This window comes from Camelus dromedarius, chromosome 34 (genome assembly GCF_036321535.1).
Source record: "Camelus dromedarius isolate mCamDro1 chromosome 34, mCamDro1.pat, whole genome shotgun sequence".
Classification (NCBI taxonomy): Eukaryota; Metazoa; Chordata; class Mammalia; order Artiodactyla; family Camelidae; genus Camelus; species Camelus dromedarius.
Window position 1 is genome coordinate 11,503,921 of NC_087469.1, and position 287,247 is coordinate 11,791,167.

Below are 287,247 nucleotides of genomic sequence, written 5' to 3' on the forward strand. Positions count from 1 at the left end.
TATTTAGAAAGCACTACACTGTATGAACCAAAGTTCATGTGAAAAATCCAACCAACATTGCTATGTTCAGAGCAAAAAAAAGAAAGTAGGGAAAATGGTACAAGGTTAACCACCAGCAGGAGGCAGAGTCAGTTCAGTTGCTGTTGTACTTACGTGCTTTGCCATCAACTGATCTTTCCAAACAGAAAAGAACAGTAGAATTATAAAAGGGAACAACAGTGAAGATGTGTGACAAAAAAAAAAAAAAAAAAATAATTGACTCACTGAAAATGTGTTTATGTCTCCAGGCCGATTTGTTCTACAGCCTTGAGCACTGCAGGAACGTGCTGGTGCGGACTCAGCGTCACTCCAGGTGACCTTTGAAAAGTCATGGAAAACAGGAGATACGCCAAAAGACAATGTCCCGACTTTCAACAAGTGAAAAGGGATGCCTTTGGAAAACTTCACACGGAAAATCTAGACCTCAGTCTCCAGCAGAAGTGCAGAGTTGATTATTTATCACATGGGTATGAATATTTTAAAAACGATCATAGTAGTCAACTGTGATTTCACGTAGAAGCAAGGCGTGTAAGACCAAAATCATTTCCAAAGTCTTTACAATGCCTGCTAGTCCTTTTGTGGCCTGGCTTCTGCTTGCTTGTCCTTCCTGGTCCCTTACAAGCCCAACCCTCTCACCTCTAGCCACTCAGAGAGCCAAATAGGGAATTCTAGTAATCAGGCTTCCAGAAATCCACTGTCTAATTACAAGCACTCCTTTCTTTCAGCCTTTCCTTAATCCATGCTGTTCTTAGAATTGCCCCTCTGCTGGCACCTCCCTCTCTCAGGATAAGTCTCTCGCAGAAGACTCCTCAGTCCTTTAAGCAAATGAGTAGTTCTGTTAACGCCCATAAGCCACAGGGCAAAGCGAGCCGCAGGCCATCTGGACCACTGAGGGTGGGCGTCACATCTGGAACTGAGGAAGGAGTTGGGTTAAAAATAGGAAATGGTTCTTACTCAGAGGAAAATTTCTTAAGAGGGTGAGTTAATTGCCAAATGCCTCCTCCTTACTTCCTTCTAGAGAACACAGTGTTGGGTGTAGCAACGCAGGTTACCGGACAGACTGACCTGGGTTCAAATCCTGTTCCCGCATGATCATTAAGATGTGGACAAAAACAGAGAAGGAAAAAGACTGTGTGGTATCATTTATATGTGGAATCTCAGAAGCAGAGAGTAGAATGGTGGTTGCCAGAGGCTGATGAGTGAGGAAAACAGGTAAGTATTGGTCGAGGATACAAATTTTAGTTACAAGATGAATAAATTCTGAAGATCTAATGAACAGCATGATAACTATAGTTAATATTACTGTATTATATACTTGAAATTTGCTAAGAGAATAGCTCTTAAGCGTTCTCACCATCCCCCCTGAAAAAGGTGACTATATGAGGTGATGGATGTGTTAATTCACTTGATTGTGGTAATCATCCAACAGTGTACATTTGTATTAATCATCGTGTTGTATGCTTTAAATATATGTATATAATTTTATTTGTCAATTATACCGCAATTTAAAAATTAGAATTGAAAAAAAAAAGATAAGAAGGTACTTAATGTTTGTAAACCATCGGTGATGTGGTCATAATAGTACCTTCCTCACAGAGTTATTAGGGATTAAATGAGTTCCTCCGTGACAAGTGACCATCCGTGATAAGTGACTGGCTTAATACACATCCGTCCTGGACACAGTAGCTCTTATTCTAGCCCAGCAGTCTGTTCTGATTTTTATCTTCTGTGGTAGAGTTGGTATCCATTACACAAATCCTCAAATCTTAGGTGCAATTCTGTTTTAAATAAAAGATATCCTGCCCCACATTAGGGTCAGGAGGAAAACCACCAGCCCACGAGTTAGGCTTCCCATCAAACTGCCAGTACCACCGAGCCCCGCACAGCATGCGACTTGGGCCTTTCTCCAGCTGAGCTGGGCGTATGGGATTGGGGAAGAAGTTTAGGATGCTTCGGAGAGAAAACAGGGGAAAACAAAATATTATTAGCACTCTAGTAAATCAGTCCCAGTTGGCTTTCAAAAGTTAACCCAAAAGCAGAATGCTCATTTTCAGAAAGTGCCTGCCTTCTTCAAATAATGTGGAAAAGTCCCAAGAACGCCTCCGATGGAAGCCATCCATCCAGTGTTCACTGCTTCAGTTGGAAATGTGAAGGGGGAAAAAAAGCCTTTGTTCTTTCAGTCTTTGCTCCTCCCATTTTGCCTGACAACCGTAGACAGGGGCAGAGCACATCATGATTCCGCGGGGTGTGGACCAGGGGAGCCATCTCCTCCCTGGGAAGGGGGGTGATCCACTCAAAGATGAGCACGTCCGCAGACAGGTGCAGAGGGAGGATTCACCTCCCTGGGTCCAAGATGTGACTATTGCCCAGAAGGCACCTGACCTGCTCTCCTTCTCCTCCCTCCTGTAGCCAATGGCCCTTTTCACCAAAGAGTTGTTTATTGCGTAATTAATGAAAGGTAATGGCCCTTGCAGGTACTTTAGCAGGGAGCCCAAAATTTAAACTCGTGCTACTGATTGAGATGCACTCGTCTCCCCTCCTCTTAATCACCTAGCTCTGTAAAGCATTTTTAATGCTCATGGGGTCTCGGAGAGTACCCTGGGTCATTAATCTCAAGATCAGCACACTCCTCTCTCAACTAAAATTCCTACCAAAAAAAAAAAAAAAAAAACCCACAAAAGGGCGTACGAAGCAGAAGGGAAGCCATCACTTTTTCCCTTTACGGCTATTACCTGCTTTATCCTGGGGGGACAGTTGCCCCATCCAGAGCTCTTGGTTAGCTGAGCAGAGCCCCAAGCTGGGCTTCTGCTCAGAACTTCCAATATATGGTTAAAAATCATAGCTAATGCTTCATGGAAATAAATATTTCAAAACCACTTGCTTTCTGGCCTGCCAGATGGCTGCATTTCACACTTCCAACTGTGTCAGACTCCAAAAAACTCAGCGATTCGAATTTTGTGATGGGGTTTATGATCCTGGAATAGGGGTGGGAGTGGTGGATGGGTGATATAGAAAGGATTTTTTTAAATAAAAAAAAAAAGTTTAATGGAGTAAGTTCCACTTGCTTCACTCAAGAATCATAGGAACATTGTTCACGGATAATTCCATACCAAAAATTCCAGTGAGCTAACATAGTTGGTGAAGGTTCATCTCATATTTATATTTACCTGCCCACACTGACTCCATCCTCCCCTCAAGTCCTGCATCAGTTTAATCACCCTTATTTCTCTTGCTCCCTGCAGAACAGACTCAGGGAACACCAGTCTTCCAGGAGGACTGGCACTTGGATTCCCTTGCACATTGGATACAGATGCACATACTCAACAGCCCAGGGAGGCCTGAGAGGCAGAGTCCTCTGAATTCCATTAGGTCCCAGGTTTTCTCAGTCCGTTCAGGCTGCTATAACAGGACACCATGGACTGGGGTCTGATAAACAACAGAAGTTTATTTCGCACTGTTCTGGCGAGGGTCCACTTCCTGATCCACGGCTGTCTCCTCGCTGTGTCCTCATGTGGCAGACGGGGCGAGGGAGCTCTCTGGGGTCTCTGTTATAAGGGCACTAATCCTCGTCATGACCCATCCTCACGTCCCAATTTCCTCCCAAAGGCCACCCCTTCCAATACTGACACATTGCAGGGTGAGATTTCAACATATGAATTTGGGGACATAATCATTCAGCCCTTGCAATAAATGGTCTTGGTTTCTCTTAGGTCCATCCTGAATGTCTTTCAGGCTTTGTGCTGAAAAAGCTATCAGGACAGTAGAGCATTTAAGACTCTTGTTGCCTTATGTTTGGTAATAGTAGTAGTATTTTAATTATTGTGCAGGTAATATGTATTCATTAAAGAAAAATTAGAAAAGAAAAATAAAGAAGGCAAAATTCAAAGCATACATACAAACCACCCTGGATCTTATAATACAGAGAAAAATAGTATTAACATTATTGTGTATTTTTCTGTACGTAATGATATACACACATATTTATAATATATTTTGTGACACCGGGTTCATAGCATGTCTACTGTTTTGAGTATCTTTTTTTCATTTAACAATGTCTGGTGGACCCCTTTCCAAGGCCGTACAAACCCTTTTGCGCTCGCGTGCAGCCCAACACACACACACCCAGAGGATCAGGATGCCTTGCCAATAGGAGGTTCCTCCCCCAAAGATGCCCACGGATTTCACGAAGTTCAGTGTCAGGGGTGAGTTTACCTAGTAAGAGCAGGAGAAGGGTTTCCCCCCCTGACTCTCTCTAGAGCCCTATTCCTCCCTAGATAGAAGGACAGGCTAGGAAGGGGAGGATGTTGACCCCGCTGGAGGCAGCGTGAGAAGAGGCTGAGGTCAGGCCCCCTGTATCTGCAGGAATACAGGACGATCGACACCGAAGCTCTGGGAGTGTGAACCATGGAAGTGGTTCCAGAGCAGAGGCCCTCACTCTCACCTGTCCTCCTAGATGAAGCCCACCTGCAGCACAAAAACATAAATCAGTGAGCTGCGGATGCTGCCTTCCTTCCTAATTAGCATGAGAAATGTCACGTCCTTGGCAGCCCCCACTGCCTCGCTCTCAGTCCCAAGGAGCCAGCTGAGAGTTTTAGCAGCTGGGAGCCTCCTGTAGCCCTGCCCACCAGCCTCTCCCCAAACCCAAGGGGACAGCCGTCATCCTCGGCGTTCTCTACCAACAAGCCTGGCAAGAAAGCTGCTCTCCAGAAATGAGCACCTCTGAACAAGCTGCCCCAGGTCAACTCCTCACCTGACGGGCATCCTGAACTGCAGAGGCCCGCACAGCATCAGGGTACCCAGTCCCCTGGGCTCCAGCAGCCAGCTGCTGTGGCTTCTGCGCAGCAACTGTAACGTGCGTGAGACACACAAGCATCCTGCGCCCAGCGCAGTAGCTGCTCCACGCAGAGCATGTGGTGCAAACACGAGGAAGCCGGACATCCTTCGGCCATGTGTTCGGTCATCTGTCAAGTGTTCGTTAAAGGCTGGCTGGCTCTCTTTCCCTCCTGTCTTACCTGTCACCAAATCTGGTTCATTCTAACTCTTTCAAAGTTGCTTTTTAAAAAGTTATTGAGTCTATCCCTTCCACCTCAAGCCCAGCTCTTCATTTGTTTTGACCTAAGTGAAGATGACTGTGGCAGATGTAGTTTTATCTGTCCTATACATTCTCCGTTCCTTCTTTTCTTAACTACAGCGGCTTATGTTTTAGGGAAGTGTCCTTCAGCCAGCCCACAGGGATGGCAGCTCACGATGCCCAACACGTCTGTCCGCAGTGAGGATCTGTTCCATGCAGAGACAATCAGAGCACTCCATGATATTCAATATAAAGTTTCTGGAAGAAAGAGAGTCTCTTTCACTTCTGAATCAAGAGCTATGAGGATATAGTCTTGAGGTTTCTGGCAACCCTCATTCCTGCAGCATGGACATAATCCGTCTGTAGGATGTGAGAATATAACACATAAAGAAAAGAAAAAACTAGCAGTCAAGAAACAGAGCGATCTGAAGACCTCGTTTGCACTCCTGGATCCAGCTGTGCCTGAAGCCTTTACACCCCGCTGTATGACTTTCTCTCTTTATTTAGCTTAAGCTAGTTTGAACTGGGTTTTTTGAATTTTAACTGGAGAGCCGACAAATACATCTCTAGATGCTGTCCCTGCTTCTTAGTCTCTCCCCCCGCGTCCTTCAGTCTGTTCCCCTTGATTCTACCAGAGTGAACTTTAAAAAATATATTATGATTTATAAAAAATTTTGTAAAATACAAATATGATTATTTTATTTGCTTATGTCAGAAATATCAGTGACTCAACATGACCTACAGGATTAATTCCCAACTCCTTATCATGATATATTTGTCCCCTTCTTTGGTCTGATCGCTACTTCTCCATTCTCACTTCTAATCTTTCCCTCCTTATGCCCTAAACGCTTCCATCACTTCATACTCTGTGCTCCCACTTTCCAATCCTGCTTGCCATTTCTTCACCATGCCTTGCTGTTTGCACACATTCTTGCTCTGCCATGGCTTCTGGGCTGCCTAGTGAACGCATCCCCATCCTTCAAAACTCAGCTCAAGGGATGCCAACTTCTGCAGGTGGAGCTGGCCAGTCTCCCTCTGGTGCCTACTACCCCCCGTGCACACCTTCATTATATGAGAAGTCCCTCTGGATGGGCGATGGCTTATTCCACATGGCAGCCTCAATTACTGGGCTAAAGATTACTGAAGTCAAGGCTTACGTCTCACTTGACTTGGAGCTCCCAGCACTCAGTTCTGTGCCTGGCATACAGTAGGCAGAATGTAAACGTTTGATACATGATGGAACAGATGAATGCATAAGGAGCGTACCCTAAGGACGGCCTGGCTCAGGGAGGTCATGTCAACAGCCACATTTCAGCACATCTGGGACAAGGGGCCCCTACACTTCACCTGCTCGCCCTCTCCTTCCCATCTCCATCTCCACCTTGTCATTGTGCTGTCCCAGTCTGGACGGCATCCGAGGGGATAATTGATGAAACAAAATTAAAGTTAATCCCCCAGATACTCAAAACATTTTAGAAAAATTCACTATTTGGCTTTTTGTCATTCAACACCACCCTCAGTAGACACACGGGGGCACGGAGACATTTGGTGTCCACTGACTCTTGGCTCCAGGAGGCCCAGGGCCCTGCATGTCTCCTTCATGGCGATGTCCCCAGGCACTGAGAAGACACATCTACTAAGTATTTGCTACACGACTGAATGACCGACAGGTCACATGTCAGAGGCAGGGCCGTAACAGAACGTCAGCATCTCAGCTGCACCCACTTTCTCATCTTTCCCTGTGTAGACTCATAATTTTGTTTTGGTTGACAAGCACCGAGTCCTTCTGGCAGAGCGATGCCGTCTCTCCTGCACGGGCAGGGCTGAGCTCGCGGCCCCTGACGTCAGCCTTATCAGCTCCACTGTCACCCAGGGTCCATGAAAGCTGGCTCTTCGCCTTCTTGGGTGGTAGCAGCTAAGGACTGATCTAGGGAGCCCCCTGCTCTCTCAAAGAAGGGAAATGGGACAGAGACTGCCCTTAAGCTGAACAAAAGAGACTCCCCTTGGGGGGAGGACATAGCTCAGTGGTAGAGTGCGTGCCTAGCATGCACAAGGTCCAGGGTTCAATCCCCAGTACCGCCATTAAAAATCAATCAAGCAATCAATCAATAAACTGATTACCTCCTCCCACCAAAAAAAATAAAATAAAAATTTAAAAAAGAGAAAGAGAGAGTGACTTCCCCCTGACCAGAGCACACCAGCCCAGTTAAGGACTCTAATCAGGTCCCATGCGGGGAACAGATTTTGAAGTGAACCTTCTGTTTATACCATTCACTGACCCTGCAGATCTGGAGGAAACCAGTGTGAAGTTGGAGACAGGGGGAGGGAAGAGAATATTTTCTCTTACAGCAAATGCAAGTAAATGAAATGCTTGGGACAGGGAGGCATTATAAGAAACTAACTTTATACAGTTACTAAATTGAGGATTAATAAAGAAGTTAAGTTCCGTGAGAAGATGGTCCTTTTCTCTCCCTCTTCTCTTCTCTGTTACCAACTGATGGTGTCCGAGGCACCGAAGAGGACCGGGGCCCCCAGGAGTGCAGGAGAGAAATAAAGCAGGGAGGTGGGTCCTGCCTCAGGTACCACCAAACTCACTTGGCCAACACCTGCTCAAGACCGCCAGGCAGGGAGGAGGCAGGGCCACCAGGGAACCCAAGAAGGAACGAGAGGAACAGGGCGGGGGGGGGGTGTGAGGCAAGGGAGGTGGAGGGGGGCACAGGGCTGGGAGTCCAGGGAGGTTATGGTGATGAGGGCGCCAAGCCAGACCGGCAGGGATCTGAAGGGACCTGGGAAGTCAGAGCCCTCGGTAGAGAGCCCTGCAGGAGGTCCCAGTGAGAGGGTTACTGGGGCGAAGCCAGCCGTTCATAAGGATGGAGGGAGATGAGAAAAGCCTTCGTAACTCTCGGGTGTTGCTGGTTGAATGTGGGCTCTTTCAGGGACTTCTTTTCACACTGAGCAAGTTCATTACCTCCCTAAACTCGGGCTCCCTCCTCAGCCTCAGTGACAGTGCCTTCCTCATAGTCACTTTGGGGATTAAGTGAGGTGACTCATGGTAAGCACTGAGCCTGACAAATACTGGATTTCCAATATTACTGTGTGCTTCGTTTGCAGTACCAAGCTGGTGTTGGCACTGAGCAGACTCCATACATTAGCAGAGGCTCTAGCCAAAAACAAGGAACAACTCTTCTTTGTTCAATAAACCTTTTGGAGCACCTTTCAGGCACTATTGCCAGGAAGCTGAGCACCCAGGCTGGCAGAACAGTTCCCAGTCACACCCAGTCACACCCTCCCCTGGGAACTGCCCTCAGAGGACATGGCTGGGCATCTGATCCAGAAACAGCTCCGCGTTACTCTCGGTACCCCACCAGCCCTCAGAGAGCGGAGCTCAATTTCGGCGTGCCCACGGCACACGGAAGGACGACCACAGGAGGGCACGTGGAGAGAGAGCCGACCGCACCTGCCGTACAGGCATGCCTTATTTTATTGCACTTTGCAGATACTCGGTTTTTTTTATAAATTGAAGGTTTGTGGCAACACTGTTGAGCAAATCTATTGGCACCATCTTTCCAACAGCGTTTGCTCACTTTGTGTCTCTGTATCACATTTTGGTAATCTTTTCACAATATTTCGAACTTTTTATTATTATTATATTTGTTACAGTGATCTGTGATCAGTGATCTTTGAGGTTACTACTGTAACTGTTTTGGGGTGCCAAGAACTGCACCCAAATATGATGGTAATTTATAAATGATATGTGTGTTCTGACTGCACCATCAACCTGCGGTTCCTCCCTCCTTCTCCTCAAGCCTCCTCATTCTCTGAGACACAATAATATTGAAATTCAGTTAGTTAATAACCCTACAAAGGCCTCTAAGTGTTGAAGTGAAAGGGGGAGTCACACATTTTTCACTTTAAATCAAAAGCTAGAAATGACTAAGCTTAGTGAGGAAGTCACGTTGGAAGCTGAGACATGCCGAAAGCTAGGCGTCTTGTGCCAAAGTTAGCCAAACTGTGAATGCAAAGGAAGTGTTCTTGACGAAAATAAAAAGTGCTCCTCTGGTGAGCACACGGCTGATGAGAAAGTGAAACAGCCTTACTGCTGACATGGAGAAGGTTTCGTGGTCTGGAGGGAAGATCGAACCAGCCTCAACATTCCCTTGAGCCAAAGCCTAATCCAGAGCAAGGCCCTAACTTGCTTCAGTTCCGTGAAGGCTGAGAGGTGAGGAAGCTGCAGAAGAAGAGTCTGAAGCTGGCAGAGTTGGCTCGTGGGGTTTAAGGGAGGAAGCCGTCTTCATAACGTCCAAGTGCAAGGTGAAGCAGCAGGTGCGTTTGCAGAAGCTGCAGCAAGTTCTCCAGGAGCTCCAGCTCAGATCATTAGTGAAGTGGCTACACTAAAGAACAGATTTTCAGTGTAGACGAAACAGCCTTCTATTGGAAGAAGATGCCACCTCCAGCTTTCATGGCCAGGGAGGAGAAGTCAGTGCCTGGCTTCAAAGGACAGGTTGACTCTCTTGCTGGGGGCTAATGCAGCTGGTGACTTTAAGTTGAAGCCAATAATCATTTAAAAATCACTGGAAAATCCTAGAGCCTTTAAGAATCATGCTGAACCTACTCTGCATGTGGTCTATGAGTGGAACAACAAAGCCTGGATGACAGCACATCTATTGACACCATGGTTTACTGAATACTTTAAGCCCACTGTTGAAACCTACTGCTCAGAAAAAAAGATTCCTTTGAACAATATTACTGTTCATTAGCAATGCACCTGATCACACAAGAGCTCTGATGGAGGTGGACAATGCGATTAATGTTGTTTTCCTATCTGCTCACACAACATCCATTCTGCAGCCCACGGATCGAAGTCATTCTGACTTCCAGTTCTTATTATTTAAGAAATACATTTTGTAAGGCTATGATGGCCATAGATAGTGATTCCTCTGATGGATCTGGGCAAAGGCAATTGAAAACCTTCTGGAAAGGATTTACCCTCCCAATGCCATTAAGAACATTCGTGATTCACAGGAAGAGGACAAAATACCAACATTAACAGGAGTTTGGAAGAAGTTGACTCCAACCCTCATGGGTGAGACTGAGGGGTTCAGGGCTGCAGTGGAGGACGTCACTGCCGATGTGGCAGAAACAGCAGGAGAAGTGGAGTTAGAGGTGGAGCCTGCAGATGTGATGGGACTGCTCCCATCTCAGGGCAAGCCTTTCACAGGTGGGAGTTGCTTCTTACAGACGAGCAAAGAAAGTGGCTTCTTGAGGTGGAATCTACTCCATGCTGTGACTATTGTTGAAATGAAGACAAAGGATTTAGGTTATTACATAAATTTAGTCAATAAAGTGGTGGCAGGATTTGACAGGATGGCCTCCAATTTTGAGAGAAGTTCTGCTGTGGGTAAAATGCCATCAAACAGCCTTGCACGCTACAGAAAAATCATTCATAAAAGAAAGAGTCCATTGATGTGGCAAACTTCCCTGCTGTCCTATTTTAAGAAATTGCCACAGCCTCCTCAACCTTTAGCCACCACCACCCTGATCAGTCAGCAGCCATCAACGTGAGGGCAAGACCCTCCACCAGCTAAAAGATTACGACTTTAAAAAGTGGTGAGCACTTTTTAGCAATGAAGTATTTTTAAATTAAGGGATGTACATTGGGTTTTTTTAAACACATAATGATATTACACACTTAATAGACTATGGTATAAACATATCTTTCACATGCACCAGGAAACCAAAAAATTCACATGACTTAGTTTCTGGCAGTGGTTTGGACCCCATCTTGTGGTATCTCCAAGGTGTATCTGTATGCATTTTTGCATCAGATTCTACTGAGTGTCTGAGGTTCACAACCCACTGGCATTATGACCACGAAGGCTCTCAGCTACCAAGGAAGGCTAACAAGCTTTCTGAACACATGGACCCTTAGTGAAAGTCCTCTGAAAACATGCAAGAGAAACATCTAGACTGCCTTCCTCTGAGTGTGACAAGGGCCAGGTCTGCGCCTAGGGAAGCATGCAGCTCTGTCACTGCGAGCCTGGCAATGCCACAGGCAAATGACCCTGAGCCACGAAAGACACGTAGTCGGCCGTAACGTAGGTGGCTGCTAAGACGTAGGGCAGTTCCCAAGCAAGGAACAAGATATGGTGTGGAATTCGAGTGCAAGTGGTGAATCTCTTTCTCCCAGCTGCACAGTCTTCCTTCACAGAGGTGCCTGTGGACTTCATCGTGGTCTCCACACCCGGCTGACCGGAAGAATCATCTGGGCAGCTTTTTAAAAATGCAGAGTTCTGTGCCCCATCCCTGGAGATGCTAATCACACAGGTCTGTGGGTGTGTATTATTAAAAAGCTCCTTGGGTACTTGTGACGCACGGCTGGTTTGGGTCACGTGGGTAGATGATGCAAACGGCACACGATCGGGAGGGAAGTGGGGGCTCACAGGCCAGGGCAGAAGTGAACTTATCTCGGGCTTCAGGGTCTCCACCTCTTCATCCCCAGAAAGAGTGAAACTAAACAACTGACTCTTGGCACTTCTGTGGACTCTCGTTCACAGAGATATTGTAGAGGGAATTCTAATATCCGACGCCAGTTCTGGCAGTCTAGAATTCTCTGAGATTATAAACGTGGAGTGTGGTAATATTAAAGATAGGACCGCTCAAAGATAAAACCAAATAATCCACAGTCATCCATTTAAAGAAACTTCCCAGCTGCGAGAAAACTAGTAGAATGATACTGTACCTTGGAGAAGAGAAGGAGGTACGTTCTTTTTCTGTATAGCACCTCCTCACTCAGACTTGGAGGGGACACTGAGCATCACTAACTGGGGCCCAAGTGGCTGCATCCTGAAATCCAGTGGGGCAAGGGGGACACGCCTCCCCGGGCTGTTTCCAGGTAGTGACTGAGTGGGGTGAGGGATAAATGGGCAGACCCTTCTAGGGGATGCTGACAGTGCAGCAGCCAGTGTGGGCTCTCAGAGACTCCCTGACAGTCTTGCCAAACCTTCCTTAGACTGCGTGCAAGTTTAGGGTGCCTCCCCAACCCTTTCCTCCTCTGGTCAGACTTGCATCATGATCTGATGGCTCTTCAGCCAGTCTTACCTCCCTCTCCACTTTCTCCCACACAGGGGTCCCCCACAGGCATTTCCCTTCACAAAGTCTTTGCACGTTTAATCACGTCTTGGCCCCTGCTTCCTGGGGAACCCAAACTAACACAGGTACTTTGGAATAGCTGCAGTTCTGAGGCTTGTGGTCCTCCAGAAGCCTTCAGGGGCTTTCATTAGGTCCCATTTGTTTATTTTTGCTTTTATTTCTATTGCCTTAGTAGACTGCCCTAGGAGAACATTGCTAAGATTTATGTCCAAGAATGTTTTGTGTATGTTTTCTAGGAGGTTTGTAGTGTCTTGTCTTATGTTTAAGTCTTTAAACCATTTTGAGTTTATTGACTGAGGTTTTTTGTGTTTCATTTGGTTTTGGTTTTGGTTTTTTTTGAAGGGTGAGGTAATTACGTATTTCTTTCTTTCTTTTAATGGAGGTACTGGGGATTGAACCCAGGACCTCGTGCACTCTGAGCACACCCTCTATCACTGAGCTGGTCCCTCCCTTCTTTCAGGGCTTTCAGATCTGCAGCCTTTGAGGTTTGAGACCTTGAACTCCCAGGAACCTTCAGGTTCACGGTGCCAAGGAAGGGTCCAGAAGAAAGAAGCAGAGACTAGGAATTTAGGAATAAATCTTTGTAGCTGACTCAAGAGACAGAGACGTGAGATCCTTTGATTTTCTTTCTATTTACCCATGACTATGAGGTAGGAGTTATACTTCTTTTGCAGATAATAAGAAGGAGGTTCAGAAAAGTTAAGTACCAGCTCAAGATCCCTCAGCTAATAAGCATCAAAGCCAAGGATACGTCCAACCTCCAAGGCCACTTTCTTTCCACTCTGCTACAGTGACTGCTCACTAGGAAAGCAGCGTAGCATGATGTCTGGGAGCACAAAGTTTGGAACCAGACGGCCTCAACTTCTTCAACTTTAGGGATAACGTACCTACGTCAGAACATCGCTGTGAAGGTTAAGTGCGTTAACGTTGGGAAGTGCTAAACAAATGTCAGCTGATGGCGGGCGGTGGTGGTGGCAGAGCTACAGCAGCAGGAGGCTGGGCTGCCCTTTGTGTGTAACAGTTAGGAAGAGAACAGGAGACGGGCTTTGGGAGGGTTGTGGATTCCATCTGCAAGTGTGTGAAATAGTAAGTCATTTATCTGACTGAAGTATAGGGCGCCTGGTAGGAAAGGGAGTGAGAGGAAAGGCTGTGTCGGGTGCCAGGGGCAAAGCCTGAGCGGCTTTGGTGGGGACTGCCTCTCCTGGAGGAGGACGGGGCATGCGTGCAAAATGACACGCTGAGTGTGTCCACTCTCCACCCACGAGGCAATCCCCCAGCGTGGGGAGTCCAGGAAAGCTCAAAGGAGCTGCACTTGACCTGGACCTTCCTGTTCTTACACCAGCCCCGTCTCCAAGCCACCTCTCCCCTCCCTCTTCAGACCGTAGACTTGCTCAATTTGATCTTAAGTGTGACGACTCTATGATTTCATATCAAGGCCCAAGTGCATTTTGAAAGAAGAGGCTTGGTAACACAACTGACTGACTGTGGGATTCCGGGACTGCTGGGCTCTGCAGGGAGACGTGGGGTGAGCCTGCGAGCTCCGGCAGAGGGGCTCTGTGACCCCTATTAACTGGACTGAGCAGCCTACACTGTGGTTCTCAAACCTGTCTGTGCAGACACATCACCCGGAGAACTCCTAAGAAAAGACTGGCGCCTTGGCTCCACCCCAAACTTTCTTACTCCAATTCCTGAGGGATGAGGAAGAGGACAGCGACCCAGGGGATGGCTTCACTTGCTGTTAAGGTTGAGCAGACCCTGGGCCGCAGGCAGCCCCGCGTGGAGGTTGTCTTCCCCTCCATCACATGCGGGCGCTGCGGAGGCCCAGTGGCCGTGCACCTGACTTGGAGCAGAGCCTGTCGGCACCAGCCTGGTGACGTGGCCAACGCCTTCCCTCCCCGCTCCTCCCCAGCATCCTGCACCACTGCCCGGTTGTGGAGGAACCCCCCCCCCCCAACCCCATCATCCCTGCCTCCACTGCAGCACCCACTCCAACAAAAGAAACGTAGGCAGTTTTTATTGACTGCGTTAGACTAAGTATTACATTCGTTATTTCCCTGAATCATCGCAACCCTGTGAGACTTACCATCCTCATTGTATAGATAACGAAACCAAAAGCAACAGAAGTTAAGTAATATGCCTTCAGGCACAAAGCTAGTCTACGGTAGGACGTGAACTTCGGGTGGTCCAGATCCAGATTTGGAGCTCCTAACTCCTGCACGCTGTTCCCTTTACAACTAGTTCTCGGCCACCAGGCCTTCACAGACACTGTGTCCCCTTTGCACTGAGAACAACTGGTTTGTTGTGTTTGGGAGGTTGTCCACACTCTGCCCCGTGAGGGCTGGAGGTGGGTCAGGAGCTTAGCATCAGCCGCTTGGAGCCACTCACCCTAATGGAATCACCGCCTCCAGCTCCTCATAGGGAACCTTCCAGACATTGTTCTCAGAGACACGGGAATGCCTCCCTGGGCTCTTGAAACACGGCCGCTGCAGGGGCTCCCTTCAGGCTCCCACCTGCCGGCGGCCGCCTGCTTTCACGGTGTAACGCTGGGGCTCTCACCTCCAACACAGCCATCAAATGGCAGGAAACTGCAGCCGTGCCCGGCACTGGCCACTTTTCCCTCCCCTCCCTCGGTCTGGCCAGCTTATGTTTGAGCTGCTGGAGAGAAGATCTCAAAGGGGGCACTGAGTATCAAGTCTGCTTCTCGTGCGGTGCTTCTCAGCCCCAGGATGCTCTTTCCAGTCACCTGGGAAGCTTTTAAAAAATACCACCGCCTGGGCCCTTCCCAACCAGACTTTCTGATTTAACTGGATGGGGATGGTGCCCAACCAACACCTCCAAGGATTCTCATGGACAACCAAGTTTGAGAAGCCTAGTAATGGGATGTTGCTGCTGGTTGCGTGCTAAGAATGTCTTTTAAATTTGGGGAAATGGTTTTCTGTTCCCCCTGGAGAAACTTAAGTAGCTTTTCCCCAATGAGTGGGAGACCGTGGCTCATTTTGTGAAAAAGGTTGTTTCTCTTTCCCTTCCCCATGAAACAGAGCATCTGTACAAACTGGGGTCTCACAAGAGCAGAAGCACCCCAGATATTCGGCAGTTGTGGTGGAGAGGCTGCAGTGAGGGCCAGCATCGGAGTCCCCCTCATGCCAAGGATGAGGACAGAAATGGTCGGCTCCGAGGGCTGGATTCTGGTAGTCCGTCTCCTGGAAGGACTGTCTTCAACTACATAAAGAGAGCTGCCTCTGAAATCTTTAGAAAGAAGGCTGCCTCTCTCCCCTGTAATCCATTCTTCCACCTCACAATCCTTGGATTCTAATGACTCCCTTCTCACATCCAATGCAAACCCCTCCTACTGCAGTGAAACTACAGTTTTCTTGTTTGTCCTTGTCTGAAACAAAGGAGAGCTGTTCTCACTGGCGTGAATCTCTTGGGGACAAATTGATGGAGAGGCTGGTGGTAGAGGGTAAACACAGAATTTGTCTGACCTTGGTTTTGTGTAAACCCTCAGGTAAAATTCTTCTCTTCCTCAGGGACCCTGATGAGTGAAACAGAAGGACATTCAAGTAGAGGCTCCTGGGATGAATATCAGAATATTGTTGTTCATCCTGTTTCTTCATTTGTAAAGCGGATAAAATTGTGTTGGGGAGAAGCCCACCCAGTGAACAAATCATCGTCTTCGGCATTCCTTTCCACCACTCCTCCCCTGCCCCACTCCCACCAGCAGCCATAGCTTCACCTGAATCTGGGGGAAGCAACAGGAAGGACAGAGAAAGCCAGAGAACGAGCTGGCTGTTTCATGGAACTAACAGAAACTAGGACGGCAAGAACAGCGCGAGGCTGTTGCATTTAATATCTGTGGATTTGTTCCAAGGGACAAGTTTAGGGGTTGATCAACTGAACAGAGGCGGTCATCTGAGCATCTTGGGGGACATACCTCAAGTGTCATGTTCCTGTTTGTTTGCAGCTGTACAGACTGTGTTCCCGGCTTCATAGTCACTCCTAGCACTTGGAGGAAAAAAAAAAAATTCCCTACCTGCTTGGTGACTAATCAGTTGAAAAGAAGTCTGTGATCTGTTGGGCAGAAAGTGTCACTTCTTTCCCACCCGCTGCCCTGACACCATGCTGTTCAGTTATGAGTGTCTGTTTCCAGTTTTCCCCATTGGGTAGCTAAGTTCTCAGTGTTGTCTTCGGCAGATTACCAAAATAGAATATCTGATTCATTGACCCCAATTATGTTCCCACTGACAATATCTGCAGAAATTCTCTTCTACAGTGGCTTGCTGAGTTTACAGAAAACATACATCACTCCCTGGAATTCACCTGCCCCAATGAGGCCGACAGAAGAGCAAATTAAATCTTATCTCCTCGGAGGTCCTTGATGAAGAACATCCTGGTCTCGGCCATTCACTGCATGTTTTCACAAAGCTATGAGAGAGCAAGCTTGTCAGGGTTTTCCCGTGCATTGCAGTTAAATGCCGAGGCACATACAACTGACCTCTCGGTATGGACAACAACCCATTTTCCTAAACTGTGACTCTGAGATTAGGGCTTCCTGCTTACTTTGTGCTGTAAGCACCTTTAAGCATTACACACATGTTGTCAGCAGGTATGTATGGTGCATAGTAACCAGGCTCTGTCTTTGATTTCTATTGGCCATGATCTTCAGGAAGAAGCTAAATAAGCTCAAAAGTTAAGAAACCAAACACATATTGCTTTCTTTGGTAAATAAACTTCTCCCCTAGTGATTTTTCTCTCTTGTACAGTTGTCTCAGAATGAAATAAAGTAAAACTTAAAAACCTAGCTTGGGTAAATGCTGGAGAGGGTGGAGAACAGGGCACCCTCCTGCATGGCTGGTGGGAATGTAGTTTGGTGCAGCCACTATGGAAAACAGTATGGAGATTCCTTAAAAAACTAAAAATAGACTTACCCTATGATCCAGCAATCCCACTCTTGGGCATATATCCTGAGGGAACTCTAATTTGAAAAGATATATGCACCCCAATGTTCATAGCAGCACTGTTTACAATAGCCAAGACATGGAAGCAACCTAAATGTTCATCGGTAGATGACTGGATAAAAAAGTTGTGGTATATTTATACAATGGAATACAGCTCAGTCATTAAAAAAATAATAAAATAATGCTATTTACTGCAATATGGATGGACTTGGAGATCATCATTCTAAGTGAAGTAAGCCAGAAAGAGAAAGAAAAATACCATATGATGTCACTCATATGTGGAATCTTAAAAAAAAAAAAGACACAAATGAACTTATTTACAAAACAGAAAGAGACTCACCGACATAGAAAACAAATTGATGGTTACCAGTGGGGAAAGGGGGTTGGAAGGGATAAATTGGGATTTGAGATTTGCAGATACTAATTACAATATATAAAATAGATAAACAACAAGTTTCTACTGTAGAGCACAGAAAACTATATTCATTATCTTGTAGTAACCTATAATGAAAAAGGATCTGAAAAGGAATACATGCGTGTATATGTATGACTGAAACACTATGCTGTACACCAGAAATTGACACAACATTGTAAACGGACTGTACTTCAATCAATCAATCAATCAATCAATCAATCAATCAATCATCAATAATAAATAAAAACCTAGTTTGTTAGTTTACAGTCTGTTGAGCAGAGCTGGATGGAATGCTCGCAAAGCAAAACAGAAACATGATGACGCAGTGAGCGTCCTCTGCCCTGTCTCTCCACTGAATGCAGCTACAAAACCTGGAAAGAACGCATGGAGCAGCCATTCGAAGACTGAAAAATAAATGATAGCAGTTGGATTGGGAAAGAAGACCAGAATTTGAAGAACCACAGAATCAGCGATGGGTCACCTCCTCCCACTTTTTTCTCTTGGTGTCCCCTGGCCTGGACTCAGGCAGCCTGGGAACTGGAAGTGAGAAGCAGACAAGGACAGAGTTCCAGCAGGAGCCCTCCACTTCCGGCTCAACAAGCGGAAAGGAGATGCCTGAGGCTTAGGGGGAGTGGAGAAAGTGGTTCATTTTTTCTTTTTCTTTTTCTCTGTTCTGTTGTGCCCCAGACCCCAGACAATCCTGAGATGGTGGAGACATGGCAGCCATGGGGCCCCTAAAACACTGAGAAAGGGCACCTCCCACTCTGATTTGAGGAGCTGTGGTCTCCAGGGGGTGCCTGCTCCCTTGTTGCTTTTTCTCTCTCTCTGTCCACCTGCCACTTGGCCCCAGATGTAGGTGCACTCATAGAAGTATGCAGCAGGGAGAGGGAACTAAAGCCTGAGTTCTCTGCCTAAAGGCATGAAAAATGGAGCCTCAGGGAGCCAAAAAGTCCTGGGGAGATTGCGGAGAGGGGGGCACTTGCAATGCTGTTTATGAATTCCTGAGCTCACCCACAAGCTTCGCATGCACGTGTCTAACCCTAAACAAAATGCCATAGACCTTGAATGCTGAACTATAGGAGAGACCACTGCCCCCATCCCAGACTGGCCACACAGTCATTACATGCTGGGGGCAGATCTGAGTAGCACTGAAAGGCTTTGAAAACTGAATCGACCTTGGAACCACACACACAGAAGAATACAGTTGGAACGTATGTTCTAAACCCATCCAGGCTGGTTGCTACTAAAACAAAGATATCAACACTCTCCGTGGGATTTAAGCAAGAATCAGAGTCTCATAACCTAATATTGAAAAAATCCTGAATATAATCTAAAATTACTGGCGTACAATGAGCCAGAAAAATCTCAATGTACACAGGAAAAGATAATCAACAGATGCCAACAATAAGAGGATACAGATGTTGGAATAGTCAAAGACTTTAGAGCAACTGTTATAAAAATCTTCCAAGAAGTAAGGTTGAACATTCTTGAACTGAACAGAAAGAGAGAACGTCTCAGTAAAGAAACAGAAGATATAAAATAAGAACCCAGTGGTAATTTTAGAATAAGATAATACAACTACTACATTTTAAAAAATGCATGGATAGGGTATATTTTAATTATTATATTTTAAAATAGCAGAATGAGATGTTAGAGGAAGGAATCAATGAATCTGAAAATAGATCAATAGAAATCATCCAATCCCAACAACAGTAAAGAACAAAAGTGGAAAAAAAAAAGGCAGAATCTAAAAGACATATGGGACGTTGCCAAATATCATTGGACATTTTTAGGTCTAATACTGATGTCATTGGAGCCCTAGAAATAGGACATAAAGAATGCAGTGCAGAAAAAAAAAATAATTGAGGAAACAGTGGCCCAAAGTTCCCAAATTTGGTGAAAGATATTAATGTATAAATTCAAGCAGTTCAGCAAACTCCCAAGAGCAGAAATCCAAAGAAATCCATAGCAAGATACATTGTAATTAAATTGTTGAAAACTAAAGAAAAAATCCTGGATGCAGCCAGAGAGAGAGAGGACACAGTAGGAAAAAATAAAGAGCAGAAATTAATTACATTGAAAACAAAAAACCAACAGAGAAAAATCAAAAGTTGGTTCTTCGGAAAGATCAGCTAGACTGGTCTCTATCTATCTCTGTCTCTGTCTTTACCTCTCTCTCCCCGCAACCTCAACCCCTCAAAGCTCCATTTCCTATGTCAGTTACCACCTTCCTCCCTCCTCTCCTCATGTACAGGCTCTCTTCCTCTTGGGTTGCCTTTGTCTTTTTTCTCTTTCCTCCTTTTCCACATCACCCCAAACCCCTTTCATATCCAGCTCAGTAAGACCAAAACTTGTCATCAAAAGTCTTACCACCAGTTACTGCTCCAGCCTCTGCTCAGGTGCCTCTGCTCACCCAGCTCTAAACCATCAGGAGCTGCAGTCAAGGTGCTCCCAGCTGCCTTGGGCTTAACCGGGGGTTGATCAGAGACAGAGGGTTTAGAGTATGTCCTCTTGTTCTCTCTGAAGTATTTACCTAAAAATTCCTTAATCCATGAAGACGTTTTCATGCGAATCCTTTATCCATTGATTTGTTTCCAGAGATGGTGGCATCCTTTCAAAGCCCAAAGGATTACTGCAAATCACTGGGGGTAAATATTCTGGTGTGGATTCAAGACATTGGAAAATAGAACATTACCATGTCCCCACATTCTAGGAGAGAGTTTTTTTATATCTAGTTATCACTCACGTGGAGGGTGATCATCAACCTATTGTCATTAACTTGCCACACACTTACTGAGAACCAACTATGTGCAAAGCACGATCAAGACTGAGAAAGTGCTTTTTGAGTTTTAAAAAGATTTGTTTGCACATCCTGAAACAGTAAAATGTTATTGCCTGCTTCTCTAGAATCCTGGTTGGAGCCTGGGAATTAAACCCTTCATACAGTCAAGAGGAAGGAAAATTCGTCTCGCCTACATGAAGGGCTAAATAAGGGGGAGTGACCACCTCTGACAGTTCACCCCCAGAGCCAGCGGCTCCCCTTCCAGTCAGGAGACAGGCCCCACCTGAGGCCGCAGCATGGCCGCCTGTAGGGAGGAGGAGGCTATTTCCCTTAGAAAAGCAGAGCTTCTTAACTGGACTTGGACTTTGAGATCGGACAGCTCTCTCTCTGGAGTGGGGGTGGGGGGGCACCTGAGTCTCCCTCCCTTCCCTGCCCGACCCCGCCCGATGGCCTGAGTCCACGGGACTTGAGAAGGCAGCTGCTCTTCTTCGGGCAGGGCCATCTCGGGGCAGCAGTCCCTACTGCCCCCTTTATCCACCCTTGTATCTAGAATCTTCACGTTAGCTTCCTCCCAGCACCTGATCTAACCTCCCACTCCCAGCGAGGGAGGCACTGCTCACTCTGAAGGGCTCATGTCTCTTACTACAAGGCAGAAACCTAATTGACGAGGAGCCAGGAGGGGCTGGGGCTTCACATTTGATCCCTTCGAAGCCAGAGAGGATGTTCAGCCTTTCCCAGGCCTGAGCGGCAGGCTGATGGCATGCGGAACATTTAGTGTGTCCCACATATAGGTCTGCAAGGCCTGAGCCTCCCGGTTTCTTAGTGCAGTCATGTTTCTCTGCACTGTTGCCTTGGTAGAGTTCCCAGTCCTGACGAGGCTTCTGAGTCACCCGGGGAGCTGGTTAGAGGCTCCAGAGAGGCTGGTTGCATGGTCTGATGAGGCGGGGCCCTGGAACCTGTTTTTAACAACACATCTGGAGGTGATTCTGAAGCAGCAGGTGCCCTAGCTGGCATGTGGAAACCACTGGTATACATCATGGCTCTGCATTAATTAAGAGATGAGCTGATTCGGCCTCCCTTAGTCTTAGATGGTAATGGTGGCATTTAGACTCTTCTGAATTGTTCTGGGACCACGAAGAGCCCAGTTATCAGGCCTGCATCATAGTTTTTATTCAGGACACCAGTACTGCACACCACCAATTCATCCCCCGGAACCAAAAACGCTGACAGGAGCAAAGAGGTGCTGGCCAGCGTGGAAAAGCTCTTAAGCACGAATTGATGCTTGAACAAACGGGCATTTCCCCTAAACAGTTCTCAACAGCCCTTTAAAAATGCAACAGAGCTGACTGTATTTTTAATCATATCATTCAGCTCACTTGTCATCTCTCCACTACCCCATATGGCTTCCCCTAGAGGTCACTTAGAACATCAAGTTCCAAAAGTGCAGGGCACAGGTCAAAGCCAGCATCCTCATGGAATTTTCTGTTTGTTTTAAAATGTTGCAAGGTTACAAACGAAGACAAAGACTCCAATCAGCACGTAACAGAGCAGTCATTGTCATCGTCCATTCATAAGGCCAAACTTTGGAATTCATCACTGTGCTACCAGAAGTCCTTCTGAGATTTCATTCGACAAGAGCAAAAGAATGGAAACAAATTAAATGGCTATCAGAAGCGGGGGTAGGGATTGACTGCATGAGTGCTGATACATCCACACCATGGAAAATTATGCAGCCCTCAAAAAAGAACAAAAAATTTTTATGCCCTGATTTGGCAAAATCTTTATAGATATAATGTTGATTGAAAAATAAAAGCAAAATGCAGAATCAAGGAAATGACATATGTATTTGTTTATATTTGTTTATATTTGATTATACGTGCTTTCCTGGAAGGATGTATTTAAAAAATACCATTGTTTGCCTCAGACAAGCACTAAGTAGCAGGAGGAGGGGGTGTGTGTGTGCGTGTAAGGTATGAGGGAGGATTCCCATATACCTTTTTATACTTTAGTTAATGGATTATCTATTCAAAGCATTAAATAAAAATATGTATGTATGCTAACAACTCTTATCCATATTGAGGGAACACAGGTAATCTGAATGAGCCCAAACATTAAAGCATTTATATTTAGTTTTACTTTAGTTTTGCTTTTTTTTTTTTTCCCACAATAGAATGTCCTCTCTAGTCATGTTTTGCTCACCCTAGTTTTAGGACAAGTCTGAGTTATATGAACACACACTCCAGCTGGTCAGTAGGAGGAAGCAGCGAAGAAGGCTGTCTGGGAAAGGACGTTTGCCTTGAGTGACTGATGTGCAGGTGATGAAGAGTGGCCACGTGGGTAGCCCCATTGTCTCCTGAAGGTGATGGGGGAAAGTCAGGACCCACTGCTAGTGTGCCCTGGCATTCGCATTTTCTTACTAACAGTCAAACAGTCTGAGTCAATCTGAAGTTATGGACATTGATCACAAAAATGGCCCTAATTATTCCTCTCCGTGTAGCCCTGCCCTGGCTCTTTGACTTACAGCTCTTCTTATCAAGCAGTATAGAGTCTAATTCCCATCTTCTTGACTCTGGACTGGACTTTTGACTTGCTTTGGCCAATAAATTGAAGCAGAAGTGGTGGTGGCACATCCAGCTCTTGCACACGTCACACCCTCTCTTGGAACCCTGCCTTGGACCTGAGCCCAAGTGTGGGCTAGCTCTGAGGATGACCACATGGACCCGAGCTGAGGTCCCAGTTATGAGAGGGAGACTGCAAGGTCACCGGAGCAAATCTGCCCAATGAATGCAGACACCTGAGCATCGCCCCGAGCTTAGAACTGTCCAGCTGACCCGTACACTCATGACAAACAAATGCTTACTGTTTCAAGCCCCTGGGTTTTGTGATTGTTTCTGACATCACTTTATTGTGGCATCAGATGACTGCTATGGAACTCCTTTGCCGCCCGAGCTTTGTTTCCTTTCCATCTCTTCGTGCTGTGCTGTTGCCTTCTCAATACCCACCCCTCGTCTCCATCATGAGCTCATCTTATTAAAGAGCACCCATCATGTGTCAGGTCTTTAATGCACAGTCCCTGACCTCCGGGGATGGGCAAGTGGGGAAGCAGACAGGACTGGGTGCACACTGGTCATCAGGAACCTGTGGGAGAGGAGCACTAGCCCAGCCTGGAGGTTCAGCAGAGTTTTCTGGCAGTGACCTCTGAGCTGCCTTAAAGGAGAAATAAAGGTTCGTCTGTGAAAGTTGGCAAGGGATTGGCAGGCAAAGGGTGCAACGCAGGGAAAGCCGTGAAGGCTTGTGTGTGAAGCACCAGCAAGCAGTGAAATGTTTCCTGCCCTTTTCTCCCATTTCTAATCCCTTCTGGCTTCTAACCTCCACCCTCCCCTCTCAGCTTCTCTCTTTTTTTCTCCCAGGTTCCCCCAATTATAGTTTCTCAGTACAGTCTGTTAGAGCCTTGCTGCTCAAAGTGCAGCCAGCAGACCAGCAGCGGTAGCATCTCCTGGGAGCTTGTTAGAAATGCAGATTCTCAGGTCCCCACCCCAGAATTCATTCTAACAAGATCCTGAGGTGGTTCACATGCACATTAAAATTGGAGACGTGCTTCACTATAACACTGTTATTAGGGGGCAGGCTAACAACTTGCCCTGTAACTTAATCAGCTACCCAAACCCTTTCATAGTAAGTTCTGCAGAATGGAAGTTCACCAGCAGAACGTATATTGCTTGTACCAACTACTCTTTTGGACTGCCTCCTATTAACACAGCTATTTTTCTTGAAGACACGTTTTTATCTCCCTAATTAGATTGTAATCAGGGACTATGTTTCTTTGATTCATTACTCTTGAGCACCTAGGGCAGAAAGGAAATGCTTAGATGACAGAAACAGAATCTCCTTTGGAGTCTGCAATCTCTGTGAGCTGTGAGCTGCAACTCAGGGCCTCAGGCCTTTCTCTGCTCCTTGCCTAGGGGTATCCCTGGACAAGTTTCTTGATGTCACTGAGCCTTGATTTTCTCACCTACAGAATGGGTATAACACCTAATGGGTTGCAGGTTCATTGTAAGGATTAGAAATGATGGGTGTAGCGTGCTCAGTACGAGACCTGGCACAGAGTTGGCATTTCAGAAATAGGTGGCATAAAAGAGAGTTAAACAGGCAGGAGGCTGTAGCTCAGAGTCAGAGCGTGTGCTCAGCATGCACGAGGTCCTGGGTTCAATCCCCAGTACCTCCATTAAAAATAAATGAATGAATAAACCTAATTACCCCCCGCTAAAAAAAGAAATGGAAACTTACATGCATTAAAAAAGAGAGAGCGACTTTGAAATCCCAGTCTATAAAATTGTAGAATAGATAAACAAGATTACACTGTATAGCACAGGGAAATATACACAAAATGTTATGATAACTCACAGAGAAAAAAATGTGACAATGAGTGTGTATATGTCCATGAATGACTGAAAAATTGTGCTGAACACTGGAATTTGACACAACATTGTAAAATGATTATAAATCAATAAAAAAATGTTAAAAAAAAAAAAAAAGAGAGAGCGAGAGATAAGCAAATATACTGACCTTGCAGAAAAAGGAGAAGTTACATTTAATTGAGAGAATCAGAGCAGGCTTTGAAAAAGAACTAGTCCTGGGAATGGCAGGGGAGCCTTAGACAGGCAGAAAGAGTACAGAGAGAATTTTGTAGGTGAAGGACATGAAGTAAGCAAATACTTTCTCGGAGAGGAGACGGCATAAGGCACGTTCGGGAGACCAAGAAGTCATCTGGTTTTTTTCCTCCGATTCGTGAATGTATTGATAGGGATGGCCTTTTAAAAGGTAAAACAATTCGATTACTTTCACAAATATTTTTAGGCATTTAAAAAGTTGCCTTTATTGTAAAGATTAAAATGATGAGAAAGAAGATCTCCCAGAAAAGCCGGGCCATATGGTTCCTGCACACTGTGGTTGTACACGCGGATTCAGCCGATGTGTTGGCTGCCTGCTGCCCAGACAGCGGGGTGAAGTCAGGACAGAGCCCCTGTTTCAGCATGAATGCCTCTGCCTTCTCTTGCTAACACATTCCCTCCGCCACTTAAGAATGCACACAGCCTTTTATTTTTTTGCCAGGTTGGGAATGCCGGCCTATGACAGCACCGTTTGCAAAGTAAAGAGTCTCTTTATGAAGATAATGGTAATACCCAGGCCAAGCCCACCGTGGGAGAACCTTGGCTCCTAATTAGCAAGAGCGGTACATTTTAATGAGGACACTCGGTAGGCAGCTGGCTCCTGCCCTGACTGTCAATGAATCTGGGGCAGAGGGAGTGTTGGCAGAGAGGACACGGAGCAGGTGAGGAGAAAAAACAGAAATGCGCTCATCTCTTGGAAACCTTAAGCCTTAGAATTATTTGATTTCCCCATTATCCTGGCTGTCCCTCCATAGGTTGCTTCTCTGACAGCAAATGGCTCTTAGAAGAAGTGGCCCATCTTGGGTGAGCTAAGGTAAGCAGGCCAGTTTTAGCAACCCTGGAACTATTGCTGGAGTAGGAAGCGGGGGCCCGGGGGGGATGGAGACCCAGAAACGTGGGCATTTGATCTCTCTTGGAAAGCAATCAAGCAATTGCTAAGAGACCTATGGAGAAATCAGAATCCTTTGCACCTTTCTGATTGGGCAAGAGAGCGCAGCAGTGACTCAGGCCTCCAACAACCCTGTGGAGGTGAACTGATATCATCGAAGGTGATTTAAACCATAACTTCAAAGTCTGTCACTCAGCATACCTCTGAGAGATGACATAGAGGAAGCAGAACTCCTCAGCACCTGTGTCATTTCTGAATTCTGTCTCAAGGAGGCGATCTCCCTACTGAAAGGGTGAATGACCATTCCTAAGTGAGGACGGATGCTCTCAGACCCACGAAGGAACTGTGGGAACACGCTAACGCTTTAATTGACTTCAGATCTTGAGCCCCTGCAACTTACACCAAAAGCACAAACAACTTAAACTCTCGGTTATTTCTGACTCATCGGGGACAAGAGGAGAAGGTCTGGAGGACGAAATTATTTTCAGAAATAGAAAAGGTACCTAGCACTGCAGGCCTGTGAGCTTGACAGCGAGCCCAAGCTGGAAAATCAATTGGGCTTTCAAGAGAATATTTGAGGGCTACTGGGAGAGAAAGAGGTGATCTTTAGGAATAGGTCTAAGATCACTCCCAAAAAAGTCCTGCCAGAGCCTGCTAGTTCGTGCCCAATATCCACTCTCTCCTTTTTCCATAGTAGCAGAGATCCTAGCAGAGCAAACAGGTGCTATGTCAGTTTCTTATTGTGGTAATTTCTTATAACAAATTACCACAAATTTAGTGGCCTAAATCTACACAAATTTATTATTTTATAGTCCAGAGGCCAGAAGTCTAAAATGGGTCCGCAGGGCTGCGTTTCTTCTGGAGACTCTAGGTGACCATCTGTTTCCATGCTTTCTCTAGCTTCTAGAAGCTGCCTGCATTCTTTGGCTTGTGGCCCCTTCCTTCATCTTCAAAGCCACCAGCATAGGATCTTTAAATTTTTTTCCCTCCCTCTCAGTGACCTCTGCTTCCATTCTTTGCCATCTGACTCTCCCTCCTCACTCTTTGAAGGACCTTTTTTATTACACTGGACTCATCTGGGTAACCACCAACACTGTCCCCATCACAAAAGCCTTAACGTAATCACATCTGCAAAGTTCTTTTGGTGCCTAAGGGAACCTATTCACAGGTTCCACGGATTAGGACGTGAGCATCTTACAGGGAGGGGACATTATTCAGCCTACCTGGGCTTCCCAAAGTAAGAAATAAACTTCGCAGCCTCAGTTGCATCTAGGTTTAGAACATGTGACCGCGTTCTGGTACGGGCCACGGCTATGAGCAAAAATGAGGTATGACTTTTCTGAGTCATGTCTTTGTTTTGACAAAGATGCGTGTTTGCTAAAATGTGGATGAGTGAGTCCTTTCGCACGAGGCAGACGAGGGCAGTAGGTAAGGGTGGGTCAGCCACAGGAGCCTACGTCCCTGAGCGTTCCTTGGAGAGGAGCCAGCATACCAGCTTGGACTTTTACATGAGAGAAAAATAAACTTCTGCCTTGTTTGACTTCTGCAGACAGAGTTCTATCCAACTTAATGCATGATTTGAGAAGACCAGGGGACTCTAAGTGACAGTGTTTTGGTATTTCAGCAACATTTTTCAACATCTCCAATGATGTCAGTGTACTTCAGATGAAGAAATAGGGATTAAAGCCAAACCTCAGGTGGGTTTACAACTGCTTGAGTGACTGTCAGGGTCCAGATTAATGGGTTGGCATTAATCTCTGCTGAGAGGTTTTGTCCACGCTCTGAAGTGGACAGGCCACACCTGGAATGTGCGATTTCCTTCCAAAGGCCTCACTTGCAGAGGGCTGTGGATATTGAGGGTGTATTGGGAGTGGCAGCAAAAACGGTGGAGGAACTTGAATCCACATCATCTAAGAGCTGAAGGAGCAGCAGAGAAGATACAAGAGGGCCGTTGATTATGTATAAGGCACAGCACTCAGTGATAGGGGGTAGAAAAACTGAGAAGGACACCTTCCTTGTCCTCTCTTCTCACAGGGGCTGCGGGAGCATTTATGGAAATGTGTACAAGGTAACGCCCCACCTCGCTTGCAGGAAGGACCAGGAAGAACCTATTTCACAGTGGTCTTGGGTTTGTTTCTGTTTTGTTTGTGATTTGCTGCTCTGGCACATGCTGATTGATCAGAAAGGGCTGGAAACATTGTTTTACTCTGATAAGAAATCAGTTTGTGTTTCTAGAAGTTTCCTCTCCACCCCAACGTGAGGGGCCAATAAGTTTGAGGGTGTCACTAAGAGCTTGACAAAGTTTCCAGGCCACCACCAACCATACGGCTTTTTAGGGGGAACTTCGAGCCCTTTTATGGTTAAAAAAAAATGAATTAGAAGAATAGGGGCTTTTGAGAATGAGGCCAAAAAAGAAAATGGGTGGAAAACTGAAAGAAAGTAGAGAAAGGGGCCTTGAGGCTGGGGGCACCTGTGCCTGAGAGTTGGATCAGGTTGGACCATGGCCCAAAAAAGGGCCGGGGGGCAGAGTGGGCCCTAGGGAGACGCATGGTAGGGGGTGATGCATGAGAGTCTGTGGGATCCAGGAGCTGTGAACCCCAGGAAGTCAGTCTAGAAGCCCTTGGTCAGGCCATGAGCAGGATGCTGGTCCTGTCTGTGCTTCAAATGCTCGCCTGCTGGTCCCCCCCCAATTCCCCAGGACCCTCATGAACGCTAGGGGCCACTATAGTTGTTCTTGAGGGCAGCCTAGGGTGTGTTAGAGCGCTCTGAATTGGGGGTGCAAGTAGTGCGTCTCTCTGTTGCACAGGTGTTTATAACATTGGAGTAACATGAGTTCTCAGAAGCAGTGGCATTTGACCTGACCTTGACCTCGCCACGACCTGCATAAGCTGCAGTGTTGTTCAAGTTTCCCTTTATGGCCAGCTGGTTCTGGCCCTTCCTGTGCCCTCTCCGCCCTCAAGAACCCTCCTGGGAAGTCCCCAGCCTTCTTCCTGCCTCCCAGGGATGGTGTCGCCCTCCCACAGTAAGGGTGGGTTGCAGCCTGTAGAAAGATGGGCACTGAAAGATGCTGTGCACCAATTTGGCTTAGGGTGAGTGCCAATTAGTGATGATCAAAACGTACTTCAGTTGGGAGGGAATAGCTCAAGCAGCAGAGTGCATGCTTAGCATGCACGAGGTTTTGGGTTCAATCCCCAGTACCTCCTCTAAAAAATAAATAAACCTAATGACCTCCCCCAGCCAAAAAAACATAAATAAATAAATAAATAGGATGTTTAAAAAAAAAAAAAGTACTTCACAGGTAGGAAGAATATTGACCTCCCCTCCCCTCCTTGGTTGCCGTCTCATGCAGGTGTCCATTGGTTTAGCTGGTAGGACTCTGGCGATGGATGATAAAATGGGATGTGATCTCTTATTGGCAACGACAACTCAGATGCCCCTGCCAGGAATCTGGGCCGAGTCTGCAAGTACTCAGGAATAAGAACTCACAAGAGTTAGGAAAATGATCATTTCTTCAGGAAAAAGAGAAAAGAAAAAGTCAAGTGATTGTGATGACATTTTTTCCAGCCTACAGGTTTTATATTGAATCCTGCTGGTGTTCCACAAACAGAACTGTAATAGCTCCCATTAATTGGATGCCTGCTGTGTTCCAGAAGCTTTCTACCCAGCACGCTAGGTGGGTAGGCTCTGTCTCTAAGTAGGAGAAACTGCAGCCCAAAGCCCATACGTGTTCTGGGCGGGGTCCTCTGGGGTAAGGCGAGAAGCTGGACTCTGAAGGCAGGTTTGTCTGGTTCTAAAGCTTCTGTTCTTTCCATGAGGCCTCCCCGTTAACATGGTAAAACTGCAGAGAGACAGAGATCTGAACAGGAAGTACTTTAAGTTTTTCACAGTGTCCCATGCCTTAGTATCTGTGTCGTCATCTTTACCCACTTCTGCCTCTCCACACCCAAGTGCCCGGGAGAGATTTTACATCAGGCACTTGGCTGGCCCATTGGCACACCCACACAGACCCCAAGGCACACACTACACGCTTACCTTCACGTGTCTGGAGCTTTATGCAAAACCGGGTGCCTCCCACACAACCTGCAGCAACCCCGCTTTGCATAACGAAAGTTCAACTGGGGAACAACTGTCCATTGTTCTGAAGAATTGCTGCCCTCCCCAGGGGCTGGGGGGCAGGTATAATTTGCGCTGAACGCTCAGTCTTTGCCTGGGCACATGGAGAATGTGTACACCCTGCAAAGGGCAGCAAAGAAGTTGAGTCCCAGCTCTTCTTAAACCCCTGTGTTCTCTTTCTTAGAAGGGAGAATTAGGTTCACTCCTCAATCCACTGTCTTGTAGACACTAGAGAAGCCAAGTAAATATTTGCTAAATAATAAATGTTGACGAGGCACCCATGGCATGCAGAGCAGCCAAAGGACAAAATCCAGGCTCTCTACCACCTGAGCCAAAATCCAAAGCACTGAAATAGGAGAGGGACTTGGAAAACTGCGTTATGGGGGGAACTGGTTCCTTTAGCATCTTTACGATACTGATAAAATTCTGACCTATCTTGCTGCCTCAGTTTACACGGGTGCCAGATGATGAGTCTGGAGTGAAGTGACCATTAAGATTTCTATCACTTGGGTTCCATAATACATTATGTACATGATACATAATGTAATGTATCATTTTAAGGGGGGGGGGATGACACATTTTCTCACCAAGAAAAAAAATTTTTCCCTGAGCTAAAATAATTCAGGGAATTGGATCTGAACTACTTCTCATTCAAATTTCTGATTTTCTGGGGTGGGGGGACAGGGGAAGCAAACTGGCAGAACTGATGATTTTAAAACCTAGAGCAAAAATTATTTCACAAAATTAGAGCCTTATGCTGAGTGACACATTAATAATGGAACAAAAGAACTGAATAAATTGCATTAACTTTGTCACTTCATAACAATAGGACACCAAAGAGGTGATTAAATTTAACTCCCTGACACAGGTGATAATTCCACACCAAATGCAGTGTTATATTGTGTAGAAAAATGCCATCTTTCCCCTTCCTGTTCTAAAATGCGAAGTAATGACACATGCAAAGTAATGAATTCGATTCCTAAACTGGGGCTTATTGAGCAGCACAAATTAAACTGAGTTTCTTTTTTTGAATTCATGCTTTTTAAAAATACATATAGAAGTACAGTCAGTTACAATGTGTCAAGTTCTGGTGCACAGCGTAACGTCCCAGTCACACACATACATACATATATTCGCTTTCATATTCTTAATTACTGCTTTTTTTTTTTTTAACAAAGTAACAAATGTACATAGTCAAATGAAAAAAAAGTCAAAGGGTCCTGAATGGACAGAAGAAGAAGTTGTTGGCCCCTGCCTGTGTGCTTCCTGTCCCCAGCCCCACTCCCCAGAGGCCCTGAGTTTCAATTTTTGAGCTATTTCTTCTGGTATTTATTTGTGTTCTTGTAAATAATTTGCTTACACTATTATCTCCTGGCTGGACAATTTTAGGTAACATCTATTCATTGTTGTATTTTAGGAGGTGAGGATTTCATGCTCTCATCCTCCTCTCTTTCCGTCTTTCTTTATTGTTAATCTGAATTTTTGTTAAATCTGTGTGCAATACTTATGTTATTCTAGCTGTATAAATAGCAGTTGTGACTATTCACTGTAGTAGTGTATTCCTACCGCGCTCCTAGTATATACTACTAGTATACCGCTAAGACTTAAGAGCATTTATTATTATTGTTTCCTTTGTTATATGACTTTTTGTTTTTTCTCGAGTTAATAATTATTCTGGCTTTTTTTCCCATTGCTTAAATTTTAAAAATCTGGACTGAAAGTTGTAGGTAATAATAGATGAGATGATGACATCCTAGTAACATCCTAGAACCTTAGGTAAAGTAATAAGACGAAAAGTAGCAGGGATAAATGGACACATAGTACATTTAAGTTCAGAAAATCATTTGCATAACTGCAAGATGGAGACCTAAGGTCTGAGAGAAGAAAGTTGTGTTCTTTCACTGATCTCAAACTCAACACAAGTCCATAGAGTAATTCAGTTGGTAAAATACAATCTTTGGCTCTATTAATTGAAATAGACTCTCCAGAACAAGAAGGATGGTGGTCCTAGTCTATTCATGTTACATAATGCAGGCTCTTCTGGTCACACATTTTAAGACAAGCAAAACTCACAAGACAGTATACAGAGTGCATCGGCCAAAGTCATGAGACTCTGAAAAAAATGTCATACGAGAAACAGCTGAAGGAAATTGAGATGTTTCGCCTGGAAATGTCTTAGGGGGAAGTCACAACTGTCTTCAAATATTTGCAGGGCTATTGTGTAGAAAATGAGATGGATTTATGCTGCTTGAGTCCAGGGGCAGATGTAAGGCCAAGAGGTGAGCGTCAGGGAGGGAGACTCAGTTCAGGGACTGCAGAATCTCTAACCATGGGATCTGCTAACAGTTGTGGGCACTGCCCTTGTCCCTCCAGTATCCAGTCTCCTATTGTTTGTTTGTTTGTTTGTTTGTTTGTTTTTGGTAATAGCACTTTATGGTAGGCCCCTGGCTGGCCAACTGAGGATTACATTTTCTACTCTTCCTGGGTATGGCTGTGAAATTTGATTCAGGCCAGCGGGATGTTAACAGAAATAATGCATACTGCCACCTTCTAGTGCCCTTGGTAGGAAAGGAGCATTTCCTCTTCTCCCTCCTCTCTCTCCGTCTCTCTCTCTCTCTAATCTGGAATGTGGTCATGATAAATCTTCTTGGATCTGTGGATGAACCTAGAAATTGCAGAAAACAAGACAGAAGGAGCTTGAATTCCCAGTGCCAACATCCAACACCTCTCTCTCAGTCTTGAACTACTTGAACTGTTAACTAAGAGAGAAACTTTCTATCTAGTTAAAATTTCTACCTGGTTAAGCCACACATTTGGATCTTTGTAATACTAGTGGTAACCTATACATTAAGTAATGGGGATGCTTTCCAAGTGGTGGTCTTCAGGAGGTCATCACTGAGCACCCCCTTCCCTTGCTTCCACTGTTTTTTTTCCAACACCAAGAAATTAAATCATTTCTGATACTCTACCTGAAGTTAGCATCAGATCCCACAGGTTAAGGGTTCAGACCTACAAGACTGGCCCCCCTGCCCGCTTTAGATGTCAATCACAAGTCCAGGCTGTTCCCTGTGCTTCAGACCCATGGGTTATAGACTGGAGATTCCCACAGCACGCTCCTTGGCTTCAGTGAATTTGCTAGAGTGGCTCACAGAACTCAGAGAAACATGTACATGTGTTTACCAGTTTATTATAAAAGATATTATAACGGATACAGATGAACAAGCGGACGGAAGAGATGCATAAGGCAGGGTGTGGGGAAAGGAGCATGGAGTTTCCATGCTTTCTCTGCGCACGTTACCCTTCCAGCATCTCCGTGTGTTCCAGCACCAACCCAGAAGCTCCCTGATCCCTGTCCTTTTGGGATTTTATGGAGGCTTCGATACATAGGCATGGTTGACTAAATCATCGGCCATTGGTGATTAAACTCATAACTCAGGCATGACTGAAAGGGGCTTGTTATGAACAACAACACACTCCGGTGACCTTTATGGCTCTGGAGCTATTTCAGGAACCAAGGACAAAAGACCAAACACTGTAGCAAAAGAGGCTCCCACTACTCTTATGGTGGAAATTCCAAGGGTTTGGGGAGCTATGTGCCAGGAGTAGAGATGAAGACAAAATATCCATTTCTTCTTACAAATCGCAACATCACATTTTTTTCTACGTGCTATAGACCCAATCAGACAATCTAACATATGCCATTTTATACAACTCTTCTTTAAATCAGTTAAGAGATGAAAGAACACAGAGGCATTTACATTGTCTCTTTGACTTACACAATTATCTTTACTGGTGCTCTTTGTTTTTATTGTGTGGATTTGAATTGCTTTTTGGGGTTACTTGTTTTTATCCTGAAAAAGTTCCTTTATTACTTCTTGAATCCAGAGGGGGAGGGAACCTGGAAAAGACTGGTTTCCTGTAACAGTGAACAGCAAAGAGAAAAATGGAGAATTGGGTAAAATCAAATAGGCAAATGACTAGCCAGCTACTCTAAAATATACTTGCTTTACTAGAAATTTGAATAGACCTGCTTTATTGATTCATTGAATTTCAACTATTTGCCAGATATGGGTCTTGGTATTTTTAAGTTTACCCTATTAGGTAATGGTTAAGAACTTGGGTTTTCAGTCAGATAGAGATGAATTCAAACCTTGAATATACCACCTGCAAAGTGACCTTAAGAAGGTTACTTAACCTCTGTAAGTCTCATCTACCCATTTACAAAATGCAGGCTATGCCACATAGCAAAACATTCAACAAAATCCGACTAAACTTACAGCAAACTAGAAAAAGAACACTTTCTCAGTCTGACAAAGAGCTTCCACAAAACCCCACAGCTAATATCATACTCAATGGCAAAGAGCTGAAGACTGTCCCCTAAGACTGGAAACAAGGCAAAAATGTCTGTTCTGACATTTCTATTAGTATTAGCTAGTGAAAAATATACTGAAAAGAAATAAAAGACTTACAGATTATAAAGGAAGATATAAAAGTATTTTATTTATAGACAACCTGATAGTGTACTTGGAAAAAGACTCTCAAAATCTATCCCCCCACAAAAAACCCCCAAACTTAATAGAAATAAGTGAATTTAGCAAGGTCATAGGATACAATTTCAACATTAAAAAAGCAATTATATTTCTGTATATAGCAATAAATAATTAAAAATAATTTTTAAAGTATTGTAAGAGTGGTAAGAAAAATCTTTGGGAATGAATTTAATGAATAATGATTGAGAACTTCTGAGAAACTGACGGAGGCCTCAATATATGGAGAGAAATATCGTGATAGTTGGTAATTCACACTATTGGGGAGACTATGGGGAAATGGCACTGCTGTACATTGTTTGTGGTTACTTTTTCTAAATGAATGGTGTTCAAACTATTATATAATAAGATTATAATAATTGCTACCACTTATTAGTGCCAGGTGTGACTGATAAATTCCTGAAAGGGCAGCTCTGATCTTGGCACTTCCCTGCTCAAAAACTCCTTCTCATTCATTGAACCAATGGCAAATTCCTCTCACATCCTCAGACCCTCCACTATTGGCTCCAAGCTCATTTCTATATTTACCTCTCGACGTATTATCCCCGACGTATCTCCTATACTCCAGCAACACTGGATTCTTTGCCATTTCCCAATTTAAGTTTTTTGTGTTTTGGGGTGTTTTTTTTTTTTTTGCCTCTTACAGGTACATTTCTTCATGCCATGTAGGAAACGGCACTTACTCAAGTGTACGGCGATGTTCCATGTCCCCATCTAACGTAACTTGCTTAAATTACAGCCAGACTGATGTTCCATCTGACGTGGCCTCCAAGGAAAGCTGGTTAGTGGTGACCAACCGAGAGCAGACTCAGGACTCAAGACTTTCAAAGCTTTCCTTCTTTCACTCGCACTCCTAACTTTATAAACAATGAGCCCATCAATGCCATTCCTTCCCAAATCTCCTGGGAAACTTAGTTTAATAGGGCTTCCTGGGGATCCAAATGTTTTTTAATAAGGCTTTGAAGCATCTCTGTGCAGGACCAATGGCTCAGGCCACTCCAAAGTCCCACAGCCAACAACTTGGAGAGGCCACCACATGACCAACTTAAGATGTTGATCTTCATGCCTTGGTTCCTGATATTGTCTCCCTGAGATGACTCTTCTTCCCACCACACCAGCCATCCTTGTCTGGGGACTGGTCCCCAGTGGTCACAATACTTAGCATAGTGTGGAGCACATAAAATTCGAAAGATATAGTAAGTAGTTGCTGAATGAATAAGAGAAGAAAAATAGTTCATTGACACCAATCCCAGAGGAAAAGATAGATGGACGTACTTGATTTTGAATAAAGACAAACAGGGATAGAATGCATGTTAAACAATGCAGGCAAATCCCCTTAATTGGCAGGCCTCTTTGGAAACAGGTTGCCATAATGAGCCAAACTCATAATCATTCCAGTTTTAGAGAATTTGGAGAAAGTTAGTAATTGTTGGGCATTTATTTGTTTCTTCTATTGTTTACTTATAGAATTACCAAGTTTGTTTTTAGTACATAGATGACCAGTGATGCCTGAAATTGATTTATTGATTGAAATATCCCCTAATATAGCCAAAGTTGAGTTTTGAAATTATCTAGACAAGGAGCCTCAAATAAAATTGGTCCAGTTGATATAGGTGATGTCATATATCCAGAGCTGGCTTCGTGGTCCTGTTACCCAGGGCCCCACACTTAGAAGGACTCTGCGCTTTGTTTAATGCTCTACTGTCGTTGTCTCGAAATTCTTGTTAATTTTGAACAAGGGACTCTGAATTTTCATTTTATGCAGGGCCCCACAAATTATGTCACCAGTCCTGCATATATCCCCTCATTCCCCATCATCCCCTCCCTCCATGTACCTCTCCAGCCACAAGACAATTCCAGTGGCCAGAGAGAGAGAGAGAGCATTGTATGCAGAAATCTGGAGGTTGCATCTCCTCACCTCTCCAAACTTCAGGATTCCCTTTCAGTCCTTCCTCTCTGATCCCTAATAAGAAAGTCTGGAGACATCTGAGCTGGTCCAAGTTTCCCATTTCACACTTGAGAAAACCAGGATCCAGAGAGGTAAGCTATTCTAGCTACCATGTAAATAATTTAAATGAATGAAATCAGGGGAGTGAATGATTAGTCGCTCCAACATGGCAGGAAACAGGAGAAGGGTATCTATCTGTTCCTGTCTCAGGCAGAGCCTGGTCCTAATCCCAGGCAGAACTCCAAGGTCCTGACCGCTCTCACCAGCAGCATTGCAACACACGGACTCCGAAGAATTCAGAGTCTATGGGATAATAGCCCTCACTCAGGAGGCCTTCAACAATAACCTCTAAGTCTCCAGGAGTCTTACTTTTTGGGTGGAGGCCTGTTTCATTTTGGGTACACTTTGGTTATTACAAAGTATTTTCTCTTTATAAAGAAAGAACAGCAATCAAGTTAATTCCAACTGTGGGGATAGATGCCTCTACAAAATGACAAGGGACAACTCTACTACTTTCTCTATATAACAGATTTTCAAGTAATTGCAAATGGCTTTACCTTCAGCACCCCTTCCTCGGAGGCTGTTTGTTTGTTTTTCTAGTTGAATACTCGGTTGTCTGCCATGTTCTATAGCGATGCGGTCTCTAAATACCTTCCTGTATTCATCTCTTCTCTCCTGTAACCCTTAGAGCTATGAAAAGACCCTTAGGTTATAAAAAGGAAATAGGACAATGCAAAAGTGTTATGGTATGTATTTTGTTTCGTTTTAATTTGCTGACTATAAAACCAGTGATAAAGTTACACAGCCAGGAAGACTGCAGCCAGGATTATAGGAAAAGAGTGGATGTAGAAGTTGAAGCTGTTGGTTGCAAGTAACAATACCCATCTGGGACTTGTTTAAGCAAACATGAGACTATCTTGATCAGAGAGCAAAGAGCCCTCTTCCCCTTCAGTTCAGTTGGAATAGTTCCAGGAAAGGGCTGTGTCAGTTAGATAGGGTCATTGCGCAGCCCTGGGTCAGAGTTGGGTAAGAAGAGGAAAGCTCTACTTGGATCCCTTGGCTGGAAACGCAAGGGGGAGGAGGCGAACACTCCTTTCAGAAGGGAGAGTGCTGGGCAAACAAAAATATATGTGTCCAAAGGTGGGTGGGCTGAACAGTCAAAGAAAGACATTGAGGATTGTTAGTCAAAGGAAAAGAAGAGATAACAACAATATTATAAGGATGGAGTTGGTAAGACAGCAGCAAAGATGGGAAAAAAAAAAAACGTTAACTAGCTATTGAATAACATATGTATTTTTTTCCTTCCAGTTTTATTGAGATACAACTAACTTACAGCTCTGTATAATTTTAAGTGTACAGCATAATGGTTTGACTTAGGTTTATCATGAAATGATTATCACAATAAGTTTAATGAACATCTATCATCTTATATAGACACAAAATTACAGAAATAAGGGGAAAAAAGACACTTTTTGAAATGGCAACTCAGAATCACTCTCTTAACGACTTTCACATACAACACACAGCAGTGTTAATTATATTTATCACCTACATGGCATCCCTGGTGCTTATTTATCTTATAACAGAGTTTGTGCCTTTAGACAATCTTCATTCAGTTCCTCCTCCCCCCACCTCCTGCCTCAGGTAAACACAAATCTGATCTCTTTTTCTATGAGTTTGTTTATTTGTTTTTGAAGTAGAATTGATTTACAACACTATGTTAGTTCTGCAGTGATTCGGTATTTCTTTACATTTCAAAATGGTCATCACGATAAGTCTAATTACAATCCGTCCCCATACAAAGATGGTACGTAAGTTATTGACTGTATTCCCCACAATGTACCTTTCATACCTGTGACTCATTTATTTTGCCCCTGGAAATTTGTACCTCTTAATCTCCCTTACATGCATAGTTTTTCTTTCTTTGAAGACAGATAAATGAGTCATGAGCAAACAACAAAATGTCGAGGCTATTACATTTTTAACTGATATCTACTAAAATGCAATTTGGTGGAAAAAGAATTATACACATTTAAATATATTTTACGTTACGTTCCTATGCTTAAGATATGAGTTACTGCAGGTATGAAGGTGCTTTGAAAATTAAAACAGAAACAGCTACGACCGCAGCTGCAGGCTGTTGAGGTGGCAGAACCTGGCTGAAAGAGCCTGCCATGCCCTGCCCTCCGCGGGGCTCCTAAGGGAAAGGCGTGCAGACTGTGTGCTGTGGGCGGACACTCAGCCTGCATTTCTAATACGCTGTTTTCTTGAGCATCGGGGAAACCCAGAGAAGAACACTTCATTTGTCCAATCAAAGACGGATTTTCACTGAGTGCCACCCCAGAGCCCACAGACCACAGGCGTGTGTGCATTAGTGGCTCCCCAGAGCCAGTAAGGCATCTAAAATTTCAGCGAGCAAGGCCACAGGGCGGTTCTAGTTTCCACAGAGTGGTTGGAGTCTGTTGAGTTAACAGCCCACGTCTGACCACACAGCCCTGGACAGTGTGCAGGGGAGCAAGTGAGGGGAAGTTAGCCAATATTGGATCTGGGCCAGTCAACCTTCTAAGAAAATGTGCCAGCAAGGGGCAGGGGAGACCCTTGCCAAGAGAAAGCTTGCCTCCTGTGACTGTTTCTCATGGAGACATAGGGCGTTAGCCGACCAAATGTTCCCACTGGCCCCCAGCAAAAGCCTCCAGCCTCTCCAAGCCTGCAGAGCAATTGCTCTGACCGGGGTCTCTCGAGATGAAGGAAGATCAGTATGGCTGCCGGTAGATAAATGTGACTTGGGGCTCTCTGGGTAGCTTGTCTTGTTCTCTCAGGGGGCTTTGGTTGTTTACATAAAATGGGGGTAAAAAAGTTAAGCATTGAAACTTTGTTATTTTACTTTCCAAGGGAAACCCTGTGAGCATTTTAAAATCAGTCAGCAAATAGTCATCAAGCAGATACTCTCTGCAAGTTACTGTCCTGAACTGTTGTAGACTCACAGGACTGGGGTAATTAAACTGCATATATGAGATTAACTATTTTATAACCAATACACCTAAGTTTATATAGCAAATAAATATTTTCCTCTTCCATACAATTACTTCTTAGTCCAATGGTGTTATCTGTGTAGAAAGTATTTTCAGAAAAGCTTTTCTTTCTGCATCACCTTCAGAGCCTATGAAACATTCTTTTGAATAGTCTCAATGTTACAAAGCTTTTGAGACTAGAGACAAGATAAAATTGAAAAATATATTTTCTGATTAAAAAAGGAATGAAGTCCACACAAAGACATATGTGAATGGTCAGAGCAGCTATATTCATAACAGCCAAAAACTAGAGCCAGCCCAAATATCTATCAACCGGTGAGTAGATAAACAAATGTGGTATATCTATACAGTGGAATATTATTCAGCCATAAAAAGGAATGAAGTAACAATACATAGATGAACCTTAAAAACAAAAACATCGTGCTAAGTGAAACAGGCCAGTTGCAAAAGATTGTATATTATCTGATTCTATAGATATGAAATATCCAGAAAAGTCCAATCTATAGAGACAGAAATTTGATTAGTGGCTGCCAGGGTTAGGGATGGGAACAAGCGATGAAGATGTTCTAAAATTAGATTGTGGTGATTGTTGCACAACCTCATAACTTTGCTAAAAATCATTGAAATGTACACCTGCAGTGGATGAGTTTTATTATGTATAATTATACCTCAGTAATTCTTGGAAAAAAACAAATGAAGTGTAATGATTATAAAGTATCCAAGCTGATTTTGGGGGGTGTGACTTATGAGCCGGTTCTAAAGCAAATGTGGTACATGGAGAGAGCTAGAAAATCCCCTCCTCCCAAAGTTCCAAAACCAGCTGAGCAATAGCAGCACCTTGAGAATGAGTGTATATCACCTCCCTGGGTGACTGACAGCCGATTCTTGTTTGCATAGTCTGATGGGCATGATTTCTGCAGCTATAAAGCTGAAACTATGACCGAGGTGCTGCCTTTCCCCAAGCCTACAATCCTCTGAGGAGACTCTTATATGCAATCTCTCTCTCTCTATGTGTGTGTGTGTGTGTGTGTGTGTGTGTGTGTGTGTGTGTGTGTGTGTGTGTGTGTGTGTCTGTATATATATATATGTATATATATATATATAAAATTATCAATAGATAAAGTAAATAAATTACTTAATATCAAACTAGTAAAGGTACCTTTTCTCTTTTCACAGTGTGAGTTGATGGCAAAGTAAGAAATAGATTTTCTTTTGTATGGCCAGTTTTCAAAACCCCTACGTAAGGAATAAGAAAGAGCAGTTATAAGGAGGAGAGAAAATCTCCAAATGAGGGACATACTGTTCTTCCTCCCTCCCTCCCTCTAATGTCACTGTAGTAATGGGAACCTTCCACTCAAGTCCTTTTGCCCCAAGTCCAAGAGAAATAGCACCACGACTGATACTGCATTTTCAAAGTCACAGATGCATAGAAGTAACTCCCAGCCACAGTTCAAGTGAATGACTGCATTTTAGATTTCAGCTGACATAGGGTTGAAATCCGTCTCCCTTTGGCTCAGCCCTCATTTCCCTGTAGAGTTGAAGTTGGCAGCTTGAGGTTTTCTGTTAGTGGATGCTCAAAGGACATCTCTCTCCCGCACCTCTGTGTCTAGTCTGGAGATTTCTTCCCTGAAGTCCGGAATGATTTCCCTCTTGCAGTCTACGCCATCGCGCTCCATGCCGGGGTGTGGCAGTGGGAGTAGGAATTTCTGGGTCCAGTTCTGTATGACTTTGGGAGCTTTAGCACAGCGGGGAACAGGGCTTGTTAATTACTCAGATAAATGCCAGTTGACTTATAAAATGCAGGATTAAGCTGTCGTTAAGATCTGCTCCAACTGGCATTTACAGAAAGATAGAGGAACTCAAACTGTGGTTACGGTTCTCCTGAGGGATGGAGAGATGCATGCAGATTTGTGCAGCAAAACCAGATGGACTTTCTGTGTCACTGAGGGGTCTCTTAAGGGACGCCTGGAGAATAGGAAGAGAGTATTCAGTAAATGTACATCGTGGAGAATGGCGTTACTGAATCCATTCTAGCCAGCTGGAACCTAATATTGAATCAAAACACCAGGTTACCAGTCACTAAGGAGGGAAGTCCAGAATAAAGGCAGTTGGAGGAACAAACTTAAGACATTTGGTGGTGGTGGGGGGGGGGGATACAACAGATTTTAAGCTTTTTTGTTGAAAGTGTAAAAGCTTTCACTGAATGTTCTCACTGTTATTGGAATCAGTGTCTGAGCACCAGGCAATGCACGTGTATTTCAGTAGGTCTGGTAGGAGGAGAGGCTCAGCACTTTGTTTCTAAGACTTTAGCTAGGAAGCAATTGTGAATTAATTATAATGCGTGAGCCAGTTTCACGATATTGTGTTCAACTCTTCTGTGTTTGCATCGGCTTTGGAATATAAATATTCAGAGGACACCGGTTGTATCCACTTGAACTCAGTCGCTAGTGTCCAGGGTAGATTCTACAAGGATGCTCAAACAATATTACTGGATTTTACTGACTTTAAAAAGGTCAGCAGGCTCAGATAAAGAGTTTGAAAAACACAGCCTCTCACCCCCATAAAATAAATTGTGCTAGCCAAGAGTGCCTCCCAGATTTGTCATATAAGTTAGCCACAAAAAAATGTATCTCCCAGACAAACTCAGCCATCGAATCAAATTCCCATGTTGGTCACCTCTTTTTTTTTCTAATTATCACAAAAGTGTGACTTCAGCTAGATGCCCCACAGCTCACGAGGGAGCATTAAAGCACAGGCATTAACCACGTTAACTTCTTAGAGGCACTAAGCAGAAGTGGAAATGTATTTCTAAGACTGAGCAGTGACCCGGAGATATTCTAGATTTCCATTGAGGACTACCAGGGGTAAAGGGGAGTGGAAGCCGTGCCCAAAGGCAAGTGAGAGGGAGCCTGCTGTCTGCAGGGGGTGGTGTCAAGGAGCAGTGAACCTAAGAAAACAAGAACCAGCCAACATCCATGTTCCAGGTCTCAAAGGGCCAGAGAGAAACGGATCAGGCTGCTTGAGCAAAGAAACCATATCTTGGGCACAGCAAAGAGGAAATTAGGTAAGAAACAAAGGGAAGGAAGAGATTTTTGACTCAAAGGAAGAATAGAGGGAGAAGAAGGAAGGAAATTGTAAGGTGACTGAGTGATGACGCGGAGAGGTTAATGCCGCTGAAAGATGTTTCATCACTTAAGGATTCCTGAGAGAAGGGGGCACCCGTGCCATGTAGGGCTGCATGGAGAAGCACTGTTTGGTCGGGAGGCAGAAATGGGACTGAGGGGCCCGGCCACGGCCTTTACTGAGGTTTCCGTGGGAAAGACGGGGTGGGACAAGCTAAACAGTTTAGGATTGGCTAGCTTTGGGGCAGAAGGATTGTCCCTAGTTTCCTGGTACCTGGCCCTGGGTTGATTTTGCAGAGGGAGAGTATTGGTTTGATGTGTGGGAGTTAGATAAAGGCGGTGGTTAAGAGTATGGCCTCAGGATAGGTTGGTTGGTTTGTTCCCAGTGTGATTTTTGTGCACCTACTGAAGCTGGATCACAGGGGAGATGTTAACTGCTTTGGCAATTAGTTTGACCCTGGATGCAAACAGACACACAGAATCTACAAAAATCCAGAACATGGAGTCTTATCCATCTATGTATATTCATAATGCCCAGCTCACTGCCAAATCTGCAGTAGAAGATCAATAAATATTGATTGGTTGGTTGGTTGGATGGATGCATAAGATGTCTGGTAGCTGAGAAACTGAGCGAGAAAGACTGTTTTCCCTGAGTCCTGTCCCTCCTGGAGCAGAATTTGCCAGCTATAGGGATTGTATTCCAAGTTGCTCAACGATGAAACGGCCTGGGTCATAGATCTTTTTGGTTTAGGCAATATTTGCTAGAAGATACACCCGCACTCATTTTATTCTTGATCTATATTTTGTGCTTTACCACATACTGGCCAGATACAAAACATACCCTCATTTAATAAGAACAAGGACTGCCAGTGGAAATCTTTGGTGTGTCCTCAATAGAGGCAGAAATGTTCCAGTGGCTCCTCATCTTACTCACAGTCAAGTCCAGATTTCTTACAATGGCCATGTCAGGTCACATGAGACCACTGCGTCTCGAGTTATTCTCTGGGGAGGTGGGAGGGTAGGTTGGGGAGGTGATGAGCAGAGTGACCCTTCCAGTTTTTAACGTCTTGATTGTAATCGTGAGATTATCATCAGCAACCACTGGTCCGCCAGGAAGTTCAAAGAGTTCTGAGAGTGACCAGGCAGGGAAGACGACGTCTGACCTGTCCTTGAAGCCATCAAACCTGCAGGGCCCCTTTTTTCAGACTGAATATGCACCGAACTCCATGGGTGTGAAAAAAATCTTTATGTTGGAGTTTAGAAAAACGTTCAAGCCAAATTGTGTTAGGGGCTATAACAGATAGCTGTCCTCCACGCCTTCCTTCTGAGAAATGCCCTTTCCCACACCGTGTGATTATCGTGGGCACCTGTCACCAGCTAAACAGTCAGAATACCCCATCCTCCTGGAGGGAGAAAGATGGACATGTGACTCACCAGGATCCTGTTCATGAACCATAGGGACCAAATGTTACGTTAGGGAGAGAAGCTTTTCTCTTTTCTCTTTACATAGATGGATGATATAAGCCAGGGACAAGTCGTGATCATCTTCGCTGTCCTCTGGAGAAAATTAGCCTGGAGCCAATAGAACTAGCTGCCTATAGAACTAAGGGCTGGTGAAAAAACATAGTCCTTATGTTGTAATTTGAAACCCTGGGTCCAGCTGGACCTGAACGTAGATCATCTCTTGGATTTCTCGTTATAGAAGTGTAGTGTTGTGATTTATAATAAGACATATTTGGTCTTCATTTCCTTTTCTGGCACAGAACTCCTAAAATCTTTGGAATTTCCTAAATGATAGGAGAGATAAAGGTCTATTTCGTTATTCATAACAATCTCCTTTCAACCGTGCCTAAGTTTATGTTAATGAGATGATTTTGGAAAGCCCCTAAGGATGAGGGTTGGTTGCCAGGGGAATCAATCACGTGATTAGACGGTTGGAACTTTTAGCCCTAACACCCACCCCCACCTGCCAGGAGGGAGAGGGGCTGGAGATTGAATTAATCACCAGCAACTGATGATTTAGTCAATCATGCCTATGTAATGAAGCCTCCATAAAACCCCAAAAGGATGGGGTTTGGAAAGCTTCTGGGTTGGGGAAGAACTCACCGAGAGGGTGGTGTATCCCAAACTCCATGGGGACAGAAGCTCCTGTGCTCAGTACCCTTGCAGTACCTGCCTTATGTATCTCTTTTATCTGGCTGTTTATTTGTATCCTTTAATACCCTTTTTAATAAACTGGTCATCTAGCAGTAAACTGTTTTTCTGAGTTCTGCAAGCTGTTCTAACAAACTAAACAAACCAGAGGAGGTGGTCATGGGAACCTCCAATATATACCAGTCCATCAGAAGCACAGGTGACAACCGGGACATATAATAGTGTCTGAAGAGATGGGGGATGGTCTTGTGAAATGAGCCCTTAACCCGTGGGATCTAATGCCCTCTCCAGGTGGATAGTTCAGAACTAAATTGAACTGTAGGACACCCAGTTGGTATCACAGAATTGCTTGGTGTGGGAAAACCACCCCAGACTTTTGGCGAGCAGAAATGTGGTAGCAGGGGTGGGTAGAGGAGGAAGACAGAGCTTTCTCTTTGCAAGAGCCAACAAGTGCCCCTTGACGCTTAAGGTAGTTTTAGCTTCTATGGCTTGTGTCCAAAGGGTCCCGACTAACACAAGGGGAGAGGGACAGCGGGAGGAGAAAGTATTGGGTTTATTCTAATTTGCTCCCGTGTGCTACTGTCTTAGTTCGGGTGTCTATAACAGCATACTGCAGACTGAGGGGCTTACATACAACACATCTTAGTTCTCCCAGTTCTGGAGGCTGGAAGTCCAAGCTCAAGTCACCAGCAGATTCAGTGTCTGGTGAGAGCCGGCTTCCTGGCTCAAGGACGCTACCTTCCAGCTGTGTCTTCACGTGGTGGAAGGGGCCAGAGCACTCTCTGAGGCCCTTTTATAAAGGAACTAATCTGATCATGAGGGTTTCAGGTTCATGACATATCACCTCCTAAAGGCCTCACCCCCTAATGCCATTACACCGGGGAATCAGGACTTCCTATATGAATTTGGACACAAACATTCAGTGTGTAGCCACTATCTACAAAGGGTAGGACCTTTATGCTTAAGCTTTCAGTGGGTGTCCCTCCTGAACTTGCCCTTGAACCTCACTTTCTCTCTAATTTTTATTCCTCTTGCCTCTTTAATGCCTTTCTCTTCCTCCTTCCCCATCCAATCCCCTTTCCTCCTGGAATCCACTACCTTCCCCAGAGAAGTAGTTAAATTTCAGTCCTCCTAAGCCTTTTCCTTGTAGGTAGTAAATTTCACACCCTCAGTTTCATGGCTGTCGTTGGTTTTACTTGTACACTTGGCAGGGCTGCTCTGTGGGGACGGGAAGAGGGAAGGTTCTGAATTTAGGGCTCCCTAAGGAACCTTTCCCCAGGAAAGGAAGCAGTTGAGCATCAGTCCTGAGGATCAGGAGAGGGGGCAGGAAGCCAATATTCCACACTGGGCTATGGGTGCCTTCCTTCTGGAGCATCTGAAAAACAAGACAGAGAGGTGAAGTAACTTTTCAAAAGCCACACAGCTATTAGGTGTGGATTTAAATCTCTAACTTTAAAGTCTGTGCTCTAAATTACTGTACTATACCTATATCAGACACAGACATGAATTCAAGAACTGACTCAGGATAAAAACCTTTATCTGGTCTAAAGAAGAAATTCATATTCCCCGATTATCATAAATTTGACACTGTGAGATCAATAATCCTGGCCTCATTTTATTAAGAAAGCGTTTATCCCTTCACTATGCTGAGTTAACATCTTAATTTAATGGACAAAAATCCCAGAATAAATAGACATTAACAGCTCTGGTCCCAGACCACCCCTTCCTAACTATGTGTTCTCTTGCTGGAGCAGGTAAAGCTGAGGGGCTAGACTGGGAAGAAAAATGTCAGTTTCTCTAAAGATATCTAAGATCTCATTCAGGAGTGTGAGGAATAAAATATTCAAGAAAACTGCCCTAAAATCGCGTTTGTTCCTAAGCTGACCCGATGCTTGAAAATCGGAACTTAAAACAACCCTACATGAGCTCAGGAAGGTTTTTGACTCCAAGAGAAATTTCAGGATGAAGTTAGAAGGTTCCTTCCTATTTAAGCCTAGAGGGTATCCGAAAGTAGTTTGAGAAGAGGCTGAGAATAATTAAAAGGCAGAAAGAAAGAAATCAAAGTATACCTAGATATTTACACTTAAATATTATTTATGTATTAATTGACGCCATATAAACCCCGAGCTGTGTGCCAGGTACTGTTCTAAGTACTTTAAAAATATTCACTCATTTCACCTTCAAAACAACTTGATGAGATTATTTACTTTAAAGTTAGTGTGTCATTATTTTCACAATATTTTACTAATGGTAATAATTATAATAGCTAGCATTTTTGAGTACCCCTACCTTATACACATAATTTCATTTAACCTTCACAACAGTCATAAGAAGTAGGTATAATTATTATGACTATTTTACAGATGAAAAAAACAAGACAGAGAGGTTAAGTAACTTTCCAAAAGCCACACAGCTAATGGGTGGTGGATTTAAATCCCTAACTTTAAAGTCTGTGCTCTAAATTTCTGTACTATTCCTATTAATACTTAGTTACTCTTAATATTTTACTGTTTTCATATAGTCTTAGTTTCATATTCTCACATAATTAAGTTTAAAAAAGCAAGCATAGGGTCAGGGGGAGGGTATAGCTCAGTGGCAGAGCATGTGCTTAGCATGCATGAGGTCCTGGGTTCAATCCTCAGTACCTCCATCAAAAAATTAAGATTAAAATTTAGAAAGAAGATTTCAAAAAGCAAGCATATCTAATACTAATACATATTTAGCAAGATTATTACCAAGTACTCTCATCCACCTGAAGGCAGCTTATTCAAATTGGAGGCAGAGAACACATAGTAAAATTAAGAGCCTTTGAAAGTTCTCTTTGCAACAATCCAAACTAATAAGTTAGAGGATAAAATCATAGTCAGTATATAAATTTGCCTTGGGGACAGTTATTCTGATCTTAATTTCCATGTGATCAGTTTGACACCTGTTGATTTAAATATCAGGTTGATTGAGCATCAGAAGAGTTCTGAGATGGCACACTCAATCCCATATTTTAAGGCGGGTTTAATAAAGTTATGATTTACAGACTGTGGAAAATCTGCAAGGAACAGGGCAGTATTCTGGGCTAATAACAATGGGGAAACTGTTACCTCCCCTAAGCTTGAAGGACAAGAATTGGATCCTGGAACCCAGAGAGGGGAGCTGTATGGAAGAGGGCTGTCCGGCAGGAGCTGAGCCTCCAGTGCAGGGACCCGGCTCACCCACTGCTACTCAAAGGGTAGGAAGCTGTGGGCATAACTACGCGACCCCCTTTCTTTGCCACACTGTGACCTCCTGCCAGTGCTTCCGACTGGCCAAAGATACTGAGAGCCAGAGGGTCAGGGATTCTGTTGACATGGTCCACCCTGCCAGCCTCTGGGAGCACAGAGCAGGGTGAGTAGGGATGGAGACGATCCTAAAGGCAAATGGACAATCTCTAGGAAGTTGATAATGGCCCAAGTCAGTACATGTGCTTTGACAAAACTGAATTTCCAAGATGCCAAATTAAGAAACCAGCTCCTGGGTCTAGGGAGTCTCCATCAGGTGTGGATCCATGTACAAGCCTCAGTGATTGGTCGGTCTAACCATTATCATCCTCTCTCAGTCTCTCTCTCCATCATTTGAATCTGTAAAGGCCTCTGACCCGGATTGGACCAGCCCCCAGCCTTGGTGCCCTTGGGCTCTTCCTAACCAGTGGTCACAATGAAGTGCAGGGCGCTGCTCAAATGTGAGCTCAGCATCCACACTCTGATCTGACCCCTGAGGTGGCCACGCTTGTTGTTCTTGCCAAAGGCTTCCTCGGGAAATTTCACAATCCTGTCTGCTCAACAGATATCTGCCCTGAGGTAAGGTTGGAAAGGTTACAAACTTAAGCAACAGCCAGAAAACCCGGCTCCTGTTTCCAGACTTGTGCAAAGCACACGTGGTCGTTGCGTAGACAACGGGAAGAGAGGCTGGAGCTGGCGTGTTTACCCAAGCTGTCAGGTGAGGGAGCGTGTCAACGCGTCGGCCCAGCTCAGTTTCCTTTCTTCATCCTTCCTTAGAAACCACCTGAGGCAAGTATTACACACAAACAGCTCGTCCTTTTTCCCTTTAATGGTACGTGGTCTCATATGACTCACCCCGACCAGAATGTCTCACGCTGATGCCTTGCTCAGCTTTGCTCTCCCGGGCAATACTCTATGCATCAGTTCTTCCTCTCTGCTCCAGTCTCTATAAAAATGCACAGTGGATCCTTAAACAACACGGGCTTGAACTGTATGGATCCACTTAAATGCAGATTTCTTTTTTTTTCCAATAGCAAATACTGTTGCTGTTGGTAGAATCCACAGATGAAAAATTCGGGATACAGAGGAACCGTGGATCTGGAGAGAAGACCATAAATTATAAGAGAATCTTCAATTGTGTGGAGGGTCAGTGCCCCCAACTCCGATGTTGTTCAAGGGTCAACTGTACTCATTCCAAGTCTCACTTCTAACATTGGGTTGAAAAACATGGGAAGAGCTTAAAAGAAAACGCTAACCAACTACGTGTTGCTAAGTCAGCGGTGACATTCTCAGTATGGGCTCTGCCCTGCACTGAATTTTGGGTGGTAGCTTTAACACCTCCCACTCACCAGCTCAGTGGTCGGACACATCTTAGGTCACAACTCTGAGGATGTGGTGAGGCTCTTGAGCAAGGAGGACCCATATCCTGGGTTTTCATAGCACATTTTTTGAAAGCAAAGATTTCGCTATCATACAGTCACATGTTCTAAAGAGAAGAAAGAGGAGAACATGGACAAGTGAGTCCCTAGTAGGTGCTGAATATATTTGACATGGTTTTTGTTTATTTATACCAAGTAACCAAGGTGGGAAGACAACTGCAAAAATGTCAGCATAACATTGCTGTGGTTTCCTGCTCCTGGTTCTTATGTCCACTAGATCAGCTCCCTGCATTTCCCACAGCTGGACCACAGCTTCATGTTACGATAGACCCCCGTGGTCTACGGTGCTCCCACCTTAATGAGAATAAATCCATTTCTCAGTCTCTTTAATGAACGTTTGCTTCTTGACTCATCATGCCCCCTCATCAGTCTCCTTTCATATGGTTCTAGATGATACTGCTACAGAAACCAGACAAAACCCAGACAAACAGGCTATAGACAAAGAACATTTAAAGTTCTTTCTTTCTGCAGCGTCTCCTGCATCCTCCTGCCTCCACTGAAATTAAAAGTATAGCGGAGCCTTAAGCTCTTCTACTGAAGGAAGAGTAGGGAGGACTCACCGGCATACAAAGAAGGGCTCCCTGGCTGAAGACCTTGGAGACACTGGAATAGGTTGTTGATGAAGACTGAAGACTCCCCTTCCCAGATAACCTAAAAATAACAGGAAAGGAGATTGTTGGCTTGGGCAGGTTGAGGACCCTGGAACCAAGAGACAGGACAGAATGATTTTGGCAATTCTTTCCCCAGGACACAGGAGAGCCTCGTGATTAAGAGCATGGTCTTTGGAGTCAAAAAGACCTGGAAACGAGACCCAGTTGTGTCACTTATGAGCAGTGACATCTTGGGCGCACTACTTAACCTCTCCACAGAGAGTTATAATGAGGATTAAATAAGATTAATGGATACAAAGCGTTTAGCATAGAATCTGGCACCAGAGAAAGTTCTCCATAAATATTAGCTTTGGCATTCCGTCTTGAGATTTACTCATCCTTTTCTTTCAGACCCCAACGCCCGTGGCACCCATGCAGACCCAAAGCTGCAAGTGTCCAACTCTACACACGTTTGACAGTTCCAGACTGCCCTTATCAGTCAGCGAACATGTAGCTTCCGATCTAACTTTAAGTGATGTAGTTCCTGGCCACATTCTTTCATTCGTCTACCTCATATAGAACCTCATGGAGGTGCTACCGCTCATGGCTTAACTGCTTCTCTTCATTCTCCAAGTCTAGAACCACACATTCAAAGAGCTAGAGTCTATGAGCTGGGGGAACCGTGGCATCGTTTAACCGGGGGTAAATGCTACGCTACAGATAAACCTAGGGCGGGCACAGGACTCGGACTTCGGGGAATGCTGTTTACTGGGAAGTCTTACTGGCATGGTGACTTCCGATAAAATCTTCAAGGAGGGGCGAAAGTTGATGAGAAATGGGGGTGGGGAGGATGTTTAACAAAGGAAATGTGTAAACACCACATGTCCTAAGATAGAGGAACATAGAGTGGCTCAGGGCTTGGGTGTCAGGAGGGAAGTAAAGATAAGGCTAGGTAGGGAAAGAGTTTCAGAAAAGAAAACTTTTTGAAATGCTTTAATGTTTTTGGCAACATAACTTTTCTAATCGATATTGAGTGTTCCAAAATAGAAGATGAACGCGGGTACTGCCTTTTCCAGAATATATGATTAGTGCATTATCATGTGTAGCAAAGACTTAAAAATTCGAGTTTATTATTATTATTTTTAACGATTTTATCTGAATCCTCCACGATATCTCTGACAAGCATTTAGTCTCGCCTGGATACTTCCAATGCCAAGGAGCATACTACTAGGAGAGGCGACTCATTTCATCCTTTTATTTATTTAAATTCATTTAAAATTGAAGCATAATTACGTACAGTAAAATGCACAGCCCTGAAGTGTACAATTTGATGAGTCTTGACAAATACACCCGTGTGTATCCAGTGGCTTAATCAGAATGCAGAGAATTGCCACAACAGAAAAGCCCCCCCCCAATGCCCCTTTCTAGTTAACCTCCCTCCCTCCATCCTCCCACAGGCCACGACGGTTCTGATTCCTATTCCCATAAATCAATTCTGTCTGTTTTGGGCCTTCACATAAATGGGGTCATTCGATGTATGTACGCTGTGTCTGGCTCTTTTCCCATAATGTAATATTTTTGAAACTCATCTATGTTGCGGAATATATTAATAATGTATTCCTTTTTATCACCAGGCAATATCCCACTGTACGAATATATCTCAATGTGTGTATCTACTCTCCTATTGATGAATATTGGCATTGTTTCCAAGGTCTGGCTGTTAGAAATAAAAACACAATGAACATTCTTATACACTTTATTTTTTTTTGTAAATGTTTGGTTTCATTTCTTTTGGAATTCCTGGATCACAAGATAGGTGGATGTTTATAAGGAAATTCCAGTTTTCCAAAGTGGCTGTACCATTTTATCCTTTCACCATCAATGTGTAAGAGATCTATTTGCTTCACAGCCTCTCCAATATTTGGTATTGTTAGAATTTAAAAATTTTAAGCCTTCCAGCGGGTGTGTAGCGGAATCCCATGGTGGTTTGAAGTTGCATTTCCCTGTTGACCAACAATGCTGAGCATCTTCTTATGTGCTTGTTGCCCACAGACACATTCTCTTCTGCAAAGTGTTTGTCCAGGTTCTTTACCCATTTAGAAATATTGTTTGTCTTTTTATTATTGATTTATAGGAATTCTTTGTATATTCTGTTTATGAGTTCTTTGTCAGAGACACATATTTCTCCCTGTCTGTGGCTTGCCTACTCATTTTATGAACAATGTTTTTTGAAAATTAGAAATTTTCATTTTAATAGAGTGCATCGAATCCATTTTTCCTGTTACTGGTGTGTGTGTGTCTGTGTGTGTGTGTGTGTCTGTGTGTGTGTGTGTGTCTGTGTGTCTGTGTGTCTGTGTGTGTGTGGTCTAAGAAACCTTCACCCTCCCCTGTCTTTGAATATATAGTCTCCCATGTTTTCTTCTAGAAAGTTTACAGTTTAGTTTTTACATTTAGGTCTATGATCCATTTCAAATTAATTTTTGTCTATGATGCGAAGTAGGTGCTGAGGTTCCCTGATTCCATATAAGTATCCAATTATTTGAGTACCACTTAAAAAACAATTTTTCACCGCTGAATTGCCTTTGTCAGAAATCATTTGGTTTTATATGTATGATTCTATTTCTAGACTCTCAGTTTTTTCCCATCTGTTTATTTATGTCAATGCCCCACTATATTAATATAGTTTTACAGAAAGTGTTGAAATCACATAGCATAAGTCCTTCAAATATGTTCTTTTTCAAGATTGCTTTCACTCTTCTAGGTCCTTTCCATTTCTATATAAAATTTACTATCAGCTCACCAATACATTTTACTTTTGAATAACTCGATTGTTAGAAGTTCTTTTTAAGTTTGAACTTCTCTCTCTGGCTCTCCTGTAATGTCTGAGTTCTGCTCTATACAGTGATATGAATGCAGCTACTTCCTCTTTCACAGAGCAGGCAGCATGGCGCTGGGGAGAAAGCCTCCCCTTTGGAGCCAGACATCCAGGGATTTGAATCTTGACCCTGGTTGTGTGTCTTCTGCAAGTAACTCAACGTCTCTGATCTTCAGCATCTTTGTCAGTGAAATGAAAATAATTCCACTGTATAGGATTGCTTTGAGAATTTGAAAAAATATATAAAGCGCTCAGCCCAGTTCAGGTCTTGGCGCATAATAGACACTTAAAGGAAAATCTAAAGGTAGTGATGATTATTATCAATGTTTAAAGATGGTGACTGAGCTGTTCTCCCTGCCAAATCGCCTCTATGTTAGGTTAAATATCCCTAGGTCTTCAACATTTTCATAAAATACTGGTTCCAGACATTGCTCTGACAAGTTATATTTGAAATATTTAAAAATCAGCAAAACAAGGGCACGGACTAATCAGAACGGGCACAAATCATTGGGCAGAATCAGGGTCTGGGAGGCCCCTGTGGACCAGGCATTAATTAATCTTCTAGTTACAAGATCCTAGGGGAGGTCGATGGTGACCTGGGGGAGGGGCTGGGTGACTGGGACTGTTTTTTTTGAGGGGTGGGTGCTCAGGGAGTAGCACAGTGACTATTTGACAATGAACATGCAAATATTTTGATGTTTTTAGAACCAGGGCACGAGTTCTGGAGCTTGCCGGCTGCTTTTCAGCCACATTCTCTCCACTACTTCTCTCTAATTTTGAAAGTGACCGTTGGTTGTTCCCCAGCATTATTTCCCCCTTGAGAACAGAACCCCTGACTTGTAAGTGGGCACACGGAAGATGCTCAGAATAGCACCTCTACCTCCCGCATCCCTTGCAGGGATGGTATCTTTATGACTAAGTTCTGGCTGAGGGGACCTGAGTGGAAGGGACGTGAGCACTCTGTGTTTGTGCCCTTTCTCCTTCCCACTGTCTGGAAGGAGGATGTGCCTGGGAGCCATTGTGGACCCTGCAGACAAAGGAGGCACCTGGAGAGAGCAGAGCAAAGAGACAGAAGGAGCCTGAACACTTGGCAGTTTCGCAGAGCAAGGCAGAGACACCAGTTTATGAGAGAGAGAAATACACTCCAGTCTTGTGTGAGCCACCACCATTTTGGGGGCTCTGTGACAGGCAGCTGAAGCTTTATCACAACTCATGCACTGATCCTGAGAACGTGGGACCGACCTGTTACCTCCTAGGTTCCCAGCGGGACCACTGTTGCCACCTGTAAAAATTGACCTCAGTCGGTTTAGCTGTGCCTAATCATTAGTTCTTTTTGATCCATAGAGGTATCTGCCATGTTAGAGCAGGTACAGATTATTTACTCCCTGTTATAGGCTGAACTGCATCCACCCGCAAATTTATATGTTGAAGTCCTAATCCTCAGTACCGCGGAAGGTAACCAACCATATTTGGAAATAAGGTCTTTAAAGAGGTGATTAAGTTAAATGAGACTTTTAGGGTGAACCCTAGTGCAATATGACTGGTGTCCTTATAAGGAGAGGAAGAGATGCCAGGGGTGAGTGTGCGCAGGGGATAACCATCTGAGGACACAGTGATAAGGCATCGTCTGCAAGCCAAGGAGAGAGGCCCTAGAAGACACCTTGATCTTGGACTTCCAGTCTCTCGAACTGCTGAGAAGGTACATTGGTATGGTATTTTGCTATGTCAGCCTCAGCAAACAAATATACGCTCCATAACCTCACTGCCAGATTTTAATGACAGCAAATCTCGAGCACATGCAGGCATTTATTACACGTGTTAGTAACAGGGCACGTGCAGTAACACCCTTCTCTCAGGTACTCTCATCACTTTCCTTGATTGTGCTTTTACTAGACGTTGGCAACAGGCAACCAGCATCCTCAGGCCCAAACACACAGGACGAGTCAGAGAACAAGATTCTGCCAGCTCCCAGGCTGGAGAACTTGTTGTATTTCTGCACCTGTTCATGCAGTGAATGGGTGTGTCTATAAAATATTTTTGATGAGCGATATGTCTTGAATACTTCTGAATCCACTACCCAGAGCCCATTTCTTGTTAAGCTAATTAAGAAGCCACTAATGAAAATCCATTTTTACATTTGTTATGCTGATTAGTGGGGAAAAAAATCCCTTGTCTTGACTGAGATTAGAATACCCAAAACGCTTATAAATAGCTACCTCTGGAGTGTGGCCTTTCTGATGAGAACCCAGCTGACCACCCTAGAGGCATGAGTTCCTTATGAGGACAAATGACTATCCCAGGATGCTGCCCATACTACACTGAATAGCTCGCTGTCTTGGCTGGAGACTCTTAACTAAATGGCAGGCATGAACGTTCCCACTGAAGGAGAATCTGCGATTCTCAAGGAAAAGCATGCTCCTCGTGTGTTTTACTTTACACTCTGCACTCCACTACACCACTGCACTTCTGATGCCAGATACGTGGGTTCTCCGCACATTGAGCAATTCTGTGACGCTAGCTGGGCGTCCTCCAATTTAACTCAGTTCTACGTGGTTAGAACTGACGCGATCTACCTGGAGATCCCATCAGATTCCCAGGTTAAGGGTTCAGATGGCTCTCCTCCACTTCAGATGCCAATCCCAAATCCAGGTTGTCACCGGTGCTTCTGACCAACCGGCCGTAGATGGGAGGTTTCCGTGGACCCCTCCTCAAATTTGATGAATTCACAACACAAATAAATCAAATTGATTGATTGGCTCACAGAACTCAGGAAAACATGTTACTTAATAGATTACCAGTTTATTACACAAGGATATAACTCAGGAACAGCCAGATGGAAGCAGTGCAGAGGGCAGTGCCTGGGGAAAGGGCACAGAATATTCATGCCCTCTCTGGGCACACTTGCATCTCTACCTGGGCCCCAATTTAGAAGCTACCTGAACCTCATCCTTCTGGGTTTTTATGGAGGCTTCATTACACAGGCATGATTGATTAAATCATTGGACATTGGCAGTTGATTTAACCTCCAACCCCCCAAACCCTCCCCAGAGGCCAGAGGCAGGGAGATGGGACTGGACGTTCCAACCCTTTAATCTTGGTTGGTTCCCCTGGCAACCAGCCCCCAACCTGAGGGGCTTTCCAAAAGTCACCTCATTAATATAAACTCTGGTGTGCTTGAAGGGGGCTTGTGAATAACAAGACAACTTTACTGATCCCATCTATTAGGAACAAGGGTTTTAGGAGCTCTGTGTTAGAAATGGGATGAAGACCAAACGCATATTTCTTATTGTAAGTCACAATAGTTTACATCGCTCTTCTTTCCTGTTAATGCTGGCAGCTTTTTTAAATTCATAGTTGCTATATTGGTCTGTAATTGACTTTTAAATACTTTAATGCAAACAGTGTCATGTACATGTGTATAAATTAACTTTAATCTGTGCTGGAGGCATACAATTCACATTTGAAGGGTCCTAGTTAGGAATCCATGATCTAAGTGGGATCTGCGTGTGAAGCACCTCGGTTAGGAACTGCAGAGCTGGCTCCCTACCCCCAGAACTTGCAATATCATGATCTCAATCTGAATTGGATGATGCGTGAATTAGCGTAAGGGATACTAGAAATTAGTTTTCACTGGTGAAATCAATGCTGCTTAAGAAATGTGGTTGTCTGGAATGGGCTGGGATGGACGAGCTGTAAGAATCCAGCCAACAGCAGGCTGACTTCTCCTCCAGAACTGTGCCCTCCGGAGCTGTGCTTGCCAGTGGCTTTGTGCTTAATGGGAAACTCTGATGTGACCAGGAGTTTGGTGGACCCCTGGCCGCAGAACACTGTACCATCTTCCTGGGGTCCATATTTTCCTGTAAGGGGCATGGAGGCATTTCTCATCCTGAGCCTCCAGGAGCAGGCTGTGGGAATGCCTCTGTCCCTGTTTGCTGAGACATGTTTCCAAGTGCGGCTGCACCGGACCTGGGACTTACTCGTATGGCAACGGGTAGCTAGTTGAGTTAGTGAGTTTGAAGGGACACAGACAAACCTGAAAAAACCCCTGACAACTGCTGAATGGCCAAATTGATTTAGCAACAATCTCCAATCTGAATTTTCCACAATAACCACAGGTATCATTTAATGAACAAGTTTTATGTACTGTGAGACCTTGACATGTACCATCTCACTTAATCCTTTAACCCTGCAGAGGTAGGCAGTTCATTTACAGATGGAGACAATCAGGCTCTGAGGTGCCGGTGGGGGCCATCCTGGGCTCGAAACCAGGTGAGCTGCCTCCTTAACATCCAAGCTGATGCCTCTCATGTCTCCCCACAGCCCCCACGTCAACCTCCTGTTCCGCGTATGTGATTACATGATCTTGGCAAGATTAAATCATGAGGAGGAAGGTGGGTGGAGGGTCAGGTCTGACTTTAGTGGGCAGGAAAAATGAGGACAGGGTGAGTGCCCCCCTGCTGGGAGGTGAATGAGGCAGATGGGGGAGCGGCAACCACACACGGTGCTTGGCAGACTGTGAACTATTCCATGGCGTCATTATCACAGAATAGCAGTCCTTTAGAATTAAGAATAGTCCTAATTTGCACTTCGTTGAGTTTTTCATTTACATAATGTTAGAATGCAAAGAAAATTCATACACAAAACCCATTGCTAATTTAGCACTGAAGTTCTTGTTGAAATAAGCACCAAGAGCAAAAGGATTTTTCACTTAGCCCTGGGCTGAGGGGGTTGGCCAGTTTCTAACTCTGGCATCATGTCAAACCCAAGACGAGAATGTATTTGCCTCTGAGTGGATCTGTTGGGATGATCCAAACCCTAATCACCGTTTCAATAATTTACTTGCTGTGGAGGATTTAATAGAATTTGTTTAAGGGCTCTGAGAAAATGTATTCCTTTATCCAGAGCCTCATTATAAGCGCTTGCAGTTCTGAGTCTGGTAGGAACAATCACCTTAACTCAGCTGATGACACCGCTTAACATTTCCAGCGGGATGGGTTTCGAGATGGGCGGCAGTAGGAGGTATGATCCGTGGTGCCCTGTGACAAGCAGGTGCCTCCCTGTAGCAGGAGGTGAACAAAGAGACGATGCGGAACATGGGTTATGGTCGCGGTGAGACGGCCACCCTGACCGCACAGCATCCGTGAATCCCCTGGACCACAGTCCTGACACAGTTAGATGGGACTCTCCTCGGTTTCTCTTGCCCGTTGCCTTCCCAGCCTCCGACAGCGGGCACCACCCTCCCAGTTTGCTCCCACACCCTACCTTGTCGCTACCCTCCCTCCTTGAAGCTTTTCCTCATTCCCCTCAGATGCACTGAATAACTTCCCACTCCTCCCGGACCCAGCAATTTCAGCCTCTCCCTCTCCACTCCGCATCCCCCAGACACACGCTAGAGACCACGGATCCACAAACTTTTCTCCACTTCACTCTCCCCAGACCCATTGATCATCTTTGTTTTCAAAACAGAGCACTTTCTGTTGTTCAGTGATAAACTGGGGCATATGACACATGTTAAAAGTTCATTTGAGCAAAAATTGATTAAAAGCAGGCAGTGAGCAAACTGGAAATGATTAGGAGTCCAGGAGCGGGGGAAAGACTCAATGTAGAGAGGGTGTGGAAGCAAAGAAAGGAAATTATTGATCAGCTTCAGCTCAAAGCTTAGTCGGCTGTTTGTGACTGGTTGTCCTGAAGTTTTAACTTCTAACCTTTAAGAAATGTACAGGCGTAGGTTGTTGGTTTGCTTACAAAGACCACCCAAATATTAGAGCCACCTAATGGCCTCCTGGCTTAATTAACACTGTTTTCACAGACGTGTTTACGTGTCTTTGCTTTCTTCAAATTCTTTGGGGAGTGGTGTCTGGTTTTTTTTTTTTTTTTTTTTTTTTTTTATAGGCACTTATACCCTATTATCCCCATCCTGGAGCGGGAGGTAATGACCAGGTCATACGTAAAACTATGTGGCAAGGGAAAGACTCACTTCTTGGCTAGGGTGACTCACCTCATGCTGAGAGAACCCCCAGCTGTCTTTCCAGCATCCTTTGACATGGACGCCAGCACAGGAAACTCAGTCTCCCAAGAGCAGTAATTCAAAATTGTTCTTCCTTACAGAACCAACTGCCAATGGGGGTGCATAGCAGGGATGAGGGCACCCTGACCCCAGCTGTTCAGTTCAACTCTGCAGGACATAATCTGTTAAGTGCAAGACGGGAGAATAGGTCCAAAGACACAATTCTAATTCAGGAAAGGAGGTGAGGACCAAGATGACTGCTGTCGTGGGAGGCAGAACAAGACCAATGTGTCAAGAGAGGCGTAAATCCAGGTGGCAGGGCTTTGGGGTGGTTGGGGGGAATCTGGGTGGAATTGAGAGGTGACGTTTTAGTTGAGGAGTTAACCATGGCTGGGTTGGGGGGAAAGAGAGTTTCTGGGGATTCTAGGTCCCTGTCAGGGAGAGAGAGATGGGCTAAATATCTCCCTCTGGATACAGTCCCATGAGGGCTTCAGGGCATCCATTGAGCTAAAGCATCACACACTGATACCAAGTCCTCTCCAGTTGGCTCCCCGGTGCCTCTGGGCACTGTGCTCACCCTGTGGTCGCACCACAAAGGCTCCGAGGAAAGGAGCCACAAGCCTTTGATATGTAGTTATTCAGGGGTTTTCAAAGAATCTCCTGGTTTAGTTCCTCCCACGTTGGAGGGTGAGTCCTAGTCTATATTCCTGGGGAAGAAGATAACTCCCCATTGTCTTCCATCTGGAAGGTTTGTCCTTGCATCTATATAACCATAAGGAAATTTCCAAGTTTTGGTTTCACACCCTTTGTGAGAAAGGTCTTAATAATTTCTTCCTACCGAAAACCAAGAAGCTGAGTTTCTGAGAGATGGAGGCCAGAGTAAGAGGTGGGGCCTCTAACACCTGCACTCCTTCACAGGTTTTGAACCCAAATTCCTCTTTGGAAAATTGGAAACCACATCCTTCATTCCATGTATCTTCTAGCAAAGCAGAGAAAACAGGATTTGACCCGTGAGCTCTGTAACATTACTCTCTCCTTGAGCATCATGACTCGGCGAGGCGCCCGGGGTTGGGGTGGGGCAGCGGTGTTGGCTTATGGAGAGTTAAAGCAGGACTGAGCTGTGCAAGAGCTGAGGGCTTGGGCAACTCTCCTCCTTTCTGTCCTGGTTCTCACTGTCCCGCCCCATCCCGGACTTGAAACACCAGTTCTTCTCTTTCTAAAGGAGGTATCCGATGTGGTAGAAAAAGTCAGAGAAGCTCTGTTTGAATCTAAACCTTATAAACTACATGACTTTGGGCAACTCCTTCCTTCTGAGCCTTATTTCTTAGAATCTGTAAAATGGGGTGTTGATAAAGCCCACTTTGGTCCCCTCTAAAGGGCCACAATGAGATGAAATCTGATAGGCAATACTGTTACAGTGTGCGAAAGTAAGTTACTACTATTTTTAGAAGCTCCTCTTTGAGTCTAATTTATTCAAGAGTGAGAATCTAAGTTACTGGTTGTACGTTTTGGGTGCATCTGTATTTTAAACCTCATCAGTTATCCTGGATTTTGCCTTAACTAGAGGCATTTTTAGCAACAGCGGGAGAAAGTTATTTCTTTGGGGCTGTAGGATATTTCTAGCTCACCCTGGCTGGTGAGGTAAATGGTAGTTACTTGACTCCCATGATGTGGAAGAGGGTATAAAGTTCGCCACTCTGGGCTTTGGAGGTGGCGAGGTCCTTTTTTCAATTCAGCGACTCCGAGGTCAAGTTGTAACTCAGGGCGGGCAGCTTTGGGAGAAGGAAGTGGTGGAGGACAGACAGTCAGGTTCTGAGCTTCAACTACATTTGCCCCATAACCACTCCCCAGCCGTCACTACTGCACGCAGGGGTGTCTTCCCCTCCCTTCGTTCACACACAGACTTCCTACAAAGGTCACCCAGCACCCACTATGTGCCAGGATTACGCTGGACACTGGGAACAGATTTGAGCAGGACGAACCCGCTGCTTGGAGTTTAAGAGGAAAATAATGTGACCAGAGAGAAAGGATTGAAGACTGCAGAAGACTTAGGGCCTTAGAGCAACGTGATGCAACCTAGGCTCGGCGCAGAGGGAGGCCTCTGGGAACCTGAAAGGTGCAGAGAAGTAGACCAGGTCAGGGGCTGGGGGACGGTGAGAATGGGGAGAGTGAGCAGACAGATCGCAGCCTCAGGGAAGGCCACGAGGGGAGAGAGAACAGAAAGAAGTCCAGTTAGGCTTTTGGAATTTACCCCCTTCTTCATGGCTGATCTTGTTGTTATTTTAACTGTGACTCCACCTGGATAAAAACGTGGGACACTGGTGACCTCTGAGTGGTTTTTCCCTAGCCCCATCTCCAGCTCTAGCTCGGGATGGCCCAGATTGGGCAGAGGACAAAGGAGGGCAGTTTAAAGTCTGACCCCAGGCTCAAGATTTCTTTATACACAGCTGTGAGTCTAGTATAAAGTTCTCACGCAGGCTGATCTTCCTCCTGGTATCGGGTACCGTCAAGAGCAAGGCCGTGCAAGCTGGGGTGGAGACGGCTGGGGATACTGCCCTTTCTCCGTCTGCCTTCCCACCCGATGCTCATGTTGTTTTGGAGGGGTGGGGGAAGTGGTGGCTTGTTTACAACCCAGATCTGGTTTTGAAGCTAGGAGGAACATCCCGCTCCATTGCACAATACAGCCGTGCCCCCGATCCCGGGCGCCCTGGGCTGTGGCACTCCGATCTCATGCCCAGGTCGGGGTCCTGACGGGGTGGGGAACGGTCAGGGCTGCAAGGTCTCTGCTCACTTCACATATGAAGAAACCAATGCCCAGAGAGACGAGGTGACCAGGACAAAAATCATACAGTACCTTAGTTGCAAATCCAGTACTATGTCTCCAATGCCTGCAAACAACACTCCGATCTGGGGCTGTCACAATCTGCACAGTAATTTTATTTTATATACATTATCTCCTCTGACACCATCAGCAGTTCTGTGTGATAAGCAGGGATCAAGATCTTCCTTTTGTAGATGAGAAAACTGAACCTCCGAGAGGTTATTTGGCTGAGTCCCCAAAGTTAGAAAGTGGACCTTTTGATGCAAAAGTCAGCGTGCTTTCCCCTGGGTCCTGTGGTTATGAGGCTCACACAGTCTCGGGGTTTGCCCATTATCCACCTGAGAAGGGCCTGGAAGGTAGACAATGATCGCAGAGAAGGGCTTTCAAGAGTAAATTAAGCATGTTTGAGGACTGCCGCCAGTTCTCCAGCATCCAAGGCACAAATCAAAATAAAAAATCAGCAAGTTGCTGGCCCTGCCCTACTAATCCGCCCCTGCAAATTGCCATCTGAACCTCAGGCCAGCGGTTTGTTTGGGAAACACAGCTCCCTGTTTTCAAATCCGCACTTAGGGGACACGTGTTTTTTGCTGGGACTCTGACATGTGCTCTTGTAGAGAGGGTTCTCGTTAAATGTATGTTGAAATAAATAGTAATTGAATCGTCGCAGGGTGTTCTGACGCTAGCCATGTTCCCTTGGGGGTTAAATGGGGGTCAATGTGTCTTTTCTGCCAGTCCCAGGAGGCCACAGGGTGACCCATGCCAGGGAAGGTGATACTGACAAGGCAGCGCCAGTCTAGATGAGGAGTGGGAGCTGGCAGTGGCTCAGTGGCATTCCCAGAGGATCAGTGATTTGCTGGTGGAGAGAACTGGGTGGGTCTACGATTACACTGAGATGGACAGAGGGCTGGGGAAGAAGAGCCAAAGTGTGAGGAGGCAGGGGGACCTCAGAACCAGGTCCCCAGCAAGTCCGGCATGTGGTAGGGGATGGTGGTAGAAAGCTGGGTTTAGGGAGGCAAGGAAAGGCCTCCTCTGGCAGGTTGTCACCCGGGGCGTGCTAGGTAAGGGAAGGGGGTCTGCTAAGCAAACTGGAGTGTCCTAGAGGGCAGCGGTGGGACCTGAAACATTTGGGGGGAACTGAACTGCCATCCCTTCCTCCCTCTAAACCAAGGGCTTGCCTGTAGCTGTAGAAGTCGTCTCTCCCTCAGCCCTGCTGCGTCTGTCTTATCAAAAACCAGGGTCTGAGTCCAGAACACAGTGGAACATGACATAGAGGAGGCCAGAGTAGACAGGCCTCGGCTGCTCCCACAAACCTGCAGAAGATATGGACCCTGGGTTTGCTTGGCCAATTCCAACCGCAGTTTTATCTCCCTGCGGTTCAAAGAAGGTCTGGATCTTCAAGCTACATTTAGGGTTAATTTAAAGTGCGTCCTCCCCTCTCTTTGGGTGTCTGCCCCTCCTGTCCCCAGGGGCAAGCTTTTACCTTCTTGGGAAGAGGACCTACAGAGCAGGGTTGGCTGTGGGCTGAAGGGACTGGCAAGTGTGCCCATTTTGAGGCTGAGGTCGGGTGGCTCAGTGCTCCGTCACCCAGGAGTGGGGGTCACAAGTCACAAGTCAGCCACTATATTGGGTGCTCGGTGTCCCGCGCAAGTATTCCTGTGTGCAAGAAATCGTTGTGTAACTGTGTGACTGTTCAGGTGTGGCGAGTCCCTCGTAAGACGTGCCCTGGCTTTTACTGCCTCTATGCAGGGCGTGTATTTACTGTGCTTGGGGCAGGGGCAGTCGAGCTCGATCAAGGGTAGTTGTGGTGCCCAGAGTAATTGCAACTACGTGAGTTCCACCATGGGGGCGGGTTCATTTGGACTCTGATGTGCCCGCTGTGTTCTCGGAGCTAATTTTGTCTGGCTCTCGGCGCTCCCCCGGAGGTGGGGATGCGGCAGGGGGGCGGGGGAGGTGGTCGTGTGGCGGGACAGGGGGCCGCGCAGCCAGGAAAGGAGACGGGCCGCGGGTTAGGACGACCTCGGAAGTGACCCGGCAGAAGAGGCGAGAACTCCAGCGAGGACCGGCGAGCCCCCGGCGACTCCCGATTGCCGCAGGGCGGACGGGCGGGGGGCCGCGCGCGCGCTGCCTTGACTTCCCCATCCCCGCGCGGGGGAGGGGCCGCAGCGGAGAAAGTGCGCGAAGCGGACGCGGCGGCGAGCCTCACACGTGACGGCGCCGCGCCGAGCCGAGCGGGACCCGGCGGCGGCGGCGGCGGCGGCGGGCGCAGCGGGGCGGCCTGGAGCCCCGGGAGCGGCGCGCGCGGCCCCGGCCCGGCCGGCGTCCCGGCCTCGCGCTGCACATTCTCTCCTGGCGGCGGCGCCACCTGCGGTCGCGTTCGCCCGAACATGGCGACACGGAGCAGCAGGAGGGACTCGCGACTCCCCTTCCTCTTCGCCCTGATCGCGCTGCTGCCGCCCGGGGCTGTCGGCGAGGTCTGGCCGCAGACGCTGCCCGGCGGCCGCGCGCTCCGGCCCCAGGACCGGGGCTTCCTCGTGGTGCGGGGCGACCCGCGCGAACTGCGGCGGTGGGCGCGCGGGGCGCCCCGGGGGGCGGACGAGAAGCGGCTCCGGAGGAGACGGAGCGCTGCCCTGCAGCCCGAGCCCATCCAGGTGTACGGACAGGTGAGCGAGCGGGGGCCCCCCGCCTTCCCCCGGCTCTCCCCTCTCCCTGCGCTGCTTCACCCCCGCATCTATCCTTTGCAGTCGCCTCCCAGGTGCAGGCACCGCTGGGGACTTCCCGGCTGGCGTTTGTTTTTCCCCTTCTCGCAGGAGTACGACCGTCAGCATTTGAATTGCCTTGATCTTTCCTTTTTCCTGTCAATTTTAGCAAACGGACTCCAGGTCGCTCTCGGGGTGCACTGCCTGTTTCCCCAGGGTGTGTGCACCCCTCTGGAGTTTCCGGCAGGTATCGGAGGGGTGCAGCTTCATTTAACGCGTGGATAGAAAACGGGCTTTCTTTAGTGTAGCATCAGTTGGCAGCGGAGGCGAGCCTCCTGCAGTTGCTGTACGTTCACCCAGAACACTAAGCGGAGGGGGTTTCCACACTTAACATTTTTTAAATCCACAATTAAGGTGGGCAAACCTGAAAGCTTGACTCTTGGAATAGTCAAAGCAAGAGAGGGTGTGTTTGTGTGTGTGTGTGTGGGTGTGTGTGTGTAAGGGCAGAATTTTTTTTTGTTGGGGGGGTGAGGTTCTATCTATTCCCTTCCTCTTCAATTCAAAATATTGACTTTATTTTGGGCATGAATATCCTTCATGACCCTTGGGGATTTGAAAGCCTGCGAGAATTTGGTGGGCATTATTATTCAGCAGGTGATTTATTTCTATCCAGGCAATGGGTTTATTAGATCATAGGTGACATGAATTTCACTTGTATGCCTGGACTTGCTGCTGGCCATTGCAAACCGAGTTTGTGGGTTAGTATCAGCATTGGCAAAATTAATTTTACTGAGTTATTGTCTCATGAGATGCCCAGTCCTGTGGTTGAGATTGACATCAGCAAAAACGAGAAGGTCGGTGGGGGAGGGAAAAATGGAACCAGTGGTGGTGGTAAATTACACAATCTCTAGAGTCAAAACCTTCCCTTTAAAGTAGACATGAAAAGATTAGTCTGAGTTCTGCGTCTCTTCACTGATTTTTTCCCTTTAGCCGTTTCTTGAGGAAATATACAGAGTTAAACGTTCAACCCTTTAAGCCAGGAAGAACGTTATAAACCACCTCACCTTACTGTGTCATTTTGTTGATGAAGCAACCAAAGCTGGAAAAGGTGAAGAGACCAGCCCAAGGTCATGTGGGGCAGGATTGCTGGCTCTTTAGTTTTTGTCTGCATTGTCTCAGTGACCTTTGAGTGATCAGACAGTAGCCCCTCTACACAGTGCTACTTAAGTAACTCCTTTCTAAAGTAAAACATATGTGATAAGAAAGGGGATAGGGATGGAGTGAGGAGGTGGGAGCTTTTGACTTCCATCCACCACCAGCCCCTGGGCAGAAGTCTGTGCCTGGGGGCTTGGGTCTGCTGGTGGGCATGGGCTGCTGGAGCCTGCCTTCGTGGCTCCCTCCTGGGTCTAGATCTTTGTTCCCCTCCCCACCCCCATCTGAAACTTCTTTTGTTTTGATGCAAGATCCTTGCCCTCCCCGGGACTGGGATGACAGCATCCTGATGGAGGGTGGTGGAGGGAAAAAGAGAGGCTCCCTTGTTGACTGACTCTTCCCAGTCAGCCCAGCTCTGCTCTGGGCTTGAGTCAGCTTTCTGGGGACTGGGAGTGGGGAGCAGTGGGAGACATCCCTTCCAGAGCTCAGCTCCCCTCAAAGCTATAGTTTGGGCTGCGGGAAGAGCTTCCTGGTCGTGAAAATAAGCACACAGGTGCCATTTCTTCCTTGGGTTTGGTTTGTGAGAGCTCCCAGGGGTTTAGGGCTAGTTAAAGATGAGCTGTGTTCTCCTCAAGAGTGACTAAAAAACCCTCGCCTGTTATATTTCTGAGCCAGCCAGACTGAGTTTGGTTCTGTGGAAGGATGGACAACTAGCTGTTAAACTCCTAATGAGGAATTCCTACCAAGGATGGGGACACTGTTTTTTCTTCTCTAAGGCTTCCTCCCTGTGCCATTGTTCTCGGTTGCCCCGAGGTTAATAACAGTGGGACTAACCTGACTCTATAAGGATTTGAGTTAGACCGAAGGAGGGACTTCCTGGTTCTGGGCTTTCTGCCACAAGCACTATCTGCTGCGGAGCCTTCAGACTAGCAGGCACAGGAACCAGGGACTGAAGGGGTTCGCCCTGTCCCTCTTGGAGCTCTGAAGGGACTCCCATTTATTTGGAATGATCTTTCTAGCAAGGTGACCATTTGTCTCTGTTTTCCCTGGGGCAGACCTGGTTTATAAGTTGTCCCTGTTGGTTATGAAAAGTGCTGTGTTCACTCTCAAAAGTGTCAGGATGCAGCTTATAAATTATACGGCCACTCTGCTTCCAGCCCTAAGCAAGTTCCCCCTTCATACTCCACCCCAGCCTCGCCCTTTAACTTTTAAACGTAAGGAACTGCAACTTTTTCCATAGTATCGCTTGAATTCAGTGTGGTTCTATATAGGGGTGGGGTGCAGATGAGGGGGGGATTTTTTTCATCCCTGCTTTCATAAAGGAGGAGATAAAACAGATGCAAGCATACAGGCATGTAAACTATACCAGGAGGGGACAAGTAAACAGGGACAGTAAACCAGCCACCACTCTTCAGGGCGGGGGTGAGTGGGTTGCAGATATGGGCGGGCACGGGAGACAGAGTGATAAAGGGGCAGTGGGTTCGGCCACTCTGCAGCTTCTTGCCCTCTGACCTTTGAGCGAGGTTAAGAGGATGCCTGGCAGAACAGATTAGGGCTGGAAGCAGAAGCTGCCTGACTGCTGAAGCCCTAGGGGTGATGCTCAGGCCACCAGCTTCAGGGAGGGGAGCAGGAGGACTTTTGCTTCTGAGAAAGAGCCCTTTGCTGGAGTCCACGTCAGTGGTTTTCCTCTGGCTCCGCTAACCTGTGGAGTAAACGAGGCTTAGTTGCATTCCTTCTAAAAGGTCCAAGGAGGGGGATTGCATAGTTCCTGTCGCACTGAATTTCTTCCTGATTTTATGGCAGCCCCATGCCTCTGTGCCACCTGCTTTTTCCTCCGCCTCAGATAGTCTTCCCCTACCTCTGTCTTTGCCTGGAAAACCTCTGTTCCGTTCTTCAGCGTCCAGGGAATACGTCTTAGTATTCCCAGGCTCTGGTGGGAAGGGTTCTCCTGAGCTTGGGTACCGCACTTCGTGCCTTGTGTTCTAATTGCTTGTTTAACCATTTCGTCTCCCAGTTTGCTCCTTGAGGGCATAGAGCAAGTCTCTTCTCTGTGTCCCTGGCACTAGGGAGGCCCTTAATGACTATTTGTGGACTGACTGCCCACCTGGAAGGAGAGAGGCCTGGAGGGTGGGAAGGACTTCCAAGTGACAGGAAAGGTGTTTACAAGGAGGGCTGTGGTGAGCCCACAAACGGAGAGTGGGAATGAGCCCTGATTATCCTGTGCTATTCTGGGGTTTATTTTGAATGAAGAGCTGGGATTCTATTGTACAGGAGGCTCCCTTTTAGGGCTGTCATGGTATTGCTAATGGTATTGTTTTGGGGAAAAATCCTCTGGAATGAAGCGCAAAGCCTAACAGGATTTGCAGGTTTGTTTTCCTTCCAGTGAGCTCTCTCTTCGTAATTCCTGCTTTTTAGAGGCCAGGGAGTATTCAGTGTCCTGATTTGAGACTGAAAGTAAAGTGTCTGTTACAGCAGAAGGGTTGGAGGACAAAGAGCCTGCTTTGGGGGCGGAAGACTGTTTAACTTCAGATCTTTTTGGGGTAGATTCTTGACGATACACTTGCTTGGGAAATAACTGGCTGGTTGACTCTGAAGTTAGGACGTTTGACCCGTATGCTTCCAAAAGACGAGAAGGCGAAGCATTTGCCGTTTCAAGTTGGCTCCTTCTACGCAGATGAAGGGTTGTTTGGCATGTTGGGTTGGCTTGATAAAGGGTGTGACCTTGAAAAACTTCCTGGTCCCACTTGGCATCTGTTCTTGTACACAGTTCTTGGCTCCGTCTCTGGCCACTGTTTAGTTCTTTAATAGCTTGCAGGTCTTGGGGCATAGTGGGTGGAGGCTTCAAAAGGTTGAAGGAATGGGAGGAAAAGGGGACAGGGAAGAGGAGTGAGGAGATGGAGAGACTGAAAGGGATGAAATAAAAAGACATCCAATCCGTTTATTTAGCTTTCAGTAGGTAATACATGTTTACAAAACAATTGTACACAAGAGTATGCAGTGAGAGGTAAATTTCCCTCCCTCACTTGTGTCCCCATTCACCCAGTGTCCCTTCCTCATTGAAAACTACGGTCATCAGTTTTTTGTATGTCCTTCCAAAAACATTCTATACGTATGTAACATGTAGGGACATAAAATTTGAAACTCGAAATATCGGTGGCTTTCTGTTATCCATAGCCCCATGAATAATGAAATTAAGCCAAGCTCCAAAATATATTTATGGCCTTAAGACTGTCGGTAGGAAGGGAGTTACCCAAAGTGTTGTCGTATAAAATAGTGTTACTTTTCCTCCAGGCCAGGGGAAAATAGTGTTCCACTTGGAGGGTTCCTGCAGGAGAGCGGTAGCGTGTAGCCTTCTTGTAACTTGGGAAGATGCTGGAGGGCAGTTCCCTGGCGATATCTGGCCCAGGTTTGTGAGAACGTCAGAATATAGAGATGGTGGATCTTGGTTTTAACTCATGTTCTTTTCCAGACTGTTTTCTTTATATTCTGTAAAATGGAGTTAATAGTATGCTTAACAAATTGCTTTGAGACCTGGGATCCAGGAGGCAGATTCTAACAGCAACTAACATCCCAGAGCAAAAGATGGATGTTGTAGGAACATTTCATCATCATATTTTGGTCTGTTCCTCCTTAGAGATGACAGCCATCTTTGTATTGTCATTGTTTAATCCCAGGGCCATGGGTAGATACAGCCAGCCTCGTACCGTCCCCTGTAACAGCACAGACCCAGGAGCATGCAGATAATCTGGGGAGCAGCTGATCCAAAAAATAAACTGTTTGCCTTTGTTATGTATTTATTTAGTCTTTTCTTTTAAGCATCTGCATACCTTCCTAATTAAATTTTCCTTAGGTGAATATGAAAATGAGTTTGCATTCTTTGTGCAGCTGATATGCAAAATGGCTGGCAAAAACGTGCCAGGGAAAGCCAGTTTGGAGTTTAGAATTTTTGACAGTAATTCAGATGCAGAGCGTTTGAGAGTTGACCGCGTAGAAACGTATTAAAGCTGAGGTCTGATATTAACCTTTCCTCCATTTTTTTAAGGTTCAGGTGGGATGGAAAGCAGAGGAGGACTCTCTGTATTTTGGTTTCATTTCTGGCGGGATTTGTGTTTTGCCGAAAGCAGTCTGGGCTGCAGGGCCAAGGCCTTGTCTTTGTTGAGCCTGGAACCATCCTGTTGTGTTCGCTAGGTGTGCCAGAATCCATCGGGAACGTGGCATATTCAGTCCAGCCACAGAGATGCCGAAATCAATTCCCCTCCATTTAAAACGAGCCGCAGTTAATTTCGACCTAATTTATTGGTTTATCGACCTGTGAACCTTGGGCCTCCGAAGAAGTGGCATGGACAGCCTTCTAGCGTTGAGGTGGCTGATGGTGCTATAAATCAGAGAAGGCAGGTGGGCTGCTGATCAGGATTTGGGTTTCGTACTATGTTATTGTGAGACCCTCAGTTTTTTTTTTTAACATGAGGCCTGCTTCGTGCATTTTGGGGTGGGTTCCATAAAAATAGGACTTCGTAACAGTCACGACTGCTATAGGGAGTTAAAAATAATTACAAAATTCTGTTACTCACTGAGTGACTTTTAATAATAATGGTATAATAGAGGTAACTACTGCCAGCCAGGAGCCAGAAGAGCCTATCTCTTGGCCTCATGACAGGTCTCCTCTCTGATGGCTGGATGATGACCGAAATACTTGGTCCCTGTGCTGGCCGGTGTGTCTGCCAGCCATATATGGTGGCTGAGCACTTGAATTGTGGCTGATATGACCAAAGAATTTATTTCCTTTCATTGAATTTTAATCAAGTTAAATTTAAGTTTATTTTTAAGATTTTTTTTTGGGGGGGGAGGTAATTAGGTTTGTTTGTTTGTTTATTTATTTTTAGAGGAGGTCCTGGGGATTGAACCCAGGGCCTTGTGCATGCTAAGCATGTGTTCTACCACTTGAGCTATATCCTTCCCCGCCAAGTTAAATTGAAGTTTAAATGGCCACTTATGGCCTTTGGACGGCCTAGCTTTAAGGTTACCAGAGGCCTCCCTTTCCCAGTGGTGGCAACGGCTGCTTCACCCAGGAGAGAAGCTGTAACCACAGCAAGGCCAGCCTTTGTTTCCACCACAAACGGGAGGGAAGGCGAGAGTCGAGGGCTGCGTCTGAATGTCAGGTTTGGGCGGCAGCTGACAGCTGGATTGAGTGTCTGGAGGGTTGTGTGTCTGGAGCTGGTGGCCTTTTCTTTCCTGGGTAGGGATGCTTGGGCGGGGAGCTGGCGGGGGCGGGGGTGGGGGCGGGGGTGGCATGTGCATCTTAGCGCTGCCACTGCACAGTTGCCTCCTCCTATCTGGGGCTTGGGCGCTGAAGGCCGACCTCAGGGCCTTGACTTTGGACGTGGCCGTGCGCAGACGGCCCACTTGGCCGAGGTGCTGTGCAGACCCCGCGCGTCTGTTCAGCCGCGATAGCTGTAACCGCTGCCTTGACGGTGGGGCCATCTCCCCACCCCGCCCTCGGCTTCCTGTGCATCTCACCTCTGCGGAGCCCAGTGTGTCTTCCGTCCCTGCGGCCCGCAAGCGGGCATGAAGACAGACAGCGCGGGCGGGTGGCCTTCATCACGACGCGTGCCCCCCTTCCCTGCCTTCCCTGCCGGCCCTCCGAGTCCGCGTGCCATGGTTCTTGCTGCTGCCGCAGGCTTGGCTCGGGAAATCCGGACCCTTCACCATGATTTATCTCCAGTCTCCTGAATTAGATTAAAAACACAGCTACGGATTCTCAGAAAGGCAGGCTGATGTGATTATGTCCCCAATCGGAGTGGCAGACAAGGGCAATAAAAAGATGTATCATTCGTGTTTTGTGCTGTGGAAGGGCCGGTGTGGGGTTATTCCCCTCCCCATTTGTTTTTGTTTTTGTTTTTTAAATGAAGAAGGTAACTGATATTGCTTCTTTTCTTTAGAAGTCTGTTGAATAGAAACCCTCTGCCTGCAAATAACTGGGTTAAAGAGGGTGATTCTTAAATAAAATAAAAGGGTTGGAGCCAATGAGTTGAGTCCTGAATTGGGATTTTAATATGTTAGTTGGTACTGAGGTGAGATCCCTTCTATTTTGAGGGGTTGGGGAGCTTTGGACTCGGCTGTGCGCAGACGGCCAATGTCGTGATGAAAATTTTCACTTCCGGGAAGCCTCTGTAGCCCAAAGAAATTGGGCAAAGCTGGGACTAGCTGATGGAGCTTGGAGGGCCAAGGTTAAAACCGACCTTGGGAGAGAGGCTAGCTTAGGGACTGTCACCGGGAAGCCTCAAGTGGGTGCCTCTGAGATGAGCCATACGTGTGGGAGAGGGCCAGATAGTAAAGGACCCTGTTTCTCTGTTAGCCCGGAGGATACATGCAAGACCCCTTTGGGTCTTCCCCAGGGACCAGGAGAGGCAGACTCACGCTGGCCTGCCCCAGGATCCCAGCAGAGGAAGCTGCTGATGGCGGGGAGTGGGGACCCCGAATGGAGCAGGGTGAGTGGCCCGTGAAACTGGGGGAGTGTTTGGAAGAGACTTGAAATATTTTAAACCTGTGCTCAATTAATTGAGTTAACATGAGATTGTGTCCTGATAACTTACCTCATCTGTGTATATTTAGTTCCCTGAAGTTTTCTCACTGAGTAGTTTTTAAAAAAAAAAAAAAATCCTGCAGTGAACGGGTGCACGTGGTTTGCTGAAGCTGGCGAGGCGTGCTGCTGCTGGAGGTGATGCAGGGGTTACTGCGGAGACGAGGCCTCACATCTTCAGAGAAGGGCCAAGGCGGGGATGTGGAGAGCTGGATGGCAGTGAAAGAGCTGGCATCACCGGGTTGGGGGAGTTAAGCTAGCGGGGGGTGTCTGAGGAGCGTCCGCCTGCCCTTCGGGGAGCAGAGGCATCTCGCTGAGTGGCCAGCCATGCTCTTGGGTTTGATGAGCTCTTTCCTGCCCACAAGCTCCCCTCAAAGTGCGGCAGAGAAGCCACTGGTAAGGTGAGGCCTGGAGGCATTTGGTTGTGGGATGCAATATAAATGCTTTCCCCATGAGGCCAGGAAAGTGCTAGAAATCCGTGCCACCTCTGCGTTGGAACCGGAGGTTGGGTTTCCCCAGATTCCAGCTCAGGTGTGGAGCCAGGGGAAGGCTGCCTGTGCGCTGGGTTTGGCTGTGACTGCCTTCTGAGCTGGACCCGGACAGGCCGTGTCTCTTCCCTGCACTCGGGCCTCAGGGTTCCAGTCCTGTTGATGCTCGTGGTAATTTTTTCATGTACAGCCTTGTTGTGAAGAACCGTTTATGTTGGTATAAAGATGCTACCGCTGACAAGGGGGAAATAATGCTTTAGTGTTTCGGAGTTTCTGAAATATATTCATGGATAACATCTCATTTGATGCTCATCATGGTCCAGTGAAATTGGCAAGCTAAGGCTTATTACTCTCATCTCACAGATGAGCATCTTGAGGCTCAGAAAGGTGAAGGGAGGTACCCAAAATTGTGCAGCTGGGAAAGCCTCGAGACCAAGCCTCTGACTTGCCTCAAATTCACGGTGACACCTTTGACTCTTGTAAATAGTCCAGTGAAAGTTCTGCACTCAGCCAAGGGTCCGGTGGCCATGATCTCTTTTGTTCCTCCTTCAAAACCTTGAGATCTCATATATAATTCTGCCCTTCCCTTGGCTCTCCTGTCCACACCAGTTTTTTTTTTTTAATTGAAGTAGAGTTGATTTACAATGTTGTGTTAGTTTCAGGTGTACAGCAAAGTGATTCATTTATATATATATATTCTTTTTCAGATTCTTTTCCGTTGTAGGTTATTACAAGATATTGAATATAGTTAGTTCCCTGTGCTATACAGTAGGTCCTTGTTGTTGATACACTGGTTTTCCATTAACAAAATTCCTCAAGTCGCGGGTCCCTCCCCGCTCCTGGCTTTCACCCTGTTCTTCCTCTGCATCTGTCTTCTCTGTTCTCCATCCGCTTTGCCCAGACTCCTCCCTCTTCAGCCTTATAGTACCCACTGGGGGGGTCACGTCTTCAAGGCAGTCCTGTACTTGGTTATGTACCCCCCGCCCCCATTTAACAACTGTAAGCATTATTCGTGGAATTAATTGTTTAATGTTTGCTTCCCCTGCCAATCTAAGAGCCACAAGGCAGGACCTGGAGGCCTGCTGTTTTCGTAACAACTAGTGTGGCATCTGGAGTGTAGTGAGTGCTCAGTAAATAGTTACTGCACGAGTGAGGTGGGGGGTGGCGGCGCTGTGTGCAGTGAAGCTGCAGAGTCAGAGTGGAGGTTCGGGGAAAGTGGAAGTTCTGGAACCATCCTCGAGAGCTCACAGGAATAGCTTTGGGTCCAGAGGTGAATCCTTGTCTAAGGCTGCTCCTGGTTCAGGGTGTCAGCAGGGGAAGGTGCTGGCAAGGGGCTTGCTGTGCTCCGTGCTGTGCACCCCGCTCTGGGGCCCTGGGTTTTAAGGCGGTATGGAAACACCACCTCTAGATCATTCCTTGGGCTTAACCTCATCTGCAAGATGCGGACGCTTCCTTCTGGCCCTGATATTTTCTTGCTTCCCAACTGGTACACTACAGGGTGATTATTTTCACGACAGATTTTTCACAGGTTCTTTCTAATAGGGAGCCCTTGCGGAACAGCAAAGCCTGCCGTTTGCTGACTGACAGAGTGGGGGTCACCAGGACGGGGTGGCAGATAGAGGTCAATGGCGGACAGATTTGCATGCCAAAGGTCACTCAGAAATAAAGTCTCTGAACGGATATTGCAAGTCAGGAAGAGGCAAATACATACATCTAAAGAGAGCTCGTGACTCCAGTTAAGGAGATGATAGTGAAATGCTGAGTTTTTAAGCCCCAGGTCATTCTCGCTTTGTTTCCTCATCTGTAAAATGGGCTGCCTGCATTTATCAGCGATGTAGTTAACGGGTTCTGAGGGCGAAGTGAAGCGTTGTTGACAACAGTCAAGTGAGTGAGCGGAGCGTCCAGAACAGGGGCCTGTCTACAGGGAGCTCGTAAACTAGATTTTGGCTCTCCTTCTGGGGTGGAGGAGCGTCTGGGGAGGAGAATAAGCTTACTAAATATAGTGGGAACACAGTCTTGAAAAGGGACAGGCCGGGGCGATTTGCATAACCAGCATTTAGGTCGTGCACACAGATGATTTGAGAACCTTATTATTCTTGGACCCCCAGGAGTCCGTCTTTGGCTTCCTCGGGCCCGTCCCGGAGTCCTGAGGATTCAGCAGCGGCTTCTGTCCTGGCAGTTGAAGGACAGGATATTTGTTTTCTCTTTCGCTGTAGAATTTTAAAAATGCCTCTCTGTATTTCATTGCTAGTGAGGCAAAGGAGTGAACCAGACTGGCTTACTTGTCCGCCTCATCCTGCATTCTGGAAGGAAGCTTGAGGAGCAGTGAGGATTCAGGCTATGGGTGTTTGGGACATCCTGATCTTCAGGTCTGACCGATTTGGAAGAGGTAATGGCAGAAGAGATGACGGGAGACAGAGTGCGACCCGTTCCATTAAGGGACCCCATCTTCCTGAATGACTCAGTGACGATACAGATTTTGGTGGATTTTATTGTAAATTCCTTGTTTGCTGGTCAGATCTGCCACACTGATTTCCCCTAGAGGTGCTGTGTACTCTTGGCAGGTGTGAAGTCAGAACAGAGCCCCAAAGGGTACCCAGCCCCCAGTGGGCTGGTGCACAGGCTGTTGGGACTTTCACACAACAAACTATTTATTTGCCCTCCTATTTATAACAACCCAGAGCTTAGGGCTCGGGTGGCAGCAGCTTCGTCCCCGTCCCTGAATAATGAGGCAAATCACGTAAACTCCTTGGAACGCCAGGGCCTGCCAGGAGACTGAGACAACATGGGTGACGTGGACCCAGGTGTGCCCGTCTGGGCTGGTGAGTGGACGCCAGCCCCAAGCCTGTGGCCATTTCTCCAGCCAGGGACCTGCGGGGATGCCTTGGCCCTGCAGATACTGCTGACAGCACTTTGAAGGATCGCTTTGGCCAGAGACCCACTCCTCAGCCTGCCTCCTCTGTGACTCATTCTAGCTGCGTATTTTGGTAGCAGGAAGGATCGAGATGAGAGGAAAGAAGAGCTTCTTAAGAGTGGGAGCTCTTCGGTATTGGATCAGCCCTTGAGAAGTACTGTGCCCTTCACAGGTCGTAGGTAGAGGCTTTCAAAAAAAATTGAGATGAAATTCACAGAACATGAGGTTAGCCATTGTCAAGTGAGCAGTTCAGTTCAGTGGCATTTAGTACACTCGCAGTGTTGTGTAACCACCACCTCTGTCTAGCTCCAAACGCTTTTCATCACTCCAAAATAAAACCTCTTACCCATTAACTGCCTACTCCCCGCCTCCCCCAGCCCCTGGCAGCCACGAGTCTGCTTTCTGACTCTCTGGATGTTCCTGTTCTGGATATTTCATATACATGGAACCATGTAATAGGTGACCTTCTGTGTCTGGCTTCCGTCACTTAACGTAGTATTTTTGAGGTTTGTCTACATTGTGGCATATATCAGTAGATCTTAGAGTTTTAACAGCTGCTGAAGATACCCAAAGACAAACTGCCCACGGAAAGAATGAGCTTTCTTATCCACTGCCATTTAAGCCCCAGGGTCTGCTGGCAGGAAGGGGAGTGAACTAGATCCATCGTTCCCCAAGAAGCTGCATTAAAGACACCAGGGGTGTGTCTTAAAAGATGCCAATTCCTGCCTCTAGTCAGAGGGGTCTGAATCAGCAGGGTGGGGTCTCCCTGGGGACTCTGAATGTCAGCTGAGTTTGGGACCCCTGGACCAGGTGACTTCTAGGGGGCTATCTTGACCCTTAACGACCTGCCCCCCACCCTACTTGCGCCCCAGTTGCTGTTTGTTCTTTGTGATGCAGTTTCTGTGTGCAGGGGCTTCTGTAGCATATGATTTTTCTGTTTGCCTTCCGTGGGGAGGCGGTGGGCCCCCCTCCCTGCTGCTTTTTACAGCTCCAATTAATTGTGTCTCATTTATCAAGCTCCAGCTACGCCCCGTGAGCTGGAGATGGGAGAGGGAAGGTTGTTCACGCCCCGGGGTTGTAGTTACAACTGACTGCACATCAAGGTTATGTTCTGGAAAAGCCACCCTCCCACCCCCTCCCACTCGCTCCCAGACCAGCGTCTTCTGGGTCTGTGTGTGCCCACCCCTTCTCGCCTTGGTGGTCTGTGGGTCCCACGTGAGCAGGGCTGGTAGAAGAGGTCTGGGAGCTCGCAGCTGCACGAGGGGGCTGGTGACGGGCAGGGGGCTCACGGGGAGAGGCGGTGGCAGTGGTGGTGGCGGGTATGGAAAAAGACACAAACGAAGGAAACCACCCACAAAGCGCGGGGGTCTAGCGCAGGGCCCTGCGGGCGCTCTTCGTTGCTGGGGGCTGCCCTGACTCCCGGGTTTCCTACCACTTTCCTTGGAGAGCCTGCTTTGACTTCTTCATCTTTCCCCTGGGGTGGGGACGGGGCGGGGGTGGAGACCAAGGGGAGACGGAGGAGGAAAGTGAGGCCAGAGCGCAGGATGATGTCTCCGCCTTAGTAAAAGTGACAGCCTGCCAGCCTGCCTGGTGCACGGATTTCGTGGCTGCCGGGCTGGGGGGCGGGGCGGGGACCAGGCAGCTCTGCAGGGAGTTACTCCCCTGACCAGGAGGTGCCCTTGCTGACTGCCAGCCAAGGGAAGGAGCTGAACTGTGTGTGTGAGTCGCCTGGTGGCCCTTGGACAAGCCATTTCTTGCCAGGGATTTTTCTTTTTTTCCTCCTCACTGGTCCGCCCTTTTACAGTCTGCTCTTAGGAATGAAAGGGACATCTAATAAAATCTTTTTTTTTTTTAAAGGTGTTTCACCGAGCTCGCCTTCCAGGCTTCCTTTGTGGAAAGGCCCTTGGAAGTTCTGCTGCCATCTTTTGTGCCCCGCTCACCCCTTCACCTCTCTTAGGATTGGCTGAAGGGGCCCCATAAATCTCACGTCCTCTGAATAGAAAGGCTTCAGCAAGTCGTGTTCAGATCTCTTTCCCACTCTGATCACTGAAGGCTTTGTAACCTGTGCTGAGCCTTACTGGATTGTGAACCTGCCGGAGGGGCTGTTCTGAGGTTGCCCTAGTGCAGCCTTGCTGGGCTTTTTTTTAAATCCCAGACCCCGGAAGGACTTCAGTGATCCTTCTGGATTCCAGGTTCTTTACTGATGTTTGCTATTTATTCCCCCCTGGGTGTTTTGGAGGGAGAAGACTGTTAGCCTGAATTCCCGGGCCACCTGTGCTAATTCTTGGATGCTTCCAGATTCTTCCCAGAGGCGAGGCCTGGAAGGGGAGAGAGGGGAGGGAAGGCTGGAGGAAGGCGGCTGCGGGGGCGGGGGGGGAGGGGAGACGGCCTCACCTGCTTTCTCCTTGCAGCATCCTGGGCTGCATCATTTACTGACTTCTGTTTTTTTATTTGCACGTCTCTGTCGATGCTTGATCGGCCTTAACATCTCTGGGTATGAGAAGGAACATTTTGAAATGACATATTTTCCTAAAAAAAAAAAGAAAATCCAGGGTCTTTTTCTTTAAAGAGGCGTCATTTCAAAGATTCTTCCAAAAGAGCTTGGAGCCTGAATCAAATTAGATGCAGGTGCTTGAGGCCCAAAAGTAAAGGAGTTAAGGATTAGCCCCTGTGTCGTTCTGTCAGCCAAGTTTGTGGCACAGGTGTTTCCCTTCTCCCTTGTGACATCTGAGAGCATCTCAAGGAGGCGGGGGGTCGGGGACGAGGAAGGGAAAGGAGGAGGCAGCTGTTGGGGGGGAGGGTTTTCTGCTGCAGAGCCTTGATAGGAAGATAGCTCAAAGGGCATGCCGGCTCAGGCGTGTCTTCTGCATCCATCCAAGGGGTGGGGGGATGTGCAGGTCGGATCACGCAGAGGCCTCTCCAAGTCTGGAAGCTCAGTCTTCTCCACGTGTCTGAGACGGCCAAGGTTGAAGGGGCTGGTGGAACAGGCTTCTCTCAGATGTTGCTCACAATCCAGGTTTTTTTTTGGAGGGGGGCTTGTTCTGATTGTGAATGTTAAGACCATCTCTCGGAATTTCTGTCATAAGTTGGCCCTTCACCCACGGAGGGGGTGTAACGAATGGCTCCAGGTGGGTCAAGGTGCCGGCCCTGGACCTGTCCAGCAGTGATGGGTGAAATGGGAAACCTGCGTAATGGAGTTAGGTTTTCACGCAGCGCAGCTTCTCGGCAGGAACGGTTCTTCATTCTGAGAGTCTGTCCTTCCTCAGTCTCCGGGGTTAAAACGTCCTTTCTTTGAAAAATGGCGGTGATTATGGATGGTGGTCTTATGGCTTAGCAGGGGTGACAGTGTAACAGGTGAATTCCAGGAGCTCAGGGGTGTGCGTGTGTCTCCCAATTAGGGGAAGTTCCAAGCGAGTGGAGGGCCTTCTCGGGGATGTGGGCTCCCCCATCCCGTGGCTCTGCTCTCCTCTGGGACTCGGGAGCCCTAAATGCAGCCTCCGGACAGGGCCGGGCCGGGGCCCCACAAGAGTCTGCTGTGTCCTCAGGAAACGGGGGACGCAGATTAGAGAACGGCCAGTCCAGCTCTGACATGGTGGCTGTTTTGCTGATGTCCTTACGTGGAGAAATAGAAGTGGCCGACAGTCCTCCGCTGGCTCTCCTCATTTACTTTCATTTTACTGGTTTACAAGTTCCAGAAGCCTGGGAACTACTGTTTGCAATAAGCCAAAGGTCATTTCTGTGGCGTCCTGGAAAATATTTCCTTACTTGGGTTACTTCAAAACTGACTAACTAACGCTGGTGTTTTTGTTTTGTTCCTCCTCATGACGGGCTCAGGGTAAGCAACATGACCTGCAGGCCAGAGAGAACCAGCTTGAACAGAGGTTTGAAAGTGTGTGGTCTTTCTGGCCTATGTCCCTTTTTTTGAATGAGGAAGGTGCTTCCGTGATGTGGTTTCAGATCTGACGAGTGCATGTCCCACGTGCAGAGTAAGCATGAGAGTAACCAGAGGGTGATTTCACAAAGGACGAAAATAAACCAAGTAATTGGTTATGCCAGTGAGAGCCATAAATAAGATTTTTTTTTTTTTTGTGCAACCCAGCTAATCCCAAATAGCAGAGGACTGGTGTGTCTTCTTGGGGAAGTTGAGTCTGGCGGAATCAGCGGGGCAGGGAAAGCAGGCCACCCTGACCTGGTGCCCCAGGTGCAAGGAAGCACCTTCATCCTTTCTGAGTGACAGAGGGAGGGAGTCTTGCTTTAGAACAACGACGGCTGTCACTCATCGGGGTCCTCATTCCTGTGCGGTTTGATCTCTTTCAGGTTAGCCTGAATGACTCCCACAATCAGATGGTGGTACACTGGGCCGGAGAGAAGAGCGATGTCATCGTGGCCTTAGCCCGGGACAGCCTGGTGCTGGCGAGGCCCAGGAGCAGTGATGTAAGTATTGGTGTTGGTCTGGGTATTCGTGTGCACAGCCTGGACGCCCTTCGCTCACCCATCGGGGTGATCGTGCCAGAAAAAAAATACTGGGGGATTGGGGAATCCAGAAAGTCATATATATCCCTTATTTGCTGAACATGGGGTGGTACAGGCAGTGCGGCAAAGAGATCCTTGTGCAGACGTCGTGAGGTGACCTGGTGTGACGTGGATTGTTGCGGCTGCTCAGCAACGTGCCAGATGCCCTCCTGGGCAGGGCTGCTCGTTGGCAGTGGGGCCCAATGGAATCAGGTTGATCTTTCCCACGTGCTGATTCCTTCTCACCGTGACAGCTGGGTGAGGCCTTAAATCTGAATTGCTCATATTCTTAATTTCCGCGGTTAGCCTTTTGCGATGTTTAATAGTTTGGGTGCTTTGACGACATTAGACCAAGGGTGACAAACTCTGTGCTAGAGGCCCCGTGGATGATGGGCACACCCCCAAGTTTACACCACTCTTTACCTCTTAGGATAAGAAGGGTGGTCTCTCCCATTTTTCTTGAAGTATGTGGGAGACAGAATGTCATTTTCCCACTTTTGATAGAGATACCGGTTCAAGAGACATCCACCTGTACCTTAATGTGAATGTGATGATGGTTCCTTGGTCTCAGTGTCAGAGAGACTCTGGGGAAAGGGAGTGACTCTGAGCTCCGGTTGCCACACAGGGCCCAGGGTGGCTAGATCTGATTTTGCGAGAGGAACTCAGAAGTCTGGATTTTTATGTGAAGACTGCTGAGTTTTAGCCATTGGCAGCTAATGTATAGTTTTTACAAACCCTGTGTGGGCCAAGTAAGACAGAGATGAAGGCCAGAGCTAGCCCTTGGGTCCCAAGCCTGTGGCCCCGGCTCCAGACCTCTCCTGTGGGCAAGAGGAGCAGCTGTGGCCTGAAAACCACCATGTCTCAGGGCTTCGGTCCTGCTGCGCTCCAGCTGGAGGAGGGCTCCTGATGAATTTGCTGGCACCACTGTATCCTCCTCAAGGACATGCTTGTAATTCTCGAGCCTGGGTTTGGGCTCCGTGAGGCCCCTCTCTCTGTGTGTCCACTGTCGGGGTTGAATGTGCTCCGAAGTGGGTCACCAGAGGGGGCCGCAGGGGTTGAGCTGGGGTGGGGGAGGGCAGATGGGGAGGGCAGAGAAAGGGCTGGCCACAGTGATGTGCAACTTTGCCCAGGGTGGGTGCTGAGCACTGGTGGTGGGGACCCAGTGATCGGGGCCGGCCTAGGCTTGTTTGGGGCAATGATTTTGGCCCAAGGATACATGCGATCGGGGTCTGCAAACACAGCAGTGCGTGGATGACCATTGGCCTGTGAGAGTCTGTGGGCCCCTGTGTTCAGCATTGTCACCTATTGGTGGCATCCCTCTTGAGCCCAGGAGACAGCTCTCTGCCCTGCCGTGCTGAGAAATCTGACTTAGAGTTTTTATGCACTTTATTTTATTTAACACCTTTGTTATGGTATGATTCCTGTACAGTAAACTACGCATATTTTTTAAAATGCATTTTAAACATTCTTCATTCAGATAGTATTTTTGGCAAGAGAGGTAGAAGACCTATCTCTTTACTGTTTTGCCGGACAAACAGGGGCCCAGAGACATTCAGTGATCAGCATGTCTGTGGGAGGGTTGGGGCAAAGGAGACTCAAGACCTGATCTCGTGCTCGGGTGTGAGGGTATAGTGTTGCCAGGGGGACCTCCTCGTATTGGTTTTAGCACTGAAAGTCCCACATCCTGGGACCCTCCTCCATCCTGGACAGACCAGGAAGGCTGGTCACCTACATATACTGCTGGTCTATGCACACTTCATTCTTTGTCCAAGTAGTTGGGTGATTCTTACTAAGGACTCATTGCACATTGACATGATGAGCTGTTCTGGAATGAAGCACGCGAGAAGATGAAGTGGGAAGGAAACTCCACGCCTGGAGGTAATAAATAGGAACTGCAGAGGTTTCCTCCATCTGCACACAAGCTCCATTAAAGAATTGGCCGATAAAACTGAGGTGTTCTGATGTGAAAAGTGAATGCAAAAATAAACTATGACTCAGAGGCAGGAGTAGGTGGTGCTGGAGTAGTGACAATCTCAATTTTCTGTGAAGACTGGAAGCTTGGTTCCTAAGGCCCCATCGGCAGCCCAGAAGGAGAAGAACCTATACAAATATGGGACTGTGTGAATTTGGGAGAATGGCCAACTCACGCATCGTCAGTATGTTAAAAAGGGATCTGGATCTGGAATCTCGGAAGGTTTGCTCTGAAACAGGAAAAAAAAAAAAAAAGAAATAACGTCCTGATGAATTTGCAGCTGGTGTGATTCTGGGATGCGTGGCTCCTGCAGGACCCCTCTTTCTCTGTGATGAGGCTGGTAGAGGAAAGGAAGCAGTAGGTGTTACGTATCTTGACCCTCCCACCTCTTCATTTCTGCACTCTCCTGACGTGTTTTACGAAGTGCTCAGTTGCACATAGTTGGCCAAAGAGCCGTCCAGAGATGGTGCCACCAGAAGATCAGAGTCAACCAGGTAACTCAGAGGGCTGGGACAGTGTGATCGGTGCCCCCGAGAACTGACGGGGGAGCAGGGTTCTTACTTTCCAATGCTGTAGACCTTGGCAGCCTGTGGGAGCTGGTGTCCAGCTGAGCCCTGGCTCTGAGGTCAGTGTGTGGGTTTGAAGCCTGGCTCTATCGTTCATGAGCAGTTTGACCTTGAGCCAAGTCATTAACTTCCTCTTGTTTTTCTCATCCATCAGTGAGAGAGTCCTTGTAAAACCTTGCTCCCCAAAGGGTTGTCTGTGGATCGGCAGTGTGGGGAATTCTCTGGGAGCTGGTTAGACATGCGGAATCTCAGATCTCACCCCAGACTTCCGGAATCAGAGTCTGTGTTTTGACCTGTGTCCTGCTGGGTGATTTGTAGGCATATTACAGCTTGAGAAGCACTGGTGCAAAGTACTTACAACGGCACCAGGTGCGGAGAGAGATGTTTTCTGGACGCTTTGACCCTGCTTCCCCTTTCTCCCTCCCCTTCCTCTTCCCCGTCTCCCTCTCTGCCTCCCTCTCCGCCTCCTCATTATTATTATATGGTTTTGAATTACTGGGGAAATAATTTAAAGCCGTTCACTTCGAAGGACCATCTTTATAGGTAAGATGAAGATCTGACTAGCAACTTCCAGCAGTTTAGAAACCAGATAGGAGATTAAGAGATACAAACTGCTCTGTATAAAATAAACAGCAAGGATATATTGTACAGCACAGGGAAATATATCCATTATTTTGTAGTGACTTTAAATGGGGAATAATCGGTAAAAATACTGAATTTCTATGGTGTCCACCTGAAGCTAATATCATACTGTAAATCAACTCTACTTCTATTAAAAAAAGGAACTCCCTCTTTATTGGGTTCTTCAGGGAGCAGTGCCCTTTTGAGGTCAGAGGGGACTAATTAGTGTAGGAACCTATATCTGGATGCAAAGCGAACCATAGAAGCACAAGATGTGCCAGTCGGGGTGTTTGCCCCAGTGCACGTGGGGCTCGCTGCAGGCAGCAGGGGAGGGAGCAGCCTTGTGCTGCAAGAGGAAGAGATACCCCGAACCAGAGTGTGCCACGGGGGGTGCCGTTGCAGGCCACCAGGACTCATCTGGACACAGGCAGAGGCCCCTTCTGGGCTCTTCCCTGTGGCGGAGACTGGGTGGCGGTGCTCAGCCCTGAGCTTGTCTTTGCCCTGTGGGGCTTGGGTCTGGGTTAATCGAGATGAGAGTGATGAGGCTAGGATAAACATACCGTGTTGGAATTCTTCAACCCGGAGAAAGAAAAGAAGGTTGGTGAACAATTATCGGAGCCTGGACATAGGCTGGACACTCACGTGCCTACTCTTTACATCTATTTAGTGCAAGACCCAAAGAGGTGGGTTTTGCTCACAGATAAGACTTTTAAGGGAGAGCTTTTCGGTCGGGAGGGTTGTTGTACCCCTGAGGGCTTAGCTGTGGTGCAGAATCTGGGAAAGGCTCTGTGCTCTGTCCAGGTTGGTGTTTTCTCCCTCCGTCCAGCGCCTCTTCCACTGCCCGGCCTGTAGCTCTGGTGTGTGATCTTCCTCTTTAACAGAGAAACACACGTGTGTGTTACAGAGCATCCCCCTGGGAGGTTACCTCGCAAGAGTGGAAAGACTGCTGGACCTGGATCTGGAGGACCCGGCCTGGTTTTGTCACTGTCTAGCCGTGTGGCCTCCGGCTGGCCATTCATTCCTCCGAGTCTTTTTGTTCTCTCTTAAGTGGAAACAGTTATCCACTCAGTCACTTACCGATTCATCCATTTCGCTCTCTTTATTCATTCATGGAACACATTCATTTACTCACGCTGTGGGTTATAATGGCATTTATTCATTCCAGAAATCTTTACCGAGCACCTGCCATGTTCCAGGTACACGGGGGGTGGCAAAGGAGAGACTCACACAGGGTTTTTAAAGATGAGGAGAAAGAATGCAGACAAGAGTATTGTGCCCTGAAAATGCTGCCCTGATGCGAACATGTCACCTCCCTTGTGCCTCTGAGGCGGTAACTCAGTGCACATCAGCCGTTTATGGGATGCTGGGGCTGGAAGGGGCCTGAGTTCTCCCTTGGAGAAGCCATTAGATGCTATCCTGGACTCCTGAGCATCACCGAGGACCCTTCCTGTCCCTTCTCAGCCAGGAGGATGGACGGGAGAAGTACCGCTGGTCGTTTTGCCCCTCACCTGCTTGTGAGCGCTCACCTGCTGAGTGTCTGACGCCGCTCTTTTGGCCGCCCCTTCCTGGGTGTCTGCTGGTCAGGGGCACGTGCTGTGTCTAAGCGTGTGTGTTTGGAGCAGCTCTTCCACAGTGACCCAGATCCTGGCAGAGGCTCTGCGCCCTTCCAACCTCGACATCTAATAAATATTAACAGCCCGCGTGTGCTCTTAGTTTTCTCTGCACAAACTGGAGTGGTTTGTCGTTCACGCGGGGGCATCGTTTGTAAGTGCTGACATGTCTACACGCCCGCTGTGAGGGAGGCTGTGTCTTGGTATGTCTGGGGACTCGCCCTGTGCTTGGCTCACGGGAGGCCCTCCAGCCACGTTTGCTGTGGAGTCAGTGGTGGCGGGACACCATCTGGGATTCGTCCCTCAGTTCCCATTCTTCTTGGGACTCACCTGTCCTTTTTCTTACTGCTTCCCCCAGTTCTAAGTATTACTAGTATTATGTTAATCTCTCAGGCTCGTTTTTAACCCCCGATTATATCCATCTCATAGGGAGTAAAATCTAGGGACAAAATCTCAGACGGGTTCCACTCTCCCGTTCTGTTTTTGAGGTGTGATGGCTTTCAGATTTCTGGCTTTGGAGGTGGGGAGTGGAGGTCAGAATCCCATGCCATTATATACCTTCTCTGTTACTTCGGCACATAACTCGTCTCGTCAGCCCCTGCTGTCTTATCTGTAAAACAGTTTTAATGATTGCGTTTGCCACGTGGGGTGGCGGGGAGGGCTCCCGGGGCCTCATGCATGTGAAGAGGGTGGTGACAGTCTCCGGCACCTGGCAAGCACTCAAGTGCGCGAGTCACTCTTCTGTTTTATAACCGTGGTTACTGGGGAGCCGGAAACCCGGAAGCAAGAGGGGAGTAACTACTGTTGGCAGCCGCCCGGCCCCGCTGCCCTTCTCCCATGTGAGGAACCTCCCATAGCACAGACCCGGCAACCCGAGGGCTGGGGGAGGGATGCGGTGCCCATCATGGAAGCCCTGTGCACGCTCGGTCACTTAGCGCTGCTCTCTGTTTCGCCTCTGGGGCTACCCCGTGAAGACCCTGAGGGTGTGTTTTTTGTTTTGTTTTGTTTTGTTTTTAGTCTTCTGGCATGCTGTAAGAACAGAACTTTCCAGTAGAGAGATGAGGAATTAGATTGCCTTTTGCAGACATTTCAACAGATGGCAAAACAAACCCCCGATCCCTTCCCCTCAGACAACCGCATTCTCTCTGCCTCTGGATGTCATGTGTTAAGCACTAATGCCGGCCGTGGTGAGGAGGTTCTCCTGGTTTCCGGCCCCGTGTCTCCCCATCCGGGGAGTTATCTTGGCCTCAGAGAAGAGGCTCGTGCATTCCCAGTAGCAGTGGCAGCAGTGCCCCCACGGGCTTGGGGACAGATACAGAGGTGCTTGCTTCTCCCTGGGGGATTGTCTTCCCAATTGCAATTTCCTGGTATCATGGACCTGCCGGGAAGGTCCAGGATGCAGCGGGGATGTCTGAATGTGGAGACAGAGGGGGCGATCTTTCTGCCACGTTTCTCACCAGCTCTTTTCTTCTGTCCTTCCTCCATACCCTAGGTGTACGTGTCTTACGACTACGGAAGATCATTCAAGAAAATCTCCGAGAAGTTCAACTTTGGCGTGGGAAACAGCAGTGAGGCTGTGGTCGCCCAGTTCTACCACAGCCCTGCGGACAACAAGCGTGTAAGAGAGGCCCCGTCGTTCCCTCACGGGGCTGTATTTGGGGAAGATGGCTGCGCTAAAGGGAGATGGGGGATGGAGCGCTTAGGCATCTTTGCAGCCTGACTGGTGGCCAGGGACTGCTTTTCTGCTCACCTGGGAGTTGGTGACAGTGTAATTCTCAGGGTGGAACCGTGCATAATCAAGCGGGTCAGGTACTGGCCAAGCAGGATTTCTAGACAAACAGTGGCAGGTTAAAGCACAGAAAATCTGCCAACCGCCAGCTAAACTGCCTGACTCATAGGTGGCAAAAATGTTACCCAGGTCCATTGGGACTGGCATGGAAGTCTCACCCATTCTAGGGTGACTGCTAGACTCTAGGTTTCACGGGCATCGCCAGTGCGTGCGCACATGTGTGTGCACATGTGTGCGCCCCCCTCCGACCTGGACTGGTATAGAGAAGAGATTGTGGCAGCTCCTGCTGCTGTGGCTCCTGATTTGTTTTCCCAGCTGGCTGGCCTGGGGCTTTGTTTCTGCATCAGAACCTGGGCAGTTTGATTTGGAGGAAACCTGGGCTTGAGATTGCCCTGGGCCCCAAGGGAGGAAGAGGGGGGTGCGGGAACCAGGGCTTTCCTGCTGGTTGGGTCGCTTTTCTTCCCCACTCTGGCAATCCTAAGCTCACTTCCAGGATGGGATGGCTGCTTCTAAGGATGCTGAAAAATGAGCTCCTTAGCAGCAGAAGCTCTCGGAGGGACGGTAGCTGCTGGACTTTGCTCATCCGGAAAGGAGTGAGAGTGAAATCCACAGGGTCCTCTGACCAGGTCCCCCCCACCCAGCACTGGCTTCTCAGGTTGCCTTTGGTCTGTGGTCTGTTAGCAGGGGCTGTCTTCAAAATATTTAGCCATCAGAATGGCACTGACCAATCAGAATAGACCCGGTCTGAGGGAGCTGAGCCGGCCATTAACCTTTCAGTTGCTGGATTGTGGGCAGGTGTTGGGGAGGGGACCAGGCCCCTGCGGCTTTGGGTGGGGCATTCATAGCTTTCAAGGCCATTTACTAAGAGAAGCATGTTTATTATTTTTTTTAACAACTAAAATAGCATTGCTGGTACCCGCTGGTTAATATCAGTCTGGCCTGACGGTCTCAAAGTGGAGGGGCAGTTAGGACAGATTCCCCTCTAACCTGACTCCCCGGTGACAGGACAGCTTTTCCCTTGGTGAAGAAAAGCACCGAAAAGGGGCTGGAGGGAATTGGTGCTGCAGTCAGGAGGGCAGGCCCTCTGTGCCCCGGCCCTCCCCTGCCGGCCTGGGGCCAGGCAGGCCTGGTACCGACCCAGGGTGCAGCTCCCTGGCTGTGCTGCATCTCGTGTGGACCCATCTGTATGCCCTGCCCCTAACCCCACCCCCCCACCCCAGCCAGGAATCACGCAGCACTTTGAATTGTCCCTTTGTCCGGATATACCTATCCATGATTGTTATTCTGATTACTACACGTTGCCCCGAAGTTCACTCTTGCTGAAGTTGTAGCCTTGAAACGCCCGTTGTCATCTAGAATCTCCTTTTCAGCCCCATCCTTGTCCCCAGCTCACCTCCGACCGCCAGGCACAGATGTCTGTAAGCAGCCTCTGTCTCCCTTCCTGCTGGTCGTGGCTTGGGGTGAGCAGCTGCCAAGCCCACTTGTCGGAAGAGTCAGAGACAGGAAAGATGCTGTTACGGGTTTGCAGAGGTGGTGAGGAATTAGTGCAGGGAGAGGAGATGGGGTTTTGGAGCAGGAGGAGGAGCAGGGCAGGGGCCAGGGTGTTGGGGCAGGAAGGAAGGAGAACCAGGGATGGAGCCCCAGGGGATGCAGGTGTGACTGGCGTGGCAGGCCTCAGTGTTGTCACCTTGAAGAAGAGGGCTCCTTAGATTTTGGGGATGTCTTGGAGTTGGTGGGAGGATATGGGGGGCTGCCTTCCTGGAGAACTTGGTGCCAGCTGGACCTACGGCCTGGGGCAGGCTGAGTGAGGTCGGGTTTGTATTCCCCAGAGTTGGCTGCGACCCGTCCCGAGACTTCTCAGGAAGGAAGTGACTCTTACTGGGCTGAAGACTTTGGTTACTTTTACCTTTGTCCCTTGGAAGGCAGATTGCCCCACCAGACCTACTGCTTCCCGAGAGAGTGCTTTGCCCCCCTCCCCAGGGTGCTGGGCCCCAGCAAATTGCCCGTGTGGAAATGTCAGGGTGGCTGCCCAGGAGGGCTATTGAGAGGTTGAAATGACTGTGAGCAGCTGCTCTGAAAGGTTAAGATGTCACACAAGGGCCACGTGGAAGTCTTGGTGGGTGGCTGGGGCGTGCCTGTGAAAGGGGAAGGCAGGTGCCGCTGGGCAGGTGGAGCGGCTGTGGGGTCATGTGAGTGTTTGGGTCTATTTTTGAATTAGCCCGCCATCCCACTTCCTTCTTCTCGGTCACCCGGGTGCCGCCTCTGGGACCAGTGTGCTGCTCCAGCCACCTGGTGGTTCCGCCAGCCTCGTCCTGCACCCAGGATCAGCCAGCAGTGTCCGGATGTGTCTGGGCTCTCTGCAGAAGGTCACTGGATGTGCAGTTGGAATGGAATGCCTCAGTGGAAGCCAGAGCTGGTCCTGCCCTTTTGCAGGCGGGTGTTGGTCCCGTGTGGAATGGTAAAACAGTTTGCTCTGCTTCCTTAGGTTCCCGCCTCCTGGAGAGGTGTCCCTTCACTGCCTCCTCTGCCCTCCCTCCTCTCACAGCTCCCTTGGCTTCTCCAGTCAAGACCAGAGAGAATCACTTACACTAACACAAGGATGAATTCTGTAGCATCTTTTGTCAACTTTCCAGAGGTCTTTGTATTTTAAGAGGAAACATAGCTTTCAGCTAGAGGTTGGAGCACCTCTGGAATATTAAGTGGTTGCAGACAGGCTTGGAGAGGTGGGGGCATGTGAGGATGCTTCAGAAGTCACACAGGTTAGGAAGCACCCAGTAGGTCAGCTCTGCTGGCAAATCTATAGGGTCGCCTTGAGCAGACTTGACATGCAGTTTGCCTCAGGACTTAAAAACAGAGTAGGACGTTCTGTGCCTTCCTACTATGTGCATATGGGACAGGTTTACTTAACAACAGGAATTAGAGCTAGGGCGTTCAACTTAAGTGAGGTTGGATCAGAGAAGCGAAGGCTCCTGGGTGCTTGAGATTAGGGCTGGAACTTCACAGATGGGCACGAGTTCAGTAGCTCAAGCAGAGCTGGTGGGAGCCCTCGGGGAGGAGAAAGGAGTGGGCAGAGGCATTGGGTGCCAAATGTGGTTCCTCTGCAGGCGGCAAGGGGAGGGTTTGCACTGAATGACTTCACGATGTCAGGGACGCCCCGTCGGAGGAGCTTGCTTTTTGCCTTGAGGACTGGAGGGAGCCGTGGAGGAATCTTGGAGTTGGGGAGTTGCTGTGAAGACTGACTCTCAGGGACCTGTGTCTGCTGGCAGTGTGCAGGATGGGCTGGAAGGATAAGATCTGAGAAGAATCAGAAAGCGAGCCCATGTGCAAATATGGGCATGAAGTTGCCTGGTTCACTCAAGCAAACCTAGTATCACCTTCCAAGTATCTCCCTCCCTGCTGGGTCCCAGAAGTCGGGAGGATGAATAACACGCGGGGCCCACTCCCAGGCTCCTTCTAGTCTCTAGGAGGGCCACGGGCCACACTAGTAGCTCTGGGAATAAAAAGGAAGGCACTGATGGTGAAAAACATTTTAGAAGGAAACACAACAAGGTAGGCGGCTGATTGAAAGTGCGGCCCGAAGGCAGGGAGTGGAGTAGAAATTTGACCCAGATTGTGAGCATTGGGGCTGGGAGGAGGAGGGTGGCGTGGATAGAACTTGGGACGTGGGGAAGGAGAATTGGGTTTTGGGGTGGAGGCGTTGAAGAATTCAGTTTTGGACAGAATGGGAAATCTGGGCACATCAGTGCAGGTGCTGAGAAGGTAAAGAAGGTCATGAAACTAGACTCTCAGGCAGAAGTCGAGGTGGGCGGTGGAGACTTGAGGGTCACGGAATGCTTGCTTCTGGAGGCAGTCGTTGAAGCTCTGTGGAAGGATGACCCATAAACCAGGGTAGCAGCCAAGGATGGAAGAGTTTGGAGTTCACCTGAGGGTAAGGAGCTGATGAAGACAAGGAAGCTGGAAAGAGAGAATCAAAGACAGACGGTCGGGGTGGGGTGGTGGGGGGCAGTTGGTGAGACAGTGTCGCAGAGGCAAGGGAGGTTCCTGGGCACATTTAAGGAGCGGGTTAAGAGAGGGGGTACTTCAGTGAGCCTAACAGCGCAGTGTAAGACCGATGGATTCAGTTTGGGACATGCTGCCTTTTTGTTGGGAGAAGAAAGGTGAGGATTGAGGAACCAGCCAGAAGCTGATGTGAATGTTGCCGCCTCCTGGTCACCTTGCGTGGTGACCCTAAGCGTCAGTGTCCTCAGCAGTAAGAGGGGAGGTAACTGCGTACAGCGCGGACCCGCCTGCGGTGGGCGCTCCGTGGGGGGAAGGAGGGAAGGCGCGCCGGGCTTCCAGCTCAGTGCCTGGCACATCCTAAGTGCTCTTGCACAATTACAGCAGAGCATCCTCAGGTCTGAGACTGGGTCCGTGATTTCCAGGTTCTCAAAGGTGAGTCTGCAGGAAGCCATGAAACAGCTTCTGGGGAAAAATTTTCAAACTGAGAGAACACTCCCTTCCCCAGTAAGCAAGATGGTTTTGGAGCAGGAGGTTGGGCTAAGTTCTTTCTCAGGGACACTCTTATGCCCCAAATTGGGATGGTCCTTTTAGGATCATAATTGTGTTTATCACATTGTGTTTGGTCCCAGGAGCTTTTGCTTTCACAGCATTGACTGCCCTTTGGAGTTAGATTTAATGAGGCTTCTCCAGAGTCTGGACTTTTACATTAGATCCTGTGGAGGAAACACAGGAGAAAGAACGTGTAAAAGACATTCCTGGGAAGTTTACAGTCTGGATGTGGGGAGAGAGCGCGCAAAGGAAAAGGAGCAGGAACATCTGAGAGCAACATGCAAACAAGTGTTCCCGCAGCCGAGGCTGGAGGCGCCGAAAGGATTCAGAGTGAAGCCGGATCTGGCTCAGGCGGAATCCGTTAGGGAACATGTCCTTGGACGGGATTCCTCCGGATTGTTGCTTTCCAGGATGTCAGTGCCTGGGAGTTGCTGGCGCTGGGGCCCCCTTGCTCTAGTTCAGGTTTGCGGTCGTCCCCTGAACCACCTTGTACTTCTGGGCTGTCCTGCAGTTCTCTGTGTGCACGAAAGGCCTGTCACCACCTGGGATTTCCAACCTCATGTTCTGATACCTCCCATAGGCCCTCAGGACTGTCGTCAAACCTATGCTGTTTTTTTTTTTTTTTTTCCTCCTCCTCTTTTGTTCCCCAAATCAAACTGCCCACAACTTGGAGTCTTCCTTTCCTGTGGAAGTCTTGCCTACCCTGCAAGGCTCAAATCTTCCATGGTGTCTTGTCTGATCTCCAAGTCAGAGCTGATCTATCATCTGTGCTGTTGTCGGACTGTGTCCACGTTTTCTGATTTAATCTCATTTCCTTTGAGTGTAGCTGGCCGTGGACATGTCTTTCTCCCACATTAGATTGGAAGGTACTTAAGCGGAAGGATTCTCTGCTTTCTCTGGGGCACCGCCAGCATGTGGTCTGTGGTGGAGATTCAGTGCACGGGGGTTTAGTTGAATTGCCTCCATCCTTTCCCCTTGAGAACTCGTTCGGCCGGCAGTCACTTTCCAGCCAAACTTGTTCAAAGTTCTGCACTCACCTGTGCAGAAGTAAAATAAGGTGAGGGCTCTGCCCATCTGCTGTGCCCCAGCAGGACTCTGCCAGCCCCAGAGCTGCCCTGTCACCTGGCATAGTGGCAGGAAGGAGACGCTGATCTTCCTGAGTGCTGCAATGTTGGGGATCTTCCTGGAAAGGCGTGGCGGGGGGTGCAGTGGTGGGTGGTCCACAGGCCCATCGTGTGCAGCCCGTCTGGAGAGCAGGCCTCTGTCCAGCTTCCTAGAGCCACCCTCTGATGATGACCCAGTGCCCCACCAGGGAGTCACAAAGCCCAAGTCAGCTGAAAGAAAAAATAGAAAAGGTTTGACTAGCTTCATTAGCAGGTTAAGCAGGAGCACTGGCTGGCTTCACCGCAGCCTGCCTGCACCCTTACCTTCGCTGAGCCCTGTGTACTGTGCACTGGTGTCTCTTTGTTGCCAGGAGATGATGGGGAGGCCATGCGGAAGCCCTGCGGGCCCCGGGCACCTGCATGCTGTCAGGGTGGGGCTGTTGGGGTTCCCATCCAGGCCCTGCTCTAAGCTTGACTCCCTTCCCTTGCAGTACATCTTTGCAGACGCTTATGCCCAGTACCTCTGGACCACGTATGACTTCTGCAACACCATCCAAGGCTTCTCCATCCCTTTCCGGGCAGCCGACCTCCTCCTGCATAGTAAGGCCTCCAACCTTCTCCTGGGCTTTGACAGGTCTCACCCCAACAAGCAGGTAAGAGAGCTTCAGGAACACGGTCAGATGGGGCTCCTCGAGTGTCCTGCTCTGCCGGTGGGGGTTGCCTGTCCTTTGCGTGCCCTCCCCTGCCCCTCCCTCCTCCCCTCTCAGGCTGAGCCTTGGCAGCTCCTGTTTCACTTCCCATGGCTAAGGAAAGATACGTCCCCGGCACTCTCCGTCTGCACCCAAGCCAGGGAGCAGCGCCCAGCCCCGCAGGCCCTCGCTCATAGTCACACATCAGGCCCGTCTCGCGGCAGGTGCACCTTCGTTAGTCCCGGCGGCAGAGGGTCAGTCGGGGGTGAATCAGAGAGAACCAGGTAGAGAAGTCTGGAGTCTGAGCTCTGCGGGGTCCTCTTGTCGGATCCTGTTCCGCCTTTCCCCTCCTCCACCTTAATCACACTGTCTTTGCCCACCAGTTATTTGAAGTTACCATGAGCTCTAATATTCGCCCTGTGTGTGTGCTTGCACATGTAAAAAAATGTGCCCATTTTCCTTCTTTAACTCGGATTTGAAGGAAATGTGAGAGATGGGGGGTGATCTGAGTAGGATTTCTTTCTCAAAGTTGAAACTTGAAACAGGATCATCGATCTGGCATAATCGTGTGAAACCTGTCGACTGGGTCCATGATGAGTATCGAATGGCTTTGCTCGGAGGAAACGTGGAACGTTTCTTTTCCTTTGCAGGTTGCTTAAGCAAAACCAGACCTGTTTATCTTCGCTCGCCTTAGGGAGGAGCCTCCGTGTGGGTGGCGTAGGTGGGTTATTGTTGTTTGGTCTCCTGCCTCTTATTCCGCAGTCCCCAGGACCACAGGAACCCTCAGGCTTTGTCTTTGGAAGTTGGGGGCTTTGGCAGAGATCAGCAGGTCGGTTCCTCATGGCCACACCCCATGTATTTGGTGGATTCCACTTGGTGCCTTTGACTTTGCACTTAGCCAGAGTCCTCTCCACTCAGCTTTCATTGTGAGTTTTTAAGGACGCTTGTTTCCCAGGCAAGAAGTACCGAGTGTAACCCTTTCATTTTAACCATCCTCTGAGGGCCCGTCTTGAATAAAATATAATTTCTGATCATCTGTAAATGGAAGACAAGTCACAGTCATTTTTCCTTCCAGCTGCTATTGTGGAGAAGAACACAGAGGTGCAGATCTGTCCTCCCCTCCCCGCCCGTGCTTGCCTGTGGAGTAACCGAGGTGGCCGCGGGGATCCCCGCGCCCGTCTTCACAGGCGGCACGTGGTTGAGGGTGGGGTTTCTGGGGGTGTTTGCCGGTGATGCCTCTTGTACCGTGACCACTTCTTGTCACTTTGGTCTTCGCAGCTATGGAAGTCGGACGACTTTGGCCAGACCTGGATCATGATTCAGGAGCATGTCAAATCCTTCTCTTGGTAAGTCGTGCCATCTAAGAAATGTGAGTGACCACATCTCCTTGTTGGAGGACAGACCGGGTCCTCACCTGAAATGTGAAGCATTTGCTTCAGGAATTACACACTCCAGACCTGGGAAATAGAGCTGCAGGAATAACTGACTCACTAGGGGATGAGAAAGGAAGGTTCCTCGCGAGAGGAGTGACGGAGCTTTTGCGTTTTTCAATCCATGAGGCAATTCAGGGGAATCTTGAAGCTCTTGCATGTATTAGAGTTTCTAAAAGACCTTCATTTTTAGAGCATCATACCAGAAGTGGGGATTTTTTTCCCCTAAAATTCATTCGTTCATTCATAACATATTTTTTTGAATGTCTGCTGAATATAAAACATGCTCGATGCTTTAGGGGATAAGAAGTTGAATAATTGATGGATATAGTTATTAAGGAGATTGCAGGTGAGGAGATAAGAAAAGTCATTTTGTGCAAATAACACACATCATGAAAGAAACACAGAAGTCCCACAGACATAGATTGAGAAGCCAGGGGAGGGGTGCACTCCTTCCAGACGGGAGGACCCTAGGCAGCTCCCCGCAGGCGGCTCCTGTTGGTCCAGGATGTGCCTGACGGGGTAGGGCGTGGCTGTGTGGAGGTGCGCAGGACAGGAAGGCTAGACAGGAACAGGATGGCCAGAAGCAGAGATGAGTCTTGGAAACACTGAGTCTTCTCTTTGGACCGGGTACTGGGTGACGTTTGGAAGCGGATGCCAGTATTAGACTCTGCAGTGCTTAATAAAGGGATCTGGCCTGAATTCTGAACACGGTGCGGAGCCGTGGTAGGTCTTTGAGAAGGAAAGCGAAAGCAACAGGGTTACACTTTAAGAAGCAGAGTTGTTTCTGGTCTTAGTTGCTTCTGATCTTTCAGTTACCGGGATGTTGTACACAATCTGGAATACATGAATTTGTACGTTTGCACACGAATCTGTCAAACAGATTCCCAGGAGTGGACTTGGCGGGTCAGTCAACCCCTTCGCACCTGCCAAACTTCAAACCTCTTGCTCTTTGCCGCCCCAGATCGGCTCCACCTGTAATCTTCCCCGTTTCAGTCTCTCATTGCTCAGGTCAAAAACTCTTGAGTCATCACTGAGTCCGTGTTTGTTCATGCATCACGTTCAGTCTGTCAGGAAATCCTGCTGGCTCTGCCTTCAGTGTGTAGCCAGGATCCACTACTTAGCTCCTCCTTTGCTCCAAGCCACCACGGTCACTCGTTAGCGATCCAGCTGGTCTTTCTGCATCTACACTTGTCCTTCTGCCACTTCTCAGAACACGGCTGTGTTGATCCTGTTCGAAGCAGGTCAGATCATGTTGTTCTCCGGCTTTGAACCAATCAATATGCACCATCACTTCTTTCAGATTAAATGCCAGGTACATTCCTACCACAGGGACTTTGCACTTGCTATTTTTATTTTCTCTGCCTAGAATGCTTTTACTAAAGGTATGTTTATGGCTTGCTCCTTTGCCTCATTCATATCTACCATCACCTTGTCAGTGAACCTATCCTGAGGATCCTCTTAAAATTGCAGCTGTTCCCCTCTCATTCCCAATCTGCTGCACCCTGATCTGTTCTTTTTTTGCACTTACCTCATTCTGATGTACTCTTATTGTGCTTGTTATTCATCTTTCTTCAGGAGAATAAAAGCCCCACAAGGGCACAGACTTTTGTCAGTTTTACACTGATATATATCCCCAGTGAATGTAGCACTGAAATTGTAACTTTGCCAGGTTTTCTATAGAAAGTGTCAGATTTTGCACTCAGCTCAACGACATAGAATTGTGTCTCTCTCCACAGCCAGTGTGTTGGGCAAGAAATAATAGTATCTCAGTGTAGTTTTAATTTGCATTTTCCGTATTATGTATGAGTTGGAACATCTTTCAGCCTACTTAACGGTCATTCTTTCTTTTTTCTTTTTAAACATTTTTTTTATTGAGTTATAGTCAGTTTACAATGTTGTGTCAAATTCCAGTGTAGAGCACAATTTTTCAGTTACACATGAACATACATATATTCATTGTCACGTTTTTTTCGCTGTGAGCTACCACAAGATCTTGTATATATTTTCCTGTGCTATACAGTATAATCTTATTTATCTGTTCTACATTTTGAAACCCCAGTCTGTCCCTTCCCACCCCCTGCCCCCTTTAATGGTCATTCTTATCTTTTTAGGGGACGTGTCTGCTCATGCTCCTTGCTCTTTCCCTGTTGGATTGTTAGTCTCTATATGATTGATTTCCAGGAGCTCTTTGTATATTTGAGGTTGGTCCTGTGCTATGCGAGAGAGCTTGTATGTGTGTGTTCATTTATTCTTATTTTTTCCAATGTGTCGTTGGTCTCTTGACTTTTACGTGCAGTTTCAGCCCTCTTTAAATGTAATGACCCCACGAGATCTGTCTGTGCATCTCCTAGCCCTCTATTTGAAGAGGAGCGTCTTCGAGTTGGTGTTGCTTGCTTGGTCATCGAGGGCAGTAAAGAAGGCTGGAGCAGAATGAGGCCTCACAGTTGAGTGTCTTCAGGCTCCAGTGGCCCTCCTTCTTATAGAGGGCAGCTCTTTCTGAGCCTTTTCGTTATTTCCCTTGGGCAGACGTCATAGTCTTAGTGAAATAAAACCCAGTCTCATCTAAGCACAACCTCTTCCCAAGGAATACCATGAGAACTTTTTTTTTTTGGCTTTCTTTGAGCTTTAAGGGGACAAATTACTCTTTTATCTGTTTAGAGAGTCATCTATTAAGGGGGCAAACCAGCAGGATTACTAAGTAGAGAACTTCACGTTTGGGAGTTTGTGTGTGGTGCCTTCTGCCTCTGTGCAGACATGCAGGTAGACATCTTAGGGGAGAGGACCAGCCTAGCTTATTTTGGATAATTACATGTCTCGTGTCAGGGAATTTCAGGCTATTGGGGAGATTTCCCTCTAGGATTCCCCATAATAGGTGAGAGTGTAATCTAACCTCTCAGAGAATAAAGGTGCATACATTTGTCCGACAATGCTTGGCAGCCCTGGAGCAGGAGTGAGGAAGACCGATGACTTGTGTTATCCAGAGCTGCAGACTGGCGACACAGGACAGTGGAAGAGCTACGGGGGAGGGGCTCAGGGATGCCCCGAGGAACATCACTGAAGGGTTGTAAGTGAGGCGGTGAGGCCAGCCCAGGACCCATGACTGTGCTCAGAGACGGAGCAAGGCTCGGAATTTCCGAACGAGGGTAAAGAGAATTGGGAGGAAGTGTCAGTGAGCGTGGAAAGTGGGAGGCTGGTGATTGCAAAGTACAAGAATTTGCAGCAGGAGCAGCTCTCGGAAGTGGGAGGTTCAAGTAGGGATTACGGAAGAGAATTGGGATGAAAGTCACAGCTCCTTCCATCGCTAGATGCTGGCTGCTGCTTTTGGCCAGGAAGGAATAACAGAGGTGAGCGCTGTCTCAGAATATCTGAATAAAGGTCCCTTCTTCTCTGCCTTTTTAAAAATATCCAGCGCGTTTTAATTTGCATATCCTCCAGGATAGAGGAAGTACTTTAATGAGTACTTCTAACTGTGGAAAAGAAGAGAATGTGTCCTCCTGCCACCCTACGCCCTCCCCCGCTCTGCACACAGCATCTGGTGACGAGCATTTACTTGTCTCCTGCATCAGGACGGGCTGCTTTCTCCAGTGTCCGACTAGGACTCCAGATTGTGGAGCCAAAGTCACATTTTCCCTGGTTACAAAAAGAGGAGCTTTTGTTTTTCTGTTTCTTATTTCCCTTCTTTCCTTCCTCCTCCTTTCTTCCTTTCCTTTCCTTTCCTTCTGTCTGTCTTGGAATATGCTGTTGACAGTACATCTTTGAAGGAATTTTCTTTTGTTGCCTTCATGATCCTGAGAGCTGTTGTGCCTAAAGAACTGTGCAAAGACAGTTGCATTAACGAGCCCCCCTTTGTATCCTTGGGTCATCACCGCATCCTCACTACGAAGCTCTCTTCCTGATTTCTCCAGCTGTCTTTCCCGCTGGCAGAATGCCCACCCCACCCGCCCCCTGGCCTTGGTGTTCCTGTGCATGTGAGGAAACCCCGGGCAGGTTAGCCATCTTCCCAAGCTGCTCTTTGGGGCCGTACGGGGGGGCTCACCAGTGCACAGCTTCTCCGAGGCAGTTTGGTCTCATCACTCTACAGTTTTCACTTTGGAATAGCCTCTGTAATATGGTCCATGGATCCATGCAGCAAAGATCAATTCAACTGGGAGCCGTGCAGGATAAAAAGAAATGTAGAGACATGGCCTTTAAAGGAATCTGTACTCTGGGAAGCTCAGACAACCACATTACGATGAACAGCATAAGACAGTGGCTAAGAAGCACTGCTGTGTGACTTGAGGAGGCTGATTCCCAAATGCGCTAACCAAGGGGATTCTCTGCCTTTGTTTGAAGCTCATAAAAAAGGCTTGAAATTGACGGCAGTGGGGACGCATTGCTGATTTAGGGGGGAGAAGAGCACTGGGGGAAGGCTTCCTGGAGGAGGGGGACTCGCACTAGACCTCAGAAGACAAGTAGGACTTCGATGTGTAGGTCAGAGTCGAGGCAGAGGGCATCCCCGCAGAGGGGGTGGTGTGGACAGAGCAGAAGAAGGGGTGAGCCCTGCGTTTCTGAAGGCTGTTGAGGGCATCCGTACGTGCACGAAACAGTTTGTGAAGGAGCCTCGTAGGAGGTGACTTTGTGCTGGTGGCATAGACAGGTGACAACAGCCAGGGACAGACAGAAAGAGAAAGGGCAGGGTCCGTGAGAAAGAGGGGCCTCGTGGTTCCTCAGGTGTGGTTTCCCCTGGAGCTTTTCTTCCGAGAAGGTAGCATCCTGGGGACTTCATAACTTGTTCTGAGCTTCATAACTTGAGGCGGAAACTTGCTGACAGGCTCAAGCAGGCAGTCCTTACGGAGTCTCAAACACTGGCCTCTTACTTTTTCTTCTTTTCCCTCTCCTGAAGCATGGCCCCAGCTTGCCTGGAGCGAAACCCCCAGCTACTTTGTAAACAGCAGGACCAGCATAAAACACTCTACAAATGGCAATTCCTTTCCCTCTGCTGAGCCCAGGAGCAACCAAAAGGATGTTCGCAGCACAGAGAGTGTCTCTGACAGATCCCACCACGATGGCCCTCAGTTCTAGCTGGTGGTCCGCATGGTAGACCCTCCATGCCTCCAATGATTAAACACGGAAATGATGGCAACCGTTTTTCTCCCCCCAGGGGAGTCGATCCATACGATGAACCCAACACCATCTACGTCGAACGGCACGAGCCCTCTGGCTACTCCACAGTTTTCCGAAGTACAGACTTCTTCCAGTCCCGGGAGAACCTGGAGGTCGTCCTGGAGGAAGTGAGGGACTTCCAGCTCCGGGACAAGTACATGTTTGCCACAAAGGCGGTGGTAAGTCGGAGGCACCGGGGAGTCAACTGCTTTTGCGTTTGCTGTCTGAGCCTTGGCGCTCTGTGGTCAGGCAGGTGAGTCTGCGCAGGTGGGGAGGGGCTGGATGGACGTGCCTGGGGAGCTGGACCAGGTGCTGGACATAGATGAACACTCCCTAGGGACTTGGAAGATTCTGGAAGGTCGAGGAGTGGAGAAGCTTGGACAACCCCTCAGAGTGTCTCTGGGTGCTGGGAATTTGGTCGATTGCTGGTAGCCAAGCATCCTTGACAAACACCTATTTCTTTGAAATCCCGATTAAAAGGACACAGGAGGGGTGCGGCTCAGTGGTTTTTTTCCCTCTAATCTCACTGCCTGATTTCCCTTCAACTCAGGCCGATTTCTCTGCGAGTGTTGGACACGTTCATTTACGTGGCTAATAGAATGTGTAGTTGTTGGCTAGTGGGAGTTAATGCTCCAAGAAAAGCAGTAATTACGCTTCCAGCTGTCAGTAAGTAGCTTAACTCTCAGCCTTTGGGAAAGTCTTCTCCTGATTTGATGTGTTGGAGCCAGATGCTGACAGGGAGGGCTTGCTCATTGAAAACCACAGATGATTATTCAACAGGACTCGCCTTGCAGCTGCATCACGTTGCAGCCATCCTGACCTTGTGTCCAGGAAAAACCCAGGCCTGGCCTGGTTGAGAGCAGGTTGGGCTGCTGTTTCTGGGGGCTGTAAGCTTGCTTTCCTAATGCGGCCTTTGCTTCCCTGACCTCAGGCTCAGATGAAGGCCTCTGGTGACTGGGAGGTCGCTCTCTGTCCTGTCACGGTTAACCTTAGGGACTAAAACCAGATGTCACGTTTCCCTCCAGGCTCTCACTTGTTTCCCTGGTTGGTAACTGGCCAGGCAGAAGCGGCTCAACCCCCTTGGTAGGATGCTAGGGCAGAGAATCTCCCCAACAGGCAAGGCAGAGAGCGAGGCTGGAATGAAAGGACAAGATGCAGGAGGCCAGGGGATTCCCCATTACACACCTGGCAAAATGTTTTCTAAAAGCACTGAACGATGGCAAGTTTCCTTCCGTCAGGCTGTCTGCCTTGAGTCCCTCCTGGATGATCTGCACTCTGCCTCTCCCGTTCTGCCCCTTTCTCTTACACTCGCACACAGAGCCACTCAAGAACACAAGCATCTTTGAGTTGCCTCGGGCAGGGGTGTGCTGGGAGTGCAGACGTGAGAAGTCAGCCCTGGGGACTGGTACCTTGTGACATCCGGTTGAGTGGCCCCGAGTTCCAGTAGTGTTTACAACCTTGTCTGCAGCCCTCATAGGTCTTTTTTTGTTTTAGTTTCTTGGGCGTGGGTTTTTGGTAAGATTTTAATTTCTTCATTTTAAGGCACGGTGACTAATTGCCGGATTTATTCTACGGACTGAGTTGGGGCTGAGGTGTGAGCTGGTGTCCATTTCTCTTAACCCGGTTATTTCTAGAGGTCTCACCTGAGAGGAAGCTGTATCCCATCTGGAGCTTTCTGTGCCCCCCAGTCTGACCTCACAGTACGTCTGTTCTCTAGACACAGCTGATTTGCAGAGAGCCGGTGGTGATGTATTTATTCCTCCTGTCCAGTGGTGAGATCAAGGGTTGTTTCTGTAAGATCATCACTGATCTGGTACCTCGTATCTTGCACAATGCTTGATACATAGCAGATGTACAACAGAGTTGAATAAATCTTGACCTGCCTAATTTAGAACGATTAGGCTGCTAGGTTTTTAGGGGGGTAAAGGTGGGGAAATATTAAATTACTGGTTGTTTCATTGTCAACTCTTAACCCGTGTATGGCTTCTTTATTTGTATGGAATTGATGGCAGCATTGTATTGCTTCTTTCGTCAGCACATGGACAGACATCAGGTTCCAAGGTCAGTGGTTTAGTGGAGACTGTAGGTAAGATGAACTCGGCCACGTCCTGGAAGGGTTGCCTGTGGCAGCATCAGCAAGGGCCCTGGGTACCAGATGCAGATGGCAGGGCCCAAATGCACTTTTTCCCCTGGGCATCTATATGATGCCTAAGAATCTCCAAAATTTGAGACACTCTTCCCTGAGGCTTCTACATGCAGAAGCTTTTGATAGTGATCTGTTATATTATCAAAGGAACATTTCTCAATGGATAGACTGATGAGAGAAGAAACACAATTGGCAGTGGATGATAAAAATGGGTATTTTCCTCCGTATTACATTAGAGTCCTAAGCCATGAGGATGGATGACTCTGGCCTTGGGTGGACAACCTCATCAGTAGGAGTGTTAGGTCTGCAAGTTTGTAACTTCTTATCTGGGGTGTGCCCAGCGCTGTGGATGCTGGGTTTGGGGAATTCTGAGTGACTTTAATGTTAAATGGATTCAAATCAAATTAGGGAAGTCAAGGAACTAATTGCAAAACCACAGAAAATTGGTTTTGGGCAACTAACCCTTTTGCTTTTTTCCAGCACCGTGAATGGTTCCAGTTCTTTGCAAGTTAGTTATTTAGAACATGTCAGGGCAGCCATCAGGGTTGTGGAGTGGTGCTGGAATTCAGGGCTTTAGACCTCCCCTGGTACCCTACTGACCTGGCTCTAACTTCACATGTGCTTTGTGTCTGATGCGTTTCGATTTTTTTTTTAAAACCAAGTTTAATTTTTATTTCTTGGTTTTTGACATGTAGTTCACCTACTTGTGGTAATAGTTTGTCTCAAATGCTAGGGCCATTAAAGTAACAGTGAGAGGCACCTTTGCAAAGTGAACTTGCTTGTGAACTTGGTGAGATACAGCTGTTAGGTTCTTCCTGGGAGGTAACAGTTGTTGCCAAGGAGGTGGAGGTGGTGAGGATTGGCTGCAGCTCCTCCTGAAAGCTGCACAAACGTGCACCTTGCAGGATGCAGACACAGTGTTCTAGAGCAGGCTTGGCCGACGACGGGCCTTCTCTTGTGTTTGTCAATAAAGTTTTATTGAAACACAGCCATGCACATTGGCTACGTGTTGTCTATTGCCGCGTTCTCGTTACAGTGGCAGGGAGGAGCCGTTACACAGAGGCAGGATGACCCACAAAGTCTAAAATATTTCTACACAGACCTTTCCAGAAAAAGTTTGCCCACTGTTGTTGTAGAAGCAGGATTCTGTTCCCCGTTCGGTTGGCATCAGGCAACCAGAATCCTCTAGTGCGAGAGCTTGAGAAGTCTGAAGCATCGCCCCCGAGAGTTCACGGGCCCGGCCTCCCCGGATTGCTGTGCCCTGTTCATGCCGGGCTGTAATCTTTAGGACGTTATGGCTAATTCAGATACCTTGCAGGCTGCTGATTTCCCAGGGGAACTCATTGGTACTTTCACTTTTCTGACCAACCAGCCACTCACTTCATTCTTGAAGACCAACTTCTAACCATCATTATGCTAATTTGAAGTCTCTAATGTTGGTAGTGATAACAGAAAAACTTAGTAATTGCCTCAGAACCATGGGCTTCTACGTGAGAGGATAGCAGACCACAACTGGAGTGTGAATTTTAGGATAACTGACCAAAATCAGACTATCGACAGGTTATTTTAATTATGACATTACTTACGTATACCCAAAGTAGAGTTAGGTATAAGCACTTAATGCTTATAACTCGTATACAGCAGTAAAGCTCGAACCTGTATTTATGGATTAAAAATAAAGCTGTAATACCAATAAGTTTAAAATTAATTTTTTACGATGCCAATATTGAGATATAATTCATAGACCATAAAATTCACGTTGTTAAAGTGTACAAGTCTGTGGTATTTAATATACTCACAGAATCATGTAATGGTCATCATGGTCTGATTTCAGAACATTTTTGTCATCCCCAGAAAGAAACTTTGTACCCGGTAGTGTTACTTGCCACTCCTCTCTCCTTGCAGCCTCTGGCAACCATGGGCATACTTTCTGCCTGTTCTGGATATATTCTGTAAAGGATATCATATGATATGTGATGCTTTGACATTTTAAAATTTCATGGTATAATGCTTTCAAGTTTCACCCATGTTGTAGCATGGGTCATCAGAATCAGTGTGTTTTTATATTCACTTTTCTTTCTCCTGCCAGATCAAATCTCTTGTTGAACTCCTATAGTGAATTTTTGTTTTGAGTTATTGTATTTCAACTCAAGAATTTCTGTTTGTTTCTTTTTTTTTTTCATTGAAGTATAGTCAGTTTACAATGTTGTGTCAATTTCTGGTGGACAGCAATACATATGCATGCATATATTTGTTTTCATATTCTTTTTCACCATAAGTTACTACAAGATATTGAATGTAGTTCCCTGTGCTATACAGTATAAACTTGTTATCTATTTTATATTTAGTAGTTAGTATCTGTAAATCTTGAACTTCCAATTTATCCCTTCCTATCCCTTTCCTCTCCAGTAACCATAAGTTTGTTTTCTGTGTCTGAGTCTGTTTCTGTTTTGTAGATAAGTTCATTTATGTCCTTTTTTTTTTTAAAGATTCCACATATAAGCAATATTATATGGCATTTTTCTTTCTGTTTCTGGCTTATTTCACTTAGAATGACGATCTTCAGGCCCATCCATGTTGCTGCAAATGGCATTTATTCTTTTTTTTTATGGCTGAGTAGTATTTCATTATATGTATATACACCACATCTTCTTTATCCAGTCATCTGTCGATGGACATTTAGGTTGTTTCCATGTCTTGGCTTTTGTAAATAGTGCTGCTGTGAACATTGGGGTGCACATGTCTTCTTGAATTACATTTTTCTCCATATATATGCCCAGGAGTGGGATTGCTGGATCATATAATAAGTCTGTTTTTAGTTTAAGGAACTGCCATACTGTTCTCCATAGTGGCTGCACCAATTTACATTCCCGCCAACAGTGTAGGCGGGTTCCTTTTTCTCCATACCCTCTCCAGCATTTATTGTGGCCATTCTGACTGATGTGAGGTGATATTTCATTGTAGTTTTGATTTGCATTTCTCTAACAATTAATGATGTTGAGCATCTTTTCATGTGCTTGTTGACCATCTGTATGTCTTCTTTGGAGAGATGTCTGTTCAGGTCTCCTGCCCATGTTTTGATTTGCTTTGCTTGTTTTATTTGAGGTGTATGAGCTGTTTGTATATTTTGGAAATTAGTCCCTTGTCGGTCGCATCATTTGCAAATATTTTCTCCCATTCTGTAGGTTGTCTTTTCATTTTGTTGATGGTATCCTTAGCTGTGCAAAAGCTTTTAAGTTTAATTAGATCCCATTTGTTTATTTGTGCTTTTATTTCCTTTACTGTAGGATCTGGTTCAAAAAATATATCGCTGTGATTTATGTCAGTGTGTTCTGCCAATGTTTTCCTTTAGGAGTTTTATAGTATCTGGTCTTACATTTAGGGCTTTAATCCATTTTGAGTTTATTTTTGTGTATGGTGTTGGAGAATGTTCTAATTTCTGTCCTTCACATGTCCAGTTTTCCCAGCACCACTTACTGAAGACTCAGGAACAGTTTCCAATGACTATTGTGTGTGTGGGGTGTGTGTGTGTATGGGCCACACTTTGCTGTTTGCTTATCATTTTTTGTTGTTGTTGAAAACCGGACATTTTAAGTGATACAATGTGGCAACTTCTCATATCAGAATAACCCCTTCCAGGGTTTTTTGTTGTTGCCGTTTGTCAGTATTACTGCTGTTGCATTTTTTTTTTGTATTGTTTTTGCGTTTCCTGCATTAATTTTGTGAAGTTCGCGTCCTTCGCTGGGTATGGCCACTGAAGTACTGACCAGAAGTGGTCAGCTAGTGATTGGACAGAGAAGATGTCCTTAAATGCTTTGAACCGTTAGTCTGGCAGCCTCTACTGAGGGCCTCTGAGTGTGTGCTGGGGAGTCTGCCTTCCGTGCCACCTGCAACTTGTCTTAGCCTTCACGTCTCGTTTGCGTAGGGTCTCACGGTTATTAGCAGGACGTGAGGGATTAGGCCTTTCCGGTTCTTTCCTGAGTGTACGCACAGCCCTCACGCGTGTGACCTTGTATGTTCCCTGGAGTATTTCAGAGCTTATCAAAGCCTCGTGAGGACATCGTCTTCCCCTTATTTTCCTTTTCTGCTTTTTAATTCGCCTTTTGTTAGGTCCAGGTGGTAATGTGTCTGTGGCAGCTGTGGTGTTAAAACACTTGCCCCTGGTGACTGTTTCCTGTAAATCCCCTGGCTCTAGGTCTGTTTGTCCAGGGAGCTGAGTCAGGTGATGTGCAGAGAAGGCCTGAGAGTGCAGCTTTCAGACGAGTCACCAGGCAGGTCAGACGCTGACAGTCCTCTGGCCGTGGGGCGTTTGGGAGGCTCCAAACCTGTTCTCTCCTCTCCGGCGGCTCCCGGGCTGCTGGTTTTCACAGCTCCTGCAGCTGTGAGGCCGTGGGTTTCCAGGCTACCACCGAGCTAGGGAGGAAAGGGATGGGTCAGGACAAGTTAAAATATCGCCAGGCTGGCTCTCCTTGCCGAGCCCCAGTCATTGTCTTGAGTAAGTGCTCCTTGGGCTTTTGCAAGCCTGTGTTTAATTTTCAGGATTCTGAAAAAGTTGATTTTGAGAGTTCTTTCTTGTGAGTGTTCTTGTTGCTTTTATGGATGAGTGGACCTGCAGAGTCCCTTCCTTACTCGGCCATGCCAGACGTGCTTTCCATTAATATTAACTTTGCAAACTTTTGATTATGGTCATTTTCAAATCTGCATCAAAGAACAGTTTGTACTGGTAGGACCTCCCTTGTGCCCTCATTCAGTCTCAATATTACCTATGTTGGCTAATCGCTTTTCAGCTGTCTGCATGCGCCTAAGTTTTTTTTTCTGGGCTATTTTGAAGCAACTCCCAGATATATCATTTCCTCTGTGAATAATTAGGTATACACAGTGTGAACGTGGGAGATATTTTGCTGAAGCTTTGTTACTGTTTCGAAAGGTGGCAGTGAATGCAGCAGCCCTGGTGCTTCTGGACTGGTATCTTTGTCCACCACCTGTCTTGGGGTCCCTCATTTCTCTCACCAGTTTTCTCTGTGAAACTTTTCATTGACTAAGTCATTATGACATCCTTTGGCCTTCCCTTGGCCAGAATATGTCATTTATTTAATTCTTTTCTACTCTTTCCTCCTGCCCTTTCTTTTCTTTTTGCTATTGACAGAATCTCAGACAAGAATGTAAATGGACTCTCTGAAATACAAATTATTCTGATTCTTACATTAATTTTTATTTACTTGTCAGAAATGAAAACACCAGGGGCAGGGAAATAGCCCAGTGGTGGAGTGCATGCTTAGCATGCTTGAGATCCTGGGCTCAATCCCCAGTACCTCCATTGAAAAAAAAGAAAGAAAAACACCAAATGAAAAAAAATCGTATTATAAATATTCAGGCCTGATAATATTGGCATAAATTAGAGCATTTAAATAATTCCCAGTTGTTGGTGAAGTTAAGTGTGCTGGCAGATGTGTTAAGTGGTGTAGCCTTTCAGGAAGGCCATTCATGCTCTCTATCAAAAATGAAGATTTGACCTGGGAATTCTAAGGCTGCATCCTGCAAATATTCTTGTGTAGCTCTGAGAAAAGATAATATATACAAGTACCCTCATTGAAGAGGACTTCTGGAAATAACCTAAATGGCCATCGGTAGCTGTTAAATGAAAGATGTCTGAGATACATTGTTGATTAAGAAAAAAAAAAGTTAAGTTGTAGAACACTAAGATACTGTTAATGAAAAGAGTTGAGTTGCACAGCAGTATTTCTCTCATGACCTAATTTGTATGTGGAAGAGGAAATTGCCTGTATCAATTTGGCATTGGGTTCAGCTACTGGTAATCGACTGGAAACTGAAGTGGCTTAGCCAAGATGGAAGTTGATTTTTCTCTCACCACTGCTGCCTGGAGGTGGGCACTCTGTGGCTGGCATGCTGGTGCCCTGGTGTTACCGGGGACCCAGGCCTCTGTCTTTCTGTTCTACCGTCCAAACTAATGATTTCCATTCTCAAGTTTCACTCATGGCCCAAGACATTTGGACTAGCCTTCAAGTCTTCTGGAGTTGGGAGGAATAAGGACAGGCAGAGAGGCCAAAATAGGTCCCCTTCCAGCTGATTCAGTCCCTTTCAGCATCTTTCTGAAAAACCCAGTACAATAGCCCTTTTTTATCTCATTGACTGGTACTCGGTCACATGACCACATAGAATTGTACAAAAGGAAGAGAACCTTAATCTTCCTTTGGGGGGCCGTCAGGGTCCTGTTGCCGCAGGGAAGGGATAATGGCTGTTGGGGCAGGTGTAGCTGTGTCTGTCACTGTACACATATGATCACTTGTGATGGGACAGAACATTGCTGAAGGAGTGGCCAAGAGCCACTGACCAGTAGGCTCTCAGGAGCAGAGCAGGAGCAGAACCTCTGCATTTTTCCCTCCACCTGTCTGCACCATTGAATGTTTTTCACAAGTACGTTTTATTATAATAAAGAAAAACCCAACAAGAACAACAAAACCCATGGCTTATTAAGGAAAGTATTAAGGCCTTACAGTACCTCTTACCATCAATAGTGCGCCACAGTTTAATTGGTAATGCGTTTCTTGGTGGTAGTGAAATATTACAATAATGCTTTTGAGAATGTATTAGGAGTGAACCTCATTATCCAGATTTAGGAATAATTCTCTCAGAAGGAAGTGGGATGGATGTTTTGAATATTTAACTAATGATCGGGCCTGAGTGTCACTGAGAAAAACAAGTCCTTTCTAAGATATAATTGCAGTAGGAAGTAGTGAAAAAGCATAAAGCATAAAAAATGTGTTTCACTGATACCTCTGCATTTGTGTATATTCATGAGGATTTATGTTGAATGACTTAAGCAAATCATCTGACCTTTATCCATCGCTCTGAAATTTTATTGACTTCAGGGGGGCTTTTGGAATTTATCCATAGCAGTTTTGCTGGGAACTCTTTTCTCATTCAGGTAATACATACTGTGTTTTTAATAGATCCATCATTTCTGCAGCCCCGCACTGAGTATAAGCTGTTAATGTGGTTTTCAGGGAGCCATTTTGGAAAGGCAGTGTTTTTCACTTCCCAACGTGGCTTCTTTAAAGCCAACTACTTTTAACCAATGTTAGTGGTGGCCTGAAAAAAAATTTTTTGTGCATGTGTGTGTGTGTGCAAGTGTGTGTGTACACACGTATACTCCTGCCCAAATGAATAAAAATAATCTCATCAGCTTGGTGATGAATTTGACCAGCTATTTAATTGTTATATTACAGTTAAGAGAAATTGGTGTGTCCCATGTTCTGTAGGAATTTAACATCTGTCGTAAACTGTGGCAGGTCACCCCTTCTGGCTGGGGGCCCAGCCTTCTAATACGGTTCATGATCATCCTGCTTGTGACTTGTGTCCACATGCGGGTGGGTCTCCCTGTCTGTCCTTGGAGATATGCAATGTTTGCCTTCAGCATCTAGTCACATACATGTAGACCTGGAAAAAGCCATGTAGAGCTTTTACAGTGGTTCTTTTATGAATCATTGACCTTCTTGAGAATCTAGTAAAATGTATGTCCCCTCCCTCGCAAAATGAATGAGTTTGTCTGCACAGAAAATGTGCATATATATCTGTATGTGTGTATATATATATATGTAGGGTCCCTGGACCATTTAAACACATATGCCGAGTCCTGATTCAAGTCAGCATCTCATTTTGTAGATGAATAAACTGGGAGCTAGAGAAATTTAGAGATTTCCTCAGGTGGTAGAGCTTGCTCTTAATCTAGTTCTTTCATACACGTCTTCAAGATTCCAGATGTGGTTTCATCTCTCTGAAATGCAGTGTGATGTGGTCAGCATCCTGTGGAACACTCTGGATTCTACCAAAGAAAACGTATTTTAGCAAAAGACACCTTCATCAATGAGAAGTATTAAAAGATTGAAGAATAGAATCGATGAAAATTTCTTTCCACCCGTGGTACAAATGAAAGCCCTGTGACTCCAGGACCCTTGGGATCTGCAGATAGGAATGGGGTCGAGGGTGTGTTCTGTACGCGTGGTCTGTGGCCGACCTCACCCTGTGGTGGCCTGGGGGCTGCAGGCTCCGCCCACTTGCCTCTTCGGCCCTGTCACCCGGTCCTCTCCCTTTCGCCCTCTGCTTAAGCTTCCGCATTGTTCATTCCCCTTCCCGGGCTCAAGTTCTCCATCACACCGTTATCCTTTCTCTTCATGGAACATCTGTGGAGCCTCTCATGTCTATTGCACACCAGGCCCAGTGACAGCAGCTGTTGCAAAAAATGTGCATTTGTGGTCACGTTCTTGATTTTGTGTTTTTACTAGAATCAGAGGGGTCTGACCTTTCTGTTTCCTCTCTCACTTACTTTGAGTGGCTGTCGTGTGGTACCATTGATTGTTTTTTTCTCCTCCCCTCTTTGGCAGCATCTCTTCGGGAGTCCGCAGCCATCTTCTGTTCAGCTCTGGGTCTCCTTTGGCCGGAAGCCCATGAGAGCAGCCCAGTTTGTCACAAGACATCCTATTACTGTGAGTGGGGTCTGCTGGGGGTGGGTGGGAAGGACTGCTGTTGTCCCATACGGAGGTCGGGGAAGGGGGATGGGGGAGGTCCTTCTCGGGTGGGTATTTGATGAAGGCTCCCTGAAGGCACTTACTAAATAAGTCTCGAGAGGGAACCATGATGCTTTGGGCATCTTGCTCTGCTTTTTCCCTCTTCACTCTTTGAAGTGGAGCTGAATGGGAGCCTTAATTTGGTTTAAGTGGGGAAGGATTGGCAGAGAGGTTTGGAGCCAGAGTCCGGGGGCTCAGTGTGTCAGTGCTGAAGGGATGGGAGGTTAGTGACGGCAGTAGTTAGTTATGAGTACCTGCTGTGTTGCTCACAGAGGGTGAGGGTCCAAAAGAGGATAAGATTTGAGTCTCACCCTTTTAGAAACAGATGAATTAGAGAGCCTGAGAACAGAGCAGAGGAAGATACCACACATAGTCCACGGCCTGACTGTGCAGTACGTGTTGGAAGACAGAGCGATAGGGGAGGTCACGGTGGGCCGGGGTTGTCAGAGAAGTGACCACAGGACGGAGGTGGCATTTGAAGGCCGTGATGCTAGGAGTGGGTGTGACGGGAGGTCAGTGGCTCAGAGGCTTGTGAGACGGAGAACACGCTCGTCAGTTCTTTGCTTTCTCTGTGCTCCACCTTCCTTAGAGAAGACGAGAGGGAGGGAAGTACATGTGAGTCCATATTGTACTTTGTGCTACTGATCAGGAGACCCCTGATCTACCAAGAGGCTTCTGGGTCATTTGTAGAGTTCTGTGGCATTCTTATTTTATGCTCCACCTGCCGCTGAGGGACCTGCTCCAGCCACATGGCAGCCTCAGGTTCTCCAAAGAGAGGGTCAACCAAGCTTCTTCTCCAGGATTGGGAGGCCTTCCTTGGGCTCCAAGCCCACATTCGTCCCAGGGATGTTTGGAAGTTGTTGCTTTAGGGTGCAGAGGGACAGTCCATGGGGCATAGGCGGTTTTTTTGACTCGTGTCTTTTTTTGACTTTTGATGCCAAAGGAATATTACATCGCAGACGCCTCCGAGGACCAGGTGTTTGTGTGTGTCAGTCATAGTAACAACCGCACCAACCTGTACATCTCAGAGGCAGAGGGGCTGAAGTTCTCCCTGTCCTTGGAGAATGTCCTGTACTACAGCCCAGGAGGGGTGGGCAGTGACACCCTGGTGAGGTAAGGAGACTGTGCGTCCCTCCCGGCTCTCTCACCCCAACACAGCCTCTTGTCGGATGGTTTTCAACAGGAGCCGTACACGTGGACTTACCTGGGGAGCTTTTAGAAACCCTGATACCTGGCACCCATTCCCTGAAGTCACATAGTATTCAGTTTAGGGTGTCGTGGGGGTGTGAGGGTTTTTAAAAAGCTCCCCAGGTGATTTTTATGTGATGCAGAGGCTGAGCACCGCTGCTCCAGGGGACAGTTAGGGTCACAGCCCCTGTGTCAGTCACCCCTTTGGGTTCCTTTCATTCAGTTGTCTGGTTTTGTGGTCCTGGAGCCTGTGGGAAGGAACACTTGCCAAGTTCCATCAGCTCAGGGCCAGCAGGTGGACGAGGCCGTGAGGCCCTGCCTCCCGGTGACTCTGGCTAACTGACGTCATCACTCTGTTTTTCCCCCAGGAATTGCAAGGTATTTTTCTGTAGTGTCTGTGAAGAGACACCAGCAACATTGATCCTTTATCAGTAACTCGCATGGTCTTGTCGTGCAGTAACGGGCATTCTCTGGGCCGCAAGGAGTCTGGGGGTTGGGAGGGTGGATGCCATGAATCCCTGGGTGGCCTGTGATCCGTTAGTGCCACGAGTCCAGTTACCCTCATTTGTCATCCTCCGAAGCAGACTTCTGTGTGTCTGACTGTGATTAGGGTTCCTCTCTTCTCTTGGAAAGAGCCGTCTGGTGGCGCTGGCTGACTGGTCCTCAGTGCAGTCTGGCTCTGAGGCTGTGACACCAGGTCAGAGGGCATGTCGTTGCTGCCCACTGTCCCTCTTCATGGTGCCAGTTCATTCTGTCATCAGTTCACTCAGCAAGCACGCTGCTGCTCGGTGCCCCGTGGTGTTCCCTGCACAGTGGGGAAATCATGTAAACCGCAAGGAAAACTCGGAACAAGGGCCAGGTCTAATTGGGGGAAGACTGTATAAACAAGTGTGTGATCTGTCTGTAATGGTAAGTGCTGAGGAGAGAAATAAAGTGAGATAAGAGGACTGGGGGTTACAAGTGTATAATTTTATATTGGCTGGTCGTGAAAGGCTGCTTCAGGGGAGTGACAGGTGCAGGTGCCTGAAGGAGAGGGCCCGGCACATACCTGCGGAAGACCATTGCAGGTGGAGGGAACAGCATTGCAGGTGGAGGGAACAGCAGGCACAGTGGCTCTGAGGGTGGAACTTTGTTGGTTTATTTTAGGAGCAGAGAGGAGGCCAGAGTGGATCAAACACCTGAAGGAGGGAAGAGAGAATCCAAGATCCAGGAACCAGGAGAGTAGGGCTTAGGTGGCTTGAGGGCATAGAAAGAACTTTATTTTGTGCTTTTAAGCACGACCAGAAGATGGACATCGTTTGATTTAACCTGTTTCATTTTTTTACACCATTAAAACAAATTTGAATCGCATTATATGAAGAAAAGTGCATAAAACATAAAGGGGCAGTGTTATCAATAATTTTGTCAACACTCACATGACTTATATTTTAAAGATGTCACCCCAGATGCTGGGTGGAAGTTAGACAGCAGACTTCCACGTGTCTGGAGGGGACGAGCGGCAGCGGGGTCTCTCCGTGAGGGTCCTGCACAAATCCAGGCATTGGAGGTTGGCGCTGGCTGGACTCAGGGCAGTGGCAGCGGAGGTGATAGAAAGGGTCAAATTCTGACCATTAGCTGATGTCTTTGCTGATGGATTGGACATTGGAAGGAGACATCAGGGCCCCACTGCTGCTTGACCCCAGCAGCTGGTACAAGGATGGTTCCTCACGGTCAGGGCGGACTGGGCGAGGTGCAGGTGTGGGGAAAAGACCAGGAGTTCCAGTTCGACTTATTAGCCAGGAGATGCCTATTAGCTCTCTGAGCCGAGTACTTCCCGTGTGGTCTCTGATGGTGCCTTTCCACTCCATTTCTTCTCCTTTGGAGGTGCTGCCATCTTTTACTCCTTTTTCTCCCCTGGTACAGATTCACAGGTAATTTATTACCCAGTGTCTTCTAATGCGTATAAACCGTTCCTGCCGTGACTCATCCTCAGGTTGTTCTGGTTTGGTCTGTCGCAGCCCCTGTGGGCTGGTTCCTGTGGCTTTTTAAAAAAAAAAATAATTTATTGCAGTGAAAGTTACATAACATCAGCTTAACCGTTTATTTAAAGTGCACAGCTCAGTGGCATTTAGCACATTCACAGTGTTGTGCAACCACCAGCTTTGTCTAATTCCCAAACATTTATATTTTCATTTCCCCCAGAGAAAACGCCTTACCCCTTCAGCAGTTTCTCCCCACTCTTGCCTCCCCCCAGCCCCTGGCAACCACCGGGCTACTTCTATCTCTGTTCTGGCTGTTTCATAGAAATAGAATCCCACCCCAACATCTGACCATTGTGTCTGGCTTTGTTCACTTTGTGTAATGTTTTCAAGGTTTATCCACATGCAATAGCTGTCGATACTTCATTCCTTTTTATGGGTGAGTAATAGTCTCCTTCCTGTTCTATAAGTAAAATGATGAACTGCTATGTCTCAGGTCTATCGTGGACTCATTGTTTTTCACCTTTGAGAGCCTCCAGCTGTGGGGCTGACAAACCACAGCCCCTGTATTTGTCAGCTGTTCAGGATGGAGATGGTGACAGGGCAGAGTAGGAGCCAGAAGCTGCACAGTGCAGCCCCCCAGGAAGTGGGAGCCTCAGTCACGTGGCCACACGGCCACCATAGACAGACAGATGGCCTTACGCAGTTACAGGTGTCCCTCCTGCCTCCCTGACATTAGTGTGGTTGGGACGTTGAAAATAGATTTACGTCAAGATTGATAAACTCAGTTAATGTTTTTTTCTTCAGATTTTATCTCAGGACTGGAGATGTTCAGACATGCTCCCTTGAACAACCTTTGTCATCCATGTCTCCATCACAGTGTGACGAAATGAGAGAATGGTGAATTAGGTTATGTGGGCAGGTGGCTTAAAGAAACCAACAGAACCAAACAGAACCTTGTGTGGTTTTGGAACTAAGCTCTTCTTTGAGCTCATTAGGAACGTATGGTGCCAGGGACCTGGATCTCATTACTTAGAGCCCTGGAGAAGGAGTTCTTACTGGGGCGACCACCTGACCTTGGTAGAGGGTAGCGTCTACACAGATGGGTGGGAGAGACCTCAGGCCTGTGGGGCGTCCCGTGGGGGCCAAGGGGGGCCTCCTGAGCCGCCTGGCAAGGGGAGAAGCTGCGGTGAGAGCCAGTGAGAGAAAACGGAAGACAGCAACTCGGGGGTGTGCTTGGGGTGAGTCAGATTGTGGCGGGGTGGGAGGCGTCAGAGGGGAGGTGCCAGGATGCACCAGGACCTGGAGGCGGAGGAGCGTGGGCAGCACAGGGCCCCTGCTCAGATCTAAAAGATTAAACTCCAGGAAAGAGGCCAGGGAAAGGGACAGGGCTCCTCGAAGTGAAACGCAGACCTCCCAGAGGTTTGGGAAGAAGCCAGTACACCCGAGGACGGCGGACCTCAGGGTGATGGGCTCCCGAGCAGGAGAGCCGAGGGACACAGGGCAGGAGGGTGGCAGACCTCGGACTGATTCCCGAGGAAGCAACTGGAAAATAACTAAAACAGACCAAAGGAAGCCCTGGGTGGGCAGAGGTGGTCTCGGCACTGGTACTTCCCTTAGGTCCTCACCCTGTCTCTTGGGCTTGAGTAGCCCTGCCGCTTGCCTGTGCATCTTTGTGTCTGAGGTGGCAGCACAGTCGTGGAGCTCCAGGTTCGTGTGACAGATGGCAGGAAGCCGTGTGCGCTGTGGTTACCCTTTCTCAGAGATCTGTTACGTCTGTAACGTGTGTTCCTGCAGAACTGCTATCCCAGTGAGATCGTAGCGGTCGGGGCCGGGGAGGGTCTTGTTGCTCTGATTCCCTGTTCATAAGCGTAACTTCAAGGTTTCCAGAGCCACCCTGGTTAGGGGTACCGCGTCTTCAGGATGGGGTTCTGCTCTGCTCCGTGACACAAACTCTGTGCGATCCTGTCGGATCAGGGTGTTGTTGGCTCATTTGTTGTGAGTATCTGCACAGTGGCCATGGGGCCCCTCAGCTGTGTTCTTACACATGGGCTTAGGTTTAAGCCCCAGCAGCATAATTAGTATCTGGCAAGTTTGGTTTCTTGTTTCCTGTTTGTCAAGGCTCACTGGAAGATTTGGGGTCAGTTTTGTTAGTGGAGAAATAAATGTGCCTCCAACACCGACTTTTCTGTGTTGCGTTCAACATTCTGAACCTCAAGTGAGGAGTGATTGATCAGATGAGCATCTTGCCCTCAAAACTGAAAAAACTAGAATAAATAAAATAAAATCACTTTTTTTTTAAAAAAAGGGCAGATTATTCACCCATAAGAAGGAATGAAATAATGCCATTTGCAGCAACATGGATGGATCTAGAGATTATTATATCAAGTGAAGTAAGTCAGAGAAAGACAAATATATCATATGCTATCACTTATATGTGGAATCTTAAAAAAAAAAAGATAGAAATTCTATTTACAAACCAAAAACAGACTTAACGAACGTAGAAAACAAACTATGGCTACCAACGGGGAAAGAGCGGGGAAGAATAAAATAGGGATTGGGGATTAACAGACACACATTATTACATATAAAATAGATAAACAACAAGGACCTACTGTATAGCACAGGGAACTACATTCAATTTCTTATAATAACATAATGGAAAAGAATATGAAAAGAAAAAAATATATGTATAACTAAATCACTTTGCTGTACACCTGCAGCTAACGTTGTAAATCAACTACACGTCAATAAAAAATTAAAGGGAAAAAAAGAATGAAGTACTGATACAACGTGGATGAACCCTGAAAACATGGTGCTGAAGGAAAGTAACCAGATACAAAAGGTCACATATTGTATGATTCCATTTACATGAAGTGTCCACAATACGCAAATCCATAGAGACAGAAAACTGATCAGTGGTTGCCAGCACCTGGGATGGGGAGGAAACGTGGGGAGTAACTGCCCGTGAGTACACGGTTTCCCTGCGGGGTGATGACAATGCCCTGAAACTACACGGTGATGATCGTTGCGTAACATCGGGAAGGTACTTAGTGCCACTGAATTGTGTACTTTAAAACGGTTAAATTTTATGTTATTAAAAATAAAAACATACCAAGCAAATGATGAGTTCAAGTTCACAGCCATTTATCTTCTCTTATTGTAGGTATTTTATGAATGAACCATTTGCTGACTTTCACCGCGTGGAGGGGTTGCAGGGGGTGTACATTGCTACTCTGATTAATGGCTCCATGAGCGAGGAGAACATGAGATCCGTCATCACCTTTGACAAAGGGGGAACCTGGGAATTCCTTCAGGCCCCAGCCTTCACAGGATACGGAGAGAAAATCAACTGTGAGGTACAGAGGCTTTACTCTTGTTTGGATTTTTAATAGACGCTCTTAGCTGTAGGTCTCCCCTTACAGTTCCCAAACTCTGCACCGAGACACCCTGGGGTACGGTAGTGAACTCACGGGGCGCCATGGGGTATTTTAAGTTTTCGAAGGAAATAGCGCAGTGCTTGACGTCTGTTGGTCACCATGTGAGTTACCACTGTCTTGAGTTAGTTTCACAGTTTGAGCTTTAGCTCATGCTGTCTGTCTTTTGATGACATGTCTTTGTGAAGCTGCATTCTTGGCAGTTGATGTGATAAAGAGCAAGTGAAAAAATCAGAGTGGGGCAGGAAATGACGGTGGGTGGTATCTGATGAGATCCCAAAAAGCCGTGCAGCACCTAACAGGTGTCCACATCCTCTTACTAAGTGATGAGTGACTGTGGTTATTTATGAAGGAAATAAAAATTGTATGTTTTCTTTCCATTTATATATACATACACAAATACATGTACACACTATTATTTTGATCTGTGACTAAGTTTCTAAGTTTTCAGGACATATATTTACTAAGTTGTTTGGACTTAACTATGTTAAAAAAATTACTATTTCTTCTGGCCTGAGGCTGCTATTAAAAAAAAAAATTACTGAGACACCAATTGTGCCGTGAACCAAGACAGTTCAGAAACCCTCGCCGTAAGTAATTATTTCTGCAGAACATCTTTTAAAGTTCTTCCCTGTATATAAGTTAGGATTCTACAGTTTTTCCTCTCTGTGACTTCATCAGAAGAGCTCACGATACTAAAATGTGCTGTTTGGCCCCATTAAGAATTCCCATTCTCCCAAGCAGCTCCTTCCTTTTCCCTCGGGAGATGTGTGGCTTGTGGTCCCTGCTTTATGTAACACCCCTCACCTCCACTCTCATTTCTCTAGGGGACCTCGGGTGTGTCAAGTAGGTGGGCAGAAGGAACTTGGTTGGGAGAAAAAAGCAATAGTTCTCATTTCTGGAGAAGCCATAACATTTTTATTAGACAATTACCTGATCTCTTGGATTTTCGAATTTTGTTTGTCCACGGTGGTGAAATATATTGACTCTCCTACATGCTGTATCTGTGGCCCTTGGGAAAATTATTTTGGAGACTCTTGATCTTGGATGCCCTTCTTGACTTTTCTTCCCTGTTGGGCAGCAGGTCTGGGCTTACCGCACCACGTCTAGCTTGGGAGAGAGGCAGGGTGCAGGTAGCTACAGGCAAACACCAAGATGCCATTCCTTCACTGCAGGACGTGGGTGGGGGTCTAAACCTTGGTTTAATAAAATGAGTGGGATTGTTTAAACTGAGCTCCTTGTACCCCTGACCGATCAGTTTATTTATGAACTGGACAACAGTTAGTCATCAGCTTTTAGTTTCTACTTCTGATTTTAGGTGGTGACAGAAAAGGCGAATTGGCAGATATTTCTTGGAGACCCACCCGAATTTACTCCAGTTTTCACTTGCTAACCTTTGCTGGTAGCAAGATGGATATTTGTTAGGGAGATCCTTGTGTTAAAAAAAAAAAGTGTATCTAACAGAGAGTGTCAGTTTTTACCTGTAACGTAAGCACAAATAGACGTAGCCTGTCTAGAACACTGGACGAGGCTAAAGAATGTTCGACAGTCCCTTTCTGGCCAGGAGAGTCGGGCATGACCCTAGAGCAAAAGGGTTGTTTGCAGAACTATTAAAATCTGAACCTAAGTGATGGAGGCCAGTTGGAATAACTTGAGGTCCTTGCCAAGGACACCGGTAGACTTTTTGTACAAATGTGGACTACTTCAAAATGTTTAATGTGGATCTTTCGGTGTTTATGTATCTCCTAGGTTGTACATGTGGGAGGTTATCAGTGAGGCTTTCTGACTTCTGAGTGTTAGTTTTTCCTCTGACGGAATTGCTTGAATACTATTTGAAATACGTCTCCACTGACTTAGAAAATAAGTAATATGAAATCATTTTGTTTGTCTTGCGTTGTGAGTCCCACGAGAAAGAACCTGTAGGTAACCTGGGGAGAAAGAGTGGTAACTCTCTGTCTGCTAGCGTTGGCATGGATCCTTCCTTCCTTCCTTCCTTCCTTCCTTCCTTCCTTCCTTCCTTCCTTCCTTCCTTCCTTTGTTTCCTTCTTTCCTTCTTTCTCTCTTTCTTTCTTCTCCTTCCTTCCTTTTCTTTTTTTTTTTTTGCATTTTAAATATATCTCTATTGAAGTACAGTCGATTCACAATGTTGTGTCCATTTCTGTATCGTGTACAGCACGAATACTTCAGTCACGTGAGAACATACATGCATTCATTTTCATAGTCTTCTCCATCATAGGTTAACCAGGCACGGATTTCTGATTGCTGTTCTCCGAGAGCCTCAGAAGGAATTTTTACGAGGATTTTTCTCTTTTTCCCAATGAGAGGCATTTTCCTGGTTCTGACGGTCACATCCACCTTGGGAGGGTGGGATGTGGGGACAGCGGGCTGTGGCTCTCTTTTTCTTTGGGCCGGTCTTCTTCCTCTGGGCTACCCGCAGCACTGGTGCGACAGGGTGCAGTGTTCGGAGGGAGGTGGAGATGGCGTGTCCTGTGCTGACGGTGCCTGGAACTTGTGTCCCCGCAGCTCTCGCAGGGCTGCTCCCTCCACCTGTCCCAGCGGCTCAGCCAGCTGCTCAGCCTCCAGCTGCGGTGGATGCCCATCCTGTCCAAGGAGTCGGCGCCCGGTCTCATCATTGCCACGGGTAAGCCGGCCTTGCTGGGGCTCCCCGCCGGGTGGACCGCCGGCACCTGCGGCAGTCAGCGCTGTCTGCGGTTTGCTGGGCGACTTGGAATTCCTGCATTCGCTGACATATTCGTGAAATGAAAAATAATCACTCTTCTTGCACTTTAGGTTCGGTGGGAAAGAACTTGGCAAGCAAGACGAACGTGTACGTCTCTAGCAGCGCAGGAGCCCGATGGCGAGAGGTCAGCCCCTCCTGCCCTCCCCTGTTCCTGGCTGTGTGAGGACCTGGCTGGTGCCTCCATGTGTCAGGGACCCACGTGGCCAGTGGTGGAGGCCAGCGATGCCCATCGTGATGATAAACTATAGAGGGTACCCAGAGCCCCGCAGCTGCACCCATTCATATTCCCACCCTGCAACATGGGCTCGTGATTTTGCCAAAAATGTTTTTTTGAATCAAAAACAGCCTTTTTTTTTTTTTTCCAACAACTGTGAATTTGGGTAAATATTCCGAGATTGTTAAGTTCCATGAGGATAAGGCAGTGTCTGATCCATCCCTTCTTTACTCCTGGGACCTGGCAGGGACATCTGGGGCTCAGGAAGGCTTTGCAGACTCTGTTGGCAAACTGTAATGTGGTTGTCATGGCGTCAGGTCTGAACCTGGTTCCGCCCTTCCTTTTGCATATGAGCCAGGTCGAAGTCAAGCCTCTCCTCCCTGGGCCGTACTGTGCAGGAACTTCCCCTCATTCTGTGCTGTGGAGGAGGGCCGTTTCTGCCTTAAGGTTCTGTAACTAATTTAAAGGCTCCTTAGGACCTGGTGATACGGGTTCTGAAGGTGGAGCTCATTCTCTTGTCCTGAAATACTAACTCAGCCTTGGACATTTGAGAACTCCCAAACTTGCTTTTAAAAAAAAGGTACTTTTCCACCAGCCTCCCATGACTTGCACACATCTGCTCTCATTCCGTGGGGGCTGCTTTCAGTGATGCTCTGCTGGCCGTTCAGGGAGCCACCAGGGTAGAACTCAGAGGTCTCCCACAGGCCACGCGTGGTGCCTGGAGGGCTGTGGGGCTCTCACAAGAGCCGGCAGGTCGCTCCCAGCCTCGCGGGGCTCTTACTGGAAATGCAGCATGTACACTTTCACATCAAAATACGCAGTGTGTGAAGCGATAATAATACACGACATTTGTCTGGCTCTGGGCAGTCGGCAGAGACCTGTCACGTGCCTCACCCCACTTGAGGTGGCATTCCTCCCGCTGACAGATCCGGGACCCAGGTGTGTGTGTGTGTGTGTAAATTCAGGCCTATACAGTACGGTAGAGAATATAATTATGTATTCGGGTGAAGGAGCTTGTTAAGGCCGGGGTAGTCAAAAAGCGTGAACAGGTTGGAATTTGGGGACATCTGTGTCCCGCTCCTGTGGGAAAGGTTGGGCAGCGGCTTTCCTCTTCCCTGGAGCCGGACATTCCTTGTGAAATTGGGTGTTCTCGCCTCTGCGGGTAGGCCTGTGGTTTGTTTGTGCCCTCTGATGTTGGTGGAATCTGGGATTTGAACATCTGCAAGCAATTTCCTTCTGGGGAGAAAGCAGGGTCTTGTTCCTCCTCCAGTGAAGTGGTGTCGTCTGGCTGGTGCTGGGGCAGCTGTCAGTGCCTCCCGCCGGGCAAGCAGCCACTGCACAAGGGACCTTGTTTTTGGAAATAGCAGGGAGCTAATGAGGGGATGAAAAGGTTGAGCTTGTCTATGGGAGCGGGCATCTGAGGTCCCGCGGGCAGCCTTCTCTTTAGAGGGAAAGTCTCGGGGGTGTGAGACGGGTAGGTGGTGGCCGGGGGCAAGGAAATGGGATGCAGGCCATGGCTGCTGCCTGGAAAACTGATCACTGTCTTCTTGTTCCCCTTTTACTAATGAGTTGTGCCAATTCTCTGATCCTGAGTCCCTTCCTTGTACATTTTGTTTTAAACTACTTTATTGAGGCACATGGACACAGGGTAAATGGCACACATTTAAAGTGTTTAATTTGATCAAAATTGATCAGCATGACTATGCCTTTGACCGACACCACAATTAAGGCAACAAACAGTCCCATCACCCCCCGCAGCGTCCCTGTGCCCCTTTGTCATCCATCTCTCTCTCTCCACCCTCCTCCCTGCCAGAGTGTTAGTTAGCATTTGCTGGGATTCTGTGTACAGGGGCTCATCCAGCACACAGTCTTCTGGCCTGCTTTCTGTCACTCACCATGAGGATTTTTGAGGTCCATTCGCTTTGTTCCATGCGTCAGTGATTCTTTCCTTTTTTTATTATTGATTAGTATCCCCTTGTGGGGACATTCCACCGTTTCTTTATCCATTCACCTGTTAATAAACACTCTAGTTTTTGCTGATGACAAATACAGTTGTTACAAACATTTACTTACATAGTGTTTAGGTGGACATACATTTTTTTATGTCTCTTGAGTAGATTCTGCAGAAAGGAATGACTGGGCTACTTGGTGGGTGCTTGTCCGGCTCTTAAAGGAATTACCAAATTGTTTTAAAATATCAGATTGTTTCCCAAAGTGGATGTGATATTTTGCATTTTCACCAGCAGGGTGTGAGAGCTCACTTCAGGTGTGTGCCAGCACTTGGTACGGTCAGGCTTTTTAATTTTAGACATGTTAGTTAAGTGGGTAATGATATCTCTTTGTGGTTTTAAAAAAATTACAAAAAAATTTTTTTAATTAATGAGAGTACTGGGGATTGAACCCAGGACCTTGTGCATGCTAAGCATACACTCTACCACTGAGGGTACTCCCCACTGATTTTGGTTTTAATTGGCTTTTTTTTTTTTTTTTTTTTTTTGATGGCTAGTGATGTTGAGCTCATTGGCCATTTAAGAGTCTTCTTTTGTAAAGTGTCTGCTCAGATCTTTTACCAGTTTTTAAAGGATTGGGTTATTTGTCATCTTACTGAGCTGTAAGAGGTTTTATGTAAAAAAGTATATTCTGAATTTAAGTCTTTTATATGATACATACAAATTACAAGTATTTTCTCCTAAGTCTGTAGCTGGCTTTTTGTTTGTTTTTTTGTTTTCTTAATGGTGTCTTTTGAAGAGCAAATGTTTTAAATTTTAATGAAGTCTAATTCATGAGCTTTTTCTTCTTTGTTTTATGCCCTTTCTTGTTCTAAGAAAGGTCTGTCCTTCCCAAGATCGCAAAGGTTGTCCATATTGTATTCTTTTACAGGTTCTGTAGTTTTGGGGTTTAGGTTTATGATCCATTTTGAGTTAATCTGTACATCTGGTGTGTGGGATGGGTTGTTACTCATTTTTCTGCACAGAGATTGAGTTGGTTCCTCACCACTTGTTGAAAAGACTTCTCTTCTCCCCATTGAACTGCCTTGGTACCTGTCTGAAAATCAAATGGCCACGTGTATGTGGTCTATTTCAAGACTTTCTATTCTACTCCATTGATCTGTATGTCTGTCTTTTCACCAAAACCAAATTGTCTTGATTATTGAAGACTTATAATAAGGGTTGAGATCAAGTAGGGTAAGTCTTCCAATTTTGTTCTTTTTTTGGTATGTGTATATATATATATATATATATTTTTTTTTTTACTGAAGTATAGTCAGTTTACAATGTTGTGTCAGTTTCTGGTGTACAGCATAATACTTCAGTCATACACAAACATACATATATTCGTTTTCATATTCTTTTTCACCATAAGTTACTACAAGATATTGAATATAGTTCCCTGTGCTCTACAGTATAAACTTGTTGTTTATCTATTTTATATATATTAGTCAGTATCTGCAAATCTCAAACTCCCAATTTATCCCTTCCCACCCCTTTCCCCCCTGGTTACCATAAGTTTATTTTCTATGAATGTGAGTCTGTTTCTGTTTTGTAAATAAGTTCACTAGTCTTTTTTGTTGTTTTTTAGATTCCACATATAAGTGATATAATATGGTATTTTTCTTTCTCTTTTTGGCCCAATTTTGTTCTTTTTGAAAATGACATTGACTTATTCTAGGGCCTTTGTACACCCACACAACATTTGAGAATCATTTTGTCAATTTCTACAAAACCTGTTGGGATCTTGACTGGGATCTTGACAAGGATCACACTGAATATACAGATCAGTGTGGGGAAAACTGACATCTTAATACTACTATTAAGTATTAATACATGGAGTCTTCTGTTCCATAAATGTATATTTCTCCATTTCTTCTTACATTTCTGTTAGCAATATTTTATAGTTTTCAATATGGAGGTCTAATGTATCTTTTGTTAGCTTTGTTCTCAGGTATTTTTAATTTTTTGGCATTGTGGTAAATGGAATTTTCTTTCAAGTTCATTTTTCAAATGTTGCTGTAGTTTATAAGAACACAACTGGCTTTTATTTATTAACCTGGTATTCTGCAACCTGGCTAAAATAATTTATTAGTGTTTTATAGATTCAATATAAGTGATTGTATCATCATCACTTTTGTTTCTTCCTTTCTGATCTTTATGGTTCTTATTTCTCTTTTTCTGTCTTCTTTCTTTTCCCTTCTCTAAAAAATAATAATATGGTATTATGTAATAATGATATATTATGTTAAAGGACAAACTCTTTTCCTTTACTCTCAGAATACTTCTGATACCAAATGTGTGGCGGTTTTCCCATCACAGTAAGCAGTTCTCCAACTCTCCAGACACCAATTGGATGTCCTGCAGTTCATTCATGACACAAACTAACTGGAATTAGCACAAATCCACAGACTAAGGGCTCAACCTCACAAGACTGCCCCCGCCTCACCCTGTATCAGCTGCCAGTTGCAAGTCTCAGGTTGTCACCTGCACTTCTGACTGACCAGCTAGAAGTTGGGGGTTCCCATGACCCACTCTTTGGGTTCAGTAATTTGCTAGAATGGCTGGCAGAACACAGGGAAAGAATTATTTATGTTGACTGGTTTATTATAAAGGCTATTACAAAGGATACAGATGGACAGCCAGATGAAGAGGTCCACTGGACAGGGTCCAGAAGTGTCCTGACCACAGGAACTTCTATCCCTGTAGGGTTGGGGCGTGCCATTCTCCCAGCATAGGGATGTGCGCGCCAGCCTGGAAACTCTCCAGATCCTGCAGTTGAGGGATTGTTTAATCCAGGCTTCATCACATAGGCATGATTATTAACTCACTACCCAGTCCCTCTGCCCTCCTGGGAGGATGGGGTGGGGCTGAAAAATTTTAGCTTCTAATCTCACGTATTCTTTCTGTACAGAACCTCTACTGTCCAAATGCCAACTAATAATCTGGCGGAGATGAGGGTGGATGTAATATTTTGCTCATTTCAAGTGTGTTTTCCTTGTATGTCACGGAGCACGGTTCTAATTACTATTTTAAGGTCTTTGCCAATTCCAGCATTTGGATCATCTTGGAATTGACACCCACTGACTGTCCTTCCCCTTGAGAATTGGAGACATTTAACTGACACGTTTATATGTTGAGTAATTTTCAGTTGCATCCTGGACATGAAATCTTCTGGAGGATGTTGACAGTTTTGTTTTAGTGTGTCACGAACCTGTTTAGATTCCAGTCGTGAGTTCCGTGTTACGTCCTGTGCAAGTGTCGGTTCAGGCTGAAACACCTTCGCTTCACCGGTTTGGGTCTGTTCCACACACGTGCAGTTTCAGGGGTAGGCTGAAACTTACATGAGTCCATACACAGTATCAAAGGATTTATTGTTTCACACTCTCCCCTCTGGAATCCCGTTCGCATTCTCTCCAGCCTGCAGGGGCTTCTTTGCCTGACTCCTTAGGCAGAAACAGTTCCCTCGAAGCTTTAGCCACCTGACTAGAACTGAGGTGTTTCAGACTGGGGTCTTCTCTGGGGGCAAAGTCATGCCAGGAAGATACTGTCGTTTGGCGAGCTTCTCCAGGGTTTAAGTCCCTTTCAGAAACTGCCTGATTTTGTTTATTTTTCAGCATCCTCAGGTAGCTGTCTTTTTGTATTTTGTCCAAAGTTTTCCCGTGTAACCAGCAGGAAGGATGAGCCGTGGTGGCTCACCCCATCACAGTAGAACCAGAACTCCAGTTGATTCATTTTTAATCACGGCTTGGTGGGGGTCAGAGATTTGGGTTTGACTCCTGCCTCTGCTGGTGGATAGTCTGCCACTTGAGTAGGAGCTCTGGTTTCTTCATTTGGCAAGGAAATCGGGGTGTGAGACCTCGCCCTGCCCATACTCAGGGTTGTGCGGAGCAGATGAGATAAAGGACGTAAAGTGCTCTGGAGAAGTTGTATTCAGGAGGTGGCATCCCTGTGTGTGTGTGTGTGTGTGTGTGTGTACATGTGTGTGTACACGTGTGTGTGGTGTGCCCCCCACCACGGCAGTGCCATCAGCCCCGGCTCTCTCTCCTCAGGCCCTCCCTGGACCTCACTACTACACGTGGGGAGATCATGGAGGCATCGTCATGGCAATAGCCCAAGGCATGGAGACCAACGAGCTGAAGTAAGTGTCTCTGGTCGAGCTTTTTCTTTTAACATCACCCAGTTCTCCCAGAAATTTAAGTCTGTGATTGTAAGTGGGTTCTCTCTCTACAGCACCGTATGACTGACAGCGCAGTTTGTGACTCGGGAAATTACTTAAACTTTCCTTGTTTTATGAAATGGGAGTCATAATTTGTCCTTCATGTCTCAGTGAAGGACACGTGAAATAATCTTACTGATTCAAAAAAGTACAACTCTATGTAAATATAAATTAATGATGACTAAAAATTAACTAGAGGCTTGTCTTTCTTTGCTTTGTGTGTGACACACAGACTCATAGAATGAGTGACAGTGATTACAATAAATAGCAATGACATAGGAGTGATCATTTCAGAATACATGTTGTGTGATAGCCAAGTAACCTTTACTGTGAATCACTGGGTTTTGGAGTTCTTGCAGATGGACTTGGAAAGGACATTTGGGGTTAATGGCTTCATTTTACAGATGAGAAAACTGAGGTTCGGCAAGGTAAAGTAACTGCCCAAGGTCTCCCAATTTGTTAATAACAGGCAAGACTAGCCCCTCAGGTCTTTAAATTATGTTCCATACTCTTTGCAGTGCCTTCCTCTGAAAAGCAAAAATGTCAAGAGTTAGTAACCTCTGCCTTCTTGAGTCTGATTTTTATCAGAAACAATTGTTTTGTTACTTTTGTCCAAATCAGGACAGAAGTTAATTTTGTTAACATGAGGTCAGGGCAGACTGGCTCTCACTTCTGGTTTTTGAGCTGAACCCAGGAGGTGGATTACAAAAGGAGGGGAGAGGGCTTCTGTAGTCATCTTGTTTGACGCAAGGAAGACAGCTTGCTTTTCCTTTGCTCCTTTTAGAAGCAAGGCCAGCAGCAAACGAGAGGTGGGTGGTTTGAAAAAAGAGATCTCAGACAGCTGGTTTCCCCTGTGGTTAATTGGACATGCGCTGAGCAGCCTGGCCTGGCATCCACGAAGCAGAGAGAAGCAAAGTCCTGGCTTTCTGCGTTGCACCCGGCTGTTCCCTGGTCTGTGCAGCTCTGGGCGGGTGCCTCTTTAGAGCCCGGAGTCAGAAGAAGCCCTGTTTGTGCACAGGACTGTTTGTGTCTACATTTGGATTAGGGTTGGCTCAGCTGAGGACAGTCCCAGAGCACAGTGTGCCCCACACTCAAGTCATCATTTATTTACCCATTAATTTATTAATTCCCACCTCACACACTTCACAAGGGCTGATGGTTCCGGGTGATGTGTATCTAAAGAGAAACAGAAGGTTTTCCTCCACTCTCATGGGGTCCACCCACCACTGGTGAGATACACAAGCAGACAGCGTGATGTTCCGGACGCTGTGTGAGAAGTGCGGTAGGGGGCGTAGTTTGGCTTCCTAGGGGTACATTTCATTCTGTGTATGACAGTCAGGCTGCAGAGACAGTTCCCGATTTTCCCGGCTTGACTCTTCTCCAGGGTGCATTTGCATTCCAGGCGGGCTTCTCTGAGTGTTTAGCATGATTCTGGTCCTCTTACACCATCTGTCGGTACATATGTGCTCGGGAATGCGGCGGCGTGGCCAGCCGGCTGGCTGGAGCAAAACACGATCAGGAAAATAGACCTGCTGCCAGGAAGTCACAGTGCCCTCCCCAGACATTTAACAGTGACTCTGGGGCTGCTGACTTCAGGGATGTGGGCACTCTAACATTCCTTGATTTGTGCAGGTCATTTGGAGGTGTCTGTATGATTCAGATAAAGCATTTGCAAATAGGAAAATATATCCAGGACTCCTGCTGACAGGGGCACGTGCCCCAAATATCAGCCCAAGCTTGGCCGAATCTGTGTAGCATAGCCACCTGGCATTTATTCAGTACGTTGCTCAGAGTTTTTTGGTTTTTGTTTTTTTTTTGCTTCTACTGGTCTGCTTTTGACCTGGGCTATCCGTTTCATCAGAAGAGAAACAGGAAATAATATTGTAATTAGTTCAGATCCTCAAGACCACATGAGTGGAGGTTGCTTCTGTCCCAACTGGATTTTTGTTACTGATCAAGGGCTTCAGACCTTCCAAAGTCTGGTCTCCCCAGCCGCAGCCATCCTGCTCTCCTCCTTTGAGTCTCGTAGCGTTGATCGGCCATCTCATTGATTTGGCACTTGTCACATACCACCTCCTTTTGTTACTTACCTTTTCATTATGTGCCTGAATTCCTCAACTCATTAGGCAACAAAAATCCAGTTGAACATGTTTGATTGTTCAGTAAATAGGTCATGTACACTTAGTCTTCCAAGATTGCTTTTTTTTCTCCCCCCTGATTTGTAATACTCGAAGGGGTCGGGTAGTGTGGCCACGGCACAGCCCCAGCGGTAGGGGACGCTCCCGTTGTGCTCTGTTGTCAAGGACAATGCCTGGAGCTCAAACATGAGTGGCAGGGCCCTGGATGTTTGCAAGCTGTTGAGACTGGGACTGTCAGGCGTTCAGGCCCATGCTGGATGGGACTTGAACATGGATCTGTTAGGCAGCATTTCAGGTCAGTTACACAAACATTTGTTGCATCTCCACGATGAGCCAGATGTTGTTCCAGCAACCGAGGGTGCAGAAGTGAGCGAGGCGTCCTTTGGGAGCTGCCCGGTCCCACTGTGGCTCTGGGATGTTTCTGAGCCAGCTGGTGGGAGAGACCGGGGAAGGACTTGTTAAAAAATGGAGCTTCTGACCCAAAGCTTACCCACCATTAGGAAGGAAGTGGGTAAATTCAGTAATTCTCGTAAGAGGTTTAGTGGGGATGGAGGTGGGAACATTGCTTAGAGTAGGAATTAAATTTTGGGTTTTTTTTTTTTTTTGGTTCTTTTAAATTATTCATGTCTTTCTGGCCCTGATTAGCACAGTTAACTAAGAGTTCACTGTTAACGTGCTTCAGCTTCTGCCTTGATTCTCCACCGAGGCTGTTTTCTTTGTTGTTGTTAATTGAAATTGAGTAAGTGGAACGCTTTGCTGGGCCCCTGCATATGTATGTCTGAAATGAGTAAATAAGAACCTCTTCGGGGAGCCCCTGATACCTTCGTTCCGCATGCTGTGGCCGGGAGCCTACCCAGGGGATGCAGTGCTCTTCAGAGAAGGGGCTGTTGTGGTTTTGTGCTCTGACCGATAAACAGATTCAAACCCAAGTTTATCGGCTTGATCGTGAGGGAGGAGATCAGTTTCCGTTTCTTCCCGGCAGTTTGCCTGTCAGTGTAATATTATTGGTAGTTACTAATAATGCCTTGGATTTTGCCCAAAGCAGCTTTCCTCCTGGGAGAGTTCTGATTTCACAGGGCTTCCCTCTAGGAGTCCTGAAAAGCTATCGCAAAGACTCCACCCAGCAGAGCAGCTGTCTTTTCTGGACCTGAGTTCTGGAAGCCTCTTCACCGTTCCAGAATGTGGGAGGCGGCAGTTAACCTGTTCGCTTGATGGCAGAGCCTCATCTTGTGGTACCTTGGGCAGATGCAGAGAGAATCACCTCTGGCCTCACCTCCACCAACTTCATTCTGTCCCCCATGTGGTCTCAGCCCCTTGAGTGATGGGGAGCAGGTGTTCTTATCAACTTTTAACTGTTAAGAAACAGAGATGGAGTTAAAAAAAAAAAAAGAAAATACAGTGCAGTTCATTTAATTTGCTTTAACGAACGTTAATTAATGCCCCTCTGTGTTCCAGGAAAAGTGGCAGGTCAGAGGGGCAGAAGAGTGAGTGAGGGGTCTTGTTTGTGATGAAACGCAGTCTAGTAGAAGATGCTCATAAAATCAGGTCATTTAAGTATAGTAGGTATGTTACTGAATGAGCCAAAGCTACCGAACCAAACTTGGGTCCCCTGGTCCACGCACAGTAAAGCCAATCTACTGACACCAGGTTGTGGTGAAGAAAAGTGCAGCATTTGTCGTCACAGGCCAGGCAGTGAGGCTGGGACAGCTACTGCTCAAATAGCTCGAACTCCCTGACGGGCTTCAGCAAAGCGTCTGTAAAGGCTGGGTGAGGGAGGGGTGTTGGACGGTAGGTGATCAGCTGGTGCACAGTTCTCTGGTTGATGGTGGGGTAACAGGGCGGGGTCACAGGGGTTAACATCATCCACCCTTAGGCCCCAGAAAGCCTGGGGGCTGTGTGCTCACAGTCATAGTTAACGTCTTCCATTAGGTGGGAATTTCAGCTTCTGTAAAACAACTCAAGGATGTACATCAGATACTGTTCGGTAGGTGAGGGCCTAGGTCCTACATCTTCTTTCATGACTCTTAGGAATATAAAGATGGCTTGGTTTGTTTTCTTGCAAGGTTCTCATCACTTCCACTTCACCAACACAAGTTCTCCTTTAGAGGTCAGAATTCAGTCAAGAATAGATGTTCCCTTAACTGTTGCAGTTGATAACGTGGCTGCCCTGTCTCCAAAAATCTGAAAAAGCACTGTTTTCTAAATGCACAATTTATTCTCCGATCCAAGGCTGTGTTTGGCCGTGCACCCACTTTTTCATCTCGTTAGTATGTTATTGTCAAAGTCTTCTGGGAACTTCTCAAGAAACAGGATGATTCATTTCCTGAGGTTATCTTGGGTTCGAGGAGCTCTTAAGTAGAATTAACCTGGCAGTGTGCAAATAGATGACTTCCGGCCCGCTCACAGAGCGGACGGCTGGCTCCCATCATGTCTGGTTCATTTTGCTTTCAAGATGGTACTAAGCTTTTAGCTCAACACCCTGCCACAGGAAGGAGATGGAATGAGTTAACCTAGCCCCATATCTGCTTCAGTGTTAGCTTAGACCAAAAGCAGACCAGATGAGAATGTCTTTTCTTTGGAAGAACTCAGTACCCCCGACACTTGTTAGGTTGCCTCGTAGCCCTCCCACTTGGTTTAATGCGTAGCCTTCCTGCTAATTTTAATAATCTCAGCACGAGAGGGAGTGTTTGGGTTGAATGATGCTGTGAAGAGATGTATGTCAGGTCCTGAAGATCGTAAGTGAGTAAAACTAAATTCTCAAAAATGTGGGGAAAGTGAAAGAAAAGAAGCGTTGTATATGATCAGAATTTAAGAGAGAGTCCCAGTAGCTCTGTGACCCTAACGAGCCCCCTCTCCTGCACTGGTTCCTCGTGCTGAGCACCTCCCCAGCTTCCTGGGTGATGAAGCCAGTATCACCTTTTCCTCTCCCTCCTGCTCCTCCTCCTCTTCCTCTTCAGTACAGAAGATAATTTAACATCAATACAGTTCCATCAGTGCTGCTTATTTTTTCAAGGGCTTGCTTTCTTGTCCGGATGCAGTCTGCCTTGGAGACTTTTCTCAGGACACACTTTCCTTCAATTTTAAGACTATGAGAAAAGTTGGCAAGATGGTATAAAAATACTCATCTTACCTTTACCTACACCTTGTGTAACAATCACTAATTTTTTTTTTGTTTTTTTGTTTTCTTTGGAGTGGATACTGTTTTTATTACCCTCCCAGGTTTGCAAATCACTAATTGTTAGTATTTTTTCTATTTGTTCTACTTCTGCCATCTGTTAACCTATTCTGCCTGTCATCCATCCATCCATCTATTATCTTTTTCTTTTTGCAGAATCATTTGAAAGATTTGCAGATAACGTGCCCCTTCACAGCTAAATACTTCAATACATACACATCTTCAATAAATAAGGGTATTTTCCTACACAATCAGAATGTCATTAGCATGCCCAAGAAGATGATTGTGAACTCAGTATTCCTTCTAGACTGTATTTATATTTTCTCAGTTGTCCTATATGATTTATAGCTGCCTTTTTTCCCCCAGTCTGGGATTCAGTGAAGGTTTACCCGTTGCATTTGGTTGCCATACCTGTTTAGTCTCTTTTAACATATAACAAGCCCTGTGCCTCTGTGGCTGGTTGGTTTTTCATGGTCTCGATGCTTTGAAGGCTCCAGACCAGTTGCCACGCAGAGTGCTCCACGGTCTGAATTGGTCCAGCTGCACAGAGGAGAGTGTGGATGCTGTGTTATCCTCGGTGCTTTGTCCAGGACATCCGTTCTGTCACATGGCCGCACGGTTACTGATGCTGAATTTGGTGAGGGCTGTAACTCTCAGAACGTCCACTGTGAAATTACGTTCCCCCCCCCCCCCCGGTAGTGAATGTGAGTTGGTATCTTTGGACCATGTGAACACTCTGGTCCCCAGCACTTTTTCACCCACCCGGTGGATTTAGCATCCCGTGAAGATCTTGTGTGATCTTGTGATCTTGTAAGTGGGGGTTACAGAACAGTCATTTTTTTTTTCTCATTCTGTCATTTTCAACATTTATTAGATAGCATTGTAAAATAAGGAAAAAAATTTTCCTCCTCCCCTCCTCCCTCTCTTACCATTTAGAGCCCCGTGCCCTGTTTTCATCCAGTGTATAATTTGTTACCATCACTTCTGTCTTTTATGTTCAAATTTCCCCACGTTGGCCGGTTGGACCCCCATCGAGCTGGTGCCTGTGTTCCCGCGTGCCGACTGCTTCAGTCTCTGAGCGCTTCCTTGCTTTCTGGCACATCCCGGAACTTGCCCGGCTTTAGCCCAGGGTCAGCCGTTTCTCCAGGGAGTCCAGGTTCCTGCTACTGGTGAATGTGATCTGGAAAGCAGGCCCTTTGCCTGGAGATTTACCTGCAAGGATCCTCTTGTTGCTCTTGGGCAGGTACAGCACCAACGAAGGGGAGACATGGAAAACGTTCGTCTTCTCCGAGAGGCCGGTGTTCGTGTACGGGCTCCTCACGGAGCCTGGCGAGAAGAGCACCGTCTTCACCATCTTTGGCTCCAACAAAGAGAACGTCCACAGCTGGCTGATCCTCCAGGTCAATGCCACGAATGCCTTGGGTAAGCTGCTGCCTCCTCAGTCCTTTCCAGGGAAATTGCTGTTGACCGTAGCATCACTTAGATGCCGTGTCCTCAGAAGAGCTTGCGAGCCACTGAAGAAGGTGGCACCTGTGCGGTGAGTGAGTGACAACTCCAGAGGCCATTACTCAGGCAGTGCTTCATTGGGCCACGTGTTGATTTTTGTATCCTCGTTTCCTTGTGGGCTCACAGCCTCGTAGTAGGTGTAGGTATCTGTGTGTTGAATGTGTGAATGAATGAATGCTTGAAAAACATTCTTCCAAATTAACAGTCCCAGTGTGGTAAATACAGTTCAGTGGGTCACCACTGCTAATGCTGCAGGGTCCTCTGAGAACGGTCTAGAATCTCATCACGATCCAGGCACGGGGCGTGTAAGCAAGTAAGCAGGGAGAAGTGCCACTCCTCAGCATCCTTCCTCCCTCCTCGTCCCACGTCACCCTGCCTCCAGCTGCCTGCAGTGTCCCCTGGGCTGCCCATTCACTAGTTGAAATCCTTTCCGTGTTTCAGGATCCAATGCCTGTGGCTGCTAATATCCCAGCCAGCACATCCCAACCTCCCCTCTTCTCTGTGTCCAGAGCATAAGTGGACTCATCACACCTTGAGGCACAAATCTGTGTCTGCTACCCTGTGTGTGTCATCTGCCATCACCTGGATCGCCAGGTGTTTGGACCCAGGACCCTGCCCTGTGCGTACTTACAGCCTGCCCACTGGGCAGCCCGATGGCCTTCCAGTCAGTAGGGGCACTGATTTGAATGACATTGAGTTGGCAGTAGTTCATCAGTTGTAGGCAGCATTTAATCTGACCAAAGACAAACATATGAAAAAGACATGTTTCCAGTATAGACACCCATGTACTCTGGGCTCCTATGGAAAGCACTCTACTTAAATGTCAAGGGAGTGTGGGTAGGAGTGACTGTCCTGGTCGTTTTACCATTTCTCAGCCTCCTTCCATGAAGATTCTGTACCTTCCAAGCAGTGACAGTGAATTCTCTCGTTCTTGGGCCATAATATGAGACGCGTCCATACTGCCTCGGAAGCTGGTAGGGCATGTACTCCTGAACGATACCATCTCTCAGGGATTCAGCCTTCACCTCACTCCCTAGAGATAAATGCCTCTGGGAACCTGTTTCTAAAGGGCCCTGCAGAATCTGCTAAAATCTTTCAGAAGTTTAGACTGCGGGCCCCGGAGGTGGCTTCCCTCTTCCCAGCTTTCTCAGATGGACACCGTGTTTCAGGGGCGCCATTTTCGTTTGTGTGGATGTCACCCGGCCTCAAAGCGAGCCGACGTGAGGGCCGGGCAGGACAGGACAGCCCACGTGAGCTGTCTCTAACGCGCCATCCTGCGCTTCCTCTTCCGCAGGGGTCCCCTGCAGCGAGAACGACTACAAGCTGTGGTCCCCGTCTGACGAGCGGGGCAACGAGTGTCTGCTGGGACACAAGACCGTCTTCAAACGGAGGACGCCCCACGCAACGTGCTTTAACGGGGAGGACTTCGACAGGCCGGTGGTCGTGTCCAACTGCTCCTGCACCCGAGAGGACTATGAATGGTTGGTGCTTCGTGGATGCCGGGGATTGAGTTCTGTCCTGTTCCCTCAGCGGTGTGGGGAGCAGACCAGGGCGTGGCCCCTTCCCCTGAAGAAGGGAAGGGAACCCTAGGAAATGGGTGTTTATTAAACATCCTTTATGAGCCAGGAACTGAGCGAGGCACTCCGTGTAGTTCGTGCCGCCGTGTGATGTGGCAGAGGTGTTGACACCGGGCCAGCTGCAGTGATTTATCCAGGAGTGGATCACTCTGGGGTTTATTTCTGAGGCCAGCCCAGAAAAGGAAGGTGCTGAAGGGCCCATCATAGATGGCTCCTTTTTCTTGGCGCCCTATTCTAGAGGGAATCAGTTTCTGTATCTGAAACGAGGGGATGTTAGTGTGCATATAGTTGTGTATTCGTTAGTCCTCAACACTGAGATATCCAAGGCACCGCTTGAGAACACTGAGAGTGGAGGAAACGCCACGCACACTGATGCCTGTGACGGGAGATGGAGGATGCAGGGACCTTGGGGGGAGACACGGGTGCTTTGCTGTGCTCATTGGTAGGAAAGAGGAGACTGATCTGCTCTTGGGGAATCAGAAAGATTCTGGAGGAAGCAGTATTTGGGATGGCTTTAGAGAAGCACGTGGATAGATGGACAGGAGCGTCTAAGACGACGGAGCAGCTGTGTGAAGGTGTGGAGATGGGAACGTGTAGTTGGCGGTTCAGTTTGGGTGCCTTGTTGGGTAGATGAATCAGAGATGAAGCTGGAAATAGAGACTACGGCGGGGCAGGGACCGTGTTTTGTAAGCAGGAGGGTGTCTTTGGAAGCTTTTGAGAGCTGGTGGTCAGAACCCAGCTGTAGGAAGATGATTCTCTCAGTAGAGACAGGCTCCTGGAGCCGGAAGACAGCCCCCCGAGTCTGATCCAGCAGGAGATGATTATTCCACATCACGCAGGGCTGTCCGTAGAGCACGGATATTCGTCATAAGCACATAACTCATTTTTCAGCGGTAGCTGAGGCACCAAGGGACTAAAGTCTGGGGCTTTGGGAAGCCACACTTATCTTGACTAAAGCCAGAAACCTCTGATGTGCTCTAGTCCAGAGTTTGGAACAGGACCGTGCAGTAAGCGTTTTAGGCTTTGCAGGCCGTGTGTTCTCCGGTGCAGCTGCTCAGCTCTGCCTGTGGTACCCAGAGAGCTGCCATCAGTGAACCGGCTGACAGGGCTGGGCCGTGACCTGATGGCTCTATTTACGAAACAGCCAGCCAGACTCGGCCAATTCCAGCCCCAGACCGGTAGTGCCTCTGAAACGTACGTGCATGTGAATCACCTGGGATCTTGTTAAACTGCAAGTCCTGATATGGTCGTCCTGGGGACCTGCAGTCAGCTGGGCTCCTGGGGACCTTGGTGCTGCTTATCGGCAAAGCCACCCTCAGAGCAGCAGGGATTTAGTTGGTGCAAGACCAGCGTTCCCACTGCAAACTGTGTGGTCCTAAGATAACGCAGACGCTTCCGTGGAGAAGCACAGAGCTGTTTGATGCTCCCAGTGATACCCTTTCCGTGTCCCTTTGCTGCCTTCTGCTTTCCCTTCGATAACAAACAGTTCTATTCAGAGATGCTTTGCGGGTCTGGGGTACCCCCTGGACAGGACTGAGAACACAGAGGCCCCCGATTATGGAAAAGACTGCTAGCTTTCTCTCCTCTCTTTTTTATCCCCATTAAGTTCTGCAAAATAGAATGAAAAATATGTAAGAAAATCTAACAAATCTTTGAATTTTGTTTTTTTTGGATTACATTTTTTTCTCTAAAATCTGCCCCCCTCTCTCCCGTAAAACAACAACAAAAAAACAAAAGCCAGGGGCTGATCTGATGTGCTTCCTGGGAAACTGGCCTGACTCCCGCTGGTCTGCCCTGCCCACCAGCTGAGACCCCTGGGCGCTGCATGTCCTCACAGAGGCCAGGACCGGCCTGCCCTGCCCCTCTTGGAGTTGGGCTTCAGGCCAGATGAGATCATGGTGGGGGGACGACCCACGAAGGCGGTGCAGGGTGTACTTCAGGCCTTCATCCTGTGGGTTTTGCTCCTTTTGCCGTGGCCGCTGGAGGAGACCCACCCCGCCTGCGTGGCTCTTAGAAGTGTTTGGTGGTGTTGAACTGTGACAGCGAGGAGGGAGGGGTCTGAAGGGGACACGAGGAGAGGAAGTGAGAAGCAGCCCGCTCGGAGTGTCTGTCATTAGTCCTGCTCCTGAGTGACCGCTGCACTTGGACGTCGGCTTACGTCTGACCGTCCTTTCAGGCCTCCCTGGGAAGCCCAGTATTGGCCCATGTGCTCCCTGATTTCAGGGGTACTTCCTGTTACATCTTTGTGACCCCACAATTGCCAATAAGAGTGATTTTCAAGCCCTTGACTGCAGCCCCTTTTAAATAAGCAAGGTATTTTTATGGCATGACCCTGAGCTGCGTGTTTGTATACGTGGACACGTACATCTAATTTAGACAGAAGTTTAATGAGATAACATTTACTTTTAAGCGCCGTGAATTTTGCAGTCTTCTGGTCTAGACCCTCCAGTGTGTTTTCATGGCCCACTAGGTCATGGTCCACAGTCTGAAGAAACTGCCTAAGAAGGGTGCTTTGCCATTGGAGGCAAATGAGTCATGAATGCTCCACCCAGGCCCCCAGAAGCAGCCATTCAATAAAAATTCACCTGATTTAATGAATGGACCTGTTTGGTACAGTAATAAAACTGCTTTCTTCTGAACAGTTCTCTGCCAAGTGTTAAATGTGGATTTTGACATGATAGATACACAAGCCCCTCTGCCCTGAACTTGTAAATGAAGCCTTTGGAGTAAAGCATGTGAACAAGGCAAATCTCTCTGAATTATGAATTTACGGTCTGGGCCAGGCTTGGAGAGTACACAGTGCAGCTGCTTCACGTGAGGGTTGTTAAATCACACAGTCAAGCTAAGACTCCACCTGGGACCCCCACTTCCTGCCCCAGGGCTTTGCCCATCAAGCTGTTGGTTTGACAGATGTGGTCCCCCAACTGCAGAAGGTCTTGGAGACCAAAGGACTACTTCCCCCAGTGCAGACGGAGGCAGCCCAGGCGATTTTAGGGAGCAGGTGGACATGGTCTTAAATATCATTGAATCCTTAGTTTAGAAAAAAGACTATTCTTTTCAGTTTCTAATTCTTCCAGTCATGTCAGGATAAAGTCTCACTGGGTGTTAATCATTCTTCACATTTGTTAATTGCTTTTAACAAAAAGAGGGCAGGCCCAGAGTCTTTGGGCAGGAAACTGGATCCAGCTAAAAAGTCTAGTATTATTTTGTTTTTGGCATAATGCTCTGTCTTGTTTTTGTCTGTTTATGGCATATGATACTGGTTTTCCAATTACGGCTCTGATAAAAAATTTCTTTTGAAAATGTATTGGTGTAAAAAAATCGGGTATTCTTGAAAGGGACGTGGTAAGTAACTGCTAATAGTGAGGTGGGCAGCATGGTGGACATCACGGGGTGGGTGGGAGTTGCTGAAATGCCTGACGTGTGCAAACCAGCAGCCTTAATGAACCCCAATTGCCTTTGCAGTGACTTCGGCTTCAAGATGAGTGAAGATTTATCATTAGAGGTTTGTGTTCCGGATCCTGAGTTTTCTGGGAAGTCATACTCCCCTCCCGTGCCTTGTCCTGTGGGTTCTACTTACAGGAGAACCAGAGGGTATGTCTCACAGAGGTGGTCTTGTCTGGGACATGAGGGGTCTGCACTTGGTGTGGGGAGAGCAGAGAGGACCACCTGGGTTCCCCCCACACTCTCAGTGGCAGAATCCCAAGTTAGCAGGTTTCAGGTAGCTTAAGCAGTATTTAAAATTATGATGTTTGCAAATTCCTCTGCCTGCCCTTACAGCAAGTCTAAGCTTCTTTGCAACGCTAGTTGGAATATTTTTTGGCAGGGAGGGGAAGTAATTGGGTTTATTTATTTACATGTATATATGTATATATTTTTAATGGAGGTACTGGGAATTGAACCCAGGACCTCATGCATGCTAAGCATGCGCTATCCCACTGAGCTCTACCCTCCCCCCGTGGTTGTGTCTTAAGTCCATGAACTTGAGCAAGTGCACGTCTTCAGAGCTTGCTCTGACCCTTGAACAGTACAGGCTTGAAATGCACAGGTCCCCTGTACGTGGATTTTTTTTTTCAATAAATAGAGTACCTGTCTCTTCATTTTACAGATCTTTAACTGTGGGGAAAAGTTTGTGTTTGATTAGAGATCACACTATGTAGAATCACAAAGCCTAGGATCTGAGTCCTGATTCTTTTCAGACTGTTTCAGTTTCCTGCCTTTGGGTGAAGTCGTTGATCAATTCCTTTGTTTTTGAGGGAGGGATTGCAGTACGTGGATTTTCAACTATTTGGGGTCAGGTGTAGGGGGAATGGTCGGCACCCCTAACCCTCCCGTTGTTCAAGGGTCAGTGGTATATGTGAAGCTCTTGCCCTGGACAGCACTCCAGATTGTCTGGGCTGCCTGATTTGTTAACAGGCAGAAGCGATTCAGATTCCCGCACACGAGCAGATTCAGAGGGACTTAGCATCCTTCTTCTTGCTCCAGTGGGATGTAAATAGATAAGCTCTGTTGTCCATGGATAGGAAAAAGTTTCCGATTACAAAGGCGTCATGGCTGTTCTCTGATGTTTCTGACTCCTTGCCCTTGGTGGGGGTGACAGCTATCGGAAGATTTCTGGGGACACTTGCAGTGGAGGAGATGTGGAAGTGCGCCTGGAGGGAGAGCTGGTGCCGTGTCCCTTGGCAGGTAAGACATGGTTTCCTCCCTTTGTCCTGTCGAGACATCGTTGAAGCATTTCCATGATCTCAACTGGCTCTTCTAACTTCGTGGAGAGAAAGAATGGAAGTTACAGGCACCCAGAGCTCCCTTTACCCACTAAGCTCAATATCCAAATGACATTTATTTATAGCCTTATGGCTTATAGGAATGCAAGGCACTTTTTGAGGGAAATCCTTTGTGTTCATGTTTATTTGGCATCTGGTGTATCCTGGGCGGCATGGGCACTGAGGGGTGCCTGGAGGCTTTCTGTGTATTCCTTGATCTATTTGTCTCATAAAGAGACTTGTGGCTCTCTGGGAAACAGCTAAATGGTCTATCCTGATTCTTATAATAATAATTATGACTAATATTTTAATGAAATTTTGCATGTTTTAATGTACTTTTCTGTGTGTTGTCAATTTGACCCTTATAACTACACAGTGAAGCAGATATTTTTAACATAAGGAAGCGTGTTCAGAGGAGAGAGTTAATCGGCTTATTTAAGGTCACACATCTGGTAAGTGACAAAGCTAAATTTCAGATTCTGAGCCCCATGCTCGTCCTTGGACATCACCCAAGTGGCAGATAAGTGTCATTCCCATTCTTTGAGATGATCATTATATGCCAGCTCATTAGGAAGCACAGTTTTGGAGCAAGTGCGTGTGCTGTAAAGGTGTAGCATGTTGTAGACGTCTTCAAGTTGATTTAGTGGTGGTGTAGGTGTTGAGGTGTATGTGCAATGTAGACGTGAAATCATGAAACCTTAACAAATAGCTAATCTCTTAGCATCTTTTCTTTCTTTGCTCTGTTTCTAGTCTTACTCACATAGGGCTTCTCGTTCCTCTGAGCCCTCCCTCCTGCTCCTGCCTCTCGGTGAAGGTGTGAGGCTGGGGGGCCGACCCCGTCAGTGGTGGTGGGGGGGAGGTGAATTGTCCGCTGCAGGCAGGGAAGAGCAGCGCTCTGGTTCTCTCGCCACTGCCAGCTCACCCTGGTGTTTCTCACGCTAAGCTCATTAGTCCCTTAATTTAATCTTCCATCATTACCGGAGTAATTAACATCCCTCGCCGTGGAGACTTAACAAGAACACGGCTTCGCAGATTCCCGCACACGAACAGATAATACTCAAGTAGTTGCCTCCCGGGAGCTGTTCTTGATGAGGGCTTGGGTGAGTTGGGCTTGAGTGATTGCTCTTAAGGGGCTGGAGTACGTACTTTTGTAATAAATATTTCTGAAGATAATTCAGCGAGGGACGAAACAGTTTGTTTAAAACTGTCTAAACTGGTGGCAAAGCCTTTTTCTCTTCGGATAGGAGAAGACAGAACAGGGAGTGAAGTGGGAAAAATCTTATTCATAGTAAAAGCCACCTCCTAATTTTTTTTTAAAACGCATGGAACAGAAGGCAAGGATGTACCAAGAGAGGAAAAGATGGGCTGAGGTGCAACCATTGTATGTTGGCCATCATGAGGTCATCTGGTCATCTGGAAGGATTTTTAAAAATGAAGTCATTTTTCTTCCTTTGAGATTAGGGTGATAACCCACGTCTCTAGGCTGTGCTCAAGTATGGCTGGGATTGGCCAAGAATTCTGTTTCTTTTCCAAGTTAAGTATTGCACACGAAACACTGTACCTAATCCTGAGGTAAGAGTTTCTGGACTCAGGCTCTACTCGAAAGGCACTTGTGGATTAGAAGGGAGAAAAGCCAAAGAAGCAGAATGAGGTTTATAGATGGTAGGGAGCCACGTGGGGTGGAGGGCTCGCGGCTGTGGCTGCGTCTCCATGACTCTACGTGGCAGCATCACCGAGAGTCCTTGATTCCGGCGTCACATCCAAAGTCGGCGGTTTTCATCTGAACTGCACCGTCCACTGGGAATTACAGTGGGGAGGTTTTCTTGAAAACAGAGGGAGGGATTAATTACCATGTGGTGCTAGCTTAGATCCTTTTGAAGTGAAGTGAGACCAAAGGGAGAGAAGGCAAACTTAACCTTTGGTAAAAATTGTAGGTAGATTTTTTTTTTTTTGATGCATTATCTACATTGAAACTTTTATAAGGCAGAGATGGCTAGTACATGTTAATTCATTGAATGGAATGAGAATGAAATGAATGAAAGGAGAGAGGGAGAGAGAGGAAACAAGAGCAGAGGGATTCAGATTTGCGACTTGGTCCCAGATGCAAATGCTGCCACAGTGGATGCTTCAGACATGGATGCGGGTGTGTTGCTCATCTCCATTCCCTTGGGAGAATCTGGAGGTTTTCCAGGCTGTCCCCAAAGTGGAAGAGAAAGAACACCAGCTTTTCCACTTACTAAGCTGTGTGACGTGAAGTCAGTCTCGTAAGCACTCCTGGCTTCTATTTCCACATCTTGAAAAACGGCACCATTAGTGCCCGTATCAGAAGAGGTGGCATTTTGTAGTGGTTAAAACATAGTTTCTGGGTCCAGACCGCCTGAGTTCAAGTCTTGGCTCTGCCACTTACTCGTTGTGTGACCTTCAGTGAGTTACTTAACCTCTCTGCTCTCGGTTTTTTCGTTTGTAAAGTTGAGTTAATAGTAGCTCTTCCATTGAAGAGTTGTTACATGGATGAGACAACGCCCAGGATGGAGGATGTGCATTGTGTAAGTGTTAAGTGGAAAGAGAACCTTTGTTGCTGATTGTGTTGTAAAACATTTTGTAAGTGGTCAAGAAAAAAATGTATTATTATTGTTTTGAAAATAAATAGGTCGATATAAGTGCTGTATGTCATTGTGAGCAATATTGGATGGGTGAGTAAATAGATCAGAAAACTTAGCTGTGAGTCTTGAGTAACTCGAGGTCTCTGGTCAACAAGATTATGGTGCCGTGTGACGCGGTCCTGTGACGAGGTGGGTTGTGCTGAGCCGGGTAATTATTATGTCAAGCATGCAGACCGAGCTCTGAAGGATGGATGGATGCTGGAGTGTGCCTGCTGGGTGGATCTAGATTTTTTTTTTTTTTAGTGTAACAAGTAGACACTTTGTAGACAAAGGAAACTGAGAGTCACAGGAGTTTAAGGAACTTGCCCAAGGCAGAAAAGTGAGTCCTTTCCCCACCTTCGGAGTCCTGATTCCTGCATTCCCACTCAGTCCAGCCATGCGTGGTGGCAGTGAGGGTTATGTGTGAGAGCAAAGTCAGGGCCAATGTACGAGGACCTCTTGAGCATCCCCCGGGCCTGCCCTCCCTGTCGCCCTGTGTGTCTGCAGAGGAGAATGAGTTCATGCTGTACGCCATGCGCAAGTCCATCCACCGCTACGACCTGGCTTCGGGAGTCAGCGAGGAGCTGCCTGTCACCGGGCTGCGGGCCGCCGTGGCCCTGGACTTTGACTATGAGCACAACTGCTTGTACTGGTCCGACCTGGCCTTGGACATCATCCAGGTGCGTCATCCCTGGGTCTGTGCCTTGTGGCTGCCCAGTCCTGGTAAGCTTCTTCAGAGCCCCCTCAAGGAGATGGGCATTCGAGGTTTTAAGTCATCTCAGGGCCAGCGGGTGAAACCTTCCAGTTTTTGATTCTAGTGTTTTCTTTCCCTGCCCGACCTCTGTCCTTGGAGGAAGGACAGAGGGAGCTCCAAATCTGTGGTCTTTCTTGTGAGGGCTCGCTTTTCCCGCTGGGAGATTCTAGGACTGGGTACGTGGGATTATGAGTCTCCCCACCGTACCCGCTGCCTCTTCAGCAAGGATGCGAGCCGTGACAGTTACACTTGACTTGTCCATCGTTCACATAATTATCCACTCCAGCTCTTCCAAGCACAGTCAAGAACCAGGAAGGAGTGGGGAGGGTATAGCTCAAGAGGTAGAGTGCATGCTTAGTGTACACAAGGTCCTGGGTTCAATTCCCAGTACTTGCTCTAAAAAATAAATAATATATATATATAAAAAAAGGAACTAGGAAGGAAGCTGTAAAGACACAGGCCAGACGGATAGTCATACACTCACACCCGTGCATTTTAAAGGAGAGCTATTTGATCTTTATTCATTGTCTGTTTAATGCTTTTGGAAAAGCAGTTCCAACAAGTTTTATCTGGACTTGAACCCAGTAGAAATTTTAGTGCTCAGGTACTTGAGGGGGTGGGGAAGGGGTACCCTGCAATAACCCCTGACGGCAGAGAGCCTCCCGAGGGAGGAAAGACTATAAAAAGCAGAAACAAGATCTTAAAAATAACAGCGGTCTGGTTTCATTTATTTTAAAAGCAAACAGACTCATGCGTTTCAGGCATCTGCACCCCGTTACTGTGCTAGGGCAGAGCTCAGTGACCAGCGTTCACGGTGAGAACGCAGGGTAGCAGAAATGATTCAGCTCCGTTTAGTTATTCTGCTTAAAACAGGAAGCCGAAATCCGTTTTAGAAATGCTTTTATTATTCATCTGGAACATTTACTCATAGAAACCATCTCCTCCCTTGCCAGTCAAGCCAGTTGAAGAAAGAGTTGCCATCGAGGGGACTGACTGGGCTGCAGGTCATGTGACCGTTTCATGGTGTCTCCTCTTCTTTTTCTCTTTAGCGCCTCTGCTTGAACGGGAGCACAGGGCAAGAGGTGATCATCAATTCTGGCCTGGAGACAGTAGAAGCCTTGGCTTTTGAGCCCCTCAGCCAGTTACTTTACTGGGTAGATTCTGGCTTCAAAAAGATTGAGGTATGTGTGTTCCCTGCTGTCCTGAGTTAAGCAGGCAGGGGAGCACCTGGGCTGGGAGGCAGGTTCGACACAGAGGCGGGAGCCGGTGTGTCAGATTCCTCTGGAGATCCTCTGAGAGTTCCAGAGAGTGGAGGTCCCGGGTGCGAGCAGGCTGCCTGAATCTGTCAAACAGAGATGTCCTCAAGATACCTGAATGCTTATATTTTGGGCAGCAGAAGCCTAGAGTGGTAACAATGCTGATGATAATAATACCAGAGCGTCAAGACTCTGGTATCATGGCCGCCAGTTAGCGTAATAAAGATAATCTCACAATCGCCGTCATCATCATTGTATTAAATTAATGTTGAGGAGCCCTGTTGGAACCACTGTGAGTGAATTATTTGATTCACTTCTCACAACCACCCTGGAAGGTTTATCCTCACTTCACCTGTCTGCACTTTAGCTCCCGGGGGTCACAGGAAGGTAAGAAATGGTCTCTGAACCACCCAAGTCATTGTGTCATTGTCACACTCGACTCCTGCACGTTCCTGGGGCCCTGTCCCAGCCCCGTGTCCACGTGGAGGCGTGACATGCGGGTTACCGGAAGGCGCAGTAGAAGCCGGGAGACACAGAGCCAGGAGAGTTGCAGGACAGAAGCCCCAGACTGGAGAGACAGACCTGGGCTCGGTCTTGATTCTGGTAGCCGAGCCACTTGTGTGGAGGGGGTTTCTTATCCTCTCTAAGCGTCAGTTTACCCCTCTGTCAGGTGAAGGTGCTTTTATCCTCTCTGTCACTTGACAAGTGCTTCTTTCCGGGCGCGCTGTGTGCCAGGTATGGCTTTAGGTTGTGATGATACAGCGGGAGGCAAGATGCAGGTTCCTGCGCTGAGAGATTAGGTTTTAATGGAGGAAGCAAAACAATGAAGAAATGAGTCCACCAGTCTTTTTGGTGATCAGTGCAGCAAAGAAAAGTCAGACGGGGCAGTGTACTCGTGTGACTAGGGAGAGGAGGTGTCTTGGAGGTGACATCTGAGCCGAGCCCTGACCAAGGAGAGGATGATCGGGGTGGCTGAGAGAAGGGAATGGAAAGACGCACAGGCCGGGGACACGCTGAGCCAGGGCATCGGTGGTCTCGTTGCTGCTCTGCCTCACCTTTTTCTAATTGAGTGAGGTCAGCACCTAGCTGGGTGCCGGAAGGAAGCAGGCAGATCTCAGGGGTCCACCCTCCCATGGCATACAGCTCACATACTGTATGTGAAAACGGTGTAGGAAGAGCTGGTGGTGATACTGTGAATGCCCCAGGATGGAAGTGGGTCAGGAGGGTGCAGAGGAGGTGGGCCTGGCGGGGCGTTTTAAAGGAAGGATAGGCTTTGACTAGAGGGCCAGCAGAGGACAGGCGGTGGAGAGGGATGCATCTGTAGCCGGGAGCCAAGTAGGAAACTGTGCAATGGGGGTCCTTTAAGGAGCTCAGGGCCGTCTTGGCCTTGTCCCTGCTTTCTTTGCCAGGTAGGGAATCCAGATGGCGACTTCCGACTCACCATCGTCAACTCCTCTGTGCTCGATCGGCCCAGGGCTCTAGTCCTCGTGCCCCAGGATGGGTAAGTGAAGTCCATGTGTGACGGGTTCTTGGAAATGCAAACAGCTGGACCAAAAGCTGTTTGTGATGATATGGCTGAAATAATCTGTGAACTGCAAGTCTCAGAACCATAGCTTGGTTGTCTTGGTCAGCTAATTCCATCCCCTTTCTGCTAGAAAGCCTCAGACTGTCTCTAGGCGCCCCGCTGAGGGTGTTTCTCTAATGAGGGTAGTGTTAAAACCTCTGTAGACATAGTCAGGCTTGGTTGGATGTTGTAAGGAGCCTTCATCTCTTTATCTTGAGTTTCATGTCTGATAACAAACGTTTAACCCATTCCATCTTTTTTCTGCCCCACCCCCACCCCAAGCTTGTGTTTTCTCACTGGCAATTTATATGCAAAGATTTTTTTTTTATTAATTTATTTTTAACTTAAGGAAACATCACTAAGAGGGAAATTCCGGATTAGACTTTATAGCATTTATGATTGAGGGTTAGAAGTATTTCTAAAAGAAAATTTTGAAAGTACTGTATGTATTTGATTAAAAATATTAAAAGAGAATAGAAGTTTGTCAAATAAAAAAAAAATTTGTTTTCTTCCCTTCTCTTAACCCTTCCCCCTCACACTTCCTAGGGGTAACCATGGTTAATAGGTTCTTGTGTATCATTCAGAATTTATTTTCACCCATGTACAAGTACATACCCTTTAAACATACAGACACACACATGTGAACACACATCAGATAGAATCGTAGGATATTTGCTATTCTGCCTGTTTAAAAAATATTTAGTGTGGTTTGAAGATGGTTTTATGTGAGCACATGTAGATATTTGGGCTTCATTATATTTTTTTTGTATGTATCATAATATACCAGTTTATAGATCAACATTTTGTTGTTTATAGATCACATAAAATAAATGTAGCTGGGAAGAACAGTGCTGTGGTGAACATTTTTGTACATTATCTTTGCATAACTTGATTATGTCCATAGATACATTTCAGCAAAAGAACTTCTGGGTCAAGTAATTAAGTGGCTCTAAGTGTCCCAGAAACAGACTGTAATAACCGTGCTGAACTCCCTGGCCGGATTGTTGCAGAGGGTCTTCGTGCCCCTTTGCAGGCGTCTTTCAGCTCCCATTTCCCCAGTTCTGAGGGGATGTGTGTTCTTCCCCGGTTTCGACCAGGGTGATGTTCTGGACCGACTGGGGAGACCTGCGGCCGGGCATTTACCGGAGCAACATGGATGGCTCTGATGCCTACCGCTTTGTGTCGGAGGATGTGAAGTGGCCCAACGGCATCTCCGTGGACGACCGGTGGATCTACTGGACGGACGCCTACCTGGACTGCATCGAGCGGATCACTTTCGGCGGCCAGCAGCGCTCCATCATCCTGGACGACCTCCCACACCCCTACGCCATCGCTGTCTTTAAGGTGGGGCCTCCCTTTTGTCCAGCATCGGGCGGTCTGTTAGCGCAGGGGAGGAGCATCCGGAGGTGAAGACCCTGCTGCCTCCGGGGTTCAGCGGGGATGCGTGTCTGACGTCTAGAAAATCAGCCCATTTCTGCATTTGAGGCAGTTTCTTTCCTCCCGTGGGGAGGGGTGTTAGACCTGCCCGGGGTCCAGGATGCTTACTCTTCAGCTTTCAAAAGGTTAAAGGTTGAGGCTGCACCGTGTGAAAATTCCCGGGTTGCCGTTCAGTGTGGGTAGCCTCATCTTAGCTCCGTGTCTTGGTCTCTCATGAGGTCTACTCGCTTCCTTTCTTGTTGTCCTGAGATGAGCTCCGCCCAGCCTCTGCCTCCTGGGTGCCTGTCACTTCTGCTTCAACCCTAGAAGACAAAATGCTGCTTCTCAACCTGGGGAAGCAGGTTTTGTACTGAAGCGTTGGTTGTGGTTGAATGATTGAACCTGAATGCTTATCGGATAGTTTCTTTTGGGTGGTTCTTCAGTGTGGATCTTTGGTGAGGTTTGGATAAAATCACTGACTCTTTCATTTCAGTGGAATTTTTTTTCTCTTTTTTGGTTGGGGGCAGTTAATCAGGTTTATTTATTTTTTAAATATATATACATTTTTGGAGGTACTGGGGATTGAGCCCAGGACCTCGTGCACGCTAAGCACACGCTCTGCCACTGAGCTGTACCCCTCTCCCCTGTAAGTGGAGTCTTGATCAGGTCTGCCATCCAGCCAGTGAATGCTAGGTGTCCCCTGCACGGTGGCGCTCTGGTTCTTACTGAGCATCCAGAATAAAAGACCAAAGAGCTGACTAGTGAGCGAAGCTTTTCTTTTTAGAATGAAATCTACTGGGATGACTGGTCACAGCTCAGCATATTTCGAGCTTCCAAATATAGCGGGTCCGAGATGGCGATTCTGGCAAGCCGGCTCACGGGACCCATGGACCTGAAGATTTTCTACAGGGGGAAGACAACCGGTAAGATAGCATCTCCTCCTGAATCTCTGTCGGCTCCATCTCCCCGAAGGGGCTGGGTGTGGGCAGTCCCTGCTCCAGCGGGATCTGGCAGCCTGCATCTCTGTTGTCACGACAACATGCACATTATTTAATTTCTTCCTAATGACATCTTAATTTCTTTCCTAATGATACACAAACAGCTGGAAGACAGCATGTTTTTGCCTGCCTGGAGTGCTGGTGCTTGGTGGGTAATTACGCCCTCCTCCTGCCTTTGGCCCCTGGCCGGTGGGTGGTGTGGCTTCTGTCGCAGCTGGAGAGCCCCGGCATGTGCTTAATCCCCGTTTGGCGCCCTGACAGGGAGCAGGCTGTGCCACTTCCCGACAGGAGTCTCGTCCTCTCTGGTTGCTCAGATGGCCTATTGCTCATTGGGACCCACTTCCCTTGCAGCGCCAGGTGTAGTCATATGATGTCTTAATTAGCTTGTCGTCCCCACCCCCACCCTGTGAAACACCAGACCTCATAAAGGAGAGTCTGTCCTTGTGTTTGCTCGGTAAATGTTACTGATGCCCAGCACTCAGTAGGTGCTCAATTCATACCTGAAAGAAGAAGAGATGAGGAGGGGAGGATCTGAAAGATAGTGGGCTGAGACTTCCAGAACTGCTGGAAGACTTTGACCTGCTGGCCCCAGGGTCCAAGACTATGCGGTAGAAAGCCTTTTTCCTTCCTTCTCTGCCCTTTCTCTTTGTTTCTCTCCCAACCATACTGTTGATTCTGGAGGAGGGAGATCAGGATACTTATCCCCAAGAAGAACAGGCCCTTTAAGACGCGCCCTGCTTATCTCAGCCAGATTGAGTAGCGTCCTGGGTTGGCTGACTCTCCGCTATTGACAAACTGCTAGGTTTCCTGTTTTGAACGAGACTGTTGAGACTGTTTTGTGGGTTTCGGCTGGCCCTGTGCTGAGAGAAAATTGACAAAGGGAAATAATACGGTTATAGATACCATCATTAGCCTTTTGGGACCAACGAAGAGAGCATGAGAATGCTCTTGAAAAACTGTCAGGTGTCCTAGCGATGTAAGTCTGTGTCATTGTTACGTCTTCACAGCTGACCTGTGCGGTGGGTGGGGCGGGCCTTAGGATCCCTGGTTTCTGGATGAGGGAACCAGATCTCTGACTGGCCTGCCCAGAGGCCCCTCACTTGCTGAGGAGCTGGGCTTTGGTCCCAGTCCTGCCACTAAACGAAGAAGTCACATTCTTTCTTAGAAGAGGTGCTGGTTTTTAAATAGGGAGAGAGGAAAGATTCATGGCTTCCTAGCCCCGGTGGCTGCAATCCAGGGCTTTGGATGGAGGACACCCAGCCCTGCTGATCCGCCTTGCTAGCAAGCCAAGTGAGTTAGCGTTTCTCGAAGTTACCACCCAGTCCAGAGGAGCAGGTCTTCACTTTGATAAGTGCTTGCAAGCCTGTGCTGGATGAGCACACAGCCACAGCTCCTGCAACCCCAGCTTCAGAGGAACCAGTGGACCCTGGGCTCCCCACCCCTGGTGTGGGCTGCTCATTTCATGCCAGCGGACCTGCAGCCATTCCTGTGACCCGGGAGTTACTCTGGCTAGTTTAAATGAAGGTGATCCTTTGAGATATGAAGGGGAAGCCTCCACCTGTCTCCTGCATCCAGGGGACCTCCTGCCCACAGAGAGGCAAGTTTGTCATCTCTCAGTCAGGCCAGTTTGGGTTAAATAATCAAAGCGTTTGCTGTGGCATCTGGCTGCCAGCACTGCCTGTGGGCAGTGGGTGCCTCCTGGCCTTGAACTTGTTTGCTCTGTCCATGCTTTTTCGGACACAGAGAGAGTATTGCAAACTCGTGATGCATTCTGGCAATCACCGGTGCCAGTCGGTCTTTATGAACTTTGTTGTCTGCTCCTGACATGTACGGAGCTTCGTACTAGCCACGTGTAAATTAGTAGTCACAGGACGACTCCTGTTACTCAGGAGTTTTGCTGTGTCATGAGCAGCACACTTATTTGCTTAATGGGCAAGTGTAACCTCAGTTAATCGCCCCCAAATCGATGTGTACTATTAATACTCCCATTTTATGGATGAGAACATGAAAGTCAGGTTCAGTAAGTTTTCTCCATCACGCATTTAGTAAGTGGGAAGAATTTGAGCCATGGCCTAAGGTTCAAAGCTTGAACTTCAGTAAAACCATCCGGCTCTGTTCCCTCTCCCTGTTGTTGGACTCGCAATGCCCTGGTGTACGACAGGGGCTTAGAATGACTAGATTCTGATTGATACTTGTCTATGAAAACTGGAAACTTTGTCAATTTGGAATATTTGGTTATAAACGGATGCATTTTTTGTCTTTATATTTGATTGATTTTTTTAATATAGTTTTACTGGAATTTACTTTGCACAAAGAGAGCTTTTTCTTTAAATAGCTTACTTTGCACGGCAGTTAATATATTCAGTTGCTGCAGCAATGGGTTAAAATATCTTGGAGGTCTTGGAATTCTCCTTCAGAGCCTGCAGGAAGCACATGCTTTAAAGTATCTATAATGAGGGCAAATATTCGTTATATGAGGTGGATTTGATTTTGATGATTGTTCAGCAGGTTGTAGATAGTTAAGCAAGATAATAGCAATTTTGACTCCTAAACAGGTTCTGGAAGAATTTTCCAAGGGGAAAGTCTGGAAATGTTCTGAAAAAGGCAGTGAAGATATGGTAGGAAGTGTTTGGTCCTCTCGAGGGATATCTTTGGAGATGAAGGCTGTCAGTTGTCCGCTCTTCACAGGCTCACCGTGTTCACCCAAGACTGGGCATCGTGTGTGAGGGTCTCTGGCTTTGTCCTGCTGGGACTTTGCTGAGTTCTTCCATGCCCTCCCAGCTCCTCTCTGACAAACGCTCCCATTCTCTGTTCTGTGGCTTTGTACCAGCACACGTGCTCCTGTCCTGCCTACCTCTTGGGGTCAGGGACTCGGTCGGCTTGGTTTGGGGTCTGTCCCCAGTCCTGCCTCTCAGACTGCAGCTTCACACACGTCTCTCTCCACCACTCTCCTGAAGTACTGCATCTCACCTTGACTTCTGTGCTTTTGTCTCTTGCTTCTTTGGGTGGGAACGTTTGGCCCACATGTGAAAATGTTCATGCCTTATTTTACAGACACAACCCATGTGAAAATACTCCTGTTGTCGAGTACTTAAAAAAATTGTTTTTTAATTGAGGTACAGTCAGTTATAATGTGTCAGTTTCTGGTGTACAGCACCATGTCCCTGTCATGCATACACATACATATATTTGTTTTCATATTCTTTTCCAGTAAAGGTTATTACAAGATATTGAATATAGTTCCCTGTGGTATACTGTCGAGTATTTTTAAAATATTCTGCTATGGTTTAATTTCTTGGAGCGTCAAATAATAGGGCATCCTTTGAACACAAAGATCACGGTCCAGATCCGTCTGGGGTTGCTTTTGGTTACTGGCAGCTCTGCATTCGGTCCTGCAGCTCGTGGCAGGTGTAAGCAAGATAAGGGACTGCCTCTGCCTGCCGACAGGTTGGGAGGACTGATCTCTGGCATTCCTGCTCCAGCCAGCAGATGGCTCTACGCTGGTGACCCAGCCTTTAGGGTGAATGAAGTCACCTGCAGAACCCTTTTCAATGTTTCATCACAGAGCTCCTTCTCCGTGGGTGTGTGTTTTATCTGTTTGGTAATGCCCTGAACTCTTGGATCCTTAACATCAAAGCAACAACTGTTGCTCTGTCAGCGGGATTTTTATCTTTATGTGTCCTGCCAGTTACACACCGACGAAGTGCCAGCACATCCAGGCTCCTGAGTGTATTGTCACCACCCGCTTCCACACTCATTGTCACCAGTGAGCCCTGTTCTCTGACCTGCAGGCCAGGAGAGGCATGGCATAGCTCCAGTGCTGGCTGGATGGAAACAGACTGCTTGGATGTGACTCCGGTGGGGTTCTCTGTCCACGAGATGGCACAACTGATGAATTGTCAGCAGTGGAGTTTTACCAAAGCGACTGTGGATTTTTCCCAGTTTTAATGAGTAGTCAACAGGCCAAAGGAAAAATATATGTTTCTTAATTGCTTAATTGCGTTCTTAATTGTGGCTTATATGTTGCTTGATAGCTCTATCATCCTGAGCTGTTAGAAATGGTTTATGCACCCTCTCTCTCCTTCTCAGAAAGACGTGCTGGGTAGGGAGACACCTTTTCCATCACTGTGCATCCACGAAGTTTCTCTCTCTCGAGTGCAGTGAAGGAGGAGGTGGAGTCTAGCTGGCACTCTCTTTGGAAAGCTGAACCAGAGAAAAGACTGGAAATGGGGGGCTAGATCAGCGTTAACTAGTCCTGATGTGGATTTATTGCCTAGTAAGCGCTCCGGTTGGATCCTCATTGAGCTCAGCAGCTGTGCTCTGGCACAAAGGACTCTGAAGGGCAGACCTGGATTTTTGTCCAGCTGTGTCGTTGCTCAGGTGTATGTGCTCATTAAGGGTTTCTGGGTCACACGGTACAGAAACCCAGTCAAGCTGACTCAACAAATGCTATGCAAAGAGTAGAGGGAGATAGTAAGGAACCCAAAGATGGGAGGTGCACCGATGGGGCCTGGCAAAGCCGCCCTCCCTCCCCCTCCCTCTCCCGGGTCCCCGGTGCTGTCCTTTTCTCTCCATAAGTCAGCTTCGTTCTCCTGACTCTGCAAACTGATCTTACGCACACGATTTGGCTTGCCCTGCGCCACCTAGGACACCCACGCAGAAGGATTGTTCTCCCAGCCCCTCCAGGCACTCTGTGGTGTCTCAGCAGCCAGCTTCCACATTCTCAGGAGGACCAGCTGGTGCCCAGGCCCCTGCTCCCGCTCTCCACTTCGCCACTTCACCTTTCTGTCCCTGAGCTTTGCGTCGTCGGGTCTATAAGCTGAGGAGGTTGCACCAGGTTTCAGCCCTTGCCTGGCGCCCCCTGGTGTTCCTCACCCGGGTACCACCACTGTCCGTCTCCTCTCCAGGGAGCAACGCCTGTGTGTCCAGGCCGTGCAGCCTGCTGTGCCTGCCCAAGGCCAACAACAGCAGAAGCTGCAGGTGTCCAGAGGGCGTGTCCGGGAGCATCCTCCCGTCTGGGGACCTGATGTGTGAGTGCCCTCCAGGCTATCAGCTGAAGAACCACACATGTGTCAAGGAAGGTACGTGCCTTTCATTCTCTTACTCTGATCCTGTCCACCTTCCCTCTGTCCCCCGTCCCAGTGCCCTCGATTCCCTCACGTTTAGGGTTGTTGAAAATGCTCGAGGTAGAAATAAAACCCTTGAGATGCAGATATCCTGGTTCAGGTTCCAAGACCTGTGGTCCTTAGTCCTCATCCGGAACAGGCCTCCGCTGTTCGTTTAACAGTGAGAGCTGCTTTGGGGTTTAGTGTCAGAGGATGCAGGCTTTCCTCTTGTTTCCTTCCACCTCTTCCTCCTCATCCACCCCGCATCCACATTCTCCAGCCTCTCCTGCTTCTGTAGGCTGGACCGCCCTGATCTGGGTAAAGGCTGGTTGGATTCCTTCGAAGTTCACCTCATCTGACCCAGAATATCCTCCCCGTCGCCCCTGCCAGCCTGGAAATGTCCGAACTTTCAGACCGAAGCGGCAGAGGGCTTCGAGTCTTTACTCCCAAGTGTGGCCAGCTGGCTGCCGCAGCCTCACGCCTCTGCCCCTTGAATTCTAGAATTGCCCCTCTGAAAATGGTTAGAGCTTTCTCTCCTGTCTAGTTTTCCCCCTTACCAGTCCCCAGCCTCCCATTTCTGTCAGGGAGGTGGGCCCCTGAAGGGGGCCTTGCCGTGAAGGGCCCAGGTGATGACCGTGGCCCGAATTCCTCTTTTCCTTATTCTCGAGGTTGTATTTGCTTTGTCATCATAACCACCCTTCTCAGAGCAGCCTCTTAGTCCAGGGCGGTGAAACCCGCAGAGCAGCCTTCTGGTCTCTCTTAAGAAATACAAGTGGAAAAAGGATGAGCCTTGTCTTCTGAGACACAGGAGGCTCTTTCTGCCTCTGGACATCGTCTCGAAGCTGTCTGGAATAAACAGAGTTAGCACTACATTCCAGGACGAGGAGAAAAGGGCCTTTTTGTATCCCCGTCAGAACGCCTTTGGTTGTCCAAACAGGAGGCCAGTCATCGCGCGTTCTTGACCCGTTTTACTAAGCAGTGCATTTTTTTCTGTGTGAGGAAGTAATAACTGCTTGCTCGGAAGAAGTCTTGGGGTAGAAAAAAATCCTCAAGACTAGGTAAAGAAAATCTCCGTAACCCACCTGGTTGATAAAAACTGAATATATACGACCATCGTCTCCGCATAATACAGAGCTATGGATATAAAAGTATATATGTTTGGCTGCTGTGTGAGCAGTCCATTAAGGAGTCCTTTGTCTAATTGGTGTAACGCTGATGGGCGCTATCCCTACCCCTGAGACCCGGCGGCACCGTCACGCTCCTTTTCCATCATTGTAACCCCCTCAGACACTGCTAGCTGCCTCTTCTCCCTCCATTTTAATTAAAAGCGGAAAGGTGGAGGCCTTCGTCGGATGCTTCCTTCCCTCCGTGTCTGTGTGCGAGGCGTCCCCCTCGCCCGCTGTTATTTGAAGAGGACAAATGGGAACTCGCAAGAGAAAGCCTTGTGGTCCAGCAGGAGTGGTAACTGGTTTTGTTTCTCCTCCGCCTCCCCCGGCGCCCAGGGAGCACCTGTCTCCGTAACCAGTACCGGTGCAGCAACGGGAACTGCATCAACAGCATCTGGTGGTGCGACTTTGACAACGACTGCGGGGACATGAGCGACGAGAGGAACTGCCGTGAGTGCCCGCTTGGCTGCGTTCTGGGGATGCTGGGCACTCGCCATTACTCGTGAGGCTGAGCAGCGCCTCCTGGGGTCGGGGCGGCTCCAGTCTAGGGTGCTGGCTGGGGGCCCCCCGTGAGCAGTGATGCCCGTGTAAGCAGATGGGACTTCGAGAGCAGAGGAAACACATTTCCTCACCTGATGAGATATGTGTGATTGTCTAAAAACAAACCCGTGTGAGTTAGGGCTCGTCGCAAGAGATGTACAAGTGAGCATCACGTGGCTGAGATAGAGCTGACGTGGGAGTCGGGGCATCTGGGCTCAGACTGTGGCTCTTCTTCTGTAATAGAGCTGGTGACCTGGGGCAGCTGACCAGGGGGCGGAACTTGATCTGTAAGTTCAGGGTGAAACCTTTTGGAGCTGGAAAACAGGTGTTACCTTGACACCTCCAACCTGCTGATGCCAGCTGTCTGCCAGGCACAGGACAGGTTGTTCTCATTGGGCCTGGAACATGGGGCCATGGACGTGTGTGTGTGTGTAAACGTCATCCTCGGACTGTGTGATTCCTAAGGTCTTAGTACTAAAGTACGTGATTCTGTTGAGCAGGGTTTAATGACAAACAAGTAACTGTAGTGGATAATCTACGTACTGCAGATTTGTCCTTCTTTTCTTCATTTAATTTTTAGTAACTTTGACGTCCTCTCCTAAGGAGGTGCCTTGCTTGTTGGTCAGTGATGTGTTCATGTGTTCCCTCAACAAGTATCTGTTGAGGGCCCTTTGTTCCAGGCTCTGTGCTGGGCCTGGGGATGTCCCGGTGATCAGAGTGGACACAGAGTTTACAGTCTGAAGTGGGGTCAGAAGAGTGAACAGCCAGTCATATTAGAGCGATGAGGGCACCCACGTCAGACTTGGGCAGGTGCTTAGGATGGGTGAGTAGAGGTGAACCAAGCAGAGATGGAGGGAGGAAAATTCTAGGCCAGGGAGCAGCACATATGAAAGCCCAGAGGTCAGTGTGTGTGGGGCATGGGCGGGAGAGTGGAGTGGGTGACTGAGAACTTGGGTGGGAGCAGGGAGGCCGGGGGTCGCTGGACCAGTGCATGGGGCCCAGAGCAGCAAGGACCTTTGGACTTTATCAGAAGACCAGTTTGGAACCATCAAAATGATGTGGTAAGATGTCTGCCTTTGGAAAGACAAGCTGTGAGCAGAAGGAATTAGATGGGAGAAAGGCCAGCAGAGCAGGGACGCCAGAAACCAGTCTGAGGTTTCTCCTTCACATATTTTGCCCTTGGAATCCAGAAGCTCGTTTTCCATCTGTGCTGCCAGAGCAGGTCAGTGGGTGGGTCCTGGCTCCGCCTGCTGGCCTCGTCTCTGCGGATGCATTTCTTCAGCGTCCTGTGAGCCTGCTGGGGGCTCCCATGCCACTCCTCCCGGAGGGCATCTTTAGAAGCGGTCAACTCGGTCAACCCACCTGGGCCCTGCCCTCCCGTGTCCTGCCCTTTCTGGCTCACAGGAGGTCACTACCAGACCTTTCCTTGCTCATTTTCCCTCGGCTTCAGTGGTTGCCGTTACACCGAGGGAGAAGGGCTTACTGAAGGCAGATGGGGGAGAGCACCGACCTCTTTGGGTATTTTTCTTTTCTGCCAAAAGGACTCTGATCCAACCTCCTTAGAATTAACATGCTGCAGGAAAATTGCCCAGACATGATCAGGCAAAGTGGAAGCAGAGAGAGAGAAACTAGGTGACCTTGTGTCCAGTAGCTAAGGATTCCTCCTTGGGCTTTGGTTTCCACTGGATGGACAAGCTGGGATCTCGGATTGGTTCAGTGTTCTGCAAGAAAGACCTCCCTCCATCTCCAGGCAGTGCTGCCCCCCTGCCCCCCAGCCCCACCGCCCCCCAGCCCTCAGCCCATGAACTCTGCTGCTGGCCTCATGGGTTTTCGTGCAGTTTGAGCTTCTCTGGGGGAAGTGTGCTGCTGGCTCTGACCTCCTCCTGGTTTGGTGCCAGAGTCAGCCAGGATTGACCTTCCCGAGACCCTGAGACTTGCTTTCTGTTCTGCTTTCTTGCATTTCCACGTGGCTTGGGTAGCAACTGGTCAGACGTGGCAGAGGTGAGAAGGTGAGGGACGCAGGGGTTAAAACGTGGAGCCTGGGAGCCACGGGGGTGGTGCTTACCTGCGCCTTCCTGAGTGTCTCCCTTACTGAGGAGGGGGGCAGTGCTTGTGAGGGTGGGAGGCACGCTGTTCACGGGCAGGGCTGCAGGACGGGGACAGGCCGGGACTGGGCACCGCTGTCCGGGAAGTTAGATGAGGCATCCGGCCAGCTGCCAGGGAGGAGGAGAGGCGTGGCGACAAAGGCAGACACGGGAGGGGTGTTGTCGGCAGACCTCCCTTCCTCTTGCTCAGACTCCTACGCCGCGTGGTTGGTTGTCAAGCACGTGAGGTTTTGACACGAGTCCCCTGCGGTCTTGTCACTTCTGCATTCATCCCCTGCCTCCCACCACAAGCTCAGTTACAGGGAAGAAATGGAGTTTCAAATAAGAGCTGCGGGACGGCTGACTGCGGGGCTGCTGCTGGCTTCTCTTCCCAGCGCCCCCACCTACATCTCAGGATTCGGGGTCGTTCTGCATGGATCGGCTGCTCCTGAGAGCAGCCTTCTCTCCCAGAGCCTTTCCTGGAGGGCTCTTGGGATTCTGCTTAAACCCAGATCATTTCTGTTTAGAAGAGAGAGAAAAGTCTGATTGTGTTCGCATTCTGATGTGGAAGGGCAGTGCAGAGGGTCGGGAAGAGAAGTGACTGTCTGGAGCCTGTTAGAAGTGCATCCTAATCGTGGGCTCTGGTCCCAGGCTTGCTTTCTTCTTCACCTGCCAGGAGGGTCGGTATTATCTCCATCCCACCGCAGCGGGGATGGAGGCACCGCAGCTGGGTGAAGTGGGTCGTGGGTGGCAGAATTAAGACCCATATCAAGTCCTTCTGTCATCACACATGCCTGCTCACATCACCTTATCCTCCTTTTACTGTGGAGGAAACTGAGGCTCCTGGGAGGTTACAGTTAATTGCTTGAGGAAGAGGCAGAGCCAGGATTTGAAACCTCATCTTGCCTGACTGCAGGGCCCCTGTTCCTTCAGCAGAATTCTACCCCCGCACTCCTTCTGTCGTCTGTGTGGTGTGGGGCCAGCTTCCCACGTGAAACTGGGCTTCCTAGTGGTGGTCTTCCAGATAAAGGTATTTCTGCCACTTATTTAGGAAGACATCGTCACGTCCGAGGGCGTATGAGGAGGTAACCTGGCCCATCACTCTGTCTCCCAGCTAGACGACAATTTCTCACTTTTCCTGGCTCTGTTTTGGTCTGAAACTTGACCCTGGAGAGATATGCCCTTATCTCCCTTGGCGGTAAATTTCAGGCTCTAATGCGGTTTATTTTTTTCTGTAAGTCTAGGTTTCATTTCTGTTGTTGAAATTAAAATTGCAACTAAAATTTGCTTCCTTCTCTCTCTCTTTTTGGGGGAGGTAATTAGGTTTATTTACTGATTTATTTAAATGGAGGTACTGGGGATTGAACCCAGGACCTTGTGCATACTAGGCACACACTCTACCACTGAGCTATACCCTCCCCACCCCTCTCTCTCTTAATTGAAGTACAGTTGATTTGCAATAATGTGTTGGTTTCAGGTGTACAGGAAAGGGATTCAGTTGTAAATATATACACTTTTCAGATTCTTTCCCATTATAGGTTATCACAAGATATTAAATACAGTTCACTGTGCTGGGCAGTAAATCCTTGGTGTTTATCCTTCTCTTTTTAAATTGGTTTTGCAGTGGACGTTTGCATCTTGGGGGGATTCACTGGACCTAATGAGTGTATCATTGCTTTCCCACCTAAGCTACTACCGTCTGCGATCCGGACACCCAGTTCCGTTGCCAGGAGTCTGGGACCTGCATCCCACTCTCCTACAAGTGTGACCTTGAGGATGACTGTGGCGACAACAGCGATGAGAGTCATTGTGGTAAGGGGACGTGATGTCCAGGAATCCTGCTCCGGGAGGGGCGTTGCACCTTTGCTCACCTGGGTGTACTAGTGGGGGAGAGGTTGGAAGTGGAGGGTTTCTGAAAGCTGTTGTGGGATTTATGACCCTAGCTGTGCTGAATTGCTCAGAATTCTGTCTTTGATGTCAGAGCTCCTAAGGGTTAGAGATGCACCTGGTATCCCCATTATTGCTGATTATCCAGAACGCATGCCTAGAGGGACTGTAACCAGGGACATAACGTCATGGAGGATGGTGTCCAACTACCATGGACCCTCTGTATCTGCGGGTTTTGCATCCACAGATTTAACCAACTGTGGATCAGGCACTAAGTTTATGATCCGTGGTCGGTTGAATCCGTGGATGTGGAGGGCTGACTATGGGACTTGTGCATCTGTGGATTTTGGAATCTGTAGTGGGTCCATGAGTCCACCACCTCCATCCACGTGGTAGGATTGATTCATTCATAAAGTGATGGACCCTGCTTTACCTTGCAGGGATGCTGTACCTATGGATGTGATAGTAAGGAAGATTTCTAAATGAATTCACGTGGTTATTAACAGCTGTACAGCTTGGTCCACACCTCTGGGCAGCTGTGAGATTAGCTTCTGAAGACACAGAGCTTACCTTGGTGAACTTATTTTTTTTTAACCAGTTTAATTCGGCAAACCCTGTTAGACGTCAGCAGATGGTACAAGCATCATTTGAGCATCTGTTTTCTAGATGGAAATTTTTATTTAGAAAAATGTTGTGTTGGAATTGAAGGAGTGGCAAGGATTCTTTAGTTTAGTCCTTTTGGTTTCCAGATGAAAAGACTGAGGTCCATAGAAGTCCAGGGGCTTACTCACGGTGACACAGTTAGTTTGTGTCAGAGTTGGGGACTGGAACCCTGTTTCCTGTGCCCTTGTCCTTGCACCATACCCCCCTGTCAGTTTCATCGCTTTCCTTCGTCCCTCCCATTTCCCACTCTGCAGTCAGATGGTCAACGTGTGCGGCTGGTTTTGCTCTCGTAGGAAGGAAACACCACGTGGTCATGTGTTTCTCTTGCTCACTCGCTGGACACTCGCTTTGATCATTAAATGGCGTCAGTCCCCCAGATTCTCTGCTCATGACCCCTTCATGCTGGTGTATCCTAAGTCCATCTCGAGGTCTCAGAGAGTCCCTTCCTCAGATTCAGGTCCTCTTTGTAAGTCTCCAGACTGTTTCCTCATGGGTATCTGCTTCCCCAGTTCACCATCAGCTTCTCACTGACCCACCCGAGCCCCAGGCTCAGCTATTCCTATTTTCGTGGAAGATTCCACCTGGAAGTTCTGTTTTGCTGACAGCCCCAGGGCTGCAGAAGCGGTTGCAGGTGTAGTTGCCTTTCACGTCTGGTCGGGCTGCCCTGGTTCACTTGCCTCAGACCCCCCACCCCTCTAGAGACAGCCCACCAGCCGGCATCCTGGAGCCCTGCCCACAGAAAGTCCCCAGCTGTGTTTTCCTCTGTCTGGGGAGCTCAGCCCTGAACTCGCTTTCCCTGAGCTGAGCATTTTACATTGGTCGGCACACTCGGAGTTCTCATTGCTCCTTTTCTGAAACCACAGTCTCTGTCTCTGGAAGTCTTCTGTTTCTTGAAAATTTGACTTTCTGGGCAACCAGAGCATTGCTTCCCAGCCTTCTTCCCATTGTGAGAAGCATGGAAAATGGTATTTGTGAAGTGCACCAAGATAAATGGACAAGACCAGAGTGTGGCCAGAGTGCGAGATGTCAGTATCTCGGCACACTTACACCCCGTTCACAGCACTGTGGTCATCCCTCAGTAACCACAGGGGGTCTGGCCCAGGACCTGCCATGGTTACCAAAATCTGAGGATGCTCAGGTCTCATAGTTGGCCCTCTTTATCCAAAAGTTCTGCATCCTTGGATTCAACCAACCATGTTGAACCACACGTACAGAGGGCCAGCTGTGATTAGACACCATCCTCAATGACAGTCTCACAATCCTGGCTCAAGTCTTTCCATGCATGCATCCTGGATAATCAGCAATCGTGAGGATATTGGGTGCATCTCTAACCTTTAGGAGGTTTGTCATCAAAGACAGAATTTTGTCCTCACATCTTTGTCTGTGGTCTCACCTGCAGAAATGCACCAGTGCCGGAGTGATGAATACAGTTGCAGCTCTGGCATGTGCATCCGCTCCTCCTGGGTGTGTGACGGGGACAACGACTGCAGGGACTGGTCTGATGAAGCCAACTGTACTGGTCAGTATTTCCCGGACTCTCTGAGCAACACGTACCCATTTACGTGCTGGGCAGCATCACGGCCCTCCGTGATCGCAGAGTCTAGGCGCTAAGAAACGGACCTGTGATACCAGCGAGTTCACTGATTCTCAGAGAGCTGCTCTATGGCAAGCTTGTGTCAGAATGTTAACCAACTGTCTGCTTCCTTCATCGAGAAAGTCTTGCTATGAAAAAATGTTAACCGAACAGTGTCCTGAGTGATAGAATTGATTTGCATTGTGGCTCAAGCCTCTTACTTCCCTACGACAAGTAACAGTTTGCAGACTGGCTTCTGGTCTGGGGACCCTGCTTTGAGTAGCAGTGAACTAGCTCATGTTCTGGAATGGGACATCAGGGGGTCTCCTAAACTGTGAAAATTTGAAATGTGCTTGTATCTATTTTGGGTGAGATTTCATTGAAAATAAAGTGGGAAACAGCATGAGAATACCAGAGGAAGGCTGAGTGGTGTAAGGCAGGCATAATGTTCTAATTCTTTTGGGTGATAGGTTCATTCATGTTTGTTACACTCTTTTTTATGAATGAATGAATGAATGAACAGGGGCCATGTACATTACGGTGGACTTGGGGAAAGCAAGGAGTTGGGGAAGTTGTGGAGGAAGGAAAACAAATTCCACTACCTGACAGTAAATTTTCTCTGCCACCTTCTCTAGAAATTGTCATTCGGTTCTACCTTAAATGCCTCCAGCGATGGAGGCAAAGATGTTTCCTTTAACCTTCTATGGCGAGGGCAGGTCTGGCAAGTCGGGCTTCATTTTGCCATCCATTGTTAATGGATCTCCACTCTTGTGAACTGAATCACTTTCAAATCCCTTGTCTTAATCCCCCTTGACCCCACAGTACCCCAACTGTCCCTATACTGCCCAACGTCTGGGAGCTCAGAGCATGCCTACTAACCTATAAAATCAAGTGGAAAGAAGATAAATCTGTTATCATGCCCCACACTTGAATGCAAAGCTGTTCTGCTTTGGTTTAGATTTGGTTTGTGAAGGGCAGAAATGGTCTGCCTTGTGGTTCTTTATGTTGTCCCAGTGCCCAGCACCTGGAGAGTGTGTGTTCAGAGAACCTTCATTGACTGGATGATTTTACACACCTGCAGCCCTCCACGCACTTTAGCTGGGAGGTGGCCTTACGTGGCTTTAAGGAGTGAATGGATCTCCTCAAATGCCAGCTAGGTCACACAGGGTGCCCTGTGATGTGACCAGAACCCACCCTTTTGTAAACTTCCCCTGTACCCTTCCTGGTGCAGTCCCAGTGTCTGCACCCCTGCTTCTGGAAGGACTTGCAGCTAATTGCTTCCTTCTGTATACAAGACGGGGCTGCAGGAGGAGGAGTAACCGAGGTCCACAAAGGAAATACCATCAGCCCAGGAAGCACATGAGAGTTGTTTGGAGCCTTTAGGTTTGGCTGGATAATTGGTCGATAAAGTAGGGGTGCCCCTGGGCATTTCAGCGTGTAAGTTGCAGGATGACTGACCATCTTATTAGCACAACTGCCTTTGTTAGACTTGTGTTTCAGCTGCACATGCCGGTCCCCCCAGGGTGAATTAACTTTCCTTCGACAGGTTGGCTTGCCACAGACTCCTGGTTTACCTCTGGTTTCCTCTGGCAGGGCTTCCTGGGGAAAATGTAGAGTGCCCGCACCATGTCTGCAGCCTTGTTCCAGTGGCTCTTCTTCCAAACCTTTTAAAGTTGATTCTCCTCCTTCGTCATCCCAAGATAGCCAGAGGTCAGATGTGAGCCTCATGAAGATGTGTGGCCTGGCATTTCATTTCCTGGGCTAATAAATTAAGTCCTACGCAAAGCCAAGGAAAATGGGTCGAGGCCAGCTGACTTCCCGTCAGCCTCAGCTCGCATGCAAGGTCTGCGCCCCGCGTTTTCTTGGCTCCTCCCACCCAACCCTGTTTTGCTTTCCATGGGATTGAGTTTCCTTTTCCCCACCCCGCTGTGTTGATTTTTGAACTTAAACCTTTTATTTCTGTTTTTCTAGCTGTTGCCCTGGACATCTTATGCGTGTTCTTAATATTTTCCCCTCCCCTAGACCAGCAAGGACTTCAGAATGCTTTGATTCGAGCCTCTGCCCACAGTTTCAGTAGTGACGTACTTAGTACATATTTAGTATTTTAAAACATGAAATACTTAGTATTTTAGTTTCACATCTTAAAAATCCTAGAGGTAGTCTTCGTTGGTGTTTTTTAATAACAAAACTTCTTTAGAGGAACCTGCCTGCCACTTAACCTCTGCTTCCCTCCCATGTGCATCCTTCAGTGTTTCTTGCAGCAGGAGTCTGTGAGTAGGAAACCCTTTTGACATTTTGTTTATATAAACATGTCTTTATTTCAGTCTCAAAACTGAATTCAGGTGGACCTGGATTTCTAGATGTGTAGTAATTTTCCCTGAAGTATTTTGATAGAATTATCCCATTTCCTTCTGGCCTCTTTGGTGCTGATTTAAATTCTCCTGTGAGATTAACCTGTTCAGACAGCAGTCTGACATCCTTTTCTCTCTAGTTTCATGTTTAGGTATTTTTGCATTTTGTTTTTGTTTTTTTATGCAGTTTTACCTGCCTCGGTGTGGAATAATTTTTATTTATCCTATGTGTTTTTCCTTCCAAAATCTGAGGATTTATGTTTTTCATCGATTCTGGGAAATTACGGCCACTATCTGTCAGCTCTGTCTGTTGGCTGCTTTCTCTGGCCCCGAGTTCAGCAGCACCCTCGGCCATTCATTTGTTGGACTGTCTTGTTCTGACGTTCATGCCTCCTGTTTTTACATTTACTGTCTCCTTATGACTCTGGGCTAGAAGCTGAGTTACTTCCTCAGACTTCTCTTCCAGTCCAACAATTCTCTTTTCAGCTGAATCTAATCAGCTATTTCCCTCATCCACTGAGCTGGTTTTATGTCCAGGACTATATATATATATTTTTTTTCTTACATTTTTTTATTGAGTAATAGTCATTTTACAATGTTGTGTCAAATTCTAGTGTAGAGCACAATTTTTCAGTTTTACATGAACATACGTATATATTCATTGTCACATTTTTTTTTCACTATGAGCTACCACAAGATCTTGTATATATTTCCCTGTGCTATACAGTATAATCTTGTTTATCTATTCTGTATTTTAAAATCCCAGTCTGTCCCTTCCCATCCCCTGCCCCTTGGCAACCACAAGTTTGTATTCTATGTCTATGAGTCTGTTTCTGTTTTGTATTTATGTTTTGTTTTGTTTTTTTTTTTTAAGATTCCTCATATAAGTGATCTCATATGGTATTTTTCCTTCTCTTTTTGGCTTACTTCACTTAGAATGACATTCTCCAGGAACATCCATGTTGCTGCAAATTGTGTGTGTTGTCATTTTTATGGCTGAATAGTATTCCATCACATAAATATACCACCTCTTCTTTATCCAGTCATCCGCTGATGGACATTTAGGCTGTTTCCATGTCTTGGCTATTGTAAATAATGCTGCTATGAACATTGGGGTTGCAGGTGCAGGACTATATTTTTTTTATATCTAGAATTTCTATTTGGTTCTTTTCCCATATCTGCCTTCTATTTTTCAGCATCCTATTTCTTATGCTCTGTGTGGCTTTGCTACGTTGTTACTCATTCAAGTTGTGTTGATGTTAGCACAACTTTTTCCTCATTCACTTCTTGATCGTCCAGTGCTTTATAATTAGGCACTGCTTTTCCTGTCATGTAGTTAATTCATCTCTTCTGCCCCACTTTTATTTGGCTAATGCCTTTTGCAGAGGGTCTTCCTGAGTCGGGAGAGCTCTGTCCCAAGTCAGAGACTAAGTTGGAGGAGAGTGGCCTCTCTTACGAACCCTGATGTTCTGATTTCCTGATCGTTTACCCACTAGCCCTTCTGATCTTACAGCCACAGTGAGTCCTGCTATGCAAAGGGTTCTTCCTTATCTTCCCCAAGTTCTTTAGTCTGAATTAAAGTCCATCTCTTCCCACCTTGTAATTAAAAAAAAAAAATCACCGATTAAGCACGTATTATTCACCAGACACTCAATGTCAGAGAGCTAGTAAGTTACTCAGCAGGCAGAAAATTCAGAAACAGAGATTGTATTAAGCATTCCAGTCCCAGCCTGGCCACATGAGTAAAACTGTGCAAATTAATTAGGTCTTTCTCAGCTCAGCTTCTGTGATAGAATCTGGAGATCTCAAACATGCCTCCCAGAATTGTCATTTGGAAGCTCTGTTCGCACTCTGAAATTGTTTTCAGTCGAAAGTGAAATGAGGAGGCTGCATAATGACAAGGACCTCAGTAGGGCATTGTGTGGAGGCGACAGGATCTTTTATGAATGCGAGCAAGGCTTAAAGGGCTGTCAGATTTGTAAAAGCAATAAATCAAAAGTATTCCAGACAGTGGCTGTTACTGGGGCAAAGCTCACGTAACATGCGTGATACACTTACTCCTCTTATCAGGGATACGTATATTTAACAAGATGTTGAATGAATCCTGAGTGCCAAAGGTTGTGAAATATGGAAACTTCCTGTAGACTTACTTGCATGCTACCAGCTATAGCCTTGGTGTTTGGGGAGATAAGACAACAGATAGTGGACCACCATTTGTTTTAAAGTGGTTTGAAAAGCCGGGTGCTTTGTATTTTAGGCTATTGCAAAAAAAAAAAAACCAGCCTCAAGTTCAGTAGAAATTCTGGGAGGGCGCCGGAAGCTCACTCTCCCAACCCTTGAGTCGCGCTGATCGGATAGATAACTGTGGCTTGCACTCAACAACCCGCTTTTGTTTGTTTCGCCTCCTTCTGTCGTGAGGACGTGTCCTGTCCACACAGTTAAACCAACAGAGAGCCCGACAGTCTTGGTTACATTATTTTGTGCTGTTTGTCAACAAGGGCGGTCCTGGCTTTCATTCAGCCATGAACAGACAGACTGCTTTCTGTGTCAGAGGAGGGAAGGGAAATCTGATGGACAAGGTGGTTAGCCGTGTTGGTTGGCTTTGAGGCAGACGCTGTATTTGAACCAGTCTTTGGCCGAGGTTTTGAGATGTTTCCTGAATGACTTCCAGGTGGCCTCAGCCCATGTATGCAAATGAGCCTGTTCATTTATAGTAGTGACTCTGTTTCGCTTGCCTTTTTTTTTTTCCCTCTTACTGATGGTAGTGGACGCCATGGATTGTTGGCTGGTGGATATGGCTCTTGACTATCCAGAAAGTGAGACCGTTCTGGGTTCTGGAGGCTGCTTTCTTTGTGACTTTGGATATGTCTTTTATGCTGTTTGGACCTGAGGTTTTTCCATAGTTGAAATTGGGTAGTTTATTTAGAATTATAAAATCACGGCCCTTCGGAACTTCTAAGGGCCCTTAGATATCAATACAGATGATGAAATTGAAGCCGCTCACACAGTGGCCGGACCAGGTCTAGAACGCAGTCCCCTGAGCGCACGCTGCCTCACCTCATCCTGCAGAATCTGGGTGAGTGAGAAGCTGAAGTGGCCGGGTCGAGTGGAGAAAGCCCAGGCTTTGGGCTTGGGCAGCCCTGGTGCTGTGACTCGGTTACCTTTGTGAAGGTGGGCAGGCTTCTTCGTCTCCTGAGCCTGCTTCTCACCTGTGAAAGCTGGATAACCTTATGTCATAGGTTGTTAGGAAAGTGAGGGATTTTTTAACATGTGCTTGTGTAAAGTCTGTAAACCCAGAGACTCGAGCCTGCACTCCACCTTCAGGGCGGCCCCAGATGCCTGCCTCCTGGGCAAGGAGAAGCTGACACTTGGATTCATGCCAATGACCTGGTACCAGCCTGCTTTCCAGTCGCCCCCGGTGGCTGATGGGGGAGCGGAGGTGAGGGAGGCTGTGACAGTTTCCCTTGTCTTTCCCGGGCAGCCATCTACCACACCTGCGAGGCCTCCAGCTTCCAGTGCCACAAGGGGCACTGCATCCCCCGGCGGTGGGCGTGTGACGGTGACATGGATTGCCAGGATGGCTCTGACGAGGACCCAGTCAACTGCGGTAAATACGTATGCTTTGGCCCCCCACCCGGAGCTTCTCCCGTGTCTGCTGTTCAGGGAAAGAGGCAGCCGATGGACCAGGAGATGGGAGGGAGTCCCGCTCTGCCTGGGTGCCCACCCTGACCGCCAGCCAGCCCACACGTCCGTGCGCCCCTTCCCTGCCCCGTGGACCCTGTGTTTTGTGGTCTTGATTCTTGGGCGAGCAGGTTGCGTCACTGCTTGTCCATAACAACTTTGAAGAAAAGAAACAGAAACCCGCTAACCCTCCCAGGGCACTACATACGGTCACACTGCCAGTACTCTGCTAGGAATTAGCCAGCAGTTCCCGTATAAGTGGTGTATTTTACGGCTAAGAGGTCTCTGTTTTGGTCCTTTGGGAAAATGGCTTACCACTTGTAAGGAAGAACTTTTTCGGTATAATTGATTTTTAAAAGAATTCTGAGGGAGTCGGTCACCTTCACAATAGAAGTTAACCACAGAATAGCTGCTACACACACACAGCATATAAAATGCTTTTCCACACTGAATTTTTAAAAAATTATTTATTTATTTATTATTGTTTTTTGTGGGGGAGGGAGGTAATTAGGTTTATTTCTATTTATTCAAATATTTTTTAAAAACTTCATGTATTTTACAATATATTATTTAAACTGAAGTATAGTTGATGTACAATATTTATGTTACAAGTATACAATATAGTGATTCACAGTTTTTAAAGGTTAGGGTATAGTTATTATTAATTCCTGGCTATATTCCTCCATGTCTTCAGCAAACTGGAGGCGCTCTGGACCATGGACTTTTGGGATTTTGAGGGTTAGGGGGTCACATCACATAGGCATGATCCATGTCTAACTCAGTCTTGACCTCTCCCCTCTTCCAGGAGGGTGGGAGGTGGGGTGGAGAGCTCCAAGCTTCTAATCCTGGCATGGTTTCTCTGGTGACCAGTCCCCCTCCTAACAGTGTCCAGGAGTCACCTCATTAGAACAAAAGACTCTCCTGTCACCCAGAAAGTTATAAGGTTTCTAGGAGCTTTATGCCTGTAACCAAGGGTGGAGACCAATAGACACACTTGCTGTTGTTTCATACCGTGCATCCCTCATGTTCGCGGAGCTGTGGTCATTGTCTACGTGTTGTTCCATACTCTGCTCCTTTCACGACACAGTATTGGGCAAAGACTTTCCCGCGTGTCTGTGTGTTGCTGTAGTTAGCTTTCTCACGGCAGGTGCGTATTCTCTTTGTATTGTTCTTAGTTTACTTGGTCACTTCCTGGTCGGGCAGTTGGGTAATTTCAGTTTTACACTGTTCTGCATAGTAAAGCTATTCATGTCCTTGGAAATGAAGGCTTAGTTTTCCTTTGAGATACTTCCTGGGGTTCGTTCTTCAGTATAGACATGCTGGATCAAAGGTTCTGCTCAGTCTTCATGATTCTTGTTAGGTGTATACAGATTTCATTTCCAAGTGATTATACCGAGAGGATCTCCTTCAGCACCAGAGTGTATGTTTCCCCGGGTCTTCCTTGATTGTACATTTTAGGTGTTTTCACTAACTGAGTGAGTGGAAGTTTGTCTCGTGTAGTATACATGTTATTTATACTTTTGAGAAACCTTTTTATACTGAGTGACAGTGACTGTTTCCCCAACTCACGGCACCCATTTACTGTTCTTGACGTTTTTTGGATAGTCTTCCAGAAATGATGACTTTTTACAGGATTAAAACACATTTTCTTGCCTTATACCTCATCTTCCTGGAGCTTTTCTGCCAGGAGTTGGGTTTGCAACTGACCTGCTAGAGTGATTTTTAAGCGTAATGTCCGGCAGTAGTTTCCTGCTCAGGAGAAAGGGTGACCCGGTGTTCAGGATTCTGTGCTAAGTATGAGACCTAAGATTCTTAACATTTCTGGGACAAACTTCCTCCAAAAGGGCTTTGGTTTAGAATTCCTGAAGAATTAAGATGGTGAGTGATTTCAGAGAGCTTTAAAAAAAATCAGGGTTTATAATCGGAATTCATATTTTTCTTTTTTCTACCCACTTCTACTTTTCTTTAAAAAAATAGTTTTTTGAGTAGGTAACACAGTCACATAGTTCAAAATGGAAAAAGTATATAAAGGTAAACAGTAAATGGTTTTCTCCCCATCTGCCCAGCGCTCCCACATTGTGGTCCTCTCCTTTCAGAATATTTTTGTGCGTATGTACAAATATTAATATACTACGTACTCTTGCCCTGTTTTACACAAGTAGTATGCTACGCACGTTGTTTTGTACTTTGTTTTTTCCCACCTATCACGTGTCCTATATTGAGGACGTGTTTTTACAGAGTGCTTCCTGGATCCCTTTGTAACAGTCTAGCGTTCTAGTGCACGGTAATTTATTACACAGCCCCCCATTGATGGATAGATATGTAGGTGGTTTTCAGTCTGTTACAGACAGTGTTGCAGTGAATAACCTCGGACCTCCATTATTTTACAGTTGCTTAGGTAGATTGCCTTTCTAACGCGCCATTGCTGGGTCCCACTGTGTACCCACTGGCGACTGTGATAGCTGTTGACTAATTGTGCCTGTGGGTGTGGTACACATTTAAGCGTCCCCCATAATGGACATGAGTGTCTGCCTGTTTCCTTATCCTTCTTATTGAAATGCATTTCAGAGAAGAAGTGCAATGGATTCCGCTGCCCGAATGGCACCTGCATCCCGTCCAGCAAACACTGCGACGGTCTGCACGACTGCTCCGACGGCTCCGACGAGCAGCACTGCGGTGAGGCCCTGCCACCGGGAGGCACCTGGCCGTGGTGGGGGGACCAGCACACACTGGACTACACCCTTTCACTTCCTCAGTACCTGCTTGCGGTTAGGTGACCCTGGGTGCTTGACTGGGACTCCGAGAGGCTGGCCACAGCAGGGAGGCTTGGTGTGGGTGAAGGAGAGCAAGGAGAAGGGGTATGTGGCCAGCGATGGTGGAATTAGGGCACGGTTAGTGGTCACCACTGTTCGGTTGCTGTGTGTCCTATGAACCGACCCACGGTTTTGACCCGGACACTTATTTCTCCCACTTTATTCTTTTGACCAGTGTTGCTCATTATCACTCGGGTAGCATCTTCAGGCCGGGTGACCCTTTCTGTCCCGTTTTCTTTAGACCCAGAAAGGTGGTTGCGAGTCAGTGACACTCACCTTGAGAACAGCAGGCTGGAGACCCCGGGGCGGGTCGGAAGGTGTCTTCTCTCGGGTCCTCGCGCGGCATTGTCTCCGTGTCTGCATCTCTGGTGCCTCTTCTTCTGAGGACACCCGTCCTGCTGATCTTTTTATCCTTATTTATCTCCGTTAACCCTGATTATGTCTTTAAAGGCCCTGTCTCCAGATACACAGCATATAAGCCGGGGGCAGGCACAGTTCAGTCCATGACACTGGCCCTTCGTAGAAGTTTGCCGACCCCCGTATTGGAGAGTCAGCATTATTTTAAGAGTGATAAGATCAGGGAGTTGACGTCAGACAGCTCTGGGCGTCCGTTTTGGCTTTACCGTCATCAGCTGTGTGCTCTGGGCGACATACTTGATGCCACCTTCCATCCCCCGTGCCCCGCTTAGAGAACAGGACAATAAAACCTCTCCTGCTGCTGTCCTGGGGGCTTAACGATGTGCTTCTGCGTCAGGTGCTTTAGCTCAGGGTTTGGCACACAGCACGCCTCAGCGACGGTGCCCGTTAGCTGCTGCCTCCTGAATGTGCGTCAGGCCAGGGTGCACCCTCCCAGGGCCTGCGAGGCCCCCAGCCCCAGATGCTTACGGCCTCTTCTCCTTGCCGTTCCCTTCCAGAGCCCCTCTGCACTCGCTTCATGGACTTTGTGTGTAAGAACCGCCAGCAGTGCCTGTTCCACTCCATGGTGTGTGACGGCATCGTCCAGTGCCGCGACGGCTCAGATGAGGATGTGGCATTCGCCGGCTGCTGTGAGTGGGGCAGGGGGGTGGTCGCTCTCGGGCCCTGGGGAAACCAAGGGGGTGGGCCGCCTTGGTCCAGTTTACAGGTCTCCGTTGAGTGTCCAGTCTTGCCTTTTCTAAGGAAGACTCACATTTGCTGCTTCAGATGCATTCTTGTCAGCTCTTGGTGTCTGGATAAAAGAGAGGACAGAGGATGACCGAGATCTTGGCTCAGGTGTCACCTTCTCCCATAGACGCCCCGTCCCTGAGTGGCCCCCTTCCCTTGCTCCAGTGTCTTCACTGCACTGAGGTCCCCTGTGCACAATGATCTTGCAGCCCGCCTCCCCCGGCTGGAACGGGCGTGCGCACGTGGGCAGGTCCGTGTCTTGTTCGCCGCTGCAGCCCCGCCCCCCAAACTGCCCTGCGTGTGGCAGGTACTCGTATTAGCTCTCCCGGGCCGCCACAGCGGGCGCCCACAGGCCGGGGGCCTTAAACAACAGACAGGTGTTTTCTTGGTTCTGGAGCCTGGGAGTCTGAGGCCACACGTCGGCAGGGTCGCTTTGCGCTGAGGCCTCTCTCCCTGGCCTGGCGGTGGCTGTCCTCTCCCTGTGACCTCGCGTGGTCTTCCTGCTGCTCCTCTCTGGGCCCAACTTTACTTTCCTTGTAAGGACACCGGTCCTGTTAGGTGGGGCTCCACCCTCATGACCTTATTGCTGTGGAATTAACCCTTTAAAGACCTTTTCCCCAAATGCCACCGCATTCTGAGTGGCCGGGGCCAGGCCTTCAGCTGACTTCTGCTTTCAAGGACCCCGTCGGCCAGCCAGTCTCTCGGGGGAGGCCGTTTGTTCTCTCCTCTGGTTTACAAACAGCGTCGCTACTTTGAACTCTTCAGGACGGGAGTCACCTGGATTTTGTGATGTTTCTTCCTTCTCTAGCCCAAGGCCCCGAGTTCCACACGGTGTGTGATGAGCTCAGTTTCCAGTGTCAGAACGGAGTGTGCATCAGTATGATCTGGAAGTGCGACGGGACGGACGACTGCGGCGATGCCTCCGACGAGGCCAGCTGCGGTAAGGAGACCGCGCTCTGCCACGCTCAGCCCCATCTTCGGTTCCACGGCGCCTGTGGTTCGGGGGGGCGCTCGGCCCCCTCCCACGCCGGCTTGACCTTCTCCCTCCTCAGCCGTGGTTCCTGCCCACTCTTGAGTCTGCATGAGAGGAATTGAGTCTTAAAGCAGAAACATGCCCCCTAGCAGGTGTCAGGGGGGTTTCTTCCATTTCCTTTTCTTTCCCTTGTGGGGAAGTTCACGTTATGTATAAGGAATACGGTAGGAGAATTATGCTAAGAATTTTGGAGTGTTCCCCCCTCCCCACTAATGGTTACAGAGGCCACGAGGAAATAGAGTCACTGTCACCCTCCAGTTATCATCACTAGTTTGGTCTTCCCTTTGGTCAAGTGTCAGGATAGAAACTCAGGCATTGTTTGCAAGCTGTAGAAACGTGGGTCAGGGAACATGGTTTGGGATCCAGGAGGGTGGGCTTTGGTCGAGTTTGTGGATACGGCTTTTGTCTCCCTCTGGGTCCCAGAATCTGCCTGATCTTTCTCTGGGAGTGTCACATGGGCTGCCCCAGGACTCTGGTGCGTGTCCTCGGAGCTCTGTGTTTACACCCGGGCAGGTCAGACGACTGACCAGCCGTGTGGTTTGCCTCCCCAGAAAACCCCACGGAGACCCCAAACTGCTCCCGCTACTTCCAGTTCCAGTGTGAGAATGGCCGCTGCATCCCCAGCAGGTGGAAGTGTGACCGGGAGAACGACTGCGGGGACTGGTCTGACGAGAAGGACTGCGGAGGTGAGGGTCCCGGGCCAGCCCCGCAGCTGGAACACACTGGAGTCTTCCCACCCATCCCCACGGCATTCAGCGAGTCTCCAGTGCCTGGCTTAGGCAGTGATTTGGGTGGGGGGTAACTCTGAGTGCATTTTACTCCCCCTCCCATTGGGAAATCAGTGCAGTTGGTCCCTCCTGTCCCCAGGGGCCTGCTTTCCAAGGCACAGGGGCTCCTCTGAGTGAGTGTGGTCTGCAGATGTGCAGACCTGCAGCTCCCTGTTAGAAGTGCCATCTTTGATTCCATTGGAGGCCTCCCATGGGGTCTGTATTTTGACAGGGTCTCTGGGTGATGTGTGTTGTGATACATTTACGTGTGCGTGACACGTGCCAGGGGCACACCTTTCCTTTCTGGTGATCTCCTGTCTGAGCCGCGTCTCGGGGTGGTGGCGCTGGAGTTAACCACAGCAGTGTTCGGCCTCGGTAGGCCTTCTCCTACCCGCCCTCTGCATTCTGAGTCTCCTTTCTTCCACCAGCCTGCGTGAGACCCTGTGAAAGCAAACTCATCTAGATATTGGCCCCAATCCAATATCACAGTAAAGTGAATCTGCCTCAGAAAAGGGGAAGGAATGCTGTCTGTTCTGACGCCCCCTCATAAATGACTTTTAGTTGAGCCGCTGTCCAGAGCTGGGCCTGACACTGGCCTCCCCGGGCTGGTGCCGCTAACCCTGGGACGCGCGTACTGGGGTTCGGTCACGTTTTGGTCTGAGATCCGCGATGCTCCTTGTAACATCTTGGGTTTCCTTGCTTGGTGTTTTCCCCAGATTCACATATCCTTCCCTCCCCTACGCCCGGGCCCTCCACGTGTCTGCCCAATTACTTCCGCTGCAGCAGCGGGGCCTGTGTGATGGACAGCTGGGTGTGCGACGGGTACCGAGACTGCGCAGACGGCTCGGACGAGGAAGCCTGCCCCTCCCCCGGTGAGTCCCGGCGTCGGCCCTGCCCCGTGGCACCTGCTTTATGGAGAGGACCTTTGGGTCCTGCCTTCTGGGACCCCACTCTGTGGCCAGACCGCTTCTCACCCCCAGAGCAGGGAGACCCCTGGGAACTCAGAACTGCATGTCTCTCACTGCCGTCTGGTCTTCCTGCAAGAGAAGGCCGGCCACCCTGCTTTCCCCCCCGTCTTTCGCTGCCTCTCCTTTGCTTCCTCCCCACAGGAAGTTACAGTGGGAATTACAGGGAGGTGTCAGTGTGTGTATTACACTCTCGGGGGCAGAGCCCAAGTCTGCTGGCTGGTTGGCTGGCATCCTGCTAAACGAAGGGTAAGCACTGCCATCTAGTGGCCGGACGCAGGGAGGCACGTGGAGGTCTGCGCAGTGGCCATTGCTGGAGCCGCAGTAACTGGGGAGACCCCGCCAGGGCACGCCCTTAATCCCCGGTAGAGCTGTCCCCTTTCCTCAGCAGGTTTGCATTTCAAACTCAGTTATAATAAGACAATAGATGATCATTTGCTATAGTTTCCATAACTTTTTTTTAGCAAACCTCTAAGTCAGCAGTCTGATTTTTCTCCTTTAAGACTGTTTCCATCCCATCTCTTCCCTGTTTAAAATCGCCACCGGTTTCCTCGTGTCCTTTTGTCCAGAGGACAAACCCTAACCCTAGAGTCCTATTTTCAAGGCCCTGTTTGAGCTGCCCCTTCTTGCCTGCCTTTGCTTCTCTCTTCTGCCAAGCGGGGCTCCTCACGCACTCTGGACAGACCTGCTTCTTCTCGGCTTAGATGCCCCCAGCAGGCTGTTATCAGAACCCTCTGCAGCTGTCAGCTGCTCTAAGCGCTGTTCCCTTTCCCCGTCTCACCGACCAGGAGACAGAGAGTTTGGAGACTTCATCTGTGCTCCTGCAACTACACGGCGTAGACTCAGGCTCGAACCCAAGTCCTTCTGGTTCCTCTGAGCGTGGCCTTCTTTTTATTCACTGCTCTTTTAGTTTTTAATAACATTTCCCCTAATTAGAAAGGGGGCACATGTTTATTACAGAAAATTTAGAAAATAAAAAAGAGGTATAATAAAAATTTTAATTTCCTGTTCTTTCACTTCCCAGAGAAACTGCTTTCACATTTTTGGATATCGCCTAGTTAATATGTTTCCGCTGCATTGATTTCTTTATATATTTTTTTATAAATTTGGAATAATACTATCTATAGCTTTATATCCTGCCTTCAGAAATTTGAGGACGTTATTCCATTGTCACCAAGCAGCTCTTGGGAAATCCAAGGCCATTTTGATTTGTATTTTTTATAGGTAACCTGTTCTAACTCTCTGGAAGTTTGTAGATTCTTCCTTTTGATGCCAGTGTTTAAAAATTTCACAGTGATACACTTCCCATCCAATGTTTGGACATGAGGGGCTCTTTCATTCTGGAAATTTATTTATTTTAGTTTTGGAAATTTTTCTTGAAATATCCCATTAATATCTTCTTCTCTGTCTTCTTTTTCTTCCTGGAACTCTTGTCGTTTATATATGAGATCCTCTGATCTGGTCCTCTTACTTTTTTAAAACTTAAAAAAATTTTTTTCTTTCATCTCTTACTTTTTCTACTTTCTGAACAATTTGCTCAACTCTGTCTTCCAACGCTTCAACTAAGTTTTCCATTTCATTTACTGTGGTTTTAACTGTTATAGCATTACAATTTTTAGTACTGTTCCTTTTTTGTGACATCTGGTTGTTTTTTTCATAGATAAATGTTTATTCTTTCTTTCTCAGCATATCAAAGGTATTTATTTTTGAAGTTTTCTTCTTATAAAGTCTCTGTTTCCTCCAGATTTCCTTTTTTGGAGGGAAAGTTAGGGCCTGCATTGGTTTCTGTTTTTCATGTCACAGGTTTTCCTCAGAGAATCCTGGGTTGCTTCTTGTGTTTAAGGGACTTTAAAACGCTAAGAAGTACTGCACACATGGGTGGGCTTGTTAGCCTGGAGTCTCATGGTTGGGCTCTTTGTCTCTGAGAGTGATCAGTTTGCCTAGAGAAGATTTTTATAATCTCTGGCCTGGAGAGTAAGGGTCTTACTGCCAGGGTTCTTGAGGAAGATGGCAAGGACCTTCACATTCAGCAATTTTTAGTTTTTTGTTTTTTTTTTAAATTTTAAAATTTATTTATTTTATTGAAGTACAGTCAGTTACAATTTGTCAATTTCTGGTGTGCAGCATAATGTCCCAGTCATGCATATATATACATATGTTTGTTTTCATATTCTTTTTCATTAAAGGTTAGTATAAGATATTGAATACAGTTCCCTGTGCTGTACGGAAGAAATCTATTTTCTATCTATATAGTGGTTATCATTTGCAAATGTCAAACTCCCAAATTTATCCTTTCCCCCCCACTTTCTCCCAGTAACCATAAGATTGTTTACTATGCCTGCAAGTTTGTTTCTGTTTTGTAGATGAGTTCATTAGTGTTTTTTTTTCTTTTTCTTTTTTTAGATTCCACATATGAGTGATATCATATGGTATTTTTCTTTCTGTTTCTGGTTTACTTCACTTAGAATGATGATCTCCGGGTCCAACCATGCTGCTGCAAATGGCATTATTTTATTCTTTTTATGGCTGAGTAGTATTCCACTGCATAAATATACCACAGCTTTTTTATCCAGTCATCTATCAATGGCCATTTAGGTCAGCAACCTTTAGGTTTAATCCTGCCTTTTCAGTACAGTATTCTTGTTTGTTCACACCTCCCCCATCTTCTTTCGGGTGGTGGAAGGGCGGTCATCTCGTGGGGGGGGGGGTAGGGGAGGACCATAGGGTTCCAGCTGCTGCTTTAGCACCTCTCGGTCAGTCCCTTGTATAACCGTCCCCTCCTCTCTCCCAGCTAAGGGACACCATTGTCCAGCTTCTTGAGGGTTCTGTGGTGTTGCCCCTGTTCTTAGCTTTCTCCCCAGACAGTTTAGGGTAGAGTACAGCCTACTCTGGAATCTTTAGTCAGTCACCCCTGTCTGTCTTCTCCTTCCAGCTTCCAAAGTTTGGTAGCTTCCATCGCCTTCAGTGGGGTCCTGTGAGGGAGCCCGGGGAGAGGCCTGTGTCTCATCCGTCCATCTGCTATCTTAGCCAGAGCTCAAGTCTCTTGTCGGGTCCCCATCGTAATTCCTAAAGCACCGAAATCTCCAGTGCACCGAATTGGTTGCTGTTGCTGTCCAGCCCCGTCAGTACTAACAAGTGAACTTTGAATCTCTCTTCTCCAGCCAATGTCACTGCTGCCTCCACGCCCACCCAGCTGGGGCGGTGTGACCGGTTTGAGTTCGAGTGCCACCAGCCGAAGAAGTGTATCCCCAACTGGAGGCGCTGCGATGGCCACCGGGACTGCCAGGACGGCCAGGACGAGGCCAACTGTCGTGAGTCATGGGCAGGGCGCTGCCCCCGTGGGGGGACTTACAGGGAGCGTGGTATCTCGTTGCCTGCGCTTTGTTTCTCGCGATAATAATACTGGTGTTACCTCCGTTTTAGAGACAGGAAGAGTACGCTTCAAAGAGGATCACCTAGTCAGTAACAGATTGGGGCATTTATTCAGTATTTCTGGTACAAAATGTGGTCTTTTCATCATGCCGCATTGAGACCTCTTAGAGGGTGGAATACTCCAAAATGACAGAGAAATTAAATGAGGATTAGTGTAGAATTCTGCACTTACATTAAAAGAATGAACAAAGTGTCCCTTTGGGACATTAAAATAACAGGGCAGATTGATCCAACGCTTACCAAAATAATAGTACGAACATCTGAGCCAGTAAGTAACATCTAAGCCACAGTAAGAACATTAAACATAATTAACAAAGAGGAAATGAAATAGGACCTTCCTCCTGGGCAAGATTAATTCATTTATGAGTATTCTTTCAGTACGTTTCCTTAGCCTGTTTCCAATAGACCTTTACGTAAGAATGTTGCTTGGTTAAGGGTCTTAGATTCAAGACGTGCTCTGTCTACAGTATTCCTCAACCCATTAATCAGACAGCCCTGTCAACAAAGGAAATGAGATGAGTGTGACATGACTCTTAGAGAAGCTGGCCCCTGAAGGCCACTGCTTTCTGTTCCAAGTGCCCGTGAATCATTTGTTTAATAATCAGTTTAAGAATTTTCAGAGATTAATGACAACTTTATTCCCAGTTTCTAAATCCTGTTTTCTTCCTTTTAAAATATATGTTTCATAAAGAAATTTCAAACACCCTCCAGTGTTACTGCTCAGCTGTTGTTTGATTATATCTTGCCACATTCTTACCAAGAGGAAGAATAATTCTGTTTGCAGGTTTCCAAACAATCCCCTTCTGAGTGTAGAATCCTGTATGCTTCTTTGTAGTTTTTTATCACTATCTAAAATCACATTTTTGTTTACTTGTTTGCTGTTTCTCTCAATAGAACGTAAGCTCTTTGAGGGTAGGTCCTGTGTTTAACACATCACCATATCCTTAGCATCTTGAGCAGTAAGTAGCTGATTCATGGTAGGACCTCCATCAGTGTTCAGCGGATGGATGGGTGGGTAGATGGATGATGAGAAGGTGAAGAGGTGGGTAGATGGAGGGATGAATTCCATCTTAGGCTTCTGAGACTGTTCACTAGTGGTTCTCAAGCCCCTTCTAAATATTCTAATGCAGTTTATGTAACCAAACCCTCACTTCAAGCTTCTCAAGGCAAACCAGTTTTGGCTCAGCAAATAACAGAACTACATAATACAATGATTTTCCAGGAAATGGGGGATTATACTTTGTAAAAAAAAAAAAACTTCACAAGTGGTTTTGATATTTCCCTTCTCCCATTAAGAATGACCATATTAGAGAATTCTGTAAAAATAACTGAAGTCTGCCCCTCCATCCTAGAGACAGGCAGAGAAGTCTTAATCCTTCTTTCGTGTGGAAACTCATTAGTTGAGGGCAGTTGTTAGCGTATTTCGCTCCCACCTCCCTCTCGCAATCCCTGTATCTTTCCGTCTCTAGGAGAAAAATCCCAGGATCCTTGACCCATCCTTCTTGCCTGTTGTTGTCATGAGAACGTTATCCACTTTCTCTGCCTACATCTCAGAGTGTGGTTTTTGGAAGTGGATGCGGTGCTTCAGATGGGAAACGGGGTCACCTGTCCCTGTTCCAGAACACAAGTCCTCAGCACCGGCCACAGCTGATGAATCACCATGGAGCTTAGAAATACTGCAAGTGCTCAGTGTCATGAAGGTTTGGGGCAGGTCCAAGGAACCTGTGGTTTTCGAAGTCCCCCCAGAAGACTGTGAAGAACCACTCGTGCAGATTTTCTGCCCTCAAATAACCACCGTGGTTCACTGGCCTCTTCAGTCATTTCTTTCAGTGTCCGTGTAGTCACTGCATGGGACATTGTGGGCATGTCTGCATGCAGCAGGCAGCAAAAGCTAGAAGGGGCTTGCTTCTTAGTCCCAATGGGGAAATTAAAGTTTGAACTCAGGAAACCAGCGTAGAATCCTCAGTGTAAGATCTGGGAGAATGCAGGGGTTCAAGTGTGTGTTCGTTTTCTCCGGCCAGGATAACACACTGCCACAAACTTCGGGCCCTAAAAGAGCACACGTTTATTTCCTTACATTTCTGTAGGTCAGAAATGTGACCCACGTCTCACTGGCTGAAAACCGAGGTGAAGTCAGGGCTGCTTGCTCGGGAGGCCCCAGGGCAGAATCCGTTCCCTTTCGTTTTTCCAGCCTCCAGGGGCCTCCTTCCTCCATTTTCAAAGCTCACAACGTGCTGTCTCTCCGGTCCTTCTTTGGAACTCGCATCTTCATCTTTGACCGCAGCTGGGGAAGGGTCTCTGCTTTTATGGGCCCAGGTGATCAGATTGGGTCCCTGCCTGGATGACCCATGCTAAAGTCCTAAGTCAAGGTCTCTCACTCAGTCACATCTGCAAAGTCCCTTTTGCCATGTAAGCTCACTGTCACGTGCTCCGGGGATTAGGACGTGGGCTGCTTTGTAGTGAAGACGCAAGAGCAATGTTAGGTCCTCTTCACCGGTGGGGCTGGGTTCCGATAGAACCTTCCTGTCCGGGGTGGGGCAGGCAGGTGTGGGTGTCTAGACTGAAGGCCCCAGGTGCTGACTTGGGCCTGGCCCCGCCCACCTGGGGCAGCAGATTCGTTTTCTGTAGTCACCTCCTCTTCTTTTTTAGGATCATTTGCAATCACGTTGTCATTGCTTCCTTCTCAGAGCCCCTCGTGTAGTTTAAGTCTACTTTCCGAACTGGAGAGAGCATCAGATTATAGTTTATAGCCAGTGAGTTGTGTAACTCTTAATTTATCAATTGCTCTTTATTTGCATTTTTTCATTTTCTGTGAGATACGTTGCGGAGCTCTGCAGTTAAGGTACCACATACAGTAGACACGCCACTTACTCTTGTGATGCATCGTGTTGTCGTTAGTATTGCTCAAACCAGAAGGCAGAGTGTCCTTCTGGACTGCAGATGCACTAACAGGAGCAGAATAATTAGGAGAACGGGCGAGGAAGAGCGACGGTTTGTGGATGCCTGCTGTCAGCCGGGCATCACTCCAGGTGCCGGATCTCAGTGGATCCTTGCGGACACAGTAGGGATGGGATTGTCCCCCCAGTTTCATGTAGAGGACCAGCACTTGGGCACCACAAGCACACCTCAGAGATATTGCTGGTCTGTTCCAGAGCACCACAATACAGACAATATCACGATAAAGTGAGTCACACAAGTTTTTGTTTGTTTCCTGGTGCATATGAAAGTTACACTCACACAAAATTGTAGTCTGTTCAGTGTGCAATAGCATTAGGTCTAAAAAGCAATCTGCAGACCTTAATTTAAAAATATTTTATTGCTTGACACAACATTGTAAACTGACTGTATACTTAAATGAAGAAAAATATTTTATTGCTAAAAAAATGCTAAGCATCAGCTAAGCCTTCAGCGAGTCATAATTTTTTTTGCCGTAGTAACATCCGAAGATCGTTGATCACAGGTCACCATAATAAGATAATGATAATGGAAAGGTTTGAGATAGAGTGAGAATTACCAACGTGTGACATGGAAACACAAAGTGAGCAAATGCCGGGGGAAGGAAGGCACTGGCGGACTTGCTTGATGCAAACCCTTTGATTTGTAAGAAACACATTTATCCGCGAAGCGCAGTAAAAGGAGGTGTGCCCGCAGCAGACGGTTGGCTCCAGCGCTCGGAGCAGGATTCACACTCTGGTTCGTTGACTCCCGGGCTCTGGCTCTTGCTGGAGGCGTGTCCCCGTGGTTGACAGCAGACGAGGGTCTTTGGAAGCAGAAGCGGATTAGTTCGCTTTTCCTAAGCACGATCAGCCTTTGGTGACCGTGGCCCCCCACCCGTGTGCTGTGTTGCAGCCACGCGCGGCACCCTGATCTGCACCAGCTGGGAGTTCGGGTGTGAGGACGGCGAAGCCTGCATCGTGCTGTCCGAGCGCTGCGACGGCTTCCTGGACTGTTCAGACGAGAGTGACGAGCAGGCCTGCAGCGGTGAGTGCGGCCCCCCGAGGACCTGCCCGGGGAACCCCGAGGCAGAGCCCTTTGGAGCTTTCCCTCTATCTGCCCACTTTCTGGAGCACCAGGTGGGGTGAGGCTTGTCCTGCCTCCGCATCCCACCTCGTCCCGGGTCTTGTATGATTCCGTTTTTTTTTTTCAGTGGGGGGAGGTAATTAAGTTTATTTATTTTCAGAGGAGGTCTGGGGGTTGAACCCGGGACCTCATGCATGCTAGGTAAGCGCTCTACCCCTTGAGCTACACCCTGCCCCCTGGGAAAGGCGGGTCTTGGACTGGTTTCGGATGGCCATCCCTCAGGTGAGCCCGCAGTAGCCCTGCAAGCCTCAGGCTTTGGGGTGGAGTCAGCTCCGTCCTTCTGCCCAGAGTGCGTTTAGTCCCCACCTTGGGCTGCTCTAACTGAGTGGCTCACAAACAACAGGATCATATTTCTCCCAGTTTTGGAGGCTGGAAAGTCCAAGATCAAAGCAGCAGCAGATTAGGGGGAGGAGGTAGCTCAGTGGTAGAGTGCCTGCCTAGTATGCTCGAGGTCCCAGATTCAATCCCCAGCACCTCCACTTAAAAAATAAGTAAATAAATATTACCTCTTTCCCTAAAAAAAAAAAAAGGAGCAGCAGATTCGGTGTCTGTGAGGGCCACCTGCCTGGTTCATAGACAGCGTCTTCTTCATGTCCTCACCTGGTGCAGTGGGTGAGGGAGCTCTCTGTGGTCCCTCTTATGAGGACCGTAATCTCTACTGTGAGGGCTCCATCCTTCGGCCCTAGTGACCTCCCACGGGCCCCACCTCCTAATACCGTCACGCTGGGGCTGAGGTTTCAGCATGTGGATTTCGTGGACACAAACGGTCAGGCTGCAGCACTAATGGGAACCTGCTGCGACACCGTCCTTGGATTTGTAGCATTCTCTGCTGGGAAACAGGCTCTAATCAGTGCAGACAAGAAGGTGAAATGCAAGGGAAAATATGATTGGAAATTTAGGAGACCCTGGGAAAGACTAGTACAGGAAGGCTTGAACTTTTTTTTCCTGGAATGTCTTAAGGTGAGGATTGTGGCCTGACCATCTTGGTCACAGCAGGTCTGCCTGAAGTCAAGGAACCTCTTGGGTCCTTTGAAATCCAAGGATTTGTAAGAGACCACTTTCTCTTTTTCACCTTTCTCTCTCTCTAGATGAATTAAACGTATACAAGATACAGAATCTTCAGTGGACAGCTGACTTCTCTGGGGATGTCACTTTGACCTGGACACGGCCCAAGAAGATGCCCACTGCTTCCTGCGTGTACGTCGTCTACTACAGGTGGGTCCCATCTTTGCCCCCCCGGGAGGAGAAAATGATGTTCTTATTGCCACCGGATGTTCTGTAAACTCCGTGTGTGCCCAGAGCAGCTCTTTGTTGACTGGTTCAGACAGCTCAGCCTCCCCCTGCTGCTTTGGTGTGACAGTGTCTTTCTTCTGCTGGCCAGGGTGGTTGGAGACAGCATGTGGAAGACGGTGGAGACCCACAGCAATAAAACAAACACAGCATTAAAAGTGCTGAAGCCGGACACCACGTACCAGGTTAAAGTCCAAGTCCAGTGTCTGAGCAAGATGCACGGCACCAACGACTTCGTGACCCTGAGGACTCCGGAAGGATGTAAGTGTTTGCAGGTGCACGACCTTAGGTGGGATTTTCAGACAGTTTCCCAGGATGCTTCAGAGTGTGGGAACATAACTCCACGTGCCTCCTATGTAGAGAAGTTTTGTGGCTAGGTTTTATGGTCTCGGCTGAATTGTTGAATATTTATTCTCCTTATTATGTCACCTAATATTTTTTATTTTTTTTTTCAATATTCTTTTTTTTGGGGGGGGGGGATTAGATTTATTTATTTTTATTTAACGCAAGTACTGGGGATTGAACCCAGGACCTCGTGCATGCTAGGCATGCACTCGACCACTGAACTGTACCCTCCCACCTACTCTTTTTTTTAAACACAATTTTTTTTAAAAATATTGAAGCATAATTGGCCTACAACTATGTTAGTTCCAGGTGCACAGTATAATGATTCACTATTTCTTTATACAATGATCAGACATACTGTTTTCCTACCTTAAGAAGTTAATTTCAGATTCTGCCCCCCACTGCCCTCTTTTGCATTTCTTACCTAGTTTCTGCCTCTGTCTTCTGTCTCTAAATATTTCCCGGTAGTTGGTACCTAGGAGATCATCTTCCTTAACGTATGAGGCATGTCTGAAGTATCATACATTTTAAGGAAATTTACCAAAACTCCTGTGTCCCAGAGAGTTCCCTCCTTCCTCCCCCCTTCACAGCAGTTGACAGCCAGTGACTGCTTGTTCCCATGATCTTTGCTCCCAAGGTCTGGTGAGCTTCTCATTGGTAACTGGCATCAAACCGTGTTCACAGTCGGATTACAGTTGGAGATGTGAACGTGAACTCTTTATCTTAATGTGCACGCAGATGGTTACACATAAAGTATTTATAGTTATGTGTACGCACTCAGGGAAGTATTCACGCATGCATTTCCTTGCTGAGAAGGCCCAGAAAATCTTCAGTAGCCACGGGCCACCCCCCAACACTCAGATATGGGTTTCTTTCTTTTTTTTTTTTTTTTTTTTTAATTTTTTTTGGGGGGGAGATAATTAGCTTTATTTATTTATTTATTTTTAGAGGAGGTACTGGGGATTGAACCCAGGACCTCATACATGCTAAGCATGCACTCTACCACTTGATCTATACCCTCCCCCCCTTTTTTTTAAATTTTTTGTTTCTTTTTTAAAATTTTTTGTTTCTTTAAAAAATCTTTATTTGTTTCTTTGTGAGCGGGTAGGTAATTAGGTTTATCTATTCATTTATTACTTTTGGTGGAGGGACCTGGGGATTGAACCCAGGACCTCGTGCGTGTTAGACGTGCCCTCTCCCACTGCGCTACACCCTCCTCCTGTGTCCGCGTTTCTAATGCCATTCTTCAATAAAAGCAAACGAGGCTTCTTGAAGAAATGGTGAATTCCAGTCCTGGGGCAGGAAATCTGCAAGATGAGCCTGGAGCATCTGGTCTGACAGGGATGAAGGACGTGATAAGCAAACACGCAAGAAAGAACCTCTGTGTTAGGACTGTGTGTTAAAACGTTTGTTCACTAGAGCCCTGGGGTGTCAGAGAATCAATAAAAGCCCCCCAGGGAAATTGAAATAGAGAGGTTTATTACTCCCGGGTCCTGGAGGGGGTCCTGGCGTACCTCACGGGGCCGCACGGGAGGTCAGGGCAGCTTGCAGGCGGGGAGAGGGAGGCCGGGCCGGGGGCACATGCCTCTTTCAGGGCTTACGGGTGGAGGCTTTGGAGTTCCTGGGTCAGGGCTGGGATTGGTCAGTTCAAACCAAAAAAGAGGGCTTTTGATAACTTGGGGGTCTTACCTAAGGAGCACACGAGGGGAGGGCCCCGGGAGGCCGGGAGACTGTTCCTCACCAGGGCCCTTGGAGAAGTCATGGTAGGACTTTGCACTTTCTTGTGACTCTGACTCTGCAGGCTGGGATCTAGGGCTTGCTTGGGAGCTGACGGCAATTTAAAGCCCCCTCAGGCTGCTTGTTCAAACAAGATGAATGCTGAGGCTGCGATTCCGTGGAGTAGTTTAGCCAAATCCTCGACACCAGGGACCTGTCTTTGCAACAGCGCATCTGTAGCTCTTCTTTCCACAGGCGGTAGCGGAGCGCCTGCCTGCGCCGGGAGTAGGTTAGATGTCGGGGGTTCGGAGGTGGAGGACGCGCAGCTCCTGCCCTCAGAGGGTGTGCGGGCCACTGACTGTTGATGGACAGTCACTGTATTCACTTGCTCGAGTGGCTGAGGGGGCTCAAACCACAGAACTGTGCTTCCTCACAGTTGTGGAGGCTGGGAGTCCAGGCTCATGGTGTCAGCAGGGTGATTTCTGCCGACGCCTCTCTCCTTGGCTTGCACGGCCGTCTGCTCCCTGCGTCCTCACCTGGTCCTGGTGTCTGTGCCCTAATTTCCTCTTCTTATAGGGACACCCGTCATACTGGGTTAAGGACCATGACCTCATTTTAACTTAATTCCCTTTCTTTAAGACCCTATTTCCAAATACACATTCGGAGGTACTGGGGGTTAGGACTTGAGCATCTGAATTTGGGGTTGGGGGTTCAACCTGTAGCATTCGTCTGCTGTGGATTAGCGACGTGAGTAACTGTTCTATAGACAAAATGAAGTTTGTGTGTGGCTTCCAGCCTGGCTCTGAAGGCAGCCACAAAAAGGAAGCTGCAGCAGGGTCTGGGAAATACCAGCACAGAGGTCATTAAGGAGCCTGCTCTGAAGGGGATCCCCTTCATTTGAATATAGGAGTCTGTGCTGTTAGAAAGTGAGTCTTATTTCTTCGTAGTCATGCCCATGGTTCTCTGGTTGTGGGAGAGTTCAAGGCCACAGACACCATCCTGGGCAATTAAGTTCTCAGCATCCAAGGCCCAGGGCCAGTGGTGACTCAGCTTTTTCAAGTGATTCCATCCAGCAGCCCTCATGAGCCCCAAAGCTATGTCAGACTCACTAAGCCACGATCGGATGTGCAGACAGCATGCTTTGCATTCTGGAAGAAAGGAAAGGTGTTCTGCCCACGTGAACACCATGCTCACAGCCCTTTCTGGTGAATGGGTCCCACTGTCGGCTCTCAAGTCTGTCTCGTCCTTGTTTTGAGCTCAGGGAAATTCCTCCAGGTGACCAGTAGTATGCAGATGGATTTTAACCCCAAGTTGACTCTTTTCCAGTGCCAGATGCCCCTCAAAACCTCCAGCTGTCACTCCACCGGGAAGCGGAAGGTGTGATTGTGGGCCACTGGGCTCCTCCCGCCCATACTCACGGCCTCATTCGCGAGTACATTGTAAGTACCTTCTGGGAGTGCGTGTGGGTGAGTGGAGGGGATTTCTGGGTCCGGCAGAGCAGAAGCGTGTTCTGTATGACGAGGACTTGATTTGGTGTCTCCTTATAAATAATCATCCATCCATTAGATCATTTTGCCTATCGCCTTGCTCTCCCTCTGCCTGCCTCCTGATACCTTAAGGTGTCAGGATGCCCAGACCTTAACTGACCTATTGCTCACTTTTTTTTTTTCCTTCTCATTTCAGGTAGAATATAGCAGGAGTGGTTCCAAGATGTGGGCCTCCCAGAGGGTGGAGAGCAACTTTACAGAAATAAGGAACCTGCTGGTGAATGCTCAGTACACTGTCAGAGTGAGTGTTTGCCGGTGTTTCCACCACCTGGGGGGTCTTGGAACATGGGGAGATGGTTGTCCTCCCGTGAGATCGTGCTTGCCTTCACAAGATGCTTATTCGTGGTCTGCCAGGTCCCCAGCCCCTCGCTCTGGGAGGTCATCCTTTCTTTCAGTCTCATAAACCAATGCCACAGAGAACTTGAAATCCGGCTTCCCTGCCATAACCGAGCATGTAGTATTCGGTGGGCGTTCCAGCTGCTGCTCCTTTGGTGCCCAGCTCTTTTCTGCTCATCTTTAGCTGCAGGAAGATGCAGAGCTACGATAAGTGGCACCTATAAACTGACGTTATGGGGCTCTTATGAAACATGTCATCAATGTCTTTAGTAGAACAGAGACAGAGTTTGTGCAAAGCATCTTTTAAGACCATTAAGTGCATACACAGACTCCCTCACACTGATGGTCTCGTGGCTGCGTGTTCATGCGTATACATGGACACACATGCCCTCTCCACCCCTGCCCTTGAGAAGAACCCTGACACCTGTCCGTCACTAGAAATTTAGTCATTTCAGCGCTGTCACGATCCCCTTTCCCCGGGTTCCCTCCCGTGGTCTCTTTCCCTCTCTTGCTTTGGTGGCGGGGGTTTCTGACCATCTGGGAGCTCTCTGTATATACTTTCCTCCACCCTTGTTGCCAGAGCCTCACCCCGTTGGCTCACTTGGGAGTCTTGCCGTACGGTGGATTGCCTGTGTTTCGTACTGATTCACGCTCTCATTTGAAAGGTGGCTGCGGTGACGAGTCGTGGAAAAGGCAACTGGAGTGATTCTAAAACCATCACCACCATAAAAGGACAAGGTAAAGGATTCTGGCATCTGCAGGTTTAGAGACGGTAGAAACCCTTTGGAAAGGACTTTCAGTCTGACTGGGAAACAGAGAGGCGTCGATCAGGAAGCTCTCACACAGTCTTTCCCTCCACGACACACGTGCCTTTCTGAGTGCCTCTGTACTGCTGTAGCCACAGAGTCTTTTCGGGTGACCGTTAAACATGTTCCTCTATCCAGAAGTGAGCGTCTGTTACAGTAAAAACATACAAAGGGGTTTCCAATAGGCCGTCCCACGCCCAGCCCTTGTTCTCATGCACAGAGTCCAAAATAGAAGGAGTCCCGCCTTCCCAGCCAAGATAAAGATAACTTTGCTCACGTTCATTTAGGTGTTTTTAAGAGTGTGCCATGCTGACACTCACTCCCCATTGGCACTGACCGACGATGCCTGGGAGGTCGTTTCTAGTGCTGGAGCTGCTCAGGGTGAGAGCTGATGGCCGGCCATCACAGGCCTCCGCATCCTCCAGCTCATCTCACTAGACCTCCGAACACTCTAAGACAGGATAAGGTTTGGAAGGAGGTTATGTCACCGGCCACACGATCAGTGAAGTGACAGAGCTGGAATTGGACCCTCAATCCTCCTGACTGCAGAGTCTGTGCCCTGAACCCCTGTGCCAGCCAGGCAGCGGCTCCCCGTCCCACCCGTGTACCTCCCCAGGGCAGGATCTGCTCCGGTTTCCTCCACTCCATCACTGGTGCCGAGTAGGAGCCCCTGAAAGAGTGGATGAGCGAGTGAATGGAGCAACTGAATGAAGGCTCTGGTGCCCAGGGAGATAGACGGTGGCTCGTCCTCCAGCCTGGGTGTCCTGGTCTCAGCATTGGCACTTGGGGCTTTCGTTTCTGGCCGTAGTGGGTGTTAAAGCCGGAAGTGTCATGTGGAACAGGACTGGGGGCTTTTACTTTAACCCGAGCCTGGGAGAAATAGGCTCTGGGTCATGGAGAGTCACTATCTGGTCGCCTTTAAGACTTGGGTCATTGACGTCAGGGCAGGGGGCAGCCACGCTTGGTGAAGCCAGTCCTTGGAGCTGGACGCTGTGGGTATTGGAAAAAGTGCACTGAGTTCACACTCCCTTAGAGGTTTGATTGCGGTATAATTTTACTCTATAAAATCACTCAGAACATACTGACCGTACGTACTGAAAAGGAGGGACATTGGAAGGTCATCAGAAAAGCAGGTAGCACCTTGAATTTGTTGTTGCAAGTCACAGCTGGGTTTGAAAATCTCGGTGGTTGCTTCTCTTAAACTCCTTGGATATGACATTGAGGCTGAACCTCAGTTCATATGTGTTTTGGTTGGGGTGCATACCAAGGGCAGCTGTGTGCAGAGTGAGAAAGCGGGGTACAAACACCACGGTGGCGTCACCCAGAAGCACCACCTTCAGTCGCGAACGCAGGGGGTTAAGCATAAAAACAGTGAGAAAAGCCCCCAGTTTTTGAGCACTGCTTTTGCGGGAGCACCTGCTGGTCCTTTTACAAGAATTGATCTCTTTTAATCCCCCTCGACCCTGTGAGTATTCTTACGCTCATCTTGTAGCTGAGGAACCTGGGATTTGGAGAGGATTGTGATCTGTCTCCAGCCACCAGGACTGTAATTCAGGTCAGCTTTACGGCAGGACCTGAACTGTTTTGCTCTGAGCTGGCGCCTGAAAATCCTAACGTCCTTTCTCCTGGTTACTGTGTCCTCCTCAAGCCCACCGCATGGTTGGTCATCTGGAGAGGCTCGTCTGGATTTTGATACATCCCTGCCTCTGAACTACTCCTTTGAGTCTCTCTTGCCTCGCCTGTGTAAGAGGCACATGTGCTGAGAGTCTGACATGCAAGCGGCCACTTAAACACTGTCTCCTGACCGTGTCCGTCCATCACGCCCTCTCAGACCGCACCTGGCAGGCACTGGCAGGCTTCTGGTGGGTAGACCTTCAGTACGGCCAGCACGATGCTCTCCACTTGAACCAAGAGGGGTCTTTTCTCTCTGCTGCCCTCTTCTTTCCCCTCAGCTCGAGCTCTGGTCTTTTTAAGAGTGCCAGTGGCTTATCAGCTCTTTAATCTGCCACGGGTGGGACCTGATTGGAAAAGGAGAGAAAGGGAATGTTAGCTAAGTGTCGGACACTTGACACACATTATTTTAGTGAGTATTCCCACCTCTGCGAAATCAAGATGATCTCCTAGTAACCTGCCCTGGGGCACAGCTGCCCAGTGTCTCAGTAGGAATTTGAGCTCCAGTTTGCCAGACTCCAGAGCCCACGTTCCTTTCCGTTTGGCCGCACGTACCTTTGCAAGTTGTGACTTAACGATGTACTCTGCTGTCAACCTTCAAAAAAGGACTTACGGCCACTGGGATTTTCTCGGTGCCAGTGAAGGTGGCTCTCACTGTGATCCCCGCAGCTTCAGAACCAGGCTGAGGCGGGGCCCATGTGGGACACTGACATAATGGAACGTTTCTGCTCAACCTAGTTAGCAGGCTAGTGACGGAGCCCAGACAGTTACGTGTTCACCAGGCAACTGTGGACCCACGCTCAGCGTCAGGACGACGGTGGTAAAAGAGACAGACGACTGAAAACAGCCAAAGAAGTGCCCTTTCTTCCGCCGCTGAAAGACGGCTTTGTCTTTGAGTTAAAAACTGTGAAGTCCTGCCTTCTTCCCTTTTCATTACATGGTTTCTCTTCTTGAATATCTTTTTTTCTCAGTGATTCCACCGCCGAACATTCGCATTGACAGCTATGGCGAAAATTCTCTCAGCTTTACCCTGACCATGGATAGTGACATCAAGGTAATGTTGACACATGACTCCGGGGCTGCAGGGGTGGGGCTCTACCTTGTGCGGGAGCCGATCCGGCCGAGGACACGAGAATTAAGAAAAATGAATGGCTCGATCCAGGGAAGCTGAAATCCCACAGCTCAGCTGGTTCTTTCCCCCATGAAGAGCCACTCAAGTCTTCACATGTAATTATTCTGCCTCAGCCTGGTGCCTGTTTTTTTTTTTTTTCCTTTTAAACCATATAATTAAATGGTTCACAGCTATAGTGCAAATAAAGAGTTGGTGTTAACAGAATATGTACGCCCTGTAATTTTCAGCTTTATTGGATTTCCTGGGGCTGAGCGCTGGTGCAGCGGCTCCCACCGTGAAAGAGAGCCTTGGGAGAGAGAGTCAGACACCTTGGAAGCATACCCACCCAACAGCCTCCTCTTCCAGCACCACCGTCCCCTCCGCCCAGCCCATCTGCAGAGCCAGCTTCATAATTATCTGTGTCCCCATGGTGTCTCCAGTTGAGACCCACCTTCCATCCCTCCCTGTCTGTGACACTGTGGTGGAACTAACAGCCTTCAGAGTCCCTGTGCCATTTACTGAATTATAATTTGGTGTCATGCTCTTGGCTTCAGAGACAGTTGATGCCGGAAATGGCCTTGCATAGACATAGTATTTGGTCTTGAAGACATTTTGATTTTGTGTGTCGTCCGATACTTTTGAAGACCTTTAGATCAAATCCTTCTGTGAGTTCGGGATGTGGAAAAAGTGGTCTTTCCTGACTCGTGGGTATATTCACTCCTGTTAGACAGATCTAACCAAGCCCCTTTTGTGTTGACCTCTCGGCCTTGACTGCAAGGACCACCTGAGCTAAGATTTACCCTTACTTACCATAATCTGATTACCTTTTCAACTTTTCTTCTTTCTGCCTGTTTTAATGGGTTCTGGTCCTTTTATCTTGCATTAACTTTTTTCTCTCATCGAATCTGTAAATTGTAAAGGGTCTCACGCCTGTTTTTTAGAAGTAGAGGGAGTGTAACTAAATATTTAATGGTAGCACAAAATGGAACTGGGTTAAGGATCAAAGGACCCAGGCTGTTCCTTGTAAGAAGAGAGATACCTGGGGAACAACAGAAAAAGGCTGCCCTTCGAGTCTCATGTGCTGTGTGAGTGTGTACTGTCCGTGTAACCTGGTGCTTGGCTCTTGGCAGGTGAATGGCTATGTGGTGAACCTCTTCTGGGCATTCGATGCCCATAAACAGGAGAAGAAAACGATGACCTTCCGAGGGAGTGTACTGTCACACAAAGGTAGTGTCCCGGAGCTGGGCGGCGTGTAAGCCGGAAGGAGGGCGGCTCGTGCAGGGCTGCCGGGAACGGGGCGGGAGGGGATCTCCTCTGCAGCCCTTCTCAATGCGCGGGTGCTTGTCCATTGAGGATGCTGTCAGGGACTCCTGAGTCCAGGTGAAGGATGCACTGATGGTTCCCCAAACCCCCTTCTAACTTAGGGACTCCTCATGGAAGTCAGAGGCTTGAGACTTGGAAAAAAAAAAAAAAGCCAGATTAACCCTCTGCAGATGAGTTTGGCCTCCCACAAGCTTAGTTACCCTTCTCTCTTTTTTTTGGTCTGGTTCGCTCCTCCTCTGTGGATACAAGGTAGCGCAGGGCTGGTGCGTAATTGGTGATCAGTCAATGTTTGTGGAACAAATGGTCATCTGGGCGAAGGGAAGAAGGAAGGGGCTCCAGTTCCTCTTGTATCTGTGCAAATAGTGAGTCTCAGTTAAAATTCTCGTATCTGAAAATGGGCTAAAGGAAAGGTTTTTAATTTATTCTCAAAACCTTCAGTGGCCAGGGCTGCCTGTGGATGTTGAGGACGGCATGGAAACTGAAGGTTGCCTAAGGAGGTCGTGCAAGAGTGAAAGAAACACTGAGCACTTACTACATGCAGGCATTTCCCTGGGCGCTCTGAGTGTGGTGCTTTCCCATAACACCCCAAAATAATGCTGCAGGAGGTGCTCACTTTTTGGATGAGAAAAGAAGGTCCGGGGATGGAATGATTCCCTCAGAAGGTGGCAGAGCCAGGATTGGAACCCGCATCTCGTTAATTCCAAAGGCCGGTGTCTCACTGCCTCACTGCTTCATCCATAGGAATTGGCAGAGTCGGGAGCTGAAGTCTTACCAGCCGTTGCCAGAAACACATTAAGGGCTCGCTCCGTGCAAAGCATCTGCTGAGCACTTACGAGCATTTTCTTTTTCGTTCCCTGCAACAGTCAGCTGCTGTAAGCGCTGTTCCCTTTCCCCGTCTCACCGACCAGGAGACAGACTTAGAGAGTTTGGCAACTTCATCTGTGCTCCTGCAACTACACGGCGTAGACTCAGGCTCGAACCCAAGTCCTGATTCCTCTGAGCGTGGCCTTCTTTTTGTTCACTGCTCTTTTAGTTTTTAATAACATCTCCCCCAATTAGAAAGGGGGCACACGCTTATTACAGAAAATCTAAAAAACAAAAAAACGGTATAATAAAAACTTTAATTTCCTGTTATTTCACTTCCCAGAGGAACCACTTTTAGATTTTTTGGATCTCTCCTAGTTAATATGGTTCTACTTCACTGATTTCTTTTTTATAAATTTGGAATAATGCTATATATAGTTTTATATTCTGCCTTTTTCACCTAACACAAATAACAGAAGTTTCTAGTCTCATTCTATATTTTGAGAAACAACTTTTAGTGGCCATGTAATAGTTCATGGATGGCACATGAAGGCACATAAAAGTTCATGGATGCGCAGTTACTGCCTCTTTGCTGGGCAGTCACATTATGTACACTTTTTTCTACTGAGACAAACACTGATAGACGTCCTGGTTGCGCAGATTTTGCAGTCCCTCTTGTTTAGCTGGATTTAAGGTTATGGAGAATTTCAAGACACACACAAGGCCAAGTGGCTCTCCAGGAGTGTGGTCCCAATTTATATCCCCAAATGGTGAGCTTTACAACAATTCCCCAGTGCCTATGCTGTGTGTTACTTGTAGTCTTTAATAAATAACGCCGAGTGAATTTGTTAAACAATAAAAATCGTACAGCATGTGGGATTCACTTAAGTTGAGAGATTACATTTAAAAGACTAGGCTGTGCTTGTAAAGACTGTATTCTTGACTGCTGCCCCAGCCCCCTGTCCCTGTTTTTTCAGTCGGCAACCTGACAGCTCATACACCCTACGAGATTTCTGCTTGGGCCAAGACCGACCTGGGGGATAGCCCTTTGGCATTCCAGCATGTCACCACCAGAGGAGTCCGCCCACCCGCCCCAAGCCTCAAAGCCAAGGCCATCAATCAGACGGCGGTGGAATGCACCTGGACTGGCCCCAGGAATGTGGTAAGTCGGCCAGGATGACCCGTGCAGAGCAGGGACAGACGGTCCCCGGGTGCTAGGCCGCCTGCCGTCTCTAGGACTTTCCTCTCCATTGCTGCTGCTTTTTCTTTCTCACCCCATCACGCTAAACACAAGCTACCCTCCTGGTCCCTTCTGGGTCTCCTTCCTGAGGCACCTGACAGCCCAGCCCCAGCGCACCTTTCTGCAGCCTGGCCTGGCCTCTGAGAGAGAGAGTCCCTGCTGTGTGCTGTTGCATAGACCGAGCACGAGGAGGGGGTCACTCCTGAGCTCGGAAGGCACCTTGGGTTTGGTGACGAGTCAGCTGCAGTGACAGTGACTAGCCCCGCCCCACCTATGGGGTCCCTTGCCCGCGAGGGGGCTTCTTTGCCTCCCGCTCGTGCCCCACGTCCACCCCACACCGTTCCTTCCAGGGGCCCGGCTGCACCTGTAGGTGGGTCCTTTGTCTTTCACTGTTTTGCCTGCATTTTGATTCACTCGGATTGGGTTTGTGCTGCTTTTTGGGTCTGGTTTTTAGTTCCCACCCTCCCCAGGGCGCACCTTCCCAAGGCTGCTTCCACCCCCCTCCCGCCTCTGCACCGAGGCTTCCCCGGAGGCCTCCCCGCTCCCCGCGCTGAGCAGTCAAGTCCTGCCCTCTTCCGCTTGATCTTGGTCCCTGACGAACCCCTACATATTTATAGCTGGTGCCGCACAGCATCACATCGCCCTGGATACCGAGCATCCTGTTTGATGTCGTCTGTCTACACTTCTCTCCCTCACTGGTTTGTAAGCTCTTGAAGGGCAAGTTTGTTTTCTAAGTTTCCCAAATGGAAAAGCAGACGGAACTAAGCCTGCGATTGAGACTCAGTGAACCCCCAGGGGCCGGTGAGGGAGGCCCTGGCCGGCATCTTGTCTGCTGGGGGCCTCCCCAGTGTGCCCTGGGTGCAGGACTGGTTCTTGGGGGAAGAACCAAGGTTTGCAGGCAACTGTCTGTAGGCTCAGCCGTGCAGAAGGAGGAGGTGACAGTACTGAGCACCCTCTGTGTGCCGGGCACGGTGCCAGCCCTTCACACACGGCCTCCCAGGTGTGCGCCCAGCAGCTCTGGGGGGTGAATGTTCCCGCTCTGCCGGCGAGGAGGTTGGGGCCTGGAGAGTTGAGGCCAAGTCAGCCATTGACCAAGTTAGCGCTCAGGTCCAGCTCATTTCACAGCCTCGGCTCTGCGGTTGTTCCAGAACCTGATTCTGAGGCAGGGGCAGAGGTGAGAAGGCCCAGAGCACCCCCACCCCCCCCAAGTCTCCATTTTACCTTCAGGTAGACTCTGCTCACAGAGGGGCCTTTCTGTGTGTCCTCAGCTCAGCCTGCCCCGTCCCACCCGAGCATCCTCATGGGACGGCGTTGTGGACAGAGCATGGGCGCGGGACTTGATTTTAGTGTCTCGTCATGTGTGAATTTGGAGAAGCCAGCTCTGCCTCCTCCTTTCTCAGTCGCTTTCCAAGGGCGACGGGCCTGTGAAACTGTTGTAGGAAAATGGGGTGCGAGAGAACGGTCATGTCCGAGGTCTCAGGAGAGCCCCTGGGATGCACCCGCTAAGTGAGGGTCCTTAGCTTCGAGCAGGAAAGAATTCAAGAGAGAGTCGGAGTAGAGTGAAAGTAGATTTATTCAGGGAGATACATACTCCATAGACAGAGTGTGGGCCCTCGCAGAAGGCGGGAGAGAGAGAGAAGGAGGGAGGGAGGGAGGGAGGTGCAGGGTTGTCAGTTTTAACATGCGCTAACAAGTGGGAGGAAGATTCCAGCTACTTTGGGGGAGGGGTGGGGATTCTCAGGAACTGGACCGCCGCCCACTTTTTGGCCTCTTCCGTCCAGCCTTGGAGCTGTCTGGCTCCTGGGGGAGGGCCATTTATCATGCTGAGACATTATGATGCGTGTAGAGTGAGGCTCCAGGTCTACTGGGAGTTGAATCTTCTGCCGTAGTCGGCTTTTAATCAGCTCATGTCCTGCCCCCACTGCTTTTCGTGGTTGTGCCCTGGCCCCCTCCCTCCTGTCTCAAAGTCACCTGTAGGAAACTCTCAGCGTGGACCCGTCTTCAGCTCACTGAGGGCTCTGGCGTGTCACTCGCGGTTGTCCCCTCCGCTCGCACTGCCTGTGTGGCGTCCTAGTACCCGCTGGCTCCCTGGGCTCTGAGGACCCCTCTCCTGGCCCCCGGACCCCGCTCCATGTCCTCACTGGGATCAGGCTGCCTGTGCCCCAGGCCCCCTCTGCCACGATGTCCCATCTCACGCTCTGAGCCCTCTGCTTCCCCTATTCCTGCTTCTGCCCCATTTGTCTGGGACATGGAAGCGTCTTCCTACTTGGTTCCCTCCCTCCCAGACGTGCATGGTTTTCTTCAAGTCCCCTGTCTTGCCCGCTCTTGTGCTCTTTGAGAAATTGCCTCTTGTTTCTGCCTTCTGAAGGAAGCTTCCTCAGGCTTACTCTTGGTTATAAATGCTCTCAGCTTCCGCCCTCCCCACTGCCAGGGCCGTCAGAGTTCTTGCTTTAAACTCTGTTTCCCTCGTGGACCAATTAGGGTTAAGAATGGCCACATAGAGCAGGAACTGAGAGGAACAGTGGCTTTCAACAGCTTATTTCCCTTCTCACTGAAAGGTTCGGAGTTGGGAGTCGGGGGCTTCCACAGCCACAGTGCAGTTTGATCCGGGCCCCAGGCCCTGCCCCTCCAGCCCGTGGCACCACCTCGTGGTCCAGGAGGCCTCCTGGAGCCACAGCATCCTCCATGTTTCAGACACCAGGAGGGCAGGAAGAAAGGCTTTCCTCCTACTTGAATGAGCCTCACCGAGGCCCTGCCTGGCATGTCAGCTGACGTCTCACTGACCGGCCCTGTCACATGGCCTCTCCTCCTGAGAGGGAGGTGGGGATGTAGGCGTGTTTCCAGGTAGCATGGCTCACTGAGGACCAGGATTCCACTGAGGAGGAAGGGGAGGTTGGGTACCTGCTGTGCAGTCAGCCGTGTCTGCCCTCCTTCCGTGTGTGCCCTCCACAGGCTCGCACACCTGCCACCCCCTCCCCACATCTGCTAAGCCTTCCGCACCCCCCTTTGCTCTGGTAGGGTGCCCCCACTCCTTATAACCCCTTCTTTTTCCCGGCTTATCATGCAGTCTTCTAGTATAGCATCTGACGTTCTGTATTTGCAACTTCTTACATGTAATTCTGTTTTTCTTCTCTGCCTGGCTCTTCTCAAAAGAGCAATCCCTGAGGACAGAGACCACACCGTATTTATCTTCCTAGGTGGGAATCCACTACCTGGCTCGGTGTTTCTTCTCGGTAAATAGTGATGAGATAGATGTTGGATGAAGACTTCTTTGCGAGCTCTTTTGAAGCGGTTCCCAGGGTCTTAAATTAGGGTTTTCCAAGAGAGTGAGGTCACTGGCCACTGAACTGGTATCCTGTTTTGTTCTCTTCTTTTACCAGGTTTACGGTATTTTCTATGCCACGTCCTTTCTTGACCTCTACCGCAACCCCACAAGCTTGACTACTTCACAGCACAACAAAACAGTCCTTGTCAGTAGGGATGAGCAGTATTTGTTTCTGGTAAGTTTCCTGGACCAGAGTGTACAGAGGAATGTTCTATTTTTAAAGGATGTCTTAATTGCTGGGCTCCTAGCTCAGAGCCAGGACCCGGGGGAGCTGGAGATGTGGATTCCAGGATCCGTGTGTGCGCACGTGTGTATGAGAGAGAGACACACACAGACGATGGTTCCTCTTCTTCATAAGCATCAGGTTTTTACTTGAAACCCTGGGACTCCCTTGTGTAGGATTGGAGACTTGGTAAACAGGTCACGGGACCAGATAAAAGCTTTCGGTGGATTCCACTTCTAGGAATTTAGCCCGCGTGCTTTTACATGTGCGCCAAGGTGTGTGGAAAGACGAGCCTGGCGTACAATGGCTTGTGATAGCAAAAGGTTTGAAACCAATGTCTGTCAAGAGAAGACTGCTTAAAAATATCATGGCTTCTCTTTACAATGGAATACGAGGCATCCACCCAACATACATACAGCAAATTAAATGTCATGATTTGGAAAAACCTTTGAGCTATGTTATTAAGTAAAAGAAGGGTTGAGCATAATAATATGTGTAATGTTTTCTTATTTGTGTAAAAAAAAAATTAAGAAAAATAGGCTAGGGGAGGGTATAGCTCAGTGGTTAGAGTATGTGCTCGGCATGCAGGAGGTCCTGGGTTCAATCCCCAGTACCGCCGCTAAAATACCTAAGTAGATAAACCTAATTACCTCTCCCCCAACAAATAGAAATTTTTTAAAAAATGTAAAAGATTAAGAAAAATAGACCACACGTACACATGCATGTGTAAGCACACACGCATGTATGAGAATGTCTCTGTGCACACACTTGTATATCTGTGCCTATATTTGCATAGGATGTTTCTGGAAGGAAACACATAAAATCATTGCTCGTACCACCTCTGGGAAAATGGATTAGCGATCTGGGGACTCTTGTACATTTTCTGTATTTCTGTACTCACTGGATTTTAGTTCTGTACGCGTGTCACTGTTCTGTTGAAACCCGGTTTGGTGGCAGCTGCGTGAGCTCACAGGGTGCTTGTTTCAGGTGCGGGTGGTGGTGCCCTACCAGGGACCGTTCTCTGACTACGTCGTGGTGAGGATGGTCCCCGACAGCAGGCTTCCTCCCCGTCACCTGCACGTGGTTCGTACAGGCAAAACCTCCGCTGTCATCAAGTGGGAATCCCCGTACGACTCTCCTGACCAGGACCTGGTGAGCGGCCGGGCGTCCAGGCAGCCTTGCTTCCTCCTTCCTGACGTGGTTTGGGTTGGGTGGGGGTGGATCCTGTAATGGGAAAGAAACCTAGGTCTGCTGGTTGGAGCTCAGCAGGAAGTCTCCCCCCATTTCCGTCTGCCCAAAGACGGGGTCCCTATAGGGGCCTCTTCTCTGTTGTCACTTCTCCATTATTCCTGGCTGCCATATTGGTTTGTCCCTGCTGCTTCTCTGCATTCTCTGCCTTCACAGACAAAGGCCTGCAGGCCAAATCTAGCCCGTGGCCTGTTTTTCTATGTAAGGGTTTATTAGAACCCAGCTTCTCCCATTCGTTTATGCATTATCTGTGGCTGCTCTCATGCCACAAACAGCAGAGTTGAGTTAATTGTGGCAGAGCCCATCTCGCCTTCAAGGTCTAAAATATTTACGATTTGCACCTTTACAAACAAGTTGGCTGGGCCTTGTCCTAAAAGAAGAGGCATCGATTCTAGAGAAAAGCTCCCATTCTCCCTTGCCCCCAGCTGCTTTCACCTCCGTCCCCTCCTCTGCCGTCCCCGCTGTCCCAGGAGTGGGTCGTTTTAAATGCTTGATTGCGAGACTCTTCTGGGCTCTCTGTTTTTTTCTTGATGATTGAGTTTCCCGAGCTTGACAGCCTGTCCTTATGTTTTCCCCGTCCCCGTATGTGTGAGAAGCAACCTGGGAGAGAGTAGGTAGGACTTTTGTCCCTTAGAGCTGGGACTGAACATTTTCATTCATTGTCCCCCTCTGACGACATCCTGACACTGTTGCAGGGGTGGGTGGAGGGTCAGAAGTTGAGCGCTGAACTTGGGTTTTTCTCGCCTATTCTAATCTACCTGCTGATGCCACCATAAATGTGGCTTTCCCTAGGGTTACTTTGTTCTGTTTTTTTTGGGGGGGTTGGGGTGGAGATTAAATTGATAATTCTCTGCCCAAGTCTGGGAGTGAATTTGTTATAAGGTGGGACCTGACTGCCCCAGAGGCTTTCCAAAGAACAGAGTCAGAAGTTGGGGCTCAAAATATTGTTGCTGTGGGTCACAGCCATGGACAAACTTAGGTGACATGGTCCCCACTGATCTCCAAAGGGTGAAAAACGCCAAGTTTCTATTAAAAGGTGTCTTTTTCCTGCCCCAGTTATATGCCATTGCAGTTAAAGATCTAATAAGGAAGAGTGACAGGAGCTACAAAGTAAAATCCCGCAACAGTACCGTGGAATACACCCTGAACAAGTTGGAACCTGGAGGGAAATACCACGTCATTGTCCAGCTGGGGAACATGAGCAAGGATTCCAGTATAAAAATTACCACTGGTAAGCAGTGAGTGGAGCCCTTCCCACACAGCAAGGCGCCCCCTGCTGCTGGGACGCCTCTAGACGTGGGATTTCTTTTTTTCTGCTCTTTTAAATTTTTTTTTAAGATGTGGGATTCTATCAGGAATTGCACAGAAAGTGCAGAGACTACCCTCAGTATCCACAGGGGCAGAGCCGGGCAGGGGTGGCGGGGTCTGGGCTGCAGGGTGGTGGCCAGGGCACCGTGGGCGGGGGCGTGGCTGTCATTTTCCACATTCTCTGTCTCCTGTAGTCTCCTCCCCCCTTGCTGGTTTTGGCATTCCCAAGAGAGTTAGGAGATAAAACTGAATATTTGCCACTTAAGGCCAAGCGTTGCATCTGTGCACCTGGACTGAAGTCACGGTGGTTCCTTGTGGCAATAGCATATGCAGAAATGGATGGAGACTGGTAACTGGGTAGTAGATTAAAGTGGGGCTTGCTGCTAGCCCCGGGCTGGCTCAGCAGTCAGGCTCAAGTTCAGAAAGCAGGTTATAAGCCCAGTTATTGGGACAACAGCAGATGGTATCCGGCATGTCTAGGATGGAAGCTAGCAGTGTCCACAGTGGGCCTGGGCCGTACTTTGTGCTCATTCCAGGGCTCTGTCTTCAGGCTGAGCTCCCTAGCCCCTCACTGAGCTCTCAGGCCCCTCTGGCTTTGGGGGTAGGAAAGCAGACTGGAATCAAAGCAGAAATCCAGGCAGATTTTGACGTGGCCGCATCCCTTCCTCCTCCATCTCCACTTGTTTTTGGCCATCCTTGGGTCTAGATACCACCCAGATTTCTTGGCTGAAGATATTATAACAGCAAATGAGATGCCAGTTAAGAGTCTACAATGTGCTAGGCTCTATACGAAGCAGTATGTGTGTTTCATTCCTTCCTTAACCTGTCCCTTCAAGGTTATCACTATTTCACCAACCTTGGATGAACAAGAAAACAGAGACTCAAATGTATAGCCACTAACTGCTTCCCCTTTTCATCTTTAATTTTCAGTTTCATTATCAGCACCCGATGCCTTAAAAATCATAACAGAAAATGACCATGTTCTCCTGTTTTGGAAGAGCCTTGCTTTGAAGGAAAAGAACTTTAATGAGAGCAGGGTAAGTCCCTCCCTCCTTCTCAGTGACTTTGGAAATGTAATTGGAATGCTGTTTTAGAGATGAGCTCGTTAACAGTCTGCGGGCATAGAGAGAGTGCAAAGAAAGAACAGGGCAGGGGAGTGAACTTGAGAATTAGAGGACCATTTTCTGTGGGATCGCTAATTAGCGAAATGTTTATGCTGCCCATTAAAGATGAGAATCTCTGCACTAAGCACTTCGCAGTCCTGAACTCGCCTTCCCTGGAAAGACGGGGAAGTGGGCTGGAGCCCTCACTGTGCTTCCTCAAGCAGGACTGGGGCTCAGCATTAGAACCAAGGGCACCCCATCTTTCCCATGTAGCCTGAGGCCAGGGCTGCCACTTCGGTACCGGGAAACTGAGCTGAACTGTCACCCTGGCATCTCATCCGTTTCTTTTCAGTGAGCGAGAAGCACTTGAAGATGTAGTCTGTTGACATATGAAAAACACCTTGTTTTGTTATTAGCAGACCAATTACTGTATTTATGGCAGGAGAGAGGAGGAGGGTGGCACCAGGGAACTGATTTGCCATGCAGGGGCGCACAGATTCTCGAATGGAGCTGGGCTGGCCCCATCGTCAACAAAGCATGAGCTAAACAGAGACACAGTGAACCCACGGTGTCTACCTCCGGGTCTAGTGTTGACAAGGAGCAGCCCTACGGTGCTAAATAGTCAAAGTGTGAAACCAGGGGCTGAATTAAAGCTAAATTAAAACGGGAAGCTTCTCACAGCTCTCACAACTATGCCATATAAATGTTTACTCAAATACAAAGAAAACTTTCAAATCAATTCAAAACAGAAACACAGTTGGCCCTTGAAAAACACCAGATTGAACCACGCAGGTCCACTTATATGCAAAACCTACACTATTACACGGTCTGTGGTTGGTGGAGTCCAAGGATGCAGCACCGCGCATACAGAGGGCCAGTTCTAAGTTATTCTCAGATTTTTGACTGCTGGGAGGGTCGGTGCCCCTTACGCCCACGTTGTTACCAGCTGAAGCAGGTAACAAAATTAAAAAGTTTCAAGCATCAGTAAGCAAAAGAAAGTAATGATTTGGCCTCACTGGTAATCTAAACAGCAAAGATACAGTGCTTTCACATTAAATTGGCAAAAGTTTTGGGGGAAGAGTGCTATCGATTTGAGTAATAGTTGGGAAGATGAGTGCCCAGGGAATCTGAATTGATTTAACCTTCTTAAGGTAATAGGTGTCAGAAACATCTAAAGTGTTATATCCTTTGATCCAATAATTCTTCATGGGTTTTATTCTAAGGAAACAGTGTGCATAGAGAATTTCATTTATGACAGCAGGAAGGAGGAGACCCTCCGTATGCCCAACAGGATGGGACTGGTCAAGTAAATTATGAGTGGTTAATGTTTGTGTCATTAAAATTTTTCTCTTTATATCTTTATATATGTTGCAAATGGCCTGCACTGAATATATATTTGATAGAAACTAATAAATCCTAGTTTATGGAAAAGAATGCAGGAATGGGACTCCGGGCAGGTGGTGTTGGGAGGCCCAGTTTGGCAGCTGGCTGTCATCAGAGGATCCTCCCTGGGCAGCAGAAGCCCGGCTCTGTAAAGGTTGGGCCTGCAGGACAGTACTCCCTTCCCAGTGGAGGGTGCTGGCTTAAGCTTGATACGTCCTTCCTCTCCAACTTAGAGTTCAAAGAAGAGGCAGGTCAACAGAATGGGAACCAAGGGGCCAATATGTGGGTACAGATAAGAGAGAAGGTCTTTTGTGTGGTTGGGGCTGTGGGTGGAGGCGGGGGCGTTGCTGGTAGCCTTGACCTGCAATACGTGGAGGTCAGCGGAGAAGCATGGTCGTCAGTCCTGACCCCGGCCAGCGTGCTGGGCTAGGGCTGTTCAGGGGTGATGTTTCCCACACAGGAGTCCGGGACGCTCCCTGAGCCAGCCTGAATGGGAAGCTTATTTCATGCTCCGATGACTAGGGGGTCTGAGCCGCCGCTCAGTTCAAAGCCAGGCTGGTCTGGGGCTGAGAGCAGCTCGGACGAGCCAGAAAGCCAGGAGCTCGGAAGTGAGCGGTGAGCTGACAATGGAATTCCCACACGTTCCTCTAAGGAGAAATGTCTTGTTTTAACAGTTACAAGTTCCTTTTTTTACCCCATGGCTGGTGTCCATTGCAGCTTGGATTTATTATTAGTTCAACCCCATTACAGTGCACTGTTGCTGATTTGGCCAGATTCTGCGGGATTTAATATTGCCTGAGACAAGTGGATTGCTGACCAGAGCTTTGAATTCTGTACCAAAATATCTGTTAACATGGCTTTTGTTAAGGCTACGCTGTTCACTTCTACCAGGCAGCTCAGAAGTGGGCTTGGCAATTATCAGAGACACTGGGGATGAGAAAATTCCCATTTTCTGAATCTAGTACCTCAGTGGTAAAGTAAAAAGAACTAGTAAGAAACCCAAAGTGCTTCAGCATCTCTAAAAGCCTAAAATACAGTCTCACCTGAAGTTGGAACCAGCAATAGAAGCTGTTAGGTTCCTTCTTTAACTTCCCAAGTAATTTCTCGTGTGTTTATTTTCAGGGCTATGAGATTCACATGTTTGACAGTGCCATGAACATCACGGCTTACCTTGGGAATACTACAGACAATTTCTTTAAAATTTCCAATCTGAAGTTGGGTCACAATTACACTTTCACTGTCCAGGCACGCTGCCTTTTTGGCAGCCAGATTTGTGGGGAGCCTGCCGTCCTGCTCTATGATGAGTTGGGGTCTGGTAAGTTGCTGTAGTGGCCCATTCCCGCCTTCAGTTCCGGGGAAATGTTTCCAGGGAGTAGCATGGTTTGATGAACGTGTGTGTTCCTAACACGCACCTAAAATGTTCTTGCAGTTCAAAAGAAAACCATTTATGCATCAGTTTAATTAGGCACTGATTTATTTAACAAATACTTCCTGAGCCAGGCATAGGGTGAGGAGCTGGGATTATGGGGTGACCACATTCTGAATGTAAAACAGAAGAAAGGGAGGTTTTGTTGAAAAAGGAGATTCTGTTTGGGAAGCACTGGGTCAGTGCATTTCGTTCATTTTTGGAGGACCGTTCAGAGCCTCTAACAGGCTAATATTCCCTGTGATTTTCCAAGCCAGCAGATCACCTCATCACAGAGTAACTGATTTCACAGCCGTCCCCTTCATCTTCGCGGTCGGCCTCAGCTCAGAAGCTGAGCTTGGTCTGGGGTCCCTGTCTTCAGGACACTCGCAGATGGCCGTGTTGGGCCATGCTGATGGCAGAGGAGAGGAACCTTCCACTTGCCCAGAAATTCTGCTCAGATCGTATTAATAGCTTTGCTGGGATTTCAACAACATTCTGCTGCTGGTCGTTTTAGTTCCGCTTACCCCCAGCCAAGAACTAACCAGCGCTTAAGCTCAAAGTCTTAATGTTAGAGCTGTTGTATGTTCCTCCACGCTTCTTGGGGTGGCTTCCGGTGGAATACTTACCCTTGGCACCTGCCTAAAAGAGGGAGAACTGAGGCTCTGAGAAGGTCCCAACAGAAAACAAACAACCCAACTCTTACTGACCTAGTGTTTCCTAAATAGAACCTCCTTTTTAGTAAAGCCAATCAGAAACCTGCGAAGTAGACTTACGGGAAACTGCTGTGAGGACATCTGCCAGCTGCCTTTGTAAAACCAAGATTGTCAGGCAGGAGAATCTCTCAGGTAGACCCCCCGGTCCACGTCCTGCCCCCTGATGGTCACGTCCCTATGCAACTGGGGCGGGGGCGGAAACTCACTGATTCCTGTCGCCTCTACCAGGCTGCCTTCCTGACTGCTCCAGCCCAGAGCGTTCCCCCAGTGTACCACTTCGCAGTTGGGATTAGGTAGAGACACGGGAAATAAGAGGGGGTAGAGTTTTCCCCGGTAAGTCAGTAGTGAAGGAAGGTAAAGATGTGGATATGGAATTGTTAGGTCAGGCTTGTGGGAAACGGCTGCTGTCTGGCCCATCTATGAGTACCTGTTGGGCTGAATCCCTGGGTAGTTACTGAGCTTCCTCCATGCGCAGAGGCTGGCCCGCACCACCTCACCCTGCACCAGGGGACAGCCTCAGGCCTAGCCAGGCTCCTTGTGGGGATCTAGAAAGTCCACTTTGCTTACTTAGCTAAAACTGACTCCCAGGAGCCAGTTTCCCGCCTCGAGCTCAGACGTTCCCCAGAATTTCTGACATAAAAATCTACCCCTTCCAGGAAGCCTGGCTCTCACCCGACAGCGAGATGGCTCTGCCCCAGATCCCTGTCGCTACAGCTCTTATCAGTGCATCATCATAAAGCGAATATTTAAGGCAGTGGGAAGGGAGCATCACTGTTAGGTTATAGACACCCAAAATGGCCTTGCAAAGAGCTTTTAAAAAATGTTAAATGTATAAGGAAAGGTTCTCTCTCTCACTCTGTTTAAGTTAAAAAAAAAAAAAAACCTCATAAAACTTCATGAGCTGTTAAGTCAGTACTGCACTGAAGGAATCTCGTTTGTATCACTTAATGGAGCTTCAGGTAATTGCAGTTCAGAGTGACTTTGGTGCCAAGTAGGGGGAAATAATTGCAATCTCGTTAATTAGTGGTCTGATTTCACATCCTCTTATGTGAGCCAAGCAAGTGGTCTTAAGTAATAATGCTAATGAAATCAATGTTGATACCCCAACAAAGGTCTCCCTTCCAAGAGATTATCTAAATAACCAACGAGGCAGTGATTAGGAGCCTGATGTAATTACCGTATTTGCATGCACGAGGCCTGCCCCCCGTCCGCTGGAGGCAAGGGCTCGGGGAAACATTCGGGCGTCGCGTGCAGGAACGTGCCACCCCCGGCAGGAGATCCAGGTGGCGGGTGGCGGTCGCTTAGCTTTTTTGGTGGGTGGGGTGTTGCGGGGCGGCCCTTTCATAGGAGGCTTACGGGCTGGCCTCGTGCCTCCGCAGGTGGGGACACATCAGCGATCCAGGCTGCCAGGTCCACCGATGTGGCTGCCGTGGTGGTGCCCGTCTTGTTCCTGATCCTGCTGAGCCTGGGCGTCGGGTTTGCCGTCCTGTACACAAAGCACCGGCGGCTGCAGAACAGCTTCACAGCGTTCGCCAACAGCCACTACAGCTCCAGGCTGGGCTCGGCCATCTTCTCCTCCGGGGATGACCTGGGTGAGTGGGGCGGGGGCGGACCCCACAGGGGTCCTTCGGGGGAGGTAGTTAGGTTTACTGATTGATTGGGGGTCCTGGGGATTGAACCCAGGACCTTGTGCATGCTAAGCCCGCCTACCCCTGAGCTACACCTCCCCTCCTTGAGCTCATCTTTTGACGCTGGTGGAGTTCTTCATCCACCAACGATCCCCCTGCTTTGGGTTGAATCAGTTGGAGCCCTTTGCTTTGAAATCACTCCTAAATTAAAATACCAGTATTCTCGTCAATAGTGTGCTTCTGGCCCGAGACGGGGAGTTTTGTCAAAGGACAGGTAGGAGCTTGCCTTGTACGGGAAGGAGGGATAGACCCTGCACTTCGGGTATTCCCAGGGTATCGGCAGATCCTCAAGAACCTTCAGCGCCTCTCATCCTTCCCAGGCCTAGAAGTCTGACATCTCTGGAGATTTTAGTCAAGACAGAAAGCTGTGCTTTTCCCATGGGCTTCTGTCCAAAGAAACCCTTCCTATCTTGCCGTTTCTCTTCCTGATTGCTAGCACGCCCTCAGTTCTTTCCCTGTCGATAGCACGTGGCACGGGAGAAGGAAGGAAAAGTCCCTTTTAGAGCTGTCTGCACGCTGCAGTCGCCGAACGCTCATAGAGCTAGTAGCCACTCCCTAAGTACAGTTAAGTCCGTATGTTTTGGGACCTTCCCCAAACTCAGGCTTGTCCAAACTCAGACTGCTGAATGTAAGTTGATTTTTTTTTTAACATATTCATCTTTCCTGTAAGCTAGTTGCAGTTTTGTTGTTGTTTATAAAGACATTTCTGGATTCCCTTCTCACTGATGACTTGATAGTAGCTCCTCTCCCTTTTTTTTTTCTGTCTCTTTTCTTGCTTTCTTACAAGCGCTTGGACTGCCTTGCATGAAGAGGGTGGGTTCTTTGCTTCTGTTCTTGGGGGCGAGAGGAGTCTGCCCACCCTGGTGCTGAGTAATGATCACTGAATGCGGGTCAGCACTTAGATGCACAGGATGGTACCAGGGGCCACGGAGGGACAGCCATTAGTCTGGGAGCCTGTCCTCCAAGTGCCTAAGCCCCTCTACGGCCCTGTTCTTCGCTAGCAGTGTGGGTTCAGAGGAGAGAACAGACGGTGACGTTCACTTACTCTGCTAGCACGGGGTGTGGATAACTCAAACTGGGCAACTAAAACCGCCCATCGGACTTCTGGGTAGGTAATAAAATCCTCCTCCTTACAAGATTTACTTTCCTTGTTTGGTTCAAACCACCACTAAAATAGGCTTGGCCGCCCGTTGATGGGGAACGGGGACCCAAGGGTGTCAGAGAGAAGCCGGGCTGGTTTCAGCATTGATGCTTATGCCTGTGGGCTCTGGTGCTGACTCTTCTGGCTGGGGTTCGTTTGTGACGGGGGTGGGGGGCCGCGGGGGAGGTGGGGCTGGGCGGAAGTGTGCTGGAACTCATCGAGGACTGATGGTTTTGCCTTTAGGGGAGGACGATGAAGATGCTCCGATGATAACTGGATTTTCCGACGACGTCCCCATGGTGATAGCATGAAGAAGCTTTCCTCACTAGAAACCAAATGGTGTAAATATTTTATTTGATAAAGATAGTTGATGGTTTATTTTAAAAGATGCACTTTGAGTTGCAATATGTTATTTTTATATGGGCCAAAAAGAAAACAAAACAAAAAAAAAAAAAGTAAAGAAAAGAATGAATAAACTTTGTTGGAATCAACTGTGAACTTTAAACCAGGTTGATTTTAGTAACCAAACTGCTTTGATTTGGTATTAGTGTCGTCTTCCAGGGCTGTGCTTACTGGGCATGCTTTTAAGTCTGTGAGATAATTTTGGTTCAATAAATTGGCCATTCTTTTTATTTTTCTAAGGCACAGAAATGTGTTTAATAAAAACATCGAGAGAGTGATGGGCAGAACCCCTTCTCCTTGAAAGTATGCTCAAGTCTAAAGCTTTGTTTGCATTTAGTTGCTGTGAAAGTGTTTGGGTGAGTGATGGGGGCAAGGTTCTTCTATGTTATTTTGTTAATTTATTGGGACTCTGTATGGGGCAAGGCTTTAGTGGTCATCTGACACCACACGTGTTACGAGCCGCTCGCCTGCAGGGTCGGGGGGCGAGGAACAGAAGCTGTTTTGTCACCAGTGCGGATATGATCTCTTTTTATTCACCCGTGTGTCACCCAGTGGTATTTGGCAGGAGAGCATAGTGAGTCATTGCTCCATTTCAATTAAACAAGAGTTGCAGCCTGAGAAGCCCTGCAAGCAACAGCTTCCTCTCTTCCATGAATCGATGGACACTTGCTGGACACGCCTCTGTACAAGATGCAGCTTTCCAAGCTGCAACATGATAACACTGCTGTATTATACACTGGTGTCATTGTCGTTGCAAAAATTTGCTCTGGTTGTGGGAGAGAGTTCTAGATCTGTGCCATGATAGCTACACTGGCAGATATGGTACCTAGTTTTTCCTTTTCTGATTGTTTGATTTTTTGTTGTTGTTGTTCTTACTTACCACTGAAGAATCTCGAATGTAAAGTTTTGTATTTGTGTTGAGGTGGCCGCTTACTGTCCTTAAAAATCCATACTGATATATGCAGTCATTTTGAATTGGGTCAGTGCCTTCCTTCTTTCCTCCTTTCTTCTCTTCTTCCACCTCCCTTGCCTGGACCCCGTCCCCTGACCCCCGCCCAATTTAAAGAGAAAGCGCTGTTAACTCTTAACAGAGATGCAGGAGATGCCCGAGTTTGAGACCCTTCAGCCCAGCCCACAGCGGACACTAGAGTTCATGTTCTCTGTCAAATCGGCTGGGCTGTTTCCCTCTGCCTTTCAGTGCCTCCCCTGCATTCAAGCTGTGGCCACTTGGTAGGTATGTGGAATCCGCTGGAGACTGATGCCCACGCTTTAGAGCTAGTGTTGGAAGCACCGGTGCCTAGCATTGGTGTGACACCTACTGTATGCACCCCAGCCAAGAAGCAGTGAGCTCGGGGTGGGGGGGGTCATGCTTCTGCGTGTGCATCCTTTATCCACAAGCTTTGTCACAACCCCATCTCCTCTTAGATGTACTGCATCCCCCTCACAAAGTATTTGCTTTCTTTTCACCAAAAGTATCATTCTTAGGTGATAATATAGTTTTGTTCTGCCTAGGTAGTGTTTGGGAAACAAAGAGCTGATTAAATTTTTTTTTAAGTTTAAAAATTTTATTTGTGTATATATGTATATTTTGATGGCGGAGTGTTTTCAGTTGTACGCGTTCAGGATGTCGTGTGGGTGAGGCTCCGTATCATTTCAACAAGAGGTTGTAAAAATAATGAGCCTTCCTTCCAGCATGTTTTTTCTTCTTTCCTCTCTCTCTCCTGTGTTATCTTTTTAAAGACTGGAGTTTCGTTGGCTTTATCTTGTCTTACTTCGGAGTTTCCTGCAAAACTTCAAGCCCCACCACGTCCCCTTTAATAAGCACTTTAAGTAACTGAAAGGTTAACGATCTGGTGGGAGGCAAGTCATTTAATCGAACCACTAGAAAGTGTTTTTTCTTCCTTTCTTTTTTCTGCCAACTTTTTGGTGGCATTTGTGAAAGCTGATATAAAAGGCTCTGAGACTTTATATTCATTTTTCCCACAGGCAAGCCTTTGTACAGAGCATATGTCTCCGGTTGGCAACTTGAGATATTTCTGAGCATCCAGTTCTCACTCCCAGTGCCTCCCAATGCTTAGTGCACCGTACTGTACAGACTGGCCATCACCCCTCTCCTTGGAAAATGCCACTGGGCTGTTTGAGGAAAAGCAGCCTTTTAGGGCTAGAGTATTTTATATAAACAGAAGAGCTAAATTCCTGAATAGATGCAGCTATGTGTAAATTGTATATTTTTATGAACTCTTGAGGCATGCACTCCACTCCCCTCTGCGCAGCGCTGTGAGGTTTGGATGTATATGTATACGCCGTCTGCAAGAGTCCAGAGGTTGGAGTGACCATAGAAAATGAGAAGAAAAACTACATGGAACCTTTGCAGGGGACCAGATCATTGTCTTCACTGTGACCAATTGGAGCCCCTGGTTGTTTTAGGAAGAAGGAAGGGGCTTTTGTACCTCACTGGAGGTGCTACCTCCAAAGTTCACACTGTACAGGGAAAAGGTTTTATTTCCTCCCAGGATGCACTAGAACGTCAGAAGCCCACGTTTGTGCGCCCGTGACGGACCACGAGTGGGCGGCGACAGTTTGGTGGGCAGGGGGATTGTGTACAGATTTTCTCTGGAAGCGGGTTTGCCCCTTTATGTATTGAATGCCCTTCAAGCCTTATGAGATGTGGGTCCACGTGGGTAAAGTAACAGAGTAGAGTTCTGCAGAGGAGTCCGGGGGGAGGCCACACCTACGCAGACCCTTTTCCAGACAGGTGGGGAGTGTCGGTGACTGCTGGCTGCCCTGGCAGGCTGGGTGGATCGTTACAAAGCTGGGTAACTGGTTGGCACTTGTGACTTTGGGAAGAGGGGTTTCTCAGGTTCCATCCCTGGTCGTGTCACTGGGGGTGTTTGGATGGGACAGGTGTGAGACACAAGCTGTGTGTTCTCTCTGCCCATCGTGTGTAATGCACTAGATTAAGCTCTACTTCAGCAATTTAAGGAACGTACCCCTTCCCAAACCCATGGACATTTGGTGGGGGGCAGGCACTGAAGACTCCTGCCTTCAGAGAGCCACCCACCGGTCGCTCTCCATCTAGTGAGATCCTCCTGTCCGGTTTGGTTGGTCACTTTCCCACTAAGGACATCGTGGTGAATCCCTGAGATGTTTGTCTTCCTTCGGCAGAGAGTCGGGAGGTCCCTCAGAGAAGGGATTCAGGGGTATCAGCAAACGGAACACCCATCTCCATATTGATTTTAGGAACTGACTCTAAAACTCTGTGCGGGATCTTCACTTGTGTTGGGGCTGTATCGACATTCCTATTAGATTATTTTTCTTAAAGGAAGTGTGTGCTGCCTTTCAGGTACAATTTTTGTGTAATAAAAGCCAGTGCATTAAGTTTATATAGACTACTTTCTATGCAAGACTGAGAGATGGAAATGGAACAGATGGCAAGAGGTTACGTGTACTGTTGGCTACACGGACAATAAGCATGTTTTCAGAAGGGGTACCACCAGCGAACATGGGTCAAGGGAGAACAGGATGTAGATATGTTTCTGCCCACTCATTTTGAGCAGCCATATTATGAATTAAATCATCAGAGCCAAGTAACCCAAGAGTGGTATTAGTCTCATGTGTAATAGCTCAAATGGGTCAAGTCTGAAGGCTGAAGAGGAACATTATTCTCAGAGATTCCATGTCATTTCTCATTGAAAGACTCTTGTTATGAATTATTAGAAACTTTAGGCAAAATCAAAGGCATTTGCAGCAAAATAAAGGCCTACTCTGCTCTTATTTAAAGTGAAACACTGTATCCTTGTTTCTCTCCAAAGTGAAATTAGATGCTTATGATTTCAGCTGCCTTGATAAGTTTCCAAATCACTTGATTGATGCTGAAGATTTTACTGTTATTGTCGCACAGTTTTAAGATCACTTTTGTCTCAATGTCAACTTTTTTCACTGAATAAAAACCTAACTGGGTCAAGAAAACACCTATTTGAAAATCCACTCTTTCCGCGTGTCTCGAGTTGTTCTTTTGGGTGCAGTCAAGGTGGTTAATACGGTCTCCGAACACCATTTGATTTGTCTGTCTTAAAAGGATGTTTATTTCCTCGATGAGAGAACACTAAGACCTGGAGTAATTTTGTTATTAACAAGCCGGTCTCCGATGGTGGCTCCTTGAAGAACACGATGTCGTTGTGTTGGCTGAGGGGTGGGGAGGTGTGGCGGCTGTTTTGAAGTAAATAAAATTATTCTGCGGGGGCAACGACTAGTGGCTCCCTTAAAGCTGTAACTACGTTTGCTGAGAGACAATTTGCTAAGAAGGCAATTTTCAAGTTCTAAGCGAAGAAGGCACAGCAGTGTGACGAGCTGGGTGTCCGTGAGCACTTTCGGGAGGTTTCCACGGGCAATGAGGTCTCTGAAGGATGCTGCCTTTTCTTGTGATCTGTGAATGGAAGGTAGTCGGACCTATAAGTCAGAATTGGAGAGTTTGGAATGGGATTGGGGAGGGAGGAGGGTGGTGAGGCAGGAGGTTTTGGCATAACATCTTCCAGTATGCTGCTTTTGTTTAAATATTAAGCCAAAATAAATCTCTGAAGCATTATCATCCCGTCCCCTAGGTGAGGATACCTGCCTCCTGGGCAGGGATGAGTGTTCCTGGTCATGACCGAGCCCTTATGTTTCCAGCTTAGATAACTGGTTTTGTAAACACATGACAGTTATCTCTCGAGGGCACGCGCACCTTAATGAAGCTTGTGAGACTGATATGCAACTAAATAATGCCCGTTTGTTAACTCAGCACGGGAAATGGTCCTCTCAGCAGGTGGGCGTGGCCAGTGTGTTCTCCCCACCTGGGGAGCCCTAACCAGGAAGCCAGCTACAATGGGCAGGTTGCTGGGTGAGCTGGGACGCAGAGCAAAGCAAGTGGGAGAGGTCTGGGCGTAAACAGTGGCTGCCCAGTAAAGAATGGACAATGCGTGATTGATATTCCAGTCCAGGAACAATCTGCTCCATGTGAACTTGGTATTTGAAACCTTCAGGTTACAACTTCCTGTATCCATTTCTAGTTAAGAAAGATCTTGACAACACTACCTGAATCCTCAAAGTCCCTTTGCTAAAGTTTCCTCTGGATGGAGCCTGATTACTGCCCGGATCTGCCGCTCTGACTCATCTTCTCCTGCGTTTGGTGGTTGAATACACTTCTCCCCTAAGACACTCTATAGCTGATGTTAATAATGCTTTCATACTAGGTTATAATAAAATCTTCCTGGCTCGAAAGCCATTGTTTCTGTAAGATTATTCTGCCTATTATGTGTTGATTTAAAGTGTAACTCTAAGAGGACACTGTTTTTGAGTCCTTGGTGACATAATGTAGCCCCCCAAATTCTGCCTACATGTGTCAGCTATGAGTATCTGGTTCTCTGGCCCACAGCAAATTAAAAACAGAAAGAGACAACAATAAAAGAAAAACTAAAAATACCCCTACCCTGTGATCCAGCAGTCTCACTACTGGGCATATATTCAGAAGTGACTCTAATTTGAAAAGATACATGCACCCCAATGTTCACAGCAGCCTATTTACAATAGCCAAGACATGGAAGCAACCTAAATGCACATCGACAGATGACTGGATAAAGAGGTTGTGGTATATTAATACAATGGAATACTACTCAGTCATAAAAAAGAATGAAATAATGCCATTTGCAGCAACATAGATGGACCTGGAGATCATCATTCTAAGTGAAATAAGCCAGAAGGAGAAAGAAAAATACCATATGATATCACTTATATGTGGAATCTAAAAAAAAAAAAAAGACAGAAATGAACTTATTTACAAAACAAACAGACTCACAGACATCGAAAACAAATTTATGGTTACCAAGGAGGAAAGGGGTAGGAAAGGATAAATTGGGAGTTCGAGATTTGCAGATACTAACTGTATATAAAATAGATAAACAAGTTTCCACTATATAGCACAGAGAACTATATTCAATATCTTGCAGTAACCTATAAAGAAAAAGGATGAAAAGGAATATATGTGTGTGTGTATTTGACTGAAACATGCTGTACACCAGAAATTGACACAGCATTGTAAAGTGACTAGACTTCAATAAAAAAAAAGAGAGAGAGAAAGAAAGTGATTGTACAAATTTACACCCTTGAAAAGAAAAGCTATCGGAAAATGAAGACTATCAGAAAACCTCTATTAGAGACAAAGGAATTCAAACAGTTTGTTGTGGCTATTTAGACCTCATCGGCCCCAAAGGGACAGAGTCCCACACGTTAACTAGCCCGCTTCATTAGAACAATAATGGTTCCCTTCTGTTTGCCCTCTATTCTTTGCCAATTGCTGTGCTGAAATATTTATAAATATTTTTTTTTTATTATTCTAGAAGTGATTCTGTAACTTAGTTAATTCGTCTTTGTTTCAGGAGATGGAGAATTAGTCATAAGAGAGGTTGAGTGACTTCTCCGGGATCTCACATCGTAAGTGGCAGAGTCAAGACTCAAACTTAGATTCACTCCATTCTTAAGTTTTGGTTCTATTCACCATGCGATTTTGCCTTTTTGGTACAGTATTAGAGGTCTGCAATAGTGATACTGTCTGTTTAGGGAATTCAAGGGTAGAGGTAATACATTTTTAAAGGATTTCTGCTAGAAAGATGAAAACTGACACTTGGAGAAGTAAAGAAGTATGTGTAAATTTCTTTGCAAAATCATTTATGTGGAATCCAATATTTCCTCCCGATGCTAGATCAATGAGCCCTTTTTTTTTAAATTGGAAAAAAATTTTAATTCAGTAATTAGAAACACAAAGGATTCTTTTGCTTTGTGACAACCCAGTTAGATTTTATAAACATCCTTCGCATCTTGGGAAAAGAATGTTCCGTGCACAGTTTACTCGCCTTTATTTATACGTACACGGTGGGGCAGACCACTGCGCCGTGTTCTATTAGGGCGATAACTGGGCTCGCGCAAGACCGTTAGAGTCCCAGCAGAAGGGGTGGCTGCCGTTTTTTTCATCCAATCCTAACTGGCTTTGATGCCAGTACCCCATTAATTTTTTTTTTTTAAAGATCATGTGTACGGTAATTTGAGCCTGCAACAATTTACAGAACAATGATGTTACGCTTTTAAAAATGCTAATGTTATCACTGTAATGTCGCAACCCTATTTAACGCCAAATGACAACTGGTAATGTTTGGGAATATTTGTGTGAAAACAATGACATCTCATACTTAAAAGTCGGCATCAGCAAACTTTGGAGGAAGAAGAAAAGGATCGAATTTAAATGTAAATCAGCCTTTTATGAAATTTGCCCTTTGGTTGTATGCCTAGTACGTAAAGTCTTCAAGATCCATTGAATGAAGAGGTCTCATAATTAAAGCTTATTTTTTAATCTCTCTCTAGCAGAAAGTTACCCAGGGATTGATCACGCCCTAGATGGTGCTGAATTATCTGTGTGTGTGTGTGTGTGTGTGTGTGTGTGTGTGTGTGTGTGTTTGTACACGTGTATTTTCTAGACTTCTTCACAGGCAGTAGATGAATGGCACAAGAACAGAAGTACACTGTACTTCAAACCCCGGACAGCACACCTGCTCCCAAGAACCGGCACATCTTCAAAGGAGGAGATTTTATTCACGCTGAGATGATTTAAGGGCATGTGTGTAAGATCCTGAATACAATACTCCCAAAAGGTGGTCCAAGAACATTTCACGCAATGGTAGTCCAGTGGCAACAATAATAACAAATGTGTAACCGTTTTGTGCCGGGCATTGATCTGGGGGTTTCTTGGAGATGAACTCATTCAATCCTCTCGACAATCCTGTAAGGAGAATACTGTTAGCCTGGTGTTACAGATAAGGAAATTGGTACACAGAAAGGTGAAGAAATCTGCCCAAGAACACGATAGTAAGAGGCAAGACTGAGATTTAAATCCAAGTTGCCTGGTTCCAGAGTCACACAGACCCTCCAGGTGAGCCTTTGAGAACCTAGTTTGGGTATATACATTTGGAATTTATTTTAACCAGCCAGTTTACCTTTTTAAATAACTTTGTTTTTTTGGATTATAAAAGGAGTTTGTATCTTCTATAGAAATTTGGGGGAAATGAAAGCACCAAGAAGAAAGTGAGGTTTCCTGGCAATCCCAGAAACAACTACTATTCGCATTTGGTGTGTGTTCCTTTGTCACTTTATATGAACAGTTGCATCTGGTTACAGCTCCATTGTCACGAATATGACCAAGTTCATGTAAGGGAAGTTTCCCAAATCTCTGCCATGTCTGATAGGTCTTGGTTCCAGCCACAAAGGCAACTGAATGCAGATCTCAGAAGTGGAGTGATGGCCTCTTCCCCTTTGTCCCCAGAAGCATGTTTAATATAGATTTACTGTGAGGACCAGCAGAACAAGAGGACTGTCACTGCCGTCAGCTACGCTTCTACCCTTCACAGCACAGTCAAGTGCTTTGACTCGTCTTCCACGCTAATGAAACTCAGAGGAGGATTTATTTGAGTCACTTTGTTATCTCTAGCTCACTAAGTTTTCCCTATTGGGTGTTTTGCTGTTCGGAATAGGGGAAGAACAGCTCTCAGCGCATCCCATCAAAGAAGGCAGTCAGCATAAGTAGATGTAAGACAGCGTAAGACCGACGCATAAGCAGAAGATGGTTTGCAAACATGGTTGTCACATGGAGCGTGTTTGGTACAAAAGTAACCTGCTAGCCAGGAGGGATGTCTGAGCGCCAAGGAAGAGAAGGGAGTGGTCTGAAGCGAGGTGGTGGCATCAGTTTGCGTGTCTCTGTAGGACGGGGTAGGGGGAAAAGAAGGAATTGGAGGGAGTTTGGGGGTATTTAGTGCTGGATGGTGAGTACGTTCTCCATTTCAGTTGGGCAGGGAACGTGTTAAATGGCAAAATGGTTTCCCTGAATATTAAACCGCAGCACATGGACATGGAAGAGGCAGAGGGTAGGACGTGTGGATTTTATGTGATGAGATGCTGAGCCTCCGTCGGAATCTCGTAAATGTCTGCCAGTCTCTAAGAGTAGGAAAAAGAATTCTGAGGAGTGGGACAGTTCCCAAAGAAATTCAGGATTAACGTCAGGTCTCAAGTCCTAGGCTGGCAAGACTCAAAACTCCCTGGGCAGTCAGGCACCCGATTCGTGGATGCCAGAGCAACACTGATTTAAGAGGTATTCTGAGAGCTTCCCTGTACCAGGTCCTGCATCAGCCACTGGGAGAATAATGTGAGTAAGATCGTTAGGGTTCTCACCCTGTGGAGCAACAGAGGAAAAAACCTTCAGGAGGTAACGTCGCCAGTGAGTCTCTTGTAGATGGTATATGTGATTTCATAAAAGAGGAAACTGAGGCTAAGGGTGTTAAGTGACTTGCTTCAGAGATCAGTTAATCAGTGAGATAGCTAATCAGCCTTGATTCTACAAGCCTGCAGCCAAGCTTGTGCTAGCGGTTCCTGCAATTACACTGAGGGGAGGAAGGAGGCTCCAACGGGATTCTGAGCCAGAGACTCCAGTCCAGCTTCTAAGAGAGACCCTCCTTGGGGCAGAAGAGTGTGTCCCTGGCTGCAGTATCTGCATTTGATTAATAATGTGGTAGCTTGTTTCCTTGGAGCTACTGCTTTTTATATGCAGACTTCCTCCACTGCAGGAAGAATGGATGGAGGAATCCTGGTACCCAACTCCTACTTTCTCACCTACCACTATTGTCTTACACTCGAGAAAGGAAAGCTGGTTGTCTTAACTTCAGGCAAATGTGGGAAAAGCAGGTCATCTTTTTTGACGACAAAATAAACATACAGAATACATTTTTGAATAACCCACTTTTTAAAATTTTTTCAGGGCTTCTCTGCTCCTTTCCTTGAGCACAGAGGGTGGAGTCCAAATGACACATCTCTCTTAACGACTCCATCCTGAACCCTACCACATAATCCAGCGTGGACGCGAGCCTCTAGAACGGACATCAACAAGGTGCTATTTCCTCCTGCTCTCAACCCCGCGGGTGGGATCCCTTCCCCTTGCCTCATCTCTTAGACAGGCCTGGAGGCACTGGTACAAACAGCTGCATCCTAACACCCACATGGCTGTTGTTGTGTTCCACCCTCCACGGAACCACGGAAGAGCCACAAGGAGTCCTCCGTTGAAGGCTTATGTTTGTCACCTTCTGTAACGGGTCCCAGCAAGACGGAAAGTGGGAAATGCATCCTCGGGTCCAGGATAGCCCCTTGTCACGTGCTAGTCTTTATTTAAAGGGAAACTCTCTTCCGTTCATCTTCCAGGTCGGGCTATGTGAAAAAAAAAAAAATGACATATATCCACGTGGCCCAAGGCATGATGTGGTTTATTACCAAAGTAACGCACACTGGAGTGTTCATTAGAGAATCAGTTTTCTGATTGCAGAGACCCATGGCTACTGGAGCTCCTTCACAAGAAGTCCATTTTACCTTCTTCCTTGGCCATGTTAACTCTGCAGGCCTGGCTAGCGGCCCAGGCAAGCAGAGGCGGCTAGCTGGAAGCTGGCTTCTTTCACTTAGCAAACATTTACTGAGTGGCTACGATGTCCTCGGTGCGCTCCAGGAGCTGGAGGTACTGCAGTGAACCAACCAAACCAAACCCCTGTCTTCAGGCACAGTTTAGACTCAAGTCGAGGGAGACAAAATAATGAACACAAGAGGTTATTAAGTGATGCAGTCATTTGAAGGAGGCAAGTGCTATGAGGAAAACAATTTAGAGTTCAGAAGGGAGCCCTGGTTGTGTGGGAGCGAGGCTGAGGCAGTTTTTGGAGCTCAAAGGCGGAGGGGGCTGGAGGTGCTCGCTGGAGGGTTGTATCCAGGAGGGTCCGGGGTAGCGGGATCAAAGCCTGGAGAGAGGAGGTCTGTCAGGAGTGAAAGGAGATCTCAAAAGCCGAGGAGCTTGGGACAAGCCAGAGGGGCAGGTGGAGACCAGCGCACTGGGGCGCCATCCGAGGAAGGAGTATTCAGTCCCGCCAAAGACCACGCGGAGGACACGACCGGCGTCTACGGGGAGCTCCCGCAGCACCAAGCAGCCCTTCATGCGGAGTTTGGGGGCATTTTCCATGCAGAATCACAGTGTGGTCAAGGGTCTGGGCTCTGGGCTCAGGTGGCCTGAGTCGGAACCCTGCCTGGGGAGCTGGCGAACCTGGGTATCTTCCTTTTTGCCCTAAAATCCCCTCACCTGAGAATAAGGATCCTTTAGCACCTACCTCATAGGGTTGCTGTGAGGATGAAATCAGATAACCGAATACATTAGATAATGCATAGTAAATGCTATGACTAGGGACGGCGTCTAGGTGGGTGACCCTTTTGTCCGTCCCATGGCCCTGCAAGGCAGACCCTGATTATAGATGAGATCAGTGGTGTCCGCACAAGGCTTTTGGAGCACGAGGTGTGTGGATGCTGGCTTCGTGCAGGATGAGCAGGGTGTGGGGAGCGGGGTGGAAGAGCAGTGAATTTAGGCTCTTCTTTCTACACACGCGAGAGAGACCGAGTGCAGCTGGGCCTGGCCAGCACAGCGTCCGGACAGATTCTTGTGAAACCAGGACCCTCTAAAGCCAAGTTCCCCTGCCGAGTTTATGATTACCCTCTCTACCCCAAACCCGCTTCCCCTTCTAGTGCCACCCCTGCTTCCCTCAAGATGGAGGGTATCAAAGAAAGCGGGTGGTGAAACCGAGCAGGAACTGGCAGGGCCCTCCATGTCCCCTGTTTCTCGTTTGTAGAAGGCAGCTTTCATCTCCTAGGCCTTCCCTGAGTTCCAAAGAGCAGATTCCAGCAATTACTAACGAGGGAAGTCAGGGAATGTAGAAACAAAGGAAACGCAGTTATGCAAGAAAAGTAATGACAGTAACTCAGCAATAAAGCAGAATCCTCGTTCCTCCCCGAGGAGTATACATAACAACCTGACCCCCACCTGTGAGTTGTCCTGCGGGAACTGAGACCCCCCCACCTACCCAGGTGGCGGACAGTGATTACCTGCTGACCGCAAGCACACAGACCCCAGCCCGATTGAACCCAGAAGGTTAATGATCAAGATTCCTGTTACCACCTGTTACCTCCCCACCAGCCAATCAGAAGAAAGTCCTGCCCCCTTCAGCCCGCCCCCCCCAACCGTTGCCTTTAAAAACCCTTCCTTGGGCGCCATTTGGGAGTCCGGGTCTTTGGAGTGTGAGCTGCCTGCACTCCTGGTCCAGTGCCCTGCAGTAACCACCGTCATTTCCTTCACCGAAACTGGGCGTCAGTAAACTGGCTTGGCTGCACAGCAGGTGAGTGCACCGAAGTTTGCTTTGGTAACACTTGCTGCTCCATGTTGTTTGCTGCTCCTGCTCCTGAAAGTGCAGAGAGAACCCAGGTCCCTGGGACTCAGAGGGGGACTGGCTGATGGCGGGCGCCTGACCCGGATGGAGGGAATGGAGAGGAAAGGATGCCTCTCCCCTCATCACCACCTCCCAGCACTGGGGGGATGGGGGAGGGACCCCCATTCTGCTTCTCCCAGCACCTGGCAGGGGCATGCAGTGCCCGGGGGAGGGATTGTGGCCCCAACCACAGCCCCTTCACCCCACATGCACTCAGCAGTCCCCACGCTGAGCACTGGGGAAGCAAAGACAGTGGAGGAGCCAGGATACCCACCATCCGCAGGCTGGAGGGGCCAGCACTGCCAGCACCGTGACGGAGGCAGGGGCCCAATGCTATGGAACCCGAAGGGGCTGGAACAGCCAGACATTTGGGGAAGTTGGGGAAGGCGTCAGAGTGAAATTGGCACTTGACCAGGGCCCTTGTGGAATGAGTGGGAGTTTGCCTTGTGGGGGGTGGGGTGAGGGCAGGGCTGTGAAGATTGCGGTCTGCAGCGGGAGGTGAGCTGGGTGTGGCTGCTTCAGGTCACGTGCTGGGGAGGATTCCAGGTGAGGGTCATGTTGTCAGATCCAAGTCCGTGTTCTCAATGCAGAGTGAGGCCAAATAAACCGAAACCTTGAAGTCTGGAGCAGAGAATAGTTTATAGGAGGGCCCCTAGGGAGGAGAACTGGCAGCTCTTTTGCAAAAGAGAAGGGTTTTTAAAGGCAACGTTTAGCGCGGAGACCTGCAAGGGGCATGAATTTCTTGAGTGGTTGGTGGGGTGGAAGGGAGGTGACAGGGTGATGTGGCAGGAATCTTCATCATCAACCTTCTGGTTCCAAAGAGTTTGGGGTCCGTGCTTGTGGTCAGCAGGTAGTCACCACCCTCCATCTGGGTGGGGTGCTCGGTTCTTGCCGAACAACTCAAAGATGTGCATCAGATTGTTGTGTGCGTCCCTCGAGGGGAAGCTAGGACTCTGCTTTATCTCTGAACTATTGTCTCCTGACCGCTTTCTCTTTGTTCCCTCACTTCCCTGATGAGTAATTGCTTGAATCTGCTCTTTGGAACTCAGGGAAGGCCTAAAAGATTAAGGCTTTTTTCTCCAAACAAGAAACAGGTTGTGTGTGTGTGTGTGAGATGGAGGCGCTTTTGCACCTGGGAGGGTGCTCGGTTTCAATGACATGTGAATACATGGCAGAGCTTCTTCTAGAAAACCTCCTGGATTGTCTTCAGGAAAACGTTCCTCTAGAACACCAGCAGTGTCCTCCAAGTCCGGAGAGAAGCGTATTGGAGCAACCGCCCGTTTTTCTCATGCTGCTCCAGAAAGGCAGTTCTGGCTCCGAGGACCTTGAACCTGAACCGAGCCTTCAGACCTCACCACGTGTTCTGACCCGACCTCCGCTTTGTCCCGTGTCTCATGGCCAGGGTGCTTACGAAGGTTTGCAGAGGCAGAAATGTGGGTAGGGGGTCGGGTAGTGCAGACTGAGTACAAACACACTGCGTTTTGTGCCACAGATGCATGCTGGCATTCCGTGTGTCAATCTGTTTTCTGCAAATTCAATAGAATCTTTAACAAAATTAGAGGGAGTTGTCATTTAATGGAGTTCAAACCTGCCTCTTTTTTTTTTTTTTTTTTTATCAAATGAAGGGTCCTTTTGTAATGCAAATATCTCCCTTGTGTGAGCTGGATTCTGCCTTGGCTTTCTTTAAATGAGACACACCTCTGTGGGGCAAAATATGGGGCTTCCGGGAAGCATTTTAAACACAGGCAAACGTCCACCCCCCTGCCTTTGTTGTAACCACTTGCTTTGGTGGTCTTTGTTTAGATCAGGTATTATTTTGGCCACTGGAGGGCCCTCCAGATAGAGAATGACTGGAGAATCCCAAATGTGTTCCCTGAGCCCAGACTCACTCACACCCAGATTTTTGAGCACATCTTGCAAATCGGATTTAACTGGGGAAAGTAGCAGGAGCATTGATGTTTCTTTTACTTAGGACTTTAAGCATAAAAGAAACCTCTATTTAAAAGAGCAGCTTTTGGATTATAGTCTATTTGGAGCTAGAAAGGAGCTGCTAATCTTGTACGTGGAGAGTGATCTTGCAGAATTCAGCCCAGCTTAGGCAAGCGGAGCTTCGAACAAAGGTTATTTCTCTGTGTGAAGAGAGTCACACCAAGAGGTACGGAGCGACGTGGGGCAACAGAATTTATTTTTATAACGAGGAAAAGGGAATTCAGAGCGGACTGGAAGGCTAGTTTGGAAGGCTGGCATCTTACGCGTGGTAAAACACAAAATGACTACTGTGTACTTTCATGTCCTGTCTTTCCACCCGCAGTTTTCTACTTTGTTCTTTGAGTCTAGTTCAGAGATTCTATTCTGCTGAATGTTGCCAAAACACCCTAACTTCTGAGCTCAATGCAGCGTTGAGAAATTTCAGATCCAGCCCCTCTGTGAATCAAAACACAGACCTGCTGCAAAACCAGGTAGAAGTGAGAAAAAGTCAAGGAAAGAGTCCAGAAAAGAAATAATGGGCCAGTGACCAGGTTTCCTCAGTTAACTGAACAAAGAAAATTCATCAAAACTCTCCGGGGCAGATCAATATCAAACCAGACTGAAATTAAGTCTCGTGTTCTAACCTTTTAAGGACTGCAGCAAAAACTAAACTTGCTTGTATTGATTTGCATGGTTTCCCTGAACTAGTAACTTTCTACCAGCAGACCAGGGCAGCTTTGACTTGTAGGCATCTTTGAGAATGCATTTGGGCTCTGACAATGTAAGAACTCGGGTCCTGCGGAAACAGATATGGCCACTGGGGATGTACCTTGCAAGATCTGTGAGGACTGAACTGGTATCAGATTGTCTGTCCAGCTGACTTTCTGACTCATCCCTTTAGATGGGAGGGTTACCGAACCAAACCTGGGTCCACTCGCCCACAACACACCAAAGCCAATTTACTGACGCAAGTTTGTGCTGAAGGAAAGTAGTTTTTATTTGCAGGGTGCCAAGCAAGGAGAAGGGCTCGTGCTCAAAAGGCTCCCAGACCCAAGCGGAGGGCAGCTCTTTCTGTATCTAGGGGATGAAACAAGAACAGGAAGGACTAAGCCCCGGCAGAGAACCTCAGTACTGCTTTGAACTGGGAAGTTTATAGGAAAGGTGGCAAAAATGAGCAGACATATTGACTCCAGTCCATATTAGCAGACTTGCCCCTTCTGGGAACCTCAAAAGTAGGCAGTAGAGAGCTGAGGGGTGTGTTCAGCAGATGCGTGTAAAGGGACTTAATGAGATTCGCAAGCCTGGACCTTTTCATTTGACCAAAGTTCTTTCTCCTGTAGATTAACCCCTCACAGACTGTGGACTGTTGTGAAGCGCTGTTCATACAGGTGTGTCTTGGAATTACGCTTCTCACCCAAGCAGGCTGCCTGGCGGTTGAGTCTAGGACCCAGGTCTGATCTGGGGCAATAAGATGCAGCTTGGATGCTTCCCTAGACGTGTTCTCCCCTGGCAATGAGCGTCCCAGAACTGGAGAGAAGGGTTTGACTTTAGGGCTGGAGGCATGGAGGATGAGGCTGAAGCCGGTAGACTGAAATCAGTTATTTGGGGGACTAGACTACACAAGGGATGATTGGGAGAGTCAGGCATCTCAGAATCACCCCCAAGCACTGGGAACAGGTCAGCGGGGGTCTGGAATCCTCTCCCTGCCTCTAAACTCACAGCTGTCAGTTTCTCGAACACTCCCTGGACATTACACATACATTGTCCTCTGACATATTTGTACTGTTTTAAAAACGGTGTGACAAATGGTGGTGCTGAGTGAGTGCTGGGCACCTAGCAGGTCGGCAGTAAATATTTGCTGAACATTGAAAAACTGCAGTGGCTTAGCTGTCAGTATGGCTCCTATTCAGAACCCATCCCCAGCACTCCATTCATATGAGGCTGGGTGGATTTCGCGTTCAAGGGATGATTGAGCCCTGCCTGGCCAGAATGGTCTCTGTGAGTACTGGAACATTCTCACACATGCAGAGTAGCAAAAGCCAGCATAGCAGGAAAGAGGGACGGCTGGGGGGGAAGTACAGCTGGGAGTTTTCCTAGAGACGCGGTGCGGTTCCTTTGTTCTGGTAGATTTCAGCCAGGAGGAACAGCAAAATTTTACTGTCTGCGAACCACCAACGAGCGGCCCCCCTCCCTCTTTACCTCCTCCTTTCCCAACCCCAGGGGTTCATTTGCTGCTTCTCCTCCTCCTCTGCCCCTGAGCAGTCCCCAGGGACAAAGCTCTTTGTTGTGATCACTCCGAGACAATACGGAATTGCACAGTCCCCAGGGCAAAATCAGGGCTGTCCTCCAAGGAGAGTGATCGCGGGGGCAGAGACCCCCTTCCTCCCCCCGCCTCCCCACCTGTTGATCTACCCCTTCCCCGGGGTGAGCGGCAACCTGCATTGTGCTTGGGACGCACGCGTTTCTGCACTAGGCTCAGCAGATGGCGCTGGTGAGCAGAGCCGGTCCCTGCCCTCCCCCGCCCCTCCCCACCGCGGCCAGAGCCTCGCTGGTCTAAAGCGAAAACAGATGTTTTCATCATTTCTGGATCTGGCATGTGACTTGCAGTTCAGCAGTGCGCCGACATAACCCAGAGTTGCGCGTTCCCTTCATCCCCCGCAAAATAAAAATTCTTACTTGAACGAGCCTTCCTCCTAAGTGAGCCACTGACATATGATCTGTTTAATCCAAGGGCATATGTTTAATCGGGCTCCAAGTGTCTCTGTAGCCAGCCCTGGCGCTGTAATTGGGAGGTTGTCTTACCGCTTAGCACCCCCCCCGCTCCCCACCCCCACCCCGAGAAAAGCCAGGGCAGCCAGACTGGCTATCTTTATACCGAGGGCCGGGGAGAGGTGCTAGCTTTTCAAAATACCACCGGTCTGGCTGGCTGGGGAACGCGTGTGCGTGGGAGCCAGCGCGTCCTGAACAAAACAGGAAGGCCCGGGCGGCGCGCCCTGTTCCGCGCGCCCACGGCAGGTGGCAGCGTCGGCCCGGCCTGGCCTCTGCCGCTGGCCAGCCCCAAAGCCGGGCCCTTTTACTTTCGGTGGCCTCAAAATTATTAGTTCCAGATGAGTTCTTGCAATTGTAATATTTGGTTTAACCCAATCTGCCCGATTGCGTCAGCACACGTTCAAATACAGCCGTCTGAAGTCAAACCAGACATCAGAGGCATGTTTCAGGGGGTGTCAACATTCCTTCCCCTTTGAAAGAATTAAAAAACATACACACACACAAAAACCCAGAGGTTGATTTATCCCCCAAACGAAAGACGGGTGAGCCCCTGGGGCTGAGGTGCCCGAGAGGGACGGAACAGGGGAAATTCAGGGAAGGCGTAACAACAGAACGTCGTGGGTCAGAGCCTGCTAGGATGGGACTGGATTTATTTGTTAAACTAGGAAGGTTAGAGCAAATAAGCAGAACTGGTGGGCATTCAGTTTTCTAAAAGAAGAGCCCTTCTAGTCACATGACTATTGTGAGACACACAACAGGGGCTATCTGCCTGTAGCTGGCCTCGGCTGCCACACGGCCAGGCCTCTCGAAGGGCGCTGGGGAGTGGGGGCTGGTATCTTCACACACAACTTTGAGGGGTACCCCTCGTCTCCGCGCTGAGGGCACAGACTGGGTTTCCTAAGGACGCCAGCTGAAGGCCCCCGGAAGACCCAGTTAGAAAACCCAGGCTTCTGGCCAGGGGACCTGCTGGAGGCCTCAAGGGTCTTGGAAACAGCAGTGCTGCAGTCGGTCACTGCCGCACCCTGGTGCTTGACCCCCGGGAGACCGGGCACCCACTCTGGTGGCCTCAGGGTTTACAGACGAGTCAGCCGAGGCTAAAAGACCCTCCGAGGCCTGGGGCAGAGGTTTACCCCGTGCCAAGGTTTCCCAGGAATCCCGTCCCAATCACCAGACACGAAAAAGAGATGGAATCACCTGGCATCAGGAGACGGCCTCCGTCATGCGGTCCCCCGCCCCCTGCCTGCACCCCACTTTGAAATCCATGCTTGGATTCTTCAAGCATCCCTCTCAAAGTTGCAGAGAGATGCCTGCTAGCCACCTATGGGGAGCCTGGCCGTTTCCCTGCAGGTCTCTGGCTCGACATGGTACTGATCAAAAGCCGGCACCCGTCTGGCAGATGCTTCGTGTCCTGAGTGTCGGCAGCCAGTGGCTGGTGCTGGCGTCAGGCCGGCAGGCAGACCGACCAGCCATCTTGTTAGATGTGGTTGGGACCTCACTCCCCTCCTCCCTGCTCCAGCAGCCAACCCCCAGCCTGGATTAGACATAGGAAGGGTGATGGGACCTCCACACAGCTGGATGGACACCTCCAGAATGTTTAGGGGTGCAAGCTGCTGGCTACTTTCCCCTCAGGCTGAAAAATGCACAGGTCCCTGCAGGTTGCTGATGGTCCATGTAAGAGCTGCACCTGGATGCTAGCAGGTGCTCAGCTTGGGGGAAGCAATCAAGTCGGGCAGACAAGTGAGCATGAGCCTTACCATGGTCTTTGTACACCCAGTTGAGAAATCCCAGTATTCCTCTCCACTGCCACACTAACGTTATTCCCTTCTGAGAACCAGCTTTTAGAGATTCTACAATCCAGAGGTTCGCAACCCTGGCTATTGAAGAATCACCTGGACGCCACCCCAGAGATGTGGAACTCAGAATGGAAATGGGCTGGGAGATAGGCGTCATAATTTTCATCTTCAGTCCCCCTACCCCACCCCAGATGATTGTCATGTGCATCTGGGAAAAAAAAAAATCACTGATTCTATCCCAACTTCCCTCAGTGTATAGATGAGGTTCCTAAAAGTTAGAGTTCAGCCTGGGTCACACTAGTTCAAGTCTAAGCCTGGAATTTCTGTATAAGACATCTAGTTCCTCACTGATGATTGAAGCTCTTCTTCCAGCCACTGAGCCAGTCCCCTCTTCCATACCTGTCACTTTTCCCTGTTCAATGACACTCTCCAGGGACCACAAACCTGTGTCACTGTTGCCTCCAAGAAATTTGGAAAGAACAAATCCTCCCTGAGGAATTTCCAGTTTTGCTGGTTTAATAAATGCATAGACTCAGACAATTAGGAATGAGAATCACCCCTCCCCGTGATTTCCCTCACGCACTGCTTATGTTTCCAAATGAGATTCATGCCTGCAAATGGCCATGACCGCTCTGCCGCGATCTGTTTTTATTGTTGAGGCAAGTGGGTCCTAGAAAAGTTCAGTGTTCACTGAGGATTAAGTAGATGGCAGAGGCAAAGTGAACACGGAGCCATTCTACCTCTCAGCCTGGTGAGACCCAGGGCTTCGCTCTTGCCAGCCTCTCCTTTGTTTAACAAACACACTCAGAAATAACTTTATCCTGTGTGGGCAAGGAGCAGTCACTGACTCATCCCTTGAAGTAGGGTTTCAGAGAATAAGTTTGCCTTGAGTACTTTGAGGTCTCTGATGCTTAAAGGTTAAGCAAATGACTGTAAATCATTGGGGAACAAGAGGCAACGTTCCTGGGTACCATTGCGGAGACCAGGTCAAGTAGAAAGGAAGCTAGCTAGGAGTTAGGGACGGAGGTTTCCTGTTGACCTGGAAGAGTCTTGCACCTCTCTGGGCCTGAGTTCTTGCCCCTGACCATGACCTCTGAGGCCTCTTCTCTGACTCATGAGAGGCAATGAGTCCCTGCTTTATGGGACCTCCCCATCTTCAGTCAGTTGTGAGGGACCAGATTCTCTTCTCTCCTGAAGTCAGTTATTCTAGAGCTATTTCCCAGTGGCCTAAGGACTAGTTCATGACTATTAAGGGGAAAGTCTGAAGATAAACAGCCATGGGAGGGTAACGACTTTGTTCCCTACTCAGTGCCTGGTGGTTTCACAAAAGACACTTGTTGTAAGTCCCTCCAGTAGAATTCTGTCTCTTCTTGGAGGAACTGCCCAGGGGATCTTGCATCACTGGGGTTCATTTGTCCATCAATTATTTCTTCCATCATTAAACATGTATTAAGTACTCACTATGTTAAAAAAAAATGAGTAAGAAATGCTTATACCCAGGAATAACTCTTCCAGATTAAAAGACTAAAGAAGCTTTATAACCCAATGCAATGTGTGAACCTTGACTGGAGCCTAGATCCAAAAGGAAATGTCTTATAAAAGACATTGTTGAGACAATTAGGGAAATCTGAATGTAGAATACATAATGGGATTGATAATTTTTTAGATGTGGTAATAGTACTGTGGTTTTACAGGAGAAAGTCCTCATCATTAGAGGCATGCTGAAGTATTTAAAGATGAGTGTCTTGATGTTTGCAACTTATCTTCAGGTGACTCAGGAAAACAAAAATGGCAAATGTATCAAAATGTTAGCAGTCGGTGAATCAAGGGTGGAGTGTCTTGGATGTTCATTGACTAGTTTTTCAGTTTTCTGAGGATGACAAGATTTCAAAATAAAAAAGCAAGACTAAAAAGAAGTGCCTGTGTCCTCAAGGATTATACCATTTACCTTCCATTTATTCTTTACCAGGGGCAAAAAGACATGTGAATGTTGCTATGTGTAATCCAAGGTGGAACACAATGGGCGGCCAGTGGAGGTGGGAGTAGTAAATCTTGGAAGCCCAGAGTAAAGAATGGCTCATTTTCCCTAGGATGTTGGTGGTGGTGAGGGGTGTCTTCCCACATGGGCAATATTTGTGTTAGTACAGAAAGCTGTGTACAGTCTCAACAGGAAAAGGGCAGGGGATTTGGGGCTGAGGGGACAACTGAAGCAAAATTACAGAGCAGGAAGTTGTCCAGTGTAACCAGAAGATGATAGGTGTGTGAAGGCAGGTACTGGGATCTAAATATTCATTGGTGTCTGATGATGGGTGGCCTTCAATACCTAAGGAAAAAATTTCAAACTCTGACCTTCTCAAGAAAAGATAAACCAAGCATATACTTAATTCTACATCTATAACTGTTTGCTTTATAAGTGTCTAAAATTTTCTCCAACTTCTGCAGGTAGAATTTGTCACTATTTCCTTTTCCATTCCTGTTTGTGAAACTCACTCATGCTCATTGGCCATGTTGTGAGGAGCACATAAGGCCAACCTTGACAGCGGCCAGTTCTAACTGCTTTTTCTAGATTTGACCCAAATGCACCTTATTCTTCTCCTTTTGGGATTTCCAGTCCTTAGGCACCACAGTTCAACTCTCAACACTTGCCTCGGGCTCTGCTAGCTACAGTCCTCAGTCAGTGTTCTTGAGGTCCGTTGGTTTCTTCAGATTAGCTCATTTTGCTGGCTCCATGGATCATGGCTGCAGAAGAGTGGCCTGGATGCTGCCCAGCTCAGCGCAGGGACCCACCTCAGCTGGATTAGACTCAGTGGGGCTTCACCAATGCAGAGGATAAGAGCTTTCTTCTTTTGTGTTCTCAGAGCAAATCTGTGTCCCTTTATCGTATTGAGCATATTGTACTGTAATTTTTTTTTTGTCAGTTTGCCCTCCTAGGTCATGAGTTCCTAAAGGACAAATACCATGTCTTAGTGAGCTTTGAATCTCCAGGACTTAGCCTACAACCTGGTACTCAGTAGGTACTATATTAATGCTTATTGAGAGAATGAGCGGGTAAAGCAGTGAACAAAGAGGAATCTCGCCTTTTCACTGTCATCCAAATTTCTGCAGCATTGATCCCTTATTTCAGTGCATAATTGAGAACTGACTATTGGTGTAGAAACCACCAGCCATAAATAGGTCGCAGAGCGTCTACCTTGTTGAAGTTCCATCTCTGGGTTTATTTGTTTCAAGTATGGCTCCTAAGACGGTGAGTCTCCAGTGCTGTTCCTCTGGGAAGCTGTTTTTCGGATGCATGTGAAAGAGATCAACTCTGCCTTTGAAACTGCGGTGGGATTTCAGAATGTATCAACACAGAGCTTGGGAACGGAACTGAGTCATAAACCATAGTAACCAGGCTTTGCTCTTATACGTGGCCCTTTTTCACTAGCAGATCCGCCAAATATGCAGCAAACTAATCAAAATCCAAAGATTGCTAGAGTTGTATTTCTGCCCAGTCTTTATGGGAAATGCATTGTCATCGCATCTGCAGAGGCATGGCCATCTCACCTTCCTTTCACACACCAGTGAATTGTGTGCAGAGAGTCAAAAGAACCAACTTCAGAACACAAAGCAGCTTCCATGAGGAGCCCAGGCCAGGAACCATGGGGTCTGTTCTGATCACTAAATAACCATCCTTAGTCCATATAACAGATGGCGGGTAATTGTGTTGGCTTGTACGTTCTGTCCTGGCAATGTTTCCTTGATTACTGTTTTCAAAATATTCTCTTCGTCCCTGCCACCCCACCCCCCACCCCTAGGCTCTGTCCCTGCAGGGTAGGAAATGAGTCTCCAGCGCTTTCCTAATTGAGGACCAAGCTGACCATGTTTGTGAGATTCTTGTAGAAAATACAAGTTACATGCTAGATCAAATAGTAGCTTAAATCCCATGTGGGACAATTGGAAGTGGCTTTGGTGACCCTTTCCATTGACCAAGAATGGACACCTGGCAACCCACCTGGGCTTAGGGACTCGACCCTGTTGATAGAGAGGGCTTCTCGTTGCTTTATCCACCTTCCTAACCTAGAAACACAAGAATCCTTCTACAAATGACTAAGTCTGTGACCAAAGAATCACATACCCATACTCTTCTGAGCACTATTCACGGTGCCATTTTAGTTTATTTCAATTCAGTGAAATTCCATGATTACTTATCAAGCAACTCTTGTGAATAAAACACTGAGCCAGGAGCTAAGAGAGCAGGAAATTGTATGTTAGACATTGATCCTTTTTCTCAAGGCTCTCTCGATCTCTGTCCCACCTTTGCCCCAACTTCTCGTAGGACCGCAGAACCGATTTCATCCTCAGCTTCTATCAGATAAATTGGGGTAGAGAGAGAGCCCGGGAAAGGGAGTGCGGGTGGAGTGAGAGAGGTTGTATTCAACCGAGTGCCTTAAATGAAAGTGGCTATGCAAAAGAATAGTCCGGTAGTAAATGCAATTTCCCAAGACCTGTTCCCTTCGAAATATTCTCTCTAAATTCTCTGGCTTCAGAAGCAGCCATCCTCTGCCTGCCATTCAGAGGACTGGCGATAAGAAGGCTGTAATGGTCTAGTTTCATGATTTTAGGACATTTCTCTTCCCTTGTCTTGGGTGCCCAGGTCCACTGCCATCAGAACAGAGAGCTGGAACTGTGGGCACTGGGCGAAGCGCCATCAAAAGAGAGACAGACCAGCCGGACTGTCAAAGCGGCCCCAGGCAGGCGCTAGGCGAGCTTTGCGTGCGGGACCTCAGGTGCCCTAGAGGAGATGGGGGGGAGAAGTTTGAAGTTAATTTTGCTCAAGTTTCCCAGAGTTCTTCCCTGCAGGGGCCTTTCCTTGAGTTGCTATGATTCTAGAAGGTTCTATGTCAACATGAAGGGGCTTTGTCCCACCACTAATCCTGCCGTCCGTTAGTCCACAGGTTCAGGCTGTGTTTATCAAACGTCTGCTGGGTGTCTCGCCCTGCTCGCGTCGCTAGTGGTAGGCGGGGCAGCCCCGTCTCAGAGTCTGGATAGATCACTTACTTGTGTATCAGCTCTTCCGAGCCTCAGTTTCTGTGCCTGTAACTAGGAATATCTATGCACCACTTCGTGGCATTTCAGTGAAGAATGCGTGAAAGGTGTTTGACAAACCCTGGTTACTTGGTAGATGCTCAGCGATGTAGATTCCTTCACCCTTTCTTTAAATCTGAATTTCTTTATTGCAAAATGTGGATAGAATAACAGCTCTTTCAATGGGAGGTTTTGAGGATTGAGAAAGATAATGCATGTTAAAGTGTTTTGTAAGCTCTCAACTACTGCAGTAAGGATAGCATTATTACAGTCACCCTCAAAGAGCCTCCAGTCATGCTGGAAGGCCATGGCGCACACCTGCGACACTTACACATAGTACACGACTAAGCACCTCAGCACCCCAGCGCCCCACTGCCCTCTAAGTGCTTTGGAGCCGTGTTCTTTCTTCTAACATGAATATGGGCAATAGAGGGGGCTGCGTGGCACCTTTTTATGAATGAATAGTTTTTGAATAGTGCCAAATTGTCCCTCCTGCTAGCTCAGCCACATGCTGCTTGAGAGTTGTTCCCACTGCTGTTCACTTTCCCAGCCGAGCCTCTGGTACCATCCCTCTGGTGTACCCAGGTGGGGTTGCCTTACTTTTCAACAGACCTATCTTGTCTTGTTCCACATCTGCGTCTTCGCTAATGCAGCCCCCGAAGCTAGCACTGGCTTCCCCTTTCTGACCACGCCATTCATCGTGTGGCTGCCTCACTTTCTCCGTGTGTTTTGTCTAAATCTTTGTAATCCCCACAACAACAGGCATTGCACATGGTATGTGTTCAATAAATATTTATTGGATGAATGGGTAATTTTCTTCTCCATATTATATTCAAAGAGACTTAATTAAGGGATTAAGCTGTATGAGGCACTGTGCCAGGTGTCCTACTGAGATAATTACAAGAAGGATTCCTGTCCCTAAGTAGCTTAACATCTAAAACTGTTAAACAGATATAAACACTCATTTATAGCAGCCAATGACTTGGGTTCTTAACCTGGAATGTATCAAAAAACCCCTCCTCCTCTGCAACTTCTGAAATTACGTGGAAAAGGTTGCCTCTGCCTGTTCTGGGGATGAGTCCACAACCACTATGAGAGGCGGAGCAGAAGAGAGGGTGAGAAGCAGCAGATTCAGGATTTTATTCTGGATTTATTGACGGATGAGAAAGGACATGAGAGGAGGGCAGGATCAGAGATAATTTTGGGGTTTCCTATTTGAGCAACTGAGGCTTGCCCAAGTACTGAGGGAGTGATAGTTTGGTGGTAGAGGTGGGGGCAGATTTAGGGGGGAGGGAAATCAATAGATAAATAATAAGAAAGCTTGAAATGTCTATGAGGCATCCAAGCACAGACACCATGGCGCAATTGCATGTATGAAACAGAGCTCAGGGGAGAAGTCTGGGCTGGAGATGGACATTTGGGAATTGTCAGTGTGTGGACAGTACTTAAAGCCACAGGTTTGCTATCACCCAGGGGAGAGGAGGGCCAGGGATGGAGCCCTGGGACTTTCTGAAATGTAGAGATATGGAGAAGGAGGATCCAGCAAAGGAAACTGAGAGGGCAAAGCCACTGATTGAGGAGGAGAACCAGGTGAGTGCGATATCCTCAGAGCCAGAGGAGACTGTTCAGAGGAAGTCAGCGGTCAGCCACGCGAAGTTTCTCTACTGGAAGCTGTATCACCTTAATGTACTTGTTTCCTTGTCTGTCTCTGTTACTGGACTGAATTCCTTGAGTGCAGGATTCATGTCTTATTTTAGAGTCACCAGGGTATAGCACAAAGCTGGATACCTAACTGATACTTGCTCATTGTCTAACGAATGGGAAAAAAAATCTCGAAGGTCAAGCAGGAGAATAAAATGCCCCCCAAGCAGAGACCTCTGTGGCTGAGCTAGGCTCTGCTTCTGACGTGCTTTGGGGGAGATGTAGGGGTGGGTGGGGTGTGGCTTGTCTCCATCCAGCAGGAGACAGGACATTGCATCGCTGTGCCAAAGAGCTGGAGCCTTGGTAGGACACTTAACCAGCAATGTCATGTGTGCACAAGGACACTTGGCTGGGGAGCAACTGCACTTCCACCTCCACCATCTGCTTAGTTAATTCCCAGCCCACTGGCTCCAGTGTCACTTACCTCTTAATTACCAGCCTTGGCTCCCACCTGGCTCAGGAGACCAGCTTTGCATCCCTGTTACATATTTAAGCAGTGACCCAACGAGTCCATCTCTCCTGGCTGAGAGGACTCACCTTCAGCCATCCCATCCCCTCTGAGATGTTCTGAACTTGCCCATTTAGGGGTTTAGAGCAATCTGACATCCTGGTGGCCCTGGCAGCTCGGAGCTAGTTCTGTCCACTCAGGAGCAATGTCCCACAGGACAAACTGGCATTTAGAGGCTTGGAGAGCAGCTGGCACAGAATAAAACCAATTAAGAGGATAGTTGAGAGATGCCTGGGACCCGTGGCATAATCTGCCGTTGGTGGACTTTCCAAGTCGGGATGATGGTAATTACCAGGATCCTGGATGCTCCATATAAGGTTCTGATATTCTGGAAAGGAGCCCAGTTTGGTTGGTTTATCTCACCCCAGATGATGTCTATTCTTGAGCTGTCCTGCCTCTAAAGAAGTTCAGCCTTTTTCAAGTGGAAGAGGTGGCTTTGGGTTTATGGCATCTTGGTTTTATGGCATGACCCCAGAGCTTTCCCCAACTGAGTTGACCCAATATGCCCCCTCTTAACTAATGTTTTTTCATAAAGCCCAGTCAGTAGAGAAACCCCAAAGTTTACCCTTCTTCTTCTGAGTTGAGTTGTTTCTATTCGATTTTATTTTAGTCTTTCCTTGTGTAGGAAAACTTTCCATGACCCTGACAGTGAGGAGGAGCATGAGGTCTAGATCTCTGAGCGTTGAATTCTCATTGGGAGCCAAAATATACACTCCAGTTGTATGTGACACCCCTGAAAGGTAGATTTGTCTCGTATATTTATATGACTGTTCTAGGGAAAATGGGCTTTTATTAGGAAACCAACAGGAAAACGCATTTTCCCATTGCATCCCTTGCTCTCCGAAGGGGAAGGGAAGAGAAAGAGGACTCTTTTTTCCTCCCCTTTTGCAGATGGTAACTGAGACATAAAAGGAATGAGTTACCCATCAGGTGTATCTGGGACTTGAACCCAGCTTCTTAGATTCCACCACAGACAAAGGTTCTCTGAGGGCAGAAGAATCACATGTGATTCCTGGTTCATCCTTCTGGGATGAAAATAGCAGAACACTGGACTGTTACGGGCACTCGGCTACATCTCCATCCAGCCGGTGCATATCAGAATCTTTTGAAAACTGCACCTCTTGGGGAGTGGTGGAAATGTTAGCTATCTTGATGGTGGTGTATACGTCTATCAAAATTCACCAAATTGTACATTTGAAATATGTGTAGCTTTTTGTATAGGAATCATACCACAATAAAGGTATTTAAAAAAATGAGTGAATGAAATGCTGCCATTTGCAGCAACGTAGACGGACCTAGGGAGTATGATGCTTAGTGAAGTAAGTCAGAGAAAGACAAATACTGTATATCACTTATATGTGGAACATAAAAAAATAATACAAATGAATGCATATAGCAAAACAGAAACAGCCTCACAGATACAGAAAACAAACTAGTGGTTACTCGTGGGGAGGGGCACAGAAGGGGTATAAGATTAAGAGATACAAATTACTATGTATTAAATAGATAAACAACAAAGATATATTATATAGCACAGGGAATTATAGCCATTATCTTATAATAACTATTCATAGAATATAATCTGTAAAAAAACAAAAAAAACCCAACAAAATCTGAATCCCTATGCTGTATATCTGAAACTAATATTGTAAATCAACTATATTTTGATTAAAAAATAATAAATTTTCAGTCAAAAAAAAAGAATCTATAGACAGATGAGGGAAAAAAGGAGGTACTCTTCAGAAATAAATTCATTGTACTTAGATGTGTAGAAGTGAATGTTTATACTATAAACTGCTTAGCTGAGTTCCTAATAAAATCTTGACTAATGAGGTATGGGTTAAAAAGTGTTGAAAAACATTTATAACTCTTTTGTCCTCTTGACTGAAGAACTGAGTTCTCTGGAGTCGAGACAGCCACTGCAGGGCTCAGCCGTCATCTCACTAAATCCCGGCAGGGCGGAGAGTCAGAAGCAACTTGGGAGGAACCGGCTCCAGCTACCAAGCCATGTCAATAGAGTGGGTTTTTGTGAGCTGGTGAACTGAAGCTGACCCTTCATTAATCACCAGCTCTTACTAAGCACATGTTCAGTGCTATGCCAGGTCCTTTGGCCAAGAGAGAAAGCCCCCAAAGGGTATGCATTCTAAGTAAGGAATTAAGATAAAATGCTTGAAGCTGGACTGAGCAACATTAAACTAAAAGATGTGTTCTTTTTTTAGAGTCATTTTCTATTTTATACATTCAGAATTTGAATATTAAATACCTCCTACATGCTAAATTTCCCATATCAAGTGTTGAAAAGTTGGAGTGGTATAATAGTCAGGATAAGCCAGACTATGCTGAAGTAACAACAATCCCCACATTTCAGAGCTTTATCACAACAAAGGTTTGTTTCTTGCTCAGGTAACACATCCAATAAGAGTTGTCAGCTCCACCCAGTCACTCAGAGACCCGTACTGATGGAAGCCTGTCATCTTGCAGTTGCACTTTTAGGGGACAGGTGACTGCTAAGGTTTCCAAGGAAGGGAAGAGAAGGATGGATGAGGCACACTGGCTTTCAACCTTCAGCCTAAAGGTGATATCTGCCACTTTTGCTTAGAGCCTGTTGACCTAAACTAGTCATAGGACCCTGAAGTCATGCAAGAGAGGCTGGAAAATATGGAACATTTGAAATTTTTGATGTGCACTAATGGTTTCTGCTACAAATGGGGAGTGGCTATAATGATGAATAGAGCCCCTACCCTCAATGTACAAAACTGAGATACAAAGCAGGTGGTGTTAAACCTCAACAGAGAAACACAGATAATGTGCTAAGGATGTTTAGACACTGGATAGTGAGTGGGGCTGAATCCAGGACAGGATTTTGGAGAACATGGTCTTAGAGAGGGGCCTGAAGATGGGTAGACTTTGATAGACTTTATGAACAATACATGTTGGTGGAAAAGCCAAGTAGGAGAGCGAATAGTTGGCAGGAGGGCAGGATTTGTGATGAGGAATAATATTAATGATAGTGGTAACGAGAAATACCCAGGCAGTGCCAAGAATACACCAGGCCCAATTCTAAGTGCTTCATGTGTATTCACTCTGTAATCATCTCAATTATCCTTTGTCGAAGCTCAAGGCTGTGAAGTAGTTTCCCAAGGCTGCACCAGTGTATGGAAAAGCCGGGCTTCTCACCTAGGCTGTCTGGCTCCAGGGTGGGTTAACCACCAACAACCACTGGTTGGAGGAATAGGTTAGGGTGAAATTGCAGAAGATCTAATTTGCCTGAGCATCTCTTGTGAACAGAGGGTCAAAGGAAGATTTTAGAGCAGGGGAGGGACATGATCAGATTGGCAATTAGATCACAGATTGCTGAGATCTTGTGTGTGAAGATCTGGGAGAAGATAGAAGGCTTTGTGGAGAAGGGGACCGGAAGCTGGGTTCTGAGAGGTGGGGCGACTAGGGTGGATCAGAGAGTTAGGCGTGACTATGGTTTGGAACAAGGTAGTGGGATTTGCCTGACCAACCTGGGGCAGGTCTCCTAGGCTTCGGACTGATGGGGAAGAGCATCACGGGGAGGGATTTGAAGGTCAAGCCAAGGACCTTGATTTTATTTAGTAGGAAGGAAAGAGACATCAACTGCTTTGAAGACACAGCCGAGGAATGTGTTAAGAGGTGCCTCTCTGCCCTGCATTGTCCCCAGTCTGACTCTAGTCGTAGATCCCAACACACCTGGTGTTTCAAAGCCTGGGGGCATTTTCAAAGTCAGCCCGAAAGACTCACTGTCATTCCTTCAAAAGATCTCCTCTGCCCTCCAAGCAATCAAATAATTGAAGTCAGGTGGTGGTTTTCTTCTTTCTTTAAAAAAAATTTTTTTTTACAAGAACCATTACAAAGGTGTGAAATATTAGACACTTACGCATCTGTGAATAAGATTGGAGGCTAAAACATGTGAGTTCCCATCTCAGCTAATGAACCAGAATACGGTTTTCATTTTTGAACTGCAAAAATGGTCTGCTTTTTTTTGGTCGTCCCTCCAGAAGACTTGATATTTTAATAATTCAGTGTAGCCTAATTACTTTAATTAATCACCTTCTTTTCAGAGATGTCAGTGGGCTTCGTTATTTTCTTGTTACTGTAGGTACTGTTGGAAGTTTTAAGGAGTTTTAAAAATACATATGTAATCATCCAGGTTAACTCTTTTGTGAAGTCTGAAATGGGTGTCATCCCCCTAAGGGTGCTCTGTCCTTCCCAGATGGTGGGTTAGGTCAACATCCCACTCTGCTGTCACACATCCTCCCTATGCCTGGCTCACAAAACTATCTCTGGTCATTCTGTACCTTAAAAACTTCTGTCTGGAGACAAAAGTAAAATGCTATTTAGAGCAAGTCAGTGTTTTTGCATCTTTCTGAGTCATGATGAATATACCGAGAATGGCAATAGCTTTTATTGTACAATCAATATAATTTGCTTCCCTTGCAGGAAAACATAATTAGCTCACAGCTCACACAGTGGTGAGGAAAATGTGCTCATTTCTAAAGTTTGTGGGTGGAGGGTCCTTTCCTGCTTAGACTGAGGGTGTCCCCTCCTGGCTCCTGACCCAGGCAGACCGGGTGTCAGTAAGCTGATCTCTTAACTTTCAAGGCCTTGGTTAGTTCTTTGCACCAAAGAATGACACTGCTTTTGTACCGATTTAATAATACATAAGTTGGATATGCAGAAGCTCGAAGTTAGGGCCCGGCCATGAATGCAAGCTGTATTGCTTAAATGACTGAACTCTAATATTGTTTGTTTAACTGGCCCCATATTTCTCTCTCGCGCTCTTTTTTCCAGGAAAGAGAGAGCTCAAATCTTACCATTTTTACCCATTTCCCCAATAAGCATAAAAGGGCCCCTAATTGATTCATGCATGGAGAAGTGGGAAGAGAAGTCACCATGGAAACTTCCTCCCTCTCTTCTGGGAACTTTTTGTCCCCCTTGGAGGCTGCCCGGCCCCCCACCCCTCACTGCAGGCTGGCTGCCTGCAACGTGGGTCCCGTGCTTTTAATACTCCTGGGCTGTAGTCCTGGAGCCTCCGCTAAGTTCAGGTGGGGCAGCTTTGTGAGCAGCCTGAGGTTTCATGAGGACGGAGAACCAAGCGAGGTTTGAGTGGAGCCCTTGGCTGAAGTGCATCTCACAGGTTCCTGGTAAAAGCTGCAAGGAGGGCTCCTCTTCAGGGCTTAAGGTTGAACGCTTTTATTTTGAAATGCTGACTGTCTGCAATCAGATTTACTCAGCCTCGACTTTGGCTTTGAACTGAAGCACACATGCTACCTGTCACCTGAAGGGTGCAATTAGGGTCTGCACTTGGAGCTGTGTTTCCTATCAACTGAGGGGTGGCTGTGGGCAGAGCCTGGATTTGTTTAGCTGAAACAGAAAAAGAAAAATCTGTTTTGAAATCTCCCATTTCGCTTTTATCTCCTCCCATTTTCTGTTCATGCCCCACCCTCTTTCCTCCCAAATCTTGGGAATTCAGTGAAATCCACAAGAAATAAATCAATAGTCAGATCAATTCTTGCCATGGATCCAGTAAAGGCTTATGGCTCAAAGCCCTCCTGGTCCTTCTGAGCCTCCTAAAATGTTATATTGCAATCAGAAATGTTAATTGGTTGAAATTGCCTGTGGTCTTAGGAAATGCTCTGATTACAAGGAGAAATCCTTTTATGTTCTTGGATTCCAGCCACAAAATCTCTGAAGTTAGGAATCTGGCAGAGGTAGAGCCCCCTCCGGGGTGTAAATAAACTGGCCAGGTCTATAACCCAATAAGAAGTCAGTTTATTGCATGTGTGTTTCAAGTAACCCAGCACACACCCTGCACATTTATTAAAGAAAAGGTGTGGGTAACAGCCAGAGCCCAGACAATGAAATATGGTACAGTTGGTGGATGATTGTCAAGTCTACACAGTTAATGGAGGGAAAGAAGGGGCCCCGCAGGGATCAAAGACGCTCTTTCTGCCCACGTTTGCAAGGAACTGCCTAGAATCGAGCAGCTGAGCATGACTGGCACACAAAACTTTGCTAGCGGGGAGGCTGAGACTCAAAAGGCTTAAGTGAGTGGCTGTTTTATACACCGGGGCTGGAAGCTGGGTGACATTCTCTGCTGCAATGTCCATACATGGGGTTGTTATCAGAACTGGAGCTTTTGCTGGGCCAGATCTCGCCGTGACCCCCTGAGATGACAGTGCAGTGAGCTGAGAGGAGACTCTGAAGCCTTGGGCAGAGTCACATGATCAGCCCCTGGTTTACATACACAGAACTATTTTACTTACATTGCCAGAGGTTGTTTGGGATTCACCTAATGGTGATCAAGACCAGAGGAAGCATCCAACCCCGCTGCACCCACACTCCCACCTCCCGCACTTCAGCTCTAGCAGAATTGCAGTCCCTGAACAAACGGTGTGTCGGGGTGTGTCGCAGCAGGGAAGGGTGTGAAATGTGCCCAGGCTCGTTTGCATACTGCTCCAGACTGCTGGTGACAGTGAGCTATTAGTGAAACCCAGGACAGTGTGAACAATGCAGCCTCTTAATTGCTCATTCTTCAGCACTAGTTCTCTCGGACAACACTACCCACTCACACCTTAAAAAAATAGACTTAACCCCATAAATTTACAGTACCCCCACGTTACTTTAACACAGCAAATACAATAATAGTCCAGCCAGAGAGGTTTTTTTTTTCTTTTGGGTGGCTCCCCGCCCCTCTCCACCTCCATCCCCTTCATTCTCATTGGCTGCTGTGAAGTCCCAGAGAACCAATGGGATTCCTCTCCTTCATTCATGTCCTAGCAACAAGCCCTGTTCCAATCTTTCTCTGCCAAACTAACACCTGAAAAATTACATCATGAATAATGGCAAAAGCAGCAAGGGCCAGAGAAGGGCCTTTTTTTTTTTTTTAACTGTCTGCTGCAGGGTTCATTTAAGGTGTTTTAGTCTAGATTCTTAAAGAGACAATGTCCTAGATTTTTTTTGCCTGTTTTTTCAGCACATCGGTGAACGTATAAAATATAAAATGAACAACTGAATGCAGCAAAAGACCTTCAGGTGAAGTGAAGGGAAAGCATTTTGTCAACTGTGTTCTCTGAACATTCCTTTTAAGAGTCTTCTTTCAGGAAGCCCCCCAAATGGAGAAATAGATTGTTCATGCTGTATACTTTGGAGGGGGGAGCGCCTGAAATATCCCAAGCCACAGAAGCTGCCCACCCACTCTCCCATACAAAAAGTCTTCTTGGTGGCTTCTCTTGCTCCAGTTAACTACACCCAAGGCCCTTTCTATTCCTGCTTTGGAATAAAGGGCTCATTCTGTGAAGGGGGTTGGAACCAGGGAAGGAATTGCCTTATGAATCTGTGAGCTGCGTGGGGCTGTCGCGGGAAGGGGCCGCAGGGTGGGTGCGGTGAGCACGGGTGTGTCTGTGCACGTGCAGGCTGCAAAAGTAGCCGGGCAGCCGCGGAGATGCAGGAACAACGAGATCCAGATGACCAGGGATGGGGGAGGCGAGGCGGTAGGGAGTGGTCGTGAGGGAGGGAGGGAGCCCGGGAGGGGAAGGCCGCTGCGCGGGCCTGCTTGTTCTCTCCAAGTGTGCAAGGGTTTCTAATGAAAATGTCCACCCTTCTAGGCATTTTTCAAGACCCAGACGCTGATTTGCCGCTTCCGGCTTCCCCCACCCCACCCAGTCTAGCGCAGACAGCGAGCCAGCCGCAGACACAAAGAGCTGCAGCCCTGCGCGCGCGCCCACCGCGGGGAGAGCGAGCAGCGCGGCGGGTCGCACCTGCTCACGTCCAAGTGCACCGGGGCGCAGCCAGCCCGGGCCCCCGTTCCCCTCAGTCCTGGGCCCCGCGGCCCATGCACGCCGGCATCCTGGGCTCCCCGTGAGCCTCTGTGGAGGGCCTGTGGCACGAGCCGCGCAGGGCCCCCGGGCCGTCTCGGGTGCCTTGCTGGAGAAGCAGAAAATAGATATATTCAGTGTCTGGCTCCGGTGCGGAGTTTACAACTCGCCTCAGCCATTGCCTTGGCAGCTGAGTGGTTAGAGGTGTTGGCAGACAGGCTGCCTTGGGACTTGTGAAACCGCATGACTATATAAGGCCCGGGAAGGAAAGGGGAAGGAGGCCAGCCTGAGGGATGGGATGGCGCGCGCGAGGCGAAGTGCAGGGGACCCAGCCGGAGATGTAACCCCCTCCGCCGCCCCGGGCAGCCCCCTGCAGGTTGCAGCGATAAAAACTCCTCCTGCAGAAGTTCTGCGACCGAGGAAAACGGAATCCTGGAGGGTGGGGCTGGGAAGGGCGCTGCCCCCGGTGTCTGCAGGAATAGATGCTCTTTCCCCGGAGGCTGCTTGGCAGCTGCCTCCTCCTCTTCTGGCCTCAGAGTCAACTGGCTTCAGGGTGGGCCAGGAAGGAGACCCAGAAGTCCGAAGTCTCAAATACCTGGGTGTAAACCGCGTTTACTGGAGCTGAGAATTTGAATCCCCTAGTCTGAGGGGCAGTTTGGAGAAACCGTAACTAGACAGGTAGGTCAAGGAAAAGGGAGTGAGGGGAAGGGGTGCTGGAGTGGGAGCTGGGAGTCCCGTATTTGTTCTGGCTCCGGCAGGAGAACCAGAGCATCACTTGTCCCCATCGTGGCTGTTGTAGAGATCAAATCAAAGGATTCTGGCAAGGTGCTTAGAACAGTGTCTAGACTGTACTGTAAGTACCCAGTCAGGTGAGACATGATCAAACCCTCCCCCTGGCCTTCTGCATGGGTCTAGAATTTTGAGTCAGAAGGGACGCCATGCCCAACAGCATCCTCTTTGAAATGCTCCCTTCCCTCCCTTGCTCCTGGGGTGTAACCTCTGTCTGTTCTTCCCCCACCTCTTGGGCACTCCTCCTCATCCCTGTTCTTTGTGGAACCTGCTTCCTCTAGCGGTGCCTTGCGTATTGGTCCTCCTCCCTGCTCACTTCTGTTCGTCTTATCCCATCCTCACAAAGGTTTTGATGATTCGGTCTGTCCAGGTGGTTGCCATAGTATAGCTCAGCCCAGCTCTTCCAGACTTCCAAGGAATGCCAGGAATCAGGACTTTCCAGATCAGGGTCCTCCAGGTACTTTAGATCCGGTATGTCTCTCATCTCCATCTGCCCCTCAGTTTGCTTCTTCATCTTTGTATAGTTATCTCACTGAAGAAGGCTTCACCCATAGAGGTGTCAAGGCAGAAACCTGGCTGGTGTCCTGGACCCCTCTTACTCCCTCATCCCCCATATCCAGCCTTCACCAAGAGCTACCCATGGTACTTCCTATTTAGCAAATAGATCCCCGTGTCTGCCTCCCCACAGCTATCGCGTGAGTATAAGCAGCCAGTCTTCTCACCTGGACTGTTGCATCAACGCTGGTGCACCACCGCGGCGGTCTCACCTCATCGCTCCTGGCCAGGACTCCTCGGGGGCTTTCATTGTTCTCAGGATATACTTGGACATGACTCCCTGCCTTTCGGGCTTCATCTTGTTTCACTCTCTCCCTTGCTTTTAGGGCTCCGCACACTGAGCTTCCTTTAGTCTCTTCAAAATGCTCCCTTCTCACTCAGGGGTGGGCTTCCTAATGCAAAGAGTACCCGCTTGTCCTTAAGCTCCCAACTGGATGGGCGACTCGGGGAGGCATCTCCCGCCCCCTGTAGACTCAGCCAGGTTCCTTTTTATTTATCTCGAACACAGTAGGCGCTTAAAGAATATTCGTGGGATGAACAAATAAAGACACTCTTCCAACTATGTGCCACCAGTACATTTGATAATCATGATTTCTTGCTACATAAGAGTGCTGAGGTGGGCAAGGCCAGGGACAGAGCCCAGTACTTCTAATCCAATTTATGTAATCTTTTTTGATGACTTAGAATCAACATGATTGAGGTAGAACTTACAGATAAATTACATACGTTAAAATGAACCCGCTTTAATTGTACGCTTTGAGTTTTGACAAGTGCGTGTACCTGCATAAGCACCACCATGGCCAAGATACAGACCATTTCTATTAATGTCATGCCTCCTCTCAGGCAGTCACCCCTCCTGGACCTAGGCAACCATAAACCTGTTTGTGTCTGGCTCTTTTTACTCAGTGTAATGTATTTGAGATTCAGTTATGTGGCAGAATGTATCAGTGGTTTGGTAGTTTGTTCTTTGTATTGCTAAGGAATATTGTATCGCATGAATCTATCACAATTTCTTTATTCATTCACCTGTTGATGGACATTTGGGTTATCTCCAGTTTTCGGTATTGTGGTTAAATCAGTCTCAAACATTTTCGTACAAGTCTGTGTGTGAACGTACCTTTCACTTCTCTTGGGTAAACACCTCAGAGAGGAATTGTTAGGTCATAGGTAAGTGTGTGCTTAACTTGATTAAAACCTGTCAAACAGATTTCCAAAGAGTTGTCCTATTTTATCTTCCCGTGAGCGATGTGTGGGAGCTCTTCTGCATACTTACCCACAGCTGTTTTTGCGCTCAGTGACATCTCACCGTGCCATGAATTTTCATTTTGATGATGACTAACAACGTTGAGCTTCTTTTCACGTGCTTACTGGCCATTCGTATATCATCATTTGTGAAATGTCTGTTTAAATCTTTTGTGTCCATTTTAAAATTGGGTTGTTTGTACGCATCTCGCTGTTATCAAGTTGTGGAAATTCATATGTGTGTATATATACATACGTTTAGCTAGAGAGATTATCTATCATCTTTCCACCTCTCAGTCTGTGGCTTTCCTTTTTATTTTCTTTATAGTGTCTTTCAAAGGATAGAATAGAAATTTTAAGTATTCATAGGTTTAATTTATTATTTTTTCCTTTTATAATTAACACTTTGTTTGCTCTAAGATTGATAAGATTTTTTCTCCTGTGTTTCCTTCTAGAAGTTTTGTAGTTGTAAATTTTAGGTTCAGTTTGATGATCCATTTTGAGTTATTTTTTATGTGTGATGTGAAGTAAAAGTCAAGATTTATGGTTTCCCCTAGAAATTCCAGTTTTTCTAACATCATTTGTTGAAAAGACTTGTTTCCAGCATTGAATTATCCTGATAATTCAACTGTTTGAATTAACTGACCAAAATATTGAAAAATCAACTAACCAAGTAATGTGTGGGTCTATTTCTAGACCCTCTGTTCTCTCCATTGACTCCTATGCCTGTCTTCACGCCAATCCCACATTGTGTTGTTCAGTGTCGCTTTATAGTAAATCTGAAAACAGTAGGCTAAACCTCCAACTTTGTTCTTTATCTAAAATTACTCTCTATGTATTAAATATCCTTTGCATTTTCATATGAATTTTAGAATCAGCTTGTCAAATTCTACAAGAAATGTCGATGATTATATAATTTCCTCCTTTTTTTTTTGTTCTTATGATGAATTTCAGTGGCTGAATTTAAAACATTAAACCAACATTGTGTGCTTGGTATAAACCCCATTTAGTCATGATGTACTGTTATTTTTATACATTGCTGAATTTAACTTGCTAATACTTTGTGAAGATTTTTGTGACTATATTTTTGAAGGAGATTGGTTTGAAATTCTCTTGTAATTTCATTCTTGGGTTTTTGGTATCACAATGCTGCTGTCCTGTGAAATGAGTTGGCAAATGTTCCCTCTTTTTCTGTTTTCTGAAGAAGTTTTTGTGAGATAGATATTCTTTCTTCCTTATAGTTCCGTTAGAACTCACCCGTGAAATCATCTGAGGTTGGGGTTTATTCGGGAAAAGTTTTAATTTACAAATTCAATATATTTAAATCTATGTTATATTTACTATTTCAGTGCTCTTCATTTCTTTATGTAGTTCTGTCTTTCCATCTGGTGTCATTTTCCATCAGCCTGAATATCATTAACAATTTTTTGGAGGGCAGCTATGCTGGTGACAAATTCTTTAAGCGTTAAAAAAAAGTCTTTATTTTACTTCTATTTTTGAGGAATGTTCTCAGTAAATATAGAATCCTGGGTTGATTGTTTTTCTTTAAAGGTATCCTTCAATTGCCTTCTGGCTTGCATTATTTCCGAGAGAAGTCTGCAGTCATAGTAACTTTGATTCTTTAAATATGATGTATCTTTTTCCTCTGGATGCTTTCACAATGTTCACTTTACTTACGATTTACAGAAGTTTCACTATGATATTTCTAATTTTTTTTCCTTTCTACATGATCTTTGTTGGGTGCTTTGGATCTGTAGGCTTACAGTTTTTAGCAATTTGGGTAAATTTTTGACTTATTTAAATATTTTATGCTGCCCCTTCTGGGGCTCCAATGACACACATGTTAAACTCATTTATATTGTATGAAAATTGCTGGTGTTATGAGCTTTTATTTCCCAATTTCTTTTTCTTTCTACTGCTTGTCTAAAACCTCACTGGTCTTTCCCGCAGTGTTTAATCTACTGTTAAGTAAGTGTATTTAGTAAATTTTTCATTTCAGATGTAATATTTTTTCAGTTCTACACCTTTCATTATGCTTCTTTTCCATATCTTTAATTTATGTCACTACGTTTATGTTTTCCTTTAAATCTTTAAACATATGTATATTAGCCGTTTTAAAGTCTTCATCTCCTACCTCCATTGTTTCTATCTGTTCTCTTATTGTTTTATTTATTTATTTTTTAAAATTTACTGGTGATGAGTTACGTATCTAGCAGTTTTTGCTGTTGGATGTCCGGTTGGTGTTGGAGACGCGTATTGTAAACTGTTCTGGGTCTAGGTTCCGTTGTCTCTAAGGAGTAGTGAATTTTCTTTAGGCAGGCCATAGATTACTTGTGCAAGAGCCTGATCCTTTTGAGACTTGTTTCAATAATTTTAAAAGGCGGGTTTATTAACTTTAAAATAAACTTACCCATGGGATAGTTTTGCCATATTTCTAAGGCGTGACTTTTCTCCACCTCTTGACTGCCCCAAGTATCACCAAACTCTCGCCATGCTGGCTAGTTGGAACTTTACTATCTCCTAGCCTCATGTGAGCTCTAGAAATGTTTAGTTTACATCTCCTTAGCATCTGTTCTTTGTCTGGCCTCACAGGGTTTCTCTTCTTTGAGCACGTGAAGCCTAGGACTTAATGAAAGACTCAAGGGGATCACTGTGCAAATTTCTGGGTCTTTGTAGATTCCCTCTCTGTGGTATTCTATTCTGCAAACTCCAGCTGCCCAGCCGACTCAGACTCTGATCTCTGCCTCCTCAATTCAGTAAGACTGCTATGCTTTGTGTGGGCTGCTTCTCCTGGTGCTGCAGCCTTGGAAATTCTTCCAGACAGAATGCTTAGCCTACCACATGGCTCATCTAGTTTGCATCTTTTGTCTCAGGGATCACAATCAAGCACTGCCTGTTTTCTAGTGTCTGAAAAATGATAATTGCATTGCTTTTGTCTGGGTTTCTAGTTACTTCCCACAGGAGGGCAAACCTGATACTGTGGCCATTGATATATCTTTAAGCAGCTTACCTAACAGAATTCTCATTTTGTATATATTCTAGAAAAATTACCAAAGAGTATAACACTTCACAAGAAATGAAGATACACTACCCTCATTAGGTATAATTACTCTAATCATCCTTCTCTGTCAAGAAATAAGATTGACGGATTTGACTTAGTCATGATAAACACATGCTAACCTAAAAGGATCACCTCTTTCTTTTTATAAGTCATCTGTTGAATATTTTTTAGGACTCTGCCTATATTGTGTCCACTATTAAGCTGTTTCCAGAATTTATTTTTCTTTTTAAGTATGAAAACATGTGTCTATTTCTGGTCTTTTGATAACAATAATATTTATAAATAACATCTATTTACTTATAGAGGGCTTACTTTGTGCCGCATAGCATGCTACGTATTTTATGTACATTGTCTTTTTGAATCATCACAATATTATCAGTCAGCTTCTTCTATTATCTTCACTAGGTAGATGGAGGAGCTAAGAATAAGGGATATAAAATAACACCCAAGGGCACTCAACTAGAAAAAGGTGGAGCTGGAATTTGAATCAGGATCATTTGCTTAGAAAATGCCACTTTAACCACTTAGCATCGCTTTTCTCAATCTTCATGATTTCTGAGAATTTTTATTATAATCAAGTTTCTTGATTCTTCTTCGTTTCTAAATTTCATTTACAGTACCCAAGGAATGGCAAATGTGAACAATGATACGCAGACCTTCAGCGTGTAGCAAATGTGTTCTACTGATTAATTCACTTAATCTCTTTCTACTCTTAGGGCATTGCAGGCAAGTGGAACAATATGTAAAATGGCAGAGACTCAAATTGCAGAACTCATTAATTCAAATGCAGTGCGGTCATGTTTCAGAGCGACTTCACATGGATGTTGTGAGGGTGAAAAGAGGAAACACATTTTAGATGCATACGGTACTAATAACGAAGAGTGTGCATGTAAAGTTCATCGATATATTTGGCACAACAATGACTACCACACCTGCATGGATCTAATTAGTGCTTTTCTCATGAAGAATGTAAAGTACTTAAATATAGCATAGTATATTATTGTTAGTGGTTTTTAGGAGGGGAAATCACTCACCAAACAAGACAGACAAGAAAACCATGAGAGCCAGACAAGAGCAATATGTTGGAGGCAGAGGAGACCCAGAGGAGGGAGAGATCAGCCTAATTCTCCTATTTAAAGAAGAAGAAGAATTTGCCTGACAGATGGGAACAATAACAGCTGGGGAGAGGGCATTCCAGGCTAATGGAACAATGTGTACCACAATACAGAGGCATGGAACAGGCCACATTCTCGTTGATTTATATACATATTATATGAATATATAAATATTTGCATAGACCATTCAAGTAAGTTTAAAATCTTAATTTCTTCCCCCAAAGAGTTTGTAACATAACTGCATAGACCAAATGTAAGTATGGAAAGAGAATATTGATAATATATGATAGAAGTCTGATGAGATAAATTCCTAATAAATGAACAAATGAATGATAAATGAATATCAGGGTGTGCTAAATGTGAAGTGATGCTAACAGTGAGACCAATGGAAAGACAGAGGAGAGGATGCTCATTTTTGGGGTGGCATGATTAGGAGAGTCCTTGAAGGAGAAGTAGGGCTTGATCCAGACTTTGAAGGGTGGGTAGAGTTTGCTAAATGGACAAGAGAAGATATCCCAAGAAACACAAAGAACAGTGCGAGCAGAACCAGGCAGGAGAAAGGCCTATTCTGAGGCAGGGAGGGAAGACCATGAGGTAGGCATCACCAGATCATGGTGGGCCCCATGAACGCCACATTGAGTTTGAACTTCGTCCTGTGGATTGTGGGAGAATCCTTAAAGGGTGATGGGCAAGGATAAAAGCACCTTTAGCATTCATGGGCTAAGGTGAGTTACAATCTGGCACGTTAAAAGACATTTCTTACAATTCTTAATTATTAACTAATTAATTATTTAACAGATTAACTAATTAGTTAATAGGTATGAGGATACAGATGGTGAACAAATCTCTACTCTCATGGAGCTTAAATTCTGGTAGAAGAAAGACTGACAATAAATAAATGTATAAATAACATGTCCAGTGGTGTTGGGTTTACAATGGAGAGTAATACACAGTAAGGAGTAAAAGAGGGATGGTGAGGTGTGTGATGTCATCAGGGGTGACCCCTCTGACAAGTTGGCCTTTGGGAAGAGAAGGCAGGGAAGAGGTAGCCCATACAGCTCTTCGGGGACTGAGCAGGGAGTGCGAGCTGCCAACAGGAAGGATCTAAGGCAGGAGTGAGCGTGGTGTGTCTGTTGAACAGCAGGGCAGTCACACACGTGGGGAGGATGTTGTAGAGTGGGCAAGAGAATGGCCGTGGCAGTGAGATCAGAGAGGTGGGGGACTTTTCTGGAGATCACGTGCGAGCTGGCAGGTCATGGAAAGGATCTGAATTTTGCTCTGAGATGGGACGCGATCAGAAAGCTTGAACAGAAGGGTCTTATGATCCGACTTGTTTTGACATTATCACTCTGCCTACTGTGTGGAGGGCAAACTGTAGTAGGAGAAGCAGGAGATCTTGTTGGAAGTTGTCGCACTGATGGGCAGACGGGAAGGCAGGATGGTAGCTTGGATTAGGGTGATAATGGCACAAGTTGTGAGAATTAGATTCTGAACATTTTTTTGAAGAGCTAATGATTTGGATTTGACGTATAAGAGATGGAGAGGAGTCAAGGCTGTCTCTGAGATTTTTGGCCTGAGAAACTGAAATGGAGATATTTCAGGGAAAATAGGCTGGTGTTGTGTGTGTGTTGGAAGTTGTGTCTAAAATAGACATATTAAATTTGAGCCTTGTAAGAAGAAATATCAAGGAGGCAGTTGTATACATGCATTTGTGAAGTTGAGAGAAGCATACTAGGCTGCAGATGTAATTTTTGGAGTTTCCAGCATGTAGATATTCTTTAAATCCACGAAGCTGGATGAGATCACCGGGGGAGTGAGAAGAGAAAAAAGACTCTATGTTCCAAGATATGGAGACTGAGAAGATGATAAAGAATCAGCAAAGGAGACTGAGCAAGAACAGGCAATGAGCTGGGGGAGAGCTAAGGGAAAGTACCATTGGAGACGCCCACTGGAAAGTGTTTCAAGAAGGAGCAACTATGTCAAATGCTGATCTTAAGTTGAGTAACGTGAGGACTAGAAGTGGCTACTGGATTTGACAATGTCAAGGTCACTGGTGACAAGAACAATTCTGGTGGATGATAGTGACTGGAAAAGCCTATCAGATGTTAATTCTGGGGAAAAAAATGAGAGAAGAGTAGAGACAAGTGTCATAATTGTTTTGAGGACTTCTGTTGCAAACTCAGCAGAGGAATGGGGGTGATGTGGGGTCAAGGGGGTTTGTGATGGTAAGGAGATGTGTTCATAAGTTTGTCGATTGATGGGATGAGAATAGTCCATTTGAGAAGGAAATGTTAAGGAGAGAGAGAACAGGACTGAGTAAGTGAGGATGAGGACTGGAGGGGCTGGCCTGGGAGACAGGGGCAGGGACAGTTCATTTTGGTGACAGGAATACAGTCATCCCCCCTTATCTGCAGATTCAGTTACCCACGGTCAACTGTGGTCTGAAAATATTGAATGGAACACCCCAGAAATAAACAATTCATGTTTTAAACTGCACACTGTTCTAAGTAGTGTGAAGAAATCCCGTGCCACCTGACTCCGACCCGCCCGGGATCCCCGACCATCAACACCATCTGCTCTTGGCATCTGACCTCAACATTGCCATGGGTGATACTCCAGCTTCACCTGAAGCAGGTGATCCTCCTCCTGACGTATTTCCAGGTCAATAGGCGTCTAACGCTGCTTCACAACGCCTACGCCATTCACCTCACTTCCTCTCGCCTCGTAGATGCTTTGTCATTTCACATCATCACGGGAAGGACGAGGACAGTTCAGGAAGGTATTTTGAGAGAGGTAGAGACCACATTCACATAATGTTTATTACAGTATATTGTTACAATTTTCTATTTTATTGTTAGTTATTATTAAGCTCTTACTGTGCCTAATTTATCAATTGAACTTTATCATAGGTATGCACGTATAGGGAAAAACAGCATATCGAGGGTTTGGTATAATCCATGGTTTCAGGCATCCACTGGGGATTTGGACTGTATACCCCACAGATAAGAGGGGTGGACTGCGGCCAAGGCAGTGATGTGAATACAGATGTAACGAGGTTAGTGGATTTGCTTCTACCTCTGTGAGATAAGGAGTAGGGTCACTAACGGAGAGAGATGAGGGGACGAGATGTAGGGGGTTTGGAAGGAAGATGCTCATTTTGTTTCTGCCCGTGTTGAATTGAATGAGCTGACTGATCTCCCAAGTGAAAATAGCTGGTGGGCAGTTAGAGCAATGTGACTACCACTTGGGTGGTTACAGTCCAGGAAAGGAGTCGGGTGCCAGGCGCAAAGGCATGGAGGTTGAAGCTCTGCTAGCGGATGAATTCTCCAAAAGACAAAGACAGGGGCCGAGCCTCCCCACTGCCCGCAGCTGCGCGGGTCGGGTAGGAACTGAGAATCAGTGAAGGAGACAAAGTCAGGGAAATCAGCGTGATGTTCAGGCCCCCTTTTCCTTCGAACTTTCTCTCCCTCTCTTCCAGCAAGTGGGAAGGTCACTTAGAATTATCGCAAGGCTGCCATATGCCCACGCTTGTGCCATATACTCTTTTAATGACTTCTCACGAGAATCCTATTACTGTTCCGATTTTACAAATAAGAATCAGAGGTTCCTCAGACACACGTGAAAGGGGTAAGCCGGGGTATGAGCCCAGCCTGTCATCAGCCATGGGCACCAACTCCAACCATTATCATAATCCCCATTTAAAAAATGGGGAAACGAAGCTCACAAAGGTTATGCGACCTGCCCAAGGTCACACATGTACCAGTGGGTGACTCAGAACCTTGACTCAAGCCTCCGTCTAGCTTTAGAACGCACACACTTAGCACCAGGCAACGTGGCCATTCCTAACCTCACCTCAACCACGAAGCTCCCCTGGATTTACATTAGAAAGAAGCTGCCGGCTTCCCTCTGCCCACTGGTCAAAGCAGACCTGTATTAAGTATGTCCCTCGTGCAGGGGATGATTGAGAGGGTGCTGTGGGAGGCAATCAGCTTCAGTGGTGGTGCACATATCCGAGTGGTCCTTGGGTAACAATTTACTTAATGGGAGAGAAGAGACATTTTACTGGTGGTTTCTTGCAGTCTGGAGGGACTTGCCTGAACAGCCATACAGCCAGCTCCCAAATGCCTGCTGGAGTCACGTGGAAAAGGGGATGGGAGTGCAGCTGGACACACACACACACCCCCCAGAAGGCCTGCACCTGAGGTGCAGAGGCTGTAACAATATTCTTGCGTACCAAGAATTGATGTATTGCTGTGTTTGTGTGTCAATAGAAAACGTCCTAGAAATCCATCTGGACGCCTTTGTTGAGCAATATTGCTGCACAGGGAGGCCTCGCAGGGATTTGCAAGTGAGAGTGATGGAGATAGGTGTGTGTTTGAGGCCGCCTCTGGCCAAGGAAGGATGAGAAATTGGACCTGAAAGCTGGCTGAAGCTCTCTCTGGCCCTCACTAGCAATTGGATTAGCTGGCCTTGGTGTCCCGCTCTGTAAAATGGAATAATTACACCCACTCCATCTCACCCTAGAGATGTAGGGGTTCACATAATATATGTCAAAGTGCTTTGCAAAGGGTAACGTGAAAAAAACCCATTACATATGATCCTAAACATCAGGCAATTAAAATCACTGGGAATATATTTTAATTTATAATCCAAGGGAATATCAGCTCAGGCTAACACTAAAATAAAAAAAAGTCTTGTGGCAGCTAACTATATTTTACTGATAACCAGGATTTCAGAGCTCTGTCTCAGTGCTGCCCAATGAAATATGAGAGCCACCTTTGTAACTTAAAACTTTCTAGCAGCCACATGAAAAACGTAAAAAGAAATAAATGATACCTTTTTACTATGTATTCTTTTACACAAATAGATACAAAATATTCTCATTTTAATATTTTTTAAAGTTTTATATATTTTATTTGAAGTATAGTCAGTTTACAATGTTGTGTCAACTTCATTGGTGTACAGAGTACTTAAAAAATTTTTGTATATATATATTTTTATTGAAGTATATTCAGTTTACAATGCTGTGTCAGTTTCTGGTGCACAGCACAACGCTTCAGTCATACATGAACATACATATATTTGTTTTTCATATTCTTTTTCACCATAAGTTACTACTAGATATTGAATATAGTTCCCTGTGCTCTACAGTATGAATTTGCTTATCTATTTTATATATATTAGCATCTGCAAATCTCGAACTCCAAATTTATCCTTTCCCATCCCCTTCCCCGCTGGTAACCATAAGTTTGTTTTCAATGTCTGTGAGTCTGTTTCTGTTTTGTAAATAAGTTCATTTGTCTTTGTTTTAGATTCCACATATAAGTGATATCATATGGTATTTTTTTCTCTTTCTGGCTTACTTCACTTAGAACGACAATTTCCAGGTCCATCCATGTTGCTGCAAATGGCATTATTTTATTTTTTAAGGCTGAGTAGTATTCCAAAAATTATTGAAATTATTTGTCTCTTTTTTTAGTGGGGGAAGGGGAAGTAATTAGATTTTTATTTATTTATTTATTTATTTATTTATTTATTTATTTATTTATTTATTTATTTATTTATTTTAATGGTGGTACTGGGGATTGAACCCAGGACCTCATGTATGCCACTGTACCACTGAGTCCCCCCTCCCAATTTTAACATTTAATATTAAAAATTATTAATGAATTATTTTACATTCCTTTTTCACATGAAGTATTTGAAATTCTGTGTGTATTTTATACTCAGAACACATCTCAATTTGGAAGCTACATTTTCAGTGGTTAAAGTAAAATGTAGTCCTCACAGACAGTAAAGTTTAAGGGAAAAAAATATCTCATCCTGTTTCAGTCCCTCAGTCACACAGGCTATGTCTTAAGTAGTCAGTAGGCGTATATGGGCTTTTTGCTACCATATTGAACAGCACAATTTCCATCACCTGGCCCCTCTTTATCCTAGTTTATGCTCCATTATGGCACCAGAAATGCCTGCCACCTGTAATCAGACAGTTCCTGTCTTATCCCATGAACAGAGCCCAACAGTTGAGGCTCAGTTTGCTCATCTGTCCAATGGGGTTACTGAGAATGGCTCCCTCACATGTGGTTGTCAGGTGTCCACAGGTTTCCGTAGTCAAGTGCCTACAGCAGTGCCCTTTGAATGGTTAGTGTCAGCAAACACTCGTTTCTCTTTCCTGCTTTATTGTTTCTGCTCCTGGGGGCCGGCCCTTCCCCCTTCTAGCTCGCAGAGGGCTGCTATTCATTTTTCGAGGGTTTGCTCAGTCCCAATTTGCCACAGCATTGTCACAGGTTACCCCGAGCATTCATTCATCTCTCAAGTTTGTTCCCTACAGTTTGGCCCTTCAGTCATAGCCACAGTTTTGTCACTCTTATTTCGTCACGTGTTAGTCTTGTGTTTCTAATAGCATCGTGACAGGGCAGGACCGGAGCCCTTCAGATCTTCCAAGCACTTTCCACAATGCTGAGTTCACCGTTTAAAATAAACCCATACATTTCTATTCTCTGATTGATGGATTGAGGTTGCCACAGAGGGCTTCTTAGTGAACAGGGGTGTCCCATTTGGATTTAAGAAACTGAACATAGACACAACACTTGGTGAATTCAGTGGGACATGGAAAATTAAGAATTGACTGTGTTTTGCCCTCGTGTGGAGTTCATCGATTTCAAGTTCCTTTGTTAAATTTTACATAAATTAAATTTTTTTTCTTTAGGAAAGGTAATCAGATTTCAAAAGTGTTGGAAAATAAAGTATAGAAAAAAATCCATCTATAATTCTATCACTAGTCCTTCTTACTAGCCAGCTGTTTTTCCTCCCAACTTAAGTTATTCCAATATTATATTACTGATGTAGGTGGTTAGGTAGAAAGTAGGCTGTTTTCTCCATTTTACAGATAGTGAAACTGAGGCTCACAGATTCAAGAAAATTGATCCATTTTACATCAGAAGCCCAGGCTGAAGACACAAGAGACATGTGGGTGTCTTGACAGCATCTCCCAGCCTGGCACCGGCAGGTATGGTCAAGCAGCTCCCTTCAGGAGTCACTATTTTGAGCTCCCCTGGCTGATATGAACTAAAGCGCAAGGCATTACTAAGAAATTGCATTGCCTTTATTTTCATTGCATGTTTGCTGGCCTTCTAGGATTATGTCACGGTTTCTTAGCATCAATAAAAAAGGTGGAATTTGCAAAAACCAAGTGATTACAGCATTCAGTGGCATCTTTGAGAGGAACCTGGATTCAGTTAGATGGTGGAGGCTTTGTTTGACCTTAAACAGCTTTGACAGTTTAAATTTGAGATTTTAACCCCTCCATAAGGCTGTTAAACCAGCCAGAAAATCTGGAGCATTTGAGAAATTCTGCAGATGGAGGGGACACTTGTGGACTGGAAGGAGCCCCGTGCTGGTGCTGAGGACACAGGTGCGGGTAGAAGCAGGAGGCGTCGAACCTGGATCTGCAGATGCTGTGGAGCTGCCTGAATGACGGGCCTCTCTCTCTTCTGCTCTGCCCTGCCCCTGCGTGCACCTGCCTCCCTGGGCCCTCCCACAGCAGGGCTCTCTGGCACCTCTGCATTTTGAGCAAGCGTCAGGAGGAAGTGATAACAGAGCCCCCTTGCTGTCCTGCATGGAATACGTTGACGCGTCCTTTTAGTGAGTGTTTGACTGCCTGTGGCACCGGCAGGATGTGCAGAGGGTTCAGAAACAGATTCAGGCGACATGGGAGGCAAAAGGCACCCCGATTTGCCCTGTAGACACATAATGCGGCTCAGAGAGGTGCTGGGACTGCTCCTAACTAGCCAGGTTCGAGCTCTTTGCATAATCCCAGGGGCCCTGTTTCAACAGATGAAGCTGACACCCCTTTTGTCTGAGTTTACAGTTTGTTATTTATGATCATTGAGTAGGACCACAGGCTTCCTGTCCCCACGGAGGACAGAGGTGGAGTAAACTCGAGCCCCGAAGGCTGCTGCTCCCCAACCTGGCCTTGCTGATGCCTCCCAAATCTGTTTTCCCCAGAAGCTCCCTTTCCCGAGCTTTAGACTTTATATTATGATTTTTCATTTTCCAGTGGTTTCTTCCATGTCCCTCTGGCCTTCTTGCCAGGAATCAGGTCCCAAGCATTCCAACGTGACCACCATGGGCCACTTTCTCCAAAGTCAGTCTACCTATTGTGGCGATGAATGATCTCTTGCTACCTGAGAAGCTCACCCACAGAACGGACGGGGCCCCTGGTGAGCAGGATCATTACCGCCGCTTTCTGATGGGGCAACTGAGAGCTCAGAGAGGGGAAGCAATGAGCTCAGAGACACCCAGCGAGTCAGGATCAGCCTCACCCTCAAGTGCACTCGCTGGTACTTGCTCCCATACACGTGGGCATGACCCTGAACCCCAGGGCTTGCAGCTTGGGTTGTCAGAACTCTTGCTACTTCTCTGTGTGCCTCCCCTCGCTGACCCTCCAGAAGGCTGAGCAGAAGCTTCCAAGCAGCTCGAGTTTCACTGGGGGATGGAATGGGAGGCAGGCAGGCCCGGCTGCAGCGGTAATTTGTCTGGTTTACTAGGTCAGTTTCCTGTCAGGGCGCACTGTGGTTGAAAATTATTGTGGAACTGGTTTCTTATTGACAGAGGTTTATAAGCCCCCAGCAGGTCTGCCCCTCCTTCCAGCCTGGAGGGAGCACCTTCTCCCTAACTTTCCCAGGCCTTGCTTCTATTCCCGGGGGCTAGATGCTCGTCTCCGTGATGTCTGGGCTCCACATTTGGGGCCCATGCGGGCTTTCCTCAGCCCCTTTTCTGGTGAGACACTTCCACAACAGCACAATTTCCTTTTTGAAGAGAAGTCTACTGGATTTGCAAATGCAATCTATCCTCTTAGTGTTCCCCACTTTCCTACATCTGTGAACAGTCTTGCACAGTATTCATCAGCCACATGTAGTTATTCCATACTTGAAATGGGGCTGATCCGAATTCAGACGTCTACTAGGTATACAATGAACACTAGATTTGTTGGAGATTTACAAATGTTAGCCACTATATATAAAAATAGATTTTAAAAGTTTCTTTTGTACAGCACAGGGAACTACGTTCAATATCTCATAACAACCTTCAGTGGAAAACAATACGAAAACCAATATATGTATATGTACGCAGGGACACTGTGCTGCACACCAGAGACTGACACATTGTAACTGACTGTACTCCAATTAAAGTAACAACAAAAACTTAGTACAAAAAGAAGCTAAACTAGGTTGTTCACATTTTTATACTCATTGCATGGCGAAGTGACAATTATTTAAACAATGATGTGTTACGTAAAAATATTAAAATTAATTTCATCTGTTTCTCTTTACTTTGTTATGTGGCGACTGGAAATTTGGTAACTTACATATGTGGCTCACCTCCAGTTTCTATTGGGCAGGGCTGATCTACATCAATTTATTTTCTGGAAAATGCTGATTGCGCCTGGGTTATAATTCGGAAGCCCTGGGTTGGGCTCCTAGTTCCCGTATTCCTTGCTTATCAAATCTCCTGCAAGTTGCTCACCTATACCTGGATGCAGATTCTTTGCCTCCTGCCAATACCACTGCCTGTGCTTTCCTGTCTCTTGTGAAATTTTATGTGCGGATGCAAACTCTTTGAAATGAGTGGCACTGGCCGTAAGGAATTGTAATTATTATTAGGTGGTAGTGGCTGCCACTTGTAATAGGGAATCCAGTGTGTCCAGGATAATTTCCTTACCCTCCCCTCTGTACAGGAAGAAAACGGTGAGAGCCTTTGTCTTCCTAAGAGTTAAGAAGAGGCTGTTTGAGAGGATCAGCCTATCTTTTGGTTAACAGTTCCCAGAATAGATCTGGGGAGGTAAAAACAAAAAGGCCATCGAATTGAGGAGACTGAAAACTGCTGGCATCTCCCTTCTTTTGTTCTCGCTCTTGGCCGGCAGAACAGAAACTGATGGGCAGTTGGTGGCGTGGCCGGCCTCTGCAAAGTGGCCTGATCAGATTCCTGAGCTTGTAGGTCATTGGGCAGGATGGCGACTGGCTGGAGCCAACGCCACGCCCTCATGACCTTGAAAGGTGTGACAGTGGACTTGCATTCATTACTCTGCCAGCCTCCGCTGGGTATCTGTGATGTCCCGGGCATCGATCTTATCTTTGTGAGAATTTGGTGAGCCAGCAAAGGAGTAAGTAGAGGAAATGAGAAAAAAAAACCCCGCACATTTGACCTTAGTGAACAACAGCAGTAAAGAAGCAAACTAGAAACAGAAGATAAAGCACCCCTCCCTTCCTGTCCTTTTCACCCTCCTTGCATCCTCCGGGCGAGTGCAGCATCGTCCCCGGCACTTACGGTTCTCTACAAGTGAATGAATGACTTGTTTGCGTCGAAACGGACATATTCACTTGTGAAATAAAACCACGTTGGGTGTTACGATTTATTTTTTCAATCCCCAAATACGCTGCCAGAAGGTGTCAGGCATCCGTTGGGAACAAAGCAGGATTCAAAAGATACTCAATATATTGACAGTGAACCAGAGAAGCTGAACTCAGCCCAGGTTTATGTGATATCATAGATTTTTCTGGGGGGTGGAGGGAACTCTTTTTCTCTTTTAATCATACAAACATAATTTTATATAAATGCAAAATCCAGTCATATTATAATCCACGCTGCTACTGTCTTTAGTGTGGCCTTTTCTGTTTTTCTTGGCCCCCTCTTCTTCCCCCTCCACTCTCCATCCATTGGCATCAGCTTCTCCCATGTAGCTCATATTAGTGTTAACCCCAAAATGTAAAGACCCCGATTCCTGTCGTTCTCAAAAGACAAGTTTACAGTCGGGAGATGGTGCATTGTGCAGTGAAAGATTTTAAAAGATTTATTTCAAAAGAAAGGAAAAGTACGCCCCTCAGGAACAGGAGGCGGGCTAATCCAAGAGGAAAAGCTGCCTTTTTTTGTCTCCCCTCTTTCTCTTGTACCCTCTCTTTGAGGTGGTCTCTTGATTGATTGATGGCTCCTGTCCCTGGAATGCTTACTCGTGTCACGTTTGGCCCCTTTTCACATGTCCTTACCCATGGTGTACATAGGGGAACCCATGCTGGGGGTGGGTGGGGGGCTGTGTGTGGCTAAACTGCAATGTTAATTATAATACAGCGGACATTGGTTTTGTCCAGTGAAGTCCTTTCTGTTACTGCGCAGTCCTGGCTGTCGGGTTTTGACCTTTTTGGGGGCACTCATTTAGAAGAAGTAAGGTCCCTTTAAGCTGGAGGTGGGCATAACACCACCTTCTGGACCACCCTCCCCCTCCTCCACCTGTCTGCCCAGTGCCCCACTTGTCTAACTACCTAACATTAGTACCTTCATACCGTTCTTTCCCACCTTTCTCCTTGCTCATGTAACCTCACACACACCATACACACGGGACATTCCTTTGTCAAGATGTATTTTAATTATAGGAAATCAAATTGTATTCCTTTCCTCATTCAAGGAGTCTTCTGGGAAATCTCACCAGGGAGTCTCACCTGGGAAATCTCTTAGAGCTCTAAAGCCTTCTTTTTAATGACTGTAGATTATTCCAGAGCATGGATGTGTCATCACTTCCCAACTTTCTCCTTAGAGATGGGCCCTCATTGTGTTCCCAGGTTTGTTGGTTTGTTTGGGGCCTTTTGAATGATACTTGTCCATCCATCTTTTTGTGTGTGGCTGTTTTTATTTATATTAGCTAAATTCCAGGAGTGAGATTAGATAGTACACATATGCATTGTGGAATTTTAAGAAATAGTGCCATATGACTTTCTAAAAAGGCTGTTACAATTCTCATTTTCATCTGCTGTGTAAGAAAGTACTCCTTTGCCACATCTTCCCCTGAAAAGGGTGTTTTTTTTTTTTTAATATTTTGCCAGTAGGATAGATATAAATTAATAATTCATTGCTCTAGCCCAGGAGTTGTTACCCATTTTGGGAGGGGGGATGGATTCCTTCTTAGAACACTGTTTTCTGAAGAGCAAAGTAAATTACATAGGATTACAAGGAAAACTTAATTATATTGAAATAACAATTTCCAAATAGCAAAACCCTCATAGATATTATGTGCCTCTATTCACATTTTAAATAACAAAGTTTTGTTGCATATCCAATAGCAACTGTAAATTCAAAGAAGTTGAAAGAGATTTCAGTGTGCACGCTACAACTGTAACCCGCTGTGAAAGTGTCTGTGATTTCTGTCGGACACAATCACAGGGCCCGCTAATACGATTATGGGTGGCTGCCTACACTGGCAATTGAAGCAAATGCTACATTTCAGTTAAAAATTAATGAAAGAAGCTAAAAATGTAGTGTTTTCACCTAAGTTCACAGACAGCTCAGTATTATCCATAGGTTCCTTGGGGGCATCCCCGAACCTCAGGTTAAGTGCCCCTGCTCTGGACTTCCAGAGAAGAGGTCCTGGACACCATCTTGTTCTAATCCTTCGTCTTACAGATAAGGAAGACATTAGCCTTGTGCCCTGACCAAGACCCAAGCTCAGATGTCCCAGCTCCTTGCCTGGGTTTTTTTTTCCCCACGAATTTTACCCTCTCTAGGGAGGCCCACCTCAGCTGGTGAAATTTCCTTAGCTGCCTCTGTTTGGCTCCAAGTCCTGCTTAGACCAGGGGTTGAAACACTATGACTCGTGGGCCAAATCCAGCCTCCTGCCTCTCCTTGTAAATAACGTATGATTGAAACACAGCAGCACCCATTTGTTTGCATGTCGCCTCTGGCGAGTCCCCGGTCCGAGGGCGGAGTTGAGTACTTGCAACAGGCCACATGGGACACCCAGCCTGTAGGATGTGCTATCTGGCCCTTCACGGGAAAAGTTAGCCAACTTCTGGCTTCAACCCACAGATACTGTACCTCTCACCTCCCCTGTACTTTGATGTTTCGCCTTCTAACTGGAGCTGGGAGCACGGTGGGACTCTTGCCTTAGGGACTTTGCGTCAGCTGCTCCCTTTCTCCGGGAATCTGAAGCCCCACCCTCACTCCCATGATTCCACTCCCTTCAAGAAGCTTCCCCTCTTCTACCCTTTGCTCCAAGTCTGCTTCATGTGCCCCTAATGTGTGCTCTTTTCGTGCCTTGTGCCTACACAAGTTAATTTTTTTTCAGTGTTTATGAGTGGCTTTGACCAGCACGAGTTGTATTGTACTGTGATTGTCTCCCACACTAGACATAAGCTCCCTGAAGGGAGGGGCAGTGTCTGCCTTGTTCAATGACTTCACCCCCAGTATCTGGCTCTAAGGGGATGCTTAAAGCATGTTTGTTGGATGGATGGATGAATGAATGAAGTAGGTGAAATTTATTCCACCTGTCTCCACCCTGCCCTCCTTTACGTGGTCCCACTATAGTCCCCTCCTTCTATTGAAATGTACTTGTAGGAAACGACTAGAGAATCTTATCCTTCAATGACTGGTAGAGATGAATATTAATGCCATGAGACCAGAAGCTTTGTCCCTGTCACTTCCCCATCTCTCTAATACCCGGCACAAGACAGACAGCAAAGAAGGAGCTCAGTCGATGTTTGCTGAGTAAGTGAGTGTTGATGGTAGCTTACAGTTGGCTTAAACCAAAGGAATACATTTCAAATTATGGAATTTCTGGCGTCAGGGAGCCAAGCTGGGGAATCTCTTTGGAAACAGAATGTCTTCTTTTGTGCTTCTGAAATTTTACTAATTCAAAGACTTTCTCTTCCACTTGACTGTAACTAGTCAGCTAGCCCACGGGGTAGTTTCGGCTTCGTGAGTTCACTAGGGTACTGTGCATTAGGCGAGGTACGAAAAGCCAGGGAAGGTGGGCATTTTGAGAGCCTGCTTTCTCTGTAGCTCCATTATCTTAAAATTCTTTAACCCCTTAAGTACAGCAGTTAATTTTTTTTCATTGCTTATGGGTGGCTTTGACAGCTCACCTTCTGGAGTCCAATTCTAGCTCCGCTCTGGGGCCACGCCTGCCAGCTCTGGGCGTGAGGATGCATCAGTGGCCAAGGTGCTGTAAGAATAGAAGCCTCCCTCTCCGGGCCAACGCCTTGTCATGTTGTCACCCCCCACTTCTACCAGTGCTTCTGGAAGCTCCTGTTGCCAGGGGTTTGGGCTGCTCCTGGCCCCGTACTACCGGCCAGTATCCTGTTTTTCCCATATCAGGCTCCTGTCTTCCTCAACAGCCCCTCATCTGTACTGGCAAAGAGACCCCAGTACCCTTTCAAAGTGCCAGAGAAGTTGGAAATCTCTCTGCAAAGCTCCCACATCTTTTGCATCCTCCCAGGGCACTGGAGAGCTGGAGTTCCCCCTCAGGGATTTTTCTCTAGTGATCAGCTCGGACAGAGGCCCTGGGAGAGAGGAAGGGCAGGCAGCGAAAGTGGAAAATGACAAAGACTTTCCTCCGTATCTTCACTGCCTCCTTGGGGCTGAGTCTGGGAACCACAAGCTCGCTTAGCTCCCAGTGACCCTCTTCCCACCATCACTGATTCTCAGGTAGCTTTTTGTGGGTGGAGGGGATACCATAGATTCAGTTTAGATTCCTGGCCTTGGGCTCTGTGGGCCCCCACTAGCCGGACACTCTTTCCCAGCACCCCTACCCCCACCTTTCCAGCCTGCTTGAGAAAAGACTCTATTCTTGACTCCCACCCCCACCACGACGCTGGTCCTGCCTCTGCCCGAGGACACGTGAAGATTATCTGAGGGCATTTGGTCCTGACCTCCCAGTGCCTTCTTTCCCTGGGCAGCCAGCCCCCCTGGCCTGGGGTCCATGAGGTCTTCATAAAAATCTCCAGGCCTTCCAGCCTTCCAGGTTACACAAGTGACGTGTGCAGAAAGACAGTCCCGTGGCCCCAGTAACGCCTGTAGCAAGTCAGAGCAGAAAAATCGTGCAAGAGCTACCACCTTCTTGGTCCACAGGGCGTCTACAGGCCCCTTCTTTTCTGGAACGTCCCACCAGCCCAGGGATGGGCTGTGACGAAGATTTGGCCTCAGGCAACGCCAGAGCCCAGGGAAGGCTTTCGATGCATGTGTGTTTTCTCACAGAATTATAAAGCCCGGCCGCCCTCGGTGCCAGAGGCTGGAGGGACTTTCTGTGGTTTTCGACTATTCATTAGTGATTACATACCCCCCTGAACACCTGCAACACCAATTCATAAAGCGAGCATTCATGGACTTTGGCAAGGCCTTCATGGGAACGGCAGAGTATGGGCCACGGTCATTGTATCTCCAGATAAAAACATTCTCTTACCAAGGAGGCCTCTGAAAATAGAAGCAGGCTGCAATTTCAGTTCAACACCGCGGGGTATGAAAAAGAAAAGTGTTACTTCACCTCATCTCTTTATAAAGTCAGCACGCCGCGGGGCTGCGGCGTTCCTGGACAAATCCTCTTTCAGGACCCTTTTGGGGAGCGAGGAGAGGGGAGCAGTGGGCCTGGCATTGATCGTGACAGGGGACGGGCTGGCCATCGGTGTGTTGAGGCATGCTCTCCTGCAAGTTACACTGATTTACAGCAGGATAACAGGAAACACAGAGCTTGGGTGGCCTCCTGTGTAATGCTGGGTGACAGATTGCTCCTGCCACTTATAAAATCAGTGCCATAATTAATCCGAAAAGGCCAATAATAATAAATAACCATCCAAAAAAATAACATCTTTATACAAAATATGGGGTTGACTTTTAACATGATTCTATTTCACCTTTATTTATTTATTTTTTTTCTCTTTTAAACACTGGTTATTAAATGGGAAGATGGCTGCGGCCGGCCCCGTGAGGCTCTGAACGTCAGTGCTGGGACATCGCGGCGGAGTCTGTCTGAGCTGAACGGGCAGGGACAGAAATACACTCAGGAGTCCTGGGAGGACCATTATCCAGAATCAGCTGAGGCTGAGCTGGGCATCTGAAAGCCCAGGTTCCTGAAAACCTAAAAATATTTTGTCTATAGAGGCAAAGTGAAGATGTTGATTCATGATCAGACGAAATTGGCTTTTGCGGAGAGTTTAGCAGGGTTTTGCTTGAGTATGTGTTGCGGGGGCTGGGGAGGGCTCCAGATCTCCCCTCTGCTCTGCCTGTGTAGACAGCCTCCAGTGCTCAATTAGCCTCCTGAAGTGCCTCATTCTCGGGTAACAGCTTATATGCTGGGAGAAGTGATGCTCACAGTATGTTTTATCCTCACACGTATAAGCACACGTCGTCGCAAACTCATTTAGGTTAGAAAGGACTTTTAATGGGACATCTGGCTCCCTTCCACTCCTTCTTGTCGAGGCAGCAAAGTAGACTCCCTTGTGAATATCCTGCCCGCAACCACGTGGATGGCCAGAATCTGAGGTTACGTAGAAAAATTTTTTGTCTCTGGTTATCTATTCAACTAGCACAAGGAAGCAGAAATGGAATGGTTGAACCTAAGAAATTACAGCCAGAATTTCCATATATATCATTGCCCTGGACAGTGGGGGAAGCTTCAGAACTGAGCACAGAAGGGAAATGATGGCCGAGATGCTGAACAGAGAAGGGACAGTGGTCATGGTGATGAGAGAACTTGTAACTGGAGTGAAAATCCTGCTCTTTCGGTTAGAGGGCACCATAGAGCAGAGCGCCTGGAATTCGGGACTCTGGAGCTGGACTCCTTGGGTTTGAATCCCAGCTCTGTGACATATTAGCTGTGTGATCTTGACCTGGTTTTCACCTTCCTGTTTTTCAGAGTTTAAGTGCCTTTGTCACCTGTGAAAGGGCAGGATAACAGCTGCGAACCTTAGAGGGTTAAGTATGAACACATACAGAGCACTTTAAACAGTGCCCAGCTATATCAGTGTGGATTGTCACTAAATTATCCAGATCATTGGTTAGTAATGAAGAATTGTATCACTCACAGCAGAATGATGGCTCTCCACCATGTTTAGCCATAACAATCTAAAAAAAATTTTATTTATTTATTATATCATTTTATTTTATTTTAAATTGGCAGGGGGAGGTAACTAAGTTTTATTTTATTTTTCGGGGAGGTACTGGGGATTGAACCCAGGACCTCAAGTGTGCTAAGCACGCCCTGAGCTTTACCCTTCCTCCTAACCATAACAGTTATTAAGCGCTTACTGTGTGCCTCATCTCTTCTGATACTACAACGGCCCTCCAGTGAACAAAAGAGAATGCTGAGATTAGAAAGAATGATTTGTTTCAGATCACACAGCCAATAAGTGGTAGAGCCAGAATTCAATCCAGGTAGACTCCAGCAAGTGTGGTTTTAATTCACAAGCTCTCCCACCTCTGTTTGCCTCTAAAGAGTTAAAAGCTATGACAACTTTTTTTTCTGTCCTTTTTGTAGTTGCTCTTACTGTCCTGATCCATACTTTTGAAAGTGTGATGTAGGCAGTGCTGAAAGTTAGCAAAGATCCACGGTCACACAGCCATCCTCTTTCTGGGGAGACCCAGGAGTGCCGAGAGCCCCCGGTCTGCAGTGACTTCAGCCTGAGTTCACAGCCCCAAATCTCTGTGTCCTCATCAGCAAAATGGGGATAATAAAAGCCTACCTTGAAAGGTCTTTTCCGTGTTTAAATGAAATGATAAATGTTGAAGACCTGGCCTATGTTTGGTATTCAGTGAATATTTCATTAATATCAACAATGGCCAGCTTCTCAAAGATCTCAGCGGACTGTTCTGGGGAGGTTGAAGCTGACTGATACAAAGAGAAAAAGTCATCGGCTGCTACAGGCTGCTGTAACATCAGACACATGGAAACGCTGCATCTCCTTCTAGCTCCGGATGTTACTACGTAGCAAAGTAACACGAAGGTTATTGAAGTAATGCAGTCTGTGCAAAGGGTCAATAAAATCCCGTCTAGATTTCCCTCATGGTAGGATTTGTTTGTTTATTTTGTTACAGATGATCCCCCAAACCTTCCATTGTACTTTGTGCAGAGGTGGCCAGGATCTGTTAATACTTGAAAAGAGCAACTAGATTTTGTAAGATAATTTCTGGTGATCCTGTTCATGTCACCTGTTAACTCACAGCTTGATTTAGCTCTGTCCGCAGTGGAGACTCGGCACAGCTGGAAGTGAAGGTTGTCAGTTACCGAATAATGATGAGACTCTGGATAATTTAGGCAGGATAAAGAGCTTGCTCTTTTCTGGGTGATCTGGTTAATTATCTGGTTAAATTAGGTTAAAACCTTTTTGTCAGGGGGGTCCTCTAATTATCTGGAAAACCAGGTAACTGTGTCCTTTTAAGAGCCTTGAGGCTTGAATTATTCATCGACGTAACCTAGCATCCTGGGAAGACACCCAATTCTTCACCTGCCTTTTTGTGCCTGGTTTTAGATTGAGATTCTTGAGCTGTTCTATTTACAGCTTCCTGTAGATGCAAAATTGTCAAACCATCTCCATGTTTTTTTTCTTAGACAAAAGAGAGATCCACCTTTGAGCTGTGAGCATGCTGGTGCTCAACTTGGAAGATCGGTAGCAAATTTTCCCAAGAGACACAAACAAACACATACATAACCGGAATATCAATGAGGTCTTTTTAGAAGCGACACATTAAAATGCAAGGCAGGAGATAATGAGATAAGCACCAAGTTACAGGTTTCTTAATTCCAGCGTGAAAGGAGAGAGGGGGGAAAAAAGCATAGAAACCCCTGTGAAGCGGCTTAGCACGAAGATTGCCTGGGCTTGGTGGTATGCTTGCTAGCGGGTGTTTGCGCCTGTGACCTCAGTGACACAAATAGAAGGGGAAAGAATTGTCTTAGAGGTGACAGGAGCGATATTAAAACCATGCCAAAAAAAATTTTTTTTTCAGATCCTAGTTTATGTCTGTTTCTTACCCCTGCTAGCATATTCCTGGGTCAAATATAAAATATCTCCACTACTTATGGTTGGCTCATTCCTCGCTATTCTGGGGGAAAATTGCTACCATTTCTTGAGAACAGACTATGCACCAGGCCCAGAATTTGGGGCTCTGATCTCATTTACAGCAACCTGCTAGCCACCCTGCGGGATGATGCTGTGATCAATGGAGAAATGGAGGCGTGAGGTTATTGTTCAAACTTGAAGCGTCAAACCTTGGTTGTTCAGACTCCAAAGCCAGGCTCAGCCATAGCTGTCTTCTGAGCCACTGAAGTGACGCCCAAATTGTCTCTCTGCCCCGCTTCAGTCTGACATAAGAAAGAAGTAGAACAAGAATGAGTCTGGAGCTACTTAGCAGAGGTGCGGTTGGAAGAGCACTTGACTTGGAGCCAGAAAACATGGGCACCAGGCTAGCTGCTGCCTCTAGCTGTGTGGCTTTGGGCCAGTTACTTAACCTCTCTGAGTCAGTTGCTTCTTTGGTAAAACTGAGGTACTAAATACATTTCAGGGAGGGTGGTGAGGCTCAATATAAGTGAAAACACAGGAGTACTCAATTCATGTTTAAAAAATAAAAACCAAGCCACCCAATGAATGAAACAAGCAAAAAACCAAGATTCAAAGTCCAGGAGGAAACCAGGATAAATATCCAAATAACTGAAAGCTTTCTTCCTCTCTAGTCCCACTGTTACCACATTAATTTAGGCCTCAACTCACCAAGACCTTTGCAACATTCTCTGTCAGCTTCACCTGCCCCCAAGCTTGGCCTCCTTCAGGGAATCTTCCAGCCATATATAAAAATAAAGTAAAAAAAAAAAGAAAAAAGAAAACAATAAATTTCTTCTGTATAGCACAGGGAACTATATTCAATATCTTATAATAACCATTAATGAAAAAGAATATGGAAACGAATATATGTATGTATATGCGTGACTGGGACATTGTGCTGCACACTAGAAATCGACACATTATAATTGACTGTACTTCAATGAAAAAAGAGCGTTCTAAAACTCAAGGATAGTCCTGTGATTCCCCTGTTAAAATCCTCCAACAGTACCTCATAGACTATGGGACAAAATCCAAATTTCTCACTGCGATGTGGATCTGCAGCTTTTTATGATTTGGCCCCTGCCTCTTTATTCAGCCCCGGGTCCTGACAGGCTTTTATCTGCCGTGCCCACTACTCTTTGACCTGCACCGAGCTACTTTTGATTTCAATAATGAATCGTAATCTTTCCCCCACCTTCAGGTCTTTCCCTGCCTTCTTTCTGGAACGTCTCTCAGCTCAGATATCATCTGTGCTCCGAAACCTCTGATTTTTCTAGCAGAGTTTGCTGCAGCCTCCTCTTTGACACCATAGTCAAAACCTTACCTAACTGTGGCCCTGATGTCCTTGTTTGTATCTCATCTGCTACGTTCAGAGCTCCTTGACGGGAGGACCAGGTTGACTCATCCCCGAGTCCAAGCAGCAAGCACAGTGCTTCGTATTTTATCACTTGTTCAAGAAGGACTGGGGGTGGGAGTGGGCAATGCACCAGTTAGGAGGCTGCTGCAACTTTCCAGGGAAGAAGTGACAAAGGTCTGGACCATGATGTAAAGGAGATCTGGTTTTCACCTCTTCTCACATCCCATTCCCTCTGCATTAAGTGGCTGCTTAAATGGGTACCCCCTCCCTGGCCTGTCCACAGACATCTCTTCTGAAGGACCCCTTTCCCCAAGAGTGGAGGACCCGAACCGGGGGAATGGCGATGGGATGGAAATGGAGAGGTGAGTTTAAGAGACTTGAGAGAGTATTAAAGAATTGAATTAAGGGGAACCATTGTATGTGAAGGTCAAGGTAGAGAGGAGAAGCCAGCATGAATTATCCCAATAAATCTAGCAGGAGAGCACAGTATTTCCCACCTCTAACAAATCTATTTATTATTCAGAAAAGGTGAAATCTAACTGACTAATGGTGGGTCATGCCCAAGTGGATCTGAATGACTCAAAACTAATAGCGCAGCAAAAGAGGCTGGAGGGTGGTCATGTGGAAACCAGAGGCCTTCAGTAAACTCATGGGTGAGCTCAGTCCTTCACAGAGAAGGAAGGTGAGGAGGCTCAGGGGGCTGGGGGTTCCCTACCCGGGCAGAAAGATCTCTGGTCTTACAGTGGCTCAAAGGACCAAGAGAGTATCTGTTCCATTCTGTCGTCCAGTGTCAGGGTGAGGATCCTGCGTCTGGGTGATTCACCCTAAATCCCCTCTAGTTTTCTCTCCAAATGTATGGCAGTTCTGGAAAAGGCAGATTTTATCATTTTTATCACTCAGGGCACATGGCTGTACTTCAGTGGGCAATGTTTCCCACGGGGTAGCACATGACACATTTCTGATCAGTCTAACAGCTCCAGGGGAACGGCGGAGGGAACCCTTTAAAGGCTGGGTTTCACCACCGTCCATATTTGGTTTGCAGATGAGCAAATAAAGCCTCAGAATTTAGACGCACTCTTTCTGAGTCACGCCCTGTCAGAAATGCCCTTCCCCGCTCCTCGCCTCCCTGCGACTGTGGTCTGGTGCATTTTTCATTGTATCCTGCTAGCCTCCGACCTTCACACCCGGATGCCTCAAGAACCTGGAAGCCGACAATCCAGAAGTTATGGTTGTTGGGTAAATTTTGTGAAGTTTTGACTATGTACTTTGGTTTAGAAGACAAGCCTTGGTCTTTAGGCCTGAGGATTTCATAAATGTCAGATGCAAAAGAAGGAAGTCTCTTGTACCCCTATTTCCTACATGTTGTTTGTGGATGGAGAAAAAGGCTGTTGAGGTTTTAGACATAATTGACTTTAAAATACTGGTTTCCATGTTGACTACACATTGGAGTTACTTTAGGGCTTAAAAAAATGCCGATGCCTTGGTCCCGCTCCCAGTTTCCAATTCATTTGGTTTGAGGTGCAGCGCGGGCCCCTGGGTTTTTGAAAGATCCTCACGTGTTTCCGGTACACAAACAAGGCTGAGAACAACTCTTTGGATGCCTTGGCTTCCCTTAGCTCTAAACGGGTCCCAAGAGCTGTCAGCCTCACCTTGTCTAAGTGGCTGTGCGAGGCTTTAGAGGAAATTAGAACGAGAACAAAGAGAAAGGAAGTGAAGACATAAGAAAGTATTCAGCATAAAGGTTCATTACTTAGCCGAGCCCAGTCACGGCCGGAGAAAGATATTTTCATTTCTGCCAAAGGCCATGTGTGAGCGTCTGTGGGGGAAGCGTGTCCACAGCTTTGTGACTGAACCAATAACTCACATCTGATTCAGAAGCTGACTTTGTTGGATTATAGCTCTACAGCTGTTCTCGGTCTAAGTCCAGCCTCTCCCAGCGGGGCTTATTGTAGAAACACGTCTCATTTATAGAACTCATATGCAGGGGCCTGGAGACCCCGAACTGTAAATTAAAACCTTGTGTATATCACTTCGGTGAATTCAATTCAAAAGCATTTTGGCTTCTCCAAACAGGCCATTTTCACTGGAGAGAGAGGAGGGGCAAACACAATGGAAAGGAAATAGGTCTTTTATATTCACCCTTCCTATTTCTGGTAGGGGGTCTTGACACAAAGGTAATAATGGAAATACATTCTAGTAAAACGTGGGGGCTTTGCTCGGGCTTGGTGCCGGCCTGTGTGGAGGAGGGGCGGGGAGGCAGGCAAGCAGGAAGGTGAGAGGGACAGACCTCGGGAGTGGAGAGTTAGAAAATTCCGTAGAGAGAGTCTTCCGGGGGAAGACCAGCTCAGAGTTTCGTGAGTTTGGAGGCTTTTTTTTCAAGCTGATGATAGAAAATGAAACTGAGACCCAGAGGGAAAGTATGTGGACCAAATTCACGCGGTGAACAAGCAGATGGGGTGAAGCTAAGGCTGTGTGTCTACATACACAGGCAGTGTCCTTCCCTCTCTCCCTGTTGTCTTCAAGGTACTAGGGGGCCGAAAAGGAGACCTAAGATGCAAGAAAGAAGTCTAGGTGCTGTTTCTAAAACAAAGGAAGACTACAGATCAGAAAAAAAATGTCCAGGGGTTTGCAGATGAAGAGAATGCTCCTGGTTTGTTCCACATAAGCTCTGACTGGGGCTTGAGAGTGACCTGAAATGTGGGAGACATTTTAAAGGGAGAACCAACGAGACTGGTGACTTGGTGGATTTTGCCAAAGAGGAAAAAGGCCAGTGACTCAGGACATACACTCAGGTCTGATCTAGAAATGCTTTGTCTGATTGCAAGAATATGATTGCTACTGACCTGCCACTCTGTTCATCCCTCTGGTTTCACTTCCATTCGTTTCTCATTCCTTATTGACACATCAGGGTGAAATATGGGGAAGGCAAAGAATACAGCTGCAGGGACACAGGACAGCAGGATATGGACTTAATGGGAGTGGACAGCCCACTGGGGTTAATTCATTCAAGACACAGTAGACATTCTGTCGCATACCATCTGCGTACCGGGCACTCAGATGCGGAGCTAGATAAATCCCCACCTCTGCAGGAACTCAGGCTGGTGGGATTGCATAGCTACAGGCGCAGACAATTGTGATGGTCCTCTGTGAGGGTGCTGGGGAGGGACTCGGGGTGCAGGATGGCGCCGTGGTTGGAGAAGCCTCCCAGAAGTAACCTTTAAGCTGGTTTTGATGGGACGAGCGGGACTTTGCTGGGGGGAGGTAGCAAAGCAGGGAAAGCACCAGGTACAAAGGCAAAAGGATGTAAAAGAAAACCCAGTGTTTGGGGCTTGGCGATGAGTTTGATGTGTCTAGAGAGTAGGATGTGAGGGGCCACAGGGAGAAATAAAACTGGAAAGATGGTCTGGGGCCACATTAGGAAGCCACGCTAAGTAAGGAGCATCGCCTTTACCCTTAAGGGATTGGGGTGGGGAGGCCTTTCTGGCTTAGAAGGCCAGGAGTGTGGAGTCATATGCTCAGACAGGAGTGTTAGAAAGTCATTGTCTGCCTTGAAATGATGTATTCATGAAGGGGAAGAGCTGGAGGGGTGGAGACCAGGTGAGAGCCTCTGGAGTAGTCCGGATGGGCTAGAGGCAGGGCCCTGGGATGACCTAAAAGTGGGGATGGATGTGGGGGACGCTTTAGGGGGAGAATCAGCAACACGTGTGACTTTGTATTTTGGAGAAGAGGAAGAAAGATGTGATGAAGAAATGGTGACACTCTCATTTTGATGCCTCAAAGACGAGTTTTTTTTAACCCAAACCTCTTAGGTAAGGGCTTCGAATCTGTAGTGAGTTCTCCTTCTCAGCCCTGGTAGAGCTGAGTGTTTCCTCGTGTCCAATGTTATTAAGACACCAAAAGCCAGCACACTGCTACTCTCCTACCTCCCACCGTTCGCACTACCAGTGCTGTTACTGCTGCTGCTGCTGCTGGTGTACTGTTTGGGGTGATAAGGCTTTTACACCCCAAACAGATATAAGCCCAAAGCAAAGTTTTATTCTGCTCTTTCTAGCCACCCGCTACTCCTACCATATGTAACCGGAATTTATTTCTTAAACAGACATTTAAAAAGAGCTTACTGTGTACAAAGCACTGTGTGGAGCTCAAGGGAGTCATCTCAGGGCTAAAATGAAAAGCATCATGAGTGTGTCGAGAGTTGAGACAGCAGGACACCATGGGGACTGGGGCATCGGGACCAGCCCTGTGGAGGAGGGAGGAATTAGCATTTACGTCCTAAAGAAGAGCAGGTTTGAAATGATGCTCTGTTTGAGAGAGATGGAAGGCCAAAAGGGAAGGAGGGAGAGCTTGAGTGAAGGTGCGGACTGGATACGTCATTGACATATTGGGTTCAGTGGCCAGACTTGTGGTGAAAAGCATTTGGGAGGGCGGAGGAAGGGACTGGATCGTGCCTTGAGCTCTGATGTGTTTTCCAGGCATCTTAGCGTGGCCACGTGTTAGACGAAGCCATTTGCACCTTGTTCTGAACTATGTCACGACCCACACTTTGCAGCAGTGGGATGATTGGATGGGATTCTGCTGACTGTCCCAGCAAACCGTGACAGTTAACTGCTTTTTGGCCTGTGAAATGAACAGGCAGGAGATTGGACCTCTGAACCCAGTCGCATTAGCACCTTGCTCTAAGCAACTCAGAGACACTTCACAGCCTCCTTACTTCTGCCTGTGACCTCGTACAGCCTCATAAATAAAAAGACTTTATAACACAGCCATCGCTAAGAGAATGGTTTTGCTTTGAGACGCATCTTTTGTTTTCCCTCTGTTTATCTTTGCTTCTGCATTTCCTGCTTGGAATTTAGTTGGCTAACTACAGTGGAATGTGCTGTGATCACCTCAGGTAGGGAATATGGTGCTGTGTGACTATCTTCTCTTCCTGTGAGACACCCTGCAGTTTAACAAGGTGAGGCGAGTGTGACTGAGAAGGGTGTGGTGAAGAGGAGTCTGAGGGTCTTGGTGGTTTTGGTTATGGGGCAGCCAAAAGAGATTCAATTCCAAGTTGAATCTCTATGCTAACGCTCAAGGGCTTCTTTTAAAGGCCACTCCATGTCTTGATGATAGTGGAGCCTTACCTTGTTTAGATTCAGAGAGGAGACCCCACGCACGCGTGGTTTGTGAATTCTGTCTCATCAGGTCTGGGGATCTGGAGCTCGGGGAAGGAGCTCAGGTCCCCTGCATGGATGACATCCTATGCTTCTTGCTTAACTCACCCACCCTCCAAGGCCAGGTCCAGAGTTGCTTCACCCATAATGCCGGGGTGAAGCACCCATCACTCCAGCTCCCTGAGATTGGGACTTGTTTTAAATTCATAAATCTCACTGTCTGTACCTTTCACTTGCAAGCAATTACATATTATCTTGCCAAGCCACTTGTCACGTTGTTTCTCCAACTTAATCGTGACGCTGTAACCTCCACTGGGTAGGCTGCGCTTTGTTCCTCCAGATCGGTTGCAAGCCCCTTGGGAAAGAGGCCCGGACCCCACGCTTCACCGCGTCATCACATGGCTTTGCATTTCCCTGGCACTTTGACCTTATAAATCCCCTCCGCATCCATTACCTTATTTGAGCATCACGGTAATTCTGTCAGTTTGGAAGAGCAAGTATTATTAGTGTCCAAATTTCTCAGATGGGGAGGCCTGGTCTAAAAATATTAAATGGCTTTCCCAAAGTTACACTGAACCATGATTTCCACAGAGGAGGGGCGTGGGAGATGCTCCGTGAGTATCGCTGATTTATCTGTTCATTAAATCCTAGCCCCGTTCCACAGCCAGCCTGATGTTTTAAGCGACAGGATTTGTGTTTGGGGGAGATGATTGGCTGTAAAGACATCCTGAACTCACTGGCTTAATATGCAACCTTCTGCTTTGGCGTCCCTCTTGGAAATGCATTTGGTAAATCAGGACAACACAGACTGATGATAAATCAGATTTTTAACATGCGCGCTTCTCTGATATTTTCCTCCAAAGTAAGTTTCAGAGAATCCCTTTGCTGCCTCACCTCTCCTTTCCACGCTGCCTATAAAGACACAGGTGGGGGTAATGAAACAGTGGGTTTTAAAACCCTTCTTTCCAGATGTCATCTATTTAGTTCTTGCGATATTAGTTGGCAGCCATATTCGATTTTAGAAGTGTGAGGATTGCTTGAAACCATATGACAGAATTGTTTTTTCTTATGGAGCCAAATGTTGAAAAAAGGCTTCAGTAATAAAAGGGGTACAACAAAACTGGAACTTGTAAAGAGGGATTTTATATCTTTTATACTTCCAGGAGTCTGTCAACCAGGGAAGGACAAATGTACAAGTGCGTTTGAACATCCTCAGTGGGTGGGAGGCCCTTTCTGCCTGAGTCTGCAGTACACAGTGACTCAAACAGTTGAGTAGATGAATGCCCCTCCTGCCTCCGTCTCCTTTCCCTCCCCATTACTCCCGTCTCGGCATCCCATTCTGTCTTTAGTGTACTCAGACTAAAGTTTTCAATTTGTCTGAATTACCTGAAAAGTTGCGAGGATAAATGAGGTGTGAAAGCACTTCGAAAGTAGAGAATGGCTTTGAAGAATCCAAACCCAGTCTAAACAGAACACTCTGTACTCTCTAATCCAAGAAGAAAGAAGACGTTGACAATGATTAAAAATGAAATTCAGAATGAGGGTAAAAGAGAGCTGGACTTCCAGGGTGTGTCTCTGGTTCAAAGGCAGCTCCAGGATGGAAAGCAATTCAATGGAGTTGGAAGATCTGACACCCCCCCACTGTCACTTACTCGTGCTGTCACCGGGGATGACTCATCGGATCGCTTTGAGTGTGTTTCCTAATCGGTAAAGTGGTGATAGTAATGCTTGTCTCACTGGGTGGCTGTGAAGAGCAAAAGAGATAAACCTCAGAGAAAGACTTTGTAAATTGAAAGGTGCTACCCAAAAGTAAAGGAGTACTGTTATTGTTTAGAACACTATCTGATGCCTTTGACATGTGCCTTTATGCAAGGGTATCATGGTTCCCAATTTTTCCCATGGATGGTTGGGGCCCCAGAATATCTACAATAATTGAGCAAAGACTCTGTTCTGTCCATTAGCTACTGATTCAGAAAATGAATTAAATGCCCTTAAGCAACCATGTCCAGTCACTTCCCAGGAGACCCCTGGCTCTTGCTAGGAGGAGCTTTCCTAGAGCCCAGACATGCCCTGGCTTCCGTCCTGCCTCTGGGCTTCTGTGCATCTAGTTCTCCAGCCTCGGGAGCGCGTTGGGTGTTTCTCCTGGTTTCTGCTGTAATCCTGCCCATTCTGCAAGGCTCCCCTTTCTCTTGTTCTGGGAAGTCCGTTCTTGAGGTCTTCAGGGAAAATGACTACTTCTTCTGCAATTATTCTGCAGAAACTCAATCCTCTTTTTAAAACATTTACACCTATATTTCAGAGAGAATTTTCAGAGACCTCTTCTTCTAACACTGTAGTCCTGCAAAGGCAGGGCACACGGTACATCTCACTCGGTGTCTCCACTGCCTGGCTCAGTGGCTGCCTGATGTGTGTTCGCACTCACTGCAGGGTGGTGGTCTGCGAGGTGTCTGGTCTGGACCGGATAAGAATAGCATGCAGGGCCCCGAAGGAAGTGTGTAGCAGGTATTTGGAAAATGGTTGTTGGATGACGACTTGATTTTCAGCAAAGAGATTCAGAAAACGTTCCTCATAAATCTGTAGTTTGTCTCAACACTAAAGGCTCTGAAACATTTCACCCCTCTCAGCCCTTTCGCTACTCAAGTTCTCGTGATACAAGCTGTTTTTCATTTTGGTTTTTTATTTCTACGAGTATTTTGTTTCTGATTTTAAAAGCAGCAGATGCCAAGCATGGAAAATTTGGAAACTGCAAAAAAATTCAAAGAAAACATAAAATAATACTACTAATAATACAATATTGAGATACTTTGTTCTATTTTTATTGGGTATGTAATTTTTGAGGTTAAACTTTAGCGTGCAATTTTATGACATTTTTCACTTAATGAAACATCAGAGACATTTTTCATATCATTAAAAATTCTGAAAAAATATTTTTGGTGACTACATAATGTTCCATCAAATGGATACATCATAATTCACTAAGCCATTATCTTGCACTAGTCATTTAGATTGGATCCAGTTCTCCTTTATTATAAATGATTCGTACATGAAGATCTTTATTAAAAAAAAATCTTTGCATGTCAGATTTTTCCTTAAGCTATGCTAATAAAAGAAGAATCACTAAGGTACAAATATTTCTAGGCTCTGGGTGCATTTTCCCAAATTTATTTCCAGAATGATTGTACCAATTATGTGTATTTTCATTAATGGGTATTAGAGTGCCCATTTCATTGTATTCATTCTACATTTTATAACTTAAACTGGCTGATTTTCCTTTTTTTCAAAGAAGGTATTTTGGGATCAACCCCATTTTAACACATGATACTTATTTTAATGTTAACTTATTTCTAGAGGTCTTAGGGGGATGGAATTATAGACGGTGTGTTCTGAATTGAGGATCGAGGGCCACTAATATAATCCTGATGAGAATGACATTAAATAATACAAGCCACAGAGTGGTACACAAATGTGAGCTCTTGCTATTATTTCCCAAGAAACAATAGAATTTAGGCAACTGACATATCTAAGATGTCTCCTACAGCAATTTAGGAAGGACATAGTCTTCTGTAGACCTCAGCAGTGTAAGGAAGTATATTAAAATTGAAGAATAAGTTAAGCGTACATTAAAAATGGAAAAGGACATCTAGGTCCATTTTGTTATTATATTATCAATGTGTTTTTTTTTAACCTGAGGTGAATAAGACACTCAAAACTAAATTAAAGGGGTGTGTGTGTGAGTGCATGTGTGTACAGACACATATGTTATTACTTGATTTTCTTCTAAAGCTTTTATATCATTATTTTCTCTCTTTTTTAAGGTAGTAAGAGAACACGTACTTCTAGAATGAGTATTTTCATATGGAAATATCTTGAAAGGAAACATTACTAAACTTATATCACTAAACCCACTGGAAGTGACCCCAGCAGCAATGTGGATCAGTCATTCAGCAGTCAAAGGGAGTAGAGATATGAGAGTCGAAACTTTCTCTTTATAGACGAGGAAACGGAGGTCAACTGATGTTAAAATAACTCGTCTAAGGAGGGATAGCAGGGTGGTGCCAGAAATGGGTCTCAAACACAGATCTTGTTTCTGCTGTTAGTGCATTTTCTATGAAACCACTCTGTTTCTCGAAAAGTAATTTCGTTAGCCGGTGATGTTGCACAGAGATTTGTGAACTTTTCTCTATCTGTCCATTCAAGACCTTGAGCTGGGTGTGTGAAATGGAGCACACTTTATTCTATTATTTATGGAAACAGCACAGAGAAGCCAGTAGCAGTAGACACGAAAGCACCAAGACAATACACAGGGAGACTACTCCTTTGGTCCCCAAGAACGTGATGGTGTACCCCACTAGACATTGCTCCATCTACAACTATGTGTTGTCGATTGACATGAATCAGAGAGAAGTCCCGGTGAATCACTGAGCTTTGTTATATCTAATGCAATCAACACCTTAACCAACTCCAAATGCATCCTTTGTGAATGTTACAAGTTAAGGACAAAGATTTTGGACACAGGGTTATGGATTCACATTAAACATTAGGCATTAGTTGGCTTGACTCCAGGAAGCCATTTGGACGGAATGGGCAGTGGGCTGGGTCTTGGTTTCTGGAGCAAAATGAAGAAGAGAATGAGAACAACAATTCCTATGCTTTGAGGATGAGGGTGGAGGGTAACTTAAAAAAGCATCATAAAGATGTTGAGGTATTTTTTTTTTGGCCTTGAAAAGTCAATATTGGTCAATTTCATAAGATTATTTTTGAGTTTTGATTTCAAATGTCTATGTTAAAATTTTCCTTGGTAAAGTTAAGTAGACAAAACTAAACCTACAGTATTTCCTAGCCCCTGGCCCCCATCCTGGCTCTCAGATCCATCCCCCTGGTTAATCTGAGTAAGTAAATCTCTCAAGTCTTCCTAGTGGAGACCTGGCTTGTGTTGATTTTTCCATCAAAGGGAGGAAGGGCAAAGAGGCCAGAAAAAGCTAATATTTTCCTTTTGTATAACTATCCTACTTTAATTCTGATTGCCACCCTCACTTCCATCTCCATTTTTGGAGAAAGCCATCTCCCCCTTGGCTGCCTCCTTATCCAGACATTGGAAGAATTACTCTGATCCTAACTTTCTTTTTATTACACGTCTTGGGAGTACCAGGTAATAAATCAACTGAGCAAGGACAGATATGGAAAAGCAATATTTAAAATGAGTTATGATGTAAAAGAGATGACTTGCTATTATGTTTTATCAAAGGCAGCCTCTAATAAGCATAATGTAATTCACAATGCTTAAGCAGGGTGACTTTAATTGCAACAGTCATTAAGCTCACAGGATCATTAAATGCATTAAAAGAGAGAACCAATGAGTTATCATGAATGAAATAAGCCTCCCCCCACTCACCCCACTTCACCTATTTAACTGGAATTGAACTTAGCCTGGATTTCTGATCTGTCACAACCCTTGACTTTCTTTCCTCCTTCCTTACCAAGTCACCGTGACTATTTCAGAACAGCTCAAACACAGAAGCACTTAAGAAGAAAAAAAGGCAGATAGAGGTATTCTCAAACTACAGTTTAAATGTACTAGTAGATTAAATTTTGCCTATTACATTTTCATAACATCTTAAAGTTTGAAGTCTAGCCACTCATCTATTTTTGGTAAGTTTATTGTCTTCAGATGCTTACAAAAAAAAAGAACCACCAGCATACAAAAAGTTCCATTTCTCCAGTAATTACAGAAATGTAAATTGAAGCTTATGAAACTGGTAAAAAGTAAAAACAAAATGATTTTTCCTATTGGTGGAGAGCATATAGGGAAACAGTTACTCTTGTTACATTTCTGGCGGGATTTTAAACGTCAATAAAAATTTCTGGAAAGCGAGTTGGCACTATGTATTAAAAACCTGTATTCATATATGTTGAACCAGAAATTCTGTATCTAGAAAAATATTAAAAACTTAAAGATTTAGCTGTGAGGATAAATGTAAAGGGAAATTGGGAATACTCTAAACATCCTACAATAAGAGATTGGTTAAATAAAGCAACATAGAACCAAAAAGTGAATACTATACATCTATTTAAAGTGATATTTTAGAAGTATATTTATTGAGAAAGAAAAGATGTTAACAACATAAAGGGATGAAATGTGGACCACAAAACCTCATGAATGCCATGAATCCATCTTTGTATATAAAATGTATTTTTTAATGTATATCTACCTTTACATAGAAAAGAGTGGGGATTTATGTGCTGGTCTTTTCAACTTCATCTTTCAGCATTCATACCCTTTCACCCTATTGTTCTGATATACTGGAATTATTTCAGGCTTTTTGGATGCAATGCTGTTTCTCTTTTTCTCCTGGGCCTTCTAGAATATTGTCTCTCCAACTCTGAGAACACTGGCTCTCTTGTTCCTCCATTTTACACAATCACCTCATGTTTGGTCCAGGTCTTGTGTTCAATATTTTCCACCCCAGAAACCCTCTGTGGACCTCTCAAGTCTGGGTTGGGTTCTCTTTCCATGTGTTCCTACTCTGCAGCCTACCTCTCGTCTCCCTGCAAGGACTTGGATTCTTATTTGTGTTATCTGTTCTTCCTCTGTGAGGACAGAGACTGTATCTACAGTCTTCCAGCACTGTGTGTGGTAGCCCTTCTCCAGGATGGCCACCATCAAGTCTTTCCTCCCCGTGTCTGCACGCCACACCCCCACAGGGAGGCGGAGTCTCTTCCTTCCCTCCCTTGGATCTGGGTTGGCCTTACTGACTCACTCTGATGCATAAAACCCGGCAGAAGTGACTTCAGGGACTTGTAAGGCGTTCACTTGGGTTTCTTAGAACACCTGCTCTGCGGAAGTTAATCATCACCTAAGGTGCCTGACTCCTGTGAGACAACCCTGCGGTGAGAAATCCAAACAAAGTGGAGAAACCCCAGAGAAAGGGACGTTATGTTGGGAGAGAGAGAGAGAGACAGAATGGCCAAGGAGCACTGAGGTTCTAGACATGTGAGTAAAGATGCCATCTTGGAAGTTAACCCTCCAGTCCTCCAGCCCAGCAAACATCACCTGGTTCCAGCTGAGTCATTCCCTAATTCTTGACCCACAAAATTTGTGAGCAAAATTAATTGGTGTTGCAGGAACTAAGTTTTGAGGTAGTTTGTTACAATGACAGATAACTGTAATATCAGCCTGGCATTAGTGAGCTTTCAATGAAATCTGTTAAAGGAATACATAATGGGAGTTTTTACTTTCCTTCTTTTGTTCCCCCTAGTTACTTTCTGATTTCTCTGTAATGCAATATGTATAAACAATAAACCAAAAATCTTCTTCATTTTTTTTTGATAAAAGAAAGAGATCTCAGCAGAGCTAAAAACGAAAAGCACATGAAAGATGACAGATTATGGCCAATTGACCAGAGAGTATCTCTGGCTTAACCCAATTCTGTAGAAATACCCTTAATTCTTTTCGGAAGGCTGGCTTCTCCATGACAGCCTTAGTCTCATCGGAGACTTGAATAGCTATCCAAAAGCCTAATGCCCTGACAGAGGGAAATGGGGGCCTAGCAGTGAATTTTTCATCTCTCTGTTTCTAGAGCCTCAATTGATCACAGACAACTTTACCAGGTCAGCTTAGCCTTCTGTGAGCTTGTCATTTGCTGTTATTTAGGGAAGAAAAACATTATGCCTCCTCTTTCCTCTTTCAGAGCAGTTTCAGGTTCTTAAGGTTAAGAGCATGGAAGACTTCATTTTTCCTCTAACAGCGTTTCTGCAGGTTGGAAGGAAAACACCCATTGGCTCATTGTGATATGGCAGGGGGTGGGGACACTGTCCTCACGTCCTTCACAAGAGGATTCCTTTCCAGTCTGGGCCACACCTCAGTTTGGCTTATGAAGCCTGGGAAGGCAATTACTGTCAGTGGCACTTCTGAACCAGTTGAGCATCTGTGTCTAGGATGAATTAGGTGTCCTGGATGGATGGAGTGAAATGGTCTTTGGTGACAAGTGGAAGATGAACTGGATGATCTGTGCTAACACTTTGAGCCCAGGAATTCGATGGCGCAGTAGATTTCTGCTCGGAGAGCTGAGGGCACTGAGAGCGTCCCAGCCCTACCATTTTGGATCCCATTATTCCGCAGCTATGCACATATACCCTAGACTTCCTTTGAGACTGAAGTAAAATCAATGAATTCATGAATGGACAAATAAATTAGATATGTAACTTCATTACAAATGTTTTTATTGTGGTCAAATAGGCACAAGATTTAATACTTTAACCATTTTTAAAGTGTACAATTGAGTGGCAGTAAGTATATTCACCATGTTGTGTAACCATGACCAGTGTTTATCTCCAGGACTTTTTCATCATCCCTATATCTTGACTTTTAAAATGCCTCTTCTACCTACTCAAAGGCCATTTTAAAAATTATTTCTAGATTCTAAATGGTAGATGTGGACAAATAACTGATCTTAAGTGCCTTATGTCCAAAGCCATCCATGGATGAAATTTTTCAGAAACATGTTCACCAGAGTAGTAATACAGAGACAGATTTCTCAATGTAGGAGTCATGTGGTTTTTAAATCCTCTGAGAAGAGTGAACATCTAAAAGCCTAACAGCTACAATTAGTGAATCATCCAGAACATTTCTAGTTTAGGGGTGAGCCCTGCTCTGTGTGCTCAGTGTCTGTTCTCCTGCCTCCTCTTGCTAATAGGCTCCACTCCCCAGTGGTCCAGGCTGGGCTAGCCATAGTGCCTCACTCTTGGGCCATAGTGGTTGGTCCAACAGATGGGCAAATAAGATCCAAACAACATTCAGAAGTTTTATCTTAGGTTTTTCCAAATTTCAGTTGAGAGAAGAGGGCTTTCATTTTTGTCTCTGGTTTTGGAGCATCTGGGATATAAATCTGGAGTAGCTGGCAGCCATGTACCCCACTCTGTTAGGTAAGATAGTTTGGGACAATAAATATAATATTTAAAGAGATGCAGAGATGAGAGATGAAGAGAAAGACTCTTTAGAACATTTGATCCCTGGTTTAGTTGTCCCTAAGGCCATATCCATTCCTGCCTTTTCTGTTGTCCAATTATTATTAATCCCCCTTTTTTGCTTGAGTTGTTTTGAGTTGTATTTCTGTCCCCAGTAACCAAGAATCCTGATCAATACAGCAGGATTTATAATTGTAGCCAAACTACATATTCTGGCCAGTAATATAGATGCCAGCCAGTGTTGCTACCCTGTGATTTGATGGGGTGGACAAGTGGAGACAGGAAGATAGTGTCTCCTGTATCCATCCATCCACAAGTCCAACCATCTGTCCATCCATACTCCAGCCCCATGGATATTACATACATGTGAATATAAAGCAACACTTTAAGATGCTATCATTTTTCTGTCTTGAGAAGTTCTACTCATTGTTCAAGATGGTTATCATACAATTGTGGGGAACAGAAAGCACTCTATCCATTTCAAGCAGCAAAAGACTTTAATGTAAAGCATTTGGTAATTACACAATTGTTGGATGTGCTGGAGGAACAGATTCTAGGTTGGGCCTCCAGGAATGACTCTTAGGACAATACTGTGCAATTGCTCTGCCAGGGGAGCCCCTACTTCTGCCATGATCACTAAGGAGAGGAATCAGGAGGCTTCACTACTGACTTCAAAACAGGAATCAAGATAAATGCTGAGGAGGATGTGGAGAAAAGGGACCCCCCCCCACCCCCGCTACACTGTTGGTGGGAATGTAGTTTGGTGCAGCCATTATAGAAAAGCGTATGGAGATTCCTTACAAAACTAAAAATAGACCTACCATATGACCTAGCAATCCCACTCCTGGGCATAGATCCACAGGGAACTCTAATTTGAAAAGATACATACACCCCAATGTTCATAGCAGCACTATTTACAATAGCCAAGACATGGAAACAACCTAAATGTTCATCAACAGATGACTTGATAAAGAAGTTGTGGTATATTTACAATGGAATACTACTCAGTCATAAGAAAGAATTAAATAATGCCATTTGCAGCACCATGGATGGACCTGGAAATTGTCATTCTAAGTGAAATAAGCCAGAAAGAGAAAGAAAAATACCATATGATATTACTTATATGTGGAATCTAAAAAAAAAAAAGATACAAATGAATGTATCCACAAAACAGAGACAGAATCACAGACATAGAAAACGAACTTATGGTTACTGGATGGGGAAAGGGGTGGGAAGGGATAAATTGGAAGTTTGACATTTGCAGATACTAACTACTATATATAAAATAAACAAATTTCTACTGTATAGCACAAAGAACTATACTCAGTATCTTGTGATGTATAATAAAAAATATGAAAAGAAGTATATGTACATGTATGATCGAAACATTATACTGTACACCAGAAATTGACGCAAGATTGTAAACTGACTATACTTCAATAAAAAAACAAAACAAATAAAAACAAAAAAACCCGGAATCAGGAAGCCACTTCAGATGTCCTCACAACTGTCTTTCATCAGCCGTAAAATTGGTGATTAGGAAACTTTAATCTGGTGCAGAAAATCCCAAAGTCTCCCCCACCGTACTTATCAGCGGCAGTACTAGACTTCAGGGGAATGGACATCACCTTGTTGCCACCTTCTGAATCTTGGGTGCATCTAAATGCGTACAATGTTAATTGGGTAAAAGAAACAGTATTGAGAGCAGAAGTGGGGATAAGCTGGCTCTCTGTGCTGGTTAAATCCCACCTTTGCTTTTAGTTTTGGGTGCCATCCATTAAGAGGGAAAGAGATAAACAATGTATTTGGAGGGGCAGTGGGCATGATGATGAAGAAACCAAAAAAATGTAGTAGGTAAGGAATAACTGAAGGATCTGGGGATGGGTAGCTGGGAGAGGGAAAACTCAGTAAGGTTCTGCCAGCTTTTGCTAGATATTTGAAAGGCTGGTTCTCTGTGGTCATTAAGGGTAGGATGAAAGCTTTAGGAGTTAGATGGACAAAGGAAGAAGCTCCTACTAATCAAAGCTAGGGAATGACTGGGCTGCTCTCGAGTTCTCCATCTCTTGAAGTACCCAACTGTTGTTTACATGACCAGGTGATTGGGGTGTTGTGGAAAATACGACATTTTTACTCCCCTCCTCCCCCTTTTATATTTTTGATGTCATATTTTACATCTTCATGTTTATCCCTTAACTGTTTATTATAGTTGATTTTACAAAATATTTGTCTTTCAACCTTTGTATTAGCTTATTTGAGTAGTTGATCCACAGCCTTTACTGCATATTTGCCTTTGTAATGTGATTTTTTTGCTTTCCTGTAAATTCTTACTTCTTGTAGCCTATTCTTTTCCACTTAGAGAAGACCTTTTAACATTTCCTTTATGGTCAGTTTAGTGTTGGTGAACTCTTTTAGTTTTTGCTTGTCTGAGTTCTTTCTCTCTCCTTCAATCCTGAATGCTAAATTTGCTGGGTAGAGTGTCCTAGGATGTAGGTTTTCCCTTTCCAGCACTTTGAATATATCAGGCCACTCCCTTCTGGTCTCCAAATTTTCTGTAGAAAAGTCAGCAGAGAGCCTAATGGAAGCGCCATTGTATGTGACTCTGTCTTTTTCTTGCTACCTTTAGAATTCTCTCTTTAACTTTTGCCATTTTAATTATAGTATGTCTTGGTGTGTGTCTATTTGGGTTCAGCTTCTTTGGGATTCTCTGATTCCTTTACCTGGATATCTGCTTCTTCAGGTTTAGGAAGTTTTTAGCTATAATTTCATCAATTACATTTTTGATCCCTTTCTCTCTCTTCTCCTTCTGGGTCCCCTATAATGTCAATGTTTGTATGATTGATATTGTCCTAGAGGTTCCTTAAACCATTCTCATTTTTACAAATTTGTTTTTCTGTTTGCTGTTCTGATTGGGTAATTTCCATTATTCCATCTTCCAGACAACTTACATGTTCTGTGTCGCCTAGTCTGCTGTTAATTCCTTCCATATGTCTTTCATTTCAGTTACTGTATTCTTCTGCTTTCTGGTTCTTTTTTAATATTTTCTCATTCCTTGTTAAAAATTCTCACTGTGTTCATCTATTCTTTTCCCAAGTTCAGTTAGCATTCTTTTTTATTTTTTACTTTTTTATTTTTTATTTAGTTGATGGACAATGTTATATAAGTTTCAGGTGTACAACAAGCAATTTACAACTTTTAAGGTTATATTCCATTTATAGTCATTATAAAATATTGGCTGTATTCATTGTGTTGCACAATATGTCCTTGTAGCTTATTTACTTTATACATAGTAGTTTGTACCTTTTAATCCCCTACCCGTATTTTACCCCTCCCCTTTCCTTCTCCCCACTGGTAACCACTAATTTGTTCTCTATATCAGTGAGTTTGTTTCTTTAGCATTCTTATTATTAATGCTTTGTACTCTTTATCTGGTAAACTATTTATCTCTGTTTCATTAGCTGGGGTTTTTTTTCAGGTTTTTTTTCTTGTTCTTTCATTTGCAACAAATTCTTCTGTCTTCTCATTTTGTTTGAAAATATTATATTTTTAGATACCAGAGACTTGAATATGTATTCATTATGAAGTTGTTAATTTTTGCAAAGTGCTTCACTTTCCTCAATTCTCCTCGGTAACTGTGTCTATGTTTTAATGCTGGATTTAGAAAGGAATGGAATACGAGTCTGAACACAGCATCTCTCTCAGGATCCAAAATAGGACCTTATGAAGGGGTAGTGGCTAGGTGGGACTCAGGAGAGGGACAGAACATGGTTGAATTAGCTCCTTCAGGGGTTAGAGAAAAGTAAGAAATAGCAGTGCCTCCCAGAAAAGAATTTTACAAATAATATATCCTGCAGGAGATTTTGGGTGGAGTTGTGATTTGAATGAGGGGTGTAATGGGGTTTGTTGTAAATAATAATAGTTACTGAGTATTGAGCATACTGTATATGTAACCCATGTCATGTAACACTCAGGCATCCTTCTGAGAGATCCTTCATTTACACATGAGGAAAATAAAGCCTAGAAAGGCTAAATAACTCATCCAAGGCAGAGTTCCCAAGGGGCAGAGCCAGAATTTGAACCCCAGAGCTCACATATGTACATCCCACTGCACTGTGCTCCATGTCAGGGCAGCAAAAGGAGAAAAATCCAGCTGGTGATGGAACCCAGGCTGTTAACAACCTGATCTACACAGCAGGGCCAGGAGGCTAAGGGAAGGCAAATGTCACAACCATTTGGGCAATGAAGCAGCCATTTTTTTCCCTATATTTGGGATAATACAGTCAAATCTATACATGCCTGAGGAATGCTATTTTTGATACAAGTGTAATAACTCATTTCACAACCATTTATTTCAGTCACAGTATTTCATCCATAAAATAGAAGTAAAAGTAATTGCCTTGAAAGGTTCACGTGAGGATTCATTGAGATAATGTATGTGAAGTGCTTGCTGACAGAGTGTGGTTACCAAATACAAGGGAGTTGACCCTGAATTCCCAAACCAGGAGTTGTTTTGCCTTTAAGGACATAGCCTCAGTCTTAGACCATCTAGTCAATTAGAAGAACAACGGAAATGAGACATTTTTCAATTCTGGGGAGATCTTTATTAAAAAAAAAAAAGGAATTTGACCCGTGGAATGTTATTTGAGTCTACCTGTGGTTATATCCAACCAGGCAGGGAAAAAATATGGAGTTCCGCTTAAATTCAGTGAATCCAACTTATGTTCAGGTTAAAACACTTGAGTATGAGGCCAAGGGATGTATTATTCTGGACAGCCACTATTTCCATCAAAGACGG

The 287,247-nt window shown here is 46.8% G+C and overlaps 1 protein-coding gene, 1 long non-coding RNA gene and 1 other non-coding gene across 6 annotated transcripts; 1 reads left to right on the plus strand and 2 right to left on the minus strand.

The window, feature by feature from the left end:
- Window positions 1-46,070: 46,070 nt before the first annotated feature.
- On the minus strand, window positions 46,071-50,853 carry LOC135319923 (uncharacterized). Its single transcript, XR_010378999.1, has 4 exons — window positions 50,737-50,853; window positions 50,137-50,227; window positions 48,993-49,235; window positions 46,071-46,261 (listed from the first exon to the last, which is right to left on the minus strand). It is a non-coding gene; the product is annotated as an uncharacterized LOC135319923 (long non-coding RNA).
- Window positions 50,854-64,181: 13,328 nt separating this feature from the next.
- SORL1 (sortilin related receptor 1) lies at window positions 64,182-211,349 on the plus strand. 4 transcript variants are annotated; one of them, XM_064482157.1, is made up of 49 exons: window positions 64,182-64,529; window positions 80,017-80,133; window positions 86,473-86,598; window positions 92,912-93,073; window positions 94,388-94,455; window positions 99,683-99,863; window positions 110,233-110,334; window positions 111,359-111,528; window positions 116,728-116,920; window positions 119,522-119,639; window positions 119,789-119,862; window positions 125,993-126,081; window positions 132,716-132,894; window positions 134,273-134,459; window positions 138,021-138,149; window positions 139,156-139,241; window positions 142,468-142,640; window positions 143,764-143,895; window positions 145,380-145,471; window positions 146,632-146,878; window positions 147,735-147,873; window positions 152,856-153,029; window positions 154,556-154,669; window positions 158,533-158,655; window positions 160,793-160,912; window positions 166,799-166,924; window positions 169,567-169,674; window positions 170,726-170,857; window positions 171,763-171,894; window positions 172,539-172,673; window positions 173,471-173,626; window positions 176,881-177,030; window positions 181,001-181,132; window positions 182,320-182,446; window positions 182,613-182,782; window positions 185,909-186,021; window positions 186,266-186,370; window positions 187,131-187,203; window positions 189,914-189,996; window positions 191,184-191,280; window positions 193,158-193,342; window positions 196,801-196,920; window positions 197,956-198,120; window positions 199,273-199,447; window positions 200,455-200,561; window positions 203,133-203,325; window positions 205,511-205,723; window positions 206,821-206,927; window positions 207,204-211,349. In XM_064482157.1, the coding sequence occupies exons 1-48, from the start codon at window positions 64,254-64,256 to the stop codon at window positions 206,886-206,888; spliced, it is 6,636 nt and encodes a 2,211-aa protein (XP_064338227.1). In that variant the 5' UTR covers window positions 64,182-64,253; the 3' UTR covers window positions 206,889-206,927; window positions 207,204-211,349. The 4 variants fall into 4 exon arrangements, with proteins under 4 accessions (XP_064338227.1, XP_064338228.1, XP_064338229.1 ...); XM_064482158.1 differs by having other exon boundaries at window positions 206,824-206,927; XM_010990118.3 differs by lacking the exon at window positions 206,821-206,927 and having other exon boundaries at window positions 64,184-64,529.
- On the minus strand, window positions 158,190-158,262 carry TRNAT-AGU (transfer RNA threonine (anticodon AGU)). The gene has a single exon. It is a non-coding gene; the product is annotated as a tRNA-Thr (tRNA).
- Window positions 211,350-287,247: the final 75,898 nt, after the last annotated feature.

Excerpts from the sequence above, each read along its gene's own strand:
- SORL1 (XM_064482157.1), top strand. The coding sequence starts at position 64,254 with ATGGCGACACGGAGCAGCAGGAGGGACTCGCGACTCCCCTTCCTCTTC. Across the intron at positions 64,530-80,016 it reads CCATCCAGGTGTACGGACAG|GTTAGCCTGAATGACTCCCA; the intron begins GTGAGCGAGCGG and ends GATCTCTTTCAG. Across the intron at positions 116,921-119,521 it reads GAGAGAAAATCAACTGTGAG|CTCTCGCAGGGCTGCTCCCT; the intron begins GTACAGAGGCTT and ends GTGTCCCCGCAG.